Raw genomic sequence first — 288,358 nt, 5'->3', positions numbered from 1 at the left:
GGGTCAAAATCCTGGAACTCCCTACGTAACAGCACTGTGGGTGTACCTACACCACATGGATTGCAGTAGTTCAAGAAGGCAGCTCACCACCACCTTCTCAAGGGCAACTAGGGATGGGCAATAAAGGCCTAGCCAGTGAAGCTCACATCCCTTGAATGAATAAAAAAAAAGCCTCATAGACTTGGGGGTAATATATTAGCATGAGTAGAGGTGTTAACAGATAGGAAGCGGAGAGTGGGCATAAATGAGACTTTTTCAAGTTGGTAGGTAGTGAATAGTGGAACATCACAAGGGTCAGTGCTGGGGCCTCAGCTATTTACAATCTATATTAGATGAAGAGACAGAGAGTAATGTATCTAAGTTTGCTGATGATACCAAACTAGGTGGAAAGGTAAGATGTTGGGAAGACACAGAGAGGCTGTAAAGAGATATAGACAGGTTAAGTGAGTGAGCAACAAGATGGCAGATGGAGTACAATATAGAGAAGTGTGAAGTTATTCACTTTGGTCGTAAGAATAAAAAAGCTGAATATTGTTAAAAAGGTGAGTATTGTATGGTGGCTGAGTTGTACTATTAATGAGAGAGTCGATCTGCAGACAGTTCTTGGTTGGAAAATTAAATTTATTTACAATATACTCAGCAGTAACTACACATGTGCTTTCAACTCCAACTCTACACTGACTGCTCAGCTAGCCTGTGCTACTCTCCTATTGGTTACTACAGATCATGTGATCTTGCCTAACAAGTGTTATTCTTAAAGGTACATAACACGCTAAATAAAACCATAATTACTACAGTGAGAAACTTGTAAGTGTTGATGTTCAAAGACACTTGGGTAGGCTTGTACAAGGAACGCAGAGAGTTAGCATGCAGGTACAGCAAGCGATCAGGAAGGCAAATGGCATGTTGGTCTTTATTGTAAGGGGGTTGGAGTACAAGAATAAAGAAGTCTTGTTACCATTGAACAGGGCTTTGATGAGACCACATCTGGAATACCGTGTGCAGTTTGGTCTCCACATTTAAGAAAGGATATATTTGCATTGGAACGAAGGTTCATTAAGTTGGTCCCTGGAATGAGGGGGTTGTCCTATGATGAGAGGCAGAGTAAATTGGGTTTATATTCTCTGGAGTTTAGGAGAATGAGAGGTGATCTCTTTGAAACTTACAAAATTCTGAAGGGCTTGATAGGATGGAGGCTGAAAGATTGTTTCCGCTGGTCAGGGAATCGAAAACACAGGGGGCAGAGTCTCAGGATAGGGGGCTGATCATTTAGGACTGAGCTGAGGAGAAATTTCTTCACTCAGGGACTTGTGAATCTTCAGAATTCTTTACCCAAGAGGGTTGTGGATGCTCCATTGTTGAATACATTTAAGGCTGAGACAGACAGATTTTTGGTCCCTTAGGAAATTAAGGGATATGGGGAGCAGGTGGGAAAATGGAATTGAAGCAATGATTGTATTGAATAGTGGAGCAGGCTCAACGGGCCATTTGGTTTAACCCTGCTCCTATCTCTTGTGTTCTTGTGTTCACTCCTGATAATGGGCACTAACCAGTTTATTCCCCATTATGTTTTGTAATGAGAAAACCAGGTTTAAGTGGGCTTAAACAGCAAAACGAAACTTGATGAAAGGAATAAAATACTGTAACAAATCGTGAATGCTTCATAAAGTGGTGAGTAGATCTTAGCGACCTCAGTACAGATCTTTGCCTGACAGAAGCAAATATGGAAGATTTGGGCAGAACAGTTGCTGGGTCCGATTCGGAAAGCACATGATTTGATATTTCAGTATCTTACATTTATACCATTAACTAATTACTTTTGTAGCTTGTGGTTCAGTCTTAAAAGAAACAAAATTTTCAGTTAAAAAAATGCTTTGCCTTTGGTTGCTAAGTCAATGTCCACAATGCCTAGCTGCTATCCTCCTTGTTTCTTTTTTAGTGATGGATTGGAAATTTATACAGCAGCCACGTAATGTCACTGTCAGAAAAGGAGATGCTGTCACTCTGTCCTGCAGATCGCCCTTCAGCAATCCCCCAGCCAGAGTCGATTGGTTCAAAAATAACTACGTTCTGAACAACGGGGCAAACTCACACCTGGTCTCAAAGGAGAACGGTGACCTCACTTTCAGCAGGTGACAGCACACTGACAGTGCATTGACTCTGGGATGTAGAAGTTCACCTTGGCCGCAAACCAGGGGGTATCATATCAGCTGCCTCCCCCTGTGTACCCTACCCCCATTCCGCTCCATTGACTTCAATGGTGCCGCAGGGTCTTTTCCGTCCACCTGAACAGCATTGTCTGAAAGACAGCAGCGCTCCGGCAGTGCAGCACTCCTTCAGTACTGTGCCGCAGTGTCAGCCTAGATTACAGGCCTGACTCCTTGCTTGAACATATGACCATCTGACTCAGAGGTAAAAACATTGTTATTGAACGAGAGGACTGTAAAGTTCTAATGTGATGTTACCCATTGCAGAATAATGCCTACATGGCCACAGCACTTCACCCTTTAACTAAAGGGCTATTTAACATTTCTAAAGCAGAGTTATAAGGAAATTAAGCTGCAGGTCACGTGCCTCGGTTTTCTGATACATTCTGGTGGCAGGGATGAGGTAGTTCACCACTGGCGCAGACTCAGGAGATGTACCCCTATGTGTGATTACTGCGCAATAAAGTGTTTTGGGACAAACTAGATTTCTCTGTCTGACGTTGTGTGTTTTGCTTTTATCATTTCCAATATTTCAGACACATTTACTCAATTTAGTGCTTTTTAATTAGCCAATTATATACCTGAGATCATTCCAGTGATTTTTCATGAGCTGTTTCATTCTCTTTTTGTGCAGTGTTCAAGAATCCGATGATGGGGGTTATTTTTGTCGAGCTTCAAATCCATATATCCCTCATACTGTGACCTCTCGACAGATCACTCTCAAGGTATTAGGTGAGTAAATACCTCCCCAGATTGTGAGGTGGCGGATGTTGCAACAATAACTAGATTTTATCATCAGTTCTTTTTGACATTCTATCCATTGGATGGGTTTAATAATCAGGAGATGTCACCTTGTAGAAATTGTTCTTACTGAAAACTGTTTATAACAAAAATCTCAACAAATCATTTTTGAGTGAAAGATGTCAGCTTGCGATTGACGGACTGTTTCTAAATAGTTCTATCCCATTCTATTTTTCCTTTCTAGATTAATGACGAGCGGAATCAATAGCTGCTCAGTGCTAAGCTGCTGCTCCCGATTTTTAAAATAATTCTTTCACAAGATGTGGACATCGCTGGCTAGGCCAGCGTTTAAATTGCCCATCCCTAATAGCCTTTGAGAAGGTGATGGTGAGCTGCCTTTTTGAAACGCTGCAGTCGCTGTGGTGTAGGTACACGCACGGTGCTGTTAGGGAGGGACATCTGGCCGTGCACCACAAGCCTAGAAAGTGACTGTCGGTGATAGCAGTGGGCTGATGTTTAATATAATATTCCTCTGTCAGATAAAGTTAAGATAAAAGGCTCCACATCTATTAAAATGGCAGGCAGTGGAATATCATATGTGGATGTATTAAGCATTCACCTGCTGATGCCACAAATCATCATTTCTATCTGGAATTTAAATAATTTATTTGAAGCCTCAGCGCAACTAATAATATAAAGGAAATTCTGCTGTTTATGTTGTTGATTCTCAGCCATTTCTCACTTATTTTATAAAAGGAGCTTTCATTATGCTTTTGTTACTTTTTCTAAAGTTCTGCCAAATGTGACTGTGTATCCAAAAGTGAACAATGTACTCCTGGGATCTGGAGTCACATTATACTGCCAGGCTGAGGGAAATCCAGCTCCATCTGTGGTCTGGTACAAGGGTGACCTGCCAATTAGAGCCGGAAGGAGGATATTTTTAGGGTGAGTTTGGCTGTGCTCCTAAGCGTCTGAAACAAACAATGGGCCAGAATGTGCAGGGAAGGAACAGCAATTTTTAATGCATTGGCCAACATAATTAGTGTGTTAAAAAAATCGCAATCATTTGTGGATGAATTGATGGTCAATTTCCACCATTACCCTTGCAAAAACTGGATCTCACTGAGGATCTCCCGGTGAGTTACAAGAAATTGTTGCTTTGCATTGTCAAAAATGTATTCAACTCAGAAATGACCCACAGAAAGTTAGGGCTGGTACTTAACAATGTAAGGGCTCTTTTAGTCATGAGATGGATATCCCTCCAGTGTCAGTCAACCTCTCCAGCCCAGAAATGGAACAATTGAAACTACCCCTGCAGGTAGTAAATTGTTCCTTGAGGTTTTTAAATGTTAGTTTTAATTTTTTCTTACTTTCCCTTTCTATCTCTTTTTTTAACTTTCTCTCTTAATCCAATCTTTCTTTCCCTCTCCATATTTCTTTCTGTACCTGAGTTGACTCTAATGCACCCTACTTTCTTCTCTGCCATTCCTCTGTTTCTTTCTCTACCTGTAAATGTTATTGGTTAAGAGACAGACAGTTGGTTTTGTTGTTCACTAAGGTCCCTGATGCCCCATTGTCCTCAATGCACCTTTATCAGCTCACACTCCCAGCAGTTTGTACCAATTAAGGTGATGCTGTGATGACTTTAACAAATGGGGCACATTGCAACATGTCCTGTTCCAGTAACCTTAGGACCATGGTCACAGCCAAGAATACAACCAAGCAACATTAACCAAATAAATCCCAAATGTTGTAGTTATAACTGGATTCTGGTAAGCCTCAGGGCTGAGGTATTGGCCATATTGTATTGCTGGGTGCAATGTTTTCATGTCAAATATACTAAGTTTTCAGCTGAAAATTTGTTTCAGAGTTTATTTCAGTGACCTTTTTGGAGTCTTTTGGCGTTGAAGGAAGTTAATTGAAACAGGACGCTTTGCCATTTAACTCAATTGATTGTATTCATTTTGTATTTCTTCGAACATGTGCCGAGCTGATTTTATGTCCTAAGTCTGAACGCAAATTATATGAAACGTTAATAATATTTTGTCCTATTCAAATTTATTATGCCTCCTTCCTAATATTAGTTATTAAAAAGACTGTTGATTTCCTGCACTCAGATTCCAAAATCGAACACTGCGCATTTCACCAGTGGCTAAAAGTGACCAGGATCTTTACATCTGTGAAGCTACCAATTTAGTGGGATGTAGCAACCAATCAGCTATTCTGAGCGTGACAGGTATAATTATCTCATTCGGTTGACTTGCAAATGTGCAAACTAAATAATATGCAGACCCAGTGTCTGATGGCTGAACTGTTTGGCCCATTGATCTTTCTAACAGGGCTGTGGGCAGCCTGCTATAAGTAGGATAAGCGGGATCAGATTATAGATTTTAAAAGGCACACGTTTCCTTGGGCAGCCCCGATATTGTATGATTCTTGTCTCTGTCCTGCGGAGTTACAGGTAGAAAGGTCTAATTCTGTGCTCCCATTTGGACCTGATGTCAGCCAAAATAGTTAAGTGGGACCGGAATAAATATACTCCTACCTGAAATATCAGGATTGCAATGAGTTAAGTGATGGAGAATAACAACTCATTGCAGGAATTTGTATTGCTGAGGCTGTTTCCATGACACTGTTGAGCAGAAGCACGTCAACTCTGATGATTCATATTGTGGAAAAATTGATGGATGTCAAAATATTAGCAAATTAACAAATTCAAAGTGTTAAGAGCTAACTAATTGTGCAAAGTGTCAACATACTTCACTGTTCCCACGGGATACATTTTGACAGTGATATAGTGGTTTGATGTGGTTGGCATGTATTGAATATTAGGTTAAAGGTGTAATTGAAGGGTCTCAGCGCATAGGAACACAGATGGACACAGGGATACAAGGCTCTTAAGTTCATAAGAAATAATGGGGCAAGTTTTTTATAGCTTATACAAAGTGTACTAAATAAATGGAACATTCAACAACCCTTACCAAGTCCTAACAAATAAGATAAAATCATAAACAAATAAAAATATATTTAAAAATGCGAAAGTTATTGTATAGTTCTGGCCAAAAGGGGCCATGAGCTATTTTAGATTTTATTAGCTTATAATAAGTATTTGACTTTGATTTCAGACTATGTTGCATGCTCCATTTTCTGTCATTAGTGGTATAACATGTGGATGATGGGTGTTCTGATTCCTGTAGAGACCAATAACTTCAAAAAAGATATTTGAATTTCTAGTGACTAATTGTAAGGTTCACACAAGATTTCAAATTTTAAGGCCTTCACTGTTACAAACAAACTTAAAGCAACATTGACTAACCACTATTTAGAAGGCAATTTATACTTGAAACAACAGAAAAGATCCCCCTTATGACTTTTAATACGACCGAAAATCTACCACTATCTACTACCATCTACTTTACTCTGTCCTTTGAGTGGACACTTCATTCTCCAAGAACTAGTCCAAAGCTATTTTACACTTTCAGTGTTTTGTTTCCTTTTTCCCTTCCTAGTTCTCTGACTTGACTTTTGTGGTGAAGGTTATCCTGGATATTTTCCCCTCTAGCCAAAGCTAGGTGAATTACCCAGCCTCGTTTATAGCCCCACAAACCTTGTCTCTTCAATCTGAACGCAAGCTCCCACCTGCTTTCTGTGTGGTAAATAATAAAGACAGCAATTTCTCTGCCTCAAGTGCAGGACTGACTGTCTCTATCTCTGTGCTCTCTCTTTCTATCAGATTCTTGCAGAATCCCTGTCTCTGTGAATTTCAGGGATATTTTTGAAAAATCCTTAAACTTGATACTACAATGGCTTACTATGGACTGCTCCTGTCTCAAAGTGCATCTCATGGGCCTTGCACCCAGGTAGATATGCCAATTACCTATGCTCTAGATCCCCAACTTCATTCTATCTTGGAACTAAATAGACAGTTTAAAGTATAACCATTCATAAAACCTGACATTCCTAACACCTTCCTGTGAGACTTGGAGACTAACAGTCTATCCACTGTCAGCACAGACACCCTTGCCACTGCCTATGTGTGAACGTCTTGCACCTTCTTCCCAGTAAAACAACCTGGGACCTCCTTTAACCTTTAAGAACCAAGCCACCCAAGCTTGTTGCCAGGCAGAATTCAGAACAGGTCACATGACCCGATTCATTCCTTGATTTTACCTTAAACTAAACAGACAGACCCAAAACATAACAATAATATAAACTTCATATTTGTAACATGGGATTGTCAGAAGAGTAACAACATTAAAATGTAACATCAAACTTTGGATTGAGTGCAGATCACACCTCTCACTAAATGATATCTTGCCAAAATGAAAGAATGTATTTTTTATTTTAAAATTAAGAGCAAAAACAGCACAACCAAGAATAGGAGGGAACATCTAGGATAACAGACCACCCACGGTAGTTGACAGGGCCCTCAACCGTGTCCGGCCCATCTCCCGCGCATCCGCCCTCACGCCTTCTCCTCCCTCCGAGAAACATGATAGGGTCCCCCTTGTCCTCACTTATCACCCCACCAGCCTCCACATTCAAAGGATCATCCTCCGCCATTTCCGCCTACTCCAGCATGATGCCACCACCAAACACATCTTCCCTTCACCCCCCGATGGCATTCTGCAGGGATCGTTCCCTCCGGGACACCCTTGTCCACTCCTCTATCACCCCCTACAGCTGAACCCCCTCCCACGGCACCTTCCCATGCAACCGCAGAAGGTGCAACACCTGTCCCTTTACTTCCCCTCTCCTCACTGTCCAAGGTCCCAAATGCTCCTTTCAAGTGAAGCAGCATTTCACTTGCACTTCCCTCAATTTAGTCTACTGCATTTGCTGCTCCCAATGCGGTTTCCTCTACATTGGAGAGACCAAACGCAGACTGGGTGACCGCTTTGTAGAACACCTTCGGTCTATCCGCAAGCACTACCCAGACCTCCCTGTCGCTTGCCATTTCAACACTCCACCCTGCTCTCTTGCCCACATGCCCATCCTTGGCCTGCTGCATTGTTCTGGTAAAGCTCAACACAAACTGGAGGAACAGCACCTCATCTTCCGACTAGGCACTTTACAGCCTTCCGGACTGAGTATTGAGTTCAACAATTTTAAATCATGAACTCTCTCCTCCATCCCCACCCCCTTTCCAATCTCCCTTTTTTCCAAATATTTATATAGATTTTTATTTTCCCACCTATTTCCATTATTTTTAAATGTATTTCCATCCATTGTTTTATCTCTACCTTTTAACCTATTTTGATTCCTTCACCCCACCCCACCCCCACTAGGGTTATCTGTACTTTGCTTGCCCTACTTTCTACCCTTAATTAGCACTTCCTTTAGATAATATCACCACCTTCAACACCTCTTTGTCCTTTTGTCTGTGACATCATCCAGCTCTACTTGTCCCAACCCCCCCCTTAAACCAGCTTATATTTCACCCCTTTTCTATTTTTCCTTAGTTCTGTTGAAGAGTCATGCGGACTCGAAACGTTAACTGTGTTCCTCTCCGCAGATGCTGCCAGACCTGTTGAGTTTTTCCAGGTATTTTTGTTTTTGCTTTGGATTTCCAGCATCTGCAGTTTTTTGCTTTTATCTTAGGATCACAGACAGTTTGCCAGCTGCAGTGAATAAAAGTCAGATTTTAAGCACAAATAATGTTATTATACATTTCAAAAGTGCTTTGCAAGTGATTTTCCGCAGTAAGCTCCCACTATCTGATGTGCAGTTGTAAGAAAATAGAGGGTTCTGAGAACAGAAAATGAGAGGCTCCAGATGCTCTCGTCCACCCCCTATTGGTGAGCTGTAGAACAGCAACAATGCTGTTCTACCCTAGTTATCAGCTTTGAACGGGTCATTCACCTTTCTCTTAGCTGCAGATGGTTCATGGCTCAGGTTGCAGGAAAAGGATAAGGGAGCCAAGTAAACAGATTAATAAATGAGTAAGTGATTAAATGTATATTTGCAATAAGTACTAATTTCAGCAGTAGGTCAGTCAGCACTAGAGTAGTGAGACAGGGTAACATTAATACAGGATAACTTGTTAATGATAAACATGGGTTTTGGACACTGAAATGGTATTTACAGTGCTCCTCTTTAATAACCTTCTCTGTGGTATCATGGCTTCAGTGTTCCTGTTCCTAAACAAGCCAAAAACACTTTAAACCATTCTTCAAACTTTTTGAAGTCTTGGGCTCACACCATGGGAAAATAAGAGAGGACAGGAAATACAGTAATAAGTGAAGACAACTGTTAGCACCACATTCGCTAACACTAGAGATGGCAGTGGGCGTACTGAGTTCATCCTGAAGGTTCCAGTATGCCTGATGGTGTGGTGGAGGCAGGTTCAATTGAGGCATTCAAGAGGGAATTGGATTATTACCTGACGAGGAAGAATGTGCAGGGTTTCAGCACTAGGTGAATTACTCATTTGGAGAGCCAGTGCATATACAAAGGGCTAAATGCCTCCTTCTGTGCTGTAACCGCTCTGTGATTATTTGATTAAAGAGTTAGTTTTTTGAGATTACATGTGGGCGTGGCACACTTTTTTTGTTCAGTGGTAGGATATTGGTTTGCATTTCTGACTCAGTGATTAGTAATTCTTGATGGCAGTGGGTATGCCAAATGCACCTCTCGCATGTACTTTTTAGACTGGTTAGTTAGCTGCCTGTCTATCAGATACATGGCGCAACAATGAAGGGTGAGAAATAATTAAAAACTTGAGATTAAATGTTTATTCAACATGTACATCTGCAGCATCACGCATTACAGCAGTGACATGTGGCTCTGCTCATAATCATCCCAGGAAGAAGGCGGTTTACATTTTGAACCCCTGGTGTCGATAAGGTGAATGGTAAATATGTTTTATATTGGTCCAGTTGACACTTCACATCGCCTCTTGGGTTCATTCCACATAAATGCAGTGACAGCTGATGTCTGGAGCTGCCAACAACACTGATTGTAACGTTGAGAAATCCTGTTTCCAAAAATGTTGATTCCTTAGATCCATAATTTGCAATTTTGAATCTATTACTTAAGATTGTAGTTGGCATATTCCTAACTTGTTCAGTGCTAAAGAGGCTATCTTCATCAATTTCAGTATTAAATCAAGACAGATTACTGTAAAAAAGCTGCTCCCTCCACCCGCACGGAATGTTATCACCTGGAAAAATCTATAAGGAGTTGCTTAGCCAGATTTGTAAACCAAGGACTGCAATATTTAGTGATGTGATGATATTATTGTGCTATGAACTGCATCTGACACTAAACGGTTATCTATATACATATATTGATATATTAAAAAATCTGATATATCTGCATAATTCCTGCCAGAACGTTTCTTATTATGAGTTCCTTTGTCCTCTTTTTTAATAGAACTGTCAATGTTATATTGTCATATTGCAATTATACCCTTCCAAGAGTGATAACACAGTATGCTTCAGTTTTGCATCTGCTATCTTCTTAGCCTGTACTGCAGAAAGATTATTGTGCTGCAACCAACTGTACTTCTCAAAATGCTGTATGATTTGTTAAAGCATAAAAAGTAACAGAATGTATCAAAAGAAAATAGAAAATACATGCATTTTTAAAAATTCGTTCATGGGTTGTGAGCGTCACTGTCAGGAGTCATCCCTAATTACCCTTGTGAAGATAATGCTGAGATGCCTTCTTGAACTGCTGCAGTCTATGTGTTGTAGGTACATCTACAATGCTGTTAGGGAGGGAGTTCCAGGTTTTTGACTCAATTCCTGACCTCAGGATGTCCCAAAGCACATTACAACAAATTCATCACTTTTTGAAGTATAGTCACTACTGTAATGTGGGAAAACACAGCAACCAATTTGGGTACAGCAATGACCTTATCTTTTAGTGATTTTGGTTGAGGGTTAAATGTTGGCTAGGACACCTGAGAACTCTCTTGCTCTTCTTCAAACATGTTATGATACTTTTCATGTTCACTTCAGAGAGCAGGCAGAGCCTCGGTTTACTGTCTTATCCAAAAGATGACACCTCTGTGGTGGTGGCGCTCCAACAATTCAGGATGGAAGTATCAGCCTAGATTACATGCTCAAACTCTAGAATGGGTGTTAAAATAATGACATTAACAATGTTAAAATGGAGGCTGAACTACACTTGTCTATTTTGGTCCAATTATCCCCCACCCTCTAAATCCTTTTAGCCCAAGGAATACATTTGGTCTTCACTGCCTGGAGTAGAGCTTGGCTTTGTGTGATGGGTAAGACGGTTGATAGGGAGTCTGCAATTTTATACTGCCACACAAAGGCAAGATTTACCTTTCTTTGTGTAATGCCACAGGAGGTAAACTAGTAAAAGATGAAGATTTGCACTCCAGCAACAACAACCTCTGATGGAACATAAATAGGTTCCAAAAGCTGACCAAAGGCGAGTGAGTACAAGATGCCTCTGACTGACCCAGAATCTGATTCACTTGGAAATGTCATCATTTGGCGTCCCTGGGTTTGTTGCTCTGCACCATATTTTAGGAGAGTTATTTTGAGGGCAGTGAGCTCCTTGTATGAAGACCAAAACCACAGCCGCTTTTCTTACCTTTCAGTCGCTCCCACTATTGTCTCCTTCACAAAAGACCTCACCGTGGTGAATGGTTCCTCTGCTGCTCTAACCTGCACGGCCACAGGAGATGGCATCATTGTTTATTCGTGGTATAAGAATGGGCGCTTAATTAAAAACTCTGAGCCAAACTACTGGAATAAAGGTAAGCTCATGTTTCATCCTAGTCTCTTCATTGTAACCTGTTTTCAGTTAAATGTTTGCCAAACAACTAATTGTCACAATTGTTAGAGACAAATGTAAATGATGATTTAAGCAATATACATAATACACTTATATAAACTAAATGATATTTTTAACTCAATGGGGATGAAGCCATTCTCTTAATTAAGGTCATGAGTGCTATCAGCTGACAAATGATAAGAATTGTGTTTGCTACAAGTGTTCATTATGAAAACTTTCAATGGTGAATGTGAGATATATAGAAAAGATTCAAATGGAGTTAAAGAAAGAGTATACTCAGAGATCTCTTGACTGGTGAAGAAGCAGGAAAGAGAAGAATTTGGAAAGAGCCATCGATTCTGCTGGTTACCAGCAGTCTTGTTTATGAGCAATAAGATACTAAGTATGCCGGAACATGAGTTTCAATCTGGGGTGGACTAAATTAAAATGTGATGTAACTTGTTTTGCCTCCCTTCTTTTCCTCTCCTTCCTTGAAGGTTGATTCCTGGTTACATTGTGATTTCTTGGGTGCTCTTCACCCTCTGGTACCTCATCCTAATTTTAAAAATTCATTGACGGGATGTGGACATCGCTGGCTGGGCCAGCATTTATTGCCCACCTCTAGTTGCCCTAGAGAAGGTGGTGGTGAGCTGCCTTCTTGAACCGCTGCAGTCCATGTGGTGTAGGTACACCCACTGTGCTGTTAGGGAGGGAGTTCCAGGATTTTGACCCAGCGACACTGAAGGAACGATAATATATTTCCAAGTCAGGATGGTGACTGGCTTGGAGGGGAACTTCCAGGTGGTGGGGTTCCCATCTATCTGCCGCCCTTGTCCTTCTAGATGGTAGCAGTCGTGGGTTTGGAAGGTGCTGCCTAAGGAGCCTTTGCCAGTCCGTTGTGTGAGCCTAGACAGCTCATATTAGCAAGTTGGTCAATCTAACCTGATCCTGTTCTGCCCCAATATCTGCACATGAACACTTCTAGTGTCTGTCACTGGGTATTAACTTTGCTTTCCCTAGCCTGTGGGTGTTGAAATCAGTTAATTTAGCATAGACCAGTGATGGAACTTTGTATATTTCTGGTTAGCAGCTCACCACCTTAATCATACAGGAAAATGTTACTGTTTCAAATATAAATGGAACCCAAGCAACTGGAAATGGAATAAAAACAAAGAATGCTGGAAAAGCTCAGCAGGTCTGGCAACATCTGTGGAGAGAGAAATGTTCTGAGTCCATATGACTCTTCTTCAGACTGGGAATGGAGTTGCTTATTCAAAGAATCTTGGAAGGATGCAATATTACAACACAGAGAAAGGTTCATTAAGTCTGTTTCTCTTTGTGGGAGCCATTTAATCTGATCCTTCCCTCCTGTTCAGTCACTGTAATCTTCACCTGGTGTTCCAGCCTCCAATATTGCACCAGGCTTCTTACTGGCCCTGGGGAGCAGGAACTCACAGTGTAGGGAGACTCTCCCCTTGGCCACACCCTTTCTGACATGTCTAGCCTTGTAAGATGCAGGCTGAAGTTCTGAACCTTACAATTCCCTAGCTGAGATCAGGACCCAGTTTATTTGGATCCCAACTATATTCTGAGCCATCCCAACAGATTCCAGGCTAGTGGAATTGGCAGAAAGGCTGAGGGACCTCAGTGCAGACATAAGGTGGCTTTTCATATTAGTGATAGGGGGAAAATATACCCCAAAAAGAATGCTTGGGTAAAAACTATTTTCTCCATTTTCTGCCCAAGTTTTAAATCTTCGAGTACCATTCACCATTTTCAGGTTCAGAGGTTAAGTAGATACCCTGGTGCTTTAGCCTTGACAATACTTCCTCTTGATCTAGCTGAAATGAGGTGTACAGCAGCAGTCCTGGGGAGAAGTATCTTTGCATTTGCAGCTATTTTTTTCCCTTTGATGGCATGATGGAGATAAGGAACTCAGTGAGTGGGTGGCAGGGGAGGGTGTGGGAATTTGGCTGCACTTCTGTATCTAATGTTCCACAGTGCCAGTATGTTGCAGGACCACTGCCTACCCAAAGGGAAGACTCAGGATTAAAGATAGAGATACTGTAGATTATTTTTTAAAATACAGAGAATTTCACTACTTACCGACGGACAATATTTTGCTGTACTTTGCCATGTAGGACAAGAGATATTGCTGATTCCCAGGGTTAATCTGACTGATGAAGGCACGTATCGCTGTGTGGCTTCGAGCGCACTGGGGAGAGATGAAAGGACTGGAAGATTAAGAGTGCATGGTACCACAGCAGCTTTATAACCTGTTGATTTCTGACACATTTGCACTATTATATTTATTCATGCTGTGCTAATAGACACTATGCTTTTTATATTTCTAATTTTAGCTGAAATTCTGTTATTCCTTCCTGTTCTTTGTTTCTTACTGTCCACACGTTGCATATTACAATCTCGCTCCATCTTTTTAATTTCCCCCTTCATATTTCCTTGCTTTCCATCTCTCATTGTTTTTGCCCAATACCTTTGCTCACTTTGTATTATCTTCACTTTTCTGATGTCCTCATCTTCTGGCTTCCATGCCCCCTTTGCCTCATGCGTTCTTTATCCTGGTTTTTGCCCATCTACTTCTCTCACGATAGTCCCTCCTAGAATTCTGTTCCTCAATACTTCAATGCAGGTCCATCATGGCTTGGAATTTGCACTGTTCTGTGATGCCTCGGGAATCCCAAAGCCGAGCATCTTCTGGTCTTTCAAGAACAGGTCTGTAATTCCCAGTGATCGGCAAAGTTTTCTCGCGGAGAATGGGATGCTGACAATAAGAGAGGCCATGCAAAGTGTTGAAGGTGGGTGCCAATCTGGTATTTTTAAAGGGAAACTGTATAGTGGTTGCGCAGATCCTGAGAGCTATTTGTATTCTAACTGAGCTGGCTTCCCATGAAATGTGGTTACAAATTCTAAATCTTTAGAGATAAATATAGGCAAAGAGTAAGTGCAACAAACTACCTGCATTTATGCAGGCCTTTAAATTAGTAAAAAATTCCAAGGTACTCCACCTCTGTGCGTATCACTCCTAAGCAAATACTAATTATTGTAGAGTGGCCAGGTTGTACTATTAATGATAGAATTGATCTGCGGACACTTCTTGGGTGGAAACATTAAGTTTATTTACAACATGCTCAGCAGCAACTACACGTGTGCTTTCAACTCCAACTCTATCTCGACACTGACTGGAGGTAGCCCATGCTACCATCCTATTGGTTAATACAGATCATGTGATCTTGCCTAACAAGTATTATTCTTAAAGGTACGTTACACACTAAATAGAACCATAGTTACTGCATTCCTCCCACAGGGCTGTACATATTATATTTACAAGTACATATTTTTCAAGACAACATAATATTTACGCTGGGTAAATAATTTACAGGTTCAGGCTTTCAGGTGGTTTCCTTGGATGTGTGGAATGTCGCAGCCCCACAGTTTCAGATTCTTTGTCAGGAACCTCCTTTTCCGGAGTTACCAGGTGATTCGGTGAGCACTTGCACTTCTGTTTCCTCAACTCTTACAGGAACATCAGGCATGTCAGTCCTGGGCTGAGTATCCTCAACAGGAAACACAGACCCGGTCATGATCACTGGTGGAATCACAGCTTGGTGATTTATCTCTCTCTTCCTTAAATGGTCCCCATGTTTATGGATAATCTGCCTTCCACCTCCACGTGATAAGATAGAGGTCCAGTCACCGCACTTATTTCACCTGGTAACCATTTTGGCCCTTCCCTGAAATTTTTCACATATACTGGATCTCAAACAGTAAATTTCCTCTTGCGACTATGCCAGACCTTTCAGGTTTTCTGGCTTCCCGGACTCCTTTCCATTCCCCCTCTAAATTCAGCATTATTAAGCTCAGTCTCATCCTGAGACAGCGTTTCAACAATAACTCCACAGGTGTGACACCTGTTGTTGTATGAGGGGTAGTCCTGTCATGAAAAAGAAAGTGTGCTGGCTTTGTTGCCAAAGAGTCATCGGTCAGCTTTCTCATGCCTGTCTTGAACATTTGAACCACCCTTTTGGCCAGTCTGTTTGAGGAAGGGTGGTATAGCGCAGTTTTCACGAGTGATACCGTTGAGGTTGGTAAACTCCGCACTCATAAATATCGTGCCATTATTGGAAACAACTACTTCTGGTAGTCCGTGAGTGGCAAAACTCTGACGTAGTTTCTCAATTGTAGCCGTCAAGGTTGGTGGCTTCACTTCATATATGCCCAACCATTTTGAATGGGCATCAACAATGAGCAGAAACATTGTTCCCAGGAAAGGTCCAACGTAGTCAATGTGTAACTGCACCCAGGGTCTACTTGGCCACTCCCATGGACGCAACAGAGCTGTCATTGGCAATATTTGCAGTTGCTGACATTGCACACAGTACTTTACTAAACTCTTTATTCCACCATCCATCCCAGGCCACCATAGATAGCTGAGTGCTATGGTCTTCATTCGGGAAATTCCTGGATGGGCACTGTTATGAGATAGCTTTTTGGAAAAGCTGACTTATTTAAAAATCCCAGAGGGAAACTTTAAGCAACTGTCACAACCTATATTTTAAGTGGTAAGTTTGAGATGCAACTCTAAATTCAGGAATCAGGCTACGAGTTCTCGAGGGATTTTATATTAAACTAAATGAAACATTTTATTAATTTACACAAGTTAAAATATATATACACATGGCTACAAATTACTACTATCATAACTTTTAACAAATTCCCAAACTAATCTCCATTAAGGCCACAGCAACCCATAGATTTTTAAGCAGACACCAGGCAAAGCATTTTCACCTTACAAATTCAAAATGAGGTTCCTTTCACTTTGGTTCCTGTGGAGACAGTTGGAGGCTTACAGCTGCCTTTTGATCTTACATTGTCTCTGCTCTGCAGACACAAAACTGCTGAAGTTATACCTAGTACAGCTCATTGAGTGTAAACTCTCATTGTATCACCAGCATCCTCTAACAATAAAACCCCTTCCATAGTACCAACTTTATCAGTAATATAAACATATCGCTTGGTCTCTGCTAGCTAGGTGCCAGATTTCACTCGCCTTCTTGAATGCTGTATTCTACCTCTCTTACATCTCAAAACTAATACACATCAAAGCACCCAGGCTAGCTGGCCTTAATCCAATTAAGACACACCTACAGACTAACCCTATATTTTTAAAAGAAGAATATTTTCCAATAATATTAAATATATTAATAGCTTCATGACAGCACTGTGAAGTTCAATTAAAAGTGTCTCCCTTCCCTTTGGAGGAACTGTGTGCTCCTCACAATAAAATGTCATCCTGGCTGGTTAATTCATGTCTTCTATTGAAGCACAGTTTCATTTCGTCAGATACGGGCTCCTGTGACCAACCATGTAGCACTTGTTCTTGTACCTGAGATAGGACTGGGTCCCGACTTGTCCAGTCTCTGATCTGTCGAGCAGATATCGGTGAGGAATCTAAGAAATTTAACAGTAAAACAAGTTACTGTGGAACTGGGGTGTGCTCATCATCTTCTTGTAAAGAAGACTAAATGATTAAAGGCATCGGCATTTGCATTTTGATTGCCTGGCCTATGTACAAAAGTGTATTTGAATGCTGCCAGAATTAAAGCCCATCGTTGTATTCTTGCTGAGGCTATGGGTGGTATAGCTTTGACCTCACTAAACAATCCTAGCAATGGTTTGTGGTCTGAAACGATTGTAAAATAGCAGCCGTGTACGTACTGGTGAAATTTCTTCACACCAAAGATGATAGATAGGCCATTTTCTACCCCTTTTCCGCTGTGCTGAGCGTTCTTGATACGTAACCTATTTGGCTGTTCTGTTCTGTCCTCCATCCAATGAGAGAGCACTGCTCCCACTCCTTAGGGAAATGCGTCACATGTCAGCACCAATTCTTTCATCTGGTCATAATGCATTAATAGACTGGACGAGAGCAACAATTGTTTCACCTTTATGAAAGTTTCTTTCTGGGGCACCTCCCAAGACCAACGTTGGTTCTTTTTGAGTAGAAAATGCAGGGGGCCTAGCATTATAGACAAATTTGGTACGAACTGCCCATAATAATTAATCTTTCCTCAGAATGATTTGAGCTCTGAGGTGTTCTTTGGTGCAGGTGCCTCTCTTATGGCTCTCACTTTCTGCTCCACCGGGTGGAGACCCTGTGAATCTGCCTGGTGACCCAAATAGATTACCTCCCTTGCTTGGAATGTGCACTTTTCTTTTTTTTAAACACACTCCAGCTTGCAAGAAACATTTTAAAGCTTCTTATAAATTTGCCACATGCTCTTTTTCAGTGATCCTGTCACCAATACATCATCTAAACAGATTACAGCCTGGGGCAGTCCCTGCAGTAAGCTTTCCATTGTTCTCTGAAATTTGGCACAAGCTGACGACACCGAGAGACAATCGTGTATATCGGTACAACTCTTTGTGGGTATTAATTGTGACAAGTTCCCAGGAGGCATTATCTAACTCTAGTTGTTGATCAGCATGACTCATGTTAAGCTTTGTGTACATTGTCCCCCCTGCCAGCTTGGCGTACAGGTCTTTGATTAAGCCTGTCTAGCTTAGCTACTTTATTAACCATCAGTTTGTAGACTCCACAAATTTGGACGCTTTGGTCGGGTTTAAGGGACAGGGACTATGAAGAGTCCATTTTGAGGGTTGAACAGGTTGTATAATGCCTAATTTCTCTAGCCTTCAGCTCAATGTCGACTTTTTCTCGCAGGGTCTATGGCACCAGTCTCGCCTTCGTGAAGCGAGGGGTTGCTTTCGGGTCCACATAAATCTTGGCCTGCAGGCCCTAGATTTTCCCCAGTTCGTCCTTGAAGACTCTGGCGTACTCTCTAAGTAGCTCTGGTAGCCCGCTTGCTCTCAACTAGAAAATTTCAGACTATTCTAGCCTAATCTCCTTTAACCAATTTGGCCCCACCATCATGGGTAGCTTTGCTGATTGGCTGCCATAATGAACAGTTTCTCTGCTTATGCCTTTTACTTGAATGTCTTCATCCGTATATAAAAACAAAAAACTGCGGATGCTGAAAATCCAAAACAAAAATAGAATTACCTGGAAAAACTCAGCAGGTCTGGCAGCATCGGTGGAGAAGAAAAGAGTTGATGTTTCGAGTCCTCATGACCCTTCAGCAGAACTGAGTGAATCTTAGGAAAGGGGTGAAATATAAGCTGGTTGAAGATGGGGGGGTGCTGGTGAGGAGGCGGGGGGTGGGGGGAGAGAAGTGGAGGGGGATGGTGTGGTTGTAGGGACAAGCAAGCAGTGATAGGAGCAGATAATCAAAAGATGTCACAGACAAAAGAACAAAGAGGTGTTGAAGGTGGTGATATTATCTAAACGATATTATGTGTCACACTGGGCAGGCCTTAATTGGCCCTCCCATGTAAAGTGGCGGCATGGACCCAGTTGGGTCCACGCCCACCCCCCACACAACCCCCCAACAGGGGGAAAATTCCAATCTAAAAGACTGATTGTTTCCACCTCTATAAAAATTATTCATCAATTTTGTTGCTAAGTTACTTTTCCTTATTCTTCGGCTAGCGGGGGCTGTTTCCTGCTTCTCGGTGGAGTCTCGCTTTCTCGCGCCTCTTTCAGCTGAGGTGTCCCGCCCGATGTGGAGGATTGTGCCATTTTGCACACCCTGTTTTACTTTCGAATCTCTTATTGCGCTTTCCATGGCCAGCGCTACCTCTAGCACCTTCTTGAAATCCAGATTCACTTCGGACAATAATCTTTTCTGAATAGAGTCCTCTTTCACACCACACACTAAACCATCTCTGAGCGTGTCTTTTAGAGTCGTACTGAGCTCACAATGTTCCATTAGCTGCTTAAAAATTTCCACATAACGTGCAATTGTCTCGTCTGGGGCTCTATTTTGCGAATTAAACCTGATCCTCTGCATCGTGAATGAGGGCTTGGATAGGAAATGACCCTTCATGAGGTCCACCACCAATTCATCGAAATTTTTCAAATCTGGGGCACTGGATTCCATCAAACTTTAAATCAGACTGTAGGTTTTTCTCCCACAAGTACTCAAGAGGATCTCTTGCCTCTTCTCCTTCCCTATATTCTAGTTCACTTGAAAAAAGAAAGTGAGGAGTTCTCTGTATTGAGACCAATTGTCTGTGGCTGGTTCGAAAGGGTCAATTCTCCCAAATTGTGGCATTTTGAGAGAAGATAACTTCTTCAATTCTAACGGAGCTTGCTACTTACAATCACTGGGCGAGGTACCATGCCGATTTCTTTTTTACTTGATTTTTTCTGTTCAATTCTGTTTTATCCTCATCACCAGTTTGTCATAGGGTGGCTGAGTTGTACCATTAGTGATAGAGTTGATCTACAGACACATATTGGGTGGAAATTTTAAGTTTATTTACAATATACTCAGCAGCAACTACATGTGTGCTTTCAAACCTAACTCTATCTGTACACTGACTGCTGAGGTAGCCCGTGCTACTGTCCTATTGGTTACTAGAGATCATGTGATCTTGCCTAACAAGTATTATTCTTAAAGGTACATTGCACACTAAATAAAACCATAATTACTACTCTATATTAAAATCATATGTTCAAGGAGGATATGAACATATTTATCCCTTTCACAAGCTTCCTATTTCATTGTACACAGACAGTCTGAGAATATGTTGTTTTATACCATATGATATGCAATATGGTATTAGAGCCATAGTTAATTGTGATTGTATAAATGACTGTGATGTGTTAGGGATTTTTTTGAGTTAAAATTACATGAGCATATCTTTATATTGTAGAAATTGTAAAGCACTCACCTTGATTATCATATTTTTATTTAACTTTATATTTAATTTCATGTCTTACTGTTTTTCAAGAAGTTGCTTGTAGTTTCAAGCAGTGCTGTAAGGGGGAGAAGTTACCTGGTCTAGTGTGTTGGAGGTTGGTTCAGGGGTTTGGGAGCACTCAGAAGGACATGTCAATATGAGACAAGCAGTGGAGCTGGCAGTGGTCTTTCAGTATTAAGAAAGGGAATCCTTGAGTTTGAGATGTTGGAGCAGAGAGTTTCAGGCACTTGAGAACTGGGAGAGATACATTGGGAGTGTGGAAGTGATGGGCAGAAAGTGGTGAGGTGTAGCAATAGTGAAATAACGATCTCGTGGTGGGAGCACTGAGATTGGGTAGGTGAAATCCGGCAGCATTGGGTGGAGGGGTGGAGTTGGTGGATTTGTGGATGTGGGAGTACAGGAAGCAGGATCCTGGAAGTCAGACTATTGGTGAGAAGAGTCATTGCACAGAGAAGCATTGGCAGAGGGGCCTTGGAGAATCAATGTTTGGAACTATGGGATTTAGGTTTTGAATGTGATAGTTTTCAGGGGACTAGTATTTTTGAAAGAAAGAAGCACAGGACAGGTTGGGGTCAGTGGGAAGTGGGTGAGGTTGCAAGTGAAGGCTGTCTGCTTTCATCTCCACATGTTGTAGAACAGTACTATCCCAGCATGGAGCTGGAAATCCTGACTTTGAGATTTAAAGTCTTAATGGTCTTATATTGTAATGTCTGGCTGTTTATACTACCTTAAAAATGCAGCAAGTGTTTTGCAGAACCTAAAGCTTGTTCCTGGGTCTTAGCCTAGAACATGGAGACAAAGCTCCTTTGGGACTGGAAAGATCAACAGTGATGGGGGGTGGGGGGGGGGTGGGGCGGTGGGGGTGGGTGGGTGCGGTGGTGTGGACACACATATTTAGAGTAATGATCAGTGGCAGAGGGAGCAACAAGAGGTGAGCGGGAAAGGTGGAAAGACCTAGAGCTCTTAGGCTCTGACCAGAGATTGGCAACAGCAGAGAATGGAGATTGGCATCAAGATTAGGCAAGTGGTCTCATTTTTACAGGCTTCTTGAGGATGACATATGAGGGAATACAAGATTTTAACAATATAGGTAACTATATGAGTAAGATTGTGTACACAAAATTGCTTTGCAGCAATGTTTAGAATTCATTGGGCCAGGTTTTCATTACTGAAGCACATAGCTCAAGTTGAGAAATTTCCCAATTGACGGACCTGCCTTGATTTAAAGGCCCCATGACCTGCAATTTTCACTCTAATGAGACGAGAGTCTGCCAACCCTGGAAGCAGATCGGAAGCAGCCCCCGGGGACAGGTGAGTTCCCAGGCAGGCTGGTTAGAAGGCCCACCTCAGTTCTCTGGGACTTTGCCCCCGTTGTTTTAGAAGTTGTTAGGTCCTCTAGTCCTCACTTCTCATAACCCTCACCTCTGTCCGCCTCCCACCCCCACTGGGCTCCCCAATCCACCTCTATGCCCCCATGCCAGATTTATGCCAGCCATGTCCCTTTCATGTCCCCTCCATGTTGTCCATGCCCATGCGCCCAGTTTGTACAATGCATAGAGAACCATATAATAACAATAGCAAGTCTTGAAGGTTGAGGGAAAAAAACACACATTCAGAAATCTGCTTTGAAAAAAATTGTTGTACTTACAACCCTATAAAAGTGTCAATCAGACAGAGACATTCATAGTATCAATAACAGAAGCTTTCCCTCACTTCACACTTCTTAATCATTTCTAAAAAAACATATAGACTTTGACAAAACAGAACAAAGGAAGAATAATTTATTATAACATCATAAAGATATCAGTCAATCAAAGCAAACACTTTACTTGCACCTGTCAAAATAGAACACCTATTGAATTAATCCATTGGTGGGTATTGGAACTCAGCTAAGCATTCATAATGAAGCCATCTAGAAACTGTATCAACAGAGACATATGGCCAGACATCTGTTTCTTCAAGTGGAAGGGCCATGGGGGACATGGATAAGACCTTTTAAACTTACCTTTCAAAGGGTTCCTGAATCCAGACTATGGTTCATGACTCCTCTGAGAGGCCTTAAGCATGGGTTTTTCAGAAGCTGGGATGACTCCAGAAAAATTATGGGCTAAATGAGATGCCTACCTGGCAATGGAGCTGGCCAAGTTGGGAGTGCAAGGTGTGGGCTTGCTGCCCACTCCTTTATCCCATGTCGGTAAAAATTGCTGGTTCCACAAATGGGAGCAGGGATCCTGGAATCAGGTCCCATTCACCATTTTTAAATGCTTCTGGAGGCAGCCTGGCTCCACGAAAGTCCAGGCCGTCAAATTCTAATTCTGTCGCCGGTCTCCAGGTTCATCTTGCTTAATAAAAAATGGGTGGTATGTGGAACCATTTCTACAATAGTGGAAGGAGTTACCTGTATATGCTGTGCTGCACTCTATTATTGCTGCATTTCTTCAAGTAAGTTGATTAGAAACTGTTTGACATTTTGAAACAATAATACTTAGATGAAATGAGCCAAGTGAGGCATTTAATTTGGACGTGTCTCAGTGTTGAGCTTTCAGTGGATTTATGGCTGACACCAGTTTCAATATAAATTGGTTATTTTATTTCAGGCATTTATGAATGTGAAGCTGTGAACGAAGCAGGGTCAGCAAAAAGATCTGTAACTGTGTATATCCGTGGTAAGTTTTCCTTCAGCTCCAGCTACATTTAAAAAATGTTGGTCACGTCTATCCATCCATCTTTTCCCTATGTCACAAGTTGAACATATTTGATCGATAGTGCTGTTTATCAATGAAGTAGGAGATGTGATCAACAAGATTTTGATAAAGGGATGTCAGGCAAAGGTGGGACCTCACTAACTTTTGGTGTTTAGAGTCTTGGTGGATCTGAATAGATTATGGTGCATGCACCACTAGATGATAGTCCACTATCTGTAACATCATGACTAAGCAGTCGATGGGCCCAATAGATTCTTATTCCTAATATGCAAAGAGTCATATGCCTGGGCTAGGTCCAAACCCTTATGTTATTCCTCTTCATAAAAGACACCACAATACTCGGGAATGTGAAATGTGACATGATAACACCTACTGAATTCTCTACTGACATTTATGAAAAGGTAACAAGGATCAAATTACCTAAATACCCTAAGCAGGAAATCGTTAGGATGAGATTGGCTGCCTGTTTTGCACCCCGCCCAAGTTTACTTTCTTTTGACTTCAATGAAATGTAAAATTGGGCAGATAGATTGCGCAATTGGCTAATTAGGTTAAAGTGACCCCACAATGTGCTTAAATTCTAGAGTGGGGTTTGAACCTGTAATCTTCTGGCTGTGCGTTAAGAATACTACCACTGAGCCAGGACAATAGTTCATAGCTTGATTTGGGATCTAACAATCCTAGATTGATTTCATTGTGTCAGTGGAGTATTGATATTGACCAATATATTTTAATATTCTGTCCCATGCACAGTGTATATTGTGCTGCAAAATACTATAATATTTCTTCAAATTTTGCCCATTTCCAATGCTACAACAAGCACGAATGGTTATGTAAGGAAATACAAACAGCTACAATCATTGTAGATTGAGTAAACACAGAGATTGAGTTTCCAATGTCAAATCCTTGAAATCAACAAAAGGACCATGATCACTTTCTCATAGAAAGTGTCTTTACTCTTGAGAAAGGATTTGTTCTGTTCTACCTCCTGCTGCCAGCAGTGCAGGATGTACATTCCATTGTTGCTGATTCTTCATCATTTGTAATTTCTGCTGTGTCAGTGAAGACCATCAGAAAGGAATTTTAATATTTTCCCATAACATGGGGCGACCATCTGAATTTCCAAACTTCAAGCGTATTATCCTGCCCTATTTTGTTATTCTTGCTTAAAAGTTGAACAAAGTACAAAAGCCTTAAAAATGATGGTAAATGGGGAAGAGTTTCCCAATGCATGATGGTGCATAATTACAGAACAGTGCACAGGAAAGATTGAATTTTCAACTCGATAACTCCATAGATCTTAGGGTCATGGATCATAGAATGAGACAGCATAGAAGGAAGCCTCGGGGTTGTACCAACTCTTTGATGGGCTTAATCAATTGGTCCCACTCCCCTGCTCTTTCCCCAGTGCTACATCAGGCTTAAGCTGCATCAATAGGGGTAATTTGATGGGGCTGTACCTCTGACATGTAGATTCTCACCAGAAAGGAGCACTGGATATAAAATTGGCCTGAAAAGCATTAGTCCTATTGCTAACCCATGCTTCAGTCTATCAAGGTCCCACAGTAGGAGCAGAGCTTCACAAAACATACTGTCATATGCAATCCATGACTTCTAAACATGGCAGGATAGGGACTTTGAAATCACCTCTAAACTGTATTGGATTTTCACAAAATTTGATAAAATAACTTAAGCTCATCAGCTTCTGGGCTGCTTTCCAACTTTGGCTGCTGTGTCCAGTCTGAATAACATGTCACTGCACATGTCTGTAAACAATGAGATACCATCAGAGCAAGAAAAATATTTTATCTGTGGACTAGTGGCACTGTACGCACGCATTCTAATTACTGCCAGGCTTTTCACACAAAACAGTTTACTTGCCCTTTGGATTCATGACAGTTAGCATGCCATTGAGTTCATGGGAATGATCATTGTATTTGTTCAGTTGCTCTTTGTTCAGGTTTCAATATTTACCCATTTTTCTAGCCAATTTTTTTGTTTCCCCATTATTTGTCGCTTTACCACTTTGATTTATTTTTTAGTTACCAAACAGACAAAATCAGCAGGCCTAAAAATGTGTAAACCAGGAAATAACAGAACATGAACCATTAGTTATAACATTCCTGATAGGAATTTGTAGGGTTTTAAACTCAGACTGATGAACCTATGCCACACTACAGGTGAAAGTGGTTTGTTAGATTTTCATACATTTTTTAATGTTCATTTTTTTCAGTGAACTAGTCATTTGTTCCATTGCTGGGAGCGAGGTAACACTAGAACACAATGTTTTGTACACCTGTTTACCTAGGGAACAATAATTGCTACTCAAAATAAATTATTGTGTAAAACGCTTTGAAACATCTCCCTGACCTAACGCTATATAAATATCACTGCTAGTTTTTATAAAGAGGCTCTGAGTAATGTGGGAAGTGGAAAAATTCACACTGCCCCTTCTCAGGCACTTTGAGATAGTAGAGTTGAGGGAACTCTCTAACTCTAAGTTGTGCTACATCTTGTCTATGTATTAACACTGGGTAGGACAAAATGGGAAGTAATTCACTCCTAAAATCTGAGGTCCCCTGCCAGGATTGCCATAGAAAAGAAAACGATGGTTACTCTTCCTTCAACGTTGGCATTTTTACATTTTTTATCACACAGACATACCCAGACACCATCACAGGTAACAAAGCTTGTTATCAACTTATGGTCTGCTTCCATTGAAGAGGCTGGCATACCATACTTCATCTGCCCCAATTAGTGAGTAACTGTGCCTTGTGAGCTTTGCGGCAGGAATAGGACTAAAACCATCTAAATTTCACTTAAGGCACCCGTACTTCAGAACTCATACACTCAATGGGAAGCGGCTTTTGTTTGCCTGGATTCAATTCCAGATCATACATCCAAAAAGGGTAGGATTTCAGCCGTTAGTCACATGAAAATGAGTTGCAAATATGTAGCTAACAGATGTTAGTGTATCAGAAGACACATTGGTCTGGAGTTTGCCATTGTAATGATGACAAAACTGTCGATGTTGTCATTATTGAAGTAAAACTGACAACAATTTCTGGCATCCAGACATGTGGAGTTAAATACAGTAAAGAGGCGGCAGAATTTTGACATCGGTGTGCGGGGGTGGGCCCTGTGCCCATGCGTAAAATGACGCGCAGTGAGGTCCTGACAGCACCTCGCGCCATCGCGATATTTCAGTGGGTGGGCACGCTATGAGTTCCGAGGTGTGCCCGTCATTAATTAATGGGACACTTAGTGCCCTTGGGGCATTAATGCACCACAATTTTTCAGAGCCCATGTGATTTCCAGATCATCGCACGAGCACAACGGGTAGGCAAGTAGGCCATATTTTTAAAAACCTCATCCACAGGCGGGATAAGAGGGGTGAGGGGGCCCGCGATTGCCGGCTGTTAGTCATTTACTTTAGAAACTTACTGCTACTTGCTTGTGTAAACAGAAGAATTTCAAGTCTCTTCAGAGCTGCTTTTACAGCAATAACAGGCTTCAGGTCAGGGCTCTGGAGGAAACATCGTTCTTGGGGCCTTGCAGTTTTCAGGCAGCCTTCCCTTACACTGGAGGCACCTCCTCTGAGGAGGAAGAGAGGGGCAGAAGGGGGAGGAGGCCAGGAGTCCACATTCAGCCTCCAGGGGAGCCACCTTTGGGAGGTCAGGTGCAGGCACAATGGGTGCAGGGCCAACAGCTAGTCCAAGGCAGAAGGGGCCACAGAAGACGTCACTATCCTGCTGCCAGGGTTTACAGGTGGTGAAGCAGCTACCTCAGTATGTCTGAGGAGTGCTGAAGGAGGCTCCACCTCTCAAGGGAGACAGCGACCTCCATCTGTCAGGTGATAGGCCCTGAGATCAGCTCCAACTGTATGTGTGGACACCCCACGCCAGTCACGTTGAAGGTGACAGCTGCTCTCAACTCCTATGCCTCCGGTTCTTTCCAGGGGTCAGTGGGTGATCTTTGCAGAGTCTCCCAAGTCAGCTGTTCACAGCTGTGTCAAGCTGGTGACAGACGCTCTGCTCAGGCGTGCATTGGCTTTCATTCACTACCACATGGACAAGGCCAGTCAGACACAGCGAGCCAGAGGCTTCGTGGCCATTGCTGGCTTCCCCCGCGTCCAGGGTGCTATAGACTGTACACATGTGGCCATCAAGGCACCAGCAGGTGAGCCCAGTGCCTTCGTCAACAGGAAGGGCTTCCACTCCATGAACATGCAGATAGTGTGTGATCACAGGATGCTGATTCTACAAGTCTGTGCAAGGTACCCAGGCAGCTCCCACGTCACCTACACCCTCAGACACTCCCAGGTGCCGGGACTCTTCGGTGCTCCAGCCCGGCTGGATGGATGGCTGCTGGGTGACAAGGGCTATCCCCTCAGAAGGTGGCTCATGATGCCTCTCCACCATTCAAGAACAGAAGCTGAGCAGCGGTACAATAGGAGCCAGGGCTCCACAAGGGCTGTGGTGGAGAGAACCATTGGTCTTCTCAAGATGCACTTCCAATGCCTGGATCATTTAGGGGGCGCACTCCAGTGCCCCCCAGATTGTGTGTTGCTGATAGTGGTTACATGCTGCACTCTCCACAATCTGGCGCTGGAAAGGGGGGACGCAGTGGAGGAAAAAGATGTAGATGCAGATGCTCTGGCTGCAGACGATGAGTTCAGCAGTGAGTCCAAGGACAAGCACGGTCAGGAGAATGTTGAGTGGGTAGACGCTGACCTGGGCAACCTCCAGGGAAGCAGGGACACCCGGGAGGTTTTAATCCAACAAACCTTCAGCCAGCCAACCACAGATGGACCTCAAACATATGCCAGGGCTGCAGGCTCCATACTCGATACCTGAGAGCAACATCTGCCTGGTTAGGAACTTTAACTATGTGTCTTGTCAATAAAGCTCAATGACAAAGCCCTGATGGGTCTCCTGGAGGAGCCTCTCCACGAGAGTCACCACTCTCTCCATGGAGGAGGCAGTGCCCTCAGCCATGAGGATCATTGCATTGCTGATGCTCCACATCATGGAGACCATGGCATGTATTCCCTCATGTATCTCTGCCAGATCCTCCCGCACACCCTGCTGGACTTCCAGCAACTGCTGCCTCAGAGACGACTCTAGTGGCACATCATCAGCCACTGACTGTGCATGTCCCTGGTTCCTGTAGTCCTCCGACTGCCGGTGCCATGGGCACTCTCTGTCTCCGCCCGCACCTCAAGTGAGTGTGAAGTGCCCTCACCACTGTGCCCTGGGACACTAGCCGACGATCTTATTCCCACCGAGGTGCGGGTACCTGCGCTGGTAGCTGCCTGGCTGAGGTGGTGTGATGCTGGTGCGTTTATATCTTCAAGGCCCTCAGGTGTCAGTGGTGGTCCCTCTGCCTCCTGAGACCGGGCTGCTCTGGTGAGGCTGAAAGGAAGAACAAGGACATTTGATTAGTTTAAGTTGTAACACTGTTAAGGTGCATGCCTGGCCCCCGGATCAGGATGCGCTCCCCTTTCCATAATCAATGGGAAACCCATGTTGGATGCTGAATTCAATATACAGTCAACAGTGGAATGGTGCACGGCACTCTTACCTCCCACTGGTACCCCAACCTCACTGCGGCCGGTAGACCTGGGTGCCTGGCACCTCTCCAGCTCGAGAGCCTCCTGCTCATATCTGGTGAGTATGAGTAGTTGGGCCTCTGTCAGTCCACATCTGCTCTGCATTATTGTGGGTGGTCTTCTCCTGAAAGGAGAGAGGAGCATTGATTAGTCCACCCTGTACCTGCATGGCCATTGCAGCCTTGCCACCCCCACCTGAGGGGGCTCATCCGATTCGTGACCCTGGAGCAGCCGCACACTCACTCCAAGCAGCCAGGGATGACCCTCTTGCCCAGATGCTGCCTCCATCACATTTGCCGCTCACACCGTATCACCTTCCAAAGCAAGGAGCACTACCACCTAGAAGGACAAGGGCAGCAGATGGTTGACTGCTCCGCTACCTGGAAGTTCCCCTCCGAGTCAGTCAGCATCCTGACTTTGAAATGTTTCGGAGTTCCAGCACTGGGCCAAGGCCCCGATCCTGGAGCTCACCCCCCAAAACAGTCCTATGGGTGTGAGTGCGCCACATGCAGCGGATACAGAAGGTAGCTCAGCACCACCCTCTCGGGCAACCAGGGATGGACAATAAATGCTGGCCCAGCCAGCGAAGGCCACACCCTTGAATGAATGAATGCAATTGGGGGGGTTGGGGGTGGGAAGCCGGTGGGGGGGGGGTGGTTGCCGATCTAACTGCTGTGCTTAGTGACCCAGGCCAACACCCTCCCCGATTGCAAGAGGTCATTGAACTGCTTGCGGCACTGCACCCAGGTGTGTCGCACCACATCGCGGGAAGCTGACCCCTTCTGCCACCTCCTCCCAGTTTCATCATGTGGGGAGGGGCCTCCTCCTCCCGTCCCTTGGCACTACGATGTCGCGCTGTGCTGCCACCTCCTCGAGAAGGGCAGCGAGGCACTCACCTGAAAATCTCGGGGCACAATGCCTGCTCTCCTGCCTGGCCTGCTGCCCAACAATGCTCTTTCTTGGACATCCTTCTGTGCACCTTTGGAAGGCTGCCTGCGCCATTTTTAAATAGGCCGCTGGGCTGCCATTGGACCCGGCAGTCATTGGGACTCCTGCTGCCGGCCGCCCCTTTCCGCTGTTCTCAGGAGCCGCGATTCACACTGGGCGGGCCTTAATTGGTGGGGTGGAGCCGATTGTGAGCAGCGATCAGCTCTGCACCCACCCGTGCCCGCTCCCACCCAACTTGCCCTATCCAGGTAAGATTCAGCCCAGGCAGTAGCTGTCAGTGATACCATGCTTCTCTAGAGGGTGGGCTATTGCAGTCTTCCCAGATGCAATCAACATAGAATCAGTGAATTGATGTGAACTTTAACCTTTGCACTATTCTCACTGCAAAATGCAATGAAAATGTTAAGCATCACTTAATTAGGTGCAACTGAGTTTTTAACAGCTTACTACGCCAAAAATATTGCTGAACAACTTGTCTGATCTTGAAAAACTAATTTTTCAAGTGTTGAGTCTCATTCCTTCTGGAGAACATTTGAATATTGGCGATGGCGTAGTGGTATTGTCACTGGGCTGGTTATCTGGGGACCCGAGTTTGAATACCACCATGGCAGATGGGGGAATTTGCATTCAATAAAAACATCTGGAATTAAAAATCTAATGATGACCATGAAACCATTGTTGATGGTCATAAAAACGCATCTGCTTTGCTAATGTTCTTTAGGGAAAGAAATCTGCTGTCCTTACCTGGTCTGGCCTACATGTCAGCCCAGACCTACAGCAATGTGGTTGACTCTTAAATGCCCCCTAAACAAGGGCAATTAGCGATGGGCAATAAATGCTGGCCTAGCCAGCGACGCCCACACCCAATGAATAAAAAATAAATAAATAATGGAAAATTGTTATTTTTTTAAAGCCTATTTCTGATATTTCAGCCTCTAGTTTGATCCATGTGGCATTTCAATTTCCTTCACTGCTGACCACAAAATCCGTGTCAGTGAGGTGAAATAGATTAGCCAAGTAATTACCTGGTGCCTAAGAATGAGGACTTCCTTCTACTTAATTATGCTGTAGTTAGAAATGAACATGGAACATTGTATTCTAGCTCTGAACTGGCTATTCCCCAAAAAGCTTGCTTAGTGACACTAGCTGCTTATGTTTGGCGATCATGGATATTACTAAATAGGCTATGTTAAGGTTTTGAACTTGCGGCCACATATTAAGTAAAGGGGGAGTAAATAGCTCTAAAGATTAAACCGTAGAAAGAGCCAAAATAGAATTCCTGTCAAATAGAATGCACTGCTTTTAAATTATATTTTAAGAAAGGTAAATGATATATTTTTTCCAGTGAATCAGCTGTAGCAACCGATTGCAAATAGAACGAAAACACAACCGTGAGCCTTTACAGAAATGTTTACATTCTCTTTATCGCTTGCATTGTACATGTAAGCTTGGCCTCAATTTACATCAGCTTAAATGGTATTATCTTGTTTGTTTGAACGTTGCTGGTTGAAAGCTCGTGTTAGTCATACTTAGCATGCAATGTTGGATGTCAGATTGATCTGGAGCGTGTACTGCATCAAAAGTGTTAGAGAAAAGGACTGAGGCTTGTAAGTAGAGGGATTGGTCCTGTTCCTGTTTGAATTCTAAGACCATTCCACTATGTTTTACAAAAGGTTACTGCAGTCAGAATGGCTGAAAGAGTAGCCTATGAAAAGGCCTGGAGTAGGGAACATGCAACTTCTGCACCTCTGATATAATGTGCCTTATAAGTACTACAAAATGCCCCACTCTAACTTGAGTCCCATGCAGTTTCTAAGACAAAATTAATGCAAGAATAAATTATCTGTATTACACCTTCAGGAATCAAAAGTAATGCTTATAATTCACCTTCATGGTAGGGGTTTTTATGAGACATGTACTGCATCTGTTGTTGTTCCATCCTGGAAACATTTAATTTTCAGCTGCAGGTGAAGATTATTTTGAGATAAAAACAAAAAAACTGCGGATGCTGGAAATCCAAAACAAAAACAGAATTACCTGGAAAAACTCAGCAGGTCTGGCAGCATCGGCGGAGAAGAAAAGAGTTGACGTTTCGAGTCCTCATAACCCTTCAACAGAACTTGAGTTCGAGTCCAAGAAAGAGTTGAAATATAAGCTGGTTTAAGGTGTGTGTGTGGGGGGCGGAGAGATAGGGAGAGAGAGAGGTGGGGGGGGGTGTGGTTGTAGGGACAAACAAGCAGTGATAGAAGCAGATCATCAAAAGATGTCAACGACAATAGTACAATAGAACACATAGGTGTTAAAGTTAAAGTTGGTGATATTATCTAAACGAATGTGCTAATTAAGAATGGATGGTAGGGCACTCAAGGTATAGCTCTAGTGGGGGTTTTTTTTATATAATGGAAATAGGTGGGAAAAGGAAAATCTTTAAAATTTATTGGAAAAAAAAGGAAGGGGGAAACAGAAAGGGGGTGGGGATGGGGGAGGGAGGGGGGTGGATATTCAACAACTTTAGGTCGTGAGCTCCCTCCCCCATCCCCACCCCCTTTCTGTTTCCCCCTTCCTTTTTTTTCCAATAAATTATAAAGATTTTCCTTTTCCCACCTATTTCCATTATATAAAAAAAAACCCCCACGAGAGCTATACCTTGAGTGCCCTACCATCCATTCTTAATTAGCACATTCGTTTAGATAATATCACCAACTTTAACTTTAACACCTATGTGTTCTATTGTACTATTGTTGTTGACATCTTTTGATGATCTGCTTCTATCACTGCTTGTTTGTCCCTACAACCACACCCCCCCCCACCTCTCTCTCTCTCTATCTCTCCGCCCCCCACACACACACCTTAAACCAGCTTATATTTCAACTCTTTCTTGGACTCGAACTCAAGTTCTGTCGAAGGGTCATGAGGACTCGAAATGTCAACTCTTCTTCTCCGCCGATGCTGCCAGGCCTGCTGAGTTTTTCCAGGTAATTCTGTTTTTGTTTTGTTGAAGATTATTTTTCTCTGCTTCTCTGAGAGGTATTAGGTGCAAAGCAGAGGGATAAGGGACAGGAGTTGGTACATGGTTATGCCCGCAGTAGGCGCAAATATAAACATCAATCTGTGTGAATGAGGTGGGAATGAGAAATATAGCCTCCCATTCTTCTTTTCCTCCATGTACACAATGCAACGAGGCGTTTGGAGGTTTGCTCATTAGTATCATGTCTCTGACATTGTGCCCAGCCCCACTTAGGGTCAGATGATCTGAACAGGGACTACAGTCACATGGTGCTGTGAAGTCTTTTACACCTAACTGAACAAGAAGGCGAGGGCTCTTTTGAACATCTTATCCAAATGACTGCATACCCAACAATGTAGCATTCCTCAGTACTGCATCAAAGACTGATCACCTGCTATATGCAGATGTGAACCTGTAGTAGGGCATTGCGTGGAACCATCTATCATTCCATCCAGTGTCAACATAAAAGTAGATCAAGGACAGTTCACATACTATGGAAAACCAATACTTTGCCCACGTCAATTTGCGTTTGCTCCTTGCCTAATGCAGGTTTCTAGTGGGGTTGGTGGTCATTCTGTTTATATAGCATTTACCACATTTCCCCCCTGTTGTTGGTTTATTTGGAAAATGTAAGTCTTTACTTTTATTCAGTTACCCACTGGCTAAAATCCACCAAAAACAAATAAAGGACTGTTAACATATTAGCTTTGTTTATATGTCACCGATCAGCTCATTTTGATTCTCTTAGGTGGACATTTCAGAGTTTCTACACTGATGATTTGCTGTATTTATAAACAGGAAGAGGGCATCCACCCTGACTCAAACAGTTCAATTTGTATTACCAGAAATATTTTCTCTTCAGAGATTGAATTTGATATACAGTACATTTACAAGTCACATGAAATTCTAAATCAATTGCTTGCATCCACTGAGACATTTTCTCCAAGATGCTGACATGGTATATTCTGAGTTTTTATATAGGAGGACGCTGTTGAGTCTGTAGCATCTTGATATCACAATGCTGGTGTGTGTTTTAGAGCCATAGAGCCATAGAAAAGTTACAGCACAGAAGGAGGCCATTCAGCCCATCTTGTCCATGCCAGCCCGAGGACACCCAGGTGCCCTTTCTAAACCCACTTTCCTGCACCCGGCCCATAGCCCTGCAGCTTACAGCACTTAAGGTGCAGATCGAGGTACTTTTTAAAATAGTTTAGAGTTTCTGCCTCTACCACCAACTTGGGCAGCGAATTCCAGACACCCACTACCCTCTGCGTAAAAAAGTTCTTCCTCATGTCCCCCCTACACCTTCTGCCACTTATCTTGAATTTATGTCCCCTGGTTCTAGAATTCTCCACCAAGGGAAACAATTTTATCCTGTCCACTCTATCTATTCCCCTCATAATTTTGTACACTTCAATCAAGTCACCTCTCAGCCTTCTTTGTTCTAAGGAGTATAACCCCAACCTATCCAAGCTCTCCTCATAGCTACACTTCTTTAACCCTGGCAACATTCTTGTAACCCTCCTGTGCACTCTCTCCAGAGCTATTACATTCTTCCTGTAATGTGGTGACCAGAATTGCACACAATACTCCAGTTGTGGCTTCAGCAGTGTTTTATACAATTCCAACATTATATCCTTACTTTTATATTCTATGCCTCTGCCAGTGAAGGAGATTGTGCAAGAAAGAGGACCAAAATGGCGACGCTATCATGTAGGATTTTATTTCTCTGTTTGATAATATTTATTTAAGGGACCGCTTTCTTCATTTCTTCATTTCATGTTATGCTGCCTTTCAGTGCCTTTCAGGTTTTACATTTTTACTGTATTTACATTTCTAGAAACTAGGTAATGAAGATTATAGAATTTGCAGCTCTAAAACTGAGGGAATGCACTGAGATGCATTATTTATCTGCAATCAAGCCATGTCGCTCAGAGCCAGTCAATCTGAATCAGTCAATGATAGTACTTTAACAAGATATCAGTCCTCTTTGGACAAGAGTTTGGTTGTGTTATCCCGAAATAAACTTTAGGGGCAAATTTGAACTGAAAATTGCTGTTAGAACGATAATATTTTACAAATGAGCATTCCAATAAATTTCAGATTATTTGTAAGCATTTGTTGGGCCACTACATGTTAGGTTTCTGTAATAATCTGCTTTAGGAAGTTGTAATGGTGTTCTTCCCACCCTAGCCATGAATACAATGCCTGCTTTAATGAAACTTTAATGTTTCAGTTCCAGGACCAGATCAACCGACAGATGAACTTTCCACAGCATCACCCTATGTCTCCGATCCCACAGTCTCAGCACACAAGGATCATCCCACCATCTTACATTCTGATATTTTGACAGCTATTGCATCTATTTCAGGTTCAATAAAACCTAACCATCTACTTTATCCCCATGCTCCCTCCTCAAGAGCAATCAGAACACTGCCTGTAACACCTAGTTCAACAGAATCAATTAGTGTACTGTCTTCAGTCCCAGCAGTATTTGTAACTTTAGATATTGCAGTATCATCTGCAGTGAAACCATTTTCATCTCCAACAATGTCTATAATAAGACCCTCTCCATCTTCAACATCGGCAGCAGTGAGACCTTTTTCATCTTCAGAAATGTCTACAGTGAAACCCTTTCCATCTTCTGCATCAGCTGCAGTGAGACTGTTTCCCTTTCTGTCTCCAGTAATGCCTACAGTGAGACCCTTTCCATCCCAGGCACCGTCTACAATGAGGCACTTTCCAATTCAAACAATATCTACAATGAATGCTTCCCCAACCTTAGGAACACCTGCAGCTCTAAATTCTCCATCCCCGAACACACCTCTCCCTAAACAACACTCTTCTCAAATGGAGGTTGCTCTAAATCTTACTGGAGTTTTCTCATTAGTGAGTGGGGCAACCCAAACAAGCAATGTTGCTCCTTTGCTGAGGACATATCTGTCTTCAAATCCAGGAAAAAAAATTACTTTTACAAAGGAACAACTCAAGATGTTTACAAGGAATTCTACTCTGCCATCACTGGAGACACACCTGCGCCACTTGAGAAAAGCTGTGACAACGTATTCTTCAGAACCAATAGCTTGGAGTTCGAATTGCACAACAAGCCAACCATTTCATTCATCAGTTGGAACCAGCGGAACTATTATAAGGTTTGTTATTTTAATTCTAAGTTGAATAAGGAGTGAAACATCTGTTTATATCATTGGAAAGTGGTTGCACGCTCATCTCTGAGTCAGAAGGTTGTGGCTTCAAGCTCCACTCCAGGGACTTGAAAACAAGACCTAGTTTACAGTTCAGTGAGGTACTGAAGGGTTCATGTTCTGCTGGAGGCAAAGCCTTTTGGAAGGCACATCCATCTGTCCTCTGGGGTGGATGTAAAAGATCTCATGGCACTATTCCAAGGAGGACAGGCAGTTAGTTCTCCTGGTATCCTGGCCAACTTTTCTCAAACAACACCACTGAAAATAGTTTTTATGGTCAAGTATCTCTGCAGTTTTTAGAATCCATCAGTGCACAAATTTTTGCACTGTTTTTGCATTCAGAGACTTCAAAATTATTTGCTAGCTGTGGAGCGCTCTGGGATTGAGATTGTAAGAAATAGGAATTCATTTTTTTACCTTCATGATGGAAAAATAACCATTAACCAAACGCCATGCTCACCCTCCTGGGTATTAATCTGTGTAAAAAAACTTAAATATATCCGACTCCCTGCGCCAGTTCTTTAACACCTGGTTATGAAACTTTTCAAAACTTTTACAAGTTATTTATTCAAAATAGATTTGTACTATCCTCTAATCCTATCGTCTCTGGCTTTAAATAATTTCATGGTCAGAATGTCTAGTAGTTTTTCAAAGGTGCTTAAGTCTCTGCAAATGATAACATCCCATTAAATGAGTGAATTCATGTTGTTTTAATACACAACTATTAAATGTAACACAATCTCATAATACTTCCCTTGAAGAAAAGAATGAACAAAATGCTAAAATTCGACACCAAAGTAAGCCATGTTGTTGTTGCGCAAACGAATAGGGAGGAGACTAGTTCATAAAAACCTCTGCCCAACGTCTGTGATGGCATTTAAAAGGGAAATGGGTAATAGGAAAACTTTGAAGGTTATGGGGATGGGGCAGGGGAATTGAAGTAAGCGAATAGTACTTTCAGAGTTAGTGCCTGCTTTTTGGGTAGTCCAAACATCCTTAGAGTTCCAAAATGGCGGCCGTGGCATGAATCACATCAACACTTAGTTATTGCTTGTGCAGTGCATGTGTGCAAAAGTATGTAAAACTGGCAGATCATGATAAAAACAGAAAGACCTGGAAAAACTCAGCAGGTCTGGCAGCATCGGCGGAGAAGAAAAGAGTTGACGTTTCGAGTCCTCATGACCCTCCGACAGAACTTGAGTTCGAGTCCAAGAAACAGTTGAAATATAAGCTGGTTTAAGGTGTGTGTGTGGGGGGCGGAGAGAGAGAGAGACAAAGAGGTGGGGGGTGGGGGGGGGTCATGATGTTAGGTAGTTTGCGACGCTGATTGGATCCCAGTGGTGCTATGTTGGACTGTTACCTTTTTTGGAGTTCAGCCCTCCGGTTAATGCCTTCTCTTAATCTTAGCAAACTGAGCAGACATCCAGCATCAGGAAGGACCCCCTTATCAGTGCTATTTAAAGGGATCTTGAACTACTTATAGGCCAGTTGCTGATTGACTTCTTCTGGCTGTTGCTATGATTGCACGAGTGTTTGGTGATTCCTATAGATTTTTAAGTTGCAAAAGTCTACAGGGAGTGTTGAAGGACCCGGAGGAATTTTTGCTGACTTCAAACCTTCTTCACAAAACATTTTCTCCCACACATGGATGCACTAATAGGCATTCCCTCTGGAATATAACATGAATTGGAGAATGAACCGAGGCCATGCAGAGCAGGACAAGCTGCTATTTGAGGGAGGAGGCGGAGGGTGGAAGAGAAGAGTTCTCAGCTGGAGGCCATATCCACTTAACACACTGTGGGAGCAATTGCTCCACCTGGGATCTCAGTCAAGCCCAATTTAGAACCATAGAACCATAGAACACTACAGCACAGAAAACAGGCCATTCAGCCCTTCTAGTCTGTGCCGAAATATTATTCCGCTAGTCCCATTGACCTGCACCCAGTCCATAATCCTCCAGACCTCTCCCATCCATGTATCTATCCAATTTATTCTTAAAACTTAAGAGTGAGCCTGCATTTACCACATCAGATGGTAGCTCATTCCACACTCTCACCACTCTCTGAGTGAAGAAGTTCCCCCGAATGTTCCCCCTAAACCTTCCCCCTTTCACCCTAAAGCCATGTCCTCTCATGTTTATCTCTCCTAATCTAAGTGGAAAGAGCCTACTCGCATTTACTCTGTCTATACCCCTCATAATTTCGTAAACTTCTATCAAATCTCCCCTCATTCTTCTACACTGCAAGGAATAAAGTCCTAACCTGTTTAATCTTTCCCTGTAACTCAACTCCTGAAGACCCGGCAACATCCTAGTAAATCTTCTCTGCACTCTCTCAATCTTACTGATATCCTTCCTGTAGTTAGGCGACCAGAACTGCACACAATACTCCAAAGTTGGCCTCACCAATGTCTTATACAACCTAACCATAACATCCCAACTCCTATACTCAATACTTTGATTTATGAAGGCCAGTATGCCAAAAGCTTTCTTTACAACCCTGTCTACCTGTGACACCACTTTCAGGGAACTATGTATCTGAACTCCCAGATCCTCCGCACTCCTCAGTGCTCTACCAATTTGTGAAGGATGTTTTCACTGAAATCTGTCAAATGCTGCAGACCCAAATATAAGCTCAGAGCAGCGCAAAGACTGTATTGCCCGTGCTTTGAAGGTGACTGTGTCTATGAACTTTTATGCACTGGAGCCGGGGATATTTGCATGTGTGAGGTCACAGAGACACTGAGAGGTAAATACTACCTGTTATTCTCTTGCCAGAGACATGCTGGCAGAATAAGCACATGGCTTCACTAGGATTGGAGGCTTCCCGATGGTGTAACATGCTATTGACTGCATGCACCTTGCTTTGCACACACTGGATGCTAACTTTGCCCTGTACTGGAACTGACAGGGATTCCACTCCCTCACCCTGCAGCTAGTGTTTGACTATTGGCAGCGAATTGTGAAGGTCAGTGCCCAATATCTGGGTAGCAGTCATGATGTCTTCATTCTGCGGCAGTACACTGTGCCATCTGTATTTGAACCACTACGGCAGACCACAGATGACTGCTGGATGGCAAAGGCTATCTACTGAAGATATGCGATATGGCTGGTGACATGGTGTGCAATGCATGCACATGTGCACAGTATGCCTACAACGAAACCATGCCAAATGTGATAGAGCAGACCACGGCTGTGCAAAACAATGCTTCCATTGCCTGCTCTGTTCTGGGGGAACCTTGCTGTACTTGGCAGGGCAGGCATCGAGATTTGTGGTGTTCTGCTGAATGCTGCACAACTTTGCCATTATGATGAGGCAGCTCTTGCCACCTGCTCAGGAGGTGCAACCTGGCCAGGTAGTGGAGGAACCTCAAGAAGAGAGTAATGACGAAGACACAACACTGTCACAGCCAGAGAGAGGGAAGTGTGTCAGTGAGTGTCATGAAATCTGTTCAGCTGATGTGGCTGTCATGGTTGAATAGCTGGCAGTGTGTGCAAGCTGTGAAAAGTTTTCAAGTTCGAGATTGAGGTGAAGCATGTGAATGTTAGATATGAGACCCATTGGTAAATATTGGTGTCAGGTGAATGGTGGGAGTGTGGCGAATCATGGTCTGATGCTAGTGTTGCTGTTGGTAGGATATTACATTTCAAGATGCATTCACTGACCTTGACCACTTGTGTGAGGTTATTAAACTTCTTTCGACACCATATTCAGGTCTTCAGGTCTTGACCTGCTGGCACTGACCTCCATGGCTATCCTGCTCCCACTGCCTTGAGAGCACAGGTCTCATGGTCACCCATGGACACAGCACATCTCACCTACTTTTCTCCTCTTCCAGTGCAGTGTCTGAAAACCTTGGAGCCTGCTCTTTCCCATATTGTGCCATTTCCTCACTGTTTCCTAGGTCAGATTCAATTCCTGCACAATTACTGGCAGCTGCTCCAGTCACAAAGCACCTCCCCTTTAAGAGATGCGGGCCAGCTTTAAGTGGTACTAGCGAACTCCACTTTGGGACCCCTGCCAATGTGTGCAGCCAATGAACAGCACAGTTAATGCTGGTGGCAGAGAGCAATCATTCAAATGAGGAAGCAGCATGGAGTTGGTGTGCTGCCTGCATTACAATGAATGGGTGCAGATAAATTGTGAATCGTTATCTCCACATCCATTTTTGAGGGCCTGTCAGATTTAGCCACCTATAATTCTACTGTTTCCACTTTTGGACTGTTTGCCAAGTTCAGCTTCCCCAGTTGACCTGTGTCTGAAAGCTCACCTTACCTATCGATGGCCTATCTCAGACTGTGGTTTTTGACTGCAGATTAAATGGAAAACTATTCAATGATAGGTGTAATCAGCAAAAACAGAGATCTCATTTGTTTCCGGGTCCTACAACAATATGTAAAACTGCTCATACCAACATCAACAACTTGCATTTATATAGCACCGCTAATATACCTTAATGCCAACGCCTCATTATAATGCAAGATAATTGGTATCATTTTCAGTAAAGTGAAGCTGAAATCTGTCTTGTAGGTCCAGTGGGACAACCCTTGTGTAACAGGTTAATTGTATTTCATGAGATAACACCACTTTGTATAGAACAATGTTACTGATGTCATTGGAGCACTTTGTTCCATGATAGGAAAAGCTAAGAGAATTTGACATAAAAGAGCTCAGGTGTTCAGCTTTTACAGGTTTTCCCTCAATGGAAGTGTAATATATATATATGTAGATGTAGATGACACATGTTTGGAGTTGGTAATAGATTATGGAATGAAGGCTGCTGGCTGCAAACTCAGGAACATCATTGGTTCTTATTTTCAGGGAGTGACCTTTTCCTGATCTGTCTTCTGGTTTACAACTGCTTGACTATTTTTTTTTGAGAAAGCTTGAATTAGGCATCGAATCTTGCCGATTTTGGGGGCAGAACTGCTAGCGAAGGATCCAGAAGCGTGTGTGAAGATGTAGGAAGTGACCTGAAATTAAGGGAAATCAATTATACAGTGACCTCAGTCAGATGGAGCTTTCAACATTCTTCTTTACAGTGAAAAACTTGCCAGTTGCAGTAAACTAATGGCCTTTTCACCACTTTGGTTCATTCAACACAGGAGGCCATTCTACACATCTGCCTTTGTTTTTGAAAAAAGCTAATTAGTCCCATTCCACTGCATTTTCCCCCTGGCCCTGCAATAGTAAAAGTCCCCTTAAAAGATTTATGATTGATGATGCAACTTTCTTTCCGAACGCCAAATACAAGCACGTCAAAACCAAAGTCTCCAGCTCAAATTTGCATCGTTAAAACCATTTTCACAACAGAACAGAGTTACTTTGGACGGGTGGGGTTCCTGCCCTTATTATTTCTTTATTTTACCGTGTCCTTTGTGTAAGAGTAAGATGCAGAAAATGAATCCTGTGTTTCCAGTTGTGGGAAGAAAGCAGTAAGGAAATGACCCTTATTATAAGGAGGGTGGAGAATATGTATGAGGTCATCCCATTCATCTCACAGAACACAGTTCTGTTAGTCAAAGAAACATTTTTATTTTTTCCTATTCTCATGTTTAAGTATAACTCAATAAAGATTCTCAAGACCTATGCCTTCCTCAGAACCTACAATAAACAAGTTAAGTTGGCAGAGGTAGCTTGCAACGAAATTCAAAAGATTAATTATATGTTGTATGTTTGAGCTCTCAGCAATGTCCCACATGTTTTTAATGTATATTAAAAATAATGAGGTCATAATTATTAGAAGATTAAAAATACTGACTGTGTTGCTAAGCACATTTGCAAAGCAATGAAATGGCTATTCCCAGAGGCCATTTCCCCCACTTATAATTTCAGCAACATCTGTTTTCCATGAGAGAGATGATAACCATGTTGTTTGTTCAATAATAGATGCATTTAGATTGTGCGCTTTCACAAAAATACCTTCACACAATTAAATATTTTTGCCAAGTTCAGACAAATGTGGAAACCATTCTACAACAAGTGAAGAATGCACTCAGTGGATTGCACACCTCTGCCATGCTGTGTTAGCTCAATGTTATTACAATTACACAGCTGTTTCTCGAGACTTTTCCCTGCCTGGTTGATGCTCTGTAACTACAAAGCTGAAATAAGAAATTCTTTTATTAAGAGGAGGTTTCAGGCCAATCCACATTCAACAACCTGCTCAGGAAATTCTGCTCACGTTTTGACACCTGTGACTAATTGCACCAAAGCAACTGAGACTATCCGCAACACTCAAAATCAATCAACAACATTCTAAATAAAACAACCCACAAAATTCTAAAAAAAAATGCCATTTTGCCTTATCCCCCAATGTTAACAGATCCTTTAAAAGGATCCATCTTTGCAACTTTGCCAAAATCTAATCAGGTCTTCCTTGGGCCATGCACCTAGCTGCATTCTAACATTCGTTAAATCCGTCCATTAGTTGAAATATATTGTTTGCAAACTAACAAGGGTGAAAACATTATCTCTGCCCACCTTCAGTAATGGAGGTAATAACATTATCCCACAAACTATCAGTGGAATGAATGACCAGTCAGTCTTTTGGTTGAGGGAGAAATATCCTCCTGCTCTTCAAATAGATAGTATGGGATCTCTACCATCAACATCAATCAGCCAGACAGGCAAAAGGTTAACATTTCACCCAAAAGATAGAACCTCCAACAATGCAGCACTTCCTCATTACTGCACTGGAAGTGAGCTTGATCACACACTGAAACCCTGGTGTAACTTTGTTTTGGGCAGTAAAGGATTTTTTTCCCCAAGGAGTATGTGCATCATCTTCATCAGTTCATATTCAGTTTCAAATTTCTTCCTAGGTAATGGACAACTCCTGCATTAAGTCCAAAGTCAAAGAGGAGTTATTTTCACCTTCACTGGTTGGATGGTAAACTAATGAAGTAGGTCGCCTGTTTGTGAAAGGACGAGGCATTACACTTAAGAAATAGTTAAATGCAGTAATGGGGAGATGTGGCAGATATCAAGATTGAGGAAGGATGCGATCAAATGGGCTGAAGGATGTTCTTTAGCTGAACTATCCCATAATTTTGTATATTGATTCAGAAGCCAGAATTCACAGTGCAGTCATGATGAGACATTGGGACTCTTGCATGACAGATTTATTGTTCCGTACTGAATGTCTCCTTCGCGCAGTCAGCTCATATCACTCTTTTCAGGAAGGTAATTCAGAGGAAATGATACATTGCATGAATAATAATTTTAATAGTGACGATCATAAAAACAGAGAGGGACGCCAAGGCTTAGTTTACAGAGATATGGAGCAGGCTTCCTGATGGCTTGGCCAGGCTCTGCAAATTAATTTATTGCCTGGCTGGGAGTGACACAAATTGCGTACATGCCTCTGAGCTCCCATTACCATGGCAACCCCTCAAATCCATTTCTTATGATGCTAGACACCAACGTTCTCCATGGATCGTTGACATGCGAATCATTGCTGTGCAATGGCCGGTCCATTGTGAACAACAATGGACACCTGTTATTATACATGTTAAGAGCGTTGCCCCTCTGGGTATCAGTCGATCTGGGGGCAGAGTTTCTGTTCTGGGCCCAGCTGAGAAATTGGGTGTAGGACGTGCTTGAAATTGCACTGGTAAGGTTGTTACTATTAAAGTTTCCATTAAAATGCACTTACATAACCATAAACATAAAATCATCCATGAACAAACTCAGTCAGGTAGAGAATAATAAAATGTTATTACTTATATTTTTTCTGTGCATTCAATATTATTCTTGATGTATTTAAGGGTGGTAACCTGCTTCAGTTTTATCAATATAGCTGAAAATGGCATTATCAGTATGTGACACTTTTCAATAAGTTTAAAAACAAAAAAACTGCGGATGCTGGAAATCCAAAACAAAAACAGAATTACCTGGAAAAACTCAGCAGGTCTGGCAGCATCGGCGGAGAAGAAAAGAGTTGACGTTTTGAGTCCTCATGACCCTTCAACAGAACTAGGTGAATCCAAGGAAGGGGTGAAATATAAGCTGGTTTAAGGTGTGTGTGGGGGGGTGTGGGTGGGGGGAGAGAAGTGGAGGGGGTTGGTGTGGTTGTAGGGACAAACAAGCAGTGATAGAAGCAGATCATCAAAAGATGTCACAGACAACAGAACAAAAGAACTCATAGGTATTGAAGTTGGTGATATTATCTAAACGAATGTGCTAATTAAGAATGGATGGTAGGGCACTCAAGGTACAGCTCTAGTGGGGGTGGGGGGAGCATAAAAGATTTAAAAATATTTTAAAATAATGGAAATAGGTGGGAAAAGAAAAATCTATATAATTTATTGGAAAAAACAAAAGGAAGGGGAAAGAAACAGAAAGGGGGTGGGGATGGAGGAGGGAGTTCAAGACCTAAAGTTGTTGAATTCAATATTCAGTCCGGAAGGCTGTAAAGTGCCTAGTCGGAAGATGAGGTGTTGTTCCTCCAGTTTGCGTTGGGCTTCACTGGAACAATGCAGCAAGCCAAGGACAGACATGTGGGCAAGAGAGCAGGGTGGAGTGTTAAAATGGCAAGCAACAGGGAGGTTTGGGTCATTCTTGTGGACAGACCGCAGGTGTTCTGCAAAGCGGTCGCCCAGTTTACGTTTGGTCTCTCCAGTGTAGAGGAGACCACATTGGGAGCAACGAATGCAGTAGACTAAGTTGGGGGAAATGCAAGTGAAATGCTGCTTCACTTGAAAGGAGTGTTTGGGCCCTTGGATGGTGAGGAGAGAGGAAGTGAAGGGGCAAGTGTTACATCTTTTGCGTGGGCATGGGGTGGTGCCAAAGGTGGGGGGTGAGGAGTAGTGGGTGATGGAGGAGTGGACCAGGGTGTCCCGGAGGGAATGATCCCTACGGAATGCCAACAGTGGGGGTGAAGAGAAGATGTGTTTGGTAGTGGCATCATGCTGCAGTTGGCGGAAATGGTGGAGGATGATCCTTTGAATGCGGAGGCTGGTGGGGTGATAAGTGAAGACAAGGGGGACCCTATCATGTTTCTGGGAGGGAGGAGAAGGCATGAGGGCGGATGCGTGGGAAATAGGCCGGACACGGTTGAGGGCCCTGTCAACTACCATGGGTGGAAAACCTCGGTTAAGGAAGAAGGAGGACATGTCAGAGGAACTGTTTTTGAACGTAGCATCATCGGAACAGATGCGACGGAGGCGAAGGAACTGAGAGAATGGGATGGAGTCCTTACAGGAAGTCGGGTGTGAGGAGCTGTAGTCGAGGTAGCTGTGGGAGTGGGTGGGTTTGTACTGGATATTGGTGGACAGTCTATCACCAGAGATTGAGACAGAGAGGTCAAGGAAGGGAAGGGAAGTGTCAGAGATGGATCACGTGAAAATGATGGAGGGGTGGAGAGTGGAAGCAAAATTAATAAATTTTTCTAATTCTCTCTCTCGTCGGGACTTGGAAAAATTTATTAATTTTGCTTCCAATCTCCACCCCTCCATCATTTTCACGTGGTCCATCTCTGACACTTCTCTTCCCTTCCTTGACCTCTCTGTCACAATCTCTGGTGATAGACTGTCCACCAATATCCATTACAAGCCTACCGACTCCCACAACTACCTCGACTACAGCTCCTCACACGCCGCTTCCTGTAAGGACTCCATCCCATTCTCACAGTTCCTTCGCCTCCGTTGCTTCTGTTCCGATGATGCTACCTTCAAAAACAGTTCCTCTGACATGTCCTTCTTCTTCCTTAACCGAGGATTTCCACCCACTGTCGTTGACAGGGCCCTCAACCGTGTCCGGCCCATCTCCCGCGCATCCGCCCTCACGCCTTCTCCTCCCTCCCAGAAACATGATAGGGTCCCCCTTGTCTTCACTTATCACCCCACCAGCCTCCGCATTCAAAGGATCATCCTCCGCCATTTCCGCCAACTCCAGCATGATGCCACCACCAAACACATCTTCCCTTCACCCCCCCTGTCGGCATCCTGTAGGGATCGTTCCCTCCGGGACACCCTGGTCCACTCCTCCATCACCCCCTACTCCTCAACCCCCACCTATAGCATCACCCCATGCCCATGGAATAGTTGTAACATCTGCCCCTTCCCTTCCTCTCTCCTCACCGCCCAAGGGCTCAAACACTCCTTTCAAGTGAAGCAGCATTTCACTTGCATTTCCCCCAACTTAGTCTACTGCATTCGTTGCTCCCAATGTGGTCTCCTCTACATGGGAGAGACCAAACGTAAACTGGGCGACCGCTTTGCAGAACACCTGCGGTCTGTCCGCAAGAATGACCCAAACCTCCCTGTCATTGCCATTTTAACACTCCACCCTGCTCTCTTGCCCACATGTCTGTCCTTGGCTTGCTGCATTGTTTCAGTGAAGCCCAACGCAAACTGGAGGAACAACACCTCATCTTCCGACTAGGCACTTTACAGCCTTCCAGACTGAATATTGAATTCAACAAGTTTAGGTCTTGAACTCCCTCCCCCATCCCCACCCCCTTTCTGTTTCTTCCCCCTTCCTTTTGTTTTTTCCAATAAATTATATAGATTTTTCTTTTCCCACCTATTTCCATTATTTTTAAATATTTTTAAATCTTTTATGCTCCCCCCACCCCCACTAGAGCTATACCTTGAGTGCCATACCATCCATTCTTAATTAGCACATTCGTTTAGATAATATCACCAACTTCAACACCTATGTGTTCTTTTGTTCTGTTGTCTGTGACATCTTTTGATGATCTGCTTCTATCACTGCTTATTTGTCCCTACAATCACACCCCCCCTCCACTTCTCTCCCCCCTCCCCACACACACACACAGACACACACACACACACACCTTAAACCAGCTTATATTTCACCCCTTCCTTGGATTCACCTAGTTCTGTCGAAGGGCCATGAGGACTCGAAACGTCAACTCTTTTCTTCTCCGCCGATGCTGCCAGACCTGCTGAGTTTTTCCAGGTAATTCTGTTTTTATTTTTCAGTAAGTGTCTATTTCACCCTTGTGAGTATCTTGCTTTTAAGTTACTGAAAATGACAGAAAAAACCCACTATAGTGAACCGCGTAAAAGCTACGTTGGTGTGCACTGGTCAGATTTATTTTTAGGCAAATCAAGGCCAGGATTTTCCGGTTGGGAGCGGGGGGTGGGGCCCTCTCACTGACGCATAAAATGACGCAGGCGGAACTCCCGATGTCACCGCGCCCCATTTAAATTATACAGGTAGGCTGGGGTGCAGCAGAATCAGAGTCATTAAACTAATTAATGGACCTGCCCGTCCAACCTTAAGAAAGAGCATGAAACCTCATTCACGGGCGGTGCAGGTTTTAAAAAATGTATTTAAAGTGCATGTAAAAGTGATGGACATGTCCAAACTCATGCAATAGTGTCACATGAGGGGACATGTCAGGGAAATGTTTTTTTCTATTTTTCAGATTTTTTATTGTGGAGCCGATCTCCCTGAGGCTGCACTTAGGCTCAGGGAGATAAATGTGCTCTTCCCTGCACATGTGCGACAGGCTCAGGGAATCCACCTGCACCTCCGCCCACCCCCCACCCCCCGGCCCATCCACACAGGGAGCGCATTGCACTTCCTGGCGGATGTCACGCTGGGTGGGTCTTAATTGGCCCACCCACATAAAATGGCGGCGCGCCCCCAATTGGGGGCACCGATTGGAGGCGCAGCTGCGTGTGCATGATCTGAAAATTCCCCCTTGCTGGGGGGCAAAATCCTGCCTCATGTATTTTTTAATATGTAGAAATTTTGAAAATGTACAGACTGGTGCCTGTGCACCTAAAAAAAAAAGCTCAATTGAAGAGCCTCCTCAAATGGGTGCAATTGGCAGAAACTCGCCAAATTTGTTATTTCAGACTGGGGGTGTGGGCAGGGTCAGCTTCCAGAAAAAAAAAATTTTTAAACCAATATTAAAGATCACAGGCACCCTATTAACACTTGATCTAACTTATTTGATAAAGTACTGATAAATCCAACGGAAAGAAATGGAAACTCTGGCCTTGATGTCTGGGCCCTTTTTGCTCATAGTATAAAATCTGAGGTAAACATGGAGGAAATAAACCGAGGAAGCAAATGGAAATGGTAAGCTAGAAGTGAAGTGAGGAAGGAAACAACATGCAGAGATAGAAGAATAAGTTGCTCATTTTATTCACTTCCATTTCACTGTCCTCCTGGTTTCTCCTTTGCACCAACCTATCCATCCAAGGTGATTTCCACTTGGGCTCCTGCTGTGCAGTTGGATAGTGGTGTACTTGGACAAAGGAGAGGTGAGCTTACAGTGACACCTCTAACCTGCTTGGTCTCCACTGGGCACCTAACTGAAACGGCAGGGCAGCTATTGCTAACTCACTATGGTAATGAACAGATGTGCTAGTGATGGAAATCCAGTACTTTTATTTGGTTATGATTTAATGATTATTTAATTTCAGTCACAGCAGTAAAAAAGCAGCTGTGGTTCAGATCCTTCCACAAACCTCGGGCGGAATCTTGTTGACACATCAGGGATTCTCGCCTGCCTCTTTTCGGGAAGGGTCACTGAGCCACAAGCCAATCAGGCAAGTGGCAAGGTCAGTGACCAGCCATCCTCTGGAATCAAGAGCCTTGGGGGCAGAAGTCTTGTCTACCGAGAGCTACTGGCCAATGAGAGGCTGGCAGCTCTTGTTCTCAGCAGCGCCACCAGAGAGACTGTGGCCGCTGCAGGAATGACAGGATTGCAGGGTGACCCAGGCCCCCAGGTAAGTAATGTGGTGGTGGGGGTGGTGGTGGGGAGGTGGTTTAGTGGGGTGGGGCCCACAGGGAGAAGGGTGCACGGGTGTCAGCAGAAAGAGCAGGGGGGTGGTGGGGGGGGGGCAGTGAGGCTTCTAGCTTCCCCGCCCCATCCCTGATGTCCAGTCCCTCGATTAGACACCGAGTGTCTTTGCTCGAAGGCTCCTGTCCCCAGCGGTGACCAGCTGGCCGCACAGTTTTAGCTGCCGTGAGTTTCGCCTGCAGCTGGGGTAATATCAGCGGCGGCAAGATGAGGCCCTTAAATGGTCATTAATTGGAGGCGGGGAGAGAAGGCCGACCATGGGCCTTCTCTGTCAGGAACTTAATTCTGGTGGAGGCAGGAAAGTGACAGGGTTCAGGCAGGCCGCTATCCCACCTAATTAAATGCCCTTCCCACCTCCAAGCCGGCCACCAGCAAGAGCTGAATTTTCCACCCCTAATTTCAGCTCAACAATGTAACAAGTTTTGCTGGTTAATGCAAACTTAAAACAGTCTTATGCGATTGGTTTGGTTTTTATCTGACTGTGACAGTCCCTCTTTTAAAAAAGAAAATGATTCGCAGGGTATTGAAGATCCTGGTAGTCCTGGTGACTACTCTCTGAGGGCTGAAAGGGCGATTCTATCTCAATTAGGGCATTCGTTTTTAAAATGTCAGGAATGGATCAGTTTGAAACTCCTGAAGAAGAAAAAAATCAGTTAGAATTCCCAAGAAATGGTTTAGACTAATCAGACTCCCACAGTAGTAGGCCATTCAAGGGAAATAAATATTATTATTTTAAGTTATTTCCAAAGGGTAAGCTAAGTTCTTAATGTTATATATTCTTACTATCCCACTGTAATTGTACCCTGTTACCATTTAATTATTTGCTTATTTGTTATTTAAAGAAGCGCAAACATCATTTTTGAAGCCTGGAATTAGACTTTGAGGAGGTATGGGATAATTGCAGTAACTGAAAACATTTATTTGAATAAGCCTTGTTGTTTACTTTCTGTTACTGGAAGATTACCGAGATCTCAAGGAGAGGCACTGTCGAATGTTTGGAGAGTCAGGACTCTCTTGTGACAATGATCTAAGAGACAAGGGGTGAAATGACCTAGAGGAAGAAGGTTAGAAAAAAAACTTATAAAAGTAACTGGTCCGTCATTTTGTGATCTACCTACCTCTGAGATTTGTTAGTCTTACTGCAATTGGGCCTTGGTGAGACCACACCTGGAGTACTGTGTACAGTTTTGGTCTCCTTACCTAACGAAGGGTATTCTTACCATAGGGGGAGGGCAAAGGTTCAGTCGCCTGATTCCTCAGATGAGGGGATTATCCTATGAGGAGATTGAGTTGACTGGGCCTATATTTCCTGGAGTTTGGAAGAATGAGATGTGGACTTCTTGAAACGTATAGTTGAAGCTTAAGAAGCTTCATTTGGTAGATGGTGGGAGAATGTTTCCTCTTATTGGAGAGTCTAAAGCTTCGGATCACAGTCTCAGAATAAGGAAATAAATAAATAAACAAACAAACAAACTAGGAGGACAGTGAAATGGAAGTGAATAAAATGAGCAACTTATTCTTCTATCTCTGCATGTTGTTTCCTTCCTCACTTCACTTCCAGCTTACCATTTTCATTTGCTTTCTCAGTTTATTTCCTCCATGTTTACCTCAGATTTTATACAATGAGCAAAAGGGGCCCAGACATCAAGGCCAGAGTTTCCATTTCTTTCTGTTGGATTATCAGTGAATATAATAAATAGATAAAGAATAATTCTTTATCATTTAGATCTGAGATAAAGAAAAAAATCTTCCTAATCCTTTGGCGATCTTTGGGATTCTCTACCCCAGAGAATTGTGGATGCCCAGTCATTGAATATATTCAGGGTAGAGAGGGATAGATTTTTTGGATGCTAAGGGATTGTAGGGTATATGTGGGAATTGGAATTGAAGATCAGCCATATTACCCAGCCACTTACCTGAATATTGACACATGGCCCTGTGAAGACTCCTACTGCTGTGCTATGCTATTACAATAAGGTCCAAAGGCCAAAGTCCCAGGCTCCTTGGATAATTCCTATGTGTGTGGGCTGTTAGCACTTTGCGGCTAAGGGACCCAAACATCAATGCTACTGAGTTTCTAGGTCTTTGGCTGGCTTTTCGGGGTCAGGGCTTAAAAGTTAATTGATGTAAACTATATTGTGAAGAACAGTTGGGATGTTTAACATTTTTAGTTTACACAAAGTACTTTTATGTCTTGAAGGAAAATTATGATTTCACATTGTTTACAGTATTTACAGAAAATACCGAGTTTGAGTAATACAGCTGTGCCACAGCTGTCCAGTCAGGATTCCAAAACTTAGCCCAATGAACACAGGCCTGCTTTTCCCACCCTGTCAGCAACAGAACAGTACTGTTTTGGTCACATGTTTTAAGGATAAATTAGAATAAAGAAAATATATAAATTAAGATAACTTTATGATTAGTTTTGTATTCATCAGGAGAAGTGATGCTAGTTGTTGGAGACAGGCCTGAAGGTGCCTTTACCAAACATCACTTTGGAGACTGTTTTTCCTTTTTGTATTCGATTTTTCCTCATGGGCTTATCTAGTTTCCCCTGAGTGCATCTATGCCGTTCACCTCAACTACTTACTGTCGTAATGAGCTCCATATTCTCACAACTCTTTAGATAAAATATAGTCCTGAATTCCCTCATGGATGTATTCGTGACTATCTTATATTTATGAACCCTAGGTTTGGACTCCCACCAAGCAGGGTGGGAGGAGGGTCCTGTGGAGGGTAAACAGAAGGGGATGTTCAGTTGGGTCAGATGGTCTATTTCTGTGCTAGACCTTCTGTATAGTAGACCTTGACCTTCCCAAGATGGCAGCAGGGGTTCCCATTATGTTAAGCAAACTCTGCCCCGCATTGTCTCTTTATGATGTCACGCTAAGGGGTCAAGTTCCACGTGAGCCTGGGGCCACGGTGGGAGGTGGCAGGATTTACAATATCACTAAAAGTGGTTTGTTAGAGAGTTCCATTTAAACTCCAAGCGATGTTGGTTGTGGGTTGGCAGTGAATGCAGGTCACAGGCTTTGGGACATCACAATGGCAGAGGACATTCCATTTAAGCTGCACAATGGAGAAGGATACCAAGTGAGAGCAATTTTTTTTCAATGAACCAATTTGTTCATACAGTTTGTAGAGCTGCAAATCTTTCAAATCCCACCCTCCCCCCAACCAAACTCTCCACTAATATTCCACGCGCGTTGTGATTAATAAAAGAAAATTGCAATGGATATTGATGTATTATCCCCCTTTGACCCTGGGACCAATCTGCAGTTTATTGGGCCTAGTTTGAATGTTTTACCTATGGTTTTGTTGCAAAAGTTCTCACACTCACACAGACACTCCCCAGCATGGCCTTGTGCATGTCAGTGGTGAGTTTTCCTGATTTGTACCAATCTTCCCAAGCCTACAGTTTCGCTTTGCGACCTTTTCCTGATATATCTGTAAATAACATCTTGAGGAGAGAACAAGATTTAGGAAAGATTGCTGACTACAGTCCTTAGCCCAGGTGATAACAGCTCTTCCTGTAGCAGAGCTAGAAAATTGAAACCTAGTTAACATAGACAAGTTACATCTAAATATGCAGTTTGGAAATTTCAATTAAGGTTCTGAAAAATACTTAATTGATTTTCTACTTATTAGAAAGAGTAACATAAAATGGATCAGCCTCATCCTTTTTTCATCATAATTAGGAAATGGAACGTGTGGCAACCCAATCAGCCTTCTCCAGCAGGAACACACATAAGGATAAATAATCCATCAGTCTAAAATGAAAATGCAAAGACACTTCTGGTCTTTAGTCAGAAGAGAACACCCACTTCCTAAATCCATTGTCTCTTTACTCTAAATACACTCTCCCCTGAGGAGCCTATTCAACGATACACGCTTAGTTTCCTGGATCCCAAGGGTTTTCAAGATCCATTTCCAAATGTATTCAAATAATCTCCATTATTCCTTGTGATTGAAAACCTACCGTCCTAAATTAATATTTTCTCACAATATATCTTGTCACGTGAAAACAATGAACTGGAGCTCCATGGGAAATTTTGGAGAATCAATTTTCAATTTGGGGAACAAGCTAATCCCAAAATTTTACAACATTTTAAGGAAAGAAGGATTTGCATTTGCATAACATATTTTACAACTTCAGTGCATCAGTGATTTGCAGCTAATGAGATGTAATTACTGTTGTAACGTAGGAAATGCAGCAGCCAGTTTGCACATAGTAAGTCCCACAAACAGCAGTGTGATAATGACCATGACCAGATAAACTGTTCTCACTGATTTTGGTTAAATGGCAAATGTTGGTCAGGACACAAGAGAGAACTCTCCTGCTTTTCTTTAGTGGAATCTTTTATGTCCACCTGAGAGGCCAGACAGGTCCTCGGTTTCACGTCTCAGGTAAAAGACAACACCTCCGACGTTGAAGCATTCTCTCAGTACTGCACTGGAGTGCCAGCCTAGATTTTGTGCTTAGGTTTTGGTGTAGGCCCAAAGCCCACAACTTTCAGACTCAGAGATGTGAGTGCTACCACTGAACCATCCCTATGATGGTCCATTTTAATTTTAATGTCATAGCTCCGCTTGGCGTACCTGCTCTTGTTAAATTTCTGTGGCTTCTAATATGGCTTATGGAAGAATTAACTTTTAATAAGGAGCCTGAATAAATTGCTAAATTGGTTCTCTTCCTTTTGACAGTGGGAAAGCAAAAGCAAAGGAGTCCTCTTCGTATTTTGCTCTGGAGAAACATGATATTCCCATTGTGGTTGGAGTCACAATTTCCCTCACAATGATTTTTCTTACAATGTGTGTCTATTCTGTAAGGCAGAAGAAAAACGAGAGTAAGGAGACAGAACGATGCTGTAAGTGCTGAAGTGTTTGCTTAAAGTAACATGACTCACTCTGGAATTTTAATTCTCGAGCACTCGGCCGGCGATATGCACACCTGAGCTACTGGGCTTAGGGGATGGGCTTTAACTATTGGGAGCTGGTGAGCTGCCCACTTCAAATGGGCATCCAAAGGCCGCTCACCAGCTTTGGGCTGGCCCACTATCAGGTGGGATGAAGGTAAATCACCCGGGGAGGTTTGGCAGGGTTCCAGGTAGGTAAAACTGGCCCAAACTCTTTTTTTCTGGGGTGTTGAAGGAGCACTTTAATTTTACACTGAATTTCTCCACTTTTGATCCAACAGCCTCCCCCTAGTAGAATATAAAAGCTCCTGTGGGCTCCTGGCTAATTAATAGGAACTCAATTAGCATTAATTCTCAAGGTTGCTGTTAAGGCTCCTAAACAGAACACCTTGAGCGATGGTTCCAAGGTTTTCATTCAGTAAAACCCAGAGCCTCTGCAAATATTCTCAGCAGTAACTCTTGCACATATCTGGGAGACCCTGAGCCTTGGGTCTGCCCTAAGCTCACTGTACTTGAGGAAGGGAGATGTGTCCCTGTGGAGAGAGACTACAAACTCCTAACTACTTCAAAACCATCAAAAATAGGATAGGTCACTCCTTATGTGCAAATTGAGTGCTTTCTTTACCTAAATAAAAGTCATTATGACTGAAAATGACCAGGCAAGGATCTATATAAATGTAAGGATCCTCATGGCAAGCTACCAAGGTAAATGCTTAAAAATCATTCATTTCAAAAAGACTTTTGCTAATCTATAACAAAAACAAAAACAGAATTACCTGGAAAAACTCAGCAGGTCTGGCAGCATCGGCGGAGAAGAAAAGAGTTGACGTTTCGAGTCCTCATGACCCTTCGACAGAACTTGAGTTCGAGTCCAAGAAAGAGTTGAAATATAAGCTGGTTTAAGGTGTGTGTGTGGGGTGCGGAAAGAGACAGAGAGATAGAGAAGTGGAGGGGGGGTGTGGTTGTAGGGACAAACAAGCAGTGATAGAAGCAGATCATCAAAAGATGTCAACAACAATAGTACAAAAGAACACATAGGTGTTAAAGTTAAAGTTGGTGATATTATCTAAACGAATGTGCTAATTAAGAATGGATGGTAGGGCACTCAAGGTATAGCTCTAGTGGGGCACTCACAATTAGCACATTCGTTTAGATAATATCACCAACTTTAACTTTAACACCTATGTGTTCTTTTGTTCTATTGTTGTTGACATCTTTTGATGATCTGCTTCTATCACTGCTTGTTTGTCCCTACAACCACACCCCCCCTCCACTTCTCTCTCTCTCTCTATCTCTCCGCCCCCCACACACACACTTTAAACCAGCTTATATTTCAACTCTTTCTTGGACTCAAACTCAAGTTCTGTCGAAGGGTCATGAGGACTCGAAAAATCAACTCTTTTCTTCTCCGCCGATGCTGCCAGACCTGCTGAGTTTTTCCAGGTAATTCTGTTTTTGTTTTTGTTTTGGATTTCCAGCATCCGCAGTTTTTTTGTTTTTATCTTGCTAATCTATGTTTCGAGTTTAAAACTGATGACATATGTCACCACCGATTTTAGAACAAGAGAAAAATTTAAAAAAAACTAATACAATGTTCTTCTCGACTTCAGGGCATCCCCAAAAGGCTTCACAGCCAATGAGGGGCTTTTGAAAGGCCATCGGTGTTAAGGATGTCCCAGCTTGCCAAACCTGACTGGAAACACGTTAATGTATAGTACGTTGTTTGATGGAACAAAGTACTTGGGAGATTGACCTTTCTTACCTAAATTTGTGGTTGTGCCATCACATTTACTGCTTCATGAGCCAAAGTGGTCATTTGTAGAGAGATTCTTTTATACTGCATAGGGATAAGGCAGATTTGAGACAGCATAGATCAGGTCCAGGAATCACCTCATTCTTTTGTGAAACTCCTTTATCCTTCTGGTTTCTTTCAGCGCTGCGCAATTCCAGAGCGTCAACTCAGAACAGAGGCCGCTTTGAGATGCAGACGCATGATAACAGGTACTGCAGTAATTTTAATAACATCTTCGGACCACATTACCTTCTGAAAATAGAGACATAGACTTAATCCTGTGTGCAAACTAGAGCAGGGTAGAATCTGAGGCTAAAGACTTGCTGTGGATACGTCACATTTCACAGTATTAAGTGTCAGAAGTGCGAAAAACCACTGACCAATCTGCAAACCTCCCTCACCAGTGTGGCTTCAACTCTAATTGACCCCAAGATTTACAGCCTTAAAGGGATGGGCTACCCTAAACATAGCTCTGGTTTAGCAGAATAACATATTTTGTGTTACATGGAGTAACGCTCCCATTGTTTTAAAATAAATACACCCTCTGACCCTCTCAAATAATATAAACACAAAACATCCAACGTTTGTAAAAGCAATATGAGTTTTGAAATCTAATAACAATAAATTCTTCTGATATAGGAGCATAGAGTCATAGAGTCTGCACTGGTCATACAAGTACCTAACTATTCTAATCCCATTTTCCTGCACTAAGCCCATAACCTTGTACGCCATGGCATTGCAAGTGCACACCCAAATACTTCTTAAACGTTATGAGGGTTTCTGCCTCCACCACCCTTTCAGGCAGTGAGTTCCAGATTCCCATCACCCTCTGGGTGAAAAATTCTTCCTCACATCCCCTTTAAACTTCCTGCCCCTTACCTTAAATCTATGCCCCCTGGTTATTGATCCCTCCACCAAGGGGAAGAGTTCCTTCCTATCTATGCCCCTCATAATTTTATTCCCCTCAATCATGTCCCCCCTCAATCTCCTCTGCTCCAGGGAAAATAACCCCAGTCTATCCAATCTCTCCTCATAACTAAAACTCTCCAGCCCAGCCAACAGAATTCATAGATCCCTCTGCAAAGGATACACATCCTGTAAATTAAACTGGTCCAAAACTGTCCTGGTTTCTTCCAAAGCCAGACCCCAATATCGAACTCTTCCATCAGGATCAAAAAGCAGGGAATTGGGATTAAGCATGCGTGTTCTTTCAAAGACCTGTCACAGGCACAACATCCCAGTAGCCTCCTTTGGTGCTGTGAGTTTCTGAGATCCTGTGAGTGTCATTAATAATCTATAAACAAGCAGTGCCAAGTTATATTTTATGCCAAGCTCCTAAACAGAACACCTTGAGCGATGGTTCCAAGGTTTTCATTCAGTAAAACCCAGAGCCTCTGCAAATATTCTCAGCAGTAACTCTTGCGCATATCTGGGAGACCCTGAGCCTTGGATCTGCCCTAAGCTCACTGTACTTGAGGAAGGGAGATGTGTCCCTGTGGAGAGAGACTACAAACTCTGTGTTAGGCAAGTAGAAATTCTGAAGATGCAAGTATCTCAGCAGGCTTGGGTTTAACTGATAACATTTTTTAAGAAAACCCATAAAGCAGAATTTTATGCCTCGTATGCAGGTGCACGCCTGACCTGAATGGATGTAAAATAGCACGAGATGACATCGAGCAAGCATCCCAGTCGGCGGGTGTGCATCAGTCAGCAGCGCACCTGCCAACAATTAAGCGGCCAATTAAGCCCATTAAGGAGGCAATTAAAAGCGATTTTTCATTGTCACTTTTACGTTTGGCGAGTGGGCCAATCGGCCAGGCGGCCTTCACATTTTTGCTCGATCCAGGGCGGGGTGAAATCTCCGTAGGGAAGTAAAATAAAAAGAGCTATCTGGTCACTGTGATTTTATGAGGTATGCTTTCAGATGCTTGATTGTGCTGCATGGACATACTTTGCAGCCTTTTTATTGTCTCATTTATTCTGTGGAGGCCTGAAGTCCCCTGAAGCTGCTGCCTGCCCTCAGGGAACTCAGTGGAAGCGCTCACCAGCACCCACAGTGACATCGGCGTCCACCTTCTTCCTGCCCCCACCGGCAGTGCTGAGCCGTTCTCAGCACGCGTGTCATGCTGGCTGCCCGTTAACTGGCCAAGCAGCATGAAATCGCGGGTCGGGGGGCGATCGCAATCGGGGGCCTGTTTCCCGTCCACTCCCGGGCCCACCAGTTGCACACACCCAACGAGTGAAAAATTCAGGCCCTAGTCCCTATGCTGCGACCGGTCCCTAGACGAGGTCCCTCAATTTGATAACTTCCCGAACAGGACCCCAATTTCGTCACACTCCCGGGTGAGGAGGAATGAACTGGCTCCGCTTCTTTATTCAACCTCCTTGGTTGGTAGCAACGAGATTAATTTAGAAGGGATCCCTGCCCCCTGTGGATACTTTGCCCAGTCCAAATGTATTTATGTTTCAGGAGGAGCCAACTTAACCAGGCTTTCTTGAGGCAGAGAAAGTTTATCACTGACTGAAAACCCAAGAAAAAAATAATAACAATGAAACACACCCACAAAGTCAGAAATGAGAAGCTGAGTACAAATAAAAGTTAAAAACGATATACAAATCAGTCTTTGGCCTGTCCATGAGGCGCAGCTGGCAAACCTTTGCAGCCGTTAAGTTGGGTGATTCGGGTGGAGCTGACTTTGGCAGTTTGGCAGTCGGTTTAGAGACACTTGGGGCAGAATTTTACCCCCCCCGCTGTTGGGCGCATGTCCAACCTGACCGGGTGTAAAGTAGCTCGTGATGACAGTGGGCGAGCATCCTGGGGCCATTGTGCACTCACGCGATATTTCAGATGGCGGGTGGGCACAACAGTCGGTAGCAGACCCGCCGACAATTAAGAATTAAGAGGCCATTAAAGTATTGAGACAGTTTCGCTAACCATCCGACCTTACGGTTGACGGGCAGACGAATCAGCCAGGTGGCCTTTTGCATTTTTGGTGAAACCTCATCCACTGGTGGGATGAGGTTTCAGACTTCAGCGTTTGCCCTCCTCCTGACCCCATCCCAGCAGCGCTGAGCCTTTCAGTGCGCCGTTAATTGTCCAGCCAGCGTGAGATCGCGGTCAGGGACTGAACGAGGGCAGCAGACCATTTGCTGGCCGCTCCTGCACCTGCCTGCCACTTCCACCCGACAACCCGAAAATCCTGCCCTTGGTTTTGCGGGTTGGCTGAAGAAGCTGTCCTATTTCCTTTTTGATTGTGGCTTTGCTGACTTACCTCCAGCAACAGAGAGAGGAAGAGAGACTGTGCCTGCAAGCTGCAGGGGTACCTAGCTGATCTTCCTCTGCTGTCACTCTCACAGCACACTAGCACACACAAATTAATCTGCTGCTAGCTTTTTAACTGTGTATTCCTGGAAGGGAGAAAAACAAACATGTCTTCTGCCCAGAGTCTATTTTCTTTCAACCTCGATCATTTCCACATTCTGAGTCTCAACAGGAGATGGGTTTTGGATGTCTACTGAGATATGGTAATCAGTTCTGCATTGTCCAGGCGTGTAAGAAAGGCAAGGTTACAGTGATCATGGGGGATTTCAATATGCAGGTAGACTGGGAAAATCAGGTTGGTAGTGGATCCCAAGAAAAGGAATTTGTGGAGTGTCTATGAGATGGCTTTTTGGAGCAGCTTGTGGTGGAGCCCACTAGGGAACAGGCAATTCTAGATTTAGTGATGTGTAATGATGCAGATTTGATAAGGGAGCTTAAGGTGAAGAAACCCTTAGGAGGAAGTGACCATAATATGATAGAATTTACCCTGCAATTTGAGAGGAAAAAGCTGGAATCAGATGTAACGGTATTACAGTTGAATAAAGGCAACTACAGAGGCGTGAGGGAGGAGCTGGCCAGAATTGACTGGGAGATGAGCCTAGCAGGAAAGACAGTGGAACAGCAATGGCAGGAGTTTCTGGGAGTAATTTGGGAAACACAGCAAAAATTCATCCCTAGGAAGAAGAAGCATACTAAAGGGAGGACGAGGCAACCATGGCTGACAAGGGAAGTCAGGAACAGCATAAAAGCTAAAGAGAAAGCATACAATGCGGCAAAGAGCAGTGGGAAACCAGGGGATTGGGAAGCCTACAAAGACCAACAGAGGACAACTGAAAAAGAAATAAGGAGGGAGAAGATTAAATATGAGGGTAAACTAGCCAGTAAAATAAAAGAAGATTGCAAGAGTTTTTTTAGATATATAAAGGGTATGAGAGGCAAAAGTGGACATTGGGCCGCTGGAAAATGACGCTGGAGAAGTAGTAGTGGGGAACAAAGAAATGGCGGAGGAACTGAATAGGTACTTTGCGTCAGTGTTCACGGTGGAAGACACAAGTGACATCCCCAAAGTTCAAGAAGAGTCGGGGGGAAGAGGTGAGTATGGTGGCCATTACCAAGGAGAAGGTGCTAGGAAAACTGTAAGGTCTGAAGGTGGATAAATCACCTGGACCAGATGGATTACATCCCAGAGTTCTGAAGGAGATAGCTGAAGAGATAGTGGAGGCGTTAGTGGTGATCTTTCAGGAATCACTGGAGTCAGGGAGGGTCCCAGAGGACTGGAAAATCGCTAATGTAACCCCCCTGTTTAAGAAGGGAGTGAGGCAAAAGACGGGAAATTACAGGCCGATTAGCCTGACCTCGGTCATTGGTAAGATTTTAGAGTCCATTATTAAGGATGAGATTTCAGAATACTTGGAAGTGCATGGTAAAATAGGGCAAAGTCAGCATGGTTTCATCAAGGGGAGGTCATGCCTGACAAATCTGTTAGAATTCTTTGAGGAGGTAACAAGTAGGTTAGATAAAGGAGAGCCAATGGATGTTATCTACTTGGACTTCCAGAAGGCCTTTGACAAGGTGCCGCACAGGAGGCTGCTCAGTAAGATAAGAGCCCATGGTGTTAGAGGCAAGGTACTAGCATGGATAGAAGATTGGCTGTCTGGCAGGAGGCAGAGAGTGGGGACAAGGGGGTCCTTCTCAGGATGGCAGCTGGTGACTAGTGGCGTTCCGCAGGGGTCAGTGTTGGGACCACAACTTTTCACTTTATACATTAATGATCTAAATGAAGGAACTGAGGGCATCCTGGCTAAGTTTGCAGATGACACAAAGATAGGTGGAGGGACAGGTAGTATTGAGGAGGCGGGGAGGCTGCAGAAGGATTTGGACAGGTTAGGAGAATGGGCAAAGAAGTGGCAGATGGAATACAACGTGGGCAAGTGTGAGGTCATGCACTTTGGTAGGAAGAATAGAGGCATAGACTATTTTCTAAATGGGGAGAGAATTCAGAAATCTGGTGTGTAAAGGGACTTGGGAGTCCTAATCCAGGATTCCCTTAAGGTTAACTTGCAGGTTGAGTCGGTAGTCAGGAAGGCAAATGCAGTGTTGGCATTCATTTCGAGAGGACTAGAATATAAAAGCAGGGATGTGCTGCTGAGGCTTTATAAGGCTCTGGTCAGACCACATTTAGAATATTGTGAGCAATTTTGGGCCCCGTATCTCAGGAAGGATGTGCTGGCCCTGGAGAGGGTCCAGAGGAGGTTCACGAGAACGATCCCAGGAATGAAAGGCTTAACATATGAGGAACGTTTGAGGACTCTGGGTCTATACTTGATGGAGTTTAGAAGGATGAGGGGGGATCTGACTGAAATTTACAGAATACTGAAAGGCCTGGATAGAGTGGACGTGGGGAAGATGTTTCCATTAGTAGGAGAGACTAGGACCTGAGCGTACAGCCTCATTGTAAAGGGAAGACCTTTTAGAACAGAGATGAGGAGAAACATCTTTAGCCCGAGAATGGTGAATCCATGGAATTCATTGCCACAGAAGGCTGTGGAGGCCAGGTCATTGAGTGAGATAGATAGGTTCTTGATTGGTAAGGGGATCAAAGGTTATGGGGAGAAGGCGGGAGAATGGGGTTGAGAAACTTATCAACCATGATTGAATGGCGGAGCAGACTTGATGGGCCGAATGGCCTAATTTCTGCTTCTATGTCTTAGGGTCTCTGCAACCACAGGAGATTAAAGTTCAGCCTTTTGCATTTCATCTCTTCCTTTCAAGTGTCTCCGTTTGAAGTAGGACGCAACAACTTTTTAGGTGCGACATTCTATGTTCCTTCAGGACTGGTCAGTCAAGTGTGATTCACATAGGAACTTTCCAGAAATTGGTTACTTTACATTCTCAGCCATCTTTGGCTCAGTGCCTTTGCTTGTATGTCTTTTTAAAAAAAAACAGGTCTTCCTTAAAAAGTTGAACATGTCCATAAATAATTCAGGGCTGTCGTGGCACCTTCTAAAACTTATCATTGAAATTGATTCATTGTAAGGTGCCAACAGTAATTTAGAAAAGAAAATCTATTTGGAACTGGACTATTTTTCAAGTTTTATCCAGTTGCAATAGATTGCAGCCATCTGAGATCCAATACAAACTCAGAACACAGTTTGGATTTTATCAGTTAAACCTATGGCACTAAATGGTATTGTAATTATTACACCATCTCTGCTCTCCCCTGCCCCATTATACCTGCGGATGGGAAAGTGTTTTTTTCAACACAAATCGAGAAAATAATGCTCCATTAATCTGGTTGATAAGGTGACATTTGCCTTCCTAAAACCCATTCACTAATCCAGCTGGATTCACCTCCTACTTGCTCTTTCCTGTGTGACAGGATTTTAATTCCATGCTACCTCCATTTGGCCAATCACTGGTTGGTTTTAGGGACCTTTCAGTTACGTTATGAAAATATATTTTACCAATAAGCGAAGAATAGGTGTTCTCATTTTCAGTTACAATTTCATCTCTGCTCATTACACCGCAGGCCTTTGGATGAGTGAATGAACGATCTTCTCTCCCATTTCCTGTACCTGATCATTTCCACTTCATTCCTTATGGCCGGGGTTTTCAACCTTGTTTTGGTTTCTGATCCCTATATTGTGAAATTCTGTGGAATTTCTCTCTCCCTCCTCCCCTATATATATATATATATATATATATATATATATATATATAAATATATATGTGTACAAACAATATGGGCAGAATTTTCTGGCTGACGTGTGGGTGGAGGAGCCCACACACCAGCGCTTAAAATGTCACGCGAGTTTCCCGACATCAGCGCGCGGTATCGCGATATTTCGGTCAGCGGACATGCTCAGCAGCGGGACGCGTACCCGCCATTAATTAAAGGCCTCGTTAAAGCCCTAAACTTGTCAATTGTCGAGGATTTTGAGGGGCCCGTGTGAACTTCAGCTTGGCACACAGGCCCAATGGGCAGGCGGGTAGGAGGTTTTTTATTAAAACTCATGCACTGGGTGGGATATGTGGACTTGGGGGGGGGGGGGCGGGGGTTGTTCATGTTTTCCATGAAGTAGTTAATGCAGAAAGTGTTGTAAAGTTGCCTTTTTGATTGTTAGCAGTTCACATTGATTTCCAAGAGCTTCTTGTGTACTTTGAACCCAGTCTGCAGACAGTTATCTTTATCAGGCCTGCAGCTTTCCGGAGGCCTCCATTTAGCCTGGGTATGGGTTCTGACATCTCCACTGGAGGCAGCTCCTCTGAGGAGGAATGGGGGGATAGAATAAGGAGGAGGCCAGGAGTGGACAATCAGCCTCCAGGGGAGCCACCTTTGGGAGGCCAGATGCAGGCACAAGAGGTGCAGGTTCAAGAGGTTGTCCAAGGTGGAAGAGGCTGCAGAAGACACCACTCTCCTGCTGCCAGGGTTTACAGGCAGTGAAGCAGCTACCTCAATATGTCTGAGATGCAGTACCGAAGGAGGCTCCGTTTCTCAAGGGAGACAGTCAACTATATCTGTCGGATGATTGGCCCTGAGATCTCCCCTAACTGTGTGGGTGGACACCCCATGCCAGCGGCTCTGAAGGTCACAGCTGCCGTCCACTTCTATACCTTTGGCTCCTTCCAGGGCTCGGTGGGTGATCTTTGTGGTGTCTCCCAATCAGCTGTCCACACTTGTGCCAAGCAGGTTACAGACGCTCTGTTCAGACGGGCATTGACCTTCATCCACTTCATCTGCAACCAGGCACACCAGACACAGCGAGCCAGAGGCTTCGCGGCCATTGCTGGCTTCCCCCGTGTCCAGGGTGCTATAGACTGTACACATGTGGCCATCGAGGCGCCAGCAGGTGAGCCCGGTGCCTTCATCAACAGGAAGGGCTTCCACTCTATGAACGTGCAGATAGTGTGTGACCACAGGATGCTGATTCTACAAGTCTGTGCAAGGTACCCAGGCAGCTCCCACGTCACCTACATCCTCAGACACTCCCAGGTGCCGGGACTCTTCAGTGCTCCAGCCCGGCTGGATGGATGGCTGCTGGGTGACAAGGGCTATCCCCTCAGAAGGTGGCTCATGACGCCTCTCCACCATCCAAGAACAGAAGCTGAGCAGCGGTACAATAGGAGCCTCCACAAGGGCTGTGGTGGAGACAGCCATTGGTCTTCTCAAGATGTGCTTCCGACGCCTGGACCGTTCAGGGGGCGCACTCCAGTGCCCCCCCAGATTGTGTCTCTGTGATAGTGGTTGCAAGCTGCACTCCCCACAATCTGGCGCTGGAAAGGGGGGGATGCAGTTGACGATGAAGACCTTGACGCTGTGGATCCGGCTGCACATGAAGAATCCAGCAGCGGCTCAGAGGATGAGGAAGCACAGGGCGATGATGAGGGGCAGCACGCTGACCTGTTACTACACCAAGGAGGCAGGGACACCCGGGACAATTTAATCCAAAGAACCTTCAGCTCCACACACATGGATCAGCAGGACCAGCACTGCCTGGAACTTAGGTGCCACATCTCCCACCTCATCAGCTGCAACTAAGGGCTTATTACAGAAACATCAATGTCCACTCAACCACTCATGATGTGTCTGTGAAAAAGACAAATGCAGCACAAAGGAAACACCCTCAGCCCTGGTCAGAAAAGTGGACTTTATTCTGTCCAACATAAAACAGAAACGCCTCTATGGCAAACATAGGTATATTTTCCCTAATCTAGGGCCAACACAAAATCACCAGTGACATACCCGTGTTGTGCCTAACGGGCCTTATGTTTCCGTTTGCAGGTGCTACATCTTGGTGCCACCCCATTGCTCAGAGTGGTATCTGAGCCAGCTGCTGACTCTGCTGTCCTGTTGGCCTCGATGACCTTGGTGGTCATCCTCTGGCCCGTGGAGCCTGTGCTGGCCCCACCTGGTAGGGATTGGCCAGTTCCACAGCTGGCACCTCTCCAGTTGTCGAAGCCTCAATGGATGCAACATTGACTGGCAGAGGGGCGGAGGAGCTGCTGCCCTCATCTGGAGCGCCCTGAGAGGAGCACGCAGAGACAGCAGGCAGCTGCTGCACCAACGTGAGGTCACATTGGACCTCCCTGCTCACCACAGATGCATGGGCACCGAGCTGGGACAATTGGTGCCCAGAACATCTCCCACATTGCCAATGACCACCTGTGGCCATTAGCACTGTGAGGGCCTGCAGGTCAGAGCGTATCCCAATCAGAAGAGTCTCCATCTGATCGAACCCTCTCTCCATGAGAGTCGCCAATCTCTCAATGGAGGAAGCCTGAAGCTCTGTCCTGAGGTTCATGCTTTCACTGACACTCTGTCTGGACTCCTCCACCACAGAAACCAACTGAAGCACACCCTCATGCAACCCTGCCACTTGCAAACGTGATTCCTGCTGCTTGTCCTGCAGCTGCTGCATTGGGGTCAACTCCAGAGGCCCATCATCACTACCCAACTCAGCATGTGCCTGGTCCCCTGCAGCCTTCCGGCTGCTGGCGCCATTGGCACTCTCTGTCCATGCCATCTCCTCCAGCGATTGTGAAGTGCCCTCTCCACTGTGCCCCAGGACACTAGCCAACGGTAAATTTCCCACCGAGGTGTTTGTGTCTGCGCTGGTGCCTGGCTGGCTGAAATGATGTGCTGCAAGTTGCACGTCTTGGGCCTCAGGTGTGGAGGGGTGGCTGCGGTGTCTATGGGTGTGTGTGGTGGTGATGCTGAAATTAACAACAAGGACAGTGCATCAGTTAGCATTCAGTAAGTTAAACCTTTCATCACTTTCCCCCTCCAGCCTCATAAGTCGCTCACCCTTCAAGACCCTAAGGAGACGAACATTGGTGGGGTGGAAAAGAGTCAGGAGGAGGCCCAAACATTAGATGCACATACAGACAGGCTGGTCAGATGGCCTCAGGAATGCCAGATGGAATGTTATGAACCATTGGAGTGGGGAGAGTGCAGAGGTTCGGAGAGTGCAGAGGTTCCTGACCAGGATGCATGCTGGTCTGGAGAGTTAGTGATGAGGAAACATTGCAAACACTTGCGACATTTGCCTTGGAGCACAGGAGATTGACAGGTCACATTATTGACTTTCATACCGTTATGGGGGGCATAGACCGGGTGGACAGAAGGCAACATTTCCCCTTGGCGCAGGGATGAATAATGTGGTGGCATTTATTTAAGTTGAGTGTCATGAGGTTGACAGGTGAGGAGCTGAGGAGCTTTTGGACAGAGTAATGTGGGACGCACTGGCTGAAAGGGTGGTGGACGCAGAAACCCTCCTAACATGTAAGAAGTATTTGGATGTGCAGAAGCAATGCCCTGGCATGTTAGGCCATGGGGATAGTGGTCACAAATGGGATAAGACAACTTTGGAAGGTGGTGGAGACGCACATCCTCAAGGGGCCAAGTGACCTTTGTGTGTGACCCACATGTCTGACTCTACCAGTATGTGAATTAACGATTGCAGCAACCATCAGTGCTTTGGATGGTGGAGAGACAGAGGGGATGGGACTGTGGGCCTCAAATACCTGCCCGCTGGACCCCAGCCTCACTGACACCTGCTGACCTGGCCGCCTGACTCCTTCCCAGTTCCATGACCTGCTCCTCGAAGGTGGAGAGGTGCTGTAGCACGGTGTGCCCACTACCAGTTCGCTGGTGCTCTCAGTTATTGTGCTCAGTTTTTGCCTGCAGAACAGAGAAGAGGATTTATTGGGGCTGATCGCTCATGTACTCTGCACATGCATGCTGCATCCCAACCACAGTGGCCCATCTGAGGCCTCCAGCAGCTCCTGTCCACACTACTGGTGATCGGTCCCCAGAAGATAGTACGGCTGCTCCAAACCCCCTCCCCCAGAGGCCACCTTGGACACATTTGGTGTCCATCACTCTGAATAACACTCGGGTCTTAGCACCCATGGCAAGGAGACGTAACTAGGTGCGGCGCTAAGGCCAGCAGATGGCTCTTGGCCACGACACCTTGAGGCTCTCCTTCCACCATCTCATCACCATCAATAAGACGTATGCTGGGATTCTGAGTATGTGTCGAGCTGCCTCCCCTGCAGGTTGCCCCCAGACTACTCAAATGTGACAAACACCAACACATGCTGCAGGGAGAACCCATCTTCTCCTCACCCACTAAGGCTGCTGTAAGCATGGTCACTGCCTGTTTGCCCACCCAGCGTGCGCCCAATGCAGTAACGACACTAAGACGTGGGGGGAGGGAGCGGAGTGGGGGGTGGTCTCAAAGGCTAAGGCGACCTGCTGGGTCAAATGGCCAAGGCTGACATGGTCCTCACCCTTCCAGAGCGCAGCAAATCATTGAAACACTTGTGGCCCTGGTTTCCTGTGTGCTGCACATTGTCCTGGGCGCTTACAGCGTCACCCACCTCCTCCCACGCCTGCCTGGTGAGGTGGGGGGCCCTCCTCCTCCCGTCCTCCGGATATAAAATATCCCGACGGCTGGACACCTCTTGGAGGAGGACAGCAAGGTGGCCCCCCCCTGCTGGCCTCTCCTGCAGCCTGCCCCCCTCCTGTCCTTACAGCTGCCTCCCTCTCTTCCTGAGAGGCCCTGGTGCACTGCTTCAGGCAGGCTACTTGGCCACTCTTTATACAGGCCTCGGGCTCCCCATTGGAACCGGCAGTCTGAGGCTGCTCGCCTCTGGGACTATTTTCCCCTTCTCCACGGGAGTCGCTAACCCCTGACTGGGCCTTAATTGGCCCACCCGCAGAAAATAGTGGCACGGCCCATTTCTCCAGTGGCAATCGGCTGTCTGCCCACCGCCAAGTCAGTCAGGTCCTCCCGCCCATCAAGGGCAAAATTCTGCCCTATATCTTGAAAGATTTGGTACAATTTTTAAACAGCCTGAAAATTGAGTGGAACCTTTAAGGATACTCACGGGACCCTTGGGTTCTGGGGAAGCCTGGTTGAGAAACACTGTCTTATGGACAGCGTGTTTTAGCTGGAGAAGGGGTAGGATGACTTGAGCCATTGATTGGCTGCCGCTAACACTGACCAGCATCATCTGATCTGAAGCTAGAGCTCTGCAAGGGGAGGGGGAGTAACCTTCTCCACTGCTACATCCTGTGGCCTAATCCGAAAGCAAATCCATTGACCGCTCCAGGCAAATGTCCGAATTACAGTCAGGACTATAATCTCAGGCACTTTGGGTGGGACCACAAGTTTCTACCACCAGGCCGGAGGCGGATACTGCTGATTGTTTTTCGCTAAGTTTAATTTAAAAAAAAACAATTTTTTAATAATTCCAAACATAATAAGATAGCAGTTCTTTGGAATAAATTTTCATGGTGCCAGGCAAAATTCAGACCCGAATGGCTGAGAATCAGCCAGAATACTGAGCTCATAGTTCGCCGTTTTCTCAGAGTGTCTTATTTTTTTAACTTTTCACATCTCCAAGTGCAAATGGGACCTTTCGCAGTGAATCAGGCTGGTGAGAACAGTGGCGGATTGTGTCAATGCATTTTAAAATAGTGCGAGAGGCAAAGCTTCTCACAGTCTAAATTAGAACCTGATGGCAGCTTATGGTAAACTGAGGGGAAGTGACAGGCAAAACCGGGTGAAAGCAAACCCAATGTGATGTGTGAAACAGAGCCTGCAGACAAGTGAAGGGGCCTGGTTTTAATGGATTGTGAGGTAGTTGTGCTGGTGTCTACAGCTGTGGTTAGGTCCATCCAAAACAGGCTATACAGGCTGCTGGTCACTCTGACATACCTTTTCTCATGTAATACAACTTAAAGTATAACACATGGTGGTTGGACTTAAGCACTAAGATTTGTCAGACCTTCACATATTCTATTGATGCCATTAAATCTATTTGAATTGGAACCTCTGTGTGCCTTAATCATCTGACAAAGGGAGGTACCCACACCTCTGCCTGTAGATGTGGGTGTAAAGGTACCAGTTAAGGGACACACTGTATCTCAGACTCAGCCTGATTTGCACCTTGGTCCTTCTCCTCTTCCACCAAGCAGCATATATATCTAATAGAGAAATTCCCATTGGGAGACCCAATGGAGCTGTAGGGTAATAAAAGCAAAGAGCAGAATAATTGCCACAGAGGATCCTGGAAACATAAATAGCAGCAGAAAAAGTATTCAAGAGAACTAATGAAGAAACCTGCCTTCTGACTAGGCCTTAAATTTACATTTGTATATAGTTCATTTCCTAGCAACGCTGGATGGTCATCATTTACGGGTGTGAAGATCACTTAACATCTAGCACACAGGAATATCAGAAAGTAGCTTGTGTCTGGACATCCAGGTTCATTTTACAATTGTGATAAAACCTCAGCTTGTTTTAGATGGAACTTTTTGTTGTTCTGGAAGTGGGTGTGAAGCACAATGTGACTGACATCAAGGGTCAATTTACGCCTTGCTGAATGGGCCCCGCTCCCACTTGCCAAGCCAAAAATTCTCCCCCAAGTTTCGGTTTCTCTGTTGTGTGCGCCAGATAATGGGGCATTCAAAGATCAAAATAATCCCCTCCCTACCAAAACCAATGTCTCATCTTATAAGTTATTAATTATGTCATTGTAACCATGTTGGATGTTCCTGATGGTGGGGTAGTCTAGAACCAGGGGTCACAGTCTGAAGATATGGGATAGACCATTTAGGACTGAGATGAGGAGAAATTTCTTCACCCAGAGAGTGGTGAGCCTGTGGAACTCGTTACCACAGAAAGTAGTTGAGACCAAAACATTGTATGTTTGAAGGAGTTAGATATAGCTCTTGGGGTGAAAGGGATCAAAGGATATGGGGAGAAAGCGGGAGCAGGCTATTGAGTTGGATGATCAGACATGATCATAATGAATGGTGGAGCAGACTCGAAGGGCTGAATGGCCTACTCCTGCTCCTAGTTTCTATGTTTCTATGAAATATTATTTCCAAATACATTGTCAAGTAAGATATATTTGAAATAAAGGAATCGGGACTTTACGATATCATACCTTTCATCAATACAGGGCCTTTGAGGAGGACATCCCCAGTGATGCTGTTGAGCAAACTCCCCACGAGAGACAGAGTGTGATTGCTGCCTCTCCAAAACAGTCGTCAGTCAAAGCCATAACAGTGACAGCGGAGTTTGCACTGGTCAGTCAAAGTGAGAGCCCCTTCTCCATCAGTGGAAACAATAACTTCCAGGCTTCACACAAGGATTCTTCTAAAGTAGAGCAACAGGTCAGGGGTGTCCTTCAGTTATTTCTCTGAAGAAGGTTGTGACAATTTGTGGAAGGAACAAAGCATCGGTAAATCTAATAAGGGCAGGGGAAAGTAAACCAGCCAGGACCTGGGTTTCACTGAGTGCGATTGGGACCATGAACGACGTTTTAAAAGCAACAATTCATGTTACAACTGATTAGTGACCATGTTATGTTTTTATTGTTCTATAATATTTGTCAGCTGGAAGATGTGCCATAGTTAACCCAATCTATGGTCCTCTGTCTATAAGTCCTCCTCACAGAAATGTGGTTTCCTTTGTGAATTGACTAAGTTATTTAAAGTGCTCACTGCAACTTTTGCTAAGACAGTGAGAGTGCAGTAAGCACAAAAGCTGGTCCCTAGAGCAAGAATGAAATTGCACCTTTTCTTGGGGGTGGATTTCTGTAAATGAGACTGAGCGATATTTTAGTTCTTTAAAGCATCTAGTGTGCTTATGCTGTTAATTGATTAATAATATAACTAAAACAGGTTTACCACTTCAATCTGGGAAAACAATCTCATAAGACATTTTAAGAGGTAAATTAATTTTTCTGCACCTCCTTCCTTTCCGGATAATACTTGACTGCATGAACTCTATCAGAACCCAAGTGTACCAATATTATCAGACCCTACTACCAGTCATCCAGGGCCAAGGGCCCTATCCCCTTTTATCCCAGACCCTCGCAACCTCTGTCCCCAGGACATCCACTCCAACTAACTGCCAGGTCTGTTGACCTGTCTGTCAATAACCCGGAACCATAGCTTCCTCCTCTTAGTTGTCTCAGATGCACATATTCCTGTTCCCTATGTTCTCAAAGCCCAGCACCTCTTGGTACTTCCAGGGCCCATTATCCATCTTCCATTCCTACCAGGCTTCTTCTGTACTGGCTCAAGTGCTTCCAGGTGTTACAAATTCTTCCTAGTCTTCCCATTCTACAATACTCTTCCCACCACCTACACACACCAATGCTCTTCAGATGCTTTTGGATGCTCAAGATCATCTTCCTATCATTGCCATATCCCATCATCTCCCACCACCACCACTACTTTGATATTCATACTCTAGAACCCCTTCTCAATATTCCCAAACAGATCCAGTGCACCCGAACCCATCATAACCCATCACTCTTTGCCACTGCACACAGACCTCTAGAAAACTCTCCTCCCTCCTTAGCTCTACCTCACATAATTAAACAGTGTTTTTGCAAGTAGGGGCAATGATACTCTTAAATTGTGGATAAAAAAATGTTTTCTTTCTGATAACATTTAATTCCAATGTCCAATGTGCAACAGCATTAAAACTACACTTCCTGTCTCTTTAATCACTCTCTTGTTCTCTTTATTATAAGGCCAAAATCCCCATTCTCAGCAGGAGTAGATCATGTCTTTCACATCATGAAGACATAGTAAAGAAGCCGAATACTTGGAAGCAAAGTGCTTTATGCCAGGAAAGGCCTTTGACTTCTGTGCTGATGGTGAAACAGAACAGGCGTCCTTTCACAGAAGAACGTCAAAAAGTAGAGATGCTGACTCGGTCAAACTCGATCCCCTGCTACACAAAAAAGGTTTTGTGGAGAGAGGAACAAGCTCTTTTTAATGCTAGCATGCATCCTGACAATAAAATACAAGGAGCTTCATATTTCAGTCTACAGACTGTTGAAGGGCAGCCGATGAATCCTGGAGCGTTCCAGCTTCACATTCAGCCATCTTCAAGTGGCTTGTCAAAGAGCCTTTCTGGCACTGAAAGAAAAAGCACGGAGATCAAATCTGTTGCTGCAGATGTTTTTTTGTACTCCCAAATCCCAGCTGTACCGTCCCTTCCAACCCCAGTTCCCAACACTGCGGCAGTGCTGTTTGCATCTGCTTTGCATAAACAGGTATCACTTCCTGCAGGTGAGTGCAGAAACCCATGTGCACATCGTGGACAATCAGCAGGTAATGATACAGAACTAACATTGTAGTCTGTACAGGCTAAATAATTTCTTAAGATGTTTATATTCCAATTAGGCAGTGCAGTTGGACTAGGGTATTGTGCCAATATCAATGACATGGTGGAAAAGAATCATTCCAAATATTTCAATTATCTTTAGCCACTACAACCATTTTATATTAGCCTGTACTGTTATTGATAATGAAGAATAAAATGGCACAGTTTTCTGTGCAGATAAAGAAGGTTTTAGCTATTTCTATCCCACTGAAAGAGTAATGAGATACCAACCCTGATGGAGAATTAATGAGGAAGGTACAGCATTAAAAATATATTGTGTGCACAGGCATGAATAATGGCAACATATAAGGGCTGAGTACTCTTTCAAAGTAATGTGCTGGAACTCGAAGTATGGACATCTGTTAAGTGCCAAAATTAGCAGTATGTGCAAAAGGAGAGACTGTGTGAGATATAGGGTAAGCTCACCTCTCTTCCCTATGCTCCCTCACAGTCTTTTCTCACCATGCAGGAATCTGAGAGACAATAAGGGAGCATAAGGAGAGTGTGAAGGTATACATGCCTCCCTCTCTCTCTTTTGTTTATCCCTCTGAATCTTTCACAGAATCACAGTGCAGAAGAGGCCCTTTGGCCCATCGAGTTTGCACCGACACGTGAGAAACACCTGACCTACCTACCTAATCCCATTAACCAGCACTTGGCCCATTGCCTTGAATGTTATAACGTGCCAAGTGCTTTCCTATCCTGTTTGTTCTTTGTCTCTTTCTCCTTTTCCCTTTCTTCGTCCAAGACTTTTTCAAATATCTAAATCTCTGGCGGAAAGCACTACAAAATCCTACTATCCAGTTTGAAGGGTAAATTACCAACTAAAAGCTGTTTCTAAAATGCTGCTAACAATTTGGTAGTGAGTTACTGCTGTTTGTGTTTGTCTCTAATTTGGAATAAATCATGGATTCATATAACACCTCATCATATTGAAATGGCCCTAAGCACTTCATATAGTGAAATTTAACAGCACAGACACTGTTCCTACATGGGAAAACCCAATCTAAACCTATGGACTTCTTCAGAGTCATTTGCTGGAACTCGAAGTATGGACATCCGCTAAGTGCCAAAATTTACAACACATAACTGAAGGTCACGGGTTATTTCTAAAAATATACACAGGCCAATTTTCATCCTTCCCATCAGGGGAGAATGGGGACTTTTATCCTCAAAATAATAACACAGCAATTAGCAACCAATCCCAACCAAGGTCCAGGGTTCCCACATTTTGTGGGGGTCTTGAAATGAGAAGCTAAGCTAGGGCCTCATTAGCCCATGTAATTGATGATCTAATAACATCAGTAGGAGCCTGATGTAATTTTGAAGCACTAATAAATGGAGCTTGTGCCAAACATGGTACTTGGTGTTTAGCGGCCGACTGTTCTTAAAGAACAGTCCTTAAAGGGACTGCTCAATAAAGCAGAAGAAAATGGCCAAGAGGAGCATTAATACATCCCTTCCCTTTAACTCAACTGCACGGGCTGGGTTTTATGGTGGAGCTACCAAAGTTCCTGCCCTCCTCCAATTGATCTCAAAGTGCAGCAGTTTGCGGGAAGGGCACAAATAAGGCCCAGTACTGAAAACAGATCAGGGCTTTGAACTGTTGTTGATGGGCAATTGCTGTAGTGCCCACCTCCTGCCTGATGGAGGCACTGACGTGAGCATCTACCCCCATGGATATTAAAATATGAGAACAAGAAGAGAGAAACTTTAAACAAATACATGTTTTAGATATTTGAGTATAGGAGTAAAGATGCCTTACTGCAATTATATAAAGCCTTGGAGAGGCCTCATCGGGAGTATTGTGTACAGTTTTGATCTCCTTACCTAAGGAGATCATGCTTGCCTTCATTGGCAGGGGTATTGAGTGTAAAAGCTGGGAAGTCATGCTGCAGCTGTATAGAACCTTGGTTAGGCCACACTTGGAATATTGCGTACAATTCTGGTCACCACATTACCAGAAGGATATGGAGGCGTTGGAGAGGGTGCAGAGGAGGTTTACCAGGATGCTGCCTGGTCTGGAGGTTATTAGCTATGAGGAGAGGTTGGAGAAACTCGGATTGTTCTCACTGGAGTGACGGAGATTGAGGGGTGACTTGATAGAAGTTTACAAAATTATGAGTGGCATGGACAGAGTAGATAGTCAGAAGCTTTTTCCCAGGCTGGAAGAGTCAATTACTAGGGGACATAGATTTAAGGTGAGAGAGAAAATTATAGAGGAGATGTGAGGGGCAAGTTTTTTACATAGAGGGTAGTGAGTGTCTGGAATTCTCTGCCAGAGGAGGTGGTGGAAGCAGGTACGATAGTGGTGTTTAAGAGGCAGCTCGACAAATACATGAATAGGATGGGAATAGAGGGATACGGACCCTGGAAGTGCAAAATGTTTTAGTTGACGGGCAATATGATCGGCGCAGGCTTGGAGGGCCGAAGGGCCTGTTCCTGTGCTGTACTTTTCTTTGTTATTTGTACGATAGACTTGTCATAAAGGGAGTGCAATGAAGCTTCACTAAATTAATTCCTGGGATGGAGGGATTGTCCTATGAGGAACAGTTAAATAGACTGGGCCTTAATCTCTCATTTTTCTAAACTCCAGAGAATAATCTCATTCAAACATACAAAATTCTTAGAGAGCTCGACAGGACAACAGGGTAGATGCAGGAAGGATGTTTCCCCTGGCTGGGGGATCTAGAACCAGGGGACCCAGTATCAGAATAAGGGGCAGGTCATTTAGGACAGAAATGTGGAGGAATTTTTTCACTCAGATGGTGGTGAATCTTTGGAATTCTCTGCCCCAAAGGGCTGTGGAGGCTCAGTCATTGAGTATGTTCAAGACTGAGGTTGATAGGTTTCTACATATTAAAAACACCAAGGGAAACAGGGATAGATAGTGCAGAAAAACATGTTGAAGTAGAAGATAAGCCATGATCTCATTGAATGGTGGAGGAGCTTGAAGGGCTGAATAGCCTACCCCTGCTCCTATTCCTTATGTTCATGTTATTTAAAGCACCAGTAGACGTTTCTGTGCCTTTGAGGGATGTTGATGGCAGGGATTGAGGCACTAGGAACATCAAAAGTGTCTATTATTATGCACTGCCATATACAGAGTAAAGCTCACAATTCTGTGGCCCAATCTATTCTAATCCTGTACTGCTCACGTGCCAACTTTTACAGTTCTCGCATATGTAGATATTGTTTAACGGCCACATGTGGAGAATGGATGTTTGGATGCACCCTGTTTCCTACCCCATGGTGAGCAGGTAAACATATGGTTCATCTTCTGGCTCTCGGAAGCGTGCCCAACTCAATGAAGATATGATGACTATCATTTACTATGGACCACACTCCAAGGAATATTTGTCCTCATCAAATTAACAAAGTGATATATTGTTCCTCAGGTGCACATCTAACTTCCCTTCCACGTAATATTTTAGTTGTATTATTGTGGAATCCTGGTGAAGATTCTGCTTGTTTCTGCTTTTAAGACACTACTCCTCTGATTCCTGAAATACCTGTAAGTCCTGCTTGTATAACACTGTTATCTTACACATACGAGGACCTAAACTCAAACTGCATTTCCTCTTTGGCATGATCCTGTATTATATTTCGAGACATTACTTTTCGATCATTCTGTATTGCCTTATTTAAGGGGGAGTTATTAGTTTGTGTAGTTCTTATCCCTTTTGTTACTTTGATTTTGAATGCAGCTTGCCTTCTTTATGCTTGGGTTTAGCCTCCAGCTTCCTGTTTTCTTTCCAATGGCCGGAAGCAAGATGTGTTTTTGGTTTTCCTGAAATTCCTGGGATTGTGTACATGTTCTTTTTTGCTTGTGAATGTTTGAGAGTTGAAAAATCCTGAAGCAAACCGCATGGAACACTGGCTTGTCTTAACACTACAAACATTGTAGACAGATGTTTAGGGGATCGGATAATCCTCACTAATCTCAAATCAGAGGACATGTGGAGTCATTGAGAAACTTGATCCACTTCAGGCAGCTAATCACTGGTGACCAGGTGAAGAACCAATGCCTGATTTAAGGTCATTGGTCAAAAATGTCATCTTTTTTAACAAGAAGAACATTTTTATTCATTTAAAAATACACCCCATCCACAGTAAGAAAGCTTCAACCATAACCACATGACATCCATCCCAACATATTAAACATCAACATCAAAAAACATGATACAAATATTTCAATGAACCCAATTACACCCCCATGTTCCCCTTGATCATAAATTCACCAAATCAAGGAACAATGAAGAATGAAAAAGAAAAAAAGGACAGGAGCAGTATCCTCAACTGGAGTTCTCTGCCCCCAGAAGAGAAGTCCTTGACAGTTACACAGAAGCAAGGCCTGCTCTAGCAGTGTAGCATCTCGACATCCTAATATCTCCTCATCCCTTCCCAGATCTGCTGGTAATGTACCTTCCCGACATTAGAAAAATGCTAGTCTATTCAGATTCACATTTTTCAGATCAACATTGACCAAGTGCTAATACATTGATGGCCCTTTGTGCCATTCGAGGATGATTAACACCTTGATAATGAACAATGCTGATAGAATCATTCAGCATAAACACGGTAAAGACTTCACCCTTGACATTCAACTCAACAAACATATATTAGGATCATTACAATAACTTTGTGTTCTCTGTAGCTCCCCTAACAGCATCCCTGAAGGGGGATTTTAGGAATGTGCTGCAATACTTGAAGAGATCACACAGTTTTGAGTCATAGTGCTATCCCATACCATTCAAAGTAAAGACCAATTTATCCATTCTACATGAGGTATAATAACTGAATCAACCTCATCCATACACAACAATATACTAACATTCAATTGACTAAATGGTCAACATTTAAGTGATGAAAGATGTAATTCTAAGTCTTTATTTGTATGCTAACCTACTTTCTATAGATTTTATATAAATTATATGTAAACTCAAAAATAAGTCAACTATTTTCATGATGGTAATGACGTATGTCTATGCTGGAAAAAACTTGCCTTATTATCCACTGAGCAGTTTTGTCACCTGGCTTGGAGGTGGTAGGAATGGTGTTACCATATCGATTGAGAGAAACGTACCACACATAGTGTTTTATATCCAGAAACTGCAGGAGTAGTGACACAAACACATGCTAGTTATTAAGCAGAGGTGGCAAAGTACCAAAGCCCATGCAGCTATTCAATATCATTTCCATCTGGAGTAATGGATTTTTTTTGGCTATATACTAAATGTGAATAGCATGTACCAATCGCCACTGTGACTGTCTGCGATAAAGCTATACAGATGAAGCCTTTGGTGAAAGACAATCCCCTATCTTCCTGGCAGGGAATGGTTGATTCATCCTGTGGACTGGTTGTAACTTTTTTTTTGGAGTTAAACAATTAAACTAAATTAACAAAATGAAGGACAAATCAAGCACAGTGGACTGGTTGCAGATGCATTGCTGTTGTGGTGCCATTAATGATGAGTAGGTGATTCACTTGTTTGTGTTGATTCTATAACCAGAGGGAGGGAGGTCACTAACCTGCTCACTTTAATTATTTCGAGTTTCCAATTACTCTGAAGCTGATATTGAGCACCTGTGTACTATAGCAGCATTTACTCACAGCTATTGCTTTAATTTGAATCATTTAGCAGGATTGGCTGGAGTGAAACTGTCACTATCCATGTTAACCCACATTAAATTGTAGGTACCAATCTGTGAAAACCTAACGACTGTGTACACAGAGCTGCTGAAACGACAGGTTCAAGAAAAACAATCTTCATTGGACTAAAATTAGTGAAAATGGATCTGGGCTTTAAAATATATGTAGTCATTAATCAAGCAGGTACATGCAATCATAGTTTTGGAGAAATAGAATCATATTAAACCTAAAATTGAATCTGTTGTGAATCAACTTGAAGTTTAGTATGATTAATGCACCTTAGTTCCATTGGTACAGATAATAATGTCACGTGTTTACAGGAATGAGAGCAATTTAAGTTCTGGAAATTGCTTGTGTTATAAATTGTTGGCAATTATTCACAACCTCCGCAGGAAACTGACCTTGTTCCCTTAAGCTGCCATTGATTTTAATATAAGACTGTTATTTTGTAAACTGTTTTTGTGTTGTGGAAAGATGCACTTTTGTCTGTAACACAATTCTGATTTTATTTTGATTCACTGTTGCTGATTCTTATTACCTCTTCCTTTATCAGACTGTTTGAGAAATGAATAAATTTGATTTCCATGACTGCCAGTTTGTTGAGAAAGCATGATTTATTTTTCTTAAAGTAGCAGGTGAATAAAATAGAAAGAAGAAACACATAAGATCCCTGGTTAAACACACCAATTAAGATATAAGCTTCATTGGGAAATGTCCAACAATAATTAAATGTTCATCTTTCGCTGAAAGAGTAAAGGTACAAGCGTTAATTTGGTTGGAATATCAAACCACAAGCAACAGGCACAAGGTTGTCAGCCCTTGACTTTCATGTTAGCACGCAGGCAATTTTTAATTTAAAAAGTTTTTTAATATTATTAATAATGTTGAAATTGCATAGAATTTACAGTATAGAAAGTGGACATTCAACCGAGCTTGTCTATGCTGATGTTTATGCTTCATACAAACTTCCCCATACCCCTATCAACGTTTCCTTCTATCCCTTCTGCCCTCAAACTTATATAGTTTCAATACATCTACACTATTCATCTCAGCTACACCATATAGCAGTGAGTTCCATAATCCAACTACTCTATGGGGGGAAACGTTTCTCCTGAAATCCCCTATTAGTCTAAACCATTTACCGACCTATCACATCTAATGTTCAAGCTAAGGTTAGGGTCATGAAGTTTCTCATGATGGGTTAAACTGTCTCTTTGCAAGAGAAATTCAACCCAACCAGAACATAGGCCTGGAGTCCATTGAATTTGCACTTCAGGTTCCATTTGCATTAACCCGAAAGATTGTGATCACCAACTGGACGCCCCATGGCAACTTCCTGGTCGAGACTTGAGCAATCCCGGCCGGCCCCAACGCTGCTCGTATTGTGTGAGTGGGAGGATAACAAGTGGAGGAAGTGGATCCAGGCTGGCTGTGACCCACAATGTTTCTGTGCAGCTGGAGAAAACCTCCTCCATGTCCTGGCTCCACACAACTGTCACTATGAAAAAGATTTCTCATCTGTTCCCGAGCTGCCTTTGTGGTAATCTCAAAAGCTGGAATATTTCCTGCTCCATTTCAATTGGGAATCCTATAACACAGACATATAACATTCTTAGAGGACTTAACAGGGTGTTTCCCCTAGCTGCAGAGTCTAAAGCCTGGAGCCATAGACTCAGGATATTTCGGTGCCTTTTTAGGATTGAGAAGAAATTTCTTCCCTCAGAGGTTGTGAATCTTTGGAATTCTCATTTTCACTCGATAAGTATATTCAAGAGTGAGATTGATAGTCTTTTGGGCACTAAAGTAATCCAGGGATATAGGAGTAGGCCAGAATGAGTTAATATGTAGAATTCAGCTATGACCATTATTGTACAGTGGAACAGGCTCAAGGGGTTATATGGCTTATTCCTGCCCCTATTTCTTATGTTCGAAACCTGATTTCCACACATGGGGTCCCAAGTGTCAAATTCAGATGGGCGCTCCACACTTCAATGTCACATGCTTTCAGTGTGGCAGCTGGCACACTTCAAAGGGTATTTGGGATCACCACCTGAAAATGGACCTTCTAACGTTGAGTTCACACTCAAAAATGGTGCTGCATTTATTCCCCTTTGTGTCAATAATTACTCATGTTTAATTCTATTCTGAATTACACTTGTTTCATTAATGTTGAAACATTGACTCCTGGAATGATGCACAATCACAATGATCATAGCATCACCCTGGATGAATGGGAAACCTGTCACAGACACAGTTAAGTAATTATTCTTTTATTAAAGATTTGCACAAAATACAATTGTGTGTCCTTGCAATGAAGCATTATTCTGTGATCACAGGGTTTTCTAGAGATAACCTCACCACAAAATCATTATAACTATGTGTTCAATTTTTGTAATGATAGTCTCAGGGTCATTGGTGGGCCATGTCATGTCATGGACTAACTAGCACAGGACAATGCAAACATGTCCAGCTCCATGCCCTTGTAGCTGGATCTCTCTGAGTCAAGTTACATAAATCCAACCATAGAAATGAAATGGGTTGCTTTAATGAGAGTTCCAGTACATACTAGGTCAAACTGTTAATTTACTCAAAGGGCCATTGAATCTTACAGCATGGGAGGAAGTCATTCAGCCCATTGTGCCTGAAAACAATTCCAGGCCAATAAGTTGACTGGAGCATTTTGTTTCAGTGCAATTTACTTAAAAGACACAATAAAAAAAGCCTGTTAAAATTAACAATGAATAAAACAGTATAACTTACACAGAATCACAGTGCAGAAGAGGCCGTTCGGCCCATCGAGTCTGCCCTGACACGTGAGAAACACCGGACCTACCTACCTAATCCCAAATACCAGCATGTGGCTCCAGTGCTACTGGTAGAGCATTAGTAAATGTCTTTGTCAGCACCACTGTTGTATTTTAACTATGGAATTTAACTGGGCCATTACAAAGTGTCCATCTTGTGTCCTTGACCCAACACAACTAACCATGATTCCCTAAAGGGATGTATTTCGATACGCTTGAATTTACCAATTAATTCTAATAAAGCTACACTAATTATGCCCAGACTCTCTGGTCATAATATTAAAGCAAATATATCAATAATAGTTATTTTGCTAAGTGTATATTTAAATTTTGACAAAGAGCATCATTCATTTAAACAATTCATATGTTGGAAATGCTTTGCCTTTTATACGTCAAGGACATCAAAACTTTAAACTCACAAGAAATTAATTCATTTACCACATTTCACTATTTAATTGATCGGAAGATCAGGGAAGAGGAAGGTTGAAAGTAATGTCTGAAAACATCACTACTAGTTGTATTTAAGTTAGCCCATCATTAATAATCTTATATCCAGTTCACATTGTCAGTGCATGGAGCAATCTACAATTTTGTGTTTTGAATTCTGATCCTGAACAGGTCCAGGATGCAGCACCTCCCATTCCAGAAGCCTGTTTAATGCTGGAATGAAGAGTAAACAAGAGTCTGATTCCTTTCCAATCCTGTCACTGCCAAACTGACGAATACTATGGGTGTTTCCTGCTGATATATTGCCCCAGTGAGAAGCCACTCATAACTTCAAGAGCCTCACTGATCATATGTTAAATTTTTGTAGTAGAAAGAGCCACTCCACAAACTCCCACCTGTGGAGCTAGGTTCTGTTGAGGCGTTCAAGACTGAATTGGATTATTATCTGAAAATGAAGAATGTGCAGGGCTATGGGGAGAAGGCAGGGGAGTGGCACTAGGTGAATAGCTCCTTCAGAGATCCAGCACAGATACAACGACCCGAATGGCCTCCTTCGGAGCTGTAACCAATCTGTGATCCTGAGATGCTGGAAATCTGAAATAATTTCAGTAAATGCTGAAAATTCTGGAATTCTCTCCCTGAACCCCTCTGGCTCTCCCTCATGCTTTAAGGTGCTCTATAAAACCTACCTCTTTGGCCAAGTAATTAGGCATCTGAACCACCATCATCTTCTGTGGCTCAGTGCCAAAAATATTTTTACTGATAACGCTCCTGTCAGGTGACTTGGGACATTTTGCCAGGTTAAAGGTGCTATTTAAATGCAAGTTGTTTTTGAAATACCCAGCAGGTCTGACAACATCTGTGGAGAGAGAAATAAATTTAATGTTTCAGGTCAATGATCTTCCATGGTGAAAAGTCATAAACCTGGAATATTATTTCTCTCTCTGCACAGAGACTGCCTGACTTGCTGAGTATTCCCAGCATTTTCTGTTTTTATAATAAATGAAATACACAAATTAAACATGGGGAAGCCATTCCTAACTGTTAGTTGTATATCAACTGGGAGTTAATGTGCTGGGCATTAATTGGGAACCCACTTGTGCTCATATAGGATCAGGCAAGCCCCTTTAAAGGGGCTGTTAGTTAGTTAATTAGATAATTTGTATCATCTCAAAAGAGTATAGGAGCAGGCTGAAAGTGTGCTTCTTAGTTGGAGGTGGACAATGTGCAATCAGTGTTTCTGTAAATACAAGCTCCTGTGTTTCATCCTTCACTGCCTGGCTATCTGAGTTTTAATAGTAACGTTTTCTGCAACGAAGAAAGCAAAAACTTCACAGCCATACTATTGCTGCTCTTTTTAGGTCTCAGGCACAAGAACTGTTGGCCATCCATGATATTAACTGGGGCAGGCGAGATTAATGAAGGATCTAATAGAAGTAGTCACAATTTAGAAAGGGTTTGTAATGGTAAATAATGGAAGATTATTTCCACTTGCCAGTGAAGCAGGTAACCAGCAGAAAAACTCTAGGGTCAGTCCGAGGAGGTTGGGTGATTGTTTTTTTCCCCATGCAAGTGACAATTACCATATGGGGAATATATTATCACAAGTGACTGTTGAAGCTGTGTCAAACACAACATTAAAGAGCAAAATAATTAACAGCTCAAGAAGGAAACAATAAGGGTACAGGACAAAAACCAAGCAAGTGGAATTAGGAGTAGACATTACACTGTTGAGGGAGCACTGGTTCAGGGACAATGGGGCTAAATGCCTCCTGTGCTGAAATTGCTATTGCCAAATGAATGAGGGCAAATAATCGTTTCAATCTTCATTTTTTTTTTAAAGAAATAAGGCCATTAATTAAGTCAGCAAAAAAGGTACTGAATTTATTTCAAAAATTAGATTTGGAAAAATGCCTTTTCTGTAATTTCAGAAACCCCAGATTAGGGAAGTGGGGCCCAACAGAAAAGTATTTTCATAAACTGTGCTCAATCCCACCAATGGCTTAGGATGTTTCACACAATATGTTGAATCGTTGGAGTGCTATTCAAACAGCTTACCAAAACTTCATTTACTGTTAGAAAATGCGTGTGAAAGGGACATTAACTTCAATGACCGTTGTGGTTCATGCAAAGAGCTGTGAAGATATTGGTAACTTTTTTGTTGGAAAGATGTTTTGTGACAGTCTGAATGGAAAAGAAAAATCCCTCCAAATACCGAGGTCAGCCTGTAAAGACTAGGGGCAGGTTAATGTTTCAGATTGCTGACTGATATGCTGTGTACTGCCAGCATTTTCTGTTCCTATGGCATAAATGTCTATCTCAGTTGAAGTTAAACAGCGTGTCCTTCTCTGCATTAAACTGGTCTCTAAACCAGTCTTCCCAGCAGAAGAGGCTTTCAAAAACTGTGAGAGGGCAGTTAGGAGTGAGTCTTCTTGAGCTTTAGCTCCATCAAGCAAAGGAACACAATGGTTGTAAGCTTCTCCATTTTCCCTTTAATTAACAGCAATGAGCGAAAGGAAAAAAAACATCATTGGTCGTGAGTTTAACTTAATCCTCCTGTTTCACACTCTGCCTTATTTTAATAGCAGTTGCTTTCAGTGACAAGTAAAACTGGGTCGAGTGTAAAACAGCAGTTTTGGTTAAAATTAACACCTGTCTTTTAAAATTTATAACACAACAAAACCTCTACAAATTGTAGCTCACTGTGTTTAAAGCCTCTCCTTGCTAAATCTCCCCAGCTCAAGCATAGCATCACCTGGACACTACTCAGTTTTGGTTATGTTCTCAATGATGAGCACCCTTCACAAAACAAAAACTTTCTACCACGGCACCAAAAAACTCAAAAGTCTTTTTTAAAAACACTTGTGTAATTAGTTACCTCCATTCCTCAGACAAATTGAAATCATTCCCAAAATGCAACCAGAAAGTTTAGCTCATTGAGGACTTTGCAAGGCAGAGGATTAGCTGGGGCAATGATCTTGAGGATAACATGCTGTACCTTGTGCACCCAATACAAAGGAAGAATTCAAGAGCCCTTCCCAAAAGAAGTCACATTTTGGAATCAAAGTTGTGAACAGCAACCGGGAACTGAGCAAGCCAAAGGTAGCACAAATGCATATTGACCAAGTATAAGAAGGGCAGAGATAAAAACAAAAAAACTGTGGATGCTGGAAATCCAAAACAAAAACAGAATTACCTGGAAAAACTCAGCAGGTCTGGCAGCATCGGCCAGACCTGCTGAGTTTTTCCAGGTAATTCTGTTTTTGTATAAGAAGGGCAGTGTGGGAGGAGCTCAGAAATGCATGGTCAAATACAGAAACTGCGAGAAGAAATGTAAGACTAATTTAGGATATTCCTTAGGTTAGCAAAGAACCTGGTCTGTGTATTAGAATAAAATTTAAAACCTAACAAACTGGTAGTGACAAACTGAGAGAAATCTGCTCCTCTGAATCTCAGAACATTCAGAGGTTGACTTTTAAATCCTGATTTCATCTTAGACATGAATGAACAGTGACATGCTAACTGCCAAAGTTGTTAAAATGCTGTTTGAAGTTTTAGCCCAATAATTAGCAGCAATAGGTATTCTTAAAGGCTTAAACAATATCTGCCTTGGTCACAAACTCCAACTCTGCACATTTCCTATATGGAAAACGCCTACTTTATAGAAAGAGTAACGTGATTCATATATATGGCCTCAGGCTTTTTATTCTCACTGAAGAAACACTTAGGTAATATCCTTTGCATTTTTCATCAACAAGGTCTCCTTACACTTAAAACATTAATGTTAAACAAAATATCATTTATTGCAGCGCTAACTGATAGGATAACAATTTGATTTAAAACGAGGATCCTGAAAAGGTGTGGGGGAAGGTGATGTGGGGGGGGGAAGGGTGGTGGACGAGGGGGTGTGGGGGGGGAAGGGTAGCGGACGAGGGGGTGTGGGGGGGGAAGGGTAGCGGACCAGGGGGCTGTGGGGGGGGGAAGGGTAGCGGACGAGGGGGTGTGGGGGGGGAAGGGTAGCGGACGAGGGGGTGTGGGGGGGGAAGGGTAGCGGACGAGGGGGTGTGGGGGGGGGGGGGAAGGGTGGTGGACATGATTCCTGCAGAATTCCTGCTGCTTCCTGGCCCACAGGGAGGTGTTTTTTTTAAAAAAAACAAAACTTAAAATGTCTATATTTGAATGGTGATTGTGGGGTTCTCTGGAGAATCCTGAGATGGAACAGGCCCAATGCCTGACCCACTCAATGGGCATGATTTTCTCAAAGGGATCCATAACAGCCATTATGTCACTAATTCGCTTATTTAAGGGGCCTAATGTCTGTTTTAGGCGCTCACCCAGCATGCCTAAAATAATTGCACTCATAAATTTGGCAGTGGAACCAACTTGTGTAGAATTAACAGAGATCAGCCTGCTGTAACACACATGAATTTCTACTCCAATTAATGCATCAAAAAATGAGGCACGGTTTCGTACGAAATAAACTCTCTGGAGGATAAAAAAGCTTTCTTATCCGGGTGAAATGTTTTATGCCTATTTGTATCAAACCTTATATATTATGCTTCCTGCTGTTGGGTAATGTTTACTTGTTAAGACCTAATGCAGAATTCAGTACAAAGGATTATTTACTATTGTCACTTGGTCAATATGCCCCTTAAAGCTAACTCAATGTAATAGTTCAGAATTATTAGGAGCATAACTCCATACAGCACTTTTTAATGTACCCAATACCTCCACTGCTGTGGCCTAATCATTTTCCTGGAAGATTACAGCTCAGTAGATGGTTCCCTCTCCCTCCTCTCACTCTCATTATCTACATCATGTGGCACATGGAAAGCCACATATGGACACTTTTTAACATTGAGGCAAACCAGCTTTTCAAGCGTCGCTGTTTTGACTATATCAAAGCCCGTTTTCCCTCCAAATGTGCTTGGCTTCCAATAATCTGGAGAACAGATTGGGTTTCCCATGAGTCCTTTGAGGGAAAAGGGAGCACCCATTTCCACCATACTTTCCCCAAAAATGGCATTTTCATATGGCGCTTCCAGCAATAGTGCAGGGAAAAATTCCATTGCGTCAATGTGTCCGTACAATTTCTCCAGTTGAGCTGCTACTTCTGTTTCACCTACAATGAAAGAAAACAATCAGATTGAGTCTATTAAGCAAGAAGCCCTAATTATTCTTTAAATGACAAAATAAAAACTTAGCATGTTTTTATTTTCAAATTAAGCAAGGACATTATTTATACAGCGTTATTCATACAAATGCTCCAACATAGAAAAAACATCTCAAGGTGCCTCACATAGTAGCGTAAGGAACAAAAATAGACACCAAGCCGAAGAGGAGATTGGGTAGAGTGAGAAAATGCTTGGTCAAAGAAGTGGAGAAATTTAGCAAAGAATTTCCAGAGATTGGAAGAAAATGCAAATTTCTGCTTTTTCGGTGATCTTTTGCAGGTGCAAATAAATATTTTAATAAAGAATGGTGAATTCATTAAAATACATTTAAAATGGTCCTCATTGGCTACAACCGGCTTCTAAGCTGTCCACAGTGTGGTTCAGCTTTGTTCGCTTACTAATACCTACTGGCATCTAATGCGTTGCATGAAACTCAATTCAGATGTTCCAACTGTCTAACCAATGAACTAAAGATTGATAACAGATTATTTGTGGTTCTGAGTAAATTCTGATAAATGTGTCTCTCTGAAGTTGCTACATGCCCATAGTGGTTATCTCAGTAACATGGATACGGTACCACAACAAGCCCAAACAGCCAAACTTCACGGGTAAGATTTTGCCCTCAGTGGAGGTGCTTGGGTGGCTCCATGCCATCATTTCACGCGGGTGGGCTAAACATGGTGAGCGCTGAGCGAAGCCTGTGCGGGCGGGGGGGGGGGGAGGGAGAGCTGGGCCTAGTGCACTGTTAGTACATGCGCGAGAAAGAGCGTTTCAGCCTCCCTGAGGCACGGAGCGGCCTTAAAGAGACTGAAGCGCTGTGTAAAAAAAATAATAATAATGAAGAGAATAAAACTTTAATAAAACATGTTCCCTCTCGTGACTCTGTCACATGAGCTGGGACGTGTTTTTAATTCAAAAATAAAGTTTTTATTTAATGTTTATTTCCTTTATGAAACCTCATCCTGCTCATGGATGAGGTTTCCTAAAGAATGTAAAGGTTTTGTCTGCGCCCCCCCCGCCCCCCCCACCGTAAGGTTGGACGGACAGTGTGAGTTTGAATTTAATTAGATTGCTAATGGCCTTAATAGGCCTTTTAATTATTGGCAGCGCCCAATGAACAAAAAATCGTGAGACTGCGCAATGGCGTCAGGACCACGCCTGACATCATCGCGCGTCATTTTACGCTTGGGTATGTCAGGCATGCGCCCGCACACCAAGTGTAATATTCTGCCCCATGATGCTATACAACAAACAAAAAAACACTGTCCTATACCCAAAGCTGTTTGGTTCTGTATCAACCTTATTATTTAATGTTGATTGAAATGCAACTGCTGATCTATCGGCATTCCTATTTCCCCGTCAGGTTTAAATATCTGCTCCTTCATAGTTTTCAGGTTTCCATTCAAAGGGAGGTAGCCATTTCATTAAGGTTATACAGCACACAACAGGGACAGAGTAAGCAACTGTTTTAAGTTGAGCAACACTACAAATATAGCACACTCACTTTTCCAGAACCACTTCATCCAATTCAGGGCTGCGGGGAGTCACAGCCTGTCCCAGCAGGTAATGGGCATCGGCGGGGTACACCCAGGGCGAGACGCCAGTCCATCACAGGGCACACACTCACACACACTGGGGGACAACTTCCGGCAGCCGATCCACTTAACCAGCATGCCCTTGGATGGTGGGAGGAAATCAGAGCACCCAGTGTGGAAACCCACACCGACACGGGGAGGATGTGCAAGCTCAACACAGACAGACATGCGAGGTAAGGATCGAACCCGTTGCCTGGAGCTGTGAGTCAGCAGTGCTAACTACTGTGCCACCCCAATTATAGTACACTTCTTCCAATACTCTCCTTCCCCCTTGTTTTTCCCCTTGTTCTGGCTTCAATTTAAAGTGATTTTGATCACCTATGCTCAAAACAGGCTTACAGAATGTGAACATCTGCCATAATTCTGAACAAAAACACCATTTGGTATCACTTCCACTGTAAGTTCTGAGGAGGGAAATTTGTATTGTAACTATGCCAACAATTTTAACCCCAACTTAAATTACCATTGGCTTCAAGAAGCATAGCGCATGATTGGAAGGTTTGCAAACGCTTGTCCAAAGAATAATTGGCGAACACAGAGACTTGCTGAGCCAGTGTGAATTTCATTGCTACTTCACCATTTACTGAAGCAACAACCGATCAGCTCATTAAATATCAGGCACTTGTCTAGTCACTGGAATAAAAATACGGGCAAAAACGCCAAGCCAAACATTAAATGAAACTGGCTCTGAAAATGGCTGTGAACATAGGCCTGGATTTTTCCAGTTGACCTACACTGGCTCTTATCTGGAACTTGGGTGCAATTTGACAGAAGATTTCTTGGAGCTGGTTCCACCAGTTCCCCTCCTGTTCACTTCTGGGATTTCCTGCCACAGGTGATGGAAAATATATTCAGCTGGACAAGAGTGGACACGTGGCGATGCTTATGCAAATAATAGGAGTAAGTTATTTGTCATATTTTCCATAGCCTGTGGTAAGGCAAAAGTAGATTTGAATACTGCAGCCAGATTTTCTTCCAGTGAAGCATTGTCAAACTTCCAAGTTCAAGTCATACATGATGTTACAAGTTGTTTCAGAGCTTTGACACGAAAGTACTGACTTCAATATCCACCTCATGTTAAGTGTGTACATATTTTAATAAAAGCCAAGAATCCTATACCTAGAGCAATAATAACTATATTAAAGACAACTGCCTACAAAATTGACGTTATGGGCAGGATAATTTACTCAACTCAATTTCTTTTCAATCCGGTAAGGCTTGCTAAACTTTGCCTTTAATGGTTCACTCATTACGGGTAATAAACCTAACACCTTTTCCACAGCAACAAAACTATGAGCTTGTGGCTCTCCCACCCACCTTCACCTTCACCATCTTCTGTGATGCCTTTAAATGTTCTTTAGCTAACTCACTTCCCTTGTCACATCATCCAGGAGAGTAGTTTCTGAATTTTGACCCACTAATTTCTCCTGAATCAGCTTCAGTGCTCCCCTTACCTCAGGACCATAGACTAATTCAAAAGGACTAAATCCTGTCGATATAATAGGAGCATCCCTAATAGCAAATAACAAGAATGGAGTTACCCTGTCCCAATCCTGTGGATAGTCCTGACTCTACGCCCTCATCATAGTTTTTAAAGTTTGATTGCCATCTTTTCAAAGCCCCTTGTGCCTCCGGAGGGAAAGCTGTTGACTTCAACTCTTCATCGCTTCTTTAAATAGCTGTGACATGAAATTTGAACCCTGATCCAATTGTATTCTTTTGGCAAACCATATCTGGTAAAAAATTTCGTCAACTCTTCCGCAATTCTCTTTGCTGTAACATTTCACAAAGGTATCACTTCCGGGAACCTTTTGGACACATGCACTATTGTCAGCAAGTAATGACTTCCACTTTTAGTGTTACGGAGGTGCCCTAAACAATCAATCAAGATTCTAGTGAAATGTTCCTCAAATGCTTGAATCAGAATTAAAGGTGTCAGTTTAATCACTGCTTGAGGCTGCCCTGTCACCTGATATGTGTGACATCTTCTATAGAATTTGACTTCATCTTTATGCAATAAAGGCCAATAGAAATGTTTTTGTATTTTTACCCGAGCCTTCCTAATTCCTAAATGTCCCCCTATTGGAATTTCATGAGCTACTCTCAATATCTCATTCCCTTATCCAAATGACATAATTATCTGAAGCACTACCATCCATTTTTCATCTGCTGAAACAGGGAATGGCCTCTACTTCCGCATTAACACATTACCTTTGAAGTAATAACATTCTGGAATATATTCTGCCTCTGTTTCGGAGTAAGCTGTCTGATATAACTGTTTTATTCATGGATCTTTTTGTTGTAGTTCTACTAATTTAACTGAACTAAACAGTTCAGCTTCATTCTCCTCCATTCTCTCTCCTTCAACAATCTTGTCAAAGATAGTTTCAGCTAATTGAATATCAGCATCTTTCCCCTGCCTTTTAAATTCCTCCTCTTCCTGTTTTAGCCTGTGTGCTTGTGATCTCGTTACCACACAATCTGGAAACCATCCAGGATGCTCTTTCTGCAACACTTCTGTTGAATGCACCTCCACAGACTACCTGGCTACAGTAGACATCACCAACATCTGTGACCCAGCTATATCATTACCTAATATAAAGTGAACCCCTGCACAGGAAAATTTTTCCACTTCTCCAACAATCACTTCACCTGTTTTCCACTTACTCTTTAAATTTACCTTCCACAATGGAATAGGTTTAGCATCTGCATGAACCCCATTTATTATCGCTTTTTCTGCAATACTCCCTCTGCACAACAACTATCACTATCTAATATCATTAAGGATTGATTAGCCCCCGTGCCTCTTAAGATTTTTAATATCTTTGTTTGCTCCACCCTGTACACATACAAAATCTTTAAACATTTCTGTAACCTGCCCTTCAGAACTCCCCTGGGTAAACTGTGAACACATTCCCACTTCTTTACCTATAACTGATTCTTCCTGCTTCACCTGCACACAAACCGTTGTTTTTTTGTCCTGTGCCCACAGTATTCTTATTTCCAGAACTTTTCTGCATTCCAACCGCTGCAACAGATTTACCCTGTAACCTCCAACACATTAGGCAACAAAGTGCTGCCTCAGGGAGATTGGCTCAGGTTTGTAACATTAAATAAAGATGAGGGAAAACAAGTCCTGACACGTCCCTTTATGTGCCAGCGTCACTTGAGGTGGGATAAGTCAATTTCTTTTATTTAGAGATTTCAAACAAATTTTAATAACCTTACGAAACCTCATCCTGCCCGTGGATGAGGTTTTGTGCTTTTTCTGAAGCCCGCCAGGGCTCCCAGCCCCGCCCGCCAACATTAAGGTTGGACGGGCAGGTCCATTAATCACTTTAATTACTTTTTTAATGGCCTTAATAGGTCGTTGGCAGGTCGGTGGGTGTGCAGCCAAATCGGCTGTGCGCCCGCTGAACTGAAAACCTAAATGACGCGGGGTGACGTCGGGACACATGCCCAATGTCACCCCGTGCCACTTTGTGTGTCGGCGAGCAGGCCCTACCCCTCTCTCGCCAACCGGAAGATGCAGCCCATTGACTTTGTGCGCCCAATTACAATGAAAATACCTCAGTTTTCGAATGTTACTTCTACCCTCAGAACCTTCTTTTTTAGTCTGAAGAAAAACTTGCTGAGAATTTCTAATTATTCCTTCTCTTTCCTGACTACCTACCTTCCTTTCACCTTCCCACTTTCTATCCTTCTCAGATTTAAAAGACTGAAAGAAGAAAGGTTTTGATCTATGAACTAACTCTGAACTAACCAGCTATCTCTGCTGCTTGCCTAGTCGTTTTAACCCTCTGTTCCTCCACATGAGTTCTCACTACTGAAGGAATTGAATCTTTAAATTCTTCCAAAAGAATTACTTCTCTAAGAGCTGCTTATGTTGTCTCTATCTTTAATGCCCATATCCACCAGTCAAAATTATTTTGTTTTACTCTCTCAAACTCAATACAAGTTTGACCAGGCTGTTCCCTTATATTCCTAAATTTCTGTCTGTACACCTCAGGAACCAACTCATATGCACTCAAAACAGCTTTTTTACTGCATCATAATCTACTGATACTTCTCCTGACAGTGAAGCATAAACCTCATTAGCTCTATCTACCAATCTAGATTGTAAAAGCAATGTTCTTGTGGCCATTTTATCTGCTTAGCTATCATCTCAAATGGGATAAAGAACGCCCCTACCTCCCTTTCCTCAAACTTCAGTAGAGTCTGTACAAATTTAAACATCTCCCCACTGTGATTTAGATTTCATCTCAGAACCTCCCTCAGTCTCTTAGATCACCTTTTTAACTTCCAGCTTTTTAAGCTGATATTCTCTCTCCCTCTCCTTCTCTCTTTCTTCCCTTGCTGATTTCTTCAGTATCAATTTTCCCTTCCCTGTTTTATTTCTCTCTCCTGTCTTTCTGCTTTCTCCCTTTGAAATGCCCTTTCTCTTTCCTTTTCCTCTGCCTCCAATTCCAGTTTTTCATTTCCTTTGCTTGTTCAAGTTCAAGCTTCTTCAATTGTAACTGAAGTCTCACCACCTCCAGCTGCGACTTACGAGTGTCAGGTATCCCTTCTAACTTCAAATGCTGTGCTATCTCTTCAATTATGTCTGCTTTCTTTGCCCCGACAGTTAACCTCAACTGCAACTTATCCACCAATGCTACTAACTTACCCTTAGATACTCTTTGTAAACCAATCAGAGTTATGTCTCCTACTCTCAGAAAAGTTAGCTATGGATCAAGCCATTTTTGCAGTCTCAACACTTCAAAATCCCTCAACAGCAACTCCTGAGTTCAATATTCTTCTCTTACTCATAGCCTTAAGATTCACCAACTCCAAACCAATCTGGAAATTTCAAAGATCCCACAAAGAGCCCCCAATTTTGTTATGACATTGCAGGTGATATATGCCAGGTGGATCAAATCCACAAGGGAAACTTGGCCATGCTATCAGAATGCTTTTGCAATTTGTATTTATTACGAGAAGATTTGTGCACTGAATTCAGAAGTAATGAGTCCACTAACACACTTAGAGATTTTAAAAATTAAATTAAAACACTTATTAACAGAAGAAAAGATTGTAAGCACATACATAAGGAAATATATTTTAATATATTATGATATTTGGGCAGCATCTTCCGGTTGGTGAGCGGGGGAAGGGCCCGCTCGCTGACGCGTAAACTGACACGAGGTGATGTCAGGGTAACGCCCCGATGTCACCCTGCGTCATTTAGATTTTCAGTCCGGTGGGTGCGCAGCCAACTCAGCTGCATGCCCGCCGACCTGTCAACAGCCTTTTAAGACCATTAAAAAGGTAATTAAAATGGTTAATGGGCCTGTCCATCCACCCTTAAGGTTGGCGGGCAGGCAATGAGCCCAGGCAGCCTTCAGAAAAAACATGAAACCTCATCCATGGGTGGGAGGAGGCTTCATGAAGGATTTAAAATTTGTGTTACAGTTTTACTAAAAGTAATTGACATGTCCTAGCTCATGCGACAGTGTCACATGAGGGGACATGTCAATAAAACTTTTCTCATCTTTTATTATCTTTTTAAAAGTAACACTGATCTCCCTGAGGCAGCACTTTGCCTCAGGAAGATCTGTGTGATCTTTCACGCACATGCACAAAAGAACACACTCCCGGCTGAGGGAACACCCCCCCTCCCCTCCCCCACCCGCACAGGGAGGGCACAGTGTTTCTGGGTGGATGTCATGCTGGGCTGGCCTAAGTTGGACCACCCACGTAAGATTGTAGTGTGCCCCCGACTGGGGGCGTTGATCGGGAACACACCCACTTGTGCCCTTTCCTGCACAACACCCCCCCCCCCACCCCACCCCCACCGATGGGGGGGAAAATGCTGCCCATAATATATTAATACTATAACAAATCCCAAAATTCCTAATTAAACTCACTCCCAACTACACACCCCCTTTAAGGCAACAGTCCAAAATAGATTTTAAATTTAAAAAGCAAGCCAGTAAGTTACCACAGTACCCACTCAACAGTGGAATTCCAAAGGCGTTTCTCCAACTTTAGTTACTGGGTACAGATGGCTTTTGCAAAAATGGCTGGAGGCTATTTCAAGACTGTTTCATGCACTCCTGTTAGACCTTACACGGCCCCAACTTGGTCTTTCATTCCCCTTTATAAACGTTTCTCTCTCTTTAATCTGTAAATTCCATTGTTCCATATGTCTTTGCAAATTTACTTTTCCCATAATATAAAAATTTTTCATGTTGCCAATATGACCTCTTTCCTTTTGGGAAAAATAAACACACTGCTTGGCCTTGCTTATCTTGCCAGCTGTAAACGCCCTACCATCCCTTTGAAATCCAAACAACTCCTTCACTTATCTAAAAATGCAAATTTTCTTTGCACCTTATATTCTAAGATTTCATCCATGTTTACTCATTAGCATTTCAAGCCCTTCTAAACCTACCTTCTTTTTGTAAGTTCAAGCTTGCAGTCCAGCCGACTCCAATTCAATTAAATCGCACACACACACACACAACCAATCCTACTCACCTCCGTAAACCTACTTTACAACAACCCATAATAATACGATGAAAATTATTATAGCTTTGTAACACGTTGTAGGTGAGGGAAAGAATAAATCAGGAGAACAAAATACTACGACTGCTGGAAATCTAAAATAAAACCAGAAAATGCTGGAAATACTCAGCAGGTCTTGACACCACCTTCGGAGAGAGAAACTGTTTCAGGTTGGTGAACTTTCAGGAGCGTCAGCCCAAATTCTTATTTCCAAGAATCATATTAACCTAGGACAATATTGCCTACCTATCTACTTAGTCAATGTTGTTGGACCAGAAATATATCAAAAGCCAGAGAAGCACAACAAAAATGTAAGTGACAAAGAATGAAATAAGAAGCACTGAAGCAGCCAGTCAGCAAGGATAATCATCTAAATGTAGATCCATCTCTGAGTTAACAAAATCAAAAAACTGCAGTTGCTGGAAATCTGAAATACTCAGCAAATCAGGCAGCATCTGTGCAGAGGAAAAGAGTAAAAGTTTCAGGTTGATGACCCTTCATTGGAATTGAGGAAGGAGGAAATGCAATGGGGCCTTGAGCATGTAAGTGAGAGAGAGGGAGAAGGAGCAACAAAAGGGAAGGTCTGTGATAGCGTAGAGGCCATGAGAGTATAAATGACGAAAGGAGGTTTCATGGTGCAGAGGCCAAAGGGAGCGAAAAAAAGTAAAGTAAAAGAACAAAAGATATGTCTCGATAAGGGATGAATGGATGGCAAAGTGAGGGGATAAAGAATTGAGAACAAACTGAACCAGAAAAGAAAGCACAAAAAACAAAATGGAGGCAGAGGTTATGATCTAAAATATTTGAACTCAGTGTTGAGTCCAGAGGCTGCAGACTTGAAAGATGAGGTGCTGCTCCTGAGCTTGCATTAAGCTTTGATAGAACATTGTAGCAGGCCAAGAACAGAAAGGTCAGACTGGGAGTAAGGTGGAGAATTAACATGACGAGCCTCCATTTTTGAGGGTCCAGAATGATGTCCAACCTTTGATAACACCATGAATCTGTTACAGAAAGGAAAGGAAGGGCCATAATGAGGAAGTCAGTATTTCTCTATATCAAGTTTCTACTTAATTACTACTGCAAATTGCCTGGATCTGTCAAACATTGTTATTAATTATGTTAACTTCCACTGAAATGGTCACCAAAATTAGACCAGCAGCAATATTAAAGTTTATGTTTCATTTTTGTAGAAAGGTTTTTAAAAAGGTGGTTGATAATGCAAGAAATTCATATTGCAATTGTATGTCTGATGTCTCTCAACAAAACACAATTTATTCAGAGAATGGATGTGAAAATATTGGACGCTGTTATTGATCTGTCCAAATACATTAATCATCTCACATTTCCTTTGTGGTTTACTGCTGGGTTATAAGTAATTCTCCAAAGATTGTTATCAAGGTTTTCTTCCAAAAATGGCTAGAAAACCGGGCTACAATGAAGAATAGATTAACTGCAACAGCTCCTCATTCTAAAGACTGCAGTATAATTTTTTAAAAATTATTTATGGGATGTGGGTGTCACTGACTAGGGCCTGCATTTATTACCCACGCCTAATTTAAGGGATTTAAGAGTCAATCTCTGGGGTCTAGAGTCGCATGTAGACCAGTAGATTTCCTTCCCTAAAGGACATTAGTGAACCAGATGGGTTTTTACAACAATCAGCAATGGTTCCATGGTCATCATCAAGACTTTTAATTCCATAGTATTATTGAATTCAAATTTCACCATCTGGTGGGATTTGAACGTAGGTCCCCACAGCATTAGCCGGGGTCTCTGGAATCCTAGCCCAGTGACAATACCACTATAGCACCGCCTCCACATACATGAAATACATGAAACAAGGAACACTGCAGTATAATGAGACCATGCTGTTAAAGGGTTAGAAACAAGGCTGACCCGCACATTTACTAAGGGGTGAAAGTGTTAAGGCAAACCCATAAGTCAGGGTTTACCAGACGCTCTGCAGGATTTAGCTGTCTGTTACAATCTTTTCAGTAGCTTTCCTGCTTGACAGCCAGACTGCCTGCTGGGTTGGAAAGCAGCCCAGAAGTAAATGCTGGATTAGCGGGGAGTTGTTGGTAGTTGGGATGGTGTTGGAGATTGCAGGGGTGATTATGTGAAGGTGGTGGGGGCCGGAGATTGGGGGTGGTTGTGGGGGGTGGGGTGAAGTGGGAGATGGGGAGATTGCAGGAGAGCAGCAGATGACCGGGGAGCTGCTGAAGATAGAGGGCAGGCAACGGGAAATCAGGGCAGGTACAGGGGTTAGTTTGTTGGGCCGGGAGGAAATATTCCTGCATCTCCTGGCCCACAAGCAGGTCATGTTTCTGGCCTCCCTTCCCTCCTCTTATCCCTGAGCTCTGGGAAATCTGGCTGATTCAGATAAAATGTTAAAATGGAGACACGCTTTCCCCTTAAAACGTTTCAATGACCCCACTGCCTGAGAGTGGATTATTCGCCTGTCACCCAAGCCCAGCACAATCCCCAATTCTGACTCGCCTCTATTGAAACCGGAAGTGGGCGAGTTGACAGCAGGTTTGAAATACTTTACTTCTCACTTGATCCAAACTTGATCCACGCTAGGGGGGTAAAATTCTGCACCCCCCACCCCCCCACCACCACCACCACCACCACCCCCCCCCAACCCCATCCCCCACTATGTTTATCAGCTACATTTCCTTAACACACCTGGAAATAATCGGCTCGGTTTTTCGATGTCAGGCCCATATGGGGGTCCCAAGCCCCAACTTTCCTGCTGGCAGTCTCCTAATTGGCGGTCTCCATACTTACCATCTGGCTCCCACCAAGGCTATAGGCCCAATCTGAAGGCCTGCAGCGATGTCAGCCTAGGAGCCCCACTGGGAGAGGTGGGCGCAGCCAATGGTAGGCAGAGGAGCGCGAGGGCACCTCAACATGGAGGCACCCTCAGTTGCATGTGTAGAAGCCAACAAATAAAGAGGCCCAAAACTGGTAGGGTCATCAAGGTGGAGGGAAAACCCTCCATAGGACTATTGATGGATGCAACTGCAGCCTTTCATCTCTGTGGCCCATTACCTGGGCATGGCAACTCCAGTTGTCACCCGACTTGTTGCTGGGAGGCTGCCTTGTCTGAGCTGGCAGCCTCCACACTCAGTGCGAGGGGCCACTCTGATACCCTCAAAAAGACCCCTATGTGGGGCCTTCATTGGACCAATTGGCTGCCCACCTCCACTGTGCGGGCAGCTGACGCGCTTCCCAGTTTTCCCCAGGAAAGTCCCCGGGAAGCTCCCACAACCCCAACCCCAAATTCAGCTCTTATGAACTCAGCAACTCATTGTACAGGTCCTTACCTGTTAACTCCTGGAAGGATTTATATGGGGTCAGACCAAACCATTTCCGGTACTGATTAAATGGCTGAAGTCTTAACTGTCTCCCATGTTCAATGACACCAATAGACACAGGCAGTATATTTTCGTGGATATTTTTCCCTCCACCGATCTGTAATAACAATATTAGCCATTTGTAAACAGATCCATGCTTGCTTTTGGCCTTATTTATATTTCTTATTTTGTAAAACAAAACTCTTGTACATTACTAAATTGTCAATGAACAATTGTGCCTTGAGCTGGTCCCTCCTGGAGGAGGAAGAACATGGTGCACAGACATTCCACAAATATATTCATTTTTTGTATTTCTGTTATGATGTACTTTGTCAATGTGTTATAGAGGTGCTGTAGAGATTTCATTAGCATTTGGATCTTATTATCGGGCAGATACAGTCTCTAATTTGATAAATAATTATTTATTATTTCAGCATCCATTTCCTATAATTTTCACTCATTTAAGCAAGTGCAGACACCTTGTCCCGACCAGAAAGAGAAAAAAACTTGATGAAACCATTTGTACACATAAGTCTGCCAAGTTTATAAATTAAAATGTGCACGGGTTAAACAAAGGGACTGACATGTTTCAATTGCAACCACAATGTGGATGAGATGAACTAATGGATGTGTGCTTGAATCTGGTCACACTGAGTGTGCTTGGACTTGATGAGTCTGTTACTCAACTGCAAACAAACACATTGCAAGGACTGACAGGTCAACGAGTAACATGATTGTTCTGTCAACATCAGAAGCAATAAATTAAAGACAGTTATCCATTTGCATACAACCTGATTTTTAATTTTGGCACTGAATGCAATTGTTAATAACCTTGTGTCCTTTCAATGCTCACTCTAGATAGAAACATTCAGGATATCCTGACAGAGATTTTGAATTACAGTGTTGTGGCTTTGTGATGAAATTGTGCACAATGAACAGGAACAGATTGCTGAACTGTTATATTTTTTTTTTATCTCCATGTTTCTAAACCCCTCAAGGGGACAATTTTAATGCTTAATTTTTATTTAGTTGCCAGTACCATATACAATGACAGCCCAACATACAAGTGATATATAGAAAAACTCAGCATGTCTGGCAGCATCGGCGGAGAAGAAAAGAGTTGACGTTTCGAGTCCTCATGACCCTTCGACAGAACTTGAGTTCGAGTCCAAGAAAGAGTTGAAATATAAGCTGGTTTAAGGTGTGTGGGGGGTGCGGAGAGAGAGAGAGAGAAGTGGGGGGGGGGGGTGTGGTTGTATGGACAAACAAGCAGTGATAGAAGCAGATCATCAAAAGATGTCAACAACAATAGAACAAAAGAACACATAGGTGTTAAAGTTGGTGATATTATCTAAACGAATGTGCTAATTAAGAATGGATGGTACGGCACTCAAGGTATAGCTCTAGTGGGGGTGGAGGGAGCATAAAAGATTTTAAAATATTTAAAAATAATGGAAATAGGTGGGAAAAGAAAAATCTATATAATTTATTGGAAAAAAAAGGAAGGGGGAAACAGAAAGGAGGTGGGGATGGGGGAGGGAGCTCACGACCTAAAGTTGTTGAATTCAATATTCAGTCCGGAAGGCTGTAAAGTGCCTAGTCGGAAGATGAGGTGCTGATCCTCCAGTTTGCGTTGGGCTTCACTGGAACAATGCAGCAAGCCAAGGACAGACATGTGGGCAAGAGAGCAGGGTGGAGTGTTAAAATGGCAAGCGACAGGGAGGTTTGGGTCATTCTTGCGGACAGATCGCAGGTGTTCTGCAAAGCGGTCGCCCAGTTTACGTTTGGTCTCTCCAATGTAGAGGAGACCACATTGGGAGCAACGAATGCAGTAGACTAAGTTGGGGGAAATGCAAGTGAAATGCTGCTTCACTTGAAAGGAGTGTTTGGGCCCTTGGACGGTGAGGAGAGAGGAAGTGAAGGGGCAGGTGTTGCATCTTTTGCGTGGGCATGGGGTGGTGCCATAGGAGGGGGTTGAGGAGTAGGGGGTGATGGAGGAGTGGACCAGCGATCCCTACGGAATGCCGATAGGGGGTGTGAAGGGAAGATGTGTTTGGTGGTGGCATCATGCTGCAGTTGGCGGAAATGGCGGAGGATGATCCTTTGAATGCGGACGCTGGTGGGGTGATGTGAGGACAAGGGGGACCCTATCATGTTTCTGGGAGGGAGGAGAAGGCGTGAGGGCGGATGCGCGGGAGATGGGCCAGACACGGTTGAGGGCCCTGTCAACGACCGTGGGTGGAAAACCTCGGTTAAGGAAGAAGGAGCACATGTCAGAGGAACTGTTTTTGAATGTAGCATCATCGGAACAGATGCGACGGAGGCAAAGGAACTGAGAGAATGGGATGGAGTCCTTACAGGAAGTGGGGTGTGAGGAGCTGTAGTCGAGGTAGCTGTGGGAGTCGGTGGGTTTGTACTGGATATCGGTGGACAGTCTATCACCAGAGATTGAGACAGATAGGTCAAGGAAGGGAAGTGTCAGAGATGGACCACGTGAAAATGATGGAGGGGTGGAGATTGGAAGCAAAATTAATAAATTTTTCCAAGTCCCGACGAGAGCATGAAGCAGCACCGAAGTAATCATCGACGTACCGGAGAAAGAGTTGTGGAAGGGGGCCGGAGTAGGACTGGAACAAGGAATGTTCCACATACCCCATAAAGAGACAGGCATAGCTGGGGCCCATGCGGGTACCCATAGCCACACCTTTTATTTGGAGGAAGTGAGAGGAGTTGAAGGAGAAATTGTTCAGCGTGAGAACAAGTTCAGCCAGACGGAGGAGAGTAGTGGTGGATGGGGATTGTTCGGGCCTCTGTTCGAGGAAGAAGCTAAGGGCCCTCAGACCATCCTGGTGGGGGATGGAGGTGTAGAGGGATTGGACGTCCATGGTGAAGAGGAAGCGGTTGGGGCCAGGGAACTGGAAATTGTCGATGTGACGTAAGGTGTCAGAGGAATCACGGATGTAGGTGGGAAGGGACTGGACAAGGGGAGAGAGAAGGGAGTCAAGATAACGAGAAATGAGTACTGTGGGGCAGGAGCAAGCTGACACGATCGGTCTACCGGGGCAGTTCTGTTTGTGGATTTTGGGTAGGAGACAGAAGTGGGCCGTCCGAGGTTGGGCGACTATCAGGTTGGAAGCTGTGGGAAGAAGATCCCCAGAGGAGATGAGGTCAGTGACAGTCCTGGAAACAATGGCTTGATGTTCAGTGGTGGGGTCATGGTCCAGGGGGAGGTAGGAGGAAGTGTCTGCAAGTTGACGCTCAGCCTCCGCGAGGTAGAGGTCAGTGCGCCAGACAACAACAGCACCACCCTTGTCAGCAGGTTTGATGACAATGTCAGGGTTGGACCTGAGAGAATGGAGTGCAGTAAGTTCAGAGAGAGACAGATTAGAATGGGTGAGAGGAGCAGAGAAATTGAGACGACTAATGTCGCGCCGACAGTTCTCAATGAAAAGATCAAGAGAAGGTAAGAATCCAGAGGGAGGGGTCCAGGTGGAGGGAGAATATTGGAGGTGGGTAAAAGGATCCGTTGAACAGGGAGAGGACTCCTGCCCAAAGAAGTGAGCCCGGAGACAAAGACGGCAGAAGAAGAGTTCAGCATCATGCCGAGCCCGAAATTCATTGAGGTGAGGGCGTAAGGGTATGAAACTAAGTCCTTTGCTGAGCACTGAACGTTCAGCATCGGAGAGGGGAAGGTCAGGGGGTATAGTGAATACACGGCTGGGGCTGGGATTGGAAGATGGGGTGGGGACGGAGGGACAGGCAGGGGTGGAGGGTCCTAGATGGGTGTTGGTGTCGATGAGTTGTTGGATCTTGCGTTCTTTAGCACTTGAGAGAAAGAGAAAAAGTTTCTTGTTGAGGCATCGGATGAGCCGAAGAATAAAATGAAACTGGGGGCACGCGCAGCTTTGAAAAAGGGTGAGGCGGTGCTGCTGGAGGGAGAGGTCGAGTGTGTTCATATGGCGGCGCATGGCACTGAGTGTGGATCTCAGAATGTGACGGGAACAGCAGTCCGAGGAACGTTTTATGTCCCGGAGATACCTGTAATCCTGGGTGGGTTCGAAACACGAGGGGTGGAATTTCAGTTGAAATCCACGTGGGGTAAGTCGGAGACGGAGACAGTCACTGAGAAAGGAGATATGGCTGTGAAAGCGGGTTTTAGTAAACACCTTGTCAAACACCAGGAGGGAAATGGGAAGCAATGAAGGTGAGCAAGGCAAAAGAGAGGAACGGAAATCTTGTCGCAGAAAAGAACAGAACTTCTTCAAGGAGGTAGGCATTTCTTGAAGAGCAGTGGCAGTCAATTAAACACAGAGATAAAAACAAAAAAACTGCGGATGCTGGAAATCCAAAACAAAAACAGAATTACCTGGAAAAACTCAACAGGTCTGGCAGCATCGGCGGAGAAGAGAAGAGTTGACGTTTCGAGTCCTCATGACCCTTCGACAGAACTTGAGTTCGAGTCCAAGAAAGAGTTGAAATATAAGCTGGTTTAAGGTGTGTGGGGGGGGGGGGCGGAGAGAGATAGAGAGAGAGAGAAGTGGAGGGGGGGTGTGGTTGTAGAGACAAACAAGCAGTGATAGAAGCAGATCATCAAAAGATGTCAACAACAATAGTACAAAAGAACACATAGGTGTTAAAGTTGGTGATATTATCTAAACGAATGTGCTAATTAAGAATGGATGGTATGGCACTCAAGGTATAGCTCTTAGTGGGGGTGGGGGGAGCAGAAAAGATTTTAAAATATTTAAAAATAATGGAAATAGGTGGGAAAAGAAAAATCTATATAATTTATTGGAAAAAAAAGGAAGGGGGAAACAGAAAGGGGGTGGGGATGGGGGAAGGAGCTCACGACCTAAAGTTGTTGAATTCAATATTCAGTCCGGAAGGCTGTAAAGTGCCTAGTCGGAAGATGAGGTGCTGATCCTCCAGTTTGCGTTGGGCTTCACTGGAACAATGCAGCAAGCCAAGGACAGACATGTGGGCAAGAGAGCGGGGTGGAGTGTTAAAATGGCAAGCGACAGGGAGGTTTGGGTCATTCTTGCGGACAGACCGCAGGTGTTCTGCAAAGCAGTCGCCCAGTTTACGTTTGGTCTCTCCAATGTATTTATATAGATTTTTCTTTTCCCACCTATTTCCATTATTTTTAAATATTTTAAAATCTTTTATGCTCCCTCCACCCCCACTAGAGCTATACCTTGAGTGCCGTACCATCCATTCTTAATTAGCACATTCGTTTAGATAATATCACCAACTTTAACTCCTATGTGTTCTTTTGTTCTATTGTTGTTGACATCTTTTGATGATTTGCTTCTATCACTGCTTGTTTGTCCATACAACCACACCCCCCCTCCACTTCGCTCTCTCTCTCTCTCTCTCCGCCCCTCCCACACACCTTAAACCAGCTTATATTTCAACTCTTTCTTGGACTCGAACTCAAGTTCTGTCGAAGGGTCATGAGGACTCGAAACGTCAACTCTTTTCTTCTCCGCTGATGCTGCCAGACCTGCTGAGTTTTTCCAGGTAATTCTGTTTTTGTTTTGGATTTCCAGCATCCGCAGTTTTTTTGTTTTTATACAAGCGATATATGCTGAGTCTCATCTCGTTCCATTCCATAGGATTTTTAAAGCATTAAATGGAGAATCATGGACAATATAATTACTAATGTTTCAGCCTTCCTGTTAAATACTTTGACTAATCTTCATGATGAATCAAAGTATATATCCAGTTCAGAATAACTACATAGAAATGTCTTCAGGTTCAATCAGTATTGATAAAAAGCCATTTTTACCCGTCCTGCTCTCTGTTTTGAAAATGATTCTACTAAAGCTTCCAGCCCAACATTCAAGAGGATTTCTGTGTTGAAAAGGAACTCTTCATAAGGAAACTCTTGGCCTTTTATAATGAAGCTGTTGGGCATTAGCGGATGCCAGTGGTAGAGATGGTCAAACTCCACTGCAATCCGGTTTCTGTATTGAAAGTGCTCATGGAATAAAAGTTCAGGGTTGAAAGTCATCTTGAAATTATAGCCGCTCAGGTGCTGCACATAGTCCTCGATAACTATTTTGATTGTTTCCCCTATGAAACAGAGAAATAGACAATGTACAAAATTAAAATCATAATGTTACTTTGCCAGGTTCTAAGTACTTCATACTGTGGCATTTCCTTATTAAGTTAATCAATATTTACAATTTCACAGAATCACACAGTGCAGAAGAGGCCCTTCGGCCCATCGAGTCTGCACTGACATGTAGGAAACAACTGACCTACCTACCTAATCCCATTTACCAGCACTTGGCCCAGAGCCTTGAATGTTATGAGGTGCCAAGTGCTCATCCAGGTACTTTTTAAAGGCAACCCGCTTCCACCACCCTCCCAGGCAGCGCATTCCAGACCATCACCACCCTCTGGGTAAAAAAGCTTTTCCTCACATCCCCCCTAAACCTCCTGCCCCTCACCTTGAACTTATGTCCCCTCGTGACTGACCCTTCAACTAAGGGGAACAGCTGCTCCCTATCCACCCTGTCCATGCCCCTCATAATCTTGTACACCTCGATCAGGTCGCCCCTCAGTCTTCTCTGCCCCAATGAAAACAACCCAAGTCTATCCAACCTCTCTTCATAGCTTAAATGTTTCATCCCAGGCAACATCCTGGTGAATCTCCTCTGCACCCCCTCCAGTGCAATCACATCCTTCCTATAATGTGGTGACTAGAAATGCACACAGTACTCCAGCTGTGGCCTCACCAAGGTTCTATACAACTCCAACATGACCTCCCTACTTTTGTAATCTATGCCTCAATTGATAAAGGCAAGTGTCCCATATGCCTTTGTCACCACCCCACTGACATGCCCCTCTGCCTTCAGAGATCTATGGACACACACGCCAAGGTCCCTTTGTTCCTCAGAACTTCCTAGTGTCATGCCGTTCATTGAATACTTCCTTGTCAAATTACTCCTTCCAAAGTGTATCACCTCACACTTTTCAGGATTAAATTCCATTTAATAGCATTGAGCTCCATTGTTTTCTCAATTGGCATTCGCAACCATCTTCAGCCAGAAATGCCAAGTGAATGATTCATCTCGGCCTCCTCCTGAGGTCCCCAGCATCACAGATGCCAGTCTTCAGCCAATACGATTCACTCCACATGATATCGAGAAACGGCTGACAGCACTGGATGCTGCGAAGGCTATGAGCCCTGACGATATTCTGGCAATAACACTGAAGACCTGTGCTCCAGAACTTGCCGTGCCCCTAGCCAAGCTGTTCCAGTACAGTTACATCACTGGCATCTACCCGGCTATGTGGAAAATTGCCCAGGTATGTCCTGACAAAAAGCAGGACAAATCCAACCCAGTCAATTACCATCCCATCAGTCTACTACCGATCATCAGTAAAGTAATAGAAGGGGTCATCAACAGTGTTATCAAGCAGCACTTGCTTAGCAATAACCTGCTCACTGACATACAGTTTCACCAGATCCTGACCTCATTACAGCCTAGATTCAAACATGGACAAAAGAGCTGAACTCCCGAGGTGAGGTGAGAGTGATGGCCCTTGACATCAAGGCAGCATTTGACCGAGTGTGGCATCAAGGAGCCCTAGCAAAACTGGAGTCAATGGGAATCAGGGGGAAAACTCTTCGCTGGTTGGAGTCATACCCAGCACAAAGGAAGCTGGTTGTGGTTGTTGGAGGCCAATAAGCTCAGCTCCAGGACATCACTGCAGGAGTTCCTCAGGGTAGTGTCCTCGGCCCACCCATCTTCAGCTGCTTCATCAATGACCTTCCTTCCATCATAAGGTCAGAAGTGGGGATGTTCACTGATGATTGCACAATGTTCAGCACCATTCACAACTCCTCAGATACTGAAGCAGTCCATGTCCAAATGCAGCAAGACCTGGACAATATCCAGGCTTGGACTGACAAGTGGCAACTAACATTCGTGCCACACAAGTGCCAGGCATTGACCATCTCCAACAAGAGAGGATCTAACCATCGCCTCTTGACATTCAATGGCATTACCATCGCTGAATGCCCCACCATCAATGTCCTGGGGGTTACCATTAACCAGAAACTGAACCGGACCAGCCATATAAATACTGTGGCTACAAGAACAGGTCAGAGGCTGGGAATCCTGCGATGAGTAACTCACCACCTGACTCCCCAAAGCCTGTCCACCATCTCCAAGGCACAAGTCACAATTGTGATGGAATACTCCCCACTTGCCTGGATGAGTGCAGCTCCAACGACACTTAAGAAGCTTGGCACTGTCCAGGACAAAGCAGCCTGTCTGAGTGGTACCCTTTCCACAAACATTCACTCCCTCCACCAGCGATGCACAGTAGCAGCAGTGAGTACCATCTACAAGATGCACTGCAGGAATTCACTCAGGCTTCTTAGGCAGCACCATCAACTCACGATCACTATGACCTCGAAGGACAAGGCAGTAGATAGATGGGAACACCACCACATGGAAGTTCCCCTCCGAGCCACTCACCATCCTGACTTGGAAATATATCGCCGTTCCTTCACTGTCACTGGGTCAAAATCCTGGAACTCCCTCCCTAACAGCACTGTGGCTGCACCTACACCACAAGGATAGCAGCGGTTCAAGAAGGCAGCTCACCACCACCTTCTCAAGGGCAATTAGGGATGGGCAATACATGCTGGCCTAGTCAGCAACGTCCACATCCCTTAAATGAATAAAATAAACACATGTAAATGTTTTTGGATTTTACTTTTGCAGTCAATAGATATAACTCATTGGAACTCAGCTCTCTGATGTCCTAGCTCTCTTGTTCTAGTGTCCAGGACATTATAACCCGTGTCTCTGAGTTAAAATTCTCATCCTCTTATTTAGGTCCACCATAGGTATGACTTTCTCTATCTCTGTAGCTTCCTCCAGTCCTGCAATCTTCCATATATTATTTGATCCTATGACCCTGGCCTGTTGTGAGTTCCCCCATTCTCCCTTCACCCCACTTGTGCCTTCACTATCTCATCTCCATAGTCTGGCGTTCTCTCCCTATACCTCTACCCTAAACCCCACCCCCAAAGCCACCTCATCCTTTAAGACCTTTTCTTTGACCAAGTATTTTGCCACCCCTCCTTCTGTTTCCTTGTTTGGTTTGGTGTCTATTTTTTGATTACACCTCTGTGAAATGCTTTAGGATGTTTTCCTATGTAAAGGCACTATGTAAATGCAAATTGTTATTATTGTTGTAATAACGTTGTTGTCTCTGTTACCCTACTCATTAAATTGTTTCCATACACTAATCATCCGTTCCTTCACTGAGCATGTTTTACTTATCTCCTTCAAATGGGAACAGGACTGTGATCCACGACTGAATTGAATCTTTGAGTATTCCCCTTGGGAGAAGGTTACAGTTATGAAAGTACGATGTGCTAAACCACAGTGCCATTTCACTTTTTGAAGTCTAATATTGGTAAAGAGATCAGATACATCTAGTGAGTGAAAATGGGCAAGGAAACACTTGTCAAAGGACAGTAAAGAAAACCTTTCAAAAAAATATGAAGGTCACTACCTATGAGAATGAGCCTGGCAGTTTGGAAAAGTTGTTCGTCACTCCAGGTTGGATGCTCTCCTTTCAGGATATCACAGACTCGGTTATGTTCTCGAAGCCAGAGGGTAGCATACATCATCAGTCCAGGTATTAAGCCAAATAAATCATGGCCAATGGCAAGGCGCTTTTCCTCTGGTAAAGTGTGTGGATATTTCATTTTGATGGGTACATCCGTTACGGAGGGAAGAAAGACATCTCCATTCACCACCTTAATGCAAATCAAATAATAATTAAACATTTCTCCTTTTATTCCTTCATTTAAATAATCTTCTAACTTTTCAATGAAAAACTAAATGCAAGAAAATAAGGTATTTGAGGCACTGACATAGATAAAAAGTACATAATACATGGCTAAAATACATAATAGATGGGGTTGGGAAGGCTGTATGGATACAATAACATCGTCTGATGCACGTTCTGGAGGGTGAATTCAAGTATTGGATTACCTTGAGGAAATATTTGATATTTTGACAGGAACGTAAGTGTTTTCAGTCAAATTTTCATGTCTTTATTGGGAATATTTGTCATTTTAACACTCCACCCTGCTCTCTTGCCCACATGTCTGCCCTTGGCTTGCTGCATTGTTCCAGTGAAGCCCAACGCAAACTGGAGGAACAGCACCTCACCTTCCAACTAGGCACTTTACAGCCTTCCAGACTGAATACTGAATTCAACAACTTCCGGTCCTGAACTCCCTCCTCCATCCCCACCCCCTTTCTGTTTCTTCCCCCACCCTTTTGTTGGGTGGGCACTGCCATTTTATGTGGGCCGTCCAATTAGGGCCCACCCAACGTGATGCTCGCCTGAAGGCGCTGAGCGCTCCCTGAGTCGGGGCCTGTGCTCTTTCGCGCATACCTCAGGGAGATTACTTTCACTTATAAAACATTGCTTAAAGGTAAAAAATAAAAATTTTAAGGACATGCCCCCTCGTGTCAAACTGTCACATGGAGCTGGGACATGAACACTAATTTTATTGAAAATTTTTCAAACACTTTAAAAATGTTTATGAAACCGGATGAGGTTCCATGAAAAATGCGAAGGCCACCTGGGCTCTTCACCTGCACCCCCCCAACCTGAAGGCTGGACAGGCAGCTCCGCTAATTGCTAATCGTTGACAGGGCCCTCAGCCATGTCCGGCCCATCTCCCGCGCATCCGCCCTCACGCCTTCTCCTCCCTCCCAGAAACATGATAGAGTCCCCATTGTCCTCACTTATCACCCCACCAGCCTCCGCATTCAAAGGATCATCCTCCGCCATTTCCGCCAACTCCAGCATGATGCCACCACCAAACACATCTTCCCTTCACCCCCACTGTCGGCATTCCGTAGGGATCGCTCCCTCCGGGACGCCCTGGTCCACTCCTCCATCACCCCCTACTCCTCAACCCCCTCCTATGGCACCACCCCATGCCCACGCAAAAGATGTAACACCTGCCCCTTCACTTCCTCTCTCCTCACCATCCAAGGGCCCAAACACTCCTTTCAAGTGAAGCAGCATTTCACTTGCATTTCCCCCAACTTAGTCTACTGTATTCGTTGCTCCCAATGTGATCTCCTCTACATTGGAGAGACCAAACGTAAACTGGGCGACCGCTTTGCAGAACACCTGCGGTCTGTCCGCAAGAATGACCCAAACCTCCCTGTCATTGCCATTTTAACACTCCACCCTGCTCTCTTGCCCACATGTCCGCCCTTGGCTTGCTGCATTGTTCCAGTGAAGCCCAACGCAAACTGGAGGAACAGCACCTCACCTTCCAACTAGGCACTTTACAGCCTTCCAGACTGAATACTGAATTCAACAACTTCCGGTCCTGAACTCCCTCCTCCATCCCCACCCCCTTTCTGTTTCTTCCCCCTTCCTTTTGTTTTTTCCAATAAATTATATAGATTTTTCTTTTCCCACCTATTTCCATTATTTTTAAATATTTTAAAATCTTTTCTGCTCCCCCCACCCCCACTAGAGCTATACCTTGAGTGCCCTACCATCCATTCTTAATTAGCACATTCGTTTAGATAATATCACCAACTTCAACACCTCTGTCTTCTTTTGTTCTGTTGTCTGTGACACCTTTTGATGATCTGCATCTATCACTGCTTGCTTGTCCCTACAACCACACCAACCCACTCCACTTCTCTCCCCCCACCCAAACCACCACCCCCCCCCAACCACACACACACCTTAAACCAGCTTATATTTCACCCCTTCCTTGGATTCACCTAGTTTTGTTGAAGGGTCATGAGCACTCGAAACGTCAACTCTTTTCTTCTCCGCCGACGCTGTCAGACCTGTTGAGTTTTTCCAGGTAATTCTGTATTTGTTTCAGCTAACTGCTTCATTGGCTTTTTAAATGGCCTGAATAGGCCTCTGACAGTCTGGCAGGCATGTAGCCGACTTGACCGTGCACCCACCGAACTGAAAATCTAAACGACGTGCAGCGACATCAGGACGCACGCCTGACGTCACCGCGCATCATTTTACACCTCAGCGAGTGGACCCCGGCCCTCCTCGCCGAGCTGAAGATTCTACCCTGGATAAAAGTGCTGTCCATAGACTTTTAATTTTTTAAAAATTTAATAACGGAAACCTCACCCACCCTTGGATGAGGTTTGATGAAAGCTGCAATGTCCGCCTGGGCCAATTCGCTGGTCCACCAACCGTGAGGTTGGACAGATCAGGAAAAATCGGAGACAGTTATGACTTTAATGATGTTAATGGTGGGCGGGTGCACTTCTGACTTTTACACGTGCCGGCCGAACGAAATATCGCATAATCGCGGGATGTCATCGGGATGCTCGCCTGACGCCATCTTGCTTCCAATCGGGTCAGGCGTGTGTCCACACGCTGACCTAAGAATTCTGCCCCGTGTATATATCCAGTGACTGATTGTGATACTTGGGCATTTTTCTCCTGATTTTACAAACTTTATTTAACTGTTTTCAAGTCTTCAGCTCCCGGAGGCGGCTCTCTGTCTTCAGGCAGCTTTCCTTCACCCGCATCCAAGCTTACATCAGCGCCTGCTCTCCTCCCGCCCCCACCCCCGGCAGCGCTGAGCATTTCAGTGCACGCTTCACGCTGGCTGGTCATTAATTGGCCGGCCAGCGTGAAATCGCAGTCGGGGGCCGATCGCAGTTGGCGGTTTGTTCCCCGGCTCATCCCGGACCTGCCAATGGTGCCCGCCCGCCAACCTAAAAACTCTGCCCAACGTTATCATCAACAAACAATATTCTGGGCGGCGCTGTTAGTTTGGTGGATGGTGGAGGCACTGCCAAGGGTTGATTCAATTTTGAAAACGATACAATTAAGGAAAATCAAAACACAACAAAATAAAGGACACTGCATTTTGTACACTCCAGGCCCTTATGTATATCAAGAGTAAACGTGGCTTTCTTATTGGATATTGCTTTACAAGCAAAATGACTGAAAGACGTAGAAACATGGGAAGATTTACAGCACACAAGGAGGCCATTCAGCTCATCATGTCTGTGCTGCCTGAAAAAGACCTATCCACCTTCCAGCTCTTGATCCATCGCCCTGTCGGTTATGGCACCTCAAGGGCATGTCTAAGTTTTTTTTTAATGCACTGAGGATTTCTGCCTCTTTCAGCCTATCTAAGCTCTGGTCTGTGCAAATAGCCAGTTACATAGACCTGGATTTGTACCACATCAGGATGACTCGGAAGCTCTTTAAAGGAGGCCGGTGGGTCCTGATCCCAGGATTCCCAACCCCATTCCCGGGCTGTCTGATTTTTGGGAGCACCTAAAAAGGGTGCAGTCTGGTTCCTATCAAAATCCAGCACTCCAGGCCTGGCCCACTCCATTGCAGAGGTAGGGCATGTCTACAGTTTTTGTGGCCAGAGAGAGTCGTAGTTCACGGCCCCTCAGAGGGGTCATGAACCTTATAGCCTGCATGAGGGTTTAAAGTTAGAAGTTAAGCTCAAAAGGTCCTCCTTATGACCCCTGGGCCAAGCTCTGCTCTTTCACCCACCCCGATGGTCCCTCATGCACCTTATACCAAACTCTGGCCTTCCACCCACAGTCTTCTCCTCACTGTGCTCATCTCTGGACTCATTCTCTGGCCTGTGAAACTGCATCAGGATCCCCTTCCCCCAGTGGGTCCCCCCTTGCCAGCGCCAGATTGTGGAGAGTGCAGCATGCAACCACGATCGGTGACACCCGCTCTGGGGGGTATTGTAGCGCTCCCCCTGAACGGCCCAGGCATCAGAAGCAAATCTTGATCAGATCTATGGTCCTCTCTACCACCGCCCTTGTGGAGCCCTGGCTCCTATTGTACCGCTGCTCAGCTTCTGTTCTTGGATGGTGGAGAGGCATCATGAGCCACCTTCTGAGGGGATAGCCCTTGTCACCCAGCAGCCATCCATCCAGCCGGGCTGGAGCACTGAAGAGTCCCGGCACCTGGGAGTGTCTGAGGATGTAGGTGACGTGGGAGCTGCCTGGGTACCTTGCACAGACTTGTAGAATCTGCATCCTGTGGTCACACACTATCTGCACGTTCATGGAGTGGAAGCCCTTCCTGTTGACGAAGGCACCGGGCTCACCTGCTGGTGCCTTGATGACCACATGTGTACAGTCTATAGCACCCTGGACACGGGGGAAGCCAGCAATGGCCGCGAAGCCTCTGGCTCGCTGTGTCTGGCTGGCCTGGTCCACACGGTAAAGAATAAAGATCAAGACCCGCTTGAATGAATAGAGTTTCTATCACCAGCTTGATGCAACTGTGGACAGCTGATTGGGAGACTCCACACAGATCCCCCACTGGAAAGAGCTGGAGGCATAAAAGTTGAGGGTCACTGTGACCTTCAGAGCCACTGGCAGAGTCAGAACTGATCTCAGGCCCGATCATATGGCAAATGGAGTTGACAATCTCCTTTGAGAGGTGAAGCCTCCTTCGACATTGCACCTCAGACATATTGAGGTAGCTGTATCACCGCCTGTAAACCCTAGCAGCAGGACAGTGCATCTTCTGGGGCTCTTTCTGCCTTGGACGCTGCTGGCCCTGCGCCCCTTGTGCCTGCGCCTCTCCTCCCACAGGTCCCTCCCCTGGAAGCTGCATTGGGGACACCCGGCCTCCTCTCCCTCCTGACCCTCTCTTCCTCCTCAGGGGAGGTGCCACCAGCGGAGACCACAATCCCCATTCCCAGGGTAAGGGAAGGCTGTCTGATACCTGGAAGGGTCCACACGGTCTGAATCCTCCAGGAGCCTGGCAGGCCGCAAGGAGACCTGAAATGTAGCCTGGAAATGCTAAGACTGAAGCCCTAAGGAGAGATGAGGCTGCCAAGTGCCAATAAACAGCAAACTTACCTCCAAAATTCCTCACTGCCCACACTGGCAATGCTGCTGAAGTTTTTTATCCCGCCCGTGGACGAGGGATTTGAAAATGTCGGCTGGCCGCCTGCCCGTTTTGCCCATGCGACGGGCGCAAAATCACCCGGGTAAGGGAAACTCGCCGTCAATCGGCTTGTTACTCAATGGCGGGCGCGGCTCCGCCGATCGAAATATCGCAACGGGTGCGTGATGACCCGGCACGCTGACCCAACATCATCGCCCGAAACTTTACACCCCATCGGGCTGGCTGCCCACGGGATGTAAAATTCTGCCCTGAGCGTCTTTATCTGATCAGGGGCAAAGTCCCGCAGCCCTGAGGAGGGCCTTTTACACCGTCCACCTCCGCTCACCCGGCAAAACCCCTGTGGCTGCCTCCAAATTCCTCCCTGGGTCAGGTGGCCCAACTCCAGCCCGCGGCTCAGCTCACGGCAGCAAAGGTCCCGTGTTTGTGGGCACTTTCCCCTGAGGTGGTTGGGCTCAGCCACAGCTGTGAAAGGAGTAGAAGAATAAAGACAAGTTTCTCTGTCAAACAGCCTTATTGTAGTAGCAGCTACTGGTGGCACATTACGGTGAAGGGGGAGGAGGAGCACGGAACATAAAGAGCCACGTGTCACACAGCTCACACCTCAGTAGGGCCCTGTGACAACATCGGCCTGAGCGTGCTGGAGTAGCTGTGCGTGATGATAGTCATAAGAACATAAGAAATGGGAACAGGAATAGGTGATTCAGGTCTTTGAGCCTGCTCTGCCATTCAGTAAGATCATCGCTGATTTTCTACTTTAACACCATTTTCCTGAACTATCCCCGAGGGCCTTGATGTTTTTAATATGTAGAAATCTATTGATCTCCTTCTTGAACATACTCAACGACTGAATCTCCACAGCCCTCGGGAGCAGAGAATTCCAAAGATTCAGCACCCTCTGAGTGAAGAAACTCCTCCTTATCTCAGTACCCCGCTGGTCACAGCCCACCAACCTGAAAATGACCCATTTATTCCTACTCCGTTTTCTGTCTGTTGACCAGTTCTCAATCCATGCCAGTACATCCCCCCCCCCCCCCCACAAAACAACCCCAACCCCATGTGCTCTAATTTTGTTTCCTGACCTCTTATGTGGCCGGTTGTCAAAAGCTTCCTGAAAATCTATGCACCATATCCACTGGTTCCTTCTTATCTTTTCTGCCAGTTACACCCTCAAAAAGTCCAGAAGGTCGGGCCTAACAAGGAAGCAGCGGCTGAAGCCTGGAACTGGGATCACAAAGGTCAGAAAAGGGTATGCTCCGGCTTTCCTGTCACCACAGTCAACATCTCCGAAACCACGATGTTTGGATTTTGGAGAAAGCCTTTTCTTTTTCTGCACAATGAAAGTATAGCAGACTGCGAGAGTGAATGTATTTTATTATTTTATGTAGTGGCAGTGGATCAGGTATTTAATTTCCTGTTGCTGCTCATAAAACCGCATTCTCAGAAATCCCATGGTACAAGGATAAACATTCCTGTGACCTCACCAACAGTTAATTCAAGAGAAAGACAAAGAGGAAAGTTGATCCCAAACACGTTAATAAATTTCGAAAGTATCTGGCATGTTTCAGCATACGCTTATAATGCAGTTAACATTAGTATCGGGAAAGGAAATAGTTTTTTGGCATAAAGCATGCACAGTGATAGGGTTGCCATAGTTACCTTGCTCTTTTGTTAACCTGTCTCAATTACACTGGCTTGTTTATAGAAGCTGCACATGCTGAACGCTCCTATTTCCTCTCAGACCTGAAGTATCCCCTTAGGAATGGGGAAAACAAATGCAGACTAGGTGACTCAGCCACAGGTTAGGGTCAGCTGTTACCTATAGCTCAACACCTCAACTCTCCATCCCAATCTCATGCACATCTCTGCCATGTTGATCTCATAAACTTAAACATAAGCTTCTACATCAATGGGGGAAATTTTTGACTCAAAATGGACAGGAACAGCATGTGGAGGGTTGACATTTTAATGATGCTTGGCTGTCTGATCTGATCTTCAGGCTGTCTTTGACTAAGGAGGCCAGAGCTGACCTGGGAAACAGTTGGGGGCCTCACTAATATCTGCAAATCAGGCTAAAATGACTTCATCAAAACTCTTGACACCACTTTTGTCTTCCCATGGAATCACAGAATGGTCACAGTACAGAAGGAGACCATTTGATTCATTGACCCTGTGTTGGTTTCCTGTAAGAGCAATTTGGTTAGTCCCGCTCCCCTGACCTCTTCACAAGTTTCTTCCCCTTAGGTGCCCATCCGATTCCCTTTTAAAAGCCGCAACCGAGCCTGCCTCCACCATGCTCTCAGGCAGCGCATTCCAGATCCTAACCACTTGCTGCGTAAAAATATTTTGCTCACTTTCCGTTTCCTTTGATTCCTTTGTCAATCACTTTAAATCTGTGTCCTTTGGTTCTTGACCCTTCCGCCAATGGGAAATTTCTTTCTTTCTTCTCTGCCAAGACCCCTCAGGATTTTGAACACCTCTACCAAATCTCCTCTCAACCTTCTCTTCTCTAAGGAGAACAACCCCAGCTTCTCCAATCTATCCACGTAATTGAAGTCCCTCACCCTGGAAAGCAGTCTCATTATTTTTTTCCATACCCACTCTAAAGCTTTCATACCCTTCCTAAAGTGCAGTTGTACATTATCCTCAAGATGAAGCTGAACAGTGCTTTATAAAGGCTCACCACAATTCCCTTGCTTGTGTACTCTATGCCTCTGCTTATAAAACGCTGGGTTCCCCTGTGTCTTTTTATCCATTTGCCCATCCTGCCTGCCATCTTCAATCATTTGTGCACATATTCCTGTAGATCTCTGTTTCCGCATCCTCTTTAGAATTGTAACCTTTAGTTTACATTCCCTCTCCTCGATCTTCAAACCAATATGTATCACTTTGCATTTTGCTGTGTTTAATTCACCTACCACATGTCTGCCCATCCCACCAGTTTGTTTATGCCCTCTTGAAGTCTATCACTATCCTCCTCACTGTTCGCTGCATTTCCAAGTTTTGCGTCATATGCAAATTTCGAAATTGTCCCCTGTACACCCAGTTCTGAGTCAATAATATATATTGTGTAAAGGAATTTTCCTAGTACTGACCCCTGGGGACCTTCCTCCAATCTGAAAAACAGCCATTGACCAATACTCTGTTTCCTGCCACTCAGCCAAGTTCGTATCTGTGTGCCACTGTTCCTTTTATTCCATTAGTTTGGCAAACGATCAAATGATCTCGAAAGTCCGTTCACACCACATCAACCACATTACCATCGTCAGCCCTCTGCTATTTCATTGACGCACTCAATCAAATTAGTTAAACACAATTTGCCTTTAACAAATCTATGCTGGCTTTCTGTAATTAATCCTTACTTGTCTAAGTGACCGTTAATTTTATTATGGATTACTGTTTCTAAAAGCTTTTCCACCGGTGAAGTGAAACTGACGGGCCAGTAGTTGCTGAGTTTATCTTTACACCCATTTTTGAACAAGGGTGTAACAATTGCGATTCTCCAATCCACTGGCACCAACCTCATATCAAAGGAGAGTTGGAAGATTATGGTCGGTCCTTCCACAATTTCCTCCCATCCAATCCTAGTCACTAGCCAACTTTAAATACAGCCAGTCTTTTAGCACCTTCTCTTTAACAGTTTTCAGCCCACCCAGTTTCTCAAAGATTTCCTCTTTCACTATGACCTTGCCAGCATCTTCTTCCTTGGTAAAGACAGGTGCAAAGTGCTCATTTAGTATCTCAACCATGACCTTTGCCTCCATACGTAGCTCAAATGTCAGTTGTTACTGTCAGTTCCTTAACCTGTTCACAGACCATGGCTTCTTAAAGTCAGGAGGCAGTACTTCCAGCGCTCTTTAAAAGCACGTTCAGCTGTATTAAGAGACACTTGTGCATTTTAAGCCTCAAAGGCTTCCAATATTTGATCTCTTTGCTTCTGTAGGTGCAGAATCAGTTTTCCATGCCCCTATAAACCACTGTTCTGAGACTTAATCAGTCAGCTCACAAACTTGGTGGCATATTTCACCTCGAAATGAGCTTCCCACCACATCCTGGAGTTTAGAAGAATGAGAGGTGATCTTATTGAAACATATAAGATGCTGAGGGGACTTGACAGAGTGGATGCTGAAAGGATGTTTCCCCTTGTGGGAGAGAGTAGAACTAAGGGACATTGTTTTAAAGATAAGGGGTCTCCCATTTACAACAGAGATGAGGAGAATCTTTTTCTCTTAGGGGGTTCCCAGAAACAAAAAACAGTTGGGACCAGTATTCTTATTTCCCAATTTTTCTGTTTTCTCCTTCTGGATTGTGAATCTTTGGAACTCTCTTTCCCAGACAGCAGTGGGGGCTGAAATTTTTAAGGCAGAGGTAGATAGATTCTTGACTAACAAGGGAGTCAACGGATATCAGGGGTAGGCGGAATGTGGAGTTGAGGCCACGATCAGATCAGATGTTAATGAATAGAGGAACAGACTTGAGGAGCTGAATGGCCTACTCCTGCTCCTGATTTTTATGTTCATATATTCAATATCCATGCCATCACTAAGACTTCCTATTTCCAACTCAACATCATCCGACTTCACCCCTCTCTCAGCTCATCTGCTGCTGCAACCTTCATCCATGCCTTTATTACCTCTAGAGTTGACTATTCCTGGCTGATCTCCCACATCCCGCTCTCTGTAAACTTGAGCTCATCCCACTACCTGTGTCCTGACTCCCATTTGCCCTGTCCTTGCTGCTCAACATCAGCTGCTCGTCAAAACCTCTTATCTTGGTTTCAAATCTCTTCATGGTCTCACTCCGCCCTTTCTCTCAAATCTCCTCCATTCCCAAAATCCTCCAAGATATTTGCACTCCTGTAATGCTGCCATCTTGAACATCTCTCATTTTAATTGTTACACCATTGGTGGCCATGTCTTCAGTTGCCTGGACCCGAAGCTCTGGAGGTACCTACCTACACTCCCCCCCACCTTTAAAACATTCCTTAAAACCTATTGTTTTGGCCAAGCTTTAGGTCATCTGACTTGACATCATCTTGTGTGGTTCAGTTCATATCTTGTTTAAAAATGCTCCTGAGAAGCACCTTGGGACATTTTATAATGCAAAAGGCACTACATAAATATAAGTTGCTGTTATGCTCTCCCAATGCTGGCACTTCAGCCCTTCCCTTTTAAGATGGTACTGAATGCCTATCGGGAGCAGCCACACACTGCCAGATTTCTGGCCCAGCCAAATGACAAACTGCGTCTAAAGATTGTGATTAGTGTTGGCAGCTCCTTGACTCAATGTCAATGAAACCCAACCAATACTGAATGGGCCACCGATCGACTGCACCAGGCGGCTGAAGCTTTGTTCCGTTCACTGTACGCCCAAGTTTGAAAACTGCTACCAATGTTGTATGCGATAGGCGCTATACCAATGCAAGTCTTTATTCTTTAATAAAGGTGATGTGAAAATGTTTCAAACTCAGAAAGACGTAGGACACCAATTTATATCGTGCCACTTTCAGCAAAAGAAACAGGCGGAATTTTACAGCCTGTTGTGGTGGGAGCGGGACCCGGAAATGTGGTAGGGCCATTCAAACGTCCGCTGACTTGGGCGGGACTGGAAAATCCCGCCCTACATCTTAATGTCTAACGAGTCAATTCACGTGAATTTGGTTTGTGAATTATCGAATCCCAACCATCATCTGCATGCCAGAGTGCCTCCGGGAAAAACGGTCTTTCAATCTTCCTCAAGTGCTTCCAAAATCGGCAAAATAGTGGCACAGGAGATTGAAGCTGCTTTTAGATGGTGTCACCAAATTGGTGCTCCAATACTTTAGGCCACCAAATTGCGCCTCATTTAAGAATTTTATCTGGTGAATCCACAACAAGAAGTCCCAAACATCAGGATTTTGATAAATTCTTTAAGAAGGGTTATAGTAAGTTACCTGATATTTGAGTTTCCCATCCTTGAAAAGCCTCAGGTGATGTTGTCGTTCCAGGGAGCCCCCATAAACATGGCTCAAATCCACCTGGGTAACATGAAAGCACTTTAACTTTAGGCAGGTGGTTTTCAGTCAATATCCCTCAAACTCACTTAATAAACTCAGTTTCATGAACAACGTTTTCATATTAAACTTGATTTGCTCCCAAACGTACACAGCAATTTGAACACAAATTATTGTTTTCAACTGCAGTTAATGGTTATACTTCCCCACTGTTAACTACCAAAGCAATTTATAATTAGGTAATTATGATAAAGGGGTGGATTATTCATGTCACTGAATTCTCTCAGGATTGTTCTGACAGGAGATGAGGTTGCATGCATAAGCAATAGTTTTATAAAACGTAGGGCAGAATTTCCCCACCTGCTGTTGCGAGGGGGGAAGTTCAGGAGTGGACGCGGGCAGGCTTACCTCCGATCGGCACCCCTGATCGGGGGCGCGCCGCCATTTTACGTGGGTGGGCCAATTAAGACCCGCCCAGCGTGACATCTGCCAGGAACACTATGCGCTCCCTGTGCAAGCGGGGGGGGGGGGGGATTCCCTCAGCCAGCAGTGCGCTCCATCGCGCACATGCACAAAATATCACACGGATCCCCCTGAGGCTAAGTGCTGCCTCAGGGAGATCGGCGCCAAATTCAAAAATGGTCAATGCACAAAAATAAAATTTCCCTGACATGTCCCCTCATGTGACACTGTCCATGAGTTGGGACATGTCCATCGCTTTTAGTTAAGCTTTTATTACATTTTTAAAAACCTTCAAGTCCTGCAATTACTTTTTAAATGGCCTCAATTGGCCGTTGACAGGTCACGGGGGCACAACTGATTCGGCCGTGCCCCTGCCTTCCTGAAAATTGAAATGACGCGGAGTGACATTGGGAGCTCTGCCCGTGTCATTTTACGCGTCGGCGAGTGGGCCCCTCCCCCTGCACGCTGACCGGGAAATCCTGCCCCTAGGATATCATGGAGATCAATACTGCTGTTAGATTATGAGCGCTGGAAGGACTGTTCAGTGGGTGAATGACTTGTCTATTGCAGCACTGAGCCAAAAAGATCAGGAACTTTTAAGATCAGAAGCCCAGTTTGTGCTAAATGAGCCATTCTTAGAAAGTACTAAAATGAACCTTGGCATACCTAGAAATGAGGGATTGGAAAATCAAACACCTTATTACTTTCTGCCTACTCTTACTAAGAACCCAAGGCAGAACTAGACTTGTTTGTGATACACCCAAGGTTTGAACATATGAGCCACTGTGTCACAATGGATTTGTACAAGTGCAATTGTTCTGATGTTGTCATCAGTCTCCCAAACCACCCCACAGCACAAACTACTGGAAACAGAACTGGAATATAAATAAGTTGTTATTGTAACCATAGTTATACCTCAGGGCTTACAATGATTCCCAGCCACCAAAAACCCTCATTATATCCTTTTGGATAATCAACTTAGTGAATAATGATTGGAAAATTGTAAATATAGCAGAAGTTATATCCAAGTTTTGAATTCATTATTAATCATTACACTCTACAGCTTTAAATTTGATATAATATAATCCATAATCTAATCAGATGTCATACTGTGATGTACATTCTAATTTCAGTGTCACACTTCTTGTTTTAAATATTAAAATAAAGCAAGCCGGACATTTCCTTTTTGACATCTGACCTCAAATGAACCTCATCTGAACCTGAGAGCCGACAGCTTTCAAAAGACCTTGTGAAGGCACAGCAATCGGATGGTCTGACTTTAACACACTGGTGCCTCTTGGCAGTGAAATGGTACGATATACATTACATAAATGCTGCTGAACTGTTAAATTCTTTAACTCGGTATGTGCGATGCAAAAAGGAACTTGCTTGTACTTAAAAGCATAATAAAAACAAATGTTCAATCCATCTAATGATTAACCAAATTGTATCAGAGCAGAATGGCTGCATAACAAGACACGTTCTCTGGGAATCTATCAGATTCAGTGAAGCTCGCTGTGATTGAACAAAACAGACTAATACAAATGTGGAACGTTGTGCACTAAAGGCAAGGAATGTCAGTTGTTTTCTTTCAGTTTATGGTGCTGATAGCCGTGGGTGGATTTTAAGTGCTGCTGATTACTGTTTATGCTTTTACTACCATTTATTGAAATACTACGTGTGATTAGATAGCAAAAAACCTATTCAATGAGCTTTCTAATTGACAGGGCAGTCCATAGAGATTCTATTTTTATCATGGAAAAATATCCTCAGTGCATGACTATGAATAGCCCTGGAGAGAATTGCATATTTCTCTCATGCCCCATTCACTCAACTTTGAATCATCACTTCAACCCTTGGTTAAATTGGGATTGTTTGTAATAAAGCATGATGCCTAAGGAAAGGTTAGAGGTATCCACTAATGGTCACTACGCTCACCTAGATTCAAAGCCTAAGAAAGACAAAAAGGTGAAAGAATCATTGACATAATGTTAGGATTCTGATGAAACCTAGTAAAAGTCGGAAAATACTGGGGTAAATTTTCACCTGGCTGCTTCTATCTTATGAGAGGTGGGGTTTTGAGATGGCACCATTCATCTGCTTAATCAGGGTGGGGCCTGAGCTAGTTCAAAAATAAGAAACTTTGCTAACTAAATATCAAAACTGCTACTGGAGTCCAGGTGTCCATGACACACAGGTCAGGTTATTTGATTTATAAATTAGTCAGGACATTGCGGCTTTGGGCAGAACAGGAAAATTGGCCATTCTCCAGATTTTCCTGTCCCCCCCCCACGAACGTGGCAGGCCTGGAAAATCCTGGCCCTTTAGGTGCCAATTAAGCTGTATTCTGTTTTATTAGTAATTGGTCTTGGGTAAACAGATAAGGTGCAATTACCTGTTAGTCATGCTACACATTGGTATACTCCATTGTGTGGTCTTAGTTGATTGACAGTTTGCCATAGGTCCTTTTGTCTGAAGTACATAATAAAGATTTCTGGTACTATCTTTATCTCAATTCTGAATCTTTCTCACATTATCTACTTTGCATAGATACCCTAAGTAATAGCAGGATGGTCCATGTTAACTGGCATGTTAACAAAATTCTCTTGTAATATGTTGCAGATTGAAGACAGACCAAACAAGAATACATATGGGCACTTATATAAAAAAACCCTGAAAGTTCCACCAACTTTCTTGGAAGTACATGAATTGTACTTTGGAAAAATCAGAAATCCTCCAAGTAATGTCATGAAAGAAAAACCTTCCACATAACAATGTGAGGGAGCTAGCAGAGAAACGAAAATTTCAAAACCTCAGTTCTACAAACAGATATTCCCTATGGTCAGAGCATTATGTGTATTAATACCTTTAAATACCACTTACCCCATGGCCAAGAGCTTTTGTAAACCCTGGACCCCTATCGAAATCTGTCCTCAAGAACTGGTGAGTAAAATGCTGGGCAAAGAAAGCAAACATCAAATTTGTGCCCTGAGGATCTGGAATGAACTTTCTCCTCAATAGAAACTTCTCAGCTAACTGTTTTACATCAGGTAATTCCGTGTACCCTGTAAAGTAGCACAGTAAAGTTAGTTATTCATATAGCCTTAAGAAACTGTCCATTACTATCCTACAATATGCACTGGTATAGAATCTCCCTGTAGACAACTGCATGTTTTTTTAATTCTTTCATAGGATGTGGGCATCGCTGGCAAGGCCAGCATTTGTTGCCCATCCCTAACTGCCCTTGAACTGAGCGGCTTGCTAGCCCATTTCTGAGAGCAGTTAAGAGTCAACCACATCACTGTGAATCTAGAGTCAGGTGTAAGCTAGGCCAGGTAAGGGTGGCAGATTTCTTTCCCTCAAGGGCTTTAGTGAACTAGATACAACAATCGACGCTAGGTACATGGTCACCGTTACTGAGACTAGCTTTCAATTCCAGATTTCACTCATTGAATTTAAATTCCACCAGCTGCCGAAGTGAGATTTGAACCCATGTCCCCAGAGCATTAACCTGGGCCCCTGGATTACTAGTCCAGTGACATTACTACTGCATTACTACCGTCTAGTGACATTACTACTGTCCTCCCTTCTCTTCTGGATAAACTTTCAGTATTAACATCAAAATCAATAATCTTTCAATGAGAACACAAATCAGAGACATGCTGGTAATCACTAGCAACACATGAACAGGCAAAGCCAATGCATGGAGAACAGGTATTACAAAGCAGGATACAATTTAGAGAAAGTAACATGACAATGTTATGGTTTTGATTCAGAAATTGGTTCTAAAGTACCAGTGCTCTGTACCTCGTTTCAAATCCCTTTCAACAATCTGTGGCCCTGCACGAGTCCAACACTTTCCACATAGAGCTATCCAGGTGATTTATTTGACCTTTTTGCTTCATGTTGGAAATGCATCATTTTCAGCAAGTCACAACTGCATTGAGGAATTCATAAACTGAGTGCAACTCAGGCCACGCCCAGAAGGTGCAACGCAGGTCAAAATGGGATCATCTTATACACCGGGGCTGACCGATACACCATGATCTACGGTAATTCTAATGCTTTGCTGCAGGATGATTGCAGATTCTATTCTTACCACTTCATGGCTCCTTTGCACAGCTGTTCTCTTTTGCTTCTTCCTAATCTGTCTCTCTGCTGTCTTTTTAATAATCTCTCTTCATCACCCAAACTATGACATGCTTCATTCAGCCAGTCTGCAGGGGTGCTTCACTGATACTGGCCCCTGTTCACCTGTCAGAAAGGTTGCCAGTGCCACACACAGTCTGAAGTGTCCCTAGCTCCTCCTAGGCCAAACAATTCTTTGCTGCCAGCAGAACCCTTTTCTGTCCAGGCTACAGACTTCAACAGGAATCAGACCAGCTCTCGTTTAAGGAAAAGAGGCTGGGGTGCATATCGGGCAGCCAACCCTGTATCGTTTGTTATCTGCCTCCAGCAAAGTTGCAAGTCCCAGGAAACTAAAAGCATCACTCTACTATGTCAGTTTAACCAATCGCATCCCGAGGCCCTTTTAATGATGGTCTTTTCCCGAAGGACTGTTCCAAATTCAAATTTCCACTAATTTTAATTGATGTTCAATGTAGATACAAAGAAACAATGTCTTGTGGTGGGCGCATCAAGAACAAGGACCTGGGTGTAGATGTGCGTAAGTCATTGAAGGTGGCTGGGCAAGTTGACAGTGCAGATAAAGCATTCTGTATCTTGGGCTTTATTGATATGAGCATAGAGTATAAGAGCAAGGAGGCTGGGTTGAACTTGTATAGGACACTAGTTTGGCTCCGCTCCAGTTCTAGACACTGCACTTTTGGAAAGATTGAACACATTGGAGAGAGTGCAGAAAAGATTCATGAGAATGATTCCAGGGATGAGAATCAGTTACAAAGATAGACTGGAGAAGTTGGGCTGTTTTCCTTGGAGAATAGAAAGCTGACAGGGGATTTGATAGAGGTATTCAAAATCACGAAGGGTCTGGGCAGAGCAAATAGGGGAGAAACTGTTCCCACCCGTGAAAGGGTCAAGAATGAGAGGGCACAGATTTAAAATAATTGGCAAAAGAAAGCAAAAGCAATATGAGAAAAAAACTTTTTCACACAGCGAGTGGTTAAGGTCTGGAATGCACTGCCTGAGAGTATGGTGGAGACAGGTTAATTTGAAGCAATCAAAAGGGAATCAGACTGTTATCTGAAAAGGAAGAATGTGCAGGGTTGCAAGGAGAAGGCAGGAGAAAGGCACTGAGGGAATTGCTCATTCAGAGAGCTGGTGCAGACACAATGGGCCAAATGGCCTTCGGTGCTGTAACATTTCTGTGATTCTGAGAGGCACAATCTTTCAAATAGCGTCGAGACACGTTAAGAGTGACATCAGGATGCAATTTTCACACAAAGGGAGTGGAAACGTGGAACCCTCCCTCAAACTGAACTCTAAAAGCTATTTATGATGTTCTGTCCTCCTACACTCCTGATTTCATTCCAATTGGTGCCAAGAACCCAATGCCAGGCACCTTCAATGTCTTTCCATAACTGATTTGGGAAAATGTGTAGCAGAATCTAAAGGATCTCTCTTAGTTTATCTCTCCCTTTATCTCTCGGAAGAAATGCTGGGGCTTGGCCCGTGTCTTCCTGTGACATGACAAATTCATTGTGTTAAATGAAAGTATGCAAGCCGCTTATTCAGGCCGTCTGCCTGTGTTTATTCAGCAGAGTGAAGACTAAATGAGCGAAGTAACAGTTCAACTTACATCATTGTTCTTACCTTGTGTTCCAGTGGGGGTTGGACAGTCCTTTGGTACAGGTGGAAGTAATCGAGTAAAGTAACTTACGTTGGCATATCCCTCCCAAGAAAGGTAATTATAGTCAGAGTTGTAGGTCGGAGGACTAGGGATCAAATTTGACCGTGCTGTTGGAAGAAGATACACAACTATTAGTTATTTTGCTAAGAGATAGTTAATATATTGAGTTTTATTTTATCGATCATGTTAGCTTAGGTATTAGCAAATCAATCATTTTGTATTCAGTTCACATAGAAAAAACACTAGGCTTTCCCCTTGTCCAGATGCACTAATTTTATTCTTCTCTCCATAATTTCCTTAACATCAGCATTTTGTTTCTTAAAAAAAATAGTAACCTTCTTCTTTCAGCTTTTCCCATTTTACTTGGAGTTGTCACCACAAGGCTGGTCCGATCACCCTCCCCCACCTCCTCGCGGCTGTCACTTATTCTTCTTTCAATCCCACTGTGTATACGTCTCTCACCACTGCATCCTTCCAACTGGTGTTAGACCTTTCTCTGCTCCTTCTCCATGGCAGTCCCGTGTCCATCACTCACCTCTTATAAAGCATTACTAACTGGGCTTTCTCGTTTTGGGTGAAGCAACTCTGCAAAACCCAAGTATATTTGGACTGGGCCAAAAGCTCCTCCCGACTTGCTCATCCACCAGAAATGTGGCAGAGTGGGGCTTCTGAGTAACAGTCTCTGGCTGTCGTAATCTGCCTTCCGGGGATTGCAGCATGTCATCATTAGAAGGGAAGTGTGTCATGTGATCCAGTCTCAGTTTCACTTTGATCTGGAGCAGAACACAGCAGACACGGCCTTGTTACTGATGACTTCAAGATTTCTCTCCATGTATATGTGTGCTCCTGTTTCTAGTTTAAATCAGTGAACCCACAACATGTTTACCTAATCCCTTTTGAGTGCTTGGTGCCTTTTAATCATTATATCATTGTAAAGATATAACACTGTCCCCATTCTAAGCCCTAGGGCCAGGGACATTTGCATATGGCGGGGAGGCGGGGGGGGTTAGTTGTGGCATTTGTGGTGTTACTGGGGTGCCTGTCTTAATGGGTAGCAGGAATTTCACTGCAGCACCATGCCACGCCATGACAAGGGCAGCTGCAGGAGAGCTGTCACACGGGCCGTGTGGGAACTGACCTACTCACCACCCGCAATTGGGTCCATGCTGCCATTTTACGCGGCCAATTAAGGCCCATCCAGCGTGAATCACGTCACCCGAGGGCAGCGGGAGTGGGTGGGCGGCGGTGGGACTGCAATGACCACCGGGTCCAATGGTGACCCGGGCGGCCTGTTTTAAAAAGCTGCTGCAGCCTTTCCAAGGCTGTGAATCACGGCCAGTGGACGGGCTCCCCAGAGCGCTGCTGGTGAGCAGGCCAGGCAGGAGGGTAGGACGGGGGGGCACTGTGCCCCTCGTTTTTCAGATGATTGCCTTGCTGCCCTCCTTGAGGTCCTCGTATCCCAGGGACGAGAGGAAGAGGCCCTCCTACATCACCAAACGCGCCTGGGAGGAGGTGGTGGAGGTGCTGAGCTCCCGCGATGTGGTGCGGTGCACCTGGATCCAGCGTCGCAAGCATTTCAATAGCCAGTTGCTCTCAGGAAGTGAGAGGACAATGTTGGCATTGGTCACTTAACCCAGCAAGTTGGCTTTCCCCCCCACCACCCCAAGCCTGAGTGTAGTGACAGCATGAAAGCATTGAATCATTGACGCCATGTGTCCTTCACTGGGTGGGACAGCAGATATTGCCCATGCCGAGGTCACCCTGAGAGGGTGGTGATGAGATGGGTTCTGCCCCCACAGCATGTGGTACACTGAGACCCACATGACTGTTTTGGGGGTAACCTGGAGGAGCTGCACCTGGGCACAGAGCTGGAACTCCAGGACATGTCAAAGTCAGGGTGATGAGATGCTGGGAGGGGAGCTTCAAGGTGGCGTTGGCACCGATCGATCTGCTGCCCTCTGCGCTCCACCTGCTTGCGCCTCCTTGTTATGGAAGGTTAGACCGTTTGGTGCCTAATGTGATGTGGGCAGCATTTGGTCAAGGGGGTGGGAACAGGCCTAGAATCTTTGTGTGAGTGTTCGGCAGCAGCGGGGTGAGGGGGCACTGGAGCCCTACAATGTCCCACTCTGGTTGGGGTGGGCCGTGTGTGAAGAGAGTCCGGGTACAATTAGCATTAATCAATGCTCCTCTCTCCTTTTCAGGAGGAGAATGCACATAATGCCGCTGAGCGGGTGAGGACTGGCAAAGGGCCGGCACAGTTAGCCACCATTACCAGGTTCAAGCAGGAGGCCCTGGATTTGGAGAGGCGCCATGTGCCCAGGTCCACGGTGTCGGTGAGGCTGGGCTGCCAGGGGCAGATATGTTTGCCCAGCAGTGAGATCACCATTGTTCTCCCCACAGCCATGGCAGTGCTGAATGTTCAGTGATTGAAGTTTACAACATGGCCTGACCATTGTTTATAAATGGATGAGCGCATAATGATCCGGGGGACAGGGATACACATTGACATTGTCTCCACGTTAACTGATCCAATGTCCTTGTTCTTCCTTTCAGCATCATTGGAGCTGGGCTGGGAGGAGGAGCAGCAGAGACCCCCTCTCACACCTGAGGGCCCTGAAGTCTCACCAGCGTCACACCATCTCTGCCAGGCAGGCACCAGCGCAGATACTAGCACCTCAGAGGGAACTAGAACATTGGCTAGTGTCCCGGGGCACAGCGGTGAGAGCACTTCACAGTCGCTGGAGGAGTTGGCAGAGACAGAGAGTGCCCATGGTGTCAGCAGTTGGAGGACTGCAGGGGACCAGGTACATGCCCAGTTGGTGCCTGATGATGTGTCTCTGGAGTTGTCCGTGACGCAGCAGGAGCAGGAAATGTGGCCGGGTGTGCAGGAGCATCTGCTGGAGATACATGAGGCTATGCTTGGCTTGGTCTCCGTGGTGGAGGAGTCTACATGGGCGATTGCTGAAGCAATAAGCCACATGTCCGAGTGCCATGCGTCCTCCATGGAGAGAGTGGTGACTCTCGTGGAGAGGCTCCTCCAGGAGACCCATCAGGGCTTCCTGGGGATACGCTCGGACCAGCAAGTACCTCACATCGGCATTGATCTCAGCTGGTCAGTGCCAGTGTGGGAGATGGTCTGGGCACCAACTTTCCCAGCTCGGTGCCCATCCATCCATGGTGAGCAGGGAGGTCTGAAGCAACCTCACGTCGGTGCAGCAGCTGCCTGTCGTCTCTGTGGGCACCTCTCAGGGCGCTCCGGATGAGGGTGGCAGATCCTCTGCCCCTCTGCTAGTGACCGTTACAACTGGTCAGGCTGCAACGACTGGGGAGATGCAGCTGTGGAACTGGCAGCTCCCTCCCAGGCGGGGCCTGTACAGGCTCCACGGGCCAGAGGACGTCCGCCAAGGTCATCGAGGCCAACAGGACAGCAGGGTCAGCAGGCTGGCTCAGATACCACTCCCAGCGAGGGGGCAGCACCAAGACGTAGCACCCGGAAACATAAACATAAGGCACCTTAGGCACCGGGTTTATCACTGGTGCTTTTGTGTTGGCCCCAGATGAGGTTTTTATGAGTTGGTGTGATGTTTAACACCTTTGTCATTTTGTTTCCTTAAGTTCATTTTGTTATATCATTAAATTCAGACATGTCACCGTGACTGAGGGAGACTCTTTTCCTCTGCAGGTGCATGGTTACCCATGATGCTATGAGTGATTTATATCACATTGAGCTTTATTGACAGGCCCTTAGTTAATGTTCCTATCCAGGCAGATTTAGCACTCAGGTATCGAGCATGGAGCCTACAGCCCAGGCTTGTCCTGGAGGGTCCATCTGTGGTGTTCTAGCTGAAGGTTTATTGGATTAAAGCCTCCTGGGTGTCCCTGCCTCCCTGGAGTATGCCCGGGTCACTGTCTACCCCCTCAGCATCTCCCTGTGCGTGCTCATCCTCGGACTCACTGCTGGACTCATCGTGTGCAGCCGCAGCCACTGTGTCTACATCTTCATCATCCGCAGCATCCCCCATTTCCAGTGCAAGATTGTAGAGAGTGCAGCATGCAACCACTATCACTGAGACACATGATCTGGGGGGTACTGGAGTGCGCCCCCTGAGTGGTTCAGGCACTGGAAGCGCATCTTGAGAAGACCGATGCTTCTCTCCACCACAGCCCTTGTGGAGGCTCCTATTGTACCGCTGCTCAGCTTCTGTTCTTGGATGGTGGAGAAGCGTCATGAGCCACCTTCTGAGGGGATAGCCCTTGTCACCCAGCAGCCATCCATCCAGCCGGGCTGGAGCACTGAAGAGCCCCGGCACCTGGGAGTGTCTGAGGGTGTAGGTGACGTGGGAGCTGCCTGGGTACCTTGCACAGACTTGTAGAATCAGCATCCTGTGGTCACACACTATCTGCACGTTCATGGAGTGGAAGCCCTTCCTGTTGACGAAGGCACCGGGCTCACCTGCTGGCGCCTTGATGACCACATGTGTACAGTCTATAGCACCCTGGACACGGGGGAAGCCAGCAATGGCCGTGAAGCCTCTGGCTCGCTGTGTCTGAATTGCCTGGTCACAGCGGAAGTGGATGAAGGTCAATGCCCGTCTGAACAAAGCGTCTGTAACCTGCTTGACACAAGTGTGGACAGCTGATTGGGAGACACCACAAAGATCACCCACCGAGCCCTGGAAGGAGCCAGAGGCATAGAAGTTGAGGGCAGCTGTGACCTTCAGAGCCACTGACACGGGGTGTCCACCCACACAGTTAGGGGAGATCTCAGGGCCACCCATCTGATAGATATAGTTGACTGTCTCCCTTGACAGACGGAGCCTCCTTCGGCACTGCACCTCAGACATATTGAGGTAGCTGCTTCACTACCTGTAAACCCTGGCAGCAGGATAGTGACATCTTCTGTGGCCCCTTCTGCCTTGGACTAGCTGTTGGCCCTGCACCGCTTGTGCCTGCGCCTGACCTCCCAAAGGTGGTTCCCCTGGAGGCTGAATGTACACTCCTGGCCTCCTCCCCTTTCTGGCCCTCCCTTCCTCCTCTATATTTTACAGTTCCAAAGAAGAGTTGCATTGTTAACTCTGTTTCTCTCTCCACAGACACTGCCAGACCTGCTGAGTTTTCCCAGCACTTTCTGTTTTTAATACTATTACAGTAGGATATGAATAACAAATGACCTCTTCAACTGCCAACCATTGTGCATTTCTTAAGCACTGCCTCAAACTATTTTTAAATAGCTCTCTATATTTGCCTTGAAAAATTGCCAATCTGAAAGGTTCCAGGAATACTCTGATACAAAATTTCAACACTCGGAATCCAGATGCAATATTCAAGTGGTTCCTTTATTACGCATGTGGGGAGCAAACGCTGGGTCATCCAGGCGCTTCTCCACCGAGGTTCAAATGAGCAGAGTTTATATATCTTTTACTATCAGTTACAACTTAATGGGATTCGTTAGACAAAGGCCACAGCACAATGACCATTGTGTTCCTGTATAGTAATTAGTGCAGAGACTGGGCACTGTCCTTTTAGAAGATGGCTATCTGACAGTGCGAAATGGCCTTCCCCATTTCTTGATTGAGTTATCCTGTGTCCCCGCCCATGTGTCTCCCATTTCCTAATTGCAAATTGACAGCTGAGCCCTTTGTACAAGTTTATAGCTTTCAATGTAAGGCTGCGACTGTTTGTGACTGTTTCTGTTTCCGCTACATTGGAGAGACCAAACGCAGACTGGGTGACCGCTTTGCAGAACACCTGCGGTCTGTCCGCAAGCATGACCCAGACCTCCCTGTCGCTTGTCATTTCAACACTCCACCCTGCTCTCATGCCCACATGTCTGTCCTTGGCCTGCTGCATTGTTCCAGTGAAGCTCAACACAAACTGGAGGGACAGCACCTCATCTTCCGACTAGGCACTTTACAGCCTTCCGGACTGAATATTGAGTTCAACAACTTTAGATCATGAACTCTCTCCTCCATCCCCACCCCCTTTCCGACACCACCGCCCTTTTTTTCAATAATTTATATAGATTTTTCTTTTCCCACCTATTTCCATTATTTTTAAATGTATTTCCATCCATTGTTTTATCCCCACCTTTTAGCCTATTTCAACCCCTTCACCCCACCCCACCCCCACTAGGGCTATCTGGACCTTGCTTGTCCTGCTTCCTACCCTTAATTAGCACATTCCTTTAGATAATATCACCACCTTCAACACCTCTTTGTCTTTTTGTCTGTGACATCTTTTGGTTATCTCTACCTATCACTGGCCCTCTATCCAGCTCTACTTGTCTCACCACCCCCCCCTTCTTAAACCAGCTTATATTTCACCCCTTTTCTATTTTTACTTAGTTCTGTTGAAGAATCATACAGACTCGAAACGTTAACTGTGTTCCTCTCTGCAGATGCTGCCAGACCTGCTGAGTTTTTCCAGGTATTTTTGTTTTTATTTTGGATTTCCAGCATCCGCAGTATTTTGCTTTTTGCTATTAACTGCATTGAGCCTGTTTATCGTAAACTCCCCCATTATTGGCCGGAAACCAAAATTTTAAACATCTACAACAGCTTGCTGTTGTGTAACAGTGGTGTGTGCAATTGGGCAGTTAACCCAGTTAAATCAACAACAAAACAAAAACAGAATTACCTGGAAAAACTCAGCGGGTCTGGCAGCATCGGCGGAGAAGAAAAGAGTTGACGTTTCGAGTCCTCATGACCCTTCGACTCGAAATGTCAACTTTATTCTTCTCCGCCGATGCTGCCAGACCTGCTGAGTTTTTCCAGGTAATTCTGTTTTTGTTTTGGATTTCCAGCATCCGCAGTTTTTTGTTTTTATCCCAGTTATAAATCAACCACAGTTTTTACTATGGTTGATTTTTCTTTTTCTAAACTCTGTATCTGGTGAATTGGGCTTTGAGGTTCATCTTTAACTTGGGGGTAGGGTTGAAGCTGACCAAGCAGCCAACCACCCCTCCCAAACCCACCACTTCAGAGAGCACACAGGCTGTTTGATTTTAAGGATCAGGCATCAGTAGCAAATTGCCTGCCAAATTCACAACCAAAATGGTCAGGAAGCACTGCCCAGCTGTGAACTGCTTGGAGGTCGCTGTCACAAACTAACAGGAATGCTCCAAGGTAAATGAATTTGAGGGGCTCTGGGAAGGGAGCCACAGTTGGCAAGAGATAGGGAAGGATGGAGTGGAATAAATATCAAGGCACCAATCACACATAAGGGATTGATTAACACAGTATTCATTGTTCATTTCTTTTTATTTATTCGTTCACAGGATGTGAATGCTAGGCCAGCATTTATTGCCCAACCCTAACTGTTCTTGAGAAAGTGATAGTCAGCCACCTTCTTGAACTGTTGCAGTCCATATGGTGCAGGCACACCCACAGTGCTATTAGGGAGTTCCAGGAATTTGACGGAGGGTCAATTATTTTGGGCCAAATAGATGATAGCATTCTTATATTGTTGCAGAGCCTTCTGGTGATGTGCACAGACACATATTCATATCCTTAAAGGTATACCATGACATATCCCCGTGTTTTTTTTTAAAGATACTGCCCCCCACTTCCAAACAATGGTCATATTTACAACACATGCATGTCCTTATTTGCACTTTACAGGTTTGTGATCTATAAAACTCATATTCTTATAAGTCTCTGAAGTGTAAAGGTGGTCTCCTGTATGCTCCAATTTAGTGATTGTAACATTGCCTAGAGGTTTCTTTATCTTCTCACAGTACTCCATCAGAATATTACTGTTGGATGTCGTTCCTGGTTGTGTTTGGGACCTTGTTCTGGATGCAATAGGATTGCACAGTGGTTGAGGAGTTGGTATGTTTCCGATTGGTCCTCGGTTGCACCTCACTGTTGCACCTTTGTGTGTGGTGACTTCACAGGACCTCGGTTCTGACCAGATCCTTGTCACTTCAGCTGACTGCCGCATACCTCCTGTGGGATCTTGCATTTGAAATTATTGTCCCAGCTGTAAGCAGGGCCAGTGTGCACCTGCATTCCTGTCACACACACATTGGTCATCCTCCCCTGTTTCTTTTAAAAGCTGCTCTCTCTAGCTTCTGAGAGAGCAGAGTGGGTAAGAATAGGTAGATTGGTTCACGCTGGCTGCCAAGTGAACTCCACCAATGATGGAATGGTTGCACTTGCAGGTGTTGCTCTCACTGCAATGTGTTTGATCTGTTTGGTCTGTCTACATCTGAGAATTAGAGATTTTACTGTATGAATCTTTCTTTCAGCCAGGCCATTAAACCTAGGGTAGTGAGGAGAAGAAGTGTGATCAATATTTCAGCCCTCACAAATATCCTGGAATGACTTGCCAATAAATTGAGGACCATTAGCCAAGGTGATCTCTCTGGATGCGCCAAGTAAACTGAAGGTAGCACTTGAAGTATGTGCTACAGTTGCACTGGATATATCGTGCAATTGATGGATGATGGGGTATTTGGAAAAATAGTCCATGATTATGAAGAAGTCAGTGCTATGGACATGGAAAAGGTTGGAAGCAAGCTTGGATCAAGGATGAGTAGGAACCTCATGTGGTAGAAAGTGGTTCCTTGTGCTGACTTGGCATATTCTCTTGACATGCCTCGCACTTCTTAACAATGACTTCAATCTTATTGTTCGTACCTGGCTAATAGACTATCTTGCAAGTCTTCTCACCTGATCTATGCCCATGTGTGAATGTTGAAGTTGTTACAGCATGTCACATCGCAAAAATGTCCGGTATGATGACCTGCTTCCATTGATCCTCCAGGAGGTGCCTAGCTCATCCTGATCAGGCCAAAAGGGTCTCACGTTTCTGTCGACATGCTGAATGGAGGCAGGCGATTCTTTGGTGATGGTTTTCCAGAGCTCCTGTCGCATAGAACCTTTTGCAGTTTCCTCTTGTAGTTGCTAACATTTGAGTTGTGCAAAATGCATCAGGTCAATTTGTAGAACATCTTCAGGTTCAATGTCCATCAAGTCACTACGTCTAAGAAAATATCTCATGTCTTCGCCAGATTGGACAATCTATCAAGTGTATCTGATGTGACCATCAAGTTATCAGGTTTGTACCTAATCTCACAGACATTACCTCAGATCTTTATCAAGAGATGTTGAAACCTTGGCAGTGCATTGGTCAAAGTTTTCCTCCAAATCATCCCAACAGCAAGTGGTCAGTTTCTACCACAAAGCTTTTTGCTGAATAAGTAGGTGTGAAAACGCATAATTCCAAACACCAAGGCTAATGTTTACTGCTTGATGTTAGATTAATTGGACTGTGCCACAGATAGGGATTTTGAAGCAAATGTAATGGGTTTATCTTTTTGTGATATGCATGCCCCTAAATCTTATTGTGACCTGTCTACTTCTAGGGTGGTTATCTCCCAATGATCGTAAAATTGCAAAACCAATGCTTCTGATAATGACTGTTTCAGTGCTTCAATGAAATGTTGGTTGTCTTCGTGTGGCAGAAAAGGCTCCTCCTTTCTCAACAATTCCCTTAAAGATGATTTTTGTGTGGAATTGGAAATCTAAGGAGACAAGAAATTAAAAAGTGATCTAAGCATCTTCAAATATCTTTCTTATCTTAGGGTGTTTGCCTGGCATGAATATCCTCTAGTTTACTTGGACCACAACATATACAAGCATTTGAATAAATAGAGCCAAAGAAATTGAACTTGATGACGTTGATGTCATATTTAAGTCTATTGAACACAAGCTCTTCATTACACGCTGCTTGCATCAGTAGGTGGAAGTTATGGTCTTGGTCTTTGCTTTGTTCTTCTCAAGATGGCTATATCATCTGTGATACATACGCATCCTGGTATAGTGCATGTAATGTGATCCATATGCACTTAAAAGAGATCCTGGCTAACAGATAGCCCAAAAGGAAGTCGTTGGCAGCAATATGGCCCAAATAGGGTCCGAAACAAAGCCAGTTCCAGGGACTTCTCCGCTAGATGTACTGACATCAAATTGTCAAAAGAACTTTGCCCCCATGAATTTTGGATTTAGCTCTCTGGAAGTGGATATTTTGCGTGGACAATACTTCAAACCTCTATTCAAATGTCTCAGATCAAGACATACTTGCAGTGTCCTGTCCTTCTTTATGACATGTGACCGAGCTGCACCAATCCGCATGCTCTTGTACCTTTCCGATAATTCCATCCGTTTCCATTTTGTCCAGTTCGACTGTCACCTTGGCTGCAACTTGCCTGGTGGGTTTATTGATGGAATTGCATCTTGCTGCAAGTGTGGTGTTGCAGCTCCCTGAAAACCAACAAGCCTGTCAACACACCCTGGATATTGCGATATCAGATCGTCAGCCAAAGTGATAGGTGTAACTTCTGATGTTGATTGGCCTTGTGGTGTTTGGCTGATTCCATGGATGGTAACCAATGTGAGGTCGTGACCTGCAATCGCAGGGCCTTTGGTTTCTATGATGTAAAATATCTGAGACACCCAGCATGATTGGTTGCACTTGCACTCTAGCACAATGGATCCTGCGCATGGAATAACTGAGCCTTTACGTGCTGAAAGTTTCACAGTGCTCGGTTTCACCATGGCCCTCCACTTCCGTGGGTACGTGTCTTGTAGAACTTGCCAATACAGACTTTCTGAGGACAGATTATCTGAATCTTGGAAGCGCTTCTGACGGTGTGTTAACATCTATGTGTTTTGTGAGATTGACGGTGTGAACTGTGTGCTCACCATCGTATGTCTTGCACAGCACTGTCGTTGCCTGGTTTGTCAAACACCTCACGTATGTGTGTTTCTTACAGGATAAGGTGTGGCCATTGCTGTAGCTCACAGGTTCCACCTGTCTCCAGTGTGTTTGGGTCTTTGCATGATTCTTTGTAGCTCCTTCAGCCTTTGCTCTGTTGTACTGCCGCTGCCTGTGGCCCTTTCTCTCACATGCCCTGCAGCAATGATGAAATGCTGAGCATTTCTTTGGTGCATGCACAAGTCCACACCTTCCACACATCTTCCTAGGTTTGGTATTCTAGTGACTGCGTCAATGGTTAGGATTGTACGTAAGACATGTAAGCTTTGTCAGTCTGTGATGATTGCTTCATACTTTCGTCCATCCTTGAGTAGCTCATCAATGCTGTAGCTTTAAGGCTTGCCCAGCACATCTTTCTGAAATGCTTCCATTTGAGTGAATGCAATCAACAACTCAGCAATTCTCTGCCAGCTCTACTTCTGAGTAATCACAGAAACTCCCTTTTCTTTGTATCGATTGATGAGATGATCTGTGGGTTCTTTAAGCTGTTGGTGGTATGACCTGAATTCCAGGTAACCTGACTCTGAACCAGTCTTGCAAAGTTGTCCAAATCTGTTTGGGATCTTTCTGTTCCTTTTCTGTTTGCCCGGATGTGTTTAACCTATGCAGACCTTCATTTCCAACGGTTAGACTAAACTTTGTGGCTGGCTTGCTTGGTTCAGATGCGCTTGAGCCAAGAAACCATAGCTCTGTACGTTGTTTAAATATGTTGAATTCAGATCAGTAGGTCACCTGTATTCCAAGTTAAGCTTGGGAATTTTGCAGACATTTTTACTGTATTCCCTGGACCTTCTGCTGTGCTGTTTAATTAAATATTGCTATTGCTGAGGACTGAGAATGCTTCAGATAAATTGTTGCCGGTCAGCTTCTTGTGGTTCCTCTACTCACCAGGGCACACTCTGCTACTGCTGTAATGCCAGCAATGAGTATTATTGTTGCCGCTTTTGCGTGCTTTTCTCAAACTCTGCTCATGAAGAAGAATTGTGACGGTAGCGCACCACGATGCTCTGCAAAGTAAATAATGGCGTTGTTGCTTCTTCTTCCTCATCATTAGGTAGATAGGGATTAGGTAGGTAGGTCAGCTGTTTCTCACGTGTTGGTGCAGACTCGATAGGCCGAAGGGCCTCTTCTGCACTGTGTGATTCTTGTGATTCTGATTCTAATTCTGTGAACTCCTGATTTCGCTTGCTGTTATCCCAACTTTACTCACCGTGATTCGCACGATGGTTCTCGGCTCTCCCTTGCCCGTGATCGATCCGCTCCGACCACTCAGCCTTCCCGACTGAGGATAGCCCAGTGCTGGTCCTATTGACCTGCTCTCTCATTTGTGGGACTGACAGATTGTACATTGCAATCCCCCGCTAGAGATCACACATCCAGCATTGACTAAGCACTGCTATAAACATCAGCGCCGTGTGCTTACCAGCTTGTTGCCTCAGCACTGGCACAATGTTATGTTTTCAAAGCTTTTCACTGCAGTCACCAAACTGCATTTTAAGAACTCTTTGATGCCACAACTTCATTGTGGTTTAAGAAGAGACTCTGATAGCTGCTACCATGTCGAGGGTATTCTTGAAAAATTCTCGATGCTGCTACCATGTGGAGCCCTTAAAAAAGTCCAAAGCTGCCACCCTGTCATGCTCTTATAAAATAAGTCCTTATTTGCTCTATAAACATCAAGGTGCCAACCGCGCATAAAGGGTTAGTTATTCTTTATGACTAATTTTGAGGTTAACGTTTCACATTACTCACAGGCTCAATTATTAAGCCTCAGATAAGATGGTAGCAGTCTGACATTGTTGCAGACCTTGGAAATGCGTCTGAGCTGGGGTTTGCTCACTGTGTGCAGACAGCGACACTAAGATTAAATCAGGGGACACACTGTACCATTTTCCTTCTGACCTGTACCTCCCCCTGTCAGCACTCGGAAAATTGTACACTGTCCCGGAGGCACTGGGACCCCCAGAGACAACCCCCGGGCTTCACGATTTTTAAATCACACCAGCAGTTCAAAACTCGGCCCATCTGTTTTCCAAATAAGACTTTTAATCGAGGTTCTGCGTGTCTGTTTTGGGTGGATCTCTTTGCACTAGTGAAGAAAAGCTGGAGAGGGGAGGTCTCCGGCTAATCTTTATCTTATGACGAACATTGCCCAAAAACAGATGAATTAGGAATTCTTCATTAGCCACTGTGCTTAAGCTAACTTAACGGCCAGGAGTCTGCCCTCGTTGGGCGGGTTCGACAGGGGCAAAAGCGGCCGCTGCCCGCGATCGGGCCCCATCCGCAATTTCACGCTGGCGGGACAATTAAGTGTGAGACGCGCGCTGCAGCGCTGCCTGGGTTAGCGTGGGAGGAGGGCCAGAGAACAAGTTCACACATGCAGACGAGTGTGCGCAGCGAAAGCTCCTTGAAGCACAGAGCTGCCTCGGGGAGCTGAAGATTTTTAAAAAATCAAAGATAAAGAACTTTAAGGCGTTAAAAAGTCCCCTCGTGTGACTCTGTTACATGAGCAGGGACATGTCATGAATGAAATGTTAAAATTTTTATTTAATTTTTAAGTGCTGTTGGGAACCTCATGCCACCCGTTCACGGATGATGTTTCCTAAAAAATCCAAAGGCCGCTTTGGCCTTTTCTCTTGCCCCGCCCACCGTAAGGTTGGTTGGGCTGTGAAAAGTTTAAGTCAATTGGTACTTTAACAGGCCTGTTAATTGTCGGTGGGCGCGCTGCAGACTCGTGCACACACCCTCCGACCGAAATACCGCACAAGTGCGCGATGATGTCGGGACTCTCGCTTGACATAATTGCGCATCATTTTACACTTGTTCGCGTCGGACACACACTCATCCAACAATATTCTGCCCAATAACCATGACTGCAATTCACAAGTAATTCGTTGGATGTAAAGTGCTTTGGAACATCCTGAGGGGTTGAAGAACACAGTCTTTTTTCCAACATACAGGTACCTACATCTACTAATCCAATTCTGAATCCTTGGTGGGGATCAGATATTTTTCTATGTCACAGCAGACCGCAGTAGAATGGCAGATGACACTAATCTCATTAACAATCTTACAATGAATCACTTCTTATCATCATTTTTCATACTACAGTTTCCAACGATTTCTTAGAGGTTGACATTATGTAGCAATAGTAAACTCCAAGTGATAACCAGACCTACTTAGTAACAGGGGGTTGATACAAAATGATTATTTCTAATAAGTAACTTTGTATATTTAGTTTGAGATGAACTGCTGCAGCACCTCGGTTTTTTTCTTACATTTCAATGAATTAGTTTACTCATCAGGGTGAGGGAGATGAAAGTCAAACATTGTGTTATTTTCAGTACTGAGTACGTTTCAAAAGGCTCCACGCCTGAATTCTTAGATAATGTCTGTTGGTTGCATTTTTTGAATTCCTTGAAGTCTTACTACATCCGCTTTGCCATTTCCATCTGCAGCACTGGAATACATGTCATGCGCAGTCCATGATTTCACCAACCTCTCTGCCCAAATGCTGCAGCAGCAGAATTCATTAGTTATAAAAGACAGTTGGCGATAGAGTATCAAAGGTGCAACATCTGTAAGTTTGGGCTGAGTTCACAGCTGATTCCCCAAGTTTTTGAATTGGGTGTCATCTGTGTCACTCATGCCTCTGAGAATAGGAACATTGAATATTGGACTCTTTTGCATCGCCTCCTTCAATCTTAATTAAACAGTAGTGTTTGTGGGTGAGCCCCAATGCATATAGATGGTATAGTGAGGAACCAAGCAAGCTGGATTGTGGATTTGCCTTGGATTCAGAATCACCCCTTTACAAAATGAACTTGCCAAGGCAGAGGTAAAAATCAATTGAACTACCTCTAACTTCAGGTAGGTAGATATTATGTAACAACCCACACCAATAGCGGAATTTTCCACCCCCCCCCCCAGCCCCCCCAACCAACCGCCGCCCACCCTCCCCCCGCCTCCGCCGCAAGTCAATGGACTCCTGGCTGAGGCACCACCTCCCCCGAGGCTGGTCCCACCCGAGACAGAGCCTGAGCATGGCCAGGACGGGTGTCCCATGTGGGAATCGAGATACTGTTTCAAACCAACTTCGATCAGGCGAACAAGAAGCAAAGCTTTGGGAATTTAGAATTGGGATCCCAGCTGTGAAGTAGGTGAAAGAATTCTTATGTGAGTAAAAAATGTTCAAGCATTTTCATCCTCAAGGTGAGGAGTTGTACGAAAGGCCATGTTTAATAATTAGTTGTAGTTTAGTTATTGTCATGATCAAGTACTCCAAGTATATTAATCAATTAATCTAATGTGAAATTCTGCTTAATTGTAATTAATGTAGCACATGAATATCATGGGACTGGCTCTTTGTCTCTAGCTGCATCCTTACTCGACAAGTGAAATACACCACATGACCCTAGGCCAGTGCAAAGCTATACTTTTATGGTTTAATTACAGAGCAAGTGTTGTAAAGTCAGTTGAGGTTGAACAAATCCAGGTGTACAACTGTTATACTCCCTAACAATTAACACTTAACAGTTATACTTGAGTTAGAAGGCCCTATTGTATGAAGTAAAACAGTAGTGAGGCTTCAAACATTCAGCGTTATGTCTTAAGTTAATTTAGCCTTTTAAGTTGTAACGTCTTAAAAGAAGCAGTCACTTTCCTTCACAATATATAACCAGCTTTGATTCTGTAAGATCTATGCAATTCTTCTGACTCTTATTACTTACGAACATTCAACCGAAAGTGAATTATGCTGCATTTTACAGCCTTGTATTACTGTTGTTAGACTGAGTTGGCAGAGCTGAGCTAAAAGGAACTTTCAGTTCTGACTAACTACGGACCATGCTGGGTACAGATATGCTGTCTCGAGCTTCACAGAATTTATTCAGTAATCACAATAAGTACACAAATGCCATACTTAATGAAGGTGGTGGAAGCAGTCAGTTTACTTTGGAACATCGGCTCATGACCTTTGGCTGACTACAGCACTGTCTCTTGAAGTGTTCCGTTGATCTAAGTCTGTCTGTCTTCTTGCTGCGTATCTTGTTACCTCAGCTTTATGTACTGATTTTTATACACACTTTGAATGGGCTTTATGTTGGAGTAACTCTGTAATTTCTGCATTCGTTTAAGGCTGTGAGCCACTTTGTACTTTTCCAATTACTAGCAACCATTATAAAAGTGTGCACCAGCAAGCAGTTCTTTCAGGCAAAACACTGATAAGCGCCAGCCTTAATGAGAGTTCTACAGGACATACAATATCGAAAACTGTACATCAATTAGGCAACTGGAACAAAGTGCCCAAAAATTACATGACGCCACTTTCTCTCTTAACTCAAAGAAGCAGATGCGAAACTATCTTCAGTTGCCCCATTATTTTAGTAGAAAGCCATCAAATTTAATGAACTAATGGAGAAGGCTATAATGAGAGGGACTGACATTGTAGGGGAATAGCAGCAGCAAAATGACCATCATCCTTACGAAATCAATCAGGCACTAATCACACAAAACCTAACCAATCAGGGACTGATCACATATTGCCCAGACAGAGTTCAGGAACACCAATTGATAGCAAGGATTAATAAGGCGTAAAAGGTGTGGCTATGGGTACCCGCATGGGCCCCAGCTATGCCTGTCTCTTTATGGGGTATGTGGGACATTCCTTGTTCCAGTCCTACTCCGGCCGCCTTCCACAACTCTTTCTCCGGTACATCGAAGATTACTTCGGTACTGCTTCATGCTCTCGTCAGGACTTGGAAAAATTTATTAATTTTGCATCCAATCTCCACCCCTCCATCGTTTTCACGTGGTCCACCTCTGACACTTCCCTTCCCTTCCTTGACCTCTCTGTCTCAATCTCTGGTGATAGACTGTCCACCAATATCCATTATAAGCTTACCGACTCCCACAGCTACCTCGACTACAGCTCCTCACACCCCGCTTCCTGTAAGGACTCCATCCCATTCTCTCAGTTCCTTTGCCTCCGTCGCATCTGTTCCGATGATGCTACCTTCAAAAACAGTTCCTCTGACGTGTCCTCCTTCTTCCTTAACCGAGGTTTTCCACCCACGGTCGTTGACAGAGCCCTCAACCATGTCCTGCCCATCTCCTGCACATCCGCTCTCACGCCTTCTCCTCCCTCCCAGAAACATGATAGGGTCCCCCTTGTCCTCACTTATCACCCCACCAGCCTCCGCATTCAAAGGATCATCTTCCGCCATTTCCGCCAACTCCAGCATGATGCCACCACCAAACATATCTTCCCTTCACCCCCCCCTATCGGCATTCCATAGGGATCGTTGCCTCCGGGACACCCTGGTCCACTCCTCCATCACCCCCTACTCCTCAACCCCCTCCTACGGCACCACCCCATGCCCACGCAAAAGATGCAATACCTGCCCCTTCACTTCCTCTCTCCTCACTGTCCAAGGACCCAAACACTCCTTTCAAGTGAAGCAGCATTTCACTCGCATTTCCCCCAACTTAGTCTACTGCATTCGTTGCTCCCAATGTGGTCTCCTCTACATTGGAGAGACCAGACGTAAACTGGGCGACCGCTTTGCAGAACACCTGCGGTCTGTCCGCAAAAATGACCCAAACCTCCCTGTCGCTTGCCATTTTAACACTCCACCCTGCTCTCTTGCCCACATGTCTGTCCTTGGCTTGCTGCATTGTTCCAGTGAAGCCCAACACAAACTGGAGGAACAGCACCTCATCTTCCGACTAGGCACTTTACAGCCTTCCGGACTGAATATTGAATTCAACAACTTTAGGTCTTGAACTCCCTCCTCCATCCCCACCCCCTTTCTGTTTCTTCCCCCTTCCTTTTGTTTTTTCCAAAAAATTATATAGATTTTTCTTTTCACACCTATTTCCATTATTTAAAAATATTTTTAAATCTTTTATGCTCCCCCCACCCCCACTAGAGCTATACCTTGAGTGCCCTACCATCCATTCTTAATTAGCACATTCGTTTAGATAATATCACCACCTTCAACACCTCTGTGTTCTTTTGTTCTGTTGTCTGTGACATCTTTTGATGATCTGCTTCTACCACTGCTTGCTTGTCCCTACAACCACACCATCCCTCTCCACTTCTCTCCCCCCACCCAACCCCCCTCCACACACACCTTAAACCAGCTTATATTTCACCCCTTCCTTGGATTCACCTAGTTCTGTTGAAGGGTCATGAGGACTCGAAACGTCGACTCTTTTCTTCTCCGCCGATGCTGCCAGACCTGCTGAGTTTTTCCAGGTAATTCTGTTTTTGTTTTGGATTTCCTGCATCCGCAGTTTTTTGTTTTTATATAAGGATTAATAAGCTTCAACTCTTAACAACCAGGCATGCAGCAAGAAGACAGATAAACTTAGATCAACAGAACACCTTGAGAGACAGTGCTGTAGTCAGCCAAAGGTCATGAGCCGATGTTCCAAAGTAAACTGACTGCTTCTACCTCCTTCATTAAGTATGGCATTTGTGTACTTATTGTGATTACTGAATAAATTCTGTGAAGCTCAAGACAGTATATCTGTACCCAGCATGGTCCATAGTTAGTCAGAACTGAAAGTTCCTTTTAGCTCAGCTCTGCCAACTCAGTCTAACAACAGTAATCGACTTAAGCCGCACAATTAAGTTAAAGAGTACCCCAGGCCTTACAACAAGGTTATTGATTCAAGTCCCACTTCAACACTTGAGCACAAAAATCAAGGCTGACACTCCAGTGTAGTGCCGAGGGTGTTGGAGCTGCCACCTTTAAGATGAAATGTCAAACCAAAGCCACGTATGCCGGCAGTAGATGTGAAACATCCCATGGCAATTTTGAAGAAGAGCAGGAGAGTTTTCCTTGGTGTCCTGGCCAATGTTTATCCCTCAATGAACATCAATAAAACAGATTATCTGGTCATCATCACATATGCTGCTTGTGAGAATTTGCTATGTGCTAATCGACTGCTGCATTTCCTGCATTCTAACAGTGATTCAAACAAAACTACAACATTGGCTGGAAAGCACTTTGAGATATCTGGTGGTCGTGAAAAGTGCTATATAGATGCAAGTCTTCCTTCCTTAAATGAAATCCCAATTGTTTAAAGTACTGTACTAGCCAATTCCTCACATATCTTTTCTAGTGACTGAGCACCGTGTCTCAGTAGCTCTTCATCATTTGTGCCTTCAGCAGCGGCTCATGGACCATCAGATTTAATCTGATTCAATGGGCGGAATTTTACCGCCCCATGGCAGGGGGGGGGCTGGGGCTGTAAAATGTGGAGAGCCGTTCAAAAGTCTTTTGACTTTGGTGGGACCAGAAAAACCCCACAGGCAGGAGGGGCCATAAAATTCCGCCCAATCTATCTTGTTTCTTATCAGTATTCTCTGATCAGTATCACTCAGTGTGAACTGGCTGAGTGTCATCCTACAAATCCCTTCCAACACACGCCAATGGCAGGCGGTAAGAGAGGGGGGATGGTGGGGGGAGAGAGATTCCTGGTCACCCATGTGATGGAAAAAGCCTCTACCATCACCATCCATAGCTCCAGAGTACAACATACATGTAAAGGCACATATCGACATAGCAACCCGAGTGAACTGTCACACACCACACCATCACTCAGGGGGTTTATTTCAACTGATCCACTACCATTTATGTCTAAGTTTTACTCATTCAAATAATGCAGACCATTGCACAATTTTACCACAACCTCAACCATCAGCATGTTTCATCTGCAGAATCTTTCTCATGGGCCCTATGGTTTCCTTCTATCCACCAACGCCAAATGCGGCTTATTTAATTTACACACAGCAATAAGCAAGTGAACTCTATGCTGCTAAAGCTATGGCTTATTCCAATTCATTAACCACAATGATACTGTCGGGTGCAAGCTTGGCTGAGGGGTTGGGCAGTGCCAAAATAGCTTCCAACCTAAGCTAGCAGGCTGACCGAATGTACGTTTCCAAGGTCAGCCCCATTACTGTGGTTGGGCTCCTGTACAGACGATGCTTGTGATTGGGAGCTCATTGTTGGATAGTGGGAAGTCTGTGCTGCAGCTATATCTAAACGTCCAGCAGCCTAAAGGGATAGGTATGGCAATTTTGCATTTTGTAATATATGAAAGGAAATTTGGCCAAAAACATGTAAGGAATATAGGAAAACAGAGAATAGCACACTTCTCTGATGGGAAAGATTTTTATTTTCTTTGTCTTCAGGGTTTTACTTAAACTCAAAATAAAAATGAGCACCCCCCCCCACCGCCCCCCCCCTCCGCCCCCCCGTGTGTAAAAGTTACTTATTAGTACCATTGTGACCTCTGTTCCTCTTCTGCTTCTGTAAGTGATCTATAGGAAGGACACTCCAGCATGCTGCAGCCTACACTATCACTCCCTCTATCCCTCAAACACACCAATTCAGATACTTCCACTTAGGGACTTACTGAGCAGGATATAGGGGAGTGCACTGGGTGAGATCCATTGTACATGAACAGGAACTGGTAGTGTTAGTAGACGAGGAGCAGATGTGTACTTTCTGAGTACTGACTGTTGGCTCAAGCATTGAGAAGAGTGCCAAGCAGTGTAGATGGCAATCCAAGGGCAGGAATTCACCAGCAATATGTGCGTAACCTCACATGGTAATTTTTCAATCCCCCATACCAGAGGCACTAAGAGCAGCCTGAGCCTATTGCCCAGAGACTGAAACTAATACCACAGAGGCCTGGAGTTCCAATGTGGAACAGACTTCTCTTCTGGCTTTGAAAGGCTTGGGGATAGATTAGGGAGGACCGTGAAGCATGTTTTTTTTTAAACTGATCTTACTGCTGCCATTTGTCTGCTTCCATGTCAATCAGTGGCCAAGGCAGTGGGAGAGGGCTGAGGCTTATGCTCAGCAGCAGCATCATGGTTTCAACGAGCGCCAAGATGGTACTTTCTCTCAGCATAATCACCCATCTGGTTCCTCTGGCCAAAGGTGCATTGAACCAAACTACTCGCATTGTTGCAGAAAACGTGGAATATGACAAAAGTTGCAGGACATTAATTAGGACAAGTGCACCACTTGCACATAATCTCAGAACTGATCTCAGCATCAGATTTACGGTGAAGTGAAGAGAACAAGATGAGTCACAGCAAAGTAGGAAGTAAACATAGTTATATGGGTCACTTATAAGATAGCAGAATTGAACCAGGTCAAAAAAGCCATGAGTTGGCAGTAGGGACATGACAATTGCCCTTAGCATCACTGAACTGTGGATGGGGGAAAATCTGCCTGATCACGTCCAAGTAGACCCTCCTTGGAAAGTACATGGCAGGTGAGGTCAGGATTGGCAGGACTGATTGCTCTTGTCGTTAAATGAACTGCTGATCAGGCAGTAGTAAGGTTCGCATGGAGGATTGCTCATTGGCTGAAGTATTGAAGAGCGATTGGGGCCTGCTGAGTCAGGCACCAGTTTACATCACTGTCTGCAGGAGGTCAGTCACTCAGCTTGATGGCCCTTCATCAAACTGGGAGAAGGTAACAATTTATAAATATTTGAACAAATACAGAGGCAGGAAAAAGAAGTGGGGTGGAATGGGAAAAGAACGAAAGGTAAAGCCTCTGACAGGGTGAAGGCAGGAATGATTGAAACCTCAAAGGAATGATGTGCAGGATTAAAGGAGGTGGAAATGGGACAAGTAAAGCAACAAAGGACGGGTCTAGCAGAAGCATTACCAACACCGACTAGTGGTTCCTGCTGAGTATTTCTAGCATTTTCTGTAATATTTCAGTTTTCCCGCAGGTGCAGTAGTTTGGGCACTGCAAATAATTAACAACTGAACACAAAACGGCTGAAGGTCCTGACCAAATCTCTCGACAAAAAGTAGTCATCCCCAAAGGTCGACAGCCAAAGGCTCCTGTTGACTAAAACAGGGAGATGGGATTTTCAGAGACTCAGAATTGAGGTGCATCTTCAGTCCACCGTAAGGATGTATCCATGATCCCAAATGATTGCCTGGCGTGAATTTAATTTTTTAGATAGTCTCTATGTTCCCTGGTGAGTAATCCACTGACTGGGGGAACAGAAGAACATAGAATGGTCCTGAGAGGCCTGTCAAAGTTAGGTGTGGCAAAGGGCCTCTGTGTATGACCAACCCCCAACCCCAAAGAACACATGCAGCTTCAGAAAAGCACCAGAGCCCATGCAGGCAGGCACTCTGTGATCCTTTGCAAAGACCTAGAGCCATTTAAAACTTAAATGCCCCCTTCCATCAACCACAGCAATGTTGGATGCCAGAAGAGGCATTCCTAGGATTGATAATGACAGGAAACGCATTATGTGACAAATTACAAACATTTGCATGTAATTAGAATATGTTCAATGCTACTTGGGCACAGATATTACACACCCAATATCGCTGCCAACAAAAATTTCCTGCAGCAACAGGAAATTGACAGAGTATCTTCTGCCTCTGAAACTTAGCAGAGAACTGATTATTGTCAACATAATCTTATATAAATAGCCCGGTAAGGCTGAGAGCAGCAAACACTGTATCAAATAGTGACCAGGTAATGAATGTTCAAATTGTGTTTTGCAAAGGCTGAATACTCTTCTTGCCTTTTGGATTATTTTGTTTTCATTGAGGGTAAAATTTAAAAAAACATCATGGTTTCAGTGTGAGGTGAGACATGGGGTGTGAGGCTGACTCTTAACTTAGAATCTGACACTGAGCATTTGTGTAGGTGAAAGTTACAGGGTGTGGGGTCCCTAAACTGTTGCTATTACTCACATCTCCATCTACTCATACCATATCCCCCAATCAAGGAGGAAGGTTTTGGTGCTGTACTCTAGCGGTAGGCTTGCTGGGGACTCTGGCATGCTGAGATGTGAAATCGTGGGCGATTTTCTATTCATTCATTTTGTAAACATTCTTTGCAAATGGGATTATGCTTTCATTGCGCTTGGTGTGCAGCGCAAGCCTTCCCCAATAATGGAATCTCAAAGCCTCTCCTTTTGTTAACCTGGGTCTGGCCATCATCTTACCTTTCGAAAGTTTCTTGAAACTGGATTCCATCATCCTTTCAATCAGTGCATTCCAGATCTGCCCATCTTACCATTTTGTTTCTGTGGCTCCAGAAATTTGCTATTATTCCGCTCACTATTTCCTGCATTGCCAAGTTTTGTATCAGCTGCGAACTGCAACACTGGGCAGAATTTTGCCCTCCGGCAGTGTGTGGGCCCCACCAGCTGGGCGGTGGGCGAGCAGCCGATCGCCACCGCCGCCGCCAAAACGGGGCCCGCCGCCACTTTAAGTAGGCGGGCCAATTAAGGCTCACACAACGGCATCCCCGACGGGAAACGCTATGCGCTCCCTGTGCCGGGCGGAAGGGAATCCCCAACTGTCAGACTGCGCACTGCTCCCTGAGGCAAAGTGCTGTCCCAGGGGAAATCCTGACAGTGTCAAAAACATTAAAAATAGAAACATTAAAAAATTATTAACATATAAACTTTATTAATTTTTTTACAATATGGACATGAAACTTCATCCCGCCGGTAGGTGAGGTTTCATCAATAATCAGAAGCCCGCCGCGGCTCCTGGTCTGCTCACCCGCCTTAAGGTGGGACGGGCAGGTCTTTAATTGCTTTAAATGGCCTGACAATGACCTCCCAATGTCATCCCGTGTCATTTCCCCCTTGGCGAGCGGGCCCCGCCCCCAAATCGCTGAGGGGAAATTCCTGGCCATTGTGCTCCCTTTATTCAAGTCCAGAGACACTTTTCCTTTGGGGGGGTTGTTAGTGATGTAGTATAAGGAGTTAATTCTGTGTGATATGCTAATGAGACACAGTATACTGCATCAGAGCAAGTGATGCAACATCTCATGATCTGGCTTTCTCTCGTACAACATCGTGGATAAGATGTAGTCACCATTAGAGAGGTTTCAATAAAGTTAATGTTTTCCTCACCTCAGCAGAGTCTGTAAACATTCTGTGTTAGTGCAACGAGACCAAGAATATTATATGGGGGCAGCGAGTGAAAGAACAGATATGGAAAAGTCTCCCCCATTACTGGAAAACTTTGAGCAGGTTGCAGGTCTCAAGAGAGGAGAAGTGTGGCTGAATTGGCGCCGAAGATTTGCCAGGTATCGCACCTCATCAGACCTCGGGGTGAAGCCGAGCGGCAAACAGGTGAGTACGCTATTATATGCGATGGGTGGCTATGCAGATGATGTCCTAGTCAGGCAAGGGATGAAGTAATAAAAACACTCAATGCCTATTTCAATCAGTGAAAGAATACCATTGTCAAGCAGGCAAAATTAACAAGTTTACCCAAAGATATGGGGAAATTACTGATTCATTTATCAATCATCTGTATTGACTTGCAAGAACTGTGAATATGCGGCTTGAAAGGTGAACTAATCAAGGACAAAATTGTTCTTGGAGTATTGGATGAAGCATTGTCTGACCACCTGCAGTCGAGAGATGATTTAACCTTAACAAATGCAATTCAGCTGAGCAGACAAGCTGAGGTCAGCATTCAAAATCTACTGGTGATTTGGGGTGACAGGTAGAACTGTATCCCAAAAACAGCTGACTCAGTGGAGTATGTTAAATTTAAAAGCAGAGAGGTGGCTGTACAAAAGCAGGGGAGGCAGGCTGAGCATCCACCAACCGGCCCAGCTAACTGTAATCGGTGTGGTGGGAGAAGAAAACAGGCACAAAAACTGTCTCGTCAAAGAGACTGAATACCATTTTGGCAGAAAGAGAGATCACTTTCAGGCTGTGTCACAGCGAGAATCTTGTACCGAATAAACAAAAGGAAAAGCCTTCGAAAGATGGCAAGATGCGTGAAGTGGAAGATATCAATGGTATTGAGATGCCTTGCCTTAGAGAGATCCAGGAACCAAGCAGAAGTGACTAAAGTGCTGATATCCAACGAGAGGGGAACAAGACATGCTTTAAGTTAGACGCAGGTGCAGCAGTTTTGGATCTTTCTGATGTTGAACTGCGGTTGGAGATAAGTTCTCTCCAGACATCATGCAAAAAACTATACAGGCCAGGAGCTATAGAACTCAAGGTCATAGGACGACTGAATGCTACCCTTCAATATAGAGAGAGAAAAATCACTAAAACCTTATGTATGATACTGAAATTGAGTTGTTCACTCATATACAGAAAAGCCTGCACTGACTTATACTTGATTTGCAGAGCAGAGGAATTGGAAAGCCAAGAAGATTGGTCTAAAAACTTCAGAGCTGAATTTCTACAGCTGTCCACAGGACTAGGAAAGCTGAAGACAGTGTACCACACCACTCTGTGTCCTGAAATGAAGCCGGTGTGTCTATTAACACCCAGGAAAGAGGATGAGTATTGTTCCAGACAGATGTGGAACCATAATAAATGTCACAGAACACACAGCCTGCCAGACATCCAACCAGGAGAGCCAGTTTGGATCCAAGACTAAGCTTGCTACGGGCAAGCGTTTGAACAGACACCACATCCATGGTCCTACACCTCACTCAAACAGATCCTGGTACAGTCAGAAGAAACAGACATGTACCAGTTGTCACACAGAAGCAACCTGTGTATGTGTAGTTGAAGCAGTCATCTAACAGACCAGAACTGTTGCATTAATCTACCAATCATGATGACAATGAGATTGGTGAACCTGAGTCATTGGCCAATTCCCCTTCTGCCCAGCAGAGTCTGAAAGATCACACACAGGACTCAAATCTCCAATCTCCTCCAAAGTAGTAGAGGACCCATTTGGATAGACTAGTGAAACTACCACAGCAGTTGTAGTGCCTATAAAAATGAAACTGAAGTCAGACTTGTCGGGGGAGATGTAGTATAAAGCTGAGAATCAGAGGCTTGGTGGAGATGTAGTAAAAAGGGTTAATTCTAACAGTGATATGCTAGTAGGACACATTATACACCATCACAAGAAGTGATACAAAATCTCATGATCAGGTTCCTCTTGGTTAAGATGTAGTCACCTACAGAGATGCTGTGATAAGGTTAATATTTTCATACTTCAGCTGACTAAATCTTCTGTATTAACACAAGTCCAAGAATATGTAGGCGAGGCAATGAGAGCGGGTGCTGGAGCGGGGAAAGACTGTGGGGTGGGGTGGGGTGGGGGGGCAGGGTGTCGAGACCATGGGAGTGGCATTGGGTGCAACATCCTCTGGACAGCACCAAATGCAAACAACCAAACTGCAGTCCAGACACAAAACCTGCACAAATTAAAGAAATCTGGGATGAAACACATACCAGGAAGGAAGGGCTGGACCAGGCTGTGGGATGAAAAGTTGAATTACAGGGCAGTCCTGGAAAATCCCAGAAGGTTGGAACTTTGTAAGTCAGAGGTGAGATAGCTACCCAAATGAGCCAAAACAAAAACAGAATTACCTGGAAAAACTCAGCAGGTCTGGCAGCATCGGCGGAGAAGAAAAGAGTTGACGTTTCTTCTCCGCCGATGCTGCCAGACCTGCTGAGTTTTTCCAGGTAATTCTGTTTTTGTTTTGGATTTCCAGCATCCGCAGTTTTTTTGTTTTTACCAACTGAGCCATGTCTGACATCAGGCTTCTAGAGAAAGTGACCTCTGTCGTCCAGCTTGACTGAATCATTTGGGAGTCAGACACAATGAGTTCTGCTCTGTATGGCCACAAGTTACTTGGCATCAGTTACAATTATTCAGGGTGGTCTCCCCACTCTTACCAACAGACGCAGGGGGCCTTAGCCTGACAGGAAATATATATCCCTATATTGTGGTAATACAGTTAGTTCTGAGGAAAGTCAGTCTTTAGTTTGCTGGTCCCTGTAATGCAGACTCACCCACAGAGCACAATACTTGGAAGCCTGGAGAATTCCTTGCAGCCACTTTGCTGGAGGATGGGAAATTTAGTGCAAGAAATCAATGTGTCAGAATAATAGATTTGGAAATTAGGAAGGGGGTATTTTTGAGAAAAATAGTGAGTTATTAAAGGAGGCAAAAAGGGGTTTGAATTGGATTGAAATTTGAACTGCTATTACCGGGAGATGGTGAAGGAACCTGTAGAAGTTGCTGGGGGTTTGGGGTGGCAATGAGGGTGTAGTGACCAGAAACACTGGAAGTGTGGGTCCCACAGAGGCTCTGCCAGATTTAAAAGCAGCACTTGTTTAAATTCAGATTGACAGGCTGTTGGGTAGAAAATCCCAAGGCACCAAACTGCAACTGGGGAAAGGCAAGGAGGGCAGGAAGGTAGGGCACAGGTCAGGGATGGAGGCCCGGAGAGAGTAGCTGGACGCCAGAAAGGTGGGTCCAGGGCTGGAGAGATCGCGGGCTCCGACCGCAAGAATGGTGATGATCACTCGAGGGTGGGCTGGGGGCTGGAATGAACATTAGGTTATGGGACGGTGGGACGGGGGGGGGGAGCAGTCATGCTCCTCCTGGCCCACAAGCAGCGCTGGAAAGATACTTAGCTAGTGGATCCTATCATTCTCAATGCAACCCAGCTATAGGATATCCCGAGCCCTGGGAAACTCAACCCACAGATATTAAATCTAAAAGCCCTCAGCAATTTGAGAGGGCAGGTTAGTCAACTCCTCCCAATCTGTCTCCATTAAAAGCCAAAGTTGGAGATGTTGAAATTTTAACCGCAACACCCATTCCCCCCCAACTCTACCCATCCTGGGTGGAGGGGGTGATGTTGAAATTAATTCCATAGCATCTACTATCAAACCTTACTATTCAGCAAACATTAAGGTTGGTACCAAAAGAGTAAGAAGTACACTGAAGGGTTAATAAATATCTGCAAGTCCTTTGCAAGATAACTTGAGAGAGTGTAAAAATAGCTGAAGTCAACTATTTTTTTTAAAAAAAGCTTTGTTAATAAATTGCAAATGCTGACCTTCAGCTCAGTAATTTATGAGCTATAAATGGCACAAAATCTCAAACAATGTTTGAGACTCAACTTAAATGTAAGGAAAATTATGTATCATTAGTGTTCACTGCCGATGATTCGAAAAGAGGATTAGCCGTGATGACACTTAAAATAAAATATGTGCATAGGGATGAGGAGATGTATCTTCATCAAGGGGCTGGAATCCAATATCATTCAATGAGGACTGGAGCGATAGAGCAGAAGGTCAGTTAAGAGGGATAGGACACAGGCAGTAGAGATCTGGAGGTTCCTTCACCATCGCTGGGTCAAAATCCTGGAACTCCCTTCCTAACAGCTCTGTGGGTGTACCTACACCACATGGACTGCAGTGGTTCACGAAGGTGGCTCACCACCAGTTTCTCATTAAGGGAAATTAAGGATGGGCAATAAATGCTGGAATAGCCAGTGACACTCACATCCCATGAACGAATAAAAAAAAGGGTGGATAATGTGAGGCAGGACAGAGGAACACTGGAATTGTCCAGTCTGAGTTGACAAAGGTGTGAATAAGCGTTTCAGCAGAAGTTGGGGATTTGATGTGAAGAGATTGCAATGGTGACCTTTGTGATGGAGAAGTGGGCAGAATCTCACCTCAGCATTGAGTACGATGAGGATGTTGCAAAAAGTCTGACTGAGCTAGTCACCAAGGAGAGCCAGCGGCAATGGTCCAGAATTTGCTGTGGTGACCAATGCCAATGTTTCTTTTTATTCTCCACTTGTACTCAGTTGAAAAGCACCCAGGATAAGAGTAAGGTTTTCTACAGAATTAACAGGTCACCTGATTTTGCCGAGCTGGGAGACCTGTGTGCCTTCCTCAGCACATCTGCCTGATTAGGTGAATGTTCCAATTCCAATGGAAGAGTTGAAAGGAAGGAACAGCATATCGAACAATGAATTACAATTACGGAGCTTTGCAGGGAGAAAGCCAAGGGGAACGCAAAGGAAAAATTACCAAACTATATTCATGAGAAGTTAAGAAATAAGAGCAGCAGTGGCCCCACACAGCCTGTCGAGCCTGCTCCACCTTCAGTACTATCACAGCTGGTCTTCAGTTTCAACTCCACTTTGCAAAGCACAATTGCAAATCTTTCAGATGAGGCGATATTCGGAAATGTAGTCAACTGTGTGGCGGATGGTAAGAGACTTCAGGAGGGCCCAGGCCGACTGGTCGAATGGGCAGATACGCTGAATGTAATTGCAATTAAAGCCTTTGAAAGTAAAATACCCTTTCACCAAAGCGTAAGAAATTGAGCAACTTTTAGAATGTTTTGCAGTTTCTCAAAATATTTTGAAACCGAGCCACAGTAGAAAGATAGTTGCAAAATTTACCACTTAGTGAAGCAACAAATTTGTGTATCAATTCTTAAGATATAGTAATTATTCAGAGGGGGTTAAACATTTTGTCTTGCTGGGCCATTTGGGTGTGAACCACAGAGAGTCAGAGACCACATTAAAAGGTCCAAATTTAAATACCCATTACTTTGTGTATATTTGAGTTTGATGTCAATAATTTTGTCCAGTTCTGGGTACCACACTTTAGAAGTCTTTGTAGAGGTACAGAGGAGATTTTACTGGAATGTTATTAAGAATGAAGGATTGCAGTTAAGCAGAGAGACTAGAGAAATGGAACTGATATCCTTAGAGCACAGCCAGTACTGACTACCCTCAGCTTGGCGAACAATATACATATAGAGTGCTATATACAGAAGTAGTAAACCTTCTTGCACACATGGAGCTGCAGTTGGTTCTGTTCTCTGCCTGTCAAGAATCAGAACAATTCTATCTTGTAACCTGAAATTTCTGTATGATGCATAAGCTCTGAAAGATGCAGCGGGTAAACTGGGAGGCACAACAATTGGAGTTAACCATGTCCACAAATCAGTGGTTAGTTGGAACCAATAGCTCGGTGTATTAATTTGCTTTCAACAGCACTACTGAAATGAAATGACTTGCATCTATCAACTGTGGCATCATCAATTAAACTGAGAAAATAACAAAGCTACAACTGAAAAGACTTAATAATTGTACATTGTGAGGCAGGAATCCAGTGTCTTTACTCTGCATGCTTTGGGAAAGTGGACCACATTGGACAGCAAAAGCTCATGAGAATATGGCATCAGGGGAGAAGAAGGAGGTGAGAGGAGAGATGCAAATGCAGCAAGGCCTGGACAATATCCAGGCTCGGGCTGACAAGCGCCAGGCAATGACCACCTCCAACAAGAGAGAATCCATCCATTGCCCCTTGGTGTTCAATGGCATTACCATCACTGAATCCCCCACTATCAACATTCTGGGATTGCCATTAACCAGAAACTGAACTGGACTAGCCATATAAATACTGTGGCTACAGGAGCAGGTCAAAGGCTAGGAATCCTGCAATGAGTAACTCACCTCCTGACTCCCAAAAGCCTGTCCATGATCTACAAGGCACAAGTTAGGAGTGTGATGGAATACTCTCCACGTGCTTGGATGAGTGCAGCTCCAACAACACCCAAGAAGCTTGACACTGTCCAGGACAAAACAGCCCACTTGATTGGCACCCTATCCACAAACATTCACTCCCTCCACCACCAACACACAGTAGCAGCAGAATGTACCATCTACAAGATGCACTGCAGGAATTCACCAAGGCTCCTTAGGCAGCACCTTCCAAACCCACAACCACTACCATCCAGAAGTACAAGGGCAGCAGGTAGATGGGAACACCACCACTTGCAAGTTTCCCTCCAAGCCACTCACCATCCTGACTTGGAAATATATCGCCGTTCCTTCACTGTCGCTGGGTCAAAATCCTGGAACTCCCTCCCGAACTGCACTGTGGGTGTGGACTGCAGCGGTTCAAGAAGGCAGCTCACCGCCACCTTCTCAAGGGCAACTAGGGATGGGCAATAAATACTGACCCAGCCAGCGAAGCCCACACCCTGTGAATGAATAAAAAAGCTTACAACCAAAACCGCTAATGCAGCAATTCAAAACCACCATCAGCAACTTTCCCAGGAGAAAATCAAGATTTGTGTTGTCAGATTGAGGTCTGCTTTCTCTACTGTAATGATTAAATCTTGTAGCAGACAGACCTTGTGTTTGTAAGGATCCATTTGCTCTAAAGTGTGAGATCTTCATTTCTCCAGTCCAGTACTCGAATCCCATTAAAAAAAAACAAGAATTGGAATGATTATTTCCGTACTGAAGAATATTGTTGTATGGAGCTGAAAGGAGTGAGGAGTTGGGTTTCCTTCATGTCTTGCACATTGTAAGAAAAGCCAAGCAGCTCCAGTTAGGCAGAGCTCTCAGGGGAACTTTGCAAAATGCCACTGACAGGAGGAACGCTGATCTCCATTGTGCCTCGGCACAGATGAGTATTTAAGGTTATAATGTGTGCGATTGTTAGGAACATTCATATTTTCATGCATTGCTTGTTATTGGTAAAAACATTTACATTTATGTGTTAAGAATACCAGAGACCAAACTCTTCCCTTAAGCAATGCCGTGTGAGAAAATAAGGTTAACCAACACTGCTTTTACCTAGAAGGTTTTGCTATTATAACAAAAAAACAAGTTTTATTAAACATTTCACTTGAAAGGTAGAAAAGTCTGTCCAACCATTTTTAAAATGGTTAAGTTATCACCAGGAATGAACCTCCCTCCCATGCATTGGTGAGATTAGGAGCTGTGGAGGGCCCTGGGTGTATTTAGGGTTTCAGTAATGTTTGGGAAACATGCTTCATCAGGCTCTGTGTGGAATCGTCCCAGATTTGCAGCAAGTGCAGAAGCAGGTGGAAAATAAGTTGTTTTACCTGCCGGCCATAATGGCAGGTTGTAGCGCCGTCTTGTGCCATTCCCGCCTCATTAATTACTCTGCCACAGGAAACACACTGTCCCGCTGGCAGGTGGCCTCTGATTTACCTGCCATGCTGCTATCTCGCTGCTTCCTCACGCTGGGCACCATGTTTAAACAGCAGCCCCACGCACACACTTCCCAACGCTTGCAGCCCAGGACTGCTCAAGTGAAGACATGGGCCCAAAAGCCAAGAAGAATGCAGTCCCCTGATTCAGTGACACATCCCTGGGACACCTTCTGGACACTGTGGAGACCCACTGTGATGTTCTCTACCCCCACTCTGGCCGCAGGAGGCCCATCAGTCTCACCTCTCATGCTTGGGAGGCGGTGGCAGAGGTGGTCAGTGCCAATGCTGCACACAAGCAGTCGGCCATCCAGTGAAGCAAACAGATGAATGATTGAATCCACACCGCAAGGGTAAGGCAACCATCTCATCACTCTAAACTCACACACTCACAAGCCCATCACACATTCACTGGCATCTCACTCACTGCCAGCTCAAGGGACATCACCACTCACTCTCTCACACACACCCTCACATCTCCATCTGGCCTCATCTCCTCTGGAGGCTGCCTCCTCAGCCCTCACCCTCTTGAGGCCACTTACACAGATCAACTTGTGCCCCCCCCGCACACTGATATACCCCTGGGATACCCCCCTTCCCCAGTACAGCCCCTCGCCCTGCAGCCTCTTCCCTTGCCTGAGGCCACTTCTCCCCACCTTCCCCAAACAAGCCCCAGCCCTGCAGCCATTGAAAAGCCACCCCCTGCCTTGTGGCTGGTCTGGTAGGTGGAGAACTGCCCGTGAGCCCCCCTAAAAGTGATGTGGTGCTGTCTGTGAAGCCTGGCGCTGATGACTGTGAGTGCTGCCTGAAGCAAGGTAGGCAAACAAACCTCAAAATCCCGAGTGAAGTGCAGCTCACTAGGTGCACGTTGCTTATGTACAGTTGTGAAACACGTCAGTGTGCCCAGTTGATCCAGTGTTGGGGGTGGGGGAGGATGATTCCGGCGAGCAGGGCTTATAATGAGATGCTAAAGTATTGAAATTAAGGGCAGAATTTTGCCCTTGGTGGGGGCAGACAGCCGACCCTTCCACTGAAACAGGGCCCGCTGCCATTTTGGGTGAGGGGGCCACTTAAGGAGATTACTGACAGGTAAATAAAGTCTAAAAATAGATAAATATTGAAATTATTAAGATGACCCCCTCATGTGACAACGTCACACGAGATGGAACATGTTAATAATAAACACATAAGATTTATTAAATGTTTAAAAAACGGACATGGAACTTCACCCCACCAGTGGATGAGGTTTCATGAATAATTGGGAGCCCACTGGGACTCCTGGCCTGCCCACCAGCCTTAAGGTTGGACAGGCAGGTCTTTAATGATCTTAATGAGCCTTTCAGTGGTCTCAATTGGCCATTGACAGGTCGGTGGGCGGCCCCGCCCCCAAATCGCCAAGGGGAAAATCCTGCCCCAAGTTCCCAAAATGTAGCGGTGGGAAACACGGCCCACCATCGATGGGTTGAGTGGATGATCGCAAACTAGTTTCACGCTGGCATGTTTCCATATTGGTCTCCAGCCCCCCACCACCCACCATGATGCCTGAAGCCAACAGGGCCAGAAAATTCCAGCCTATAGCCCAAAAAAAGGAGACTTCAGAAACTCATCCCACATGCCAGTAGTTGCATGAATAATACTGGCTCACAGCGAATAATGGTAAATGTTGATAAAAGAATGTAACTAGAAACTGTGCTAACAGGAAGTGAGGTTTATGAATAAGAAGTGCATGCCCTACATAAGATTTTTAATAATTTATAGATCACTTTAAGACTCCTCCTCTTTGATCCATCCCCTACCATATAACTTTGACTGAGAAGACAAACTACCAGGTTACACGCCCAGTTTACCACAGTGCTGACAACTGGATTTTTAATTGAAAAATAGCTGCACACTCAAGGAGCGTTGGCCTTATGTCAAACCCATAACAGGGTTTGAAACCTCTCACAAAGCATGTGGTTCTTCCAATAGTCCTCACTTAGCTGGGGAAAACAGCCACGTGATTTACGTCTGAAATTTAGATCACTTAAGTCAATGAATTGACAAGAAGCATAAGCCCCATCCATGGAATTTTGGCTGGCTCGCTGTGTCCTCTGCAGGCCAGACCAGGAAATTCCAGCCATTGGTTTTGGTTCAAGGTTTGGCAGTACTGTACGTCCTTAAGCTTGTGCTTACTGGCCTTATAATTATAATGGAACTAAATGTAGCCCTTACAGACTCTGAACCAGGGAAGGTGTATGTAGACATTCAAATGTAGTTCCAAACGCAATCCTCATTTTTATAAACCCTCAACAGGATTGGGAAATAAGACAACTGAGGAACCTCACAAAACAGTTAATGTACATTTGGAGGGAGATAGCTTGTGAAACTTTACAGCTAAACATCCTGAAATGTTAATTTGTTGGAACATTAGCAATTTACAGAGGGCTTCATGTACGTTTGTGTATTTATACACATCAGCATGTAACATGTACTAGAAAAGGCACAAGGGTATTTGGTAATTTCAGATAGATTACATCAATATTCAGTATTCAATATCCAATATTCATTGCATCAATATTCAGCTAAACGATAATGACAGCTAAACAGCGGGCAAAAAATATGTATTTTTTTTCAAAGAAACATCCTTAGAACCACATCAAAATGACCAACTATACTTTCATGGAACCACAGTTGTTACCGCGACAGCTGCCACCTCAGTTTTTGGATCAATTATTTTGCAGATGTTTGCTACTAGGATCCCAAATGTGTGTGAAAAACTAACAGCTTAGGGAGGCAGCTCTTCACTGCCAGAAAGAAGCTATGTGCTGATGCATGAACTCCTGACTCCATGCAGGAAGGAAGTTGAAGGTCTGGGCGCTAGAGATGTAAGCTGAGCGTAGACTGAATTTTCACCCAACTTTTATTCAAGTCTCTTTTATAGAGACCTCTCACAGCCATGTCCCTCAGTCATTTCTTTTCCTCTAGTGAAAGAATAGATGTGAATTTAAAGCTTTATACTCAATGCTTTCTTCACTAAAAATAGTCTATAGAGGAAATAAAGGAAACCATTAGTACTACAATGTCAGTGTTTAATATTGCCTTTATTTAGTATTTAATGTTTCACTTCAAGGATTTGTATAATGTGCTTTTTTCTTCAGGTTTTTGACATGTGATAATCTCTGCTAGGTTGGCTGAGCTCTTAAAGAAAGAATATGAAAGTAATCTAAATACTTAAAGCACTAACGTGCTTGTTCTAAGTATCGTTTGGGAATGGCACACAGAAAGAGAAGCAGCTCTAGTAGCGGAGTGAGGAGCACTGAGGGGACCTGTGTTTTCAATCCTATATAATTAAACATTGTGCTTGTCTGTACCATGGAATCTTCTGAATAGTCTGAGCTTCTGAAAGTGTGTTCTCTGAAACCTGTAACTATTGAGGGACTAGGCTCAAGTTTTCCAGATGCATACAGCATAAAAACTATTCAGACCAAATCAAGAATATTGACAATACCAAAGCAGAGCAAGGAACTAAGTAACAAGGCACTACTTTGGGACAAAATTAACAGTCCCCACGGCAAAAGTGGACTAATGAAGGAAAGCCAGAAGGGATTTGTTAAGGGAAAATCGTGTTTAATTAACTTGCTTGAGTTTTTTGATGAGGGTCATGGAATTGATGTGGTTTATATGGACTTCCAAAAGGCATTTGATATAGCGCCATATAACAGGCTTGCCAGCAAAGTTAAAGCCCATGGAATGAAAGGGACAGCAGCAGCAGGGATACAAAGTTGGCTGGGTGACATGAAACAGAGAGTATTGGTGAACATTTGTTTTTTGGGCTGGAGGAATATATAGTGTGGGTTTCCCCAGGGGTCAGTGTTAGGCCCATTGCTTTACCTGATCTATATTAATGACTTGGTGTTCAGGGCTCAATTTTAAAATTTTAGGATGACACAAAATTTGGAAGCCGTGTGAACCATGAGGAGGATAGTGGAAAACGTCAAGAGGACATAGACAGGTTGGGTGAATGGGCAGACAAGTGTCAGCTGAAATTTAATGCAGTGAAGTGTGAAGCGAATCATTTTTGTAGGAAGAAAGAGGAAAGGCAATATACAATAAAGGACACAATTCCAAAGGGGTGCAGGAGCAGGGGGACCTGGGGGGTATATGTGCACAAGTCACTGAAAGTGGCAAGTCAGGTTGAGTAAGCAGTTAACAAAGCAAATGGGATCCTGGGCTTTAAAAACAGAGGCAAGTAAAGCTATGCTGATCCTATATAAAACCCTGGCTCCACCTCAACTGGAGCATTGTACCCAGTTCTGGGCGTCACGCTTTAGGAAGGATATGAAGGTATCACAGAGGGTGAAGAAAAAAAAATCACAAGAATGGTTCCAGGGTGAGGAACGTCAGCTACGCGGATAGATTGGAAAAGATGCAGCCATTCTCCTTGGAGAAGAGAAGTTTAAGAGGAGATTTGACAGATAAGGAGTCTGTACTAAGTGGGTAGGAAGAAACTGTAACTGCTGCCAGAAGGGTCTAAAACCAGAGGACACGGATTTAACGTGATTATCAAAAGAAGCAACGGTGACATGAAGGGAAAAATTTGCAGGGCTACGGGGGGAAAGCAGGGAGGGTGGGACTAGGTGAGTTGCTCTCATCGAGAACCTGAATGGATATGATGAACTGAATGGTCTCCTTTCTGTGCTATAACCATTCTGTGATTCTACAACTAATAGAAAATCAAACAATGAAATTCCTCAAGTTTTATATTCTGTGCTTTTGCTCCTGAGCCAATAATTTCTACCAAGGAGTCTAATAAAATCACTAAATAGTTATTTTGCACTGTTTCCATTTTTCTATTTCATTTGAAGTCATTGTTTACAGTTCAAAATAATACTAAGTACAAAATATGACACAATTCTGAAAAATAATCGCCAAACCTACCCATACTATTATGCACTTTGAGCTCGAGGCACCTGCAGGAAGTTTAGCTCTATGACCTTACAAGTCTGGACTGTGGCCTGGGTCTTATGTGTCTCAGATTCCCAGCTGCTGCATTGTCTGGTGTTAGCTTTTGCCCTGCTCCTCTGGGACACCAATACTGAGAAACCCCTGTGATAGTGGCTCTGGAGAAGAGGCAGAAAAGATTCACAAGAATGATACCAGAACTGAAGGGTTATATCCATCAGGCTGGGGATTTTTTCACCAATAAAGAGAAAGCAGAGGGATGATCTGTCAAGAGGTCATTAAGATAATGAAAGGGCTTGATAGGGTTTCCCCTTGTGTGCCAGACCAAAGCTAGAAGCCATAAGTATAAAATAGTCACTAATAAATCCAACAGGGAATTCAAGAGCAACTCTTTTACTCAAAGAGTGGTCTGAATGTGGATTGCGCTACATAAGAAGTAGCTGAGGCAAATAGCATTGATGCATTTAAAGTAATCTAGATAAGCATGTGAGGGAAAAAGGAACAAGAAGGATATACTGATAAGAGTTAGATGAAGCAGGCTAGGAGGGTCATGTAGAGCATTATCGCCAGAACAGGCCAGTTACTCAGAATGGCTTGTTTCTGTGCTGAATAGGCCAGTGCGGGGCAGTGATGGGCAGATAGAATTTGGGCAGGCCACTCGCTGGATTTAACATGCCCCCCACCCCCCTTGCCTTTAAACCCACTACTGGGGGGACATAAAATTCACTCAAAATTTACCCTTCTCCCCCTTTTGGAACAAGGATGTAACATTTGCAAATCTCCCAACCCTCTCATTCCCATATCTAAGGAGGATTGAGAAGATTGTGGTCTGAACTCTTGCTAGCTTCACCCTAGTTTTCCTGGGCAGCCTTGGACATATCCCATTTAAACAGGTGACTTGTTAACTTTGAGTGATACAAACCTAGTTAGAACCTGCTTTTTATCTATTGTTATCCAATCGAACAACTCTACTCCCACCTCCTCCACTGTAACATCAACTCCATCCTCTTTTTTTGTGAAGCAAGATGTAAAGTATTCATTCGGTAGCTCAGCACACTCTCTGCCTCGATGTGAACATTTCCTTTCTTGGCCTTACTCAGCCTCACTAATACTTTAACTATTCTTTCAATCTTTATGTGTTGATCAATAATTTTTTTTTTAGTTCTTTTTACGTTACCCGCTTATCTTTTCACATATATTTTTCTCATCTCTTTTCTCTTTTATCCTTATTCAATTTCCCTCTCTGAACTCTGAATTCTGCCTGAGTGTTGGCTGTATTCTGTCCCTGACATTTGTCATAACCTTCCTTCCTTCCTTTTATGTTCGGCTCTATTTCCTTTGTCATCCAGGGAGCGCTAGCTTTGGATATCCTTTTGGGAAAATATTTAGTTCATACCCAACGTATCGCTGCCTTGATAACCTGCCGTTGTTCATTTAAGCAGTTAGCAAACTTACTGCACTTGACAGTAGATGACAAGTTACGCCAATACTGATGCACAATTTAAACCAAATTCACAGTGTAAAACTCAAGCATATATCATGGTTGACAATGGTACAGGTCATGGACCCGGATAAAAGCAATATAGCCTTCCCTTCCACTTCATTTCCTGTCATTCAAACTCAGCTAGACTGTGCAAGGGAAGTTCTGCAACACCATTCCATTAAATAATTGTCAAGGCAATACAAACGGCCTTAGTAAATGAACACAGAATGTTCTGACTAGAGGAATATGAAAAACTGAAACACTTGGAAAAAAGAATGGTTCCACTGTGAGGTTGGCTTTCCTTCCAGTCACTCTCATTCTCCTCTCATGCATATATTTCCAACTCTGAAACAAAAACAGAAACAGAAATACCTGGAAAAACTCAGCAGGTCTGGCAGCATCGGCGGAGAAGAGCACAGTTAACATTTCGAGTCCTCATGACCCTTCAACAGATGCTGCCAGACCTGCTGAGTTTTTCCAGGTATTTCTGTTTCTGTTTTTGTTTTGGATTTCCAGCATCCGCAGTTTTTTGCTTTTATTTCCAACTCTGCTTGGTCGAGCAAGCTCAATGCAGTCCTTATCCTGTAGTCAGTGCAGTTCAATGATTGTCAGTGGACAGCAGGAGCAGCAGCAGTGCTTTCCTAATCCACAATGAGCTGGTGATAGCAGCAAACCTGGTTGAGATGAGTTAAGTGAGCACAAAACAAACATCATTTCATGCAGGGCCCTTGCTGACCTCTGTGGTTCACCTGTGAGAGAGATGATTTTTTTTTGTATTCTCTATCTTTGTTCCTCTTTGAATTCTTTGTCCCACCATTCTAATATAGATTGTATACACATTTACCCTCTGAACAACACAATCTACAGCTTGCCATTCCATTACCAAGTTCTACTGAGTATGTACAAATTTAAAACTGAGCGAAAATCCCCAAAGTTTAAGAACTGGTACACGTTTTCATCAGACAAAGATATCAGCACTGCAACCCTCTGTCTGACATCCTGCTCTCTTGTGTGTCTAATAAAGATTGCATTGATACTGGGGAATCAAACAGAGATGGAAATATATGTACGAGAGCAGGATGTGACTGGGTGGAAGAGAGTTGGTCTCCAAACTACTATAATCACTGCACTATTGTGTGTTTATACGAATTTAAAAACTACTTTTCTTCATTTTAAAATATAAATCCAGTAGTCAGTCAAATGCCTCCATCAATGAGGACGGGAAGGGAAGCTACAAGGTCAATTGCTTGGCAACTGCAAATGCTTCTACTAACTTTAACAAACAAATGCTGAATTCATTACTTTTTAGATCACGGGTCACTTTCAAATTGATGAAAGCAAGTGCAAAATATAGGATACGCTGGAAGTACCTCAGAGAAACCATTGCTATGTTAATTTCAACCGAGGTGAGCAGAGTCCTTGGCAGGTGTGATACAGTTGAACCCCTTCAGTCTGACACAAAGACAAAAGTAATGATGACAAATACATTTGATGTCAATGTGACTCAGAGCTGTGAACTAACTGACAGTGCAGCCCAAGTACACTGCCAAAGTGACCTGACCCTGACTCTGCATCTGGCTGCTGGAAAAGGAATTCGGCACAGGTTAACATTCTTCACTACTTATTTAATTAGCTGCACACCATTGATAAACATTGTTCTGCGATTTTCCAAAGCTGTTTAGATTTTGTTTATCTAATCTATGCACCCAGGTGGACAAGGATTGCCATTTAGGACTGTGGACTTTTACAGGGGTATTAGTAGTTTGGGTAAGAGTTGATATTTGAGGGGGTGGGATCAATTTGAGACAAACTGCACCAAAATTCAATACTGAACTCTACAACCTAATGCGCCCAAAGGGGTGGACACAGATTTGTTTGTGTAACCTGCCTACTTTGCCTCTCCTTGTGCCTATAAACACGTTAACTTTCAGCTGAGATGGGGATCGACAGTTGCCAAGTGCTCTCCTGTACTTCACCAGGACAAGAAATGCTGCCAAACTATCCAAACACCAATGGTGTCACAATTCAGCCTGATCATGTTAAGACATGAGCTTGACCTGCAAGGGCCACAACAAGAAATCGAGAGCAGGAATCCTGGCTGACTTCCCCCTTCCTAACCCAGAGGCACTGAGCCCAACTGCAGTAACCCAAACACTCTCCTCTTTGACATCAGCCTCAGCCAGCGATCAAATCTGGGGCCATAATGCTACTTGTAACAAAGGTCTGGACCATCAGGGGAGAGGCAGATTTTGTTCGACAGACAGCTCTAAGGAAAGGGCCAATTCAGGTTAAACTTGCTTACAGAGCAGAGAAATATGCCAAAACAAAAACAGAATTACCTGGAAAAACTCAGCAGGTCTGGCAGCATCGGCGGAGAAGAAAAGAGTTGACGTTTCGAGTCCTCATGACCCTTCGACAGTGTCGAAGGGTCATGAGGACTCGAAACGTCAACTCTTTTCTTCTCCGCCGATGCTGCCAGACCTGCTGAGTTTTTCCAGGTAATTCTGTTTTTGTTTTGGATTTCCAGCATCCGCAGTTTTTTTGTTTTTATCTAGAGAAAAATGCCACACATGTCCTGAAACCCAACAGGAGGAAACCAAACTGGCCAAGTCTGGGCAAGCCTGCAGTCCATCACCATACAATGTCTCTTCGTACATTGCAGGGTTCATAATTCAACAGTTCTTGGAATTCTTGTTCAGTAATTTAATTTGAGTTGTCTACACAAAGCTAAGAGATCTGAATGGACGCTACAGTAATTTCAATTTACCAGACAGGATTGGATGTTGAGCTATGCTTCAAAGCACTCCAGAATTTGGCTGCTATGTGTTTAAAAAAAAAGAATGTTTTGGCTTCAGGCACAACACCATAGCTGCCCACTCCACTGGTGTGCTGTACCCGGAGCATTATGGACACCTATATAAGATTTTTGCTTTCTTGGTTTTCTGGTTTAATTTAAAGGTCATTCTATCGCATCCAGGTTGGTTGTCTCGAAACGTTAACTGTGCTCTTCTCCGCCGATGCTGCCAGACCTGCTGAGTTTTTCCAGGTATTTCTGTTTCTGTTTTTGTTTCAGAGTTGGAAATATATGCATGAGAGGAGAATGAGAGTGACTGGAAGGAAAGCCAACCTCACAGTGGAACCATTCTTTTTTCCAAGTGTTTCAGTTTTTCATATTCCTCTAGTCAGAACATTCTGTGTTCATTTACTAAGGCCGTTTGTATTGCCTTGACAATTATTTAATGGAATGGTGTTGCAGAACTTCCCTTGCACAGTCTAGCTGAGTTTGAATGACAGGAAATGAAGTGGAAGGGAAGGGTATATTGCTTTTATCCGGGTCCATGACCTGTACCATTGTCAACCATGATATATGCTTGAGTTTTACACTGTGAATTTGGTTTAAATTGTGCATCAGTATTGGCGTAACTTGTCATCTGCTGTCAAGTGCAGTAAGTTTGCTAACTGCTTAAATGAACAACGGCAGGTTATCAAGGCAGCGATACGTTGGGTATGAACTAAATATTTTCCCAAAAGGATATCCAAAGCTAGCGCTCCCTGGATGACAAAGGAAATAGAGCCGAACATCAAAGGAAGGAAGGAAGGGTCTAACCCTAACCAGGTTGGTTGTGTGATGATTCTGCATAGGAGGACATAAGGACACAAGGGCATGAGTGGCCCATATGGCACATTGAGCCTACTCCGCCATTCAATAAGATCGGGGCGGAACTTCAGTTCCACTTTCCCTCCCCATCTCCAGGCAGCTGACAGGAAAAAAAAGTGGCTGGCACAGAAATTTTAAGGTAGGAAATACAATCTGTGAGCACTGATCCTAAACAGCCTTTGATGAATGGTGAGGTGCTAAATGGAGCATTGCAACATGGTTAGCAGCAAGTGATGGCTAAGCTCAGACTGGTGTGTAATATCTGCACAACCTAGAAGGAAACGTGTAAATATACGACAAACGTGTAAATATAGGACAAACGTGTAAATATAGGACAACGGTGTAAATATAGAATAGCTCTTAAGAAAATCCACACATTTTCCCTATGCACTGAAGTGAGCTACTTATCTTGAAACCGATCGACAAATCAATGAAATAAGCAAAATGAGCTCATGTGCACATCTGGGCAGTAAAATATCTATGCTACTCTGTAGGCTTACAAATTCACCCGCCTCTTTGAATTCCTTTTCAGTCAAGTCAATAATCTGATGGAATCCAAGCAGCTCTAAATAAGTACCAGACTTATGGAAAGAGCATTCGACAATAGTGGAAAACATTCCTGTTTTGGCCAAATCTGTCTAAAAATGCTGTGGATTTTATTCGTTTTATGGTGCTTGAAAATAAAGTAGACTTTATTAATCCTCCTAGTCTGTGTACATTTAAACAAAAGTATTTCGACTCAAATAGCATTGACGCATGAGAGTTCGCTTGCTTATTTTATCCTAAACAATGTTTTGCAGAATCAATTGCAATCTGATACCTCAACTTAAATTCCAATCTGTTCAGTTTGCCGAACATCTAAAAGCAGAACACTTACATAACTGGAAGCACTTTGCTTGTTTGCAGTGATATTGATGTTTGCAATAGTTTGCTATATCTTCGTGAGTTGCATTTGTTTCATGTACTTCTTGTTCATTTAGAGATTCACACTCAAAAATCTTGCTGCTTAGAAAAGTTAAATGAGACACTGCCACCCTCTGTGACATCTCCTGCCTCCTGTTTCAGTACTTGGGAGATTGAGTAACAAACACCCTGCACCACAAAAACAGTCAGAGTGACATGTGGGAAATAACTTCAATCCAGTTGTACTCCCAGTGGATTCTGCAGCCCTGTACACATTTCACTTGTTACCTCAGATCAAGCTATAAGCAAATATTGATGTCAAGCCAGTTGCTAAATTGTGGTGCCTGCCAGGGAGCATCCTGTTTACAATACTTACCCGGGAATCCAATTGTGCTATCCAGGTGATAAATTAAAATCTTAAATGTTGGGAAAATTCTCAAGTTAAACCTGGAGCACTAGGTTTAACTTTAGACTTTACACCAATTTTGACGATAGCTCATTGACCTGAAATATTAACTTGGCTTCTTTCTCCACTGATGCCAGCTGAGTATTTCCAGCAGTCCCTGATTTGGATTTGCAATCTACTGACAGTTAAATATTTTTAAGTCCTGAGGGAATCAGGGCTGCCAACTCTGTTTGGATGTATTCCTGGAGGTTTCACCACATGACTTCCCATCTCACTCGCCACTGGTCATCAACATGTCCACCCTCATGGTGCACTGCCTTCCCACCGACTGGGAATCAGACAGCAGCGCTTCCCAAACCTTTTTCTGCCGTGACCCTATTTTAATGCCTCGGACTTGATGTGACCCCCCCCCCCCCAGAGTGAAGGTCTGGGAGGTACGTGGGTTGATGAGCAGAGGCAGGGGAGGCTTTAGTTGTTGAGCGGGTGGGGATCAGGAGTTGAGTGTGGGGGCAACTGATGAAAAGGCAAGATTCCCCCAAACGTGGTGCATTTGCTGCCATTGCCGTTCATTCGCAGTTGTAAGTGAAGCCGTCTTTAGAGCGGGCAATTTGCAGCAGGCTCAAGCACACTCATCACAACCTGGAATTGCAAATATCACAGCACCGGCAACATCAAATTAACAGCCTCCACTGAGGAGAAGCCGTCCCTTTATAATGTTTGCAATTGCGGCCTCCCGGCAGTTTCTGAATCTCTTGCTCCGAAGCCTCTTCCCCATTAATCCAGGCCCTGTCACCGGGAACAAGTGCGGAGCTGCGAACGGAATTGTGGCCATCATCCGGGTGGATCGGAAGCATCCCCAACCTCCCCATCCCAACGCCCGAAGGCCATGCCTCGAATGCCGGCCTGCTGCTGGGCTCAGTAACTAGGTGGACAGCTTCAGGATCTGAATGAGATCCAGCCGGCACTGGGTTTCCTGCCAATTACATCACTGGCTTTTGCGCCTGCATGAATAAGCGAACTTGCATGGACATCTCGCATTGGCAGGAGTCACGGTGCCGAGAAAAAAACGAACACCGATCTATTTACAGGTATTTTTTGCAGCTGCAATTGGGCCTCAGAGAGCAATCAATTAGGCTACACCCTCCAACAAGAAAAATGCAAGCATTTAATGGGACCTCACAACTGTCAGAAACCTGTCCACACTCCATGACCCACATTTTGGGAAGTCCTGTCATACAGGCCCTTTGCTACCTGGTTGGATGCATCTTGACCCTCAGTCAAACAACTTGTTTCCCCCCAACTCCAATATTTTTACGACTGATAAACAAAAGTGTTTAAAGAAAATGAAACAAAAAACGCACCTTTTTTAAAATTTTAATGCCCACCCACCCTGCCCCCCACAGATTGTGATCCAGCACAATCCTGGAGGGTTGGTAACCCCTATGGGAATCTCTCCTCCAAGGAGTTCCCCATTTTTCAGCAGAGACAGGTCTGGGCCTGACTCTGGATTTGCACTGCTGGCCTGGAGCGGTGCAGAACAGAAACTGCTTCATACTTACGCTAAGCTTCAAGTATGAATCTAATTTATGGATGGGCTTTCCTCTGTAGCGCAATTGTGCACATTTCAAAAGAGATTGGAATTGGACAATGGGCTGATCAGCAAAAGATAGTTTCAAGCTTTGATTAGAGTCCTTCTGCTGGGGAATCCTTTTCGAAATATAGTTTTTTTGGACCCGTTGTGCCTCTGCAGAATGTTCTATTTGTTTTTCACCTCGACTGTACTTGCAGTGGTTTACTTTAGTAGCTCATTGACCCTGTCCTCTGAAAGCACAAATATACTGGGCAACAATTTTATCATGGACAAAAACATAATTACCTGGAAAAATTCAGCTGGTCTGGCAGCATCGGCAGAGAAGAAAAGAGTTGATGTTTCAAGTACTCATGACCTTTCAACAGAATTGTTCTGTTGAAGGGTCATGAGGACTCGAAACGTCAACTCTTTTCTTCTCCGCCAATGCTACCAAACCTGCTGAGTTTTTCCAGGTAATTCTGTTTTTGTTTTGGATTTCCAGCATCCGCAGTTTTTTGTTTTTATAATTTTATCATGGACTTAAGTCTCCAAGAATAGGTTCTCTGCTTGCTGCACCCTTTAAAAAAAAATCAACACACACAAAGCAACTATTGGCTGTATAAGAAAAAAGCACACTAATCTGTATGTAAAGTAACTTTTTTTACTTGTACGTGAGCCCAGGACAAGGAGCATGATTAAAGGGTATTCACTACTGTATAATCCAAATAAACTAAGGATTAAGAATGAATTATTTTACTTAGGCCCTGGTGGGTATGTGGAAATTGCTGCTAGATAGAATGATTGCAGCAGGTAGCATGCGTCTGTCTAAGGAGAGGCTTGATGTACATATGCGTGAGACGCAAATAGAGGAATAGAGGGTCAGGGTGGAAAGGGTTAATTAGAGTGAGAGAAGGCTCGTGTGGAGTGTAAATGCTGTCATGATTCAATTATGTTAAATAGCCGGTTTCCAAGCTGTAGGTTCGATGTAAATTTCTGTAACCCATTACGGCTACACTAACAATGGAAACAAATTTAGTCACACTGTAATTACACAGTGACGCACTTCAATTTTGCGTCTTGCAGTTTTTCAGCCTGTAAAGCAAAACAACTCTAAAGCTTTGATCAACTTTGTTTCTCAAATTGCTGAAAGTTTTGCCATTTACCTCTAGCTAATAATATAAAATCTAAATTAAATCAGGAGTGAATGTATAACTTTAAAATGGGGACTGAATTGTATCTATGTAACTTGATCCACTTACCCCTTGTCCTGTAGCTCATATATATATAGTTTTGATGCATAGGTAAAATGAATCAGAAGGCATGATTGTCTTATAACTGCCAATGTTTAAGTGCGAGATTTAATAGGGCAACATACCTGTTAAAACATATCGCATGAGTGAATCGTTGATGAATGAAATGCCAGCCAGAATATCCCAAAACCATTGATAATGTGTCAGGATGTGATGTACAAAACTGGGGCTTGGCTTCAGAAATTTATGAACACTTGACCAAAAAGAAGCTGCAATTAAAAATTATATCATTTAGATCAAATCAACCATTGCAAGCATTGTTAATAAAATGCTATCTGTCATCCTTCACAAAGCTTCCTTTGTTATTTTTCTGACTGTCCCAGGGCAGATCGACTTTTTTTTACATTTAGGAAAATATTTTTTTTCCCATAGATAATGGGAAACTGTCACACTGCTCACAGGCTTTTGGAAAAATTAATGCTTAAAAAAATTCACATGAGTTACAAAAGATGCTTAAAAATGATTAGCTTTGTGTATTTGCATCACTGCAGTTAATTGTAAGCAATGCTTCAAATTATTAATATGTTTGCAAAACAGCCATGATGGAAACATTACATTTCTGATGGACGTGTTAGTCCAGCAGTTATTGTGCTTTCCAATCCTACCATGACTAAGGTGTTAAAAAAGGCTTGTATTTGCATAGCGCTTTCCATGGTCACTAGATGTCTCAAAGCACTTCACAGCCAATTAAGTACTTTTGAAGAGCATTCACTGTTGTTAACGTAGAAATGAAGCAGCCAATTTGCACACAGCAAACTCCCACTGTGATAACAACAATGACCAATAATCTGTTTTTGTGATGTTAATTCAGGGATAAATATTGGCCAGGACGCCAGGGATAACTCCCCTGCTCTTCTTCGAAATAGTGTCATGGGATCTTTCTCATCCACCCGAGCATTTAGATCGAGGTCCCATCAGAAAGACGATACTTCTGACAGTGCAGCACTCCCCCAGTACCGCACTGGAGTGATGGCCTTGATTTTTGTGCTCAATTCATTTTGTAATTTCTGAGCTAGCACCAGGAAATGACCTTACAGTTGGTTTTTCACCATTAAAAACCCAACTAGTTCACTGATGTCCTTCAGGGAAGGTAACCTATCACTCTACCTAGTTTGGCCTATACACTCCAGTTCCAAATCACCTGGTTGATTCTTAATGTCAACTAGGGATGGGCAATAGATACTGCTAGTGCTGCCCACATCTCAAGGGCAAATAAAGGGTTATGTTAATTGTCCAACAACACTGAGCTCTTGATGAGTTGGACTGAATCAGGGAACAGATCTCTCCCTTACAACATTTTGAATTATGGCACATCTTGAGTAATTAAAGTTCCTTTGGAATACACCATTCCACAGTAAGCACATTCAAAAAACTACAGAACATTCATTAATGGAATAAAGCTTACTCACAATGAAATACACGTTCAATATCACAACTTGAATTTAGTCAACTTGCCAAAGCAGTGTGCACGGTTCAGCAATTTAGGGATGAATGAAATGCTTCATTTTCTTGAAAACAACTGGGTGCCTGTGATTATGATGCATTTAAATTGAAGTTTTAATGGACTTCCTAGCCATTAGGGTCTATACCATAACTCAGATAAAATCTGACTAAAAACAATGAGTATTGAAACAACTTACGTATACTGCAGTTAACACCATAGTAACCAGTGCGTGTGCAGTCACATTCGTAACCATCCTTCCCAACGTTGACACACACTCCTTTATTCTGGCATGGGTAGTAACAGCAGGGGTTTACTGCAATAAGAAACAACCAAATTTAGAGTTAAATTTCAGAAACATTTCATTGGCGAAAACTTTTACTGCATTTTCACTGTGTATGACTATCTCCTGCAGTTCTTGAAGGGGCAGTATTGTGAAATACATCTGCAGGAGGTAATTTTCAGGTAACTCAATGCTTGAAACAAACAGATGAGGTGTTCACCAAAAGCTTTGGTTCAGCACTCCATGGCCATATGAGAACAGATCTGACCTATGACCACCAAAAATCAGATTGAGACAGTCCAAACTTATCTCTATAAAGAGCATTTACAGCTACGGAGAAGACTTCTATCCAGGCTGGATTTGTACGTAGGTCTTGAAGGCCAAGATGAAGCAGCCAATTTGCACACACAGCAAACTCCCACTGTGATAACAATAAGGTCTAATAATCTGTTTTGGTGATGTTAATTCAGGGATAAATATTGGCCAGGACACCAGGGATAACTCCCCTGCTCTTCTGATCAATCAATCTACTGCATTTTTACAGATTTAATAGGTAAGAGATTTTTCAATGGCAACAATAATCTGCACTTTAATACAGATGCATCATTTCACTGATCACTGCTTTCTTTACAAACATAATAGAATGATCTGTAATAAAGTTGTATTGAAATTCCATAGCTTTTTTTAAACAATATATGAATATATAATTTTGTTCTGAAAAGTTAAAATTCCAATAAAAAATACAGGAGACAAGGTTTACAAAATAGAGACTGATAACATTAAAATTACATAGAATGTGTATCAGTGCCAAACACCAAAATAAAAATTAGCGTTATAAACATTAAGCCCAGGAAAGGGACACAGACAACAACCTGTCAAGATATTCAAAAATCTCAAAGCAGCAGCGGAATGACTAATGTACCAAATTAGTGGGCATCTTCCAATATTTGTCCAAAAAGAATATGAAATCTTTAAGAGAACTGAAAGAAAAAAGAGGTGATGGCTTCAGGCAGAATGAAGAGGGGGCAAAATCTCACTGATAAAAAGATAGAGGCAAAGATAAGAATAAGCAAAAAGCAAACAGCTGGAAGGAAAGGGCATGCGGGCTCAATCTGAAAGGATAAGAGGCAGAGCCCACAGGCACCCACTCCACCCCCACCCCCCCGCCCCCACCCGGCCCTTGCCGGTGGGTTTTTAGGCAGGGAGGGGGTACGGGAAATTGGGGGGGCAGGGTTCTCTCCAGGCTCCCACCTGCCCAAACCTGGCAGTAAATATTATGCTGGGTCAGTCAAGGCCTCAGAGGGAAGCCCACCCTTGCCCCAGTTGAGGCCGCTTAAGGGCTGTTTCCCACCCTCAGTCTCAATTTTTAGGCTGGTGGGCGGATTGAATCTCCGTGGGAGGAGACTCGAACAGTTAGATGTCGGATGGAAAGATGGGGTGGGGTGGGGAGGAGGGGAGGAGGTGTGTCTCCGTCAGAATCCTCTTCTCACTGGGGGTGCCCTCCCTTTAAGGCCCAGTGACCTCCAGACCTCCCTCTCCCCCGGCAACCTATCCCTCGAGACCCTGATCACACCCCTCACAACCCCCTAGGCCTTCCATAACCACCGCCTCCCCCCCGACCGCTTTAGGACCACTCACACTTACCTAGGCCTCCAGTTCCCAGGGCTTAGGGCAGATTTGTCCAAGATTGGCACCAAGTGCAGTATTGGGCAGGTAAAACATTTGCCCGCCACACCAGCACCTCACCGTGTCATCACGCCGGGCACCACAGTTAAAGTGCAGCCGCGCTCAGTGCTTCCAGCCCAGGACTGCAGCAAAGAAGACACGGCCCCAAAAGGCAAAAAGACTGCAGCCCTCGAGTGCCTATTGGATGCTGTGGAGGCCCCACTGTGATGTCCTCTATGCCCACTCTGGCCGCAGCAAGGGCAGCAACATTTGGGAGGCGGTGGCAGTGGTGGTCAGTGCCAATGCTGCACAGAAGAGGTTGGCCATCCAATGCAGAAAGAAGATGAATGATCTCAGCCATGCCACCAGGATATGGCAACCATCTCATCACTCTAAACTCACACACAAGCCCATCACACATTCACTGGCATCTCACTCACTGCCAGCTCAAGGGGCATCACCACTCACTCTCTCACACACACACCCTCACATCTCCATCTGGCCTCATCTCCTCTGGAGGCTGCCTCCTCAGCCCTCACCCTCTTGAGGCCACTTGCACAGATCAGCTTTTGCCCCCGCACACACCCTGGGATACCCCCCCTTCCCCAGTACAGCCCTCGCCCTGCAGCCTCTTCCCTTGCCTGAGGCCACTTCTCTCTCCCCTTCCCCAAGCAAGCCCTGGGCCTGCAGCCATTGAAAAGCCACCCCCACCTTACAGCTGATCTGGTAGAGACCTGTCCGTGAGCCTCCCTACCCTGACAGTGATGTGGCGCTGCCTGTGAAGCTGGGCGTTGATGACTGCAAGTGCAGCCCCGGAGCAAAGTAGGCAAACAAACCTCGACGTGCAGCTCGCCGGGTGCACACCTTATATGTGCTGCTGTGAAACACCTCAGTGTGTCTTCCTGCTGACACAAGCGGACGATCCAGCGGCCAGGTGGGGGGCGGGGGGGGGGGGTTGGTGGGGTGATTCCAGTGGGCTAGCCTTATAATGATATGCTGATGTATTACAATGAGGTTCCTGATTTCCAGTAGCGAGGAACGCAGATGCAAACTGGTTTCACAATATCGTGGAAGCGATTTTTGGCCTTCCTGCCATATTGTCCGCTCACGGCACTGAACACGCCCAACGCCGGGGGGAGGGGGAGGATGGCGGACACAGAACATCACAGTTTAGTCTCAGGCAGCCCCGTGCAGTTCCTCTTCCGACCACTGCAGCGCTGTGGCTGCAGGGACTGGAGTGGAGTGCAGTGCTGCCAGCCAATCAGAGTGGCCGGCAGCTCTCCAAGGCGGGTCTTCCTCCAGGGTGAGGGGCGGAAGTCCCACCTGGTACCAATCAACACTCACTTGAGCCTAAAATGGCTGTGAGACAGCCGGAGTCAACAGGGAGTGCGTTCCACACGGACTCTTCAGACACTGGAGGCTGAGGCCTTGACTTCCCAAAAGTTGAGCAAGAAACTGATGGACATGATTAACTGGACACTTTACAATGGGAAGTCTGACAATCACACCAATATTTCCAGATGGAGCACAGCTAATTGAGTTGGGAAAGAAACATGACCAGTTCTGAGTGGGCAATTATTTCACAGTTGCTCAAGACAAGCAGAGTTACAAGCCAATTCTACTCAGAGCCAGAGGCTTGGGGAGCAGCGATACTTTGCAAACAAAGGGCCGGCGACAGGGTAATCAAGGGAAGAGATCAAGGTGATTTCAGCTAGTCGGTCCAACCATTGGCGGAGCAAATTGAAACGTGCGCTGAAATAATTGTTATCTCCCCCAAGGTTCCAGCCGAGAAAATCCACACATGAGGACAGCTCCAAACATGTGAAAACAGACACTAGCCTAAAGTTTCCGCTCAACCAAGTTTCCTTTGGCACGGTCCTCCCGATATCAGCACAAACAGACACAAAAGATGATGGAATTTTAAGCATAAAGTGCTTTCAGCAAAGTCAACTTTTGGGGCATTTTCAATCATTAAATTTGGGTTATTAACAGGCAGGGGATTGACATTGCGATTTTAAATGTTTATTTTTGTGATAAGTTATCAGTCTTAGAAAAATTGATGTTTAAAAATTGCCCAAATGCTTTTAGTTTCTAGTTCTGTCGAAGGGTCATGAGGACTCGAAACGTCAACTCTTTTCTTCTCTGCCGATGCTGCCAGACCTGCTGAGTTTTTCCAGGTAATTCTGTTTTTGCTTTGGTTGATGGCAGATTTTGTGTTCGGTGTTATGCAAATAGGTTTGAGCATAAACCCGGAGGAGGGGGGTAAGTGGGGGTGGGGGGGGCGGGGTTGGCAGGGGTGTGGAATTTTCAAAACGGCATAAACTTGGATACAATTTGCTTTGAAATTGCCTTCTGCACCTAAGTGTGGAAACTCTACCCCATCAACTCTTGCAGATTGCCTCTGCCAGATGTTTCAGAATGACATCTCTGAAGATGGATAAGTGTGATATCTGTTGGGTAAAAAGTCATAAACTGGAGGGCCCACATCCTATTACAACATTTTGGAACTGTCACCCAAGTACCCTTCCATTTCCCCCCCGCTATTTCAGTACTTAATTCAGTCACCCACCCACCAGTTGTATAAATCAGATGAATGCATATTGTTTTCACAGAATGCAAAAGCACACCGTGGCATATATCATCATCAGCAACTATAGCTGTCACTGCAGACAGGGGTCATTCATGAAAATGAATAGCTACCACCAGTAAGCCAGGCAACAGGAAGATCCTATCCAAACTCACCAAAAAATGTCACGTTCTAAGGGAGATAAGCGTCCCTCATTCACTAAAGCGATACCAGTCCCTTCCTTGCACAGGGCAGAAATAAGCTTTCACTACCTAATGGGTGAATTTAATCACTGTCATTCAGGGAACATACCAAAAATGGCAAGTAAAAAAATCCACACCAAAATAGGTAGTCTCAGCAGACCATTTATTTAGGAATCAAGCTGTTAAACTCCCCGCATTACTGGCAAGGGCTCAAAGCAGTTTTAATAGCTGTTCACCAGATCAGCTACTTTGTAGGGAGTTTTAACAAGGTAAATAAAAAGGACAAATCAGCCGGCAGAATTCAAAATTTGTATCAGCCGCTCGTAATGCCACACGAAACACGTCCAGACAAGAACTCTGGAACTCGGAAGACATTCAGCATTTTTATTATCACCTTTCAAGTGTCCACATAGGGAGAAAAGGTAGAGCATTTGTACCCCCATTGTTAAGACTGAGGTCGCAGTGCATGACAATACGAAATCATAACTTTTGCCTTGCTTCAGGCAGTTCCATTGGAAGCTGGTGGTTCCCTGCTGTGCAGCAAGCCCGTGACAGAATCAGGAATTTGGGCTTGCTTGCACAGAATATTCAAATTGTTTTCATTGCAAACACATAACACACAACATGGGCCGAGAATTCAAATCCATGAATGACGTATTGGGACAGGAGCTAACATCTTAAAAATCAACACACGTGCCAATTCCCTCTGATTATTTGCTCTGATTATTGATGTGCTGCTCACTGTGACTCAGTGTTGCTTCTTCAATGTTGAACACATCATCCGGTCCATGACCTGAGCTGAAAACTCTGGCGGAATTGTCCCAGATTTGCACCAAGTGTGACAGCGGGTGTGAAAAACGACCTGTTACCCACCGGACGCAATGGTGGGGCTTTCCTGCCATATCATCCCCTTCACGGTGCGTCCCACATCGTTAATAACGCATTCACGGGAATTACGCTGGATCGCTGGCGGGTGGGCTCGGGTTTTTCCACCGCGCCGCGTGACCTCAGCGCTTCCTCACTCCGGGCGCCATATTTAAAGTGCAGCAGAGCGCAGCCTACATCACGTCTCCAGACCAGGACTGCTCCAGATCACAGACCGCCCCGAAAGCAGGGAAGACAGCAGCCCCCCCCCAAGTTTAGTGACGCCTTCTCTGGGGCACCTGCTGGACACAGTGGAAGCCGCCGCGATGTCCTCTCCCTCGCTTTGGCCGCAGGAGGTCCACCAGAGTCACCAATCCGGCCACTGGAGCGCAGAGAAGGTCAGCCATCCAGTGCAGGAAGAGGATGAATGCTCCTATCCGTTCTGCCAGGGTAAGTCAACCACCTCATCGCTCTCAACTCACACACCCACAAACCCATCACACATCCACAGGGATCTCACACCTCGAGGAACTACACCACTAACTCTCACACACACCCTCACATCTCCATCAGGATCATATCCTCTGGAGCTCACATCCTCATCCTGTCCATGTCTCCGCTCAGCACACAAACATCCCACCCAGTGCCATGTGTCCTGCTCACACTCTCTCCATCTGTTTTCATGCAGGAGAAGCTGTTCACATCAGCAGGGAGAGGTCCCAGACCTGGGGGTGGAGTGGCCCACATTAGGCCCCTCACTCACTTTGAGGAGAGTGACATCGCGCTGCTTGGTGAGGGTGTGGACCCTGCCTGTGGGGATGGTGAGGTCGGCGGTGAACACCCACCTGAGGATCTTGCACCACATCATCCCTCTCTCAACACAACTGTGTCTCTTTCTCTCTCTCTCTCCTGCTTTTGACTCTGCTGCCAGGCATTCATCTCTACTTTGGTTCACAGGGAGCTCTGCCTAGCGACCATCACAGCCAGCCAGTCCCTCAGCTCCATCCACGTCCTCACCTCCAGCCAAGAGGACACCTCCTCCATTGAAGAGCTGGAAATAAGCAGCTTGGCAGACCCATCACAGCGCTTACCCACACCCTGCACCAGTGCAGAGACACACATCTCCATGGGACCTAGATCTAGAGCAGGCTGGGGTTCTCAATCTGGTGGTCACCACACGGATATGCACCCACAGCAGGAGGAGGCAGGCTCAGCCGAGCTCCCAGGCATTCGGAGGACAGCTGGGGAAGAGGCATCTGTGAGGTCTGAGTCAGATGACAACCTTCAGATTCGGCCTTCCAACTCATCCTGGAGAGTCAGCAGAAGGCAGGGGAACGTCGCACAGAGCTATTGGAAGCCCGCTCAACAGAGTGGCAAGTGAGTCGGGGGAGTGTGCCCGCCTGCTCTCTGATGAAGTGGTGCCCACATGTGCACACATGGAGGTCTCCATGGGGCGGATGGCAGTCGCCATGGAGACACTGGTCCAGCAGAATGTGGAGATGTGAGCAGACCTGGACTCCATCGTGGGTGACATGGGTGAGTTCCTGAGTGGCAGTGTGAGAGGAAAATGGGGCACCTCAACGTCTCTCCAGGTGCTCCTTCCCCTCAAGGAGTCGGACTGGAGCCCTTGCACACCTGAAGGGTGCAGGAGCAGCAGCTGGACACACCTGGGTCATCCATTCAGGAACATCAGAGGCTGTCCTTTCTCTCTGAATCCCTTTTGTCTGTGACCCCCTCAACCTCGTCCTCTGTCACCGCAGAGGGAGCAGCCGGCCCTCAGGAGGACAGCCAAAGCAAGCCGGGGCCCTCAAGACCTCGGATCTCCAGAGAACGCAGGCCAAAGTCATCAGAGGCAACAGGGTCAAACATTGCACAGGCTGTCTCCACCCCTGCTGCGGATGTCAGGGCAGCACCTAGGAGGAGTGGTAAGCCTAGAAAAGTTAAGAATTTCTGATCACAAGTGGTTGCACGGCTGAACACATTTTGTCAATTTATAAGGTGAAAATATATTTACTTTCACTGAATAAAGAGTAATGTTGTCTCTCACCTTCAGTGAGAGGCTACTCAAGTCCTCCCCCTACATCACCTCCATGGGAATTCAGCTGCACGCAGCAGGACAAGGAGTGATTCTGGAGGGAGACATGTCTGTGACAGGGCCTGTCGGGGCCTGGTGCAAGCTCTCCTCCCACGCACGCGGAGCCTTCATCCACCCCCCTCATCTCACTGTCCCGGGAGTTTTCAATGCTGCCTGCTGGGGTTCTCTTTCAGTTCACCATCTGAGCCGACCTGTATCTCCGCCCACCCACTGACGTCACTCCCATACAGTACCTGTGCCCATCCAACATGAGGCTCCACCCACTTTCAATTTCGACAACAATATCCCCCTGTCCTTTCCCCTTCCCCAGTCCCCCATGTCCTTTCCCCATCACTATTGACCCCACTGGCATCACCTTCCACCTCCCCATCATCACCTACCAAGCTGAACCCTTGTTGTTCCAGAATATCCAGGTGAACATGTACATTCGCTACCTTCCTGAGAATCCTACCCCTATCCACACTGATCTCCCTGACCTCCTCCTTCCCACCCCCAGAGTCCATGTCTGCCTCCAATTCCCCAACAACCACTCTCACCACCCCTTCTACATTTACTGACACACCCTCACTCTCCCACCCTACCAGACCCCTCTGTTACTCACCATTCCCTCCTACCACATCCATCTTCAGTTTACACCCCAGGAGATAGTCACTGACTCCATGGACAACTGCCTTGCACATTTACCTGGACTTCACTGCACCCCCCCTTACTCCCTCTTCCACACTTACCCCCTCCTACACCCTTAATCTCTCCTCCACCCTCACTCCCTCCTCCACACTCACTTCCTCCTCCACCCTTATTCCCTCTTCCACCCTTACTCCCTCCACCATCCTTACTCCCTCCACCCTTAGTCCCTCCTCCACTTGGACACCTTTCCCCCTCTGAGCTCCTTCCTGCCCCTGGACACCTTCACCCACCCCCCCCACCCCCACCCCAACCCCCACCGAACTCCCTCCCTTACACCTTCCTCCCCACCTTATACCTACCTCCCCACTTGCTGCATTCTCCTCCATTGCAGCCTCCTCCCCCATACTCCCTCCTCCCAACCTCAACCCTCCCCCATCAAACACCTTCACTCCCCCCCAACCAACCTCATGCCCCAAACCCCCCAACAGTACACCTTCCTCTCCCAGTCACACCTAGACCTTCCTCTCTCACACACACACACAGCTGAACCTTCCTCTCCCCCTGCCTCGCCAACCATCCATAGGGGACCATGGCCAAGACAGTGATGTTCCGAAGCAGACTTGAAGCATCAATGGAAACCTTCCACCTTCCGTGAGCCGCTTTGTGGTGGAGACGTGTCCATAAGAATCACCGAGCGGTGATGCATGTGTTCCTCTAGGCCCTGGTAGCTGTCACGCTCCAGTATCTTTGTCTCCTCGGATGTCAACGATCTGAGCAAGGCCCCAGCGGCAACCCCTGTCTTCTGCACATCACATGTCCAGACATGTTCTGGACCAGAATAAAAACTAAAAATGCTGGAAAAGCTCAGCAAGTCTGGTGGCGTATGTGGACAGAGAAACAGAGTTAATGTTTTGCGTTTTGTATGACTCTTGTCATAAGGACTTGAAACGTTAACTCTCTTCCTCTCCACAAGGCCGACTGGGCTTTTCCGGCATTTAATTTCAGATTTCCAGCATCTGCAGTATTGTATTTTTACCTCCGTGTTCCGGGCCAGCGTGTTTTCCTGTTGGTGTAACGGAAATCGGGCGTGGGAGACGATTCCGGTCGGATCTTACTCTGCACCCATTACCGGGATACAAACCGGGTTCACCCCGGCCTCCAGCCGGATCGTTGTTCCGCCATGGTCGACGCCATTGGATGATCCTGCTGTGCCCTCACTCCAGCACGAAACCGAATCGCAGCCCACCTCCCCCACCCCGGCCCCACCTCCCCCACCCCGGCCCCACCTCCCCCACCCCGGTCCCACCCCCCCGCCATGACGCCCGTCACCAGCAGGAGGGGATGATTCTGCCCCTTATCAGTATCTCCAGAAAGAATAGCAGCAACAGGAATTTAGTTTCCGGCTTTCACTGAATAAATATTGAGACTACAGTTTGCCTAGTGTCATCGCCAAGTGTACATTCCCATGACCATTCATTCTTTATACTGAAATCCCCTTCCTCAAGAATCAATGCTGATTAATTTTTAAAAAAGCAAGGTAACAGAACAGCAACTGAATCAAGTTCTGTCGAAGGGTCATGAGGACTCGAAACGTCAACTCTTTTCTTCTCCGCCGATGCTGCCAGACCTGCTGAGTTTTTCCAGGTAATTCTGTTTTTGTTTTGGATTTCCAGCATCCGCAGTTTTTTTGTTTTTAGCAACTGAATATATCTTCAACTAAAGATAAACCTACTAGATTTTCAAAATATTTGGAATTATAATTTATCTCTCTAACTATATCTTATTAAACATCTTCAATGCTCCTGCTTTCAGGTATGGGGGCCAGAATTTGCGATTAAGCCCACACTTGGTCTCACTGAGCCAAGCAGAATGTAACATCACGCTCCCTCCTGATTTGAATGATTGCACAGTTTGGCTGCATATTACCCACACTACTGGCTGGCTGGCTGAACACTCAACAGGGGACCCAACAGCGTGTGTGACTAGCACATTTTCCAGCTAGCTGCACCCCTTAAAAGGCAGTGTGCCCCTCTTCAAGGGGAATTGCACAAATTAGACAGAAGCTACTGCCAACTACCTGCAGTGCAAGCAGTAGTTAAGGAGGACACCAAGTGCAGCAACAGGCAAGAGAGTGGGCCCCCATGTCCTCGGAAGCACTGGAGGCCTTAATCCAGGAGGTCTACAGGAGGAGGGATGCCATGTTATCGTGGAGTCTCTCAACATTCTGAGAATGCAATGGGAGCAGCTGGCCAGAGAGACCCATTCCTGGAATCTTGCCCCGAGGACCTGGAATAAGTTTAGTGACCTCACATAAGTGATCGAGATCAGCGACTGCATAGTCACAGGACATCACACTACACTACCAACCACTCATGCTGCTCACTGCATGACACCCCCTTTCGGCTGCAGTCCCTATTCACCAGGACCCTAACCTTCAGAGGCTCTCCTTCAGCCTCACACCACCCACCAATGTTGCCAGCTTCACATCAACTCTCAGGGCTTCACCCTATTCAGCTGTGGCAGGCATACCACCAAAATTCATTGCAACACACTCACTGCATTCCTCTCTCTCTCTCTTGCAGGACATAACCATAAGGAGCAGAGCAGAACCAGAGGACAGGAAGGCACACCTGCATCGCCTAAGCCCACTAGAGGAAACTGTGCTGAGCATTCTACTCCTGCAAGCTTGGTCCTGCTTTATAACTCTTCTCAAATCCCCTCCATCACCCTCACCTTGCTGTCTGGCATGAAAGCTGCAGTGTGACCACTGACCTCTTGCTTTCCACACATAGAGGGGGTATCCTTTGTGACCAAGCAGCCAATCTCTGGTTCTTGTGGTGGCCTGAAGATGGCAGAAACAGCAGGCTGTCTCAGGATGATAGTGTGGTGGCTGCTGCCAGGTTAGCCAACATTCGCCAACTTAATAATCTGGGCCTGGTCACACACAAACTGCATGTTAATGAGGCAGAATCCCTCGTGACTCCTACACATCTCATCAATGACATGTGGGGCCTGCAGAGCCACATCCAATGCAATTGATGGTTCCCTGCCTCACTGGAAATCCTGTTACCTTGGGAAAGCCACATTCCTGCTCATCCTGCTTCTCTCTGGTTAGAGAAAAGATGATGAAGTTGCCTGTCTTGATGGACAGGGCCCCCGTCACCTCTCAGATGGAGTGATAGATGGCGAACTGGAAAATGTTGGCGATTTTGCCTGCTCTGCTTGGAAGGACCCGGTTGCGTCCAAGTATAGAGTAACAAATGACCTTGATGACCACAGGCAGTCCCATTCTTGCCCTGCTGGGTAGCTCCTGTTGAAGCAGGTGGCACAGATCAATAACCACCTGGCTGATGACTCCCAGGTACCTCAGGCATTGCTCCTGGCTCAGGTGGAGGTAGAGACATGCCCCCCGAAATGCTACCGTGGGTACAGGGCCTTGTGATGTGAATCCTTCTCTCCCCACCCTCTCTGCAGCCTCAGCTCCATTTTCCTGTTATGTTGCAGATCCTGAGGCACCACCCCTAACTCTGGCAACTTGTCTCTGAACACGTCACAAAACTCCTCTCACCTCCCTGCCAGGATGCCGTAACACTGCCTCCCAAATCTAGCAAGTTACCAAAACTCCACCAAGAACACACTCCAGTACTTCCACAAACTTTGCAAGAACAAAAGTAAGTTAAAAGCATCTCACTAGCTAGCGGGTGATACAAGGGATCCCTTGTGCAGCTAAATACATACTCAGCCAAGAGTGATTAGAAGGGAGCGTTAACTTGACCAGCCTGGTCCCAGTTTGCAGAATGTGCATCAAATCAGCTTGAGGGGCTGGCTGTGCGATGTCACGATTTGCCCACTGCATCATTTTCTGGCACATGCACTTACACCCACGCTAACAACAGCGTTATGGTATTAGCGTGGGTGTAAGTGCATGTGCCAGAAAATGATGCAGCGGGCAAATCGTGACATCGCACAGCCAGCCCCTCAAGCTGATTTGATGCACATTCTGCACAGGGCACCATGCAGGCTGCAGCTTAAGTGCTACATCCACCACTTTAGAGCCTCAGGCTTCCATGGCACCGACTGCAGCAACAGCGTTATGGAGCCGATTTGATCAGCCCTTGTGTCAACATCAACTTCCATTCTATGAAACTGTACATCCTGTTGTTGCTCTTTACGATAGAATCACTGGTGTAAACTCTGGTGCTGCGTTAGTTTTCCCAACAAAGCCGGCAATTATCACATTCTGCTTTTTATCCTTAATGTCACCGTTAGCATCTCCTTTAGCCAATACCACCACCATCAACACCCCTTTGACCTTCTGCTAATGACATCTTTGGCAATCTCTCCTTTGCTTCCACCTATCGCTGGCCCTCTATCCAGCTTCACCTGCTCCAACCCCCTTAAACAGTATAAATTTCACCACATTTTTACTTCTCTTTAGCTCTGAAGAAGAGTCATACAGACTCAAAACGTTAACTCTGTCTTTCTCCCCACGGGTGCTGTCAGACCTGCTGAGTTTTTCCATCATTTTTTGTTTTTGTTTTGAAAAAGTAAATGTACACATTCCTTGCACCTGTGAGATAGAGGTGGCTGAAGGGGATAATTACACTGATGAAATTTTTGCTGAAAAGAGAGACATGCTGTCAAAGCTTTTTGCTGTGCACTCATCAGGACAAACAAGAATGCCAAATTTCAGATGTTCACAACAATTTATACTACAGGAGAAAAGGAGACTGAATGGTTGGCAAGTTGATTCTGATCAGCTGAGACATCGCTATGGAGAAAGCAATGGGGAACAATAGGCTCCCCAAACTCCTGGGTAATTCAAAAAAGACACAAGGTTTGAACATATTCCTTTTGTTTGCAGAGCATGAGTCTCCAAGGAGCTTCCAGCAAACGTTCTCCGTGACAAAGCCTCCTGATGAAGTGATTAAAATCAGGCTTGCTCAGCAGTCCAGGGTTACAGGTACCTTGGAGGGTTATGGGGCTGCAGGAGATAGGGAGAGGTGGGGATGAGAATTTTCAAATGGAGGCACTGCTTAACCAGGAACCAATGTAGGTCAGTGGCGACCACAATGTATTAAACTGGAAGAATGTCTAATGTCAGGACATAACCTTTTGAGGGGGTGCAGGTTGGTGTCGGGGGAGCGTTTCTTGCTGAAGGTGTTCTATGAATATGGAGTATCAAGGGGACTTCACATGCCCTAACAGTTAGCAACACCGCATGGGCAAGTATACAGAAAAAATGATTAATTCTCTCAATAAGAGCCGTTGTTCGAGAACTTTCCCAAGTTTTTGCAGTTTCCCCAAACCTCTGTTCACTTCCCCGCGCGATGTATTCACTGGCCAGCTCCACTGCTCAAATCGATTTTAGCTCGTGTCTAAGACCTTTAATCAAAAGTTCCCACAAACACAAACACACGCACACACACACACACAGGGGTGCTGCAAAACTGCAGCTAACTCAAGCTTACCAGACACCCGTTTGTTTGGAGAAAGACAACACAGACTGATACAAAAATAAAACTTACTGGCTGTGGTATCTGCTACCTTCAGGAAGCAGAACGGGACCAGAAGTAAGATCATCTTGGCAGCTGCGGGGCAAGAGCACAGATATGCTAAATAAATAAATGTTTAGAGTCAAAATAGAATAAAACAGAGGAGAGAGAGGCAAATAAACTTGGGTCCACTCTACCTTCCATGGCACGAGGCAAGTTCTCTTGCAAAACTTAGGCAGGAACTGGGAAAGGAATCAACTTGCAGTTCGTCGATTGATAACTCTTTTGAGGGGAATTAGGACGTTGTTGCGGTCACTTCCAGGAATGATGTCGAAACTCTGCAAAAATGCAAATGCAGCCGGAGCCACTGGTGCTGCTACTCCAGCCGCTGCTGCCAGGGCTCTTATAACAGTTCAAGCCGGTCATCAGAAAGTACCACCGCAACCCTGGCTGGGCGGAGACTGGTGCAGAACCTGAGTTTCACTTATTTGCAAAACACGTTGCGCCCAAGCGATTTTGGCTGACACAGAAGGTGCAGCTTTCCTTGATAATAAAGTCAGTCTGCAGGTACACTCAACGTGCCAGCAATTCTCATACAGGAAGGGGGAAGCAGAGAGTGCTGGTTCCCAGCACTGGTTCGATGTCTGAAGGGATATGCGAGCATTTGGAAAGAAGGTGTTCTGATGTCTTGCTTTCCCGCCGCACCCCCCCCCCCCCCCTTTCATTGGAATATCCTGATTTTGACAGCTTATCGAGTGCATTTTTCAGCATTTTGGATTTGGCCCGAGTCCAGTTCCATTGTCATTGCACAGACCCTGCGGAGCAAGTGTTCACAAGGCTGATTTAGGTTCTGTTTCCATTTCAAATGAAGTCTTCATCCGTATATAAAAAACAAAAAAACTGCGGATGCTGGAAATCCAAAACAAAAACAGAATTACCTGGAAAAACTCAGCAGGTCTGGCAGCATCGGCGGAGAAGAAAAGAGTTGACGTTTCGAGTCCTCATGACCCTTCAACAGAACTGAGTGAATATAAGGAGAGGGGTGAAATATAAGCTGGTTTAAGGGGGGGGGGGGGGCGGTGGTTGGGTGGGGGGAGAGAAGTGGAGGGTGGGGTGTGGTTGTAGTGACAAGCAAGCAGTGATAGGAGCAGATCATCAAAAGATGTCACAGACAACAGAACAAAAGAACACATAGGTGTTGAAGGTGGTGATATTATCTAAATGAATGTGCTAATTAAGAATGGATGGTAGGGCACTCAAGGTACAGCTCTAGTGCTTGGCCTAAATAGCCAAGTGGTTATGCTACTGGGTTTGTAACCCCAAGATCAAGAATTCAAATCTCACAATGGCAAACTATGAAACAATGGAACTTCATCTGAAACAGATGGAAATGGGTTTGTACTCGAAAGAGGTATAGCTCTAGTGGGGGTGGGGGAGCATAAAAGATTTAAAAATAATGGAAATAGGTGGGAAAAGAAAAATCTATATAAATCATTGGGAAAAAAAAGGAAGGGGGAAGAAACAGAAAGGGGGTGGGGATGGAGGAGGGAGTTCAAGATCTAAAATTGTTGAATTCAATATTCAGTCCGGATGGCTGTAAAGTGCCTAGTCAGAAGATGAGGTGTTGTTCCTCCAGTTTGCATTGGGCTTCACTGGAACAATGCAGCAGGCCAAGGCCAGACATGTGGGCAAGAGAGCAAAATAGGTAAATTATGAGAATAAAAGGTTTGATAGCAAACAGTTCAAGAACTTCTCTCAATAATTTAACTCCATGAATATATTTTGTAACAAGCAGACCTTGTGCTTGTAAGAATCCATTGTCCTGGGGATCTTCATATCTCCAGACCCAGCACACACAATTCTAGATTAAACAAGAATTAGAAAGAATATCTCCAAACTGAAGAATATTTTGTAGGGCTGAAAATGGGTGGAAAATTGTGCCAAATATACATTCCACCCCAATGTAAGAAGAGTCAGTGAAGTAGGGTTCTCAGGGAGATGTGACCCCAGTGCCATTGATTTCCGAAAGATCGATCACTTCTGCATGCTGGGTGCAGATGACTATTTGAGGTTTTAATGCATGTTCTTGATAGTAACATTTATGTTTAAGTAGGCCAATGAAACTATCTGCACATTTAGTGGCAGAACTCTATTTAGTTGATTCCAAGTCAATTATGTGCATGGACATTGGAATAAAATGGCATGCACATAAAATTAATTGTGTAAACCTTGTTTGTTTGATGGTTTCTCAGACACCATTATAACATATGGTAATTCTAACCCTATATCTGTCTGTGAAGCAACTGCAGGGGAACGTTTTTTAACCATAGGATTTAAATTTAAGCTTGATACTGGATATCTTATGTTATCTGCTGATTTACTCTTAGCTCTGTATATCTTACATCCTGTTATAAATTAGATCATAATTTTTGTCCAGGACAATATAATCTGTCAGGATAATGCTTTCTGCGGATTTCAAGAGAGTCAGTGACCAGGCCATAGAAGCATTCATTGCTTGTTCTGCCACATACTATCTGATATAATTTGGCACTTGATCACATTTTGGTTTATTGGAAGCATGCGTTGGCCAATGGAAGCCAACTATATTTGCATTGAGGCATAAATATAATGCAATGATAAGAAGCCTGAACAGCCCACAATGTGAACACTTCCATCTACTGAGATCTGATGGCAAGATTTGTCATCAAGCTCTGACATGCTACGCACTTAGTTGTGCCAAATATACATTCCACCCCAATGTAAGAAGAAGTAGGGTTCTCAGGGAGATGTGACCCCGGTGCCATTGATTTCCGGAAGATCGATCACTTCTGCATGCTGGGTGCAGATGACTATTTGAGGTTTTAATGCATGAAAGAAACTATTGATAAAAAAGCAATTGCAAGCTTGGAAGGTTTTCTCCAAAATGGTTGGTATTCCGATTGTAAAGCCCTTTTGTTTCAAAGTGAAAAATATAAAAGCAGCTTCTCAAAATAAAGTGTGATTTTATTGCAACTGATTTCCAATTAAGCTGATGCTGTAAGTCATCAATAAACCACATATCTTGGCAATTTTAACCTAACCCACCTAAGACAATTGGATCAACTGTTCCTTTTACAGCCGACCCCAGTTTACTTTGATGTTGGACTTATCAGGGCGACAGCAGCACCAGCAAGAATTCTGTAGCTTAATTAAAAGAGGTTACTTAAAGTTCCTCGGGAATTAGCTGATGTGAGTGTATCACAGCTCCTGTCCGTCAATATCAGAATGCAACTTTCATATCAAAGCATACCAGATAAAATAGCCACTATTAATTACAATTGTGATTCATTGCTTTTTAACAACAGCAACAACAATTTATATAGCATTTATACACAATTTATTTACATTTATATAGCACCTGTAACATACTAAACCATTCCAAGTCACTCTACAGGAGTGTTTTCAAACCAAATTTGACACCAAGCCACAAAAAGAAATATAAGGACAAATGACCAAGAGCTTGTTCAAAAAAAAGCAGGTTTTAAGGAGCATAAAAGGTAAGAGAGTGGGACTGGTTTACCAAGGGAATTCCAGAACTTAGAGTTGAGGCAGCTGAAGTACAACCACCAATGGTGGACCGATTAAAATAGGGGTGTGGCAAGAAGCCAGAACTGGAGAAGCACAGTGATCTACACATGTTGTAGTACTCGAGAAGGCCACAAAGAGAGAGAGAGAGAGTGGCAAGGCCATAGAGGGATTTGAAAACAAGAATGAGGGTTTTAAAATCGAGACGTAACTTCTGGAAGAATCTCAGGTAGACTTTCCAATTGATTACCCCTCATAAGTAGGCACAGAATGGATATAACTAGTTGGATTTGCAGTTGGAAGGAGATTGGTTTTACCAGATCTCTATTCATTTGGCAATGTACTTCATTTTCTGGTTATAGTTTCCGTTAGCGCCTGGAACGTCTGTGTTTGGGTTTTCAAAGGATGGCCTGAGAACATCAAGGACACACCTGTGACCACAAGAGCATATTGGCATACCAAGATGAATTGACAGCCCGTGGTGGCTTCTTGTACAAAGGAAATAGCCTCATCATCCCTAAGGAGATGAGAGGAGTGATGCTGAAGCATACCCATGCAAGCCATCAAGGAATTGCAAAATTGGGAAAGGCAAGAGAATTGCTCTACTGACCAAACATGAGCAATGAAATTAAAGACCACATTAGTCAGTGCAGTGCCTGTAACAAGTACCAATCTAAACAGGCTAGCGAGCCATTGATGATACATAACATCCCAGACAGACCATGGATGAAGCTGGGCATTGACCTCTTCACTATAGCAGGAGTGAAATACCTTGTCACTGTAGATACTATTCTGACTACTGGGAGTTAGACCAGCTGACTTCAACTACAACAGGAGAAATAGTAGAATGCCTGAAAGCACACGTTAGTCATTATGGCATTCCAGACATTTTGATTGGTGACAATGACCCTCAGTTCACGAGTGACAAATTCAGCTGTTTCACAAAGGATTGGGAAATCCAACACTACACATCATCTCCACACAATCCCCAGCCGAATGGATAGGCTGATCCAGCAGTGAAAATCACCAAAGGAATCATCAAGAAATCAAGCAAATCTAGCACAAATGTATACAGGACAATCCTCGAGTGGAGAAACACACCAACTGAAGGCTGGAAAATAGTCCAGTCCAAAGACTAATGTCACGCCACACCCAAACTACTCTTCCAATTGTTAAAAAGCTGCTGGAACCAGGGGTAGTAACAGGTGTGAGTGAAAAAATCCAGGTGAAATGGCAGAGAGCCAAATTTCATTTTGACAAGACTGCCAAACCATTGCCAGAGCTGAGCAATGGGGAGCCAATCAGGGTACAAACCTTCAACACTCTCAACAGGAGTCAGCCCATGTGGACATTTGGGACATGCTTAGAGAAGTTGTCACTTCGATCGTACGCATTGGAACTGAATGACCAAATATACCAGTGCAACCACAGGCGTATACACACAACAGCTGAAGCTGTTCCTTCACAGCAATCAGCTAATCAGGGAGAAGGGATCTCACCAGCTGTATTTAGTACAGAACTACCATCAATCCCAGAGATCCACGTGTCCCCAATAATGTAAAGGGAACAGCAACAGTTACCACGGCATCAAATGCCAAGGAACAACAATCTGCATAGATGGAACAATATCCAGATGAACATCCAATGATAATGCACATGTGTACCAGTAAGAGACCTGCATGATCTAAAGACTATGCATGCAATGCAGATGCAGAGACTGACAAGTAGCACAAATACATGACCGTGCATACAAATGTGTCTTTTGCCCATTAGGAAAAGGGGGATGGTTGGGTTTTGAAATGCAACAGTACTACATGTCCTAGCTGGTGTGCTGTAGTCATATGACCTCTGCCATGATGCAGCCTCTCTGTAAGCTGCCATTTTAGGACAGTTCAACAAAGACACTCGCTGAGAAAGCACTGCAGTCTCTGAACATGAAACAGTCTGTCACATTCCCAGTTACAATGTTTAGCTGATACCTTGATGATGGCACATACATATGTTTAGAGTCTGAGAAAGAATGTGCCTGAATTGTAAACCTGCTGGTATAAAATGGGCATCCAAGGTAGCTCAGAGCTGTGCTGCACATGTTAGGAAATAGAGATAGTTTAAGAAAGTTATGTGGGTATTTGTGGGTGTTAGGAATTAGTTTTAGCTTTAATGTTAAGTATGATTTGTATTTCTGTATCTGTGTGTTAAGGAAAGGTCAAGTTGAGTTTTAGCCTCACTTTAAAAGGTATCTGCATTTCTAATGAGAGTTTTACAACTCTAAGCTAAGTAAAGCAAACACAAGGGCAGAGAAACTGGGCTGTTGCCTAGAAACAGGGGCCCAGAGAAGGAGGCCCCTCCCATAGACACACACACAGAAAAAACTAGAAACAGCAGTTTGATTTGGAAGCTGTTTGAGCTCAGTTGGTTTTGAAGACAGCTGCCGAACGGAACCAACCTAAAAAGGGCAGATAGCCAGTTCCAAGCTAAAGTTGGTTGAAAGTAGTTGCCAAGAGAAACTGTAAAACGGGACAGGTAGCAGGCCCAAGCTAAGCAAGAAAGTCCCCAAATCTAGGAGGGTGGAACAGGAGAAAGTCCCCAAGAATCCATGGGAGTGAAACAGGAGAAAGTCCCAAGCAGACCCTCTTGTCAAAGGGAGGACAGGGACCTGGAAAAGGTCCTGTTAAGTGAAGTTTAGAGTGAGGAGCAGTGAAAGGCTCCAAGCTTAAAGCTGAAAGGGATGGAAGCTGCCGGAAGCTGAGTCAAAGCAATATAAAGGCTTGTGAGAAGTCAGAAGGTCCAAAGAGGGAACTGAAGGTCTTTAACTCTTTGCTATGGGCATGTGGTACTGTTGACGGCCGAGTCAGTGAGAAAGAGTGCATGGAAGACAGCTTGAATGCATGTGGTGACCCAGGGAAGAGGAACATTGGAAGGAGAGTTCGAAACCCTGGAGGTGAACCCTTGAGGAAGGTGTCTGAGGGAAAGCATCGGTTTGGAAGAAGAGTCCAAAACAAGTTCTTAGAGAGTGGAGATTGGAAACCCTAGTGTGAAAGACAGAGTTCAGTGAGACTGATTGGCTCACAGTGTGACAAGCGTCTGGGGGCAGTTGAGGAGAGACCCATAGCATATGTTTGGGGTGGCATCCGTCACTTGGTTTCAGAGTGTGGTGTGCCTGACTACAGGTCGCTAATTGGTTTACATGAACTGTGTACTTATGGTGAACATTAGTGTATAAGACAGCTTTTGTAACTTGTGCTATCCTTATGAATCTGCATATATCTGTAAAGGTATAATTGTGGGTGAAGGAGTATAGTAGTATACTTCGTCTTTTGTTGTTTAATAAATGTTTTATGCTTTTGTTAAACATTCATTAGCTGACTCTGGTGACTGTTCAGTAGCCTCTCGCCACGTTTCTAAACAAACAAACAAAAGTTACGATCTATAAAGCTGGTCTCCACCCTGGGATTAGGTTTGTCCAGTGGTAACCTCAGCTGGGATCATTACATACATGTGTGTGCATTTGAAAAGACCTTTAAGGACACAAATTGTTATAATTTTAGACTCTTTTTTCCAGTTTCTTTCATTCCACAGTCTTTTTTTCATTTGAAGTGTTGCTTTTCACCTGTCAACATTTAACTCCTCAGGAGTATTTGTACTGAATGCGTGGCCACTTCTCTTTTTTCTTTCGAAGGTGAAACAATATTGGTGCAATGAGCTACCCGATGGAAATCCCCTTTTTGAGAAAGAGGTGGAGCTGCAGAAGGAACAGCCAAATTAAATTGCTCCAGAGGCATTTCTGCAGCCATGTGGTAATGTCCTCACACCAGCACTTACCAGCAGAGGCGCACATGTTTGGAATGGTCAGAAGAGTGTAACCTGCAGATGTTCTGAATCATCAGGGAGACAGTGACATATCTGTGCCATCTTGTTTTAAGGACTTACGCAGTTAGCATTGTAAGAAATATTTGAAGTGCCTTTGAACTGCCTGTTCAATGGTTCAAAGCTGATTCCACCTGGTCTGATTTTATTGAAGCATAAGTGAGACTTAATGCACTCAGTATTTGAGCAGCAGTAAGGGTGAGAATTATATTACCCAGTAATGTCCTTTGGGTAGGAGATGTGTCCCATTCCTTGTTTCTTAAACTTGCACACACATTTACACCTGTCCAGATTTTTGTCCTTCTTTATAACCCTTCTGATCCTACTACATGGAAAATGCCCCAAACCCGCTAGGATATATCCCAAGCACTGGAACTATGGAAAAATTGATCCAATCATTGTATCTTCCATTATACTTTAACAAGTATCGCATTTCTCAACACATATAGGAAATTGCTGAAAAAGGACACATGCTGTCAAGGTTTTTCATCTTGCACTCATCAGGACTAATTTGCAAGAATGCCAAATGTACAGTGGACAAGAATTAATTTAATAACAATTACATTGTTGTTCCCTTTACATTTGGTATTCTTGCAAATTGTCCTGATGAGTGCAAGTCGGAAAACTTCGACAACATATGTCTTTTCCAGCAATAATCAAGCTTTGTGCTACTAAATGGCTACAAATAGGAAGGTTAAGAGATGAAACTTAGGCAGCACAGAGTTCACCTTGTTCTTTTGTAGCAATAATGAGTGTGTTTTTGGGGTACCAGTGCCAAGTCTGATTCACCCAGAATGTTGAATCACCAGAAAATCCAAGGCAGTGTATTCCTTTCAGAAAGAAGATTTTTAGGATCATTGAATTCTTGTAATGCATAATTCCTCAAAGCACACTCAAAATCCAATATACTTAGAGCATGCACCATAGAAATAGTAGTGCTAATGATGCTACTGTCAACTGTGTCTTCAGCTTTTTTTGCCTTTGAGGTGAGTGTATGAATTGGCAGATGGAACCACTCTCCTCACCATCACTCCACACAGCAACATGTCTATTGGGTGGGAAAAACAGAAAAATAGAATTGCTGTGTGTTTCTTAAAGAGGGAGAGATTGGGAAGTGTTAATGTCCTAAGGGACCTGGGAGCTCTTCTTCACAAGTCTCTGAAAGCTAACGTGCAGGCGTAACAAGAAATTAGAAAGGCAAATGGTATGTTAGCCTTTATTGCAAGGGGCTTTGAGTACAGGGGTAAAGATGTCTTGCTGCAATTGTATAAAGCCTTTGTGAAACCACGACCGGAGTATTGTGTGCAGTTTTGGTCTCCTTACCTAAGGAAGGATATACCTGCCATTGGGGGAGTGCAATGAATGTTCACCAGATTAATCGCTGGGATGATGGTACTGTCCTATGAGGAGAGATTGAGAAAATAGTGCCTACATTCTAGAGTTTAGAAATGAAAGGTGACCTTATTGAAGTGTACAAATTTCATACTCAACAGAGTAGATGCAGGAAGGATGTTTCCCTGTTTTTTTTATCCATTCGTGGGATGTGGCCTTCGCTGGCTGGGCCAGCATTTATTGCCCATCCCTAGTTGAGAAGGTGGTGGTGAGCTGCCTTCTTGAACCTCTGCTATCCTTGTGGTGTAGGTACCCCCACAGTGCTGTTATGGAGGGAGTTCCAGGATTTTGACCCAGCAACAACGAAAGAACGGTGATATATTTCCAAGTCAGGATAGCGAGTGACTTGGAGGGGAACTTGCAGGTGGTGGCGTTCCCATGTGTCTGTTGCCCTTGTCCTCCTAGATGGTAGTGGTCGTGGGTTTGGAAGCTACTGTTTAAGGAACCTTAGTGAATTCCTGCAGTGCATTGTGTAGATGGTACACACTGCTGCTACTGTGCATCGGTGGTGGAGGGAGTGAATGTTTGTAGATGTAGTACCAATCAAGTGGGCAACTTTGTCCTGGATGGTGTCAAGCTTCTTGAGTGTTGTGGGAGCTGCACTCATCCAGGCAAGTGGGGAATATTCCATCATACTCCTGACTTGTGCCTTGTAGATGGTGGATAGCCTTTGGGGAGTCAGGAAGTGAGTTACTTGTCGCAGGATTCCTAGCTTCTGACCTGGTCTTGTAGCCACGGTATTTATATGGCTAGTTCAGTTCAGTTTCTGGTCAATGGTAACTCCCAGTAGGAATTCAGTGATGGTAATGCTATTGAACACCAAGGGGTGATGGTTGATTCTCTCTTGTTGGACATGGTCATTGCTTGGCAATTGTGTGGCACAAATGTTACTTGCCACTTGTCAGCCCAAGCCTGGATATTGTCCAGGTCTTCCTGCATTTGGACATGGACTGCTTCAGTATCTGAGGAGTCATGAGTGGTGCCGAATGTTGTGTAATCATCAGCGAACATGCCCACTTCTGACCTTATGATGGAAGGAAGGTCATTGATGAAGCAGCTGAAGATGGTTGGGCCGAGGACACTACCCTGAGGAACTCCTGCAGTGATGTCCTGGAGCTGAGATGACTGACCTCCAACAACCACAAGCATCTTCCTTTGTGCTAAGTATGTCTCCAACCAGTGGAGAGTTTTCACTAGATTCCCATTGACTCCAGTTTTGCTAGGGCTCCTTGATGCCACACTCGGTCAAATGTAGCCTGGATGCCAGGGGCAGTCACTCTCACCTCACGTCACCTCACCTCACCTCAGGAGTTCAGCTCTTTTGTCCATCTTTGAACTAGGTTGTAATGAGGTCAGGAGCTGAGTGGCCCTGACAGAACCCAAACTGTGTGTCAGTAAACAGGTTATTGTTAAGCAAGTGCTGCTTGATAGCACTGTTGATGACCCCTTCCATTACTTTACTGATGATGGAGGGTAGACTGATGGGGCAGTAACTGGCCAGGTTGGATTTGTCCTGTTTTTTGTGTACAGGACATTCCTGGGCAATTTTCCACATTGCCAGCTAAATGCCAGTGTTGTAGCTGTACTGGAACAGCTTGGCTAGGGGTGCGACAAGTTCTGGAGTACATGTCTTCAGTATTATTGCTTGAATACTTTCAGGGCCAATAGTCTTTGCAGTATCCAGTGCCTTCAGCTGTTTCTTGATATCATGTGCAGTGAATTGAATTGGCTGAAGACTGGCATCTGTGATGCTGGGGACCTCCAGAGGAGGCCGAGATGGATCATTCACTCGGCATTTCTGGCTGAAGATTGTAGCAAATGCTTCAGCCTTATCTTTTGCACTGATGGAGTTGATGTTGAGGACTCCCTGGGCAACTCCCTCCTGACTGTATACCTGTCTATAAGATATTAATGTATATAATGCTATTAGAAATTATTTTAAACTGGACTTGGAGTGGAGACTGTGTCTGTGGGTGCGAGTGTGTGTGTTTTAATTGGATTAAAGCCAGCTAGTCTGGGTGCTTTGATGGATAGTAGTTTTGAAATGTTAAGCAGTGAGGTAAGGAGCACATTTGCATTTTTTTGAATAAACCATTGGCTCTAAAATGCTTTGGGAAATCCCTCAGGTGTGAAAGGTGCTATAGAAATGTAAATTCTTTCTTTCTTTCTTTAATTGACTCCATCATTGAGGATGGGGATATTTGTGGATCCTCCTCCTCCAGTGAATTGTTTAATTGTCCACCATCATTCACGACTGGATGTGGCAGGACCACAGAGCTTAGATCTGATCTGTTGCTTGTGGGATTGCTTAGCTCTGTCTATCACTTGCTGCTTATGCTGTTTGGCACCCAAGCAGTCCTGTGTTGTAGCTTCACCAGGCTGTAACCTCGTTTTTAGGTATGCCTGGTGCTACTCCTGGCATGACCTCCTGCACTCTTCATTGAACCAGGGTTGATCCCCTGGCTTGATTTAAAAGGTAAAGTGGGGGAATATACTGGGCTATGAGGTTACAGATTGTGTTCAAGTGCAATTCTGCTGCTGTTGGTGGTCGACAGGGCCTCATGGATGCCCAATCTTAAGTTGCCAGATCTGTTTGAAATCTATCCTATTTAGCATGGTGGTAGTGCCACACAACATGATGGAGGGTGTCCTCAATGTGAAGGTGGGACCTCATATCCACAATGACTGTGCTGTGGTCACTCCTACCGATATTGTCATGGACAGATGCATCTGCAGCAGGCAAGTTGGTGAGGATGAGGTCAATTATGTTTTCCCTCTTGTTGGTTCCTTCACCACCTGCCACAAAACCAGCCTCGCAGCAAATATTTTAGGACTTGGACAGCTCGGTCAGTAGTGGCGCTATCAAGTCACCCTTGGTGATGGACATTGAAGTCCCCCACCCAGAGTATATTCTGCACCCTTGCCACCCTCAGTGCTTCCTTCAAGTGGTGTTCAACATGGAGGAGCACTGATTCATCAGCTGAGGGAGGGCGGTACGTGGGAATCAGCAGGAGGTTTCCTTGCCCATGTTTGACCTGATGCCATGAGACTTCATGGGTCTGGAGTTGATGTTGAGGACTCCCTGGGCAACTCCCTCCTGACTGTATACCTGTCTATAAGATATTAATGTATATAATGCTATTAGAAATTATTTTAAACTGGACTTGGAGTGGAGACTGTGTCTGTGGGTGCGAGTGTGTGTGTTTTAATTGGATTAAAGCCAGCTAGTCTGGGTGCTTTGATGAATAGTAGTTTTGAGATGTTAAGCAGTGAGGTAAGGAGCACATTTGCATTTTTTTGAACAAACCATTGGCTCTAAAATGCTTTGGGAAATCCCTCAGGTGTGAAAGGTGCTATAGAAATGTAAATTCTTTCTTTCTTTAATGTTAGAGCCAGTGTTTGTCACTCCCTTCTTTGTCAGATTAGGTCCAAGGTCTTTGTTTAGACATGGTTTTGACTCCTCACGTGCCATGTCATTGGCTGATGTATTAAAAATATTAGGAACCTTTATAAAGCATATCGGCACTTTTTCCAGAGAAGGCCAATTATTTATAAATACTGCAGCCCTTCCGTTTTATCCATCACTTCCTGCAGACATCCCTTATAAGCTGCTTGCCTGCGATTTCCCTGAGTGCTGAGCTATCCATGCTGAGCCCACAGTTTAATTCAGCTAATGTGGGGCTTTATTACCCACATTTTGTAAATGAAGCTGACTGCAAAACTCAGACAGTGTCAGCAAAAGAAGCCAATTTAAAACAAAAACAAAAATAGCTGGAAAAACTCAGCAAGTCTGACAGCATCTGCAGAGAGGAACACAGTTAACGTTCCGAGTCCATATGACTCTTCATCAGAACTAAGGAAATAGAGAAATGAGGTGAAATATAAGCTGGGAGAGGGGGGTGGGACAGGTGGAGCTGGATAGAGGGTCAATGATAGGTGAAGGCAAAGAAGAGATTGCCAAAGATGCCATAGACAGAAGGACAAAGGTGTTGACGGTGGTGATATTAACTAAGGAAGGTCAAGGAAGGGAAGGGAAGTGTCAGAGACGGACCATGTGAAAATGATGGAGGGGTGGAGATTGGAAGCAAAATTAATAAATTTTTCCAGGTCCAGACAAGAGTATGAAGCAGCACCGAAGCAATCATCGATGTACCGGAGAAAGAGTTGTGGAAGGGGGCCAGAGTAGGACTGGAACAAGGAATGTTCCACGTACCCCATAAAGAGACAGGCATAACTGGGGCCCATGCGGGTACCCATAGCCACACCTTTTATTTGGAGGAAGTGAGAGGAGTTGAAGGAGAAATTGTTCAGCGTGAGAACAAGTTCAGCCCGACAGAGGCATTTAAACCTTTCAATTTAAACCTTTGTTTAACTGGTTGCGGCCTGGTTAGATAAAAATGCTTTGAGATAATTTATGTTAATAAATTTGCACAATCCCTACAATCCCCAATTTGTATGAAACATATGAACAAACAGGGTTCCTGCTAATGATCAGCAGGAGCCTTGGCAAATTATCAACCTGTAGCTCATCATTATTGGTGAAGATCTCTCCAAGTTGTTGTGCAAAAGCAAAAATAATAAACCAAAAGAATTAACATACCATCAAGTCGCTGGGTAGAATGTTCCCCCCATCGTGGTTGGGGGGGGGGGGATGTTGATGGGCGGGTGCGTACAGAGAGCGCTTCCGATTGACGCCCACAATCGGAGGCGCGGCGCCATTTTACGTGGGTGGGCCAATTAAGGTTGGACGGGCAGGTCCACTAATTACTTTAATTGATCTGCCGATGGCCTCGATTGGCCATTGGCAGGTCGGCGGGCGCAGAGCTGATTTTGCTGCGCCCCCTCCTTCCTGAAAATGTAAATGGGGTGCGGTGACATCGGGAGTTCCACCCAACCTCACTGAGCGTCATTTTACGCATTGGCGAGCGGGCCCCACCCCCTGCTCGCCAACGGTAAAATCCTGCCCACTGTTTCCAGTAAATTTAAAAACAAGAACGCACGGACAGAATCTTGCCATTACGGATGTGCTGTTACTCACACATCATAACCAGAGAAAAGCTTTTTACTTTGGGACAAGCCTAAAGGAATTTTGCATCCTTTTGTCATTATGACTTTGGCCATTTGTCTTCAGGTTCTGTATAATTTAAGGAGCCAGCACTTAAAGTAGAAGCTGCCCTCTTCAATTAGATTGAAAACACAAGGCATTGAGGCTCCGAGAATTGGGCAAGTTCTTATGGTCAGGAATCAGCTCAGAAGGTGGCTCTTTTGTGAGACAGCATGTTTAAAATGTTTAATGGTCGCAGCTTTTGTCAGACAGGAATTCATTTGCGGGTATCCTCATGTGTGAGAGTCCACATGATGGGAATATTGAGACAAGCCATTGTCCGATCCATCAAGGTGCAAGCTGAGAGTGTCAGCCGTGACTTGGGGGAAGCATTCTCTCCCCTGAGTCAGACGACTGTGGGGCATAGAACCCTGGAGCTGGATTTAAACAGGCAAAATTGGTTGTGCGGGGGTTGGGTTAGAGGTTAAAATGTTTAAAAAATCTCAAACCCAACCCCATCCTGCCCCACTTCAGAATTTAATGGAGGTGGGACAAAAAGCCAGCAGCCGCTGCTTTAACAAGCTTCCCAGTGGCCAGCAGGTATCCGGGGCAGCTTTGGGGAGAAGGTAAGGGCCCCTCCTTGTGGCCAGGAGGAGCAATGGTCCTTCCTCCTGCTGCCACCATCCCACCCCCCATCCCCCAACCCTCCTGCTAAGCTCCCCCCACTCCATCAGACCTCACTCCCCACAGCCATAGAAACTTTAATAGCATAGAAGGAGGCCATTTGGCCAATCATGCCTGTTGAAAGAGCAGTCCAATTTAGACCCACATCCCCATGTTTTCCTCCACAACAATGTAAATTTGCTCTCCTCAAAAAAAATGTCCAGATGCCTTTTGAAGATGCCAATGGAATCGAATTCCAACAGCCTGTCAATTGCTGCATTCTGGATGTAACAGAACTTGAATCTGTCACAAAAATGGTTTGCAACGTAATCTACTGATTGTGTTCAACCAGTCTGCCTCGGCAGTAGATGGACAAAGAGATGAATGGTATTATCCCGCTGTCTCTCCGGTTAAATACGTAACTTTTGTTGATCCTTTTGATTCTGACTCTTTCTACAAGTGGTGGAGGAAAATTCAAAACCTTATTTACAAAGCCAACTATCCCATATGCTGTCTTAATGGCCTTATCAACTTGCCTTGGATACCTCTAAAGATTTACAGGTATGTATGCCCCAGATCCCTCTGGTCTTGTATCCCCCATCAAAATATTAAAAAGTAAACTATCTAAATCATTCTGCCTCTCCAAATAGTTTCTTCCAAAGCACATCACTTCACACTTACCTGCATTAAATTGCCTCTGCCACATGTCACCCATTTTTACTGTTCTGTCTATGTTCTCCTGTTATTATCCTGTTCACATTTTACAAAGTTGTCAAGTCTGTATCATCCACAAACTTCAAAATTGGGCCCTGAAGTCCAGGTCATTTGTATATAACAAGAAAAGCAATGGTCCCAATATTGATGCCTGGTCAGCCTCACTGCATATTTTCTTCAGTTAGAGAAGCATCCATTTATCACTACCCTCTGCCTTCTCTCTAATAGCCAATCACCATCTCTTTAAAACCACGGGCTTTTAATTTCTGAATAAATCTGTTATTTGGTACTTTATCAAATGCTTTTTGAAACTCCCTATAAATGACATGCCACTATCTTCATCAACTCTCTCTGCTACTTTATCAAAGAACTCAGTCAGGTTAGTCAGACCTGATTTGCCTTTAATAAGTCCATGCTGGCTGCCCCTTAGTAACTCATGCTTCTCCAAGAGAGAATTGATTTTATCCGTAGTAAATGTTCCTGACAGTTTTCTCACCACTGACAGACTAACCTGTAGTTACCAGGTTTATCTGCTTCCCCCTTTTTGAACAGGACTGTTACACATGCAATCCTCCAGTCCTCTGGCACCATCCCTATATCCAAGGAGGATTGAAAGATTGAAGTCAGAGCTTCTCTATTTTAACTTCCCTTAGCATCCTTGAATGCATCCCATCTGGACTGGGTGACTTATTAACTTTGAGTGATGTCTACCTATGTAGCGCCTCCTTTCTACATATGGTTATGCTGCCCAATGTCTCTACTCCTCCCTCCTGTACTGCAACATTAATTTTGGCATCTCCTTTTGTGAAGACGAGTACAAAATACTTCAGCCATGTATCCTGCCTCCACAGGAAACAATTTCCTGCTTTGGTGCTAATCTACCCTACTTTTTATTTACTTTTTTACTTTTTACATGTTGATAAAAGATTTTTGGGCTCTCTGGTTCCCTTTCATGTTACTCATCAATCCTTTCTCAAAATCTCTCCCTGCCCTTCTTATATCTTTTTTTTTCAATTTCCCCCTCCAATCTCTGTATCCTGCCTGGGTTTTATTGTTTTCTGCACCTGACACTTGACATAAGCATTTTTCTGTTTTATTTGAATATCTGTTCCAGGGATCTGCAGCTCTGAATGCCCCATCTTTTCTCCTAATGGGAATATGCTTGCTTTGTATCCAAACTATCTTCACCTTTAAAGCCTGTCATTGCTCAGTTACTGTTTTCTTGGCCAATCTTTGTTTTCAGTCCACCCCATGCTAGATTTTTTCTTCAATTACTAACAATGGCTCTCTTCCATTCGGAGATTTTTATCTTTGATTTTTCATTTTCCCTTTCTGCAACCTCTTTAAACTTAATTACATTATGATCACTATTGCCTGGATGTTTTCACACTGCAACACACTCAAATTATCCTGTTTCATTCCCCAGAACTAGATCCAGAACTGCCTATTTCCCCTTTGGCCCAGAAACGTCAAGGAAGTTCTCCTGTACACACTTGAGGAATTCTTCACCCTCCTTGCCCTTTACACTGTTCTCACTGCCCCTTCCCCACCTAGTCTATATTAGGGTAATTGAAGCCCTCTGCTATTACTGATCTATTATTTTTACATTTCTCTGAAATTTGCCAACAGATACGCTCTTGTAAGTAAGCTTAGATGGTGATTTTTAATAAAAATCAATCAAAACTAAACTTGCTGAATAAACTAAAAAGGAGCCATCTTAGAAGTAACACATGATTCCTTGACTGTAATCACTTCTTATATTGTTACACTGGCAATGAATTAGGCAAACTGGCAACAGATGATTTTAAGGTAGTGAACTTCAATTAATTTTAAGTGAGGACATTAAATGTATTAATAGTTATTTTAAAAGGCTTGATTAGATCAATACCCCTTTGAAAAGAAGTGTACTGACATGACACTGCAATTTTGAAAAACTTCTGTGAAGTTCAACATAGTTACTGCAAGTACTTTACAGTGATACAATATATAATTATGCATTGAAATGTGTGCCCGTAACATCAAGATGACAAAGATCTAACCTTTGACCATTAAGAGAACTGGCATTATTAGTTAACCTTTTATAAGTATATAACCTTGACTGTATTTTGTTACTTCTTTAAGTTTTTACATTTAAATTAAGATTAACTCTGTAGAATTACTCATGTAGCTTAAAACGAAGAAGACAAATCTGCATTATTAGAATGTGCATGGTTATGGAAGCAACAGACAAGGACCTCTGGCAGCTAAGACCCTGATCCATCAACTCACGTGAATAGTTGGACTCCTATCTCAGAAAGTAAGATTGAGCCTGTTATAATTAAATAACTATTAATTAAGTAGTAATTTTATCACAGGATTGGTCTTTAAACTTACACAGGTTAATACTGGGTATAATCCAAAATGGATTTTATGTTAAAAATTAATATAAAGCTTTCTTACAAACCTCAAGTTAAAATGCAGACACAGAATGGCCACAAAAGAATGTTTTTAAACCAGATTGGAAGAAGCAACATTTCTACAAAATATAAAGTTGTGTGTTTGAAATAAGTTTAAAGGAACCCATTGAACAGTTCATTGTTCTATTGCTATAATTATGCACAAAGGACAATATCAATTAAGGAAAATTATGGGGAGGTGGTGGCATAGTGGGATTGTCACTGGGCTAGTAATCCAGAGACCCAGGGCAATGCTCCCATGACCCAGGTTTGAATCCCACCATGGCAGATGGTGAAATTTGGGTTCAATAAAAATTTGGAATTAATGATAGCCATGAAACCATTGCTGATTGTTGTAAAAACCCATCTGGGTCACTTAAGTCCCATAGGGAAGGAAATCTGCCATCCTTACCTGGTCTGGCCTACACGTGACTCCAGACCCACAGCAATGTGGTTTACTCTTAAATGCCCTCTGAACAAGGATGGGCAATAAATGCTGGTCTAGGCATTGACACCCACATGAATGAAGAATCCGTCAGCCAATCAATGAGTGACAAGACCCCATTAATCTGTGGAGAGGGAGGGTCTTGAACTTTCTCTAGTGGCTAAAAATCCCATCTCTAGAGACACTGTTAGCTAGCTGTATTCTGACTGAAGATACATATTCAAAAGAAGGAAGAAGATACATGCTTTCGTGGAACTGATCACCCGTTGAAAGTGGTAGAGGTCTTTCGCATATGATAATTATGCTTAAATTCTTTTAGGTCATGCACTTGAAACAGTTTAGTGGACAAAGAAAACAGATAATGAACTTATGAGAAGGTTCATTTGTATGGGTGTATGATTCTTATATATTTTGATTTAACTAATTCTGCATTATACTTCTATAATTCTATATCATGTCACAATGACAGGATTGCTGTATGAGCAATATCAACCTGTAATTTCATCGTCTGACCAAACTGGATTGAACTGTTTAACAAGGACTTTTAAAAGACAAGAAAAGACAGTGACCAGAGATGGCTGCCACAAATCATCTGATGTCTGGTACTATAAGTTGACCATTTTTCTGCTAAATTTCTATATGGATTACACTGCAGACATTCCCTGATATGTTGCTCATGGAAGGTCCACTTCAAAAAGGAACTATTGAAAGAAATGGGACATCACATCTGCATCTTTATAAGGCTACCCCTCCAGCAGAGACCAAAAGTCTACCAGGAAAATAGCTACCTGGAAGGGGTCATCAAAATGGATAATGACATCTTCAGAAGCTAATGACTGGGACGTTATAAGCCATAGAACAAAAGCCATATTCAAACCCTTTCTGAAATCGTTGTGGGGAAAGAAGATCATGTGACTAGTAACCATTTTTGAAATTTCTTTATACAGCTACTAAACTCAGAAGCAAGAGTAGTCTGGAGAAACAGCTAATGGAACAGTAAAGGAGTTCTTTTCACTTACTCCTCAAGTTAAAACCCCATTGTTTACAGTTTAAGAATCCAGCACAGAGGTAGTGAATTCCTATCACGAAGAACCTCAGGAGTAAAACTCATCAATTTCTAGAAAATATGGATTACGGGTTAAAAAGGAAATTGTCCCTGGCAATTGCAGTTACATGGACTTTAACTCAACCCCTGAGATTTAAAAGCACCATGACAAATCACTACTACAGCAAAAGACTCATAAACTGTGAACTTCCTTTTTACCTTTTCAGTATTGAACTTTCAATTTGGCTAAGAAAATAATTACCTACAGCATAACCTGTATATTTTGCATGCCTGTGCATGTGTGAATGTGGGTCATGAAGGTTCAAGAAGCACAGATTTGCATCTTTTAAATATTTTGCTATCTTTACCCGGGTGGGTTTTTAACTCAATAAAAACTAACCACTTTTGTTTAGAAAGCCTCAAGAAAGCCTGTCAAGCCCTTTTCTTTGCAGGTAGGACCTAAATGGTTAAACACGGACATTGAAAAAAAATCCTTCATCCTCCTAACTTCACAAACAAGCCTGTTATGGTCAGAGCTGCAGTGCTAAATTAAGGGAACCTATTTTTACCCCTCCTCACATGGTCATAACAATTGCAACTCTGTATTAGTTTATATTCTTCTTTAAATAAATCCTCTTTGAATTCATTATGTGAAGGACTGTGGGTTTATAGTCTCATTCTAAACGTGAGAGTTTAAACAAATGGCCAGGGAATTGTGTTGATTCGAATTGGAATCCATTCAAAAATTCCCACACTATATCTCTTCACCATTTGGCAACTATAATAAACATCTAGAAATTTATCACTTCCTTTTCTATTCCTCAACTCTGGTATATAATCCCACTGTAAAACTGTAATGTTATCCTTGATCAATACTGCCAAGGCCACTCCTGTCTCTTTGTCTTCTCTATATTTCGGAATACATTGTAGCCAGCAATGTTTTGTTCTTATCCCTGCCCATGTTTTACCCAGCTCTCTGCCCTCACCACTATAACATAATCCAGTGTGGTATCTTGCATCTGTAGTTCATCAACCTTTCCTTCCATTAAAACACATGCATTCCAATGCCATGCTGATCAGCTTTGCTTTATTCCTCTCTCTAATTCCGGCTCGTTCTACACTTTTATTTGTTCTGTTGCTCTCTGATCCTCCTAGTTTTCAATAATCTGTCTGCCGTCCATGATGCTTGATGCCCCTTCTCCTGCCAAATTAATTTAAACCTTCCCACTTGGCACCAATAATTAATCTCCCCATGAGGCCCCTAGTCCCAGCCCTGTTTAGGTGCAGGTCATCTGGCTTGTACACTTCCCACCTGCCCCAAAACTGGTCATGATGCCAGTTTACATGTCTTTCCACTGTTTAATCTGCTGTAGTGCCTACTCTGAATAGTTATTTACAATACTTCTTCTGTTAGAAGTCTAAGCGTAGGATTTTATGAAGACATTTTTCAATTGGTCCCTGAAAATTCCCTTCCCAAGCAAAATACAATTAACGCATGATCTGAGTTCTCTCCCGTGACCGATTTTAACATACGGGCCAGAAATATCCCCCGGTCGGGAGTGGTTGGAGGGGGGGGGGGGGGGTGGTTGGAGTGGGGGGGGGGGGTGCGGGGGGGTGGTTGGAGTGGGGGGGGGGGGTGCGGGGGGGTGGTGGTGCGGGTACAAGTGTGAACCTGATTGGCGCCCCCGATTGGGGACATGCCGCCATTTTACGCGGGCGGGCCAATGGAAGTGTGAGGTCATGCACTTTGGTAGGAAGAATAGAGGCATAGACTATTTTCTAAATGGGGAGAGAATTCAGAAATCTGGAGTGCAAAGGGACTTGGGAGTCCTAGTCCAGGATTCTCTTTAGGTTAACTTGCAGGTTGAGTCGGTAGTTAGGAAGGCAAATGCAATGTTGGCATTTATTTCGAGAGGACTAGAATATAAAAGCAGGGATGTGCTGCTGAGGCTTTATAAGGCTCTGGTCAGACCACATTTAGAATATTGTGAGCAATTTTGGGCCCCGTATCTCAGGAAGGATGTGCTGGCCCTCGAGAGGGTCCAGAGGAGGTTCACGAGAATGATCCCAGGAATGAAAGGCTTAACATATGAGGAACGTTTGAGGACTCTGGGTCTATACTTGATGGAGTTTAGAAGGATGAGGGGGGATCTGATTGAAACTTACAGAATACTGAAAGGCCTGGATAGAGTAGACGTGGGGAAATTAGTAGGAGAGACTAGGACCCGAGGGCACAGCCTCAGAGTAAAGGGAAGACCTTTTAGAACAGAGACGAGGAGAAACTTCTTTAGCCAGAGAGTGGTAAATCTATGGAATTCATTGCCACAGAAGGCTGTGGAGGCCAGGTCATTGAGTGTATTTAAGACCGAGATAGATAGGTTCTTGATTGGTAAGGGGATCAAAGGTTACGGGGAGAAGGCGAGAGAATGGGGTTGAGAAACTTATCAGCCATGATTGAATGGAGGAGCAGACTCAATGGGCCGAATGGCCTAATTTCTGCTCTTATGTCTTATGGTCTTATGAAGGCCTGCCCAGCGTAACGCTCACCCGGAAACGCTGAGCGCTCCCTATGAGGGTGGGGGGATTCCCTGAGAGGCTCCCTGTCCTCCTCCTGCATGCGCACGTAAGAGTGCAGAGACCTCCCCGAGACATGGGGATGCCTCAGGGAGATTAGTTTCAGTGCTAAAGCTTTAAATAAAGGTCTGTAACACTTTTAAAACATGTCCCCTCATGTGACACTATCACACGAGCTGGGACATGTCAAAGAATAAAAGTATAAATTTTTATTAGATTCTAAAACACTTCATGAAGCCTCATCCCGCCCATGGATGAGGTTTCATGAGAAATGTGAAGGCCGCCTGGGCTCTTCAGCTGCCCAACAACCTTCAGGCTGGACGGGGAGCTCAGTTTATTGAATTAATTAGGTTTTAAATGGCCTTAACAGGCCTTTGACAGATCGGCGGGTGCACAGCTGAGTCAGCTGCCTGCCCACCGAACTGAGAATCGAAATGATGCGCGGTGGCATCAGGACACCCGCCTGACATCACCGTGCCTCATTTTACACATCGGCGAGCAGGCCCCACCCCCACTTACCAACGGGAAAATTCTTCCCACAAATTAGGAGCAGGACTAGGCCACTCGGCCCCTCGAGCCTGCTCCTCGATTCAGTAAGATCATGGCTGATCTGAATGTAACCTCATCCCCACATTCCTGTCTACCCCCGATAACCTTTCACCCTGTCATTAATCATGAATCTATCTAGCTCTGCCTTAAAAATATTCAAAGGTTCTGCTTCCACCGCCTTTGAGGAAGAGAGTTCCAAAGACTCACCACCCTCTGAGAGAAATAATTCTCCTCATCTCTGTCTTACATGGGTGACCCTTTATTTTTAAACAGTGACCCCTAGTTCTCGGGTCTCCCATAAGAGGAAACACCCTCTCCACATTCACCCTGTCAAGACATCTCAGGGTCTTAAAGGTTTCAATTATTGTGCCTTTTACTCTTTTAAACTCCAGTGGGTACAAGCCTAACCTGCCCAGCCTTTCCTCATAGGACAACCTGCCCATTCCTGGTATTAATCTGGTAAACTTTCTCCGAACTGTTTCCAATGCATTTACACCTTTCTTTAAATAAGGAGACCAGTGCTGTACACAATACTCCAGATGTGGTCTCACCAGTGCCCTGTACAACTGAAACATAACCTCCCTACTTGTGTAATCAATTCCCCTCACAGGCCAGAATTTTCCTGTCAGTGATTTGGAGGTGGGGCCCACTCGCCGAGGGGAAAATGACGCAGGATGATGTCGGGAGGAATCCCCAACATCATCCCGGTCCCCTTAAATCTTCAGGAAGGCGGGTGGACAGTGAAATCAGCTGTCTGCCCGCCAACCTGTCAATGGCCAACTGAGGCCTTTGACAGGCTCTTTAACCTTGTTAAAGACCCTGCCCGTCCAACCTTAAGGCTGGTGGGCAGACCAGGAGCCCCAACGGGCTCCCGATAATACATGAAACCTCATCCACTGGCGGGATGAAGTTTCATGTCCGTCTTTTAAAAAATTAATAAACTTTATGTGTTTCTTATTAACATGTCCCATCTCATGTGACATTGTCACATGAGGGGGACATGTTAATAATTTTAATATTTCTCCATTTTTTTGACTTTTCTTACCTGTCAATAATCTCCCTGAGACAGTACTTTGCCTCAGGGAGCAGAGAGCTCTTTCACTTTGACAGATGGGGATTCCCTCCCCCCCACACAGGAAGTGCACACAACTTCCTGTCGGGCAGGCCGCTGGGCAGGGCCTTAATTGGCCCCCCCCACTCAAAATGGCGGCGGGGTCCGTTTTGGTGGCAGGGATTGGCTGCTCGCTCACCACCGAGCCGGTGGGGCCCGCTGGCTCATCGAGGGCTAAATTCTGCCCAATAAACTAACCTCATTCTTTGTTAAACTCAAGAAAACCTGTCTGATTGGTTATTTTATGATCACGGTGTGTAAACAGTTAAGTGCACATTGAATTGGCAAGTATATCCTTGTCAAACAAGTAAACCTATTATGGTTAAATGGGGAGAGGGGAGCCATTTAGACCTCCCCCCTTACCTGGTTGTAACATAACAAAATGGACAAAATTGTAGAAATCACAATTTAATGATTAACTTAATTTACTAGAAAGATATCTGGCAACTTGCTTTCCACATCAATGATATATGAGCAAATGTCATTAGAATTCCTACATTTTGACTTTTTTCATTTGCAAAGTCACGTATCAAGTCAAACTTCTGAAGAGGAGTCATATTTAACTTGAAATGTTAACTCTGTTTCTCTCCCCACAGATTCTGCCAGACCTGCTGTGCATTTCCAGCACATTCTGTTTTGATTTCAGATTTCCAGTCACTGCAGCATTTTGCTTTTATCTGAAATATTCGTGTTGCTCAGTGAATCATGATAGACATTTGCTGCTTTAACAGTGCCACACAGAGCTATTGCAACCAGGATCCTGCATGAGATTTGTGCGCAGAGTGAACTAAACCATTTATGGACAATGAAGAATCTTGCATAATTCACATCAAAGGCATAGACGTGACAAATAGTCTTCTTAAGAAAGAAGAATATTAGCATTAATATTTGGGGAGCAAACATGCAGATGAGATTAGGTTCGTGCAGATTTGGTGGGGCTGACTGACCTGTTTCCATTACCAAGAATGAAGGGCAGCCGACAATTTCAAAACCTCATCCACGAACAGGATAAAAGGGGTCAGCAGCATTGCCAGTGTGAGTAGTGAGGAGTTTGGTAGATACGTTTGCTGCTGGTGACTTATTGGTACTTGGCAGCTTCATCTCTGTTCGAGGCTTCAGTCTTAGCATTTCCAGGCTTCATTTCAGCTCTCCTTGGTGTCTCCAAGGACCCCGGAGGATTCCGACCGTGTGGACCCTTCCAGGTATCAGACACCTTCCCTTACCCTGGGAATGGGGATTGTGGTCTCCGCTGAAGGCATCTCCTCTGAGGAGGAAGAGAGGGACAGAAGGGAGAGGAGGCCGGGTGTCCCCAATGCAGCTTCCAGCGGAGGGACCTGTGGGAGGAGAGGCGCAGACACCATATAAACTACATCAACTGCACTAACCTCCTCAAAAAATTCAATCAAATTTGTTAGGCATGACTTCCCTCTGACAAAGCCATGCTGACTGTCCCTGATCAAACCTTGCCTCTCCAAGTGGGGATAGATTCTCTCCTTCAGAATTTTCTCCAATAGTTTCCCTACCACTGACGTAAGACTCACTGGCCTGTAGTTCCCTGGCTTATCTCTACAACCCTTCTTAAATAGCGGAACCACATTAGCTGTTCTCCAGTCCTCTGGCACCTCCCCCGTGGCCATAGAGGAATTAAAAATTTGGGTCAGAGCCCTTGCGATCTCCTCCCTTGCCTCCCTCAGCAGTCTGGGACACAAATCATCCGGACCTGGAGATTTGTCCACTTTTAAGCCTGCCAACACCTCCAATATCTTGTCACTCCCTATATCAATTTGCTTAAGAACCTCGCAGCCTCTCTCCCTGTGTTCGATACCTTCATCCTCATTCTCTTGGGTGAAGACAGATGTGAAGTATTCATTCAACACTCTAGTGATGTCATCTGGCTCCACCCATAGATTGCCCCTTTGGGCCCTTATGGACCCTACTCTTTCCCTGGTTATCCTCTTCCCATTGATATACTTATAGAATATCTTGGGGTTTTCCCTACTTTTACCAGCAGAGCTTTCTCATATCCCCTCTTTGCTCTCCTAATTGCTTTCTTAAGCTCCACCCTGCACTGTCTGTACTCCACTAATGTCTCTGCTGATTTGCTTCCCTTGTACCTGCTAAAAGCCTCTCTTTTCCTTCTCATTGTATCCTGAATATCTCTGGTCATCCATGGTTCTCTGGGCTTGTTACTCCTTCCTATCACCCTAGAGAGAACATGTTGAGCCTGTACCCTCTCTATTTCCTTTTTGAATACCCCCCACTGCTCCTCTGTAGATTTCCCCACAAGTAACTGTTCCCAGTCTACCTTGGCCATTTCCTGCCTTATTTTACTAAAATCCACTCTCCCTCAATCCAAAACATTTTTTTGCAACTTCTCTATTTCTTTGTCCATAACAAGCTTAAACTGTACCATGTTGTGGTCGCTATCACTAAAATGCTCCCCCACCACCACCTCAGCCACCTGTCCGGCTTCATTCCCCAGAATTAGGTCCAGCAATGGACCTTGTTGGACCCTCTACATATTGACCTAAAAAGTTCTTCAGTACACATTTCAAGAAATCCACTCCGTCCAAGCCCTTAACACTATGTCTATTCCAATTAATGTTGGGAAAGTTGAAATCACCTAATATAATTACCCTATTGTTATTATTTTTACACACCTCCACAAATTGTGCACATATTTGCTCCTCAATTTCCCGCTGACTATCTGGGGGTCTATAATAAACACCTAATAACGTGGCTGCCCCTTTTTTATTCCTAAGCTCTACCCACAAATCTTCATTCGATACCCCCTCCAAGATATCATCTCTCCTTACTGCAGTAACTGACTCCTTAACTAATAATGCAATGCCTCCTCCTCTTTTACCCCCTCCCCTGCCTCGCCTGAAGATTCTGTATCCCGGAATGTTGAGCTGCCAATCCTGCTCTTCCCTCAACCATGTCTCAGTGATGGCTACTATATCACAATTCCACGTGTCAATCCTCACCCTTAACTCATCCATTTTACCTGATCATCCAGAAATGGAGGTCACTGTCTCCCTGGAGAGATGGAGCCTCCCTTGGCAATGCGCTTCGGACATATTGAGGTAGATGCATCACCGCCTGTAAACCCTGGCACCAGGATAGTGGCATCTTCTGTGGCCCCTTCAGCCTTGGACTACCTGCTAGCCCTGAGCCCTTTGTGCCTGCGTCTCTCCTCCCACAGGAACCTCCCCTGGGAGCAGCATTGGGGACACCCGGCCTCCTCTCCCTTCTGCCCCTCTCTTCCTCCTCAGAGGAGGTGCCTCCAGCGGAGACCACAATCCCCTTTACCAGGGTAAGGGAAGGCTGTCTGATACCTGGAAGGGTCCACACGGTCTGAATCCTCCGGGGTCCTGGAAGGCACCAATAAATCCTGAAATGAAGCCTGGAAATGCTAAGAATGAAGCCCCAAACAGAGATGAAGCTGCCAAGTACCAATAATTCACCAGCAACAAACGTATCCACCAAACTGCTCACTACTCACACTGGCAATGCTGCTGACCCCTTTTATACTGCTCGTGGATGAGGTTTTGAAATTGTGGCCTGCCCGTTTTGCCCATGTGACAAGTCTGAAATCGTGTGGGTAAGGAAAAATCGGCATCCTTTGACCTTTTCATGGCCTTAACTGGCCTCTTAACAAATGGTGGGTGCAGCTCTGGCACCCGCGCGCACCCGGCCTAGTGAAATACCGTGCGAGTGCGCAATGTGGTCGGGACACTCACCCATCACCGCTCGAGCGGATCGGGTGAAAGATTCTGCCTGTTAACGCTGCTGCTCTCTCCGCAGACACTGCCAGACCAGCTGAGTCTTTCTGGCACTTTCTGCTTTTTGTTATTTTAAAATATCTTGCTTATATTGCACAACGTAACACGCAAACATAACAAAAACAGGTGGTGCTTTATTGCAGCTCATTTTAGGCACCCAGGTGATGTGAAACCTATCCCGGATGGTACGCACCTCTGCGGCTCAGTGAGTCCTGTTACTCCATGTCTCATAGGCCTTACACTGAGGGTGCAGCAGGTTTGAGCTGATGTCAGGCTGCATTGAGATGCCAGGTTACACTTTATAAAGTCCAGATGACCTTTATACTTTTCATTCCTCTGCTAATTTTCAGGACTCATAGCGAGGGACAGGATTGCTTGATAAAGGCCGTTCAGGTTGTAACTCTTCTGAAATGTAGACTCTTCAAGTCAATGGTCAGTTTAGGTCAAAAACATTGCCAAAGGATGCAGTCAATTAACACTGGTTTAATGAGGCGTACGATCCAGGTTGATATTACAGTGATAACAGCCGCACTGGTCCACCCCAAATCATTTTAACTACTTTTATTGGAAAATGCTGGAAAAGCTCAGCAGCTCAGGCTGCATCTGTGAAGAGAGAGAAAGAGAGAGAGGAACAGGGTGAACGTTTCAGGCCTGTCACAGGTCCGTTTCTCTCTTCACAGATGCTGCCTGACCAGTTGACAGCACTTCCAGTTTTCTCAGTTTGAATGTCACATTTCCAACATCCGCAGTATTTTGCTTTTGCCTGTTAACCAACACTTTGGCGCCATCATGAGGAGACAGAGCAAACTGCTAGGAATAAGCTTCATAATTTGTTTCTCCTGTGCACCAACACTGTGTTCTGGACCATGTCACAGGGACTGACTGGACCCGAGGATTTGGTCAATGAAACCACAAAGAAACAAAAATGGCACTTCTGTGGTTTATGGCTAAATAATCGAAGGCCAGTTAGTATTTGAGGCCAATGCAAACTGAGCAGATCTCTGGGCAGAACAGAGACTTGGGATGAAAATGAGATTTAGAGGGAAAAACACTAACTGAAGTAGACACAGCGCTTCAAGTGAAACTTTTTCCAAACATCCAACTATAAGATATAAGAGATGATGCTTTCGTATTTTCATCACTAGTGTAAAGTCTGAATGTTTTATCTCAAGTAAGTTGCTCCCACTGAAATCTTTGGATTATTTATCTTTATTATATGAAGTTTAAAATAAATAATATTTTCATTTATTTACTAATCACATCAAAAAATCTCAAGTCGCTCCAATAAATGAATTGAATATCGTAACTGTCCTCATGTAAGCAAAGTATTAAATAAGACCTCGATGTTTCTACAGATGTCAAAATCTGATATAAAATGCTTGATAGCACAAATCTAGTTTTCCCCCTTAAATAGAGTAAGGTCTGAAAGTTTACAAAGGTGATATTTACCATAGAAACATATTGTTTGTTGAATTGTGGGCAGGGTTTCTGCATCCTTGGTTCAAACTTTACCTTTAAAATGGTGGCATCACTGGGATGTTTAACCTACTGATGAGGGTGTTCAATCTACTGATCAGGTGTATGTGGAGGGCAGAGGAATTAGGTTTCCAGCTTCTAAAATGCAGGACTGACAAATTAATTCTATATTGACAGCCAATGAACTTCCTTGGATTATAAATTTTGCCTCCCACAATGCAGGTACATATAACACAGGAAGGACGTTTATCCTGCCTCTTTTCACACTCTCAGGATGTCCCAAAGAGCTTTGCTGACAATTTTCAAGTGTCGCCACTCTTGTAAAGTGGCAAACGTGGCAGTCAATTTGCACACAGCAAGCTCCCACAACCAGTAACGTGATCGTGACGTTAATGTGACAGGATAATAACATATTCACCTTTACATCAACAGGGATCACAGGCAGTCATCCTGCCTTTGACTTTCTGAGCTTCTCTACGACACCAGGGAAACACACACTCTATAAATAGAACAGGGCCTGAATTTCCTCGACCTCAGTCTGGGTCTATACAATAGTTCCCCAGAAGTTAGAAGCGATTTTAATCCTTCTACCTTTTCCTGGGTATCTATTGGTATCATCCAGTCAGGGCCATCTGAAGTTTACAATTTAACTTGCATTTTCGGAGGATTTCTGTGGTAAAGTGGAGCGCCATGTAGCTTTAGGTGAATGCAAGTGGACTAACCATGTGACAGTACTGGCCAATAACTGTACAGCGCGGGCGACTGGTTAACTGTAAGTCTCGAGCTGGAGGTGGCTGCGGGAGCATGCAAGGATTTAGCGCCCTGCCCATCTGTTGCAATAAACAATCACAATTGGTTCTTATGTCAATCTCTCTCCATTATTGATAGCGAGCCTCAACTAACAAGTGTATATGAAGGTATGCAATTCGAGTTTACTTGACTAGTGAACTCATAGACTCAAGACATAAAAGTTCCCATTGCAGGACAATTGTTCAGGGAAAGTTTGCACTTCTGCGCCATTGCTATGTAATCCTTACCTGGGAACTTCCAAAGGGATTCCCCGGCACATCTTTGGGGTATTCCCCCAATACGAAACAGGGGAGCTCAGAAGTTATAGCCCTCCACTAGACCATTAGAGATTGTATCCTCCCAGCCATTGGAAATATAATATAAAGTAATGAGAGCTCTTGCAGCATTCGCTAATGTGTTCCCTTACACAGCATCTGCTCCTAAATCACACTCTTCTCTGGTCCATCTCTGACACTTCCCTTCCCTTCCTTGACCTCTCTGTCTCAATCTCTGGTGATAGACTGTCCACCAATATCCATTACAAACCCACCAACTCCCACAGCTACCTCGACTACAGCTCCTCACACCCCGCTTCCTGTAAGGACTCCATCCCATTCTCTCAGTTCCTTCGCCTCCGTCGCATCTGTTCCGATGATGCTACATTCAAAAACAGTTCCTCTGACATGTCCTCCTTCTTCCATAACCAAGATTTTCCACCCACGGTCGTTGACAGGGTCCTCAACCGTGTCCGGCCCATCTCCCGCGCATCCGCCCTCATGCCTTCTCCTCCCTCCCAGAAACATGGTAGGGTCCCCCTTGTCCTCACTTATCACCCCACCAGCCTCCGCATTCAAAGGATCATCCTCCGCCATTTCCGCCAACTCCAACATGATGCCACCACCAAACACATCTCTTCACCCCCCCTTATCGGCATTCCGTAGGGATCGCTCCCTCCGGGACACCGTGGTCCACTCCTCCATCAACCCCTACTCCTCAACCCACTCCTATGGCACCACCCCATGCCCACGCAAAAGATGCAACACCTGCCCCTTCACTTCCTCTCTCCTCACCGTCCAAGGACCCAAACACTCCTTTCAAGTGAAGCAGCATTTCACTTGCATTTCCCCCAACTTAGTCTACTGCATTCATTGCTCCCAATGTGGTCTCCCCTACATTGGAGAGACCAAACGTAAACTGGGCGACCGCTTTGCAGAACACCTGCGGTCTGTCCACAAGAATGACCCAAACCTCCCTGATGCTTGCCATTTTAACACTCCACCCTGCTCTCTTGCCCACATGTCTGTCCTTGGCTTGCTGCATTGTTCCAGTGAAGCCCAACGCAAACTGGAGGAACAACACCTCATCTTCCGACTAGGGACTTTACAGCCTTCCGGACTGAATATTGAATTCAACAACTTTAGGTCGTGAGCTCCCTCCCCCATCCCCACCCCCTTTCTGTTTCCCCCTTCCTTTTTTTTCCAATAAATTATAAAGATTTTCCTTTTCCCACCTATTTCCATTATTTAAAAAAAAAATCCCACTAGAGCTATACCTTGAGTACCCTACCATCCATTCTTAATTAGCACATTCGTTTAGATAATATCACCAACTTTAACTTTAACACCTATGTGTTCTATTGTACTATTGTCGTTGACATCTTTTGATGATCTGCTTCTATCACTGCTTGTTTGTCCCTACAACCACACCAACCCCCTCCACCTCTCTGTCTCTCTATCTCTCCGCCCCCCACACACACACCTTAAACCAGCTTATATTTCAATTCTTTCTTGGATTCGAACTCAAGTTCTGTCGAAGGGTCATGAGGACTCGAAACGCCAACTCTTTTCTTCTCCGCCGATGCTGCCAGACCTGCTGAGTTTTTCCAGGTAATTCTGTTTTTGTTTTGGATTTCCAGCATCCGCATTTTTTTGTTTTTATCTCTTCTCTGGCTCCTGGTTCCTTCATTTGCCATCTCTGGCTTCTGTAAGACTTCCCATTCTCACCCTCCTTCTGTTATGCTGTTTCTTGCTCATTTCAAGTGAGAGAGATGTTTGTGGCAATCGGTAGGAGCTGGGTTGGTTCCCACAGTCTGTCAGATTGGTGAAACTGGTTTATTTCTGGCGAAATTCATTGAAACTACCCCAAAGTTAGCTGCTGTGAAATGTGTATTCTTTACTGGCACCTGCTGAGCCCTTTACAATAAGATACATCTTTTAAAAATCCACTTCTTTTAATCTAGTTAACAAATGGGTAAGGTGGTGAGGCCAGTAGTGCAGCAAAGCCAGTGAAAATGCAATTCTGATATAATCTCAATGAAAATATTTGGATTTTGAAAATGATACATTTAAAGCACTTGGAAAACATTATTGCTGCAAAAATAACACAGGATTTATATTTTTATAGAGATTTTTGTCACCTTCAACCTACGCATTTGTTATAATGAACAATTATTCGATTGCCAAAAACTATTGGTTAAATGTGTATACAGCCTGTGTTCACTAATGTTAATGGTGCTACATAAGGAACGCATTGTGCAAGATTACAACATGTTAATTTAATTGGAGTCATACAAACATGACAACAATGATGGACAGGTAAACATAAGAAACACAAATAGGCCATTCAGCCCATCAAGCCTGCTCTGCCATTCAATACAATCATAGCTGATCTGTCATCAGGGAAGCTTGTTCCATACCATTGTGATAGCATGTGTATCTCAATATATTCACTCTCAATCCCACCCCAAGCCTAAAGAAGGTCTTTATAATCGACATAATTGAGATCCCTTGTTGGTTCATTGGTAATTGCACTCGCCCAATGTGGAGCCTCTGGGTGGAATTTTACAGCTCCTCCAATGAAGGTCAGGGCTGTAAAATGCAGCGAGTTGTTCAAAAGTCCATTGGCTTCAGTGGGACCGGAGAATCCTATCAGTAGAATGGGCCATAAAATACTGGCCTCTACAACATCCTGGGACTTACTATTCACCAGAAACTGAACTGGACCAGCCGGATAAATGCTGTGGCTGATGAGTTTGAAAGTGAGGTGAAAGGAGGAATAAGGTGAGATTCACAAAAGGGGAGGGAGCTGCCAGATGAGGGAGGGGACAGACCAAGGTGTGAATGGTTATAAGAGTGCCACCACCACCACAGTTGACCTCGAGGACTGATGGTCGTTCAGCTCTTTGTGTGGTCGGTGAACTCACATCTTTCTCATCAGCGGTCTGCTGTGAAGGAGCAGCTTCTCTACCTGTACCTATTTGTCTGCGGTTATAACGATGTATCTGCTCATTCATTTTTCACCGTGCACGATCGAGGGGACAACTTCTCTACACAGGTTCCAAGTTACCGAATGGGCTGAATTCTGTTGAGTGTGTTGGATATTTGCACTCAGCTCTCCATTCTAATTCTGCCAATGATTAGGTAGCTTTATCAAAGGGAAATTTGGCTGTCTGTCATTTCACTTTGATTTTGTCACTCGCTCCTGTTACTGCTTCTGGCTTCAGTCATGTTTTAGCTATTGGAAGAGTAGTTTGGGTGCAGCATGACATTAGGCACTGAACTGGGCTACTTTCCATCCCCTCTGTAAGTGTGTTTCTCCACTCTAGGATTTCCTTGTATCTGTGATGGATCTACTCAATTTTTTGATGATCCCTTTTAAATTTTCACTGCTGCTTCAGCTTTTCCATTTGACTGGAGATAGTGCGGAGATGATGTGTAATGCTGAACTTCCCAATCGTTTAAAAAGTGCCTGAATTCTTCACTCGTGAACTGAGGGCCATTGTCACTCATCACAATGTCAGGAATTCCATAAAGACTGAAATGTGCTTTTAGACATTCTACGATCTCACTGGTGGTCATTGAGGTCAGCTCGTTTAACTCCCAGCAGTCTGAATAGTAGTCAACAGTGACAAGATAATCAGTTCCAACAAGAATGAAGAGATCCACTCCAAGAACTCTCAATCCTCTTTTTGGATCCAATTTGCCACTCTCCCTTGGATCCCAAGGGCTTTTGCTTCATTGACCACCCTGCCGTGTGGAACCTTGTCAAAAACCTTACTAGAATCCATGTAGATCATATCCACTGCACTGCCTTCATCAACCCTACTTATTACCTCCTCAAGAAATTCAGTCAAGTTAGTTATGTATGACCTTCCCATAAAAAATCCATGCTAACTCCCCTTAATTAAATTACACCTTTTGAACTGAAGGTTTATACTGCCCCTCCAAGTTGATTCCAATAACTTGCCCGCGGTTAAAGTTAACTGGCCTATAATTATTTGGATTATCCCTCCTTTCCTTTCAAAACGATGGCACAAAATTGGCAGTCCCCCAACTCTCCGGCACCGTTCCTGTAGCCAGGGAGGATTGAAAGGTGATGGTCAGAGCCTCTGCCATTTCCTCCCTTGCTTCTTTCAACATCCTGGGATTTATCCCCCACCAAGGGTAACCTTCCATTTCAATTATAATGGGGAATAAGGAAACAGCATAGAAGCGAAACAAATACTTTGTGTCAGTCTTCATGGAAACAGATAGAAAAAAAACTCGCAGGAGTACGAGACAATACCAGAGAATGAGGAACCAAAAGAGATTAGTATTAGCAAAAAGTAGTACTGTCGAAATTAATGGGACTGAAAGTTGATAAATCCCCTGGACCTGATGATCCACGTCCCAGAGAGTTGGAAGAGGTTGCTGTAGGGATCGTGGATGCATTGGTGGTCATCTTTCAAAGTTCTATAGATTCTGGGATGGTTTCTGCAGATTAGAAGGTAATAAATGTAACCCCACTATTTAAAAAAGGAGAGAGAGAGAAAATGAGGAACCACAGACCTATTAGCCTGACATCAGTAGTAGGGAAAATGCTAGAATTTATTGTCAAAGATGTGATAAGTGGACACTTAGAAGGTAATGGTGGGATCGGGCAGAGTCAATATGGATTTATGAAAGGGAAATCATGTTTGACAAACCTGTTGGAGTTTTTTGAGGATGTTACTTGTAGCATTGATAAAGGAGAACCAGTGAATGTGGTGTATTTGGATTTTCAAAAGGCCTTTGATAAGGTCCCACACAGGGTGTGGTAAACAAAATTAGAGCACATGGGAATGGGGGGCAAGATACTGCTATGGATTGAGAATTGGTTAACGGACAGAAAACAGAAAGTAGGAATAAATGGCTCATTCTCAGGTTGGCAGGCTGTGACTAGTGGGGCACTGCAAGGATCAGTACTTGGGCCCCAGTTATTCACAATCTGTATCAATGATTTGGATGTGGGGACCAGGTGTCATATTTCCAAGTTTACTAATGACACAAAACTAGGTGGGAATGTGAGTTGTGAGGAGGATGCAAACAGGCTTCAAGGGGATTTAGACAGACTAAGGTATTGGGGAAGAACATGATAGATGGAATATAATGTGGACAAATGTGAAGTTATCCACTTTGGTGGGAAAAACAGAAATGCAGGAAGGATCCTGGGTGTCCTTGTTCATGTGTCACTGAAAGCTAACACACAGGTGCAGCGTGCAATTAGAAAGGCAAATGGTATGTTGGCCTTTATTGCAAAAAGATTTGAGTACAGGAGTAAAGAAGTCTTGCTGCAATTGTATAGAGCCTTGTGAGACCACATCTGGAGCATTATGTACAATTTTGGTCTCCTTACCTAAGGAAGGATATACTGGCCATGGAGGGAGTGCAACAAGGTTCTCCAGATTGATCCCTGGGATGGCGGGATTGTCCTTTGAGGAGAGATTGGAGACTGGCTTCATTTTCTCTAGAGTTTTGAAGAAATGAGAAGCGATCTTATTGAAGCTTACCAAATTTTTATAGGGTTCAACAGGGTAGGTGCAGGAAGGATGTTTCCTCTGACTGGAGTGTCTAGAACCAGGGGACACAGTCTCAGAATAAGAGCTAGGCCAGTTAGGACTGAGATGAGGAGGAAGTTCTTCACTCAGAAGGTAGTGAATCTTTGGAATTCTCTACTCCAGAGTGCGGTGGAGTGTCAGTCATTGAGTATATTCAAGACGGAGATTGATAGATTTCTAGACATTAAAGTTATCGAGGGATAAGGGGATACTGCGGGGAGATGGCATTGAGGCAGAAGATCAGCTATGATCTAGTTGAATGGAGGAGCAGGCTTGAGGGCTCAATGGCCTACTCTTTCTCTTGTCCCTATGTTTCAATTTATGTCACTTCAAATTAAACTGTGGGAGCTGGGCAAGGAGAAGCAAATTTGACTAAGTGAAAGACAGATTTAGGACTGCTGTCAGGAAGTTCCTCATCGGCATGTGGAATGGTCTTCCAGGTAGTACTTTAATAGGTCAAAGAGACAAAAGGCAATGACTTGTTTAAGAAACAGCTAGATGGTGTGATGGAGGGTTGGTAGGTGTTGCTGTATGGATGAACTGGGTTGGACTGAATCCTTTCATCCAAGTATTTGTCCTGTGAACTTTCTGCGCCTCAACGCCAGCACAGAACTTCTGTGATCAGATACAGTCACAATAGCTAATTTATCATAGTTGTATATTTACAATTGCTACAGAACTGGAGAATTAAAGGGTTACGTATGATTGTTATCGCAACTAGGCTTCTTTGTAGCTACAATGGTTTCCATGCTCTAGTATCAACTATAAGGGTTTTTGTGGCTTCCGAATAAAATACATATCTTTGACACCTGCTGTGTTTCCTCTTGTTTTCAATGCTGTGTATCCCACTGTAGATAATGGGTCAATGAACGACGGGAAGTCGTTATGGACAAAGAAGTGAAGAAAGGAAACCTTATCACACCAAGCAATCAAGCACTTTATCGGTAAAGACCTGCAGAGCAGGTAATTGCCACAATAGTTAACAGAAGCAAGCAGAACAGACAGCCCTGTTATCCTGTCTAGGGACCATAAGAATTTGTGAGCTATTACAGTTTGTGCTAATGCAGGGATTACTTCACCCTCTGTGGAATATGGTGTTCGGAAAGCAGAACAGTGTAAACATTCTTTGCAATTTTTCGCAGATTATCACCAGACTCTTTCAGGAAGTTATAATTTAAAATGTACGTTATTTTAACAATGCGTTCTTAAAATGTGCCGTGCCATTGGAAATCAATCCCGAGCTCACTTCATCAGAGTCATCTCGTTATTATAGACACCCCTTATGGCCAATGTTTCCCATGGTCCTATGGAGAGGTGCATTATAGCCAAAGGTCTTTTGTTTACATCTTTTGCTATAAGCTTGCTGGAATTAATTCCTAAACACCTGGTAAGAATCCCAGAATCTCATGTAGACAGCATTAACCCCCGACCTCAAGGTATCAACAAGAGAGCTCTCACCATTCACCAGATGGGTCCCTGATGAGAACTTTTTTGCCAGTATCCACAATGAAATCCAACCAGAAGTGCTCCTCACCAGTGCCCAGACATTCGCAACGCTGAATTCTGATGCAAGATGATCCTCCAGAGCTGCACTGCATCCACTACTCCTTTGATAATGAAGCAACCTGGGCCAGTCTATATCTGGACCTGGGCAATATTCAGGTCTCAGCTGAAGAATAACAGGTAGCTTTTCTGTGCTACCTCCAAGAACAAAAGATGTATCCATCTCCCTTGACCTCCAAATGCGCCAACAACATTCAATCCTCCACCATGGATGAGGGTCACCTGAAGGTCACTGTTGACAAAGAAACTTAACTGGACCAACCACATCAATACTGAGGCTAGAAGAGCAAGTCGAAGGCTGGATGCCCTGAGATGAGTAGTTCACCTACTGGGCCCTTAAAGCTTTCCACCATTTTGTACACTGCTTTTTAAAAAATTAATTTATAGGATGTGAGCATTGCTGGCAAGGGCAGGATTTGTTGCCCTTGGGAAGGCCATCTAAATCAGTCTGATTGATCAACACCCTTCAATATGCACTCCCTCCAGCATGAGCATACTATAGCTCCAGAATGTATTACCTACAGGATGCAGTGCAGCAACTCCCAGCCCTGTGATCTCTACCACAGACAAGGGCAAGAGCATCAATATCATGGGGGCATCATCATTTCCAAGCTCCCTCTGAGTTACCACCCTGATTTGGAGATATTGTACCACCCCTTCATCGTCATTGGGTCAAGATCTTGGAATATCCAGCCTAGGATCATCGTAGGAGAGCTGCAAGCATTGACATAGTTCAAGAAGATTACCCACCACCACCAACCTCAGGGGCACCAGGGATGAGACGGTAAGTGTGGCCTTGGTAGTGTTGCCTACATCCTGCGAATGCATAAAAATAGCCTGACCAAGTTCCTATTTGCCCCTCCCTCCTTTTGGGGAGGAACTTCTCTGACCTCTAAGTGTGACAGCTTTGTCCATTTACAGTTTTGTGCACATTACATTCAGCACGACTCTTGCACCCTGATACCTGCTCTACTGCAGCAGCCACCAGGACCTCTCTAAAATCTCTAGGAGCCAAAACTGAAAACAAAGCAAATATCTGAGTCAATTTTTATAATGTGAGCATGGGATCCAAGTAAATCAGTCCTCGTATGGGGGTGGGAGCTAACTGTTTTGTGTGCAAATAAAATAAGATGTGGTTATCTTGGGAGATAGCAGAAAGGTAAACAGCTGAAAATAAAAGATATAAGTTCATTCGCAGAGTTTTCAGGTTGTAATGTTATGAACGGCCATGGGAGGGAGAAAGACACCATTTGCTCTTTTGCTCAAGGTTCATTTTTCATTAATATGATCGTTCAGTTACATTTCTGCTATCCAGGGAAGAATAAACATTCCAACTTATTGCTGTATAATTCTGGTAAAGAAAATCACGTTGATTTATGGACTCCTTTGTGTGTGTTAAGAATGGTGAAATTATTGACAATCTCAATGGTAACTTGCATCTTTAGTATTCCTCAGGTTTAGGGAGACCTCTGAAGGTGCTTTATACCAAGAACGTAGGCATGGGGAAAGAGTAAAGAAATGGAGGGGTAATCACAGCTACAGTCAAAGGGTTTCTTAAATCAGGGATTGATGGCAAAGGGGGTAAGATAGAGGGAAATGGGTAGGAAATTTCAGAAGAGAAGTAGCATAATAGCTGAATGATTGACTGCCAGTGATGCACTGAAGGGAAGTGAAGGGCGAGATGGAATCCAGTGTCTAAAGAGTGGAGGGTCCGTGTGAGCTCTTACAGTAGGAGGAGATCATGGGGTGGATGAGACAAGGGTGTGTGGAGCGATTTGAAAGCAAATGTGTGAATGATGAGTTACCACTTGAGGGAGCTGCTGAAGCTGTAGACAAAGATGGCTGTGAGGGATCCAGCGCAGCTCAGTTTGAGGGAGTCGAGGCTAATGAAGGATTGAGATGGGAGGAGGGAGAGCTGGGAGTGTCTCAGTGGAGACAGCAGGAGGGCAGAGTTGAAGCAGAGGGAAGCACTGCTGCTGTCAATGGCAACAACTTATATTTATATAGCACCTTTAATGGAATAAAACATCCCAAGGAGCTTCACAGGAGCATCATATAAAAAATAACACCAAGCCACATGAGGAGGTATTAGGTTGTTTGGGGTGGGGTGGGGTGGGGTGGGGGAGGGTGGGTAGGGAATTCCAAAGCTTAGGCCCAAGGCAGCTGAAGGCCCAGCCACCAGTGATGGAGTGAGTAAAATCATGGATGCTCAAGAGGCCAGAGTTAGAGGGTTACAGATATCTCGGAGGGTTGTGAGGCTGGAGGATTTACAGAGATAGAGAGGCGTGAGAATGAAGGGATTTGAGTACAAGGCGAAGAATTTCAAAATCAAGCCAGTGGGGGTCAGCAGGCACAGGGTGATAGGTGAGTTAAGATACAGCATTTATGGGCAACATTTTCCCCCCGATATGCGCTCCCTGGGAGGGGGGATTCCCTCAGCCGGGAGTGTGCTCTTTTGTGCATGTGCGCCAAAGATCACACAGATCTCCCCGAGACTAAGCTGCCTCAGGGAGATCAGCTCCGTTTTGAAACTTTTAATAAAGGAGTTCAAAAATTTTCCTTGCCTTGTCCCCTCATGTGACACTGTCACATGAGTTGAGACACGTCCATAACTTTGATTGTAAATATTCTGCATTTTTTAAATCACTCATGAGGCCTCACCCCGCCAGTGAATGAAGTTTCATCAATAATCTGGAGCCTGCTGGGACTCCCGGCCTGTCCACCAGCCTTAAGCTTGGCCAGGCGGGTGCTTTAATGGGCTGAATTGGTTTGTTCGTGGCCTCAATAGGCCGTTGACAGGTCCGAGTCAGATGCGCGCCCACCAAACTGACAATCGAAATAACGCGGGGTGGCACCGAGACGCACACCCAATGTCACCCCGCATCATTTTAGGCGTCAGCGAGCGGGCCCCACCCCCTACTCACCGACCGGAAGATGCTAGCCCATAAGAACAAGAAAGATAGACTTCGGTGTAGGCCATAGGACCTCTTTTACCCACTCCACCATTCAACAAGTTTGTGATTAATCTTTTACCTCAATTCAACCTTTCCACCCTATTACCCTATCCCTTGATTTTCCACAGTGTCCAGTCACTAGAGCTCGGCATCTCTTAAATCATCCTAAGATGGCAGCTGTGGAGTTGGAATGGAATTAAACCCTGAAGTGCAGATATGTTGACAGGGGTCAGAAGTCAGTTCAACTTTGGTGATGTTTAGCTGGAAGAAGATTCAGCTCATTCAGTCCTTCAAGCCAGACTGGTAAGGACCAGTTGGTCAAAAGTGTAGCAATGACCTTTGGACCGAGGAAGGAAACAGTGAGGTAGGTGTTGACCCTCACTGACCCCAGTGCTCCCGAATAACGTCACCATGAAATAGCAGATCAATACTAAAGAGGAAGTAGATGTGGAAGGGTGTGTAGGTAAACCGGGAATGAGCATGTGAGCAGAGAACAAGGGACAATGTAGCTTCTGCAATGAAGCAGATAAAGGAAAGAACCAGCAAAGAACATTTCAGAAGGTAGATGTAAGGGAGAAATACTAGAAAGGATGAAAGGGTCAACAGTGTTGAAGGTCACAGAGAGGTCAGGAAAGATGAGGAGGGACAGGGACCACAGTCAAACAGGATGTCATTATACTCGATGACAGAAGCACATTCCAGAAGTTTCTTTTTGCAAATGAATAAATTTCAAAGATTATTTCAAATAAAATGAAGAATTAAGCATCAGGGTTCACACCCTTAGTGCTGAGGCTCCTGGTGTTGCGAAGAATGGTCCTGGTCACATTGCCGTGGGACACTCAATTCAGCTGGACCAAGTATCCCTCGTGGAAAAGTTTGTACTGAAAACCACCGTTGACCACTAGTCCATCAGGCAGTGGTCCACAGGTAATGTCCTCAAGGCCCTGCGAAGAAAGAAGATGGTGGATCCTATCAGATCCTATTCCTGAGTGGACTGTCAAAGACACTTGGCAGAATGCCTCATTGCCAGGACTATCAAACAAGCATCGTGACGTACCTTGGCTGGTGGTGAATAGGACCCTGCCCATCAGACCCTTGCTGCACACCTGGAGTTTTAGACCCACTACACTATGCCCTCAAGGCAGCTGCCATGGGGAAGAGACCATCACACACCTCCTCCTGGAATGCACCTTTGCAGCGAGAGTCTGAAAAAAATGCAGTGGTTTCTGTCGAGGTTCAGCCTGAGCAGCTGTGTGACACAGGACTCTGTGCTCTACGGGCTGTTCCCAGGGACACCCACCGAGACAAACATCAACTGCAGCTGGAAGACCATCAACTTGGTAAAAGACACTCTTTGGTCTGCACGAAACTTGCTAGTCTTCCAGTGCAAGGAGCTGTTGATGAAGAAATGTTGCAGGCTGGCACATTCTAACATCCAGGGCTACACTGAGGTTTGGGGCAGCTGCATAAGGGCTGATTGGGGAAACGTCACTGTCTGAGGCCATTCCTGCCATAGTGCAGCGGGGAGTTGGAAACTGTGTAAAGCCCGTCAGGCTGTATGCACCAGGCAAGTTTGACATGAAATGTAAATGTACATTGTAAATATAACCTGTGATGGCAAGTGTAACAAAACACGTCATGTACTATACTGAAAAAAACTGATTTGAATTGCACTTTATGTAATGTCAAATTTGAACTGTTATGTACTTATACAAATATTATGAACAAAGGATTTTTTTTGACAAAGGAGTTTATTATTTTGTACTTCAGTATATTCAATTGATAACCAGCCATTTTAATCGATGCTCCCTGTGGCTGAGTGGTGCTGCTTTCACCCTGGAGTCAGAAATTTGACTTGATATAGGCTGGTACTTCAGTGCAGTGTCAAGGGAGTGCTGCACTCCCAGCAGCGCTGTCTTTTCGATAAGTTGTTAAAGCTGAGGCTCTTAGGTGGATGTTAGAAATCTCATGACACTATAAAGAAGAACAGGGGATCTATCCCCAGTGCCTTGGATAATATTCATCTCTCAATCAACACCACTTAAAAAAAAAATCTGGTCTTTATTGCTGCTTGTGTCTGCTGTGCATTTCATTGGCTGTAAAGAGTTTTGGGTTGTTGCGAAAGGTGCTATAGAAATGTAAGGCCAGGATTTTCCGGCCCGGCTGTGGCGGGACCCTCTGGGTGGGGGTGGGGGGAGGTGGGGGGGGGTTTGTTGTTGGGGGGGGGTGGGTGTGCAGCGGGCCAGCCAAACACCTATTGACTTTCGGGGGGGACTGGAGGGTCCCAGTAGTGGGCAGCACCGGAACATCCCGGCCTAAGTCTTTCTTTATTTGCATCAGATTGTAACATAGGCAATGCTCTCAATGCTTTACATTTTGAGGTGGGCTATTCGATTACGAAGCCATCACAGCTAACCCCAGGCCTCCCTGCATGTTTATGCGCACACACCGTCCAGCAGGACCCGGTTATGGTGAAAGGGGCAGGAAAGTTCAAACCTTCTCCTTCCAAGTACCTCAGTCTCAACCCAGGTGAGCTAACTCAACACAGAGTGGGGAATCCTCATTGGTAAGGATCACTTTCACGCGGCACAGTCAGCCCTAATTTTAAAGTTTAGGGATGAGCCGCAGAGTTCAGATCTCCCAGTGTGAGGACCGGGAGATTTTAACCTCCAGGTCCTCGTTAACACGGCCCCAGGCCTGACTACCACCCACATGCCGGGCAGGAATGGACGCGAGGCGGGCAGGGTGGGGATGGGGCAGGAGGCTGTTCATTCCTCACTCACCCAGCCCTCTCCTGAGGTTGCTGCTCCGGGGTACCCAGTGTTCCTGACAAGGCTGGCACCGGGTGCCCAATACTCGATGGCATGTGAAAATTTCGTTAGTGCCCCAGGGGCATCAAAAGGTGGTCACTTCTGAATTTCAATGAGCCAACCGCAGCCCTGGTTGAGGACCTCACAAAGTGGCCAAAATGTGCCTGTTAAAATGGCGGCTGTGTAAGGTCATTGGGAATCCAGGCTGGACTCCGCTGCCAGTTTAACTCCGTCCCGTTACAGTCAGGCGCAGGCCAGTTAACATCGAGACTCGTGGCATTTACAATGTAACCATAAGATGTGGTAATAATTCACAAAATTCAAGAACAAACCTCCGAAGAAACATGCACATTGGAATAAAAAAAATCACTCCATACTCAATCACAGATATAATCAATTCTCAGCTCAGCTCTGGTGAACAGTATTTAACATCATAATGATAAAGAGTGCAACCAGCTAACTTGTTGGGACAGCTTCATCTGTAATGTGAAAAATGGTCTTTGGGAAAGCAAATCAAATAAAATCCCACTCAGACGGCACCTCCTCGTCCAATGAAATTAGCTGCTGAGCTTTACTAAAAGCAGCCATATGGTCCTCAATTGATCGATTTCCATGAAAGAAATGGCAGAGACGTTACCAAGAAATTGCACCATGTCTAGAAATAAAGACCAAGTTTGCAGTTTTTGACCAGAGCCTTGTCCTTATGTCTGCATTTCCCCGTCATTGTGCCAGCCTTAGCCCAGTCTGTAACTGGCAAGGAGCGGAGGCCCGAGTAACACCCAAAGTTACTGCACAAGACGAGTGGAGGATAAGCCGTGAAGTGTCCTGAAGCTAAAGGTGTACGAGCTGAGGCATGGACAGCTCTGCAGCTGGGCCTCCTGCTTTGTGGTCAGGTACTTTGGGTAGAGTTTCTTGGCCCTGTCGTGGTGGGGGTGGGGCCATAAGGTACGGCGAGCCATTCAAAAGTCAGTTGACTTCGGTGGCACAGGAAAATCCCATCGGGGAGGTAAAATTCCACCCTTTGTCAATTATTAAGCCCTGCTTCTTTTAGAAGCATCTTGTCAGCATAGCAGGCAACATTCCCCCCACCCCACCCCAAACAATATAGGATAAGAGAACCTCTTTCAGCTCAAGTCTCCATGTGTTTGATAAAATCAGTATCTGCCCTTTAGATTAAAGCTCTATTTCTAAGTATTAGCATGTGCAAAGGCTTCTTTTGAAGTTTTCCATGTTCTTTGAGAATACAAGGAATTAAATGGCCCTTTTAAAAAATAGATCTGCAATGTCTCACAAGCCTGTTCTCAATTTCGGATATCAAAAAATGTCCTTTTTCACATTACTCTGACTGCTTTAGTCACTGGACTACACTAGTGAGCTCAAAGTGGGTGAAATCTGTACACAATTACAGTACTGACCTGATATCTGTATCGTGGACATAAAAGCAGCAACATTGAATGGGCGGGTTGACTGTCAGTCACAATGGGAGGACAGTGCAACTCTCTGAACATTATGCATCTGTTTCTGGTTGGTCTGCACTGCGACTGCCTACATTGTTTTACATAGTATTCCAATCAGCAGCAGAGTTAAGAATTCACTAGCCTAGTTACATGGTACAATTTGGATCGATGTGAGGTACTTTGTGCTGTGCTTTGACTCAAGCTGTGTAGAGTAATCTGATTGGGAAAGTCGCCTGATATGAAGATGTGAGACCACCAAAAGGCTTCCAGGTCAATAGCCCCTTTGTTAACGTTCAGATTCAACCAGATATCAGACGCTTGCGATAACAACCACAAATATATCAACACATACCTTTTCCTCCCTCCTGGTCACAGGATTGCAAACTGATGGTATAACTCAGTTCTGCCAGCCTCACACCTGTCTCAACAAGTACTGGCCCCAAAGCAGCACCTGTATTGTAACAGCATCCTCATTTAATATGTTACGTATTACAAGCTAACCTGATACAGCATTAAAATGTTGTAAATCACTGTTCCATTGATTTGTGACCTCTAATCCTGAGTGAACTCCATGCTATCTACAATAAGGCAGTGGGGATATAAGGGCTGTACAAATCTGCCAGGGGTGATACTTTATTACCTGTGCCTTAGATCAGCCTGACCTCCCAGAAATCCAAATGTGCTGGACCCCAGAGTAATTGCACTATTAATGGAACTACTTGGGTATCTGTTTGTCTCTCGATATGATTCTCATTGGCAACCATGGAACTGTCCGCATGCACAGTATTTCCAAAGAGGTTTCTAGCTCTTTCTTCGTTATTTATATGCTACAGCCTCCGTTTACACAAATCACTTGTGATCACACTGATAATGTAGCACCTCCCAAAGTCCATCACCATGTCGCTTGTTGTCCTTGCCATCAGTATGACAAATAAGTTTAGCCTATTTGGTTTCTCTCACCCCAAACCAATTGTAAATGACAATGGCCTCTTGTTCTAACCTGTAATCCCCGCCCCCATACAACATAATAAACCACCCCAAGAGACTTTATCCACTACTTTCAAACAATTGCTATTTGTAGAAGTCAAGATCCATCAAGTTGGTTGGACTGTTGTTAGGCAACTTAAATTCGTGAAACCTGAACTCTCAAATACCCAGTGTTGACACGGTGTTTGGGGGAAAAAATCTTTCCCTTCCACAGAGATAATGCTTAATTCTGACAGACAAAATTCATGTTTAAGTTGAGCTGTTGATTCGGGCTGACAGTCTTTTCACATTTGAGAAAAAGCTGAAGGAGGAAACTAAACTTTTAACACAAAGTAAGTGATAATAAGAACAGAATTACCTGGAAAAACTCAGCAGGTCTGGCAGCATGGGCGGAGAAGAAAAGAGTTGACGTTTCGAGTCCTCATGACCCTTCAACAGGTCATGAGGACTCGAAACGTCAACTCTTTTCTTCTCCGCCGATGCTGCCAGACCTGCTGAGTTTTCCAGGTAATTCTGTTTTTGTTTTGGATTTCCAGCATCCGCAGTTTTTTGCTTTTATCTAAGTGATAATAAGGTTGTTTTCCATTAATGCTATTAATAATAATTTGAAACGTATTGTTGTTTATTTGTACAAATAGTAATTAGGAGACAGCTCATGATAACTTGGATTTGTCGATATTAATTAGCAGTGGAGCCAGAGTTTTAAGAAGTGCCCCTCCATGAGCACATGACCACATGTTATAAAATGGGTTCCATTGCAGTGGGTGTGGCTCATTGTTGCTTCCCATCAGCTGAGACTAAAGAGGTTTACAAGCTGGGAATGTTGTAGATAAACCTTTATAAAACTATTCGGTACCAAGGACATCTTAGCTTTGGGAATTTAAATGGAAAACTAATATAAAGCAGGTTGTTGGAAGTTGTGGTGAGAATGTTCAATAAGCTATATTCCAGTTTATGATCTGAGCAACGTTTTCCAATAGAGGGTGACCAGTTTAGCTTTTCTTTTCTTTATCTGCAACACACCTTTGTTTCATCCTCTGTGCCAACTGCCACCTAATGAGCATTATTTGAGGGGTTTTTTAAACCTTATTATGTTGTATGGGGGTTTACGGGTTAGAACAAGTGGTCATTGTCATTTACTTCAATTGGTTTGGGGTGAGAGAAACCAAATAGGCTAAACATGTTTGTCATACTGATGGCAAGGACAACAAGTGACATGGCGATGGACTTTGGGAGGTGCTACATTATCAGTGTGATCACAAGTGATTTGTGTAAACGGAGGCTGTAGCATATAAATAGTGAAGAAAGAGCTAGAAACCTCTTTGGAAATACTGTGCATGCGGACAGTTCCATGGTTGCCAATGAGAACCATATCGAGAGACAAACAGATACCCAAGTAGTTCCATTAATAGTGCAATTACCCTGGGGTCCAGTGCATTTGGACTTCTGATATTTCCCAGTGAGTTATCTGCTATTTCACTGCAGTGATTTGAAGCCTTTGACAGTTTGACCAATTCACAAGGGTAGACATTTGCAATAGCAGTCACAAGATTCTGCTTTTTGATTTCAGGGGGTATGCTTAGAGAGATTGGTGGGCGTTTACAGGTTTCTGATATAAAATGAAAAGAAAGGGTGGAAAAAGCAGACGACACTAGAGTTACAAAGCCAGGCACTCAGTCTGCATTTGTAAGGGGAAAGGCCAAAGGAAAGTTTTGAATGCATACTGAAAAGCAAGTTGGTTTGGGAGGAAGGGAAGTTGCTGTATGATTCCCGGAGCCAGTGTACATCAAGCTAAACCTGGCATTGCAGCTCTCGTTAGTGCAATTGTAGTTTGAAAGATGTTTGGTTAAAGGATGAGAGTTAAGAGGACTTGGGTTGAGGACATTCAGTCTAGACACTGAATTAGCAATTCAACACATTTCAGATGAACTTGACCACATCAGACAAACAAAGCCAGTGTTAAAATTCCAAGAAAGCATTACTTTTGGACCCACACAGACCTAGAAAGATTTGATGATGTGGGGGAAAGAATCTCTTAACTTTCTGATGGAATCTGCAAGCTCTGCGTTTTTAATTATCCTGGAAACCCAGACTTGAATCTCTAACTGCTGGATGAATGGGAAATGGAAAACTTTTCTTTCTCAAAGTATTATGGATTCTCTTCCTGCAGCGCATTCTGTGTTCATTTCACTACAGTTAATGGCCAAAACCATGAGCAGCATGTTAAATATCCTGCAACCATGCTTAACGTTAAGAAAATGGTGGTTTGTTCTGGAAAAACACACCCAGTTTCCATTATGATTTTTAAACAATACAAATCAGGTTTGTCTCCACAGCTGCAAATCATGGACATTGTTCATTAGAATTAATGTTAACTCATACCAAAGAGGTTTTTGTTGCATTTTTAAAGATGTTTTTCCCTCAGGGTATAAAAGGGGCAAGATTTTCAGGGCTATGGGGAACGCGTTGGTAAGCGAGGCTAATTAGACAGCTCTTTCAAAGAATGGGGACAATAGACCAAATAGCCTCCTCCTGTGCTGTGTTATTCAATCATTGCATCCAAAACCACTTACAAAACAACAGACTGCTTCCCAATCTAGAACCTTTTATCAATCAAGTTTCGCACAAAATATTTCAAATTTTCACACTTTTAATGTATTATGTAACCTTTGTTTGCAGGCTTGAAAAGAACTAGTTTTCTTCCCTTGACAGTACCAAAGTGAAGAAACTAGTCAATGAATTTTTTAAAAAGTTGCATAAATCATGCAAAAAGTCAGACATGTCAACAATGGTTTGCATTTACTTAGTGACTTTAAAACAGATAAATATCCCATAAAGCCTGTACTTTGCTTAGGCATCAGGAAAATACAATTTTTTGTTATTCATTCATGGAATGTGGACATCAATGTATTTGTTGCCCATCCCTAATTGCCCTTCAGGAGGTGGTGGCCATCTTTTAGAATTGCTGCAGCCCATGTGATGTTGGTACACCCACAGTGCTAGTGGGCAGGGAGTTGCAGGATTTTGACGCATCGACTGAAGGAAGGAGGATACGGTTCCAAGTCAGGATGGTGTGTGACTTGGAAGGAAGCTTGCAGATTGTGGTGACCCCCTGCACCTATTGCTCTTGGTTCTTCTAGGTGGTGGAGGTTGCACATTTGGAAGGTGCTGTTAAACGAGACTTGCTGAGTTGCGGCAGTGCATCTTGTAGATGGTACACACTGCAGCCAAACTAAAGGAAGAGCTATTAGGAGGGATGATCAAAAGTTTGTTCAAAGAATTGGAATTTAAATAGGGTTATAAAGGAGACGAGGAAGGGCAGGAAGCAGATAGGTTTAGGAAGGGAATTCAAGATTGGAACCTAGTTTCATTTATTTGAAAAAGTTCAGTTGACACAAAATCAACAGGAAATGGCTGAAGTACTGAAAGTATTTATGAACATACTTTTTATTGGATTTTGACCCTGTTGTATACATCAGGTGAGGCAGGGTACAAAGATTTGTTGCAGTAAATTCAGCCAGTTACTAGACGATAGATTCTTTAGAAGGACTGCATCACCTGATGAAACCTGCCTTAGTTTCAAACCTTGTTGCAGTCTGAATAAAATATTTTATTCAACAAAGCTTCTCACCGTGAGCACAATTGATGTGACATCAATATTCACTCTTCCCTTTCATGAAGCCATGGTCAATTAACATTCTGCTTTACAAAGCAGCAAATATGACTGCAGTGTTGAAGTGACAGAGAGATAAAAGCATCAAGGTCTATATTTGTGCAAAATTAGAGGAAGGTTTGCTTTTTTTGTGCTAACCATGAACTGCAAGTGAAAGTGCAGATTGTCCAGGTTTTCACATTTGCAACTCCTATTTAAAATATTTTAATTTTGTCAGTCTGAAATAGCAGCCAATCAAACACGCCATCATTATTGTGGGTTTTGCCATCTACAAGTGAAGGAACATATGAATAGGAGCAGCCATTCAGCCTCTCAGCTCTGCTAATCCATTCAACTAGATTTAGAATCACGGAGTCATAGAATCACAGAATAGATTGTGGCTGTAGTAATTATATCTGTGATAAACAAAGGCCTGTGGCTTTAAGAATAATCCTGTGCTGTAAGATCACATGACCTGTGTAAACCAATGAGTCAGCAGCGTGGGAAAACTGAAGGAGAGAGTTCTTCTTTAGTTACAGAGTTTGGTGCACACAAGTAGTTGCTGCTGCCGTCTTGTAAATAAAGTACAATGTGTCCACCAAGAAAAGTTGCCTGGAAGATCATCCCTGTAACAGTGGCTAATCTGTACCTCATTTCCTCACCTTTGCTCCAAACCCCTTGATACTGTTGCCTGGCAATGAAAATCTCTCCATCTCCCTCTGCAAATCTTCCGTTGCCTCAGAATCCACAGCCTTTTGGAGGAGAGATTTCCGCTACCTTTAATACGAATAAGTGCTTCGCCCCAGAAGAAATAGTCTTTCCATATCCACCCTATCGAATCTGATTAAAATTTTAAATACAAAGCAACAACTTTAGCCGTATGAATTTGTTTAAAGCCACTGGGCGATGAGCAGCGTTGCAAATCCCAAATTACTGAAAAGGCCCACAAAATCCAGCTGTTCTCTGCAATAGAGAGCAGAAAGGGCATTTTTCATGCCTCAATTGGGCTCCTTAATGCTTAAGTAGCAGAGCAAATCAAGCTATATGCGCACATGATGACTGGTTGCAGTTAGAAAACCTTTATTCAAAAATAGCTGCATCAACTTGGTGAAACACCAAGAGAAAAATTAGCAAGCAAGGTATTAGCTGTAAAAATAGCAGAGTTATGTAATTTGTGATGGGACAGGTTATGAACTGCAGGACATGGACCACGCCACCTTGTCTCAATTTCCACTCCTCTTATGTATAAATGTCACGTGATAAGAGAGTGCAGTGTACAACAATCCTTAGGCTAAAATTATAACAATCTTTGAGCAATTTTTAGGGCGGAATTGTCCCAGATTTGCACAAAGTGTGGTAACGGGCAGGAGAAAGGCAGTTTTACCCACCGGCCGCAATGGTGGTTTTCACGCCATATCGTCCACTTTCCTGCCTCATTAATTATGCAGCCACAGGAAACTCTCCATCTCGCTGGCGGGCAGCCTCTGAATCGCCTGCCACACCGTTACCTCACTGTTTCCACACTCCGGGTGCCATATCTAAACTGAGCCGTGCACACAGTTCTCAATGCTTTCAGCCCAGGGCTGCTCCAGTCAGGACAAGGCTCTGAAAACCAAGTAGAGTTCAGTGACCCATCGCTGAGAATGCCTTTTGGAGGATGTCCTCCACCCCCCACCCCCGCTCTGGCCGCAGGAGTGCCAACAATCTCATAGCTCCAGCTTTGGAGGCAGTGGCAGAGGTGGTCAGTGCCAATGCTGCACAGAAGAGGTCGGCCATCCAATGCAGAAAGAGGGTGAATGATCTCACCTATGCTGCCTGAATAAGGCATCCATCTCATCAATCTAAACTCACACACTCACAAGCCCATCTCGCTCACTGCCAGCTCAATGGGCATCACCACCCACTCTCTCACACAAACCCTCACATCTCCTCTGGAGGCTGCCTCGTCAGCCCTCACCATCTTGAGGCCACTTGTACAGATCAATATGTGCCCCCCCCACCCCCCACCCTGCACACCCTGGGATACCCCCCCTTCCCCAGACAGCCCTCATCCTGCAGCCTCTTCCCTTGCCTAAGGCCACTGCTCCCCCTTCCCCAAGCAAGCACTAGCCCTGCAGCCGTTGAAAAGCCACAAGCGTCTTACAGCTGGTCTAATAGAGGCCTGCCCATGAGTCCCACTAAAAGTGATGTGGCGCTGCCTGCGAAGCCTGGTGTTGATGACTGCGGGTGCTGCCGGAAGTGAGTAAGCAAACAAACCTCGAAATCCCAAGCAAACTGCAGCTCACCAGGTGCACGTCGCTTATGTACAGTTGTGAAACACATCAGTGTACGATCACGGTGATGTGCCTGGATGATCCAGTGTAGGGGCATGATTCTAGGTGTATTAAAATGATGTTCCCGATGTGTGGTGTTGGGAAGCCTAGCCTGCCATTGATGGGCAGAGTGAACGATCACAAACTAGTTTCACAATGGCATGGAACTCATTTTTGGCCTTCCCGCCATTTTGTCTGCTCACACCCACCATGACACCCGATGCCAACAAGGACAGAAAATCCCGCCCTTAATCTTTTCCAGAGACAATTTAGAAGGTACAGAGTTTTCAGAGTTGGATGAGAGCACAGAACTCACTATATGTGCCATTTTATTCAGATGTTCCAGGATGTGTCACCTTCTTTAGACTTGATTTTTGACTCAATGATTTACAGTATGTTAGGAGCATCTCCACATATGGTAATTGTTCAAAAGGCACACCAGTAATAAAAGATGCAATTATTTAGAAATAACCTGAAAATGAATCACACTTGAAGGGAGGTTAGATTATAAAACTTGGACAGAACAGGTATGCAATGTCAGAAAGAATAATCTTGCTTGCCTCATCTTCTTTAAATCATTTTTCAGGATGTGGGTGTTGCTACCAAAGCTACCGTTTATTGCTCATCCCTAACTGCCCTTGAAAGGTGGGGTTGGAGTCTGTCCAGCCCTGCAGCAAATCTCTAAGACAAATCTTCAACGTTTAAAGTACAAAATCACAAAGGAATAATCAAATAGCTATCTACTTTACAAAGGAAAGGAGTTCAAACGAACAACGATAGTGTATCTCAGTGCTTTCAACTTGAGAACCATAAGTTTATCAAGATTCTTGCAAACAACCTGTGTTCCCAGTATTGTAATGGAAAATATACTCCTATTTCTCAATGACACTAGCTTCTTAAAAGAACTGAGCTGCTCACATAGACTAGACCAAACGATCAAACATCCCATTTGGAGTTTATCGAGCCAGGCTGCTCTCTAAATTGTTCAATCCTCCATCAAATACGATTGGTTATGTTTGTGGCTAATGAAACATTGAAATAATTTTTCAGGTTTGAGAAAGTACATACTAGACTCCTTCATTCTTTTTGTTGATCATTATATTTTCTGTGTTCGTGTTTAGAGGATCGTGTTCTCACAGTTTCAGATATCTCTGCTATCTTACAGCTCCGTCATTCCTAGTTTGGCCACAATATTTATTCTTCACATTTCAGATTCTTTCTGGAAGCTTCATAATTAATACTCAAATTTATTCTGGAAACCCATTTCCATATGAAAACTTTGACAACTGAAGTCTCAGTGGCTCAAAAGCAATTTTAATAATGCAGCCCAGGTTAAGACAATAGCCATAAAAGTAACAAAGTGCCTTAAAGCTGGTTCAAGTAGTTTGGAATGGGTACCATACACAAAGTGATAAAATCATCATTACACAGTGTTATGTAGGAACAACAACTTAAACAGGCCATTGATCACAACCAGTTCATTTTGGTGTCTATCCCTGTGATGGCCCAGCGGATGGTAAATGCTGAGGTGCTCCAATCCCAGAGGGAGAGTTGAAACAGCTGCCACAACTGTTTTGCAATTTGTATTTTTATTTTGAGACGCATGCCTTGAATTCAGTCATAATATGACCACCAAGTCTTAGAAATTTTTGACAAAACTAAATTAAACATTTATTAATAAAATAAATGATTGTAAGCACATACATAGGTCTACAAATTGCTACTATGATAACTCCTAAATCCCCTAATTAATCTAGCTCCCAGTTACACCTCCGTTAAGGCAAGAGTAAAACAACATAGATTTCAACAGACCCAGGCAAAGCACACAATGCCCTGGACAGTGATATTTAAAAATAATTCTCTTAGCTTCGGTCCCTGTAGACAGCAACTTGATACATTGTGGTTGGAGGCTTTTCACACTTGTTAGACCTTAGAATTCCTCCTTTCCTTACACCATAACCTCATTTCCTTTATACATGTTTCTCCCTTTTTAATGCAAATCCCATTGTTCCTATATGTCTTTGCAATTTTACTTTTTTCATAATATGTCTTTCATAGTACTCATATTGTCAGTAATCTTTGGGAAAAATAAACACACTGTTTGGCTCAGCCTCTGTTGGTTAGGTGCAACACCTTACCATCTGTTTGAAATTCATGACTCTGGCTTATCTAAAAATGTAAATGTTCTTCAACCTCTCATTCTAAAAGTTTAGCCATGTTTACGTACTTAGCATTTCAAACTTAGTTTCCCTTCTGATAATCAAAGCACCAGACCAGCTGTCTGTAATTCAATTAATACCCACACACACACACCCCTACACACAGAAAAACTAATCCAAACCCCACTATTAACCTATCTTTACAATAAATTACAATAATCATATGAAAATTATTATATTTTCATGACAATCCTCCAAGTGAACAGTAGTCCTAACCTCAGATGCTTGCACTGTTCCCACATCCCTTTATTTCCCCTTCAACCATCTACCTAACTTAATTTTAATGACAAACACGGAGTTGTTCACGGGAGAGTGGCAGGATTGCACTGTGGTTCTGGAGTCACCCTGAGGAATTTCTCAGCCATAGTTTCCACTTCACTCACTAACGCAGGCCGTGTGGTTGTGTTAAAATGCATAAACATTAATGCTTTTGGCTGCAATACTTTCTTACTTGCAGATAAAGACTTTGACAGTCTAGATTTCTAATCATCAATCTCATTTTAGTCCAGTTCAGTGCAGAATTCCTTAGAGGAGCTAAAATGATGAGCAGCAGTTCATCATTGTAATCATCACATAATGGGTTAAAAATATTGAACTCTTTTTACTCTGACAAGGGGCGGAGTTTTCCGTGCCCATGTGATTGGTGGCATGAGTGGACAATAGGGCACAACCGGTTTTACGACAGCAGGAAACCAGTTTGTGATTATCTGCCCAGCTTGGAGATGGCGAGACACGTCTCCCACCATCGGACATCAGGAACCTCATTGTAACGCAGCATGTTGTCATCGGGCCAGCCCACCAGACTCGCTTTCCCCCCTCCCGCTGGACCACCCGTCCACGTCAGCAGGAAAGCATACTGACATGTTTCACAACAACACATAACAGCCGTGCACTTTGAGGGGGATGTGGAGGTGAGTACACAGCAACTGTGTGCAGCTCTCGCCAGGGTCACCTGTTGGACTCCGAGCTTCAGGGGCATTGGGGTTGGTGGGAGGTTGGTGGGGGGGATTGGTTGGGGGGTGGGGGGGGATGTGGGGGGGTGGGGGGTAAGGGGGGTTGGTGGTCAGGGTTAAGGGCAGCCCTGCCATTGAGGTGGCTGGTTACGGGGTGGGGGTCAAGGGCAGTCCTACCATTGAATATGGTACATTGAATATGCACAAGCATTCAAGGTGGAGGCCCAGGGGGTGAGGGAAGCAGCCACACGTTAGGGACACCTTCCTTAGAGTGACCAGCCTTCTGAAACTGAGACAGTTCAGGCGCAGCCACATTGATATTATTGGAATCGGGCTCATTTCCCCACTCAAGCAACACAGAGGCATCAAAGTGCTCCAAAGCTTTTCACAACACATCGCAACACACAGTGGACTACATCAACCGCAAGGGCTTCCATTCACTGAATGTACAGCTGGTCTGCGACCACCGGAAACACATCCTGCAGGTGTGCGCACGGTTTCCAGGGAGTGTGCACAACACCTACATCCTCAGTCGGTCACAGACGTTGCAGGGTTGGCTCCTTGGGGACAAGAGCTACCTGCAGGAGCCGTGGCTGATGACACCGGTGTGGCGGCTTCAGACTGCAGCAGAGAGACAGTCCAACGAGGCTCGTGCTGCAGCTCACAGCCTGGTGGAGCAGACCACCTGGTGCCTGGTCTGGTCTGGAGGTCTGCAATGCCGTTTGCAGAGGTTGTCACTCATCGTAATTGTCTGCTGTGCCATTTACAACCTGGCCTTCCAACAGGGAGAGGAGCTGGCTGAGAAGGAGTTGGAGGAGCTGCACATCTCCTCTGATGTGGAGGCTCTTGGAGGTGATGATGACAGGGATGAGCCCCTCGCTAGATGAGGCGGGCACGCTCGAGAGGCCCTCATAGCTGCCAGATTTGTGGACGATGATGACAACATGCAGTAAGGTGACACACGGGACGTGGGCATCGCTGGCTGGGCCAGCATTTATTGCCCATCCCTAATTGCCCTGGAGAAGGTGGTGGTGAGCTGCCTTCTTGAACCGCTGCAGCCCATGTGGTGTAGGTACAGCCACAGTGCTGTTAGGAAGGGAGTTCCAGGATCTTGACCCAGGGACAGTGAAGGAATGATGATATATTTTCAAGTCAGGATGGTGAGTGACTTGGAGGGGAACTTCCAGGTGGTGGTGTTCCCATCTATCTGCTGCTCTTGTCCTTCCAGATGGTAGTGGTCGTGGGTTTGGAAGGTGCTGCCTAAGGAGTCTTGGTGTCTTACTGCAGTGCATCTTGTAGCTGGTACACACTGCTGCTACTGTGCATCAGTGGTGGAGGGAGTGAGTGGAGTCATAGAGTCTACAGCACAGAAAAAGGCCCTTTGGCCCATCGAATTGCACTGGTCAACAAGTACCTAACTATTCTAATCCTATTTTCCAGCCCTAGGCCCATAGCTTTGTATGCCATTGCATCTAAAGTGCACATCCAAATACTTCTTAAATGTTATGAGGGTTTCTGCCTCTACCATCCTTTCAGGCGGTGAGTTCCAGATTCCCACCACCCTCTGGGTGAAAAAATCTTCCTCACATCCCCTCTAAACCTCCTGCCCCTTCCCTTAAATCTATGCCCCCTGGTTATTGATCCTTCCACCAAAAGGAAAAGTTCCTTCCTGTCTACCCTATCTATGCCCCTCATAATTTTATACACCTCAGTCACATCCCCCCTCAATCTCCTCTGCTCCAGGGAAAATAACTCCAGTCTAACCAATCTCTGCTCATAACTAAAACTCTCCAGCCCAGCCAACATCCTGGTAAATCTCCTCTGCACTCTCTCTAGTGCAATCACACCCTTCCTATAATGTGGATTCCAGAACTGCACACAATACTCTATCTGTGGCCTAACAAGCGTTTTATAAAGTTCCAGCATAACCTCCCTGCTCTTATATTCTATGCCTCGGCTAATAAAGGCAAGTATCCCATATGCCTCCTTAACCACCTTATCTACCTATGCCGCTACCTTAAGGGACCGGTGGACATGCACACCAAGGTCCCTCTGATCTTCCCAGGGTCCCATCATTCATCGTGTATTCCCGTGCCTTGTTTGTCCTGCCCAAGTGCATCACCTCACACTTTTTCAGATTAAATTCCATTTGCCACTGACTATTTGCCCAACCCATCTATATCCTCCTGTAATCTAAGGCTATCCTCCTCATTATTTACCACCCCACCAATTTTCATGTCATCCGCGAATTTACCGATCAACCCTCCTACATTCAAGTCTAAATCATTTACATATATCACAAACAGCAAGGGACCTAACAGCGATTCCTGTTGAACCCCATTGGACACAGGAATCCAGTGACAAAAACATCCCTCGACCATCACCCTCTGCTTCCTGCCACTCAGCCAATTCTGAATCCAATTTGCCAAATTGCCTGGGATCCCATGGGCTTTTACCTTTGTTATCAGTTTCCCACGCAGGGACTTTATCAAAAGCCTTGCTGAGGTCCAAGTAGACAACATCAAATGCATTGCTCTCATCTATACACCTGGTCACCTCATCGAAAAATTCAATCAAATTGGTCAGACATGACCTCCCCTTAACAAAACCATGCTGACTGTCCTTGATTAATCCCTGCCTCTCCAAGTGTAGATTAATTCTGTCCCTCAGAATTGCTTCTAATAGTTCCCCCACCAATCAAGCGGGTTGCTTTGTCCTGGATGGTGCCAAGCTTCTTGAGTGTTGTGGGAGCTGCACTCATCCAGGCAAGTGGGGAGTATTCCATCACACTCCTGACTTGTGCCTTGTAGATGGTGGACAGGCTTTGGGGAGTCAGGAGGTGAGTTACTCATCGCAGGATTCCTAGTCTCTGACCTGCTCTTGTAGCCACAGTATTTATATAGCTAGTATATTGGTTAATGGTAACCCCTAGGATGTTGATAGTGGGAGATTCAGTGATGGTAATGCCATTGAATGTCAAGGGCGATGGTTAGATTCTCTCTTGTTGGAGATGGTCATTGCCTGGCACTTGTGTGGCATAAGTGTTAGCTGCCACTTGTCAGCCCAACCCTGGATATTGTCCAGGTCTTGCTGCATTTGGACATTGACTGCTTCAGTATCTGAGGAGTCGCAAACGGTGCTGAACATTGTGCAATCATCAGCGAACATCCCCACTTCTGACCTTATGATGGAAGGAAGGTCATTGATGAAGCAGCTGAAGATGGTTGGGCTGAGGACACTACCCTGAGGAACTCCTGCAGTGATGTCCTGGAGCTGAGTGACTGACCTCCAACAACCACAACTCGGTATGACTCCAACCAGTGGAGATTTGACCCCTTGATCCTTATTGACTCCAGTTTTGCTAGGCCTCCTTGGTGCCACACTCGGTCAAATGCAGCTTTGATGTCAAGGGCAGTCACTCTCACCTCATTTCACACCCTGAACGTTTGGCTCCAGTCTGGCTTATGGCAGCGGCAATACCCTTTTGAGAATGCTCCTGTCATGGAGACGCAGTGGAGGCCCTAATAGTCGCTCAGTTGCAGGAAGATGATGATGATATGCAGTGAGGACACTCTATAAATCTTCACATAGCTTCTGAGAATGTCTGACTCCTGTCTGGCTGAGGGCAGCTCACTTGCGCTCTGTGATCAGGGCCATCCCAGAGACACAGCCATGAAATGTTAGAAGCACCTGATCATTTGTCCGCCTTCAGCAACTGAGCCTTCAGGAGCACAGCGTCACTGGTCACAGATGCTCTTGTGATGGGGGCCAGCCCCACCTCAAAGGTGCTAAGAGCACATAGAGAGATTGATGGAACTCTGTGCTGCCTGCCCACTACATTCTGGCAGCAATGACCAGCACTGCCGAGGTGCAGGCATCAGTAATGTCTCCAGGGAGTGTGAGGCTGGACCATCACTGTGGTCTGAAGGCTGCACAGACACAGGGAAAAGGCCCTGGACTGAGACACCTGCCTTTATCTTGTGCAGAAAGGTTTCACATCTGAGTGACAAGAACACTGCTCATCAGAGCAAGGAGCCACAGGCAGGGAGACATTGTTGGGAGTTTATTGACAATAGCAAACATTATGTACAAGTGATTAACACCCGTGCCCAGGCTGTGCAACTGATTCTTCTTAACTTTCCTAAACCTGCCACTACATCTTGGTGCTCCCCGGACATCCACAGCAGAGGTGGAGACAGTCTGCTGACTGCTACACCCTGTCTGTGATGACCTTAGAGGGTGTCATCTGGAGGGCCCCAGCCTGCTTTCGGGGTCCTGCTGTGTGGCAGTGGCACCCTCCTCAGCCAGGGGAGCTGGAGCTGCTGGGGTCACAGGAATAGGGGATTCGGATGGGCCGGAAACTCTCAGAGTCACCTGGGTGGATGGCCCTGGAGTGTGCATCTGCTGATCCTCCTCCCTATGGGCGCCAAAGGGCCCCAGGCTGACTCGTTGAGGAGAGCTGGAGTGAGATTGGGCTGGTCTCCACCCCTATCGCTTACGCACTGTTGGAGGCCAACTATGGCCTCAGCGATGGAGTTCAGCCCGTGCATCAGGGCAGGAGCAAAGTCCTAGGCCAAGGTCTCCATGGTGGCCGCCATCCTACCAGTGTTAACCTTACTGCATTGCAATGCCAGTGCTATTACCTCAGCCTGAAAGTGAATGGACTCCTCCATTGTGCCTTGCAATCTGAGGAGTGCAGCGGACATCCCTTCCTGATGTTCCCAAGCTTGCCTTTGCAACTCCAGCAACTGGGACATGACCAAGTCCAGAGGCCCCTCATCTGACTCAGACTCAGCAACGTTCTGGCCTCCAGCATCCTCCGAGTGCCAGGGACCAGGGAAGTCCCTTCATCCACCTTCTGTGGATCAGAAAATGGGATGTGTTCACCAGATTGTGATCCTGAGGCTACTCTAAAGCTAGGTCTCACCAAGGTGTGTGTCTCTGCGCTGGTGGAGGGTGTGGGTGAGCGCTGTGATGGGATGTCAAGGAGGGTGCCTCCAGATTCCTCTTCAGAGGTTTCTTCGGGGCTTGGCTGGAGACCCTGGGTCATGGACTCTGTTGGCTGTTTCTCAGATGTGCCGGTGAAAGCAAGGGGAGATAATTAGTGCCTGGCAGTGCCCTGTGAAAGAGGCCACATTACTCACAGCATGGCTGTCTGATGGATGTTGCACTGCTGGACCCTCACTTGGTACAGCTCCGCTCACCTCGCCGACAGCAAAGGATGATCCCGGTCATCAGCGGCCAGCTGGATGGCTCTGTTTTCAAAGTCTGTGAGGACCTTGATTTCAGCCATTCCTTCACCAGTCTATGACCTCTCCCTGTTGTTGTGTGCCAGCTTGTCCTGCATGGATAGAGATGGAGAGAGTGGAAGCAGGATCCCTGCCAGGCCAGAGGATAAGTATGCCTGGCTTTTGGGGGTGGTGAATGGTCCCCTGGATGGGATGAGGACAATGATGGTGTGTGTGAGAGAGTGAATGGTGATGTCCCTTGAACTGGCAGTGAGTGAGGGCCCTGAGGGTGTGTGATGGGTTTGTGAGTGTGTGAGTTGAGAGTGATGAGAAGAGTGACTTACCCTGGCGGAAAGGAAGAGATCATTCATCCTCTTGCGGCACTGGGTGGCTGTCCTCTTTTGAAGGGCATTGGCACTGACCACCGCCTCCCAAGCCTGGTTGGTGATGATGCCCCTGCCCATCCTGTGGCCAGAGCGGGTATAGAAGACAACCTCGCGGGTTCCACTGAGTCCAAAAGGCATTCCAGAGAGGCGCCGCTGAAGTGGGGAGCTGTGGTATTTCTGCCCTTCGGGACCAATCCTGTCTTCCATGCAGCAGTGTCGCTCTGGAATCACTGGGATGTGTGCTTGCAGCTGGACTTTAAATATGGCGGCTGGCATGATGAAGCGGCGAGGTGATGGTGGGTGGGCAAATGAGAGCCGCTGCGGCCGGTGGGTAAAACATCATTTTACCCGCCCGCTACGAATCTGGGACGATTCCGCCCAGAGTTTTAAGATTTTGTTCTTTTTCACAATAGGAAGGTATGCAGGGCATCTAAATAAAACAGAGGGCTATGTGATATACATTATGTCGGATTCTAATTGCCTTGATGGAGAATGGGAGCTTCTTTGCCAATAGTAGAAACATGAGGCAACCTAAAGCGGTCAGTTAGTTACGTGTTGTTAAAAATATATCCAATTTAAATAATCTAGCACAAACTAAAAATATAGATAACAGAAGCTTTCTAAATGAGCTTACGGTTGGTGTGAGTGAGGGAGAAGCAGTCCTAATGGGATCTCTTGATGTGCAATGAGAGGCCACATTTTAGGTTTCACCATTCCGTAGTCAGTACTGGACTGGTAATTAATGTTATATTCTTGCCCAGGGTCCTGGTCCTTCTCTCCTCATTGTTGCATAGATCTCTAGTTACTTCAGCTGCAGAGTGGAGAGTTCCCAAGATAAAGGTGGAAGCTTCTCCTGTACTCCCTGTCTGAAGGGGGTGATCCTTTCCAAATGTCCTTATATGCTGTGCTAGGGTACTGGAGATATTCTTTCTTTCTGATTGGCCAAGAATGGGTGGAGGAAGGAAAGAATCACCTGACCTACATAATGGGATTCCTTTTTTGAATTTTTTTTTTTTGCCCCACTCTCTCCCGAAAGCTAACTCGAAATCTACTGCCCGGGTGCCTTTTGCTTAAGATCCCAACCATGGTTAATCATTTCCCTGCAAGTCTCCTATTGCTTCACTGATGGTCACACTGAACAGCGTCTCCTGCTACCAGAGGTAATGGAGGCTGTTTGCGAGATGCTGATTCTGGCAGCATTCTAGCTTACTGCAAAATGGAACCTACTTACCAAGGACTCACACAAAGCTCTCTACACTTTGCAGAGAACTCGTGCATTAGTTGCTGGCTTTCATCTATGTGCTTAGGAAGGTTGCTCTGGTAACTTGTAGGTATAAATCTTCCTTTTTGAACTGAGTGGTTTTATGGTGCAGAGTCGAGATTTCTTTTGTGTCCTTTAGAGGGGGAATAAGTGGCTGAAGGGGGGAGGAAGTGAAGGGTTTCTGTAAGAGATTCAACAGTATAAGAAACACTGTAGTAAAATGGCCATTTCATTCATTCTTAAGAAAAATGACGCTACAGTCACAAAGCTTTCAATCATATAGGGACCACAACTATTCTTTGGAAGGTGTTCATTATCAATGTAAAATGAAGTCCAGTTGAGCTAATCCAACCACATGGACTTAAACGTGGTAATTGTTACCACAGCTTCAACAGAAGTTGAACTTCTGATGGATGGCAGATACTTTTCAAAACAATGTTGGGCTGATTATTGGTAGGATTTGTCCATCATCTTTATTTTTGTACGTAAGCAGGTCCAGATTTTGGAACAGCAAATCCCTTGAACCCTGTTTGGCTCTGTCACTTTTTCAACTAACCTGCCCTCCAATTTGAGAGCTACACGGTATAATTCTGCTATTATCTATTTTGAAGCACAAAGCATCCTCTGTCCATAGCTGTGCGAACCATCCTAGCTCGAATGGTGAAGTAAGTAAAGGTTCATATTTTAATTGTAATTGGGAAAATAGTCTGGATTTTTGGCAGAAATTTTAGCTTTTCTTTGAGAAATATTTTTTTGTGGTGTAAGTGAGAACTGGTGAGAATCTTACAAAGGATAGTTTGCAATACTGGAGAAAGGAGGAACAGTCCTGGTACCTGTAAAGGATTGATGGAATATTAGGTGGCAGTAGGGGGTTAGTGCTGCAATCTAATCCAATTGGAATTGGCTTTTTTAGACAGTTACTGAAGCTGTCATGAATTAGATCTAACGTTTGAATTCAGCTGCGGGACACCTTGGGTGAGTAAACTGATCCAGGGAGGATAGGGGTGGACAGAAAGCTCAGATTTGGGGCAATTTTAATCTCATCACTTAATCCAATCTCGGCCCAGGGGGGGGGAGAGCAGGCAGTGAGATTCTCGTTTTAATTATCTCACTAGGTGTAAACCAGACTGCATCTCCTAACTGATCAGATGAATAATTGTAGCAATTACAAAAAGTGCGAGGGAACAAAGACTACCATTCACTGCATCAAATCCCAATCCTGCAGTCTCCACACCCAACTATTTTCCACATCAGAACGGTGTCATGTAATCCTGCTGTTGCACGCTGCAGCTGTGCTAAATTCTGCGTGGTGTTTGTATCCAGTAACTGTAATGTTTTGAGTGAAGGAAGCAGTCACTCCGTCAGTACAGGTGTGTCTATTGCATAGTCTGATTGCTGTTTGTGTTTTCCTTTTGTATTCTGCAATCAGCCAGCTGCTTTTCAGTGGCCTTAGAAGTTATTAGGTACCACTGAGGCGTTTCATGCACACAGTACCTTAAATGACAGCCGTACACAATCAAAAAAAGGGAAAAACTCCTCTGAAATTGTAATTGTTTTGCACTGTGTGACAACATGTTCTAGCTAATGGTTTTCTTTTCAAATCTTTCCTTTCAAGTGAAAAGAAAATCGCACCATCAAATTTATTGTCTAAGATCCACGGGAAAGTCTTTACTACTTTTTCGCTTAACTCATTTCTGGCCGTTTTGGGTTTGAGAGTTGGGAGCGGTCCCATTCGTAGAGTTCCTCACTCCTTCTTGCACAAGCTTCTGAGGTTAACTTTCCAAAGGGCTTATTCCAAAACGTCTCACTCTGCTTTGTTTCCACTGTCAATGACAAAGCCTCAAAAGATTTCACCTGGGCCCTCAAACCGAACAGGTGGCGAAGAGTCTTGTGCCAATGATGTACATGTTGCTAAGATTTGGAGGAGGTTGGGTGATTTTCTTTTGCTGAGAAATGACAGAACCTTTATTAACAAGCTACTTGCACCAAAATCCCCTCAGACACAATTAAATGCAGCTACAGTTACATTAGACTTTTGGGCTAATCCCATGAAATTGTCATACCCACCTGCTATACCCCCCACGGCACAAACAATGAAGTACGTTACCTCCGGCATGTACAGAGGTGTTGCAAAGCACTGCACTGCATTTTTAAATGTGGCCACTTTAGTTTCACGAGCAAAGACTTTCGCAACTTGCACACAGCAAAGTCTCACAACTAATGAGATAAATTACTGGTTAATTTGTTTTGGGAGGTGTTGATTGAAGGATAAATAAATGAGGCAGGGCACAAGGGAAACTTGCCCTGCTCTTTGACTAGTGCCAAGGGATCTGTTATATAGCCCTGAGCTGGCTTAAAGTCCCAGCTGAAAAATGACTCCTCTGACAATGCAGCAGTCCCTCGGCACTGCACTGTAGTGTCAATTTAGATAATGAGCAGAAGTTTGCCCTTGGAGTGCGGGATCGGCAGGGGTGAACGGGGGTGAGTGGGGAAGCTGATCGCTGCCCACGATCGACAGCGCACTGCCCGGTGTGATATGCAAGCGGCAGCGCTGAGCACTGCCTGTGTGGGCAGGGGAGAAAGGTGAGCAGGCCTAGAACGAACTTCGAGCATGCACGTGAAAGAACAAAGAACAAAGAACAAAGAAAAGTGCAGTACAGGAACAGGACCTTCGGCCCTCCAAGCCTGCGCTGATCATATTGCCCGTCAACTAAAACATTTTGCACTTCCGGGGTCCGTATCCCTCTATTCCCATCCTATTCATGTATTTGTCAAGCTGCCTCTTAAACACCACTATCGTACCTGCTTCCACCATCTCCTCTGGCAGCGAATTCCAGACAATCACTACCCTCTGTGTAAAAAACTTGCCCCGCACATCTCCTCTATAGTTTTCTCCTTTCACCTTAATTCTATGTCCCCTAGTAATTGACTCTTCCACCCTGGGAAAAAGCTTCTGACTATCTACTCTGTCCATGCCACTCATAATTCTGTAACCTTCTATCAAGTTGCCCCTCAATCTCCGTCACTCTAGTGAGAAGAATCCGAGTTTCTCCAATCTCTCCTCATAGCTAATAACCTCCAGACCAGGCAGCATCCTGGTAAACCTCCTCTGCACCCTCTCCAAAGCCTCCATTTCCTTCTGGTAATGTGGTGACCAGAATTGCACGCAATATTCCAAGTGTGGCCTAACCAAGGTTCTATACAGCTGCAGCATGACTTCCCAGCTTTTACACTCAATACCCCTACCAATGAAGGCAAGCATGCCATATGCCCTCCTGACTACCCTATCCACCTGCATTGTCACTTTCAGTGACCTGTGGACCTGTACACCCAGATCCCTCTGCCCACCTATGCACTTATGGATTCTGCCATTTACTGTATAATTCCTGCCTGTGTTAGACCTTCCAAAATGCATTACCTCGCATTTGTCCGGATTAACCTCCATCTGCCATTTCTCCGCCCAAGTCTCCAACCGATCTATATCCCATTGTATCCTTTGACAATCGTCTTCACTATCTGCAACTCCTCCAACCTTAGTGTCGTCTGCAAACTTACTAATTAGCCCAGTTACATTTTCCTCCAAATCATTTATGTATACTACAAACAGCAAAGGTCCCAGCACTGATCCCTGTGGAACTCCACTAGTCACAGCTCTCCATTCAGAAAAGCACCCTTCCACTGCTACCCTCTGTCTTCTATGACCAAGCCAATTCTGCATCCATCTTGCCAGCTCACCTCTGATCCCTTGTGACTTTACCTTCTGTACCAGTCTGCCATAAGGGACCTTGTCAAAGGCCTCACTGAAATCCATGTATATAACATCCACTGCCCTTCCATTGTCGATCATCTTTGTCACTTCCTCAAAAAACTCGATCAAGTTAGTGAGACACGACCTCCCCTTCACAAAACCATGCTGCCTCTCACTAATATGCCCATTTGCTTCCAAACGGTAGCAAATCCTGTCACAAAGAATCTTCTCCAATAATTTCCCTACCACTGACGTAAGGTTCATCGGCCTGTAATTTCCTGGATTATCCCTGCTCCCCTTCTTAAACGATGGAAAAACATTGGCCATTCTCTAGTCCTCTGGGACCTCACCCGTAGCCAGTGAGGATACAAAGGTTTCTGTCAAGGCCCCAGCAATCTCCTCCCTTACCTCCCTCAGTACTCTGGGGTAGATCCCATCTGGCCCTGGGGACTTATCCACCTTAATATTCTTAAAAGGGCACTGAATATTCTCCCTGAGGCATGGAGCTGCCTCAGGGAGATGAAGAAGATATTGAGAAAATTATTACACATCAGAAAAAATTAACAAAACATGTTCCCTCATGTGACTCTGTCACACAAGCAGGGACATGTTTTCAATTAAAAATGAGTTTTTAATTCATTTGCATTTGCTTTTGGAAACCTCATCCCACCCGTGGATGAGGTTTCTAAAAAAATGCAAAGGACGCTTGGTCTTTTCACCCGTTAGTTTGATTGGGCAGCAAAAAATTAAGGACAAATGATAACTTTATGGCCTTGCCAGGCCTTTTAATTGTTGGCTCATGACCGCTGACTGAACTATTGCACAACAGCGTGTTGACATCGGCACGTTTGGCTGAATCATCACGCGTCATTTGACGCTCGGTCGGTTTGGGCGTGCGCCTGCCCATCAAGCTAAAAACTCTGGCCTATGTGTGATAGTCCTGGAGTCATTTTATAGCATGAATAAATAGAAAGCATACTTCATACTTCCATCAATGGTAGAACCTAATGCTGTTAAAACGCAAATTACTTCTGTTACACTGGTGGGAATACTATACTCTCATGATGGGAATACTATACTCTCATAATGGGAATACTATAATGGTGGGAATACTATACTCTCATGATGGGAATACTATACTCTCATGATGGGAATACTATACTCTCATGATGGAAATACTATACTCTCATGATGGGAATACCATACCCTCATGATGGGAATACTATACTCTCATGATGGGAATACCATACTCTCATGATGGGAATACCATACCCTCATGATGGGAATACTATACCCTCATGATGGAAATACTATACTCTCATGATGGGAATACCATACCCTCATGATGGGAATACTATACCCTCATGATGGAAATACTATACCCTCATGATGGAAATACTATAATGGTGGGAATACTATACTCTCATGATGGGAATACTATACTCTCATGATGGGAATACTATACCCTCATGATGGGAATACTATACTCTCATGATGGGATTACTATACTCTCATGATGGAAATACTATACTCTCATGATGGGAATACCATACCCTCATGATGGGAATACTATACTCTCATGATGGGAATACTATACTCTCATGATGGAAATACTATACTCTCATGATGGGAATACCATACCCTCATGATGGGAATACTATACTCTCATGATGGGAATACCATACCCTCATGATGGGAATACTATACCCTCATGATGGAAATACTATACTCTCATGATGGGAATACTATACTCTCATGATAGGAACACTATACCCTCATGATGGGAATACTATAATGGTGGGAATACTATACTCTCATGATGGGAATACTATAATAGTGGGAATACTATACTCTCATGATGGGAATACTATACCCTCATGATGGGAATACTATACTCTCATGATGGGAATACTATACCCTCATTATGGGAATACTATAGTCTCGTGATGGGAATACTATACTCTCATGATGGGAATACTATACCCTCATGATGGGAATACTATACTCTCATGATGGGAATACTATATCCTCATGATGGGAATACTATACTCTCATGATGGGAATACTATACCCTCATGATTGGAATACTATATTCTCATGATGGGAATACTATACCCTCACGATGGGAATACTATACTCTCATGATGGGAATATTATATCCTCATGATTGGAATACTATACTCTCATGATGGGAATACTATACCCTCATGATTGGAATACTATACTCTCATGATGGAAATACTATACCCTCATTATGGGAATACTATAGTCTCGTGATGGGAATACTATACTCTCATGATGGGAATACTATACCCTCATGATGGGAATACTATACTCTCATGATGGGAATACTATATCCTCATGATGGGAATACTATACTCTCATGATGGGAATACTATACCCTCATGATTGGAATACTATATTCTCATGATGGGAATACTATACCCTCACGATGGGAATACTATACTCTCATGATGGGAATATTATACCCTCATGATTGGAATACTATACTCTCATGATGGGAATATTATACCCTCATGATTGGAATACTATACTCTCATGATGGGAATACTATGCCCTCATGATGGGAATACTATACCCTCATGATGGGAATATTATACTCTCATGATGGGAATACTATGCCCTCATGATGGGAATACTATACTCTCGTGATGGGAATACTATACCCTCATGATGGAAATACTATACTCTCATGATGGGAATACTATACTCTCATGATGGGAATACTTATACCCTCATGATGGGAATACTATAATGGTGGGAATACTATACTCTCATGATGGGAATACTATACTCTCATGATGGGAATACTATAATGGTGGGAAAACTATACTCTCATGGTGGGAATACTATACTCTCATGATGGGAATACTATAATAGTGGGAATACTATACTCTCATGATGGGAATATTATGCTCTCATGATGGGAATATAATACTCTCATGATGGGAATACTATACTCACATGATGGGAATACTATACTCTCATGATGGGAATATTATATCCTCATGATGGGAATACTATACTCTCATGATGGGAATACTATGCACTCATGATGGAAATACTATACTCTCATGATGGGAATACTATGCCCTCATGATGGGAATACTATACCCTCATGATGGGAATATTATACTCTCATGATTGGAATACTATATCCTCATGATGGGAATACTATAATGGTGGGAATACTATACTCTCATGATGGGAATACTATGCCCTCATGATGGGAATACTATACGCTCATGATGGGAATATTATACTCTCATGATCGGAATACAATATCCTCATGATAGGAATACTATAATGGTGGGAATACTATACTCTCATGATGGGAATACTATACTGTCATGATGGGAATACTATGCCCTCAAGATGGGAATACTATACTCTCATGATGGGAATACCATACTCTCATGATGGGAATACTATACTCTCATGATGGGAATACTATACTGATAGAAATACTATACTCTCATGATGGGAATACTATACTGATAGGAATACTATACTCTCATGATGGGAATACTATACTGATAGGAATACTATACTCTCATGCCACTTTTTAATTTAACAGTTTCTTATATAATAACTTGTCAAAACAGAAGTCAGATTTACAATGAGTCCACAAAAGTTCAACATTATATTTCATTTACTTATACATTCACATAAACTTGGATTAAACATTTTTAACATCACATTGTACAGTAGCTTGCAATGCACTGCTCCCTAATGTAAAATGTTAATTATCTTGCAGCATTTTGCAAGAATGTAAAAGACATAAGACAGGGCTCCATGCAAATAGTCATCAGCAATCCTTCCATCCGATGTAAGATGATAGACATGCAACAAATCAAATCCGTTGGGCATGGGGTAGCTTTATATGGTGCACTTCAGCTCATGAGAGAGACATCCATATTAACGTTAATTGCCCCTAGGTATCCAAAGTGTTTCAGCTTGTAACTGCACTGTGTTCCAGTCTTCTACTATTCCCCTGTTTTCAGCCCACTTGGGTCTTTTTAACCGGAGTGTTTGTATTTTTTTACATCTGTGTGACTGGTCACAATTGAGTTGAAACAATCAATCTGGCCACTGAAGTTGGTAGGCCTGAAACTGCAGATCATTACATCTAATATTGAACCTAAAGAAAGTGAAATGTCTTCTGCTTTCTAATTGATCCTTTCATCCTTGTGTAATGGCTACGACATAATCAAAAAAGCAGCACCAGGAAAGCTGCTGCACAGAATCAAAAAGTAGCCCATCCACATCATAAATGATTTTGTAACATCTGACAATGAAACTGTGATTGTTTTGTCTTCCCGTCTCTTTCTGGCAATGCGTAAGCCTGTGGGACTATGCAGGCTTTCTTTTGTTAACCTCAGTGTGTAGTTGCTGCAGTGAGATTCAACCCGCTTTGGGATTCACCCATTTCTAGTCTCCCTTCCTTCCCCTCCCCTGTTCCTCCATTGTCCTGGGAGAGAGCAAAGATCTTTCTTTTAACGCCTCACCCCTTCTCCAGCCAATGCTGCATCAAACACCGTGTGGCATTAGATCCCCACTGACAAACCAATTACAATTCAGAGGCAAGGAGAAAAACAGGCTCAGAATAATTGTTAAAGGCAACGAAAGATTCAACCTGATTGTATTACTGAGCAGAAGTATATATTTCTGTAATTCTTCCAGAATTATTTTGAGTTTCTGTCTGGCTTCATCATTTGATGAAAATGAAGTGTTGTCTGATTATCATCACGCCAAGTGTGAAATTATTGAAGTTCCACAGAATTTTGGTCATTTATATGGATTGTGAATTGGTTAGCATCCTGTGAACGCTGACATCCTGGAGACTCTTCCAGAATGCTACTGGTGTGTTTTTTTTCTCTTGAACCGTGTCCATTTCTGTTCATCAAATGCTACATGATTGAAAGACAATCAGCTGCACAAAAATAAAAAGCTTGTCTATATGTTAGTGTTGGAGGGTTAAATCAGCAGGAGCGTTTCCTGCTGTTTTACAATTGGGTTAAGAATGCTGATCAATAACACGAGTCAGGCAGTGCTGAAATCCCTATTGTAAAGATGAATTTTGATTGTTGGGCTATCGGCACTTACCACTGTAGGGACTACACATTGCTTCACTTCAGTGTCTGCGACAATATACTGTATATGCATTCCAGCGCCATTCTTAATATGGTGGTTCCTCTTCTGCATGTGTTTTAAGGGTACACAGCTCATCTCCAGCAATCTGCACTCAATCCTTATTTCCCCTCCTCATTAGAGAATGGCTCATTGTTCCCAAACTCACCACTCAGTTTAAAATTTCAACTGGACTTCTTTACCTTCATAGAAATTGACAGCTCAGAAAGAGACCATTCAGCCCATGACCTCAGTGTAGCTCATTGCCAAAGCAATCCAAAACTAATCATATGCTGAGGCTTTAAAATGGACACGTCTGATTGGTTCAAATATCTCTGCCCCATAACTGATCCAGTCATCACCCTTACTTTAAATTTATATACAAGCCAATCATTACAAAAAAACTGATTATGTGGAATCTCTGATTATTCATTTTCTTAAACATACTTTTCGGTATAACGCTAACTTATGACAAATCTTATTGTAGTTTCTCTAAAAGTTTCAATTCCTGTCATAATTCCACATTTGAAGGGACGCCGATAACATGCAGGTAATTTATTTTCCTGCTACTGTCAAATGATCCAGTTAACATATGATAAGCCAAGTCATGACAACAGTGACTGATAAACTCAAACCTCATGACCATTGAAATACAGTATTGCTAAAATTGATCTGATAAGCCACGATACTTTTCTGGATGTAACAAAATGGCAAAAGAAACAGTCTGTGAATGCAATTACTCATTTAGAAAAGAGTTTCAGAGTGTTTTGTATTTGGATCTGTGAGGAATACGTGGCTTATCACCAAAATATCTCTGGAAGCTTTTTGACGCCATTTATATTGCCACTTATTCTCCAGTAGACATAACAAAACAGGCGTCTCCCTCTTCGAGCTCAGCAGCCTATGTAAAGCTGGTCTCCCACATCATTTACCAGTAGAGTAAAATCATCTGTATAGTGGAAGGGCACTGTGTGGGTCTCCCCACTGGATAGTAGATAACAATGCAAAACATGGGGCTTTTTGTGATCTGCACCTTACTAAGAGAAATAACCGCATCTTCACTGATGTTTATCTTGCTGTGCGGGCTAGCTGGTTCCATAATGACCCTGTTAATCTGCAGAATCTGATCTGCTGTCAGATATGCTGCTACATGTTCTAGTTCTACTGCAGTTTTTTTTATTTCATGCAAAGTAAAAACTGTATTGCATTGATGCAAAAGTTGCATTCGAGCTAGACCTTAACCAAGTCAAACAAACTTTTAAAAATGTATAATACAATAGCAACAAACATAAACAAGTATGTAGTACTCCTAGGTATTGTGCTTGGAGCTGGTGTTGCCAATGTTATCCTTCGAGGCTGAAGACATTTAATAGCTATGCCAAAAAGCGAATGACGTTTGTCGTTATGGTACCGTAGGTCAACATATTTAACAGATTTTTACCATTTTCTGCTTTTATTTCAGATTTCCAGCATCAACAGCATGTTGCTTGATATTGATATTTAAGTGTCCATCTATGTAACTACAATCCTCTGTCCTCAGAAAGCACTCTTACTCACTTCTTGACAATTAAAATAGACTCTGATTATTAGGTATACCAAACGTTAAAAGTCATATTTAATAGTTCCTAAGTTTCATTGAATATCTAAATATCATGGATTCGACAGTCACAAACATATTTTTTAAAGCGTGCTCTTTATTACAGTGACACTCAGAGACATTTTCCTTTACAACACATGTCGTTTGACCTACTTAAGATAATTACAGTCCAGTACGACTCTCTCTCTCTCTGTCTCTCTTTCTCTCACTCACTCTTTCTCACTGCACTCTTACTGCTGCAGCCCATCTGCTTTATAGCCTTTGCCCTCGGATCTTTACAGTCAGCAAAACATTTATGAGCCATAATACTTCTTAAAACAAAGCCGCAACATTATTGTTTGTTAATTGTTGTGCAGGCCGTCTAGAACTGAGAATCTGGTGACCCGGGTTGGAAGATGAGTGCTTCCAAAATGAAAGGGTGGGCGTTCTTACAATAATTTTAGTATCATCTATCGATCAATTGCTCAATGAAGTTGACAAGTTGCTCGCTCGCTGCTTTGGACTGAAAATGGAAAATATTATCTTATGAGGAAATGTTAGGCCTGTTTCCACTGCAGTTTAGAAGAATGAGAGGTGATCCTATTGAAATATAAAAGATCCTGAAATGACAGAGTGGATGCTGCCAAGATATTTCCCCTTGTGGGAGAGACTAGAACTCGGGGACATGGTTTAAAAATAAGGGCCGGAATTTTCCAGCCCCTCACACTGACGGGATCGTCCAGTCCCGCCGATGTAAATGGAGCTTTCAATGGCAAGCTGGCTCTGCCACAGGGGGTGGACTGGAAAATTCCGACCAAAGAGTCTCCCATTTAAGATGGGGATGAGGAGAAACTTTTTGGAGAGGGTCATTAGTCTGTGTGATTCACTTCCCCAGAGAGCAATGAGGCAGGGTCATTGAATATTTTTAGGGCTGGGTTAGATGGATTCTTAATTGACAAGTGAGTCAAAGGGGTAGACAGGGAAGTGGAGTTGAGGCCACAATCGGATCAGCCATGATCTTATCAAATGGTGAAGCAGGCTCGAAGGGCCAAAGGGCCTCCTCCTACTCCTAATTTGTATGTTTGTATTACTTTGGTTTGAAATGTTGGGAGCCTTTCATATTTAAAAAATAATGGAAATAACAAAAATTAAATTTTAAGATCAAAATTCCTGATAAAACATTGAGGGCCTGACCATAATTTGCCAGTAGCTGACAATCAGTAAATGTAAACACAGGTATCTAGTTAACTGGTACACCAGGTGAAGACTTTATATGACATAAAGGGCCATCACAGGAGTGGAAAAACTTCCAGAGCCTAAATACTGGATCTTCATCCACATTAATGTTCATGCTTTAAGATCCTGATGTCTCTGGGACAATCAATTAGGATCTGAGGTAACTGTCGGTGTTTGGTTACCTTACTTCATTCAGCCAAAAAGTGACATATACAGCCATTGTTATCCCAGGACTACAGGAATTATAAGTGGAGAAGTAAGATTGGAAACTCAGCTTCACCTTTTAAGAAATTCATCAACCTAGACTTCTGTCACTAAAATATAAATGTTCGGCATAATTTCTCAGCAGAAGAATTCCAGCTGCAAGAGCAGGTTTGGAAGCAAAATACTTTGGTAAAATCTCATCACTCCAGAGAAGATGGTGGTGTTGTGGTAATATCACTGGATTCATAATCCAGACAATGCAGGCTAATGTCCTGGGGATAAGGGTTCAAATCCTGCCATGGCAGCTGGTGAGATTTAAATTCTGGATGTAGAATTGAAAAGCTAGTCTCAGTAATGGTGACCATGAAGCCATTGTTGCAAAAACCCCCCATCTGGTTCACTAACGTCCTTTAAGGAAGGAAATCTGCTGTCCTTACCTGGTCTGGCCTACATGTGACTCCAGACCCACAACAGTATGGTTGACTTCTAATTGCCCTCTAAAATAGTGTGGCAAGCCACTCAACTCAAGGGCAATTAGGGATGGACAACAAATACTTCTTGCCATTGATGCCCACATTGCGTGAAATAATACATTTTTAAAAAACTTAAAAAGCCAAGCAAAAACAATGAAAGAAAAAACACCAAGAACTCACTTGTATTTAGTGAATTATGTAAGAACTTTAGAGTTAATTTAATAATTATCTCCAGTGTGACAATGTACCTCTGGTGCCAATAAGATATCAGAGAGGTAATTGCATTCACTCAAAACCTTAAATTGTCAGCGATTATTGGCTTTGTCCTAACATGAGGGTCTTAATTCTATTCAACTAAAAACAAGCATAATAAGAAGCATCTTTTAATTGCATGGTCCAAAAGAGATTAGAATTATTGATACATAAAGCATTGAATAAGTTTTTAGGTTAATGAAGCACACACTATAAGACACAGTCAAAATCCAAATTACTGGGGCTCAGATGTGTGAACCAAGGCTCACCAGCCAATCATGTTTGTAGAATGCAACGTGATCACTTAGATTTAAAGGGGGGAATTACTGTAAAAGATGATCACTGTTGTAACTGCTGATGATGATTTTGACTGGATCATACTGAGCTAACTTCCTTTGTTTGCTGTGTGATTGGATTGCAAGCAGTGCCCTCAAGAGCATTGCTGGTTGAGTACATACGCTTGTTTCATTACTTTTTGAAATTAGTAAACATATTGAGCCCTGTGAGTTTTTCTGTTCCACCTTCAGCTGATGCATTACGCTCTTGGTTAACGTCCCCATTAAAGACATTTGCCCACAGAGTGCCAGCTTTGGATTGAAAGAGCATTCCTATTTGCTTTTACATAAAATATACTACCTGTTCGCAAATTAATGGGCTGCATAGAGCAGAGTGATTACTTTTCCTGCTGAATCAGCATCACAACACACAGAATGAGGGCGATCCTCTTTAAAGTTTTGTTGAACAAGGTCCAGTTTTAACTAACCGCTCTCCTGGACCTTGCATTTGTATTTCCACTGTACCCACTCACTCGTTTTTCCTGTAAATCTATGATAAAATGCTTAACCTAACAGGAACTGCGATCTTAAATTTTAACTTTTGTTATTTCCATTTACTTAAATAACAATTTCAAACCAAAGTAATACAAAACATACGAATTAAGGGCATGCAATGCCTATTTGTTTTCTGTATGTTAAATTAAGACATAATTTAGATTTGGTAATATCCCTTGCACTTAACAGAACCAACTATCTTCCCTCTTCTAAATAGTGGATAACTTTTCCTTTTAGTGGTCCAAGACTACAGGAACAAGGTGATTGCTTGTGATGGTAATGAGTTGTTGTCTAAATCTTGACATATCAAATGAGTGTGTTATCTATGTGACAGATCGTCACATGTTGGAGAAATGAAAAGATTAGTGTTCTGTGGTTTGTTCTCTTGAATTGCTAAGAGACAGGCCAGAGCTCACCCCGTATTAAGTAAAAGCTAGGTGCAGGTGTGTGTACTGAAAACACCTGGCTGCTGAAGTACATTTATGGACCTTGGAATACAAGCGGAGGCATTATCGAAGTGGTTAGAAGACAATGGAGTCTGAAGCCCTGTCAACATTCTGCCTATCAAATACTCAGACAGAATAGCGATAAAGATTTCCAAACTGAAAATGTATCAGGGATCTGGAGAGCCTTATTTTAGACATTTTTACAATCTGAGAACAACCATCATACGCTGCAGGATTTTCAATTGTGGGTCAGGATCCCAAGATCTTAGGTAAAATGCAGATCCCAACCCCACACCACGGTACCCAGCATTGAGTTTTGCAGAATTGGACAATTAGTGGCTAATTAAGGGTGTCGAGTGGGCTCCTCAGTAGAAGGTCTTCCAGTGATAACACATAGGCAGTCCCACAGGCAGGATGTGGAAGCTGCGGATGCCTGTATAAAAAGAGAGAGAGAGAGAGAGAGAAGGTGCCTCACGATGGAGGAACCCTCTGAAGAGAAGGCAGAAAAGTTGAATTTAGGAATGACCACAGCTGCCTGCCGTGATCATGGGGGGGTCAAACCCTTCACTGGATAGCCTTCTGGCCATGATAGTTCAGGACGAAGTGTCCCTAGTGATGCAAACCATACCCCTGTACCTGCCCCTCTTCTGCTGAGCCTTGATTCACTGACTGTGTCTTGGCCGCAATATGGGACCCGCCTGCCAATTGGAAAATTACAGTTGGCGTGAGATACTCAATCAGTTAGCCAGCGCTTGTGGTGGGAAGACATTCTACCTGGACATGCTGCAACTGGCTCGGGAGTAGGATGGTGCTGAGAAATCAGCACACCAACCGACACCCGCCTCTAATTCCCATCCCAATCAGCCTCCGAAAATCCTGCCCACTGCATCAGGTGTATATGCCCATTGCACATGTGCTCAGGTGGATGCAGAGTTTGTGAGTTTATACCGGACATGTACTACATTATCTGTCTGCCCTTAAGCTATTAATCAGGAGGCCTATATTTATTTTCTAGTCCCTCAATCAAAATCCTACATACATGCTATTACATACTTCATTAGCTATGTGAGGTCTGAATATCTGCAATTCTTGAAGTTGGCAACATATATTTCAACATGTGCAAATATAAAACAATCTTTTTTTTTACAATATTTTACAAATTAAATTGAAATCTGGCAGTCTTGTTCAATATTTGATGTGCTGTTAAATGCTGCCACATTCCTCAAGATGTTACATTTCAAGCAACTTGCCAAGACTAAAATGTATAAGTTATTTGACTTTATGATAATCACACACAATGGAATGTTGGAATGTATTGCTTAGTCAGTGGAGGACAAACTGGAGGATGTGATGCTCAAGGAGTTGGCGATAGACTACCGCCTGAGGTACATGGCCAATTATAGAGATACTGGAAACATTCAAGTGGTGCAGGGAAAAGACTCATGACCAATCCCTAAGGTAGAAATTAAGTTATATGGAAGGACTGAAGAGATGGGCTTTCCCCCTACTCTCCCATTTTAAGAGTATGTATTATATTAAATTGTTATTGGTAAGATGAATTTGGAACTCTTATTTCAAGTTAAACTGCAAGATGAGAAAAGGGGGACAAAGATTCAAACTGGAAAAAGGAAACTTCATGACTGATGTCAGGAAGTTATTTTTGTGTAGAATCTAAAGCATAGAACCAGGCCATTCAGCCCCACGGGTGAATGCTGGTTTTTATAATCCACATGAACCTCCTCGCGATCTAATTACCACTTCCCACTAGGTTCCCATATCCCACCTCCCTCATGTATGGAGAGAGTGAACAAAATAGTGCAATGGGCTTCAGGGTTTGACAATGAAGGCAGAAACCCAGAATCGAATACCTCAGCTGGATGGTACGATGAGGAGACTGTGTAACTTGTTCCACATATATGCTAACATAAACCAAATAGTTTTCTGGGTCTGTGTTTAGCTTTGATGTGTGGGAACTATCTCATCAGTTTGTAGGATAGCAAAAAAAGTAACTATTTAATTTTCTCATTATGTTTCTAAATAGCTGTACTGGTAAAATAATATCTAGCTTCTAGAAGGAATGAAGCACTGTTTAATGAGTCATTCTTTGGTGGCGCTCCATAGTCAAGTTCATGTGCCCTCGCAGTCTGAAGGAATACATCACCACAATCATACATTTTAGGTTTCAGAGTGCTTCCTGTTTGTTACTGTGGTCACTGTGGTAACCAGCCTGAAGCAGCACAGCATCACCCTGATAATTGGCAGCAGATGCTTCCTTGACCCCTGTTCGAAAGAACCTGGAAGCATTTATTCTCTCAAGAAAGATGTTTAGTTGAGTGAAGCAGCGTGCGGCTGGTGAGTTTGGACTGTAAAGTATGATGAATATGACTGGTGAAAGCTTTGAAAGCTTTTTCCTGTGTTCTTCCTTCCTTAGTATTAGATTACTGGTTAACAGACTTCCTGACCGACCTCGATATTTGTTTCTTATTTGAACTTTGAAAATGAAGCACAGCAAATTTGGTGTCAGCATGGGTGGTTCTGGGCCCTTCCAAGAAAAAAAGCCATGCTGCCGGCTGTTGATGAGTGTGGGTTACAGTATCACTAACAATCACTTCTCCAGGCCAAAAAAATACACTGTAAACAATCATAACTAATGGAAAACTAAATTAAAATGTTAAATGCGAAGCGAATGCTGAAATGAATTCTGGTTTTCAGCAAAAGTTTGAAAAAGTGCGTTGAAATGTGACCAGCTTTAAACCTGGATTTTAACCCAACCGATCTGAGATCAGGTCAGATGCTGTTTTTGAGCCCCGACTGCTTTTATGCTACATTTGACTTCAGTTAGGTTAAGAGCAGGACTTTAATTTTGCAGTTCAGTTGACCCTGCAGCCTTACAACGATAACCCTGCAGCTTAAAGGATGACTTGATAGAAATGGTTAAAAAATAATGATGTTCTCTCTGTCAAAGAGCACTAAAGCTGAAGGAGTTATTGCCTGGGTAGAACAATAGCATCATATAAACTGGAAAATCTCCATTGTTTCAGTAAAACAACAGAGCCAATTTTCTAAGGTGAAATAGTTTAAAAATGTAAGATATAACCAGCTAGCCCTGGAAGTGTAGAGCATCAATCAGGATGAAAAAGATAAAGATAGCTTAAGGTTTGAATGCGATAAACCCAAATATTTATTAACCTATTCCTTTCAGGTGATGACTGATTTCTACTTTATTTTGTTTTTACTTAAGGTTGTCAGCATTTGTGGCCTTTTCAGGGCTAGTCCCAGTAGAATGTTGCATTTATTGGTAGCACAGCTTGTTGAATCAGTGCAACCAAGATTGAACCTATCTCTGGCCCACACCCCCTTGCTGGGTCCTTGCTGGGAGAAGTGAATTTATTCTTATACTAGTGAAATCATACGTGTGTAATTTGTGCTAATTATAGCTGTGCCATGTGCTTACTTGTTAATTTACATGGTATTAATATGTTTGTTAAGTCTTTGGGAAAACTGCACCCCTGTTTCTAATTATGGCAGATTTTCCGAGAGTTTTCTATTTTACAGTGTTGATTCTTTGAGATTTATATTTATTTTCCTTCATTACTTTTTTTTTTTAAAAAATCAATTTAGGTCACTTTGATAATTATGTTTGAAGACAAGAAACAGAAAGAAATGTTGTTCAATCAAAACATATATAAATATAATCAACAAAAATTGTGCAGGATAATGAGCTGATATAAAAACAGAATGCACATTTATGCCCCTTGCAATACCCCACCACCAGCCACACGCCCCCTGGTATATATATGAAATTCTGTGGGTGTTCTACCAAACCTTTGTGAAACAAACTGAATAAGAACATTAAATATTACAGCATCTTTAGTTCAGCATTTTAGATATACTTTTTATCAAAAGAAAATGAGAATTCTGGATGAAAGAGTGAGTAAGACTCCTAACACAGGATGCCACTGATATCGGGATGACCAGGAGAGGGGACAAGTTGTGCTTCAGTCATTTGACTTCAACAGTATTAAAAATCAGGGAAGAAGTTTGATAGGCGACCGATCTGTAGTCACATTGTTTATCAAAGTTAACATTAATCCCGATGCATTTCAATAGGAGACTTGATTTCCATGCCACATATCTGCAATGAGAAGGAAGAGCATATGATTGCTTTCTTTTTAAAACAAATGTTGAAATATTGTTATTGCTCAAATCGTTGCTACTCAACTTTAATGGCAGCATATTGATTATTATAATCACTCCACACTTTCCCAAAACATACAGCCGCTGTTTTATTACACCTTTTGGCAAAAGGCACAACAAACAAAAGCTGTGTTGCTCTCAGAGGAAATTACCTCAGTGGAAAATGATTACTACTTTGTGATAATACTTATAAATCATCTGATCTGCGCTTCCAGTTGTTCGACACCTGAGATCTTCTATTCCAAAATAAAACCAGCTAAACATTCATCCTAATCAATTGATGGGACCAAAGAGAGTGCGAGCTGCAAATAATGGAAGGTTTAAGTACGGGGTACTGCACTCCATAAGGTATAACATGATGCAGCTGAAATCAAATGTAATAAGGGCAGACCTCTCATGAAACTAATCCTAATGGTCAATGAGGAACATATTAAGGGCTGAAGAGTTTGAGCGTTCCCATGACATAATGAAGGGCCCAAAAGATCTATTTGAAAAGTGATTGCATAATGCCTTTGTCCAGGGGGCAGCGTTCCAGGTATTCCCACTCCCAACAAAGACTCTACAGGAATCCAAAGGAGTGGGTGAAGTTTGGCTGCTGTCCTGTACTGATTTTTTGGGAAGCGGAGCTATGTTTAATTCTAATCCTGTCTGATGGGATGAAATCCTCCTCTGAGAAAATGATTGTAAGTGAAATTAATCTTTAGGGCTGTTCCTGGTAGTAACAAACAGTCTCCAAGATACAGTTAAGTCTGCCTTCTCAAACAAAGTGTAGACATGATGCTGGTTATTATAATTATGCAAATAATCAATAAAATGGATGCAGTGAGGCATTTTATAAAGCAACAGGAGAGAACCAGAGGACATTGAGATGGGTGAAGCTCTTCTGTTCATTACTTGTGTTCTTATGTATTTCCTCCATTATTATAGAAGTGAACTGATTTGGTTTGTATAGAATTGCCAATAGGCAGCAGTATGTTACTAAAAGTATTTAATCGACAACACTAAGAAGACAAAATTCTCAAACTGACTAGGTTCCATCAATTTTTCATTTGATTTATTTTCTATGACTCACTGGCATCATGATGATAACTCCATGGACCTTTGTTTACATTGCAAACAGTAAAATACTTCTATAAATTTATAAAATTAATCCTACTTGAACTGAAGCCTAGTGACTATCAACATTTCTTCTGGGTTAGGGAATAGCCAACTGAAAATAAGCTATTGTATCTCAGATTTGCAGTTGTGGGTGAAATGTAACACTCACTGCAATGTTCTACTTGATACACCTTATAATTCCAATCTGGCAGGTCATAGTGACTCAACGTGCAGTAGGTCTCAAGCCAAAAACCACAATCTCTGTCCTTTTTGTAACCCAGTGTTTAGGTTATGCGGCCCTTAGGAAGTAAGTAATTGGATAATACATTTGTGTAAATCTTCAAAGCTCTTTTCTTAACTCGACAGGTGATCTTTGTAGGTACAACACCGAATAAACTTTCACTTAGTCAAATTTGTATGTTCACAAAACAAAATCTTTCCTCTAAATAAATGTGTTTTTGTTAACTGCCTTCGCCTCATCACTTGGTTGTGGTAACCATTTTTCCCCATTAAACAAGCCCTCTTCAGATCTTGACGCTCTTTGTCACAGAATATCACATTGGAGCTGCACCGCTCAGTTAAATGGCACAGTGACATCGTTGACTAAGCATCTTAAATCTAACAAAAACATTTAAAGACCTAGAAGGGAGGAAGCTTAAGTCCTTCAGAGGCCTAGTGAGAAGATGCAAAATATGGTGAGATGGATTTCTTTGACAATGTCGGGGCTCATGGCCTGACCAGGTATCAGGTATATAGGAGCATACTCCGGTTCACAGAGAAAGTGACCTAACCAATGGTGAGCAATCCTTTGACACCTAGCAGGGGAGCATTACAAGATTGACTCCCTATGCATACTATGAATGGTCTAAATGTTTCTGATGTCCAGAATAGAGGAAGGTTTAACTCTCTTCAAAGTTTTGGGATACTGAGAGAGTTTGATTCTTCATTGCTGGAGAATAAGAATAAAATTGCTACTAAACTAATATAAATTGGTTATATAGCATGGTATGGTGGGGCATGAGTCTTAACAAATTTATTGATGTGTATTTTAATTTTCTCTACAATTTAAGAAAGCTTTACACCACAGAACATGGTATAATTCCCAGGGTGGTAAATCTAACAGTTTAGCGGACTGTTTCATTGTGGAACCCTACTTCATGGGACCCTTTTTTGGGATCATTTTGCGCAAACATTTAAAGCACACTAATTATTTTTTAAAATCTCTGTTTTTTTAAACTGAAAAAGACGAAGGTGTGGCCTGGTGCCAGCAGTTAAGAGTATAGATATGGGTATTATATCAAAAGTGTGTGACAGGCTTTTTAGTTCACAATTGCTCCAGGTGTGATGATGAAACCCTTTTCCATTTCTATTTATGAGATTTGTTTAAAATAATACACAAACTTTCAAGACTTTTTTTAACCTGTGTGAATTCATTTTTTTTAATGTGAGGAATGCTATACAAATCTTCCAAGAGTAAGAGTGAATTCAGAATTGTTTGTACTAGTCATACAGATCTTTGAGAAATATGAGCTAGGTGTCCTGAGTACTTTCAGAATGATGTGTGTGGTTGTGTTGCATTAATTTCATTATTACAATGGCTGGAGCTAAATTAGTCAACTGAGACAGACCCATTGAACAGGTACCTGAGTAGGGTATGTAATACTTACTGACTGGTGGTTGATGAAATGTGGATCCTTTACTCCAAAGAGAATTTAACTGTGCCCAGAAGAACGCCTCTAGTTAATCATCACAACTGATGTGTGAAGTTGAGCCCTCATGAAGTAGGCAGTATTACCAGGAGTTACCCATTTGTGCAGTGAGCACCATAAAGCTCTGTAAAATGTCAGTGTTGTGCTACCATCCTCCTAATCACATCACACCCACTGAGTACCAGTTCAGCTGAAACAAAAACAAAAACTCCTGGAAAAACTCAGCAGGTCTGGCAGCATCTACAGATAGGAACACAGTTCACGTTTCGAGTCCGAATGACCCTTCAACAGAACTAAGTAAAAATAGAAGAGAGGTGAATATAAGCTGGTTTAAGGGGGAGTGGGACAAGTAGAGCCAGTGATAGGTGGAGATAACCAAAAGACTTAGTTCTGTTGAAGGGTCGTTCGGACTCAAACGTTAATTGTATTCCTCTCCGCAGATGCTGCCAGACCTGCTGAGTTTTTCCAGGTACTTTTGTTTTTGTTTTGGATTTCCAGCATCCACAGTTTTTTGCTCTTACCAGTTCAGCTGGTTGTGGGTCTGAATCTCCAGATGTTTTTCTCACTTTAACCAATTATGTAGGCAACGAACTCTGAGTACAAAGTTTCTTCTCTATCTCCAGGCCAATGTCATGCTCAAGACAGCTAAGAGCTACCTTCTTGAAAATGACAGTAACTGGCAAATGGTGTGAGATTTCTCAGTGACGTCAAGCACTGCAATTAGAAAGCAAAGGCTGTACCAAGTTACTCACAGCTACATAGCCAACTGTTGTACTAATCTGGATCCCATATTGTAGCCACATAATTAATCAAATTTGAAAGGGAAGCAAGGAGTATTGCTGGCCAAGTGGATTCCACCACTTTGAAACTCAAGGTTTAACATTTCTCATGCAACCAGAAGAAACAATAGATGGTTTAAAAAACTGCTCTGCAAGGCCATCCAAACATGTTTCTACAGTTTTGAATGTCATCCAGCGCTTGGTTCCATGCAGCCTAGGCCAAAGCCTAAACCCCTAAATGATTTCTTTACATCAAAAATAATATTGAGGGCATCCAATATTCACTGCAATTAGGTCCTGATCTTTGCTCTACACTTTCCTGGGTCAACAGGTAACCAAAGAGCCTTAAGCAGTCATTGACCATTCCACACACTTCCTAATGATCCATGGATTTGCTATTCTAAGTTGCCAAAGAGAGGTGAGGCTCATAGCAAATCATCACGCTTTCATTGTGGAGTGATCGCTGAAGCACATTGACCGATACAGAACCCAGTATAGCACGCATACCAGCTTTGCTTGTAGTTAATTGGCTTGAGCACATTGAGCATGAGTTTCTATCCTTATATCTCAAACAAAATACTTTGAAGTCCTATACCACCAGGTGATTCTTTATGTGATGGAACTTGCAGCAAATACTCATCAGGGTGACTCTCAAAGACATCCATCTGCATATCCCTCACCAGCTGCAGCCACATGCTTACACAGGAGAAGCCTAGCACCAGGCTTCAGATTCAGAGGAACATAAGGTTTTTGGGAAGTTTTCAGGCTGGAGTCACAGAGGTCGGGAGAAGAAAGGCTCTATAGGGATTTAAATACAAAGAGAATTTTAAATAGGAGAACAGGAGTCAATTTATAAAAGAAAAGACAAGAGTGATTGGTGTTTAAGACTTGGTATTCAACAGCACACTGAGAGCAGAGTTTTGGATGAATTTGTGGAGCGTGGAGAATTGGAGATCATCTAGGACAGCAGTGATGTAGTCAGGTCTGAAGGTAGTAAAGATATGGATGAGAGTATCAGCAGCACATGGGTTGTGGAAGACCGGAGGCGAGGGACAAGCAATGTTACAGTAGTGGAAGTAGACAGTGTTTGTGACAGAAACTATATGGGGTCTGAAGGTCAGCCCTGGGTTGAAGAGAACGTTGATGTTGTAAAGTCTGGATTAGCCTAAAAGTGGGCATGCGGCACACGGTGGTGGGTACAGAGCTGATATTGGGAGCCAAAGATGATGGCCTGGGGCTTCCCAATGTTTACATGGAGGAAATTGTAGCTCATCCAAAACTGGACGTCAGACAAGCAGTCTGAGAACACGAGGGCTGAATTTTACGGCATCGTTTTGGCATGGGTGGGGTGGTAAAATGCGGCAAACTGTTCAAACATCCAGTGACATTGGTGGGAGTGTAAAATCCCGCTGGTGTAAAATTCTGCCTGGGGGAGTGGAGGGGTTGGGAGAAGTGGTGCAGAGGTGAAGCGAACTGTCATTAACATATGTATGAAAGTTAAAGCACTTCCTGAGATGGTGTCACCAATGGACAGCATGTAGACAGACTTAGGCTCGTTCCTTGGTGTGCTCCAGAAATAATAAATTAGGCGGTGGGGTGGGGGGAAGTGGAGAGTGGGAATTAGGAATCATGGCTGCAGAATGTCCAACTATGGTTCAATAGGTAAGCATGGAATCAAGGGAGAGGAGTCTCCCATTGAGCTGGAAAACAAAGGTGAGCCATTGGAGGAGGATGGTGTGGTCAGTCATGTCAAAGACTGCAGGGAGGCCAAAGGAGACATGGAGCGATAATGCAGCACAATCACAGAGGATGTCATCTGTCACCTTGTGACTGTGGCAGCAGCAGAAACCTGCTCGGAATGATTGAAGCATGTGTTTGTGGGAAAAATAGGCATGATTCAGAAGGTAACAACATGTTCAAGGATTTTGAAGATGAGAGAAATCTTTATGGAGAGTTGCTGACTCTGATCAATATTCCCCAAAGTTAGGTATGTTGCCTCCAACCAACGTGCTCTGGACCTGGGTCACCACATCATGTGAGGGTCTAGATGGGTGGAACACATCCAAAGACTGGTTGTCAAAGAGGAGCTGAAAGTCTGCCATTGACAGCTATCAAGGAGCTGCTCCAAATCACAGTGAGCATGGGGACCGGGTGATTAGGAATAACCCCATAAATCAGGTGCGTACCTACGCAAATGGCATATTCCTGGATGTTAGCAACTACAAAATAGTATACACATGCTTAAAAACAATCCATAAGAATGCCATTTTAGTATCCAAACTGCAAAGCTAAGAAAGAATCCACAAGGGAAAACCAGTAAAAACTGGGAATGTAGAATACTGGTCTGAACTGTTTTCCCCTCTGGGAATAACGCACCTCCTGACTCCCCAGAGCCTGCCCACCATCTACAAGCCACAAATCAGGAGTGTGATGGAATAATTTTCACTTGCCTGGATGAGGGCAGCTCCAACAACACTCAAAAAGCTTGATAGCATCCAAGACAAAGCAGCTCACTTGATCAGCACCCCATCCACCACATTACACATTCACTTCCTCCACCACTGATGCCCAGTAGCAGCAGTGTGTGTGCCATCTACAAGATGCACTGTAGCAACTCACCAAGGCTCCTTAGGCAGCACCTTCCAAACCCACGACCGCTACCACCTAGAAAAACAAGGGCAGCAGATGTATGGGAACACCACCACTACCTGCAAGTTCCCCTCCAAGTCTCACACCATCCTGATCTATAAATATACCTCTGTTCCTTCACTGTCACTGGGCCAGAAACCTGGAACTCCCTCCCTTACAACACTGTGGGTTTCCCTGCAACACGTGGACTGCAGCGGTTCAAGAAGGCAGCTCACCACCACCTCCTCAAGGGCGAGAAGGAATGGGCAACAAAATGTTGTCCTTGCCAGTGAGGCCCACATCCCAAGCACAAATGAAACATAAAACAAAGAAATCTTGTAGAAGTTAAAATGCGATACAGATCAGGAAGTGTCGAGGTTAATCTCTGACCTTGTACTAAGTTAGTTCATCTCTCCCAAGGTAATGCTAAAGTATTACAAGTATCATCAACAACACCAGGTTAGGGAGGAGAATACTGACTGCCTCCTGCTTGCTCTGCAGTGATTCTGCTGAGGTAAATGGATGTAAATGTCGAACTTGGGTAAGATTGAGTTTGGCTGAAAAGCAGCCCATGGTAAATTGCCTGTCAACAGTCATTCTGAAGGTTCACCACCAGAAATCTGCTTGATTGAATCATACTTCAGCAAGATTTAGTGTCCTCAAAAGAGATGGGGAGAAAATTAACAAGGAAAATAAATTTAAAACAGTTAAGTCAGAAATTGATGGCTCTCCATCAGCCAGTGGACATTTAACTTATATTAAGAGATGCAAGAGATATTGGGTGGAATTTTCCATGCCCACTGGCATCGGGCATCACGGCAGGTGTGAGCAGATAATACGGCAGGAAGGCCACAAATCGGTTTCACGACATTGTGAAACCAGTTTACAATCGTCCGCTCCGTCTGTCAATGGTGGGCTGCGTTTCCTGCTGCTGGATGTTGGGAAAGTCATTGTAATACATCCACATCTCATTATGAGCCCAGCTCGCCGGAATCATCCACCCCAGCAACCACCCCCCACCCACCCCCGACCACCCTGAATCATCCAAGCTGCACTCCACTCGGGACTTTGAGGCATGTTCACCTACCTTGCTTCAGGCAGCACTCGAGAGCATCAGCGCCAGGCTTCGCAAAGCAGCACCACATCATTTTTAGGAGGGCTCACAGGCAGGTCTCTACTTAAGAGACCAGCCATAAGATGATTCTTTATGTGATGGAACTTGCTTGGGGAAGGGGGGGAAAAGTGGCCTCAAGCAAGGGAAGAGGCTGCAGGGTGAGGGCTGTACTGGGGAAGAGGGGTATCCCAGAGAGTGTATGGGGACCATGTTGATCTGTGCCAGTGGCCTCAAGATGGGTGAGGGCTGAGGGGGCAGCCTTCAGAGGAGATGAGGCCAGATGGAGATGTGAGGGTGTGTGTGTGAGAGAGTGAGTGGTGATGCCCCTTGAGCTGGCAGTGAGTGAGATGCCAGTGAATGTGTGATGGGCTTGTGAGTGGGTGAGTTTAGAGTGATAAGATGGATGAGATCATTCATCCTCTATCTGCATTGGATGGCCGACCTCTTCTGTGCAGCATTGGCACTGACCACCACTGCCACCACATCCCAAGCTGGAGTGGTGAGACTGATGGGCTTCCTTTGGCCAGAGTGGGGGTAGAGGACATCGTGGTGGCCTCAATGGTGTCTAGAAGGCGTCCCAGGGATGCGTCACTGAATTGGGAGGGGGGGGGTGGATGGGGGCTGTTGTCTTCTTGCCTTTCAGGGCCATGTCTTCTGTGCATTGGTCCTGGTCTGGAAGCGCTGAGAGGTATGTGCACGGCTGCACTTTAAATATGGTGCCCGGCATGATGAAGCGGCGAGGTGATGGTGTGAGAGCCCAGTCACCAGCAAAATGCGGTGTTTCCCAGGAATGCACGATTAATGAGGCAGGATTGGGAAAACACGGCATGCAAACCCACCATCACGGCCAGCAGGTAAAATGGCCTTTTTCCCGCTATCTGCCACATTTACTGGGAATCTGGGATGATTCCGCCCTTTTTGAACTGAACTTGCTGCTTCAATAACCCTAACCTGATTTTAGTTTTAAAATTTCCAGCATCCACAGTATTTTGGTTTTACTTTAGTTTTAAGTGGGCTGAAGTTAAAGTGAGTGTTTGTTCAGTGTTCCATATGCAGCAACTTTTAGTTAAATTTATGAGCAATGATTTGTTAAGTAGTGCTTCTAGTTATTATTCCTTTTATGGGATGTGAGCATTGACGGCAAGGCCAGCATTTATTGCCCATCCCTGATTGCCTTCTTGAATTTCTGCAGTCCTTTTGGGTAGGGACACCCACAGTGCTGATAGGAAGAGAATTCCAGGATTTTAACCCAGTGACAATGAAGGAATGGTATTGTAGTTCAGGATGGTGAGTGGCTCGGAGGGGATCTTGCAGGTCGTGGTTCCCATGTGCCTGTTGCCCTTGTCCTTCTGGATGGCAGAGGTCACAGGTTTGGGATTATGCTAATCTGCATCTAATTGGGATTCTACTGAGAAAACCAACACTTTCTACTGTCTGAAGACCAGTGATTATATAAATAGGCACCAAACCTAGTTTTATGTGACCATTTGGGAAGGCAGTTCTTTAACGCCTGTTATCTGAAGGTGACAGAACACGACTGAATTGTACAAGCCTGATCCTGTTTTAAATTTGTACATTAAACAACTTTGGGTTGAATTTTACATGAGCAATGCCATTGCCTCACAGAAGCATGAAATCCAGCACACTGCATCACCTCTGAAATCAGCCATTTTGGAATTAGTACTTAAACGCAGATTAAGCTATAGAAACAGTGCAGTTGGCTGCCGGGGTAGGTTGCTAACACTATAACATGGTGAGTGCATGGGAAATAGGGCCAGTGGAAATCACATTTTATTTTTTCAGGGACTAGTGAAAGGGCAGGTATAAAGCAGGAGAGGCTGCTGAAAGTTAGCCATTTGCGAAAGTGTTGTTGTCAATACGCCCCTGATCAGATTCGGGGCTATTACTCAAGGGGAGGGGCTGAAAAGTTGGCGTTCTGTTCGTATTTGAGTACTTCAGTGCTTGTGGTGAGAAAAGGTGTCCCCTGACTGTACATTCTGTGGGAAGCACCTCCTCCAGCGAGGAGGAGAGGAGGAGGAGGCTGGTTGGCCAGGGGCAGCTGTGACGTGAGCTGCAGGAAGGTGGACAAGCTGCTGAGGAGTGAGGGAGGGTGGTGGGGAGGCTGCAGCAGAAACACAGAGGTCGGTGGAGGCCCTGTTCTGCCGACTGAATTTGCTGGGTCCAAATGTCCTACCTTCGTATGACAGTGTCTTTGTAGACTTCTCCTTTTACAGGAGACTGTCACATCCCTCTGGGACATGCTGACAGCTGAGATCACCTCCAATTGTTGGGTGGCCACCCAATGCCTATGGCCTTAAAAATCACAGTGGCCTTGAACTTCCTCACCTCCAGCTCAGTCCAGGCCGCCTGTGGAGATCTCAGTGGGAGCCCTTAGCCTGCAGCACAGCGACTGTATCAAGGTCTTCGCTGATGTCATGCACATCAATATGTTTTCTTCACAACTGACAACAGCAGTCAAGTTAGAAGAGCCAGAGGTTCTTCTCTGGATTCCCACAAGTGCAAGGGCTCATTGATTGCACCCATGTACCTATCAAAGCACCAGCAAGACAGCCCGGGGCTTTCTCCAGCCACAGGGAATGCCATTCAATAAATGTGTGCGACCACAGTCAAGAATTCTGCAGGTGTGTGCACGGTAAGTAGGAAGCAGTCACAACGCAGACATCCTCAGACACTCCCAGGTACCACGAATGTTTAGGGTCAGGTCGCTTCTCTGGGACAAAGGAGACCCCCTGAAGAAATGGCTGATGACTCCTGTATGAAGTCCAAGGACGGAATCTGAGTGTCGTTCCAAGGAAATCCACACAACAACCAAATCCATCGTCGAGCAGGACATTGGTCTGCTGTAGATGAGATTCTGCTGCCTGGATAGGTCAGGTGGGTTGCTGCAGTAGGCACCAGCTAGACCCTCCCTAGGGTAGCCCTTTGTTGTGCACTGCACAGCCTGGCCCTGCTGAGGTGGGGATCTCTGACAGACGAGGGACTGAGGGAAACAGACCGGCCCTCTGATGAGGAGACTGAGGAAGAGGAGGGTGAGCCTCTGTAGGCAGCTGTCCCAGCAGGTCCAAGGGAGGGTCTGGATGCCTGTGAGACGAGGCAAGCTCTGACCATGAGTGTCTCCCCCTCAATATCACCTTCATAGCCATTGTCTCCTACTCCACATCCCTCCGTGACATGAACAACAGTGGTGTATATGGGTAACGTGAGTCGGCCAAACTGTGTTCATCTGAAGGACCCACATAATCACAAACTCACAGAAGAACATCAAAGAAATTCATATCCTTACATTCACACGGAGATAATAAATGAATGCAGCCGGATAATATTTGGAAAATAGGGATCATTTATGTACACGGTCACTCATAACAATGTTCAAATCTCAGAGATAGGAAAGGCACCAAGTACACCCAAGTGTGGCTAATGTGGGATTTTCTTGCTTCTTTTCTGGGTGCTGCGGTGTGGTGCTTCCCCCTCACTGCCATGGTGACTGGCTGCTGACCGTTATGCCTCTTGCCTGCGATGACTGTAGCGACTGTCCTCTGGTCGCTTGAGGCTGTGAGGGGCCCCGTGTGCTGGGAGTGTCCTGCACTGTGACAGGTGGCTCACCCATCACCATGTTACTCCGAGTTATCTGTGCCAATGCCCGGAGTGGGCAGAGGAGAAGCCCTGGCCATCAGGAGCACCCCGAGAGTTGCCGCCTGTTGACATAGGCAGCAGCTTATCCACTGCTGTGAGGTCCATTTGGGTCTCTCTGCTTCCCTGAGAGGAACCAGGAACTGGAAATGACTCCAGGCTCCTTGTCCGTCTCTCATCCTGGATCTGGGGCCTGGAGGTTGAAGACAAGGCAATGGAGTGCAGGCCAGAACACATAGGCAGTTCCGCTTCAGTCACCTGCTGGGTTGAGCCCTCCAACACAGTCGCCAGTCTCTCAATGGAAGGAACATGTGTTCTGTTGAGTGGGTCATCGCAGCACTCATGGCCTGAATGGACCCTTGTAATGTCTGGACCAGAATGTGCAAGCCCTATGGTATCTCTGCCACATCTCCACACACCTTGCATTGGACATCCAGCATCTGCCGCCTGACAGACGACTCCATAGGCTGGTCATCAGCCTGGGGCTCAGTATCTAGGTCACATCCAACACTCCTCTGACTGCCAGAGGCCTGTTCTATCTCTGTTTCCAACAGTTGTCCATGTGACTGCGATGTGCTCTCCCCAGTGTGTCTATCCATTACAGCCAAAGCGCTGATACCCACCGAGGTGTGTGCATCTGCACTGGTGCAGGATACAGGACAAGGATGTAATGCTGCATTCTCTGAGGCAGCCTCTTCCTCCTCAGAGGTTGATGTGGGCTCCTTAGGGCTAATGCCTGCAGCTGCCAAAGTTACCCCTGGGTGGCAAACAGAAAGGAAAATGAGGGGTATCTTCAACGTTTCAGGTGAGTTTGCTGAGACCCTCCTTGTTACAGCAAACACAGCAGCCTTTCGGAAACGTGATTCAGCGTTTGAACCTTGTACTATTCAATATAGAGGCACACCTTCCTCCCTGATGTCTGCAAGCCTTCAAAGTCACAAACAATGCTACCTTGCTGCCTGCTTCAAGCACCCTCCCCTTCCCCAGCCCCTTCAGCAGCGTTTGCTGAAATTATACAAATGCACTCTTGGATTCTCACAACCCGGGACCTTTATCCTATTTCGTCTCGATCTATGACTCAGCTGCATTGGTTGGCAGCCAAATCCAGGACCTCCTCCTCAATGGGTGTCAGGATGGTGAGGCTGGGGACTCCACCTCTGGTCCTGCTCCTTTCTCGGGCATTGCGCACCCCCTTTTCCTGCAAGTGAGGGGGATTGTAATGATGATGCTGTGCTACAATCATGCCTTGTGTACTTTGTCGACAGCACACTTTGTTCTATGCTCTTGCCAGACAATAGGTCTGGCAATTGCCACCCACCTTCATAACCTCTGTTGCCCGGCAGAGTGGCATATCTGCATCATGCCACCTTACATACTTGGGCAACACACAAGTCAATCCCATAATGGTCCCACATCACACCCTTCCACATGTGTCCATCTCCAGATAGTGACACACTCACCCTTGCAGATCTCAATTGAGACTTCTGCGGCACTGTAGTCAGGTTCACTGGACTACCAGGTGGCTGACCTCCGCTGGTTCTGTCTGACTGGGAGGTCTCTTCTACCCGTCAGCGGGAATGAGGTCCTCCTGCCTTATCACTTACCGCTTGGAGGAGGGCTCGCTGGGAGTCATCGTCACACCTGGGGCCCTCCCGAGCTCCCGGCTCCATTCTCTCGGCCATCTGTGGAGAGACTAAGAGAATTAGAGGCCTGATTTTCAATATCTCCCTAAACATTTGATATTCCTCAGGGAAATGGGCCAGCTGCGTTCCCATGTTATTTCCTTCCTGGCAACGGTCCAGAATGCTTCCAAACCAGGAGAAGAGTCATACACAATTATGAACAAGCTCTTACTTACTGCAGGAATTCAAATCCTTCAGCACAAAGTTCCGATGTGCCCAGTACCTGTTTTCTGGCACATCGGCCACAGTCCCACGCCAGGGCTCCCTTTAAATGAGTGCCTGTGGTCTCCTTGCAGGTCTGGACCTGTCCCAGACACCCCAACTTCAGTTGCCATTTGGCCCAACATCTCCCGAAACTGCTGGCCGGCTCCCCCTGCTGGGCTGTTGTTAATTGGCCGTCACGCGTATTATGTGCTGTTGTTTTTCAAAGGCTGGAGCAGGAGTTGGCGATCCACTGACTTCTGGATCGGACTCCCGACCACCACTGAGCTAAGTAAAATTCAGGCCTTAGGCACTGATTACGGGTTCAGTGATCCCCAAATAATTAGAGAATCACCAAGCCATGATTAAAGTATATTATATAATGTGAGAAAGGAAGAGCAACGTGATAGTGTTTCATATTGTTATTGCAGTGTTCAGGCCTCAAAGCTGAGAGGTTGGATGACATCAGGAATGTGGAAAGCTGCAGGAAAGAGGAGCTATTTCACATAATCATGGAAAATAGTTCTAACAGGAGATTCGATTGTGAGGCCAGTGGATAAGTGAACGTATAAGAAAGTGTAGTAAATCCATGCAGACTTGCACTTACCAGCAAGCAATAAATGATGTCACTGAATAAGTTGAAAGGAGTGGCTGGCATGTCACACGTGGGCATTAACAGTATTGCCATGAGCAGTTTGAGGAATCGGAGGAATAGAGAAAGGATAAAGAAGTTTTAGGACAATGAGGCGAAGGAAATGCAATGGTCTGTGCTCGTTTCAGTGTTGAGAGATTGAACAGGAAATTAACCATAATGAGAGGTTGAAGAGGAAGGGATGGGTTTTATTAGTATTTGGGTCAGGTTTATGGAGGGGCCTATTTCTTTAGAAGTAATGGGCTGAATTTTGATTAATTTAGGACCAAATAAACAACATATTGTGGAAAGGGAGGAGAAAACTTAAATTGAAAAACCAAGCTCTACAATTACAAATGGAACATAGACTTATGGTAAGAGGACTGTGAGATGGCAGCAAAACAGAGGGCAGTCTCAAAGTGTTAAAGTACTGATGTTTCCTTGTACATCATTTAAGATCTCTTAAAAAATATAAGCCTGGAAATTGCATCATATGATATCATATGAGTTCCTAATGTAATACCTTCCTTGGTCTACTATTTTAAGAGGTGTCTACTCGATTAAAATAAACAGGTTAAAGCCTCCATTAAAAGAATAGAATTTTTGTAAGTGTTTGTATGATAATACACAATGTACTTCACACACGTAAGCAATGAAAGGGCAAATATAACTGACAATGTAGATGTAACTAGTGAATTATTATGGTGAAGAGATTCACATAGCATTACCATGAGCAGAAGGATGAGACAACTAATGCAGCAGGAACTTCTGAATAGATCTTACATATCAGTCCTGTTGACAAGACAACGGTACATTCCTGAAACTAAATAACTAGTGTAGGTTCAAGGTTTGCTCTGGAGACTTGAACACATCTTGGCTGACTCTTCAGTTTAGTGCTGAGGGATGCTACACTGGAGGTGATATCAAACCCAGGACCTGTCTGTCTGTTCAGACATACTATTTGAAAAATGTTTGTCCTGGTGCCCTAACTAGGATTTATCCTTCAAACAACATTAGTGAATGAGAATAGCTGATTATTCATCTCGTCGCTGTCAGCTGCTGCATTCACTTAGTTAACAGTAACTACACTTGGAAAGTCATTTGTTGGCTATGAATTACATTGGGAATGATCTGGGGGTGTGAAAAGCAAATAAATACACATTTGTTCATTCATTCAATTAACAGGCACTCTTTTACTAAGGGTAGAAAGTATTTCTAGGTAACAATTCTAGATTTCCTAGGCAAAATGGATCTCAGCAAATGGAAAGGATAGTAGAAAAGAGTATCAAGCACTGAAACCAGTTCTGTCCAGTTCTGCTCTTTGCGGTAAGACACCATGACAGCTGACAGATAATATAATAGGTTTTATATTTAGAATCAAACCACAAGTCAGTGATGGTCGAGAAACATTTGGACAACAGTGATCATTGAATATGATTTGAAGAATTGATGAGGTATATAGCCAAGAATGTTTAAATTCAGTAAACTGAAGAAGAGTCATAGAGACTTGAAACGTCCGCTCTGTTTCTCTCTCCACAGATGCTGTCAGGCCTGCTGAGTTTTACCTGCATTTTCTGTTTTTGTTTCTGGAAGAGAACATATTAATGTCATGAAAGAGAAACTGGAGAAAGAAGGTGGACAACAGCATTTAAAAAGACATTTGCTGCAGGAAAATTACCAATTTTTGAAGGTCGGAAGAAAATCTATTGAAAAGTACATTGCTGAGAGACAAGGTTAATATCTTGTCTTGTCTTTGTCCAAAATGGCTGAACAGGAAGGTAAAGAGGAGTCAAAGACCAAAGCAAAAACTTAATTCAAAGAAGGAAGGAAGAAGGTAGGTTGAGTACAGACAGCAGATAAAGATTAAAACATGCCCTGGTGTTTATGGAGATAACCTTATATGAGCAGCAGGCAGAATGTTGGAAGCTTGGTTTTTGCAAGGAGAAATTAATAGAATGGGGTTCACAACTAAAATAATAAGAGTAAGCCAAGCTCAGGTCAATAAATTCTTAAAAACCTGGAATATAAAACAAGAGTAAAATTTCAAAAATGAACAATCTAAATAAAAATTAAAGAGAGACTCATTCGCAGCTAAGATCATTAACTTATAGAATAAACAAGTCTCTGGTACACAGGATACTCGATCTGTAGGAGTCTGTTTTTTTAAACGTAGTTTGAAAGGCTTTGCACCAATTGAATGTGTATGACAGTCCTGAGTGCCCTCAGTTCTTATGTTTTATGTTATCAACCTACTGCAGCAACAACCTTTTAATATCTTTCTAAAATGAAAACAATGGATTAACTACTGTATTACAGAATAAAGTGTTGTATCAAATACATCACTGTTGTGAGAGATGAAGACCTCACCCTGCATAATTTCTTTATAAAATAAAAATAGAGTTATGCTCATTGCTATCTCAAAAACTTTCAAACTGGACAAAGACCTAAAATGGCTGAATCTACATCTGTCTGTGACACCAAACAAAAGGAGCTACCTGGCAGTGAAGGAAATGCCCTCACCTCGTTATCCCCGAGGAGCCACTAACTACTCCCCAGTGGGCTGCAAATTCAAAGAGAGCTATACAAAGGCCATCAGCATTTCAGAACCCAGACTGGCCAATGGGAGCCTGCTCGTCTGCTATGACAAAGGGCCTGCAACCTTCCTTTCAATCCTTAACGGCTGTGATTTTCAATATTCTCTGGGACACAGACGAGCGACACACATCCTTTGACAAAGACAATGTGGAGAGGTGGGAGTCACGTGACATGGGGCAGAATTGTCCCAGATTTGCACTAAGTGCGATAGCGGGCATGAAAAACGACATTTTACCCGCCAGCCGCCATGCCAGGTTTTGACGCCATATCGTCCCCTTCCCATCTCATAAATTATGCAGCCACCGGATCACTGGTGGGTGGCCTCTGATTGCCCTGGCATGCTGTTATAGCGCCACTTCCTCACACCGGGCACCATATTTAAAATACAGCTGTGTACACACTTGCAGCCCAGGACTTCTCCAGTGAAGACATGGCCCCAAAAGCCAGGAAGGTTGAAGGCCCTCAATTCAATGATCCATCCCTGGGAGGCCTTCAGACACCTTTGGAGGTCATGGAGGCCTTCTGCAAAGTCCTCTACCCCAACTCTGGCCACAGGAGGCCCATCAGTCTCACCACACCGGCTAGGGAGGCAGAGGTGGTCAGTGCCAATGCTGCACACAGGAGGTCGGCCATCCAGTGCAGAAAATGGATGAATGATCTTATCCGTGCTGCTAGGATAAGTCAACCATCTCATCAATCTCAACTCACCCACCCACAGACACATCACACATTCACTGGCATCTCACTCACTGCCAGCTCAAGGGACATCACCACTCACTCTCTCACATACACCCTCACATCTCCATCTGGCCTCATCTCCTCTGGAGGCTGCCTTCTCATCCCGGTTATGGTTCCACTCAGCACACACACACACTGGGCATCCTCCTCATTTGGCCTGACATGTGCCTTGCTCACACTCCCTCCATTTGTCTTTATGCAGGACAAGATTGCGCACAATCAACAGGAGAGGTCCCAGGCCAGGGGTGGAGTGCCGGACATCAAGGTCCTCACTCCCTTCGAGAGTCGCACATTGGACCTGGCCGGAGAAGATGTGGACCGTTCCTGCAGCAACAGTGAGGTCAGTGGTGAGCACCCACATGACGATCCTGCACCACATCATCCCTCTCTCAACGCTACGCTGAGTCCACTGTTACATGTTCAAGCAGTAATAATCTCCACTTTCTCTCCTGGGCACACCTGACACGTCGTCCTCAGGTAACCTTGAGCTTGACCCCAGTGCCAAGAGCATCTCAGATGAGGACCCTGAAGGCAGCACTGTTGAAGACCCGTCATGGCGCTCACCCACACTCTTCACCAGCGCAGCGTCGCGCACCTCGGTGGGACAAAGATGTAGAGTAGCCCCTGGATCACAGTCTGGTGAGCACACCACAAAACCTGGTGAGCACACCGCACAATCTGTTCCACAGCAGGCAGAGGCAGGGACATCCTTGGTACTCGGAGGACCATTGGAGGCAAGGAACCTGCTGAGTCTGAGTCGGATGATGAGCCTCTGGACTCGGTCCCCAATCAGTTGTTGGAGCTGCAAAGACAAACACAGGAATATCAGGAAGGGATGCCTGGTGTACTCCTCAGATTGCAAGGGACGATGGAGGAGTCTGTCTGCCTTCAGTCTGAGGTGATAGCACCGGCGTGCCGATGCACTGAGGTCAACATTCCTAAAGATAGCAGCTGCCATGGAGCCTTGACCCAGGTCACTGGTCCTGCACAGCTGCGCGGGCTGAACTCCACCGCTGACACCAAATCCCCTCTTCCCGTGAGCCCCTCGCAGCTCCAGTTCCACAGGCGAGGAGGGTGCAGCTGGCCCACAGAAGGACCCCAAAGCAGGCCGGGGTCCTCCAGGTCTCGGCCCTCAGAGGACACCCACCAAGGTCAACACAGACAGGGCGTCACAGTCAGCAGGCTGTCTCCATCTCTGCTGTGGATGTTGGGGAGCACCAAGACATAGAGGCAGGGTTAGGAAGATTAAGAAGATGTAGTCGCACAGCCTGAGAATGGGTGTTAATCACTTGTACATAATGTTCACTATTGTAAATAAACTCCCAAGAATATCTAAAACCAAAACAGAATTACCTGGAAAAACTCAGCAGGTCTGGCAGCATCGGCGGAGAAGAAAATAGTTGACATTTCGAGTCCTCGTGACCCTTCAACAGAACTAGGTGAATCCAAGGAAGGGGTGAAATATAAGCTGGTTTAAGGTGGGGGGGGGGTGGGGCGTGGTTTGGGTGGGGGGAGAGAAGTGGAGGGGGTGGTGTGGTTGTAGGGACAAGCAAGCAGTGATAGAAGCAGATCATCAAAAGATGTCACAGACAACAGAACAAAAGAACACATAGGTGTTGAAGTTGGTGATATTATCTAAACGAATGTGCTAATTAAGAATGGATGGTAGGGCACTCAAGGTATAGCTTTAGTGGGGGTGGGGGGAGCATAAAAGATTTAAAAATATTTAAAAATAATGGAAATAGGTGGGAAAAGAAAAATCTATATAATTTATTGGAAAAAACAAAAGGAAGGGGGAAGAAACAGAAAGGGGGTGGGGATGGAGGAGGGAGTTCAAGACCTAAATTTGTTGAATTCAATATTCAGTCCGGAAGGCTGTAAAGTGCCTAGTCGGAAGATGAGGTGTTGTTCCTCCAGTCTGTGTTGGGCTTCACTGGAACAATGCAGCAAGCCAAGGACAGACATGTGGGCAAGAGAGCAGGGTGGAGTGTTAAAATGGCAAGCAACAGGGAGGTTTGGGTCATTCTTGCGGACAGACCGCAGGTGTTCTGCAAAGCGATCGCCCAGTTTACGTTTGGTCTCTCCAATATAGAGGAGACCACATTGGGAGCAACGAATGCAGTAGACTAAGTTGGGGGAAATGCAAGTGAAATGCTGCTTCACTTGAAAGGAGTGTTTGAGCCCTTGGACGGTGAGGAGAGAGGAAGTGAAGGGGCAGATGTTACATCTTTTGCGTGGGCATGGGGTGGTGCCATAGGAGGGGGTTGAGGAGTAGGGGGTGATGGAGGAGTGGACCAGGGTGTCCTGGAGGGAACAATCCCTGTGGAATGCCGCCGGGGGGGGTGAAGGGAAGATGTGTTTGGTGGTGGCATCATGCTGGAGTTGGCGGAAATGGCGGAGGATGATCCTTTGAATGCGGAGGCTGGTGGGGTGATAAGTGAGGACAAGGGGGACCCTATCATGTTTCTGGGAGGGAGGAGAAGGCGTGAGGGCAGATGCGCGGGAGATGGGCCAGACATGGTTGAGGGCCCTGTCAACGACCGTGGGTGGAAAACCTCGGTTAAGGAAGAAGGAGGACATGTCAGAGGAATTGTTTTTGAAGGTAGCATCATCGGAACAGATGCGACGGCGGCGAAGGAACTGAGAGAATGGGATGGAGTCCTTACAGGAAGCGGGATGTGAGGAGCTGTAGTCGAGGTAGCTGTGGGAGTCAGTAGGTTTATAATGGATATTGGTGGACAGTCTATCACCAGAGATTGAGACAGAAAGGTCAAGGAAGGGAAGGGAAGTGTCAGAGATGGACCACGTGAAAATGATGGAGGGGTGGAGATTGGAAGCAAAATTAATAAATTTTTCCAAGTCCCGACGAGAGCATGAAGCAGCACCGAAGTAATCATCGATGTACCGGAGAAAGAGTTGTGGAAGGGGGCCGGAGTAGGACTGGAACAAGGAACGTTCCACATACCCCATAAAGAGACAGGCATAGCTGGGGCCCGTGCAGGTACCCATAGCCATACCTTTTATTTGGAGGAAGTGAGAGGAGTTGAAGGAGAAATTGTTCAGCGTGAGAACAAGTTCAGCCAGACGGAGGAGAGTAGTGGTGGATGGGGATTATTCGGGCCTCTGTTCGAGGAAGAAGCTAAGGGCCCTCAGACCATCCTGCTGGGGGATGGAGGTGTAGAGGGATTGGACGTCCATGGTGAAGAGGAAGGGGTTGGGGCCAGGGAACTGGAAATTGTTGATGTGACATAAGGTGTCAGAGGAATCACAGATGTAGGTGGGAAGGGACTGGACAAGGGGAGAGAGAAGGGAGTCAAGATAACAAGAAATGAGTTCTGTGGGGCAGGAGCAAGCTGAGACGATCGGTCTACCGGGGCAGTTCTGTTTGTGGATTTTGGGTAGGAGGTAGAAGCGGGCCGTCCGAGGTTGGGCGACTATCAGGTTGGAAGCTGTGCGAGGAGGATCCCCAGAGGAGATGAGGTCAGTGACAGTCCTGGAAACAATGGCTTGATGTTCAGTGGTGGGGTCATGGTCCAGGGAGAGGTAGGAGGAAGTGTCTGCGAGTTGACGTTCAGCCTCCATGAGGTAGAGGTCAGTGTGCCAGACAACAGCAGCACCACCCTTGTCAGCGGGTTTGATGACAATGTCAGGGTTGGACCTGAGAGAATGGAGTGCAGTAAGTTCAGAGAGAGACAGATTAGAATGGGTGAGAGGAGCAGAGAAATTGAGACGACTAATGTCGCGCCGACAGTTCTCAATGAAAAGATCAAGAGAAGGTAAGAATCCAGAGGGAGGGGTCCAAGTGGAGGGAGAATATTGGAGGTGGGTGAAAGGATCCATTGAAGGGGGAAGAAGTGAGCACGGAGACGAAGACGGCTGAAGAAGAGTTCAGCATCGTGCCGAGCCCGAAATTCATTGAGGTGAGGGCGTAAGGGTATGAAACTAAGTCCTTTGCTGAGCACTGAACGTTCAGCATCGGAGAGGGGAAGGTCAGGGGGTATAGTGAATACACGGCTGGGGCTGGGATTGGAAGATGGGGTGGGGACGGAGGAACAGGCAGGGGTGGAGGGTCCTAGATGGGTGTTGGTGTCGATGAGTTGTTGCAGCTTGCGTTCCTTAGCACTTGAGAGAAAGAGAAAAATTTTCTTGTTGAGGCATCGGATGAGACGAAGAATAAAATGAAACTGGGGGCACGCGCAGCTTTGATAAAGGGTACGGCGGTGCTGCTGGAGGGAGAGGTCGAGTGTGTTCATATGGCGGCGCATGGCACTGAGTGTGGATTTCAGAATGTGACGGGAACAGCAGTCTGAGAAACGTTTTATGTCCTGGAGATACCTGTAATCCTGGGTGGGTTCGAAACATGAGGGGTGGAATTTCAGTTGAAATCCACGTGGGGTAAGTCGGAGATGGAGACAGTCACTGAGAAAGGAGATATGGCTGTGAAAGCGGGGTTTAGTAAACACCTTGTCAAACACCAGGAGAGAAATGGAAAGCAATGAAGGTGAGCAAGGCAAAAGAGAGATACGGAAATCTTGTCGCAGAGACGAACAAAACTTCTTCAAGGAAGGCATTTCTTGAAGAGCAGTGGCAGTCAATTAAACACAGAGATAAAAATGGGGATGAGAATAATGAGGCCCTTGGAGCAGAGGATGCTGACGATGAGGCAATCGCACTGGCCAGATGAGGCTGGCGTGCGTGGGAGGCTTCACAGCCACAAGATTCGTGAAGGATGATGATGAGATGCAGTGAGGACAGTCCTGACAGCCTCACCTTACATCTGTAAACGTTTAACTCCTGTGTAGCTGATGACAGCGAGCATATTCTCAGTGCTCAGCCTCATGTCATGGAGACATTCCAAAGAATATCTCCCTGCCTATTGCTCTTTGTTCTGATGAACAATGTTCGTGTCACTCAGACGTGAAATCTTAGTTCCTGCACAAGATAAAGGCAGGTGTCTCAGCCCAGGGCCTCTTCCCTGTGAAGTGTGTAACCTTCAGATGGTCGGGCCTCACACTCACTGGACACATCAGCGATGCCTGCGTCTCGATGGTGCTGGTCATTGCTGCCAGAATGTAGTGGGCAGGTACCACAGAGTTCCTCATTCTCTCTGTGTGCTCTCAGCACCTTTGAGTTTGGTTTGGCTCCCATCCCTTCAGCATCTGTGACCGGTGACGCTGTGCTCCTGAAGGGCTCAGGTGCTGAAGGTGGACAAAGGATCAGGTGCATTTAAAGTTTCATGGCTGTGTCTCCATGACATGGCCCTGATCACAGAGTGCAAGTGAGCTGCCCTCGGCCAGACGGGAGTCAGACATTCACAGAGGCAACGTGAAGATCCATGGAGTGGCCTCACTGCATGTTGTAATCATCCTCCTGCACTCGAGCGACTATTAGGGCCTCCACTGCGTCTACATGACATGAGGCTGAGCACTGAGAATATGCTCGCTGTCATCAGCTACACAGGAGTTAAACGTTCACAGATGCAAGGTGAGGCTGTCAGGACTGTCCTCACTGCATCTCATCATCATCCTTCACGAATCTTGTGGCTGTGAAGCCTCCCACGCACGCCAGCCTCGTCTGGCCAGTGCGATTGCCTCATCGTCAGCATCCCCTGCTCCGAGGGCCTCATTATTCTTATCCCCATCAATGTCTTCCTCATTGGAGAATTTGTGCAGCTCTTCCATCTCCTCCTCAGCCAGCTTCTCCCCCCATTGCAGAACCAGGTTGTGGAGTGTGCAACAATGATGATGTGTGACACCCTCTGGGGACTGTATTGCAGTCTCCACTGGACCTGTCGCAACACCAGAACCTCATTTTCAAAATGCCCATCGTTCATTCCACCGAAGTTGGGGTTGCAGCATGAGCCTCTTTATACCACCGCTCTGCTGCAGTCTGAGGCTGCCTCACAGGCATCATCAACCACCTCCGCTGCGTGTGGCCCTTGTTCCCCAGGAGCCAAACCTGCAGCCTCTCTGGACCCTGGAAGATGTCAGGGATCTGAGGCCTGATAAGGATGTAGGAGTCATGGACGCTCCCTGGGAATTGTGCGCAGACCTGCAGGATGCATTTGTGGTGGTCACACACCAGCTGAACATTCAGGAAGTGGAAGCCCTTGCAGTTGTCGTGGTTGACTGCTTGTTGCTACGGAGATCTAAGCACCACAGGAGTGCAGTCGATGGCACCCTAGACCTGTGAAAAACCAGAGGTCTTTGCAAATCCCAGCACTCTTGCTTCCTGGCTTTCTTGATCCTGGGCAAAATGCACAAAGTTCTGTACCTTTGCAAAGATGGCGTCTTTGACCTCCTGGATACACTTCTGTGCGGAAACTTGCAGGATCCCACACATGTGACTTGTGGAGCCCTGGAAGGAGCTACCAGCATAAAAATTGGGCGCCGCGGTCAATTTCATGGCCACTGTCAGTGGATGCCCTCAATGTCCCC

General features: G+C 44.3%; 1 protein-coding gene across 1 annotated transcript; it reads right to left on the bottom strand.

The window, feature by feature from the left end:
* Positions 1–85,041: 85,041 nt before the first annotated feature.
* Positions 85,042–186,439, bottom strand: ptgs1 (prostaglandin-endoperoxide synthase 1). The gene is made up of 11 exons (XM_041194563.1): positions 186,091–186,439; positions 185,927–185,989; positions 172,295–172,411; positions 170,720–170,863; positions 124,777–124,920; positions 121,888–122,069; positions 118,483–118,566; positions 107,148–107,394; positions 103,393–103,679; positions 97,575–97,722; positions 85,042–86,055 (listed from the first exon to the last, which is right to left on the bottom strand). Exons 1-11 carry the CDS (start codon positions 186,095–186,097, stop codon positions 85,697–85,699), a joined length of 1,782 nt encoding a protein of 593 aa, XP_041050497.1. The 5' UTR covers positions 186,098–186,439; the 3' UTR covers positions 85,042–85,696.
* Positions 186,440–288,358: the final 101,919 nt, after the last annotated feature.

Source organism: Carcharodon carcharias, chromosome 8, assembly GCF_017639515.1.
Source record: "Carcharodon carcharias isolate sCarCar2 chromosome 8, sCarCar2.pri, whole genome shotgun sequence".
Classification (NCBI taxonomy): domain Eukaryota; kingdom Metazoa; phylum Chordata; class Chondrichthyes; order Lamniformes; family Lamnidae; genus Carcharodon; species Carcharodon carcharias.
The sequence above is the reverse complement of the archived record's forward strand: the minus strand, read 5'-3'. Positions and strand labels throughout refer to the sequence as shown.

Bases quoted from the DNA above. Each gene is read 5' to 3' on its own strand.
- ptgs1 (XM_041194563.1), bottom strand. The intron at 107,395-118,482 runs GTAACTTACTAT...ATTTGCATTAAG, and splicing joins ATGGGAAACTCAAATATCAG to GTGGTGAATGGAGATGTCTT. The intron at 103,680-107,147 runs GTAGTGACCTTC...TCTGTTTCATAG, and splicing joins TGCCAGGCTCATTCTCATAG to GGGAAACAATCAAAATAGTT.